This window comes from Anopheles stephensi, chromosome 2, assembly GCF_013141755.1.
Source record: "Anopheles stephensi strain Indian chromosome 2, UCI_ANSTEP_V1.0, whole genome shotgun sequence".
Taxonomy (NCBI): domain Eukaryota; kingdom Metazoa; phylum Arthropoda; class Insecta; order Diptera; family Culicidae; genus Anopheles; species Anopheles stephensi.
The window spans coordinates 29,009,366-29,297,723 of record NC_050202.1 but is presented as its reverse complement, the minus strand read 5'-3'; the positions used below and the strand labels follow the sequence as shown (position 1 = coordinate 29,297,723).

General features: G+C 42.7%; 2 protein-coding genes across 9 annotated transcripts; both read right to left on the bottom strand.

The window, feature by feature from the left end:
* Positions 1-8,167: 8,167 nt before the first annotated feature.
* Positions 8,168-66,894, bottom strand: LOC118506109 (tetraspanin-2A). Its single transcript, XM_036042802.1, has 5 exons — positions 66,497-66,894; positions 26,456-26,653; positions 10,598-10,774; positions 8,630-8,815; positions 8,168-8,535 (listed from the first exon to the last, which is right to left on the bottom strand). Exons 1-5 carry the CDS (start codon positions 66,593-66,595, stop codon positions 8,461-8,463), a joined length of 735 nt encoding a protein of 244 aa, XP_035898695.1. The 5' UTR covers positions 66,596-66,894; the 3' UTR covers positions 8,168-8,460.
* Positions 66,895-70,533: 3,639 nt separating this feature from the next.
* Positions 70,534-217,027, bottom strand: LOC118506108 (proteoglycan 4). 8 transcript variants are annotated; one of them, XM_036042795.1, is made up of 11 exons: positions 216,134-217,027; positions 176,739-176,792; positions 151,088-151,217; positions 136,166-136,192; positions 119,653-119,688; positions 101,979-102,189; positions 85,866-86,087; positions 83,716-85,507; positions 81,795-82,443; positions 80,403-81,720; positions 70,534-72,287 (listed from the first exon to the last, which is right to left on the bottom strand). In XM_036042795.1, the coding sequence occupies exons 6-10, from the start codon at positions 102,025-102,027 to the stop codon at positions 80,497-80,499; spliced, it is 3,936 nt and encodes a 1,311-aa protein (XP_035898688.1). In that variant the 5' UTR covers positions 102,028-102,189; positions 119,653-119,688; positions 136,166-136,192; positions 151,088-151,217; positions 176,739-176,792; positions 216,134-217,027; the 3' UTR covers positions 70,534-72,287; positions 80,403-80,496. The 8 variants fall into 8 exon arrangements, with proteins under 8 accessions (XP_035898688.1, XP_035898691.1, XP_035898692.1 ...); XM_036042798.1 differs by lacking the exon at positions 151,088-151,217 and having other exon boundaries at positions 81,795-82,004; positions 82,071-82,443; XM_036042799.1 differs by lacking the exon at positions 151,088-151,217 and having other exon boundaries at positions 81,795-81,983; positions 82,071-82,443.
* Between the last annotated feature and the right edge of the window lie 71,331 nt (positions 217,028-288,358).

Here is a 288,358-nt window from a genome sequence, read left to right as displayed (position 1 = left end):
TCCATGGGAAAATGTTATCTGTTTGTAAAATACGCCTGTGCCCTGAGCCGATCATGCCGGTGCTTTCGGGGTTTAAAATTAGATTATCTTCCTTCGATAGGCAAACTTGCACTGGCGGTGGGACTAGCTTTTTGCGAATGTAACGCGATGAATGTTACTTATCTTTGCAGACGGGCAATGAAACTATTGAAGCCCTCGTTGTGTAGTGTTTAATTCAGTGACAAAACAATATCTAGGTATGATAAAATGAGAATCCTTAGTATTCACTAAAGCTGATTTAATGTTAATCTATGAGAGAGTTTTGATAGGGGATTCCACACACACATGAAGATCGGAAGCTTCGCTACCAAGCGTTACTATACTTAGTGATGGAAAAGTTTTTGGCAAAGGTATAATTTCCATGGAATCACATTCAATTAGTAAGTTTCCGCGATCACGTCTGGTGTTATGTTGATAAGTCCGTCTCTCGGTTCTAAGAAGGGAGTATGTAAGAAGGAGTATGTGATATGAATTTCTTGCCAGTAGCCCACAATTTACCGTCAAAACTAAGATACACCGCTCACAGCTGTTTCGACTGGTAATAGGGATAAATAAATTATAAACTGTTTTAAATTAAAATATTTTTATGGATCCTTATTTAGTAAGTGATGGTGGTATAAGTTCAAGATAAAAATATGATGTTTTCGATTTATAAATGTGTATTTATGTAGCATATGTAGTAAAACATGCAAATATGATTTATGAAAAGATTTTTGTTATTTTTCATTGTTTCATGATAGGAGTGGTAAGTGAAAATATTTGGAGGCCCGGCTCGGAATGGCAGTTGAGGCCCCCTTAATTGTAATATTAAAGGGAAACCACAGGATTTCCCCCTCCGATGAGGCTCCGAGCGGCCGTTCCTTCCGCTCCTAGGTTAATTTGTCACTGCATGATAGTAAGGATTATAAGTAATAACAACAAGGTATTTCGAAGATTTTTGGTTTTCGCAGTAAATTGAAAGGATTTTGGAGACTTTTTTCACTTTTTATTGTTGTTTTTTCCAAGATACTTATTTATAGATTTTCTTACTAGCAGTTTTAGTTTTGTCGTATAATGTTTTTAGTATGCAAATGTTTTATAAACTATATTAAAATTAACGGAAAAAATAATGATATACTGTACAATACCTAGAAAGGGAAGCTAAAAATACATGAAAAAGCGTCAAACAACTCCGTGATTTCCTGTAAAATTAACACTTTCGTTTGTTATGTTAAACTACGGAGAAAAACCAGGAATACAGCAGCATGATCCATCGATGAACGATACAGAGCAATATTAGGGTGATAGAAGAACATTCCAATTAAATAACTGTTAAAGAAAAAGCGAAAAAGAGAAAGAGTTAGCTTAGAAACAAAACTCTTCTTCTTCTTCTTCTTTGGCCTAACAACCTCTTAGACCATGCCTCCCGTTTTTGACCTACTAGACTTAACGATACCACGTAGCTGGAAAACCAGTCCTCACTATGGGGGAACGGGCCCAGATGGGATTTGAATCCCGGTTCTGTCGTATGGAGTCCGGAACCGGCCTCCGCCATCGAGTTGACCCCAGTTGAAACTCAATGCCACCAAAGATCGCGTTATAGCTTTCTAAAATACTGCAGCATGTCTTTGGAGATGTATGTAGATTAATTAAAGAATGTATTTGTTCGCGCCTGATGGATAGGCAATTTGCACACATAACCGAAGGTGAAGATCGGATAAACTCAGTTTAATGTATTCTTATGAGTTAAGATTCTTTTTCTTCAGTGGCATTACAACTAAACTCACAAATTAACCATCACCAAGTGAAGCTGAAGTGATATTTCACAACACTTTTAAGAAATTATTCCAATATTCTTCTGCGACTCACCAGTGTAAGAAGAAAAAAATCAACAGAAATAAACATGCAAGGAAATACCCAGTTCTGCGGATCTTAGAAACGAAAAATGTCTTATAAATAGTGTAGAATTACTTCATAAATTAATCTTTATCGCATAACTTAAAAATAAGTTACAAAATAGTTAAAAAATCACCTTGGTTAAGAGACGGTTTCAATTTATTCCTATTTAGTTGGCCAGTCCAACATTCATGAGAATTAAAAAAAAAATCCTTTCATTATCTTAATCCTTGCTGTACATTTTATTTGAACTGGCTAAAGTCCTATTTTATTTCATCGTCCGTAGAACCTCAAAAAAAAAAAGATATCCAATTTCTAGGCTCTACAACCTCGAGAGGTGGCCTGTCTTTATTGGCTTCCTATGGTTTGTCTTATGGCATATCATACAATTGCTTAAATCCTGAATCAAATTCGTAATTTTAAGTTTGGCTCAAAATTGCATCATTATTTTAAATAATTATAAAAAATGGACCAATTCTACCTTTACTGGTGGTTGGTTTTTTTTTTTTTGTAGCATACCTATTCAAGTTTTTTTAAGGTCATGTAAGCCTGTTACTCATACCATACCAACTACACTTTATGACTGGTTTCAAATGAATTTGATTTCAGTAGAGTTATTCCTCTTAGCGACATGAATGACTTTACGCGAATTGCAAAACCATGTTCAGATTTCCGAAAAATTGAATATTTGAGCCAGCAGCACCATCGATCCATGTTCCACCCTTCCCATGAAGACATCAATGGTAAAAGATTTGACCAAACAGTAGCGAGCTGTGTAAAATTCCCATCAACCATCGGCATACCATCACCTGTATCTCACCAGCGACAAGGATCCATTTCCCGGTTTTTTAAAAGTAGGAAAAAATGGAAATCCGTCCACCGAGTAAGACATCGTCCATCGGCATCGTCCTCGTGCACTTGTGCTGGTACTGGCAGCGGATGTAACAGCGCTTCCAGGCGACACAGTGTCTGGTAGGATTATCAAATCTTCAAAATGTAATCCTCCCATCGTAAGGATTTGTGGGCGCTGGCCCGGGAACCTTGTGACGAGTGACTTTACAACCGAGCATAATAATTTTATCGCCACATATCATTTTGCTTTTTTGCTGCTGGAGCTTTATTTCATTTGCCCCCCGTGGTGTCCCTCCGGTGTGTGTGTGGATGTGCAGGAGGTTTTTTTCAATTTTTTTTTTGCGTTTCACAATGTACACGTTCCCATGTGCGTTTATTTATTTATATTTTTGTGGTGTTATAATGCGGCCACCCGAGTCATCAACTGGCGGGGGAGAAACACATCGTGCTTTTGCGTGAAAATCTTCACGATTCTCATTTATTCTTTCCATCATGCCATTTTTTCTTTGTGTAGTCTTGCATCTTTTTATGCGTTGGTGAAGGCAATACGTCAAGGCACACGGCGCGGACAGAAACACACAAGAAACATTCGCCACCATTCAGCTGGTGGGACGATGTTCAGCTCGTCCACGGCACCGTTCATCTCGTTGATGAACACTTTTCCGCTTCCACTGCAGCCAAAGCGGTAAAGCGAAACAAAGGATAAAAAGTGACCGGGCGGTCGGGATAACACAAAGGATAACATTTTATTGCAACCGCCAAAGTGCATTATTTTGTACGGCTTCGGAGCGGTGGTTAAAAATTACACATTATTTCAATCGTAAAAGTTTGTGTCGCTAGGGTGCGCATTTTAACTTGCGTCAAATGGATGTTTTTTGGGACGGGACGGCCGCCGGATGAGGCTGACGCCTTTATTCTTGAGTGGTGCGGTTAGGCAGCATGTAGTAAATCGTGTCGCCAGAGCGTTGAATGTATAATTTTTGTGAGGCGTGCGGGTAGTAGAAAAAGCGACCAGATGGTAGATGCGAGTCAAAGAGGGTGATCTAATCTAGTTCCTGGAGGATCGTAAAATCATGACAACATTGGGGCGCAACGACAACGATGGCGACGAACAACAGCAGCAGTAGTAGCATCATCAATGGTTGGCGCGTTTGGTGAGGAGAATGTTAATTTGTTTAGGTTCTGTTGTGCGTTGTTCGGTGAAGCAGACGTGAAATGGATGCTGCGTTAATTTTTGAACCCATTTTCTATTATCGTAATCAGTAAAGTGATAGTAATGACCGAAGTTTTTCTACAGCAAAATAGGTAGAAAAAAGTAGGATAACCTGTGCAATACGGACATTGTTGAGTAAAAGTGTATGAAATGACTTTTTGGTAGGAAATCTAGATGTACCGTTTCAATTTTATATAGTTTAAAATGTTATTTTTGTTGAATTATTTGTAGGATAAAATACCGCTTTTCGCGGTTAAATCAAAACTGTGATTATAAGTAAATGAATGTAAAGAATTTATAACTATGCATGAAAAATAATCGCATGCTGTTGAAATGATATCGTTCTGCCAGCTCTCTACTACAGATTTGACGTTATAATTATTACGAAAATATGTTGTGTATCTGATTCGTTCTCGAAACGCAATCCAAAGCAAAACATCATGCAACGTAGCTAAAAAATAAATGGCGTTGAGGCGAAAAGCATTCAAACATTCAATCGTCTGTTGAAAATATCAAATATAAGCCATGAGGGAAACATCTGCACAATGGGAAAATAAACATTTATTATTAGCTTAGTTTTACTTATTTTCTTCTGTGTTTTCAAGTGTGCCATTTTTTATTAACACATTTTTATTCGGATTCCTATTAATGTGAAAACAAAATTCATAAAGAAAATACTTTTTCTTCTTCTTGCTTGGCACTACAGCCTTGAGAGCTCTCTGTCTGCCATTTCTGGCTTTTTGTGACTTAATTTTACCCGTAGTAAAGTAGTCAGCCCTACATATGTGGAGATGGTTTGAATGGGATTTGAAACCTCTGCCACCGGATCGCCCGTAAAGAAAATACACAGCCTTATTTTGTGCCTTAGTTTCGTGACGCTACTTACCCCAGTTACCGTGCTAGGTATCTATTATTCGAATTGGAATCTTCCCAACATGGACGAATGAAGGCTCTGTGCCTTTTTCTACTTATGCTTTTCTTTAGTCATTTTTTTGATGGCCCGTCTTGAGGAAATTTCTGTGCTCATAGCAGTAATAGCAGTCCTAGTTAGATCCATTGAATTTGATTCTAGTTTAACAGTGTTAAAATAGTTGTGCGTGCTTATAGCTAAGGCTTATACTAAGGCTTATAGCTTTCATGAAATAAATAAATAAAAATTTACCTTATTCGACCTAATCGCAGTTGACTCAGTTCTTCCCTCAAAACAGTTCACACTACAGTGACAATATAAATGCTAAAGAAAATGTTTCAAAAGCTCGAAACGGGTCTGCTATTGGTTCATGATTAGCGTAATAAGATCTGGGTAATATTGACCAGAACGGTTTTATTTCCTGTGCATTAATATTCTCCATCAGCTTGATTTTTCTCTTAACATTTTTACCAAAATCACATATTTATCAAAATCGAGTTCGAATGCAGATAGTCTCAGTAGTAAACACTTCGTGTGACAGTGAGGTATCTCGGTACGGCTAGAACAGAACCAGGGGATGTAAGTGGAGTAAAGTGTTACAGAAATGGTTTTATTTTTGCTATCCTGATGCTATGCTGATCCTGATTCTTCTTCTTCTATTTATTCTTGTGTGGCTCTTACAACCTCGAGAGGCCATGGCCTGTCATTTCTGGCTTTCCATGACTTGGTGTCACCCGTAGCTGGATAGACAGTCCTAGGCACGGGGAGGTGGTTTTAATGTCTTGGCCACCGGACTGCTTGGATTCAATTTTTGTATTGCTGCTTGGATTGAATAGTGTTATAGAAATCATTTGCTTTCCTGAGTAAAAATCCTGCTAATTTGTTTAGTGTTTTATGAATTGTTTACACTCTTACTACCATCATTTTTAGCTAAACAATGATTCCTTAACGCTATACATAATGGCTAGTCAAGAAATGACAACTTTTTATAATGTTTAGGATTAACTTGAAGGTTTAATATCAGTTACCTTCCAGAATGTTCTTGAAAGACTGTTTCATTTAATTTGATTTAATAAGTTTTATGTTAGTTTAATTTTTTATCACAATGGAACAAACAACACACTTCTTCCATAGTGCCATTCCTTCCAGTCGTAGCTATGGCGATACTTACGGCGAAATGAAATCGCTGTTTACATCGTCCCCTGATATTCATACCCGATACGACCTGGAATGTGCCACCGAATGGGGTACGCCGAACTCCAAACCCAACGGAGAAAGGATCATTTCGTGTGATATTTTCTTTTATCAGCTCCAGGATCCAGGGACATCCCGAGACCCAACCCAACCATTCCGCCCTTTATCGACACTAACTTTTTGAAACGACGTTCGACGTCCAAGGCGCAACCGTTTGAAGTAGGTCAGTCTGGCCCTCGCGGGTGGGTAAAGTGGGGCTGTGGATTTGTGAAGTGGAGAACACGAAGCATGTCTTGTAAGATGCTTCGCATGTGAAGAATTTTCACCTCCATTCACTTTCGTATCGAGCAAAACCCGAATGGAAGCACATCGTCTGACGCTGGTGCTGAATAGCGCGTGGAAAGTACAAGCTTTTAATGAGGTTCTTCACCTTTCTTCCATTCGAAGCGTTGAGATGGGTACGAGGGTGGTAAAGAACGGTACGGATGGAGGCAATAAATAGAAGATTGTTAAAACGTCTCATCCTTCCCGTGGCTAGGCGGAATACACACGAAGCAGGACGAAAAGTCGATCGTCTTGGGTTGGCGGTCGGAGCCGTACATGAATAGAAGTTAATAACTATGTCTGGTGATGGTGGTTTTAATGGCACAAAACTCCGACGGCAACGAACTTGTGTCCGTCTAGTCATACTTTTCTCGTCCCTTGTTTGTGTGTTTGGGTGGTCGGATTCGGGGCGCTGTTTCGGGAGAGAGCAGAGAAGAGTTTCTGCTGAAAGTTAATTATCGTGTCAAACGTTTAGTTTGTAGTTTTACGTGAAAGGTATGCGCAGCCGTCCTATCTGAACTCTGAAGACTGTTTTATGCAGTTTTGTTTGCAGCAGTGTGTATTTGAGAACTTAGAAAATAATTACTTCAAGATTGTTAAGATATTGAACTATGAGAAACCTTACTTATGCTAAGCTTTTCTTTCAATCACAGATATTTAATTCCAGAACCATGACTGCTTGCATGCTTGGATGTTTATTAATATTAATATTCAACCTCACAATTGATATTGTAAATCCACTCACTGGATGAATATTGATGAGGGTGGCTATGAGTTGTGTTACACGATATCCAATCGAAACGAAGAAAAATGTGTGCTTTAAGATGTTCGCACACCATATTCTCCCTGAAAAATATGTACAATCCGCCTCAGAATCAAACTCTCTTCCAAACCAGGCCACCCGGTACGGAAGACTCACCTCAACTTACCATACAAAACAAAGAAAACATGGTTTTAAGTTGTCGCTGTGCGATTGTGTGACCTTCACCAAAGGAGCGAAGAAGCTTCAGGAGCGAAAGTTTCCACCAACATAAGGCCGAGGGCATATCTCTCGCGTTGCAAAACAATCTACTCCACACCGCTCAGCCAAAGATGCAAATAAGAAGGGCAACTTCAACAAACGGGTAACATCTGGTGTTACGGTGCCAAACAAGGGCAGCAAATACAAAAAAACAAAAACATACTCAAAGCCTCAGCCCCTAAAAGGTGGTGAGAACCGATTGTGTGAGGAAAAATTATGCAAATTATTACCTACAATATTAGCTTTCGTTTCACAAGACTCGGGGAACAATGGCTCTGGGATGTGTGGGGAAGGTCTTCGGTGTGTAAAGGATTTACACACGATTTCCCGGAATGGTGGTGTGGTGAGGTTTATTTTAATTTTTTCCTCCCACCAAATGGTTCTTCCTCGTGGTAGGGACCAACAATAGATGCGTTTTTTTTTGTTGTCGTTGCATGCTTCATGTAGTTGTTGAACTTTTCTTCTGTAAGGTGAGTGATTTTGTTTTGCCTTTGTTTCGCCATTTTTGTTTTCGTTCTACAAGATTTGTGGCCTGGGTTGAGGCTTGATAAAGCTATTTACGGATGCGTTGTTTTATGCCTTTGTTTATCAGTGTTATCTCCGCCGACAAAATGCTAATGTATGGAAAGCAAGCACTGAAACAAGCTGCATAAATAGGGCTTGGGGAAAATTATTGCTCAAGGGAACACGGGAACGAACAGGGAAGCGTGTGGCGAAATGGTAAAGAGAGATTGAAAAATTAAACATCTGGTTTATCTAAACCTATCCTTTATTTATTATCGATACACCGAACCTGCTTAGTAAGGGTGACATTGCTGACATTGTTTCGATTAACCACTAGCACCTTGTACAGGCGATGTAAAATAAGTGTGTAAAAAAGGGTTGAAAAGATAGCTCTGGCCTTCGAATACTGGGACACAACGATCCTTTTGCTAGCTTGTCATAGCTCTATGCTCCTGGGACCGGGTTTTGGGGATTGTGATTTTGTTGCTGTTGTTCATGCTGTTGGTTGCATTGGTTGCTCTGCGCCGCCTAGCGCCGATTCATGGCTTCTTCCTCGCGCCGAAGAGCTTGAACGAGCACAATGCCCAGCACAGCATTGCAAGTCTGTTGTGTTTCGGAGCAGAGAGAGAGAGAGAGGAGAAAAAAGTTAGTGGACCAATGTTTTGTGGAGCTCGGCACGACGAGGAACGGTTCTTACATGGACGGCAGCCAGTATCATTGCCATGATGGCGGCCCAAATGGATTTGTCCTCCAGAAACCATGTCAGCTCGTTGACGCACCCGTTGAAGAATGCATTACCGGTGACGGTATCGCGACACTCGAGCGGCAACGGTTGACGCATCACCATGTAGTCGTTCGGTCCGTCCGCACCGCAGCACCCAATCTGTATCGATCGTGGAGAAAGCAAAATCGAGGAATTATTTAGCTATTCGGTAATTGCAAACGGGAAGGGAAAAAAACGCCAACGGAGACTGGGTTGGTTTTTTTCCAACCTGGCAGCCATTTGAATCCTTCCCCGGCTAGGTTTCATTAGTGAAATCGATAAGGGAAATGGTGTCGTATCGGAGCGTCACTGCAAAGTGCCAATCCTGATACGCCGACGGTGTGAACGTGTAACGGTCTTTGCAGGCGTTTAATTATGTATCACGCGAGTGAAAAAAAGAAAACAGAGCAAAGTTTCCGTAGACGTCACAAAAAAAAAACAAAAAAAACACGGGGAAGAAATGTGTTTCTAATAAAGATTGAGAGATTGAAGAAAAAAAAAACTGGCTGAAAGATACACCTACTCATTAAATGGTGATACCTGTGGTTCGGGAGAGAGAATGCCGGCGAATGAATGATTAAAAGAAAGGTCCGCCGAGAAAGTGATTAAATTGAGACGCTGGAAATTACAGTTTCCTGTGGAAGCATCGATTGCACAACTGCGAGACTGCTGAACGGAAAGTTTTTTAATTAGTTTCAGAAATCAGATGAATCGGGAACTTCATTTATGCTATTTTGTTCTGTGAAGATCATTGAACTTTAATTAGGGTTACCAAAAATAGCGATCGATTTATCTAGTTAAAGTTTATGATATGATTTTTGTTTACAATCTTGAGGATTGTATTAAAATTGAGTGTAGTTCTTTAGATTTTGTTACCAAGCATATCATATGTAGAGATGGGAATAATTTGAAAAAAGCGGAACTGGTTCTGGGCTGATGCAAATAAAATCGGAACCAGTTACAAAAACTAGATGCAAACAAACCGTTGTGACTGTTGGAACCGTTGTGAACCGAAGGAATGGCAGAACTTTTAAGAACCGTTCGAACCGCATTCCGTTGGAGTTTCATGGAATCGCACTTAGTCCGCGTTGAAAACGAAATAGCGCACAATTAGAGAGATTCCCAACGTTAACGTTAAGTTATCATCCCATGAAAAACCTTTAAAATCGTTGGGCTATTACTAAAGATGGGCACATGCCCGTTTATTATTGCTGAATACGATTTCGTTTTACGATTCCAGGCGGTTCCAAATTTTTCCAATGATTCCGATGGCTCCGACGGTACCAACGGTTCCAATGATGCTGGATGATTCCGGACGGTTCAACATGGAACCGAAGATCCCTTTTCCTCTTAATTGGATCCGGAGTCAAACTGGCTTGGTTCGGACTGGAACCGTGGGTGCATTCCTAGGAATCCATTAATCTTATTCGGAGCCTCCAGTTGAGTCACCACAAAACAATCGGATCATTTACACGCTGCGATATTGTTATCAAGTGGCAAGAAAACGCACATTCATCAGATCCAAACACAGAGAACAGGATAGTAGAGGGGCACAACCATTTAAGGTGAGCTAAGCAAAGATCCATTAAAGAGTCGCATTTCAGTATTAATTACAATTACTTCTCGGGAGATAGGTTTGGTCCGCAAAAGAGGCCGTACGGTGGACCGAAGTGAACGTGTTCCAAATGGTGCCTAAATGAGGTATGGCGGTGATGGTGTTTGATTTCAATAATGGATTAATGAAGTGTGCAGCAAACAATTTTCCTTCGAAGAGACAACGATACGAACAGTATGACGTCAGCTGTATGTCAGGGTGCTGCTTACATGGCGGAATGGATTTTTGTATCATGATTTAATGAATGAAAATCGATATGTGTGCTGCGAAAGCAGCAGAATACTTACACTCTCCTGGATCAGCTTCAGTGCGGCTGACGAGTGCGGATGCTCCGAGGTGACGATGAAGCGAAGCATAGTCTCCCGAATTAGCGGCTGAATGCTGGAGTTCATCGTCGAGTAATCCAGCAGGATGGCAGATCCGATGACTGTAAGCAGGAACAGGAAAACTTGCGTACCAATGAACTGTAATAAAGTAGGAGCACGAATAAGAAAAATCATTTAAATAATTGTGTTGAAGTCAGCTGTTTTGGTTAAACTATGTTAAAATATCGTGAATTAATCATCTAGAATATTATAATATATAATGAAGGTAAATTTTGAATGGGCGCTCTAGGCGTTGTTTAAACTGACATTTGAGTGTAGATACTAGCGATTAGAGACGAACGAGGTCTTATGGGAGAAAGTATCCTTAGAGTACCAACTTTTACGCTAAATATACTAAAAGTTGGTTGAGATATCCAGTGATCCAACTCTTGGCTGAATAGTTTTTTTTTCGACATGTAAGTAATTTGTCCTCTCTTTTCTCTTTTGTCCTCATAACTTCAAGAGATTTTGGCCTGCCAATAAAGGCTTCCTTAATTTAGATTAACTTTTTTTTGGAATAGTTAAGTCAGTTTTGTGTACGAATAGACGGTCCGGATGGGATTCAATGGAAGGTACTGTAGTGAGAAGACTCTGACAAAAAGGTGGCCATATTGAACAGATTAGATCAATCTATGGAGCACCATACAGCACTACGGGATCCCTGGACAGCTCGTATAGATGTTTAAGGCTACAACAGATGGTTTGCAGTGCAAGGCGGACGTTTTGAACATATTGAAACCATTCGAAGGCATGATTTGTTAACCTCTACAATTCCTTGGTTTCGCTGATGATATCGACATCATCAGATAGATATCAGTGATGGGATGCGAGGCCCATAAGATTGAATTTAGGATCAAGGTGTCTGCTTGCCAGAGGTTCTGATTGTGATAGAACTGTAATAGAACGCAGCGTATCGGTTGCCAGCGATGATCTTCAGGTGAAAGAAGATTTTTACTATCTTGGTATGATCGTCGTTTGTATGATTGGGCGGTCCGGTGGCCGAGGCGATAGAGGCGCCAGTCTTTATACGGCAGGACTGGGGTTCAAATCCCATCTAGACCGCCACCATCCCGTAAGCAGGGCTGACGTCTTTGCTACTGTTAAATTCAAATTACAGAAAGCCAGAAATGGTAGGCCGAGAGCTCTCGAGGTTGTAGTGCCAAGGAAGAAAAAGGTATGATCGTGACTTTGGATAACAACTTATTCAGCTTAATCTGAATGCCCACAGCGAGCTCATTGACTAGGTCAAGATAAATTTTACTTGTCAAGGATCGGATTCAAAGATTCTTGGATCATGTTACTAAGTCATGATTAATATCAAAACACGACAAAGTAAAGACAAAACCATAAATGATTAGAAAACAGACTTAGTGGTTTGCAGAACTATCATCAATGATACTAATAATTACTACAGAATCGTTTAAAACTGAAAACAAATTCAATGAAAGGCAGACTGTTGTTTTCAAAAAGTGAATTTCCCTGAAATATGCAACAAACTTACTCATCAAAAATAATAATAAATTGCCTTTCTAATTAACAAACATCTTTTATCGCAGGTTTATTCATCCCGTTTTTCAGGTGAATTTAGCCAATCACTTTACGATTGATTTTACGACCTTCCCGCATCACTCGCACCGTGACAAAAGCGAATGTATTGCTACCGAAAATTAATTACCAGCAGCTTATCAATTACGATCAACCGCACCCGATCAGAACCGAAAATGGGGTGGAATAGGCAAAATTAAACATCCCGCTTGTCCACCGGGCACAATCACTTCCCACCACCGAAAAAACACAGCAACCCAGCGTCCCCATTCACTTCGCTCCGCAGACGCGAAACCGATTGACGTGAGAATCGATGCGATGAAAATTGCACAATTACGAACATGATTAAGCCATGTAACCGGGACCGATTATCCTGCCGTCTGGCAAATATCTCCCCACCACGCGGGTCGGACGGATCAGCAGCCGATTAAACTACAATCGACCGGAGGATACCGAGGGCATCTTCCGTCCCCCGCCGGGGGATGATTGGTGAAGGTGGAGTGGAGCATGAGGAACTGCCACGTTTTGCCATCGATTACGATGGATTGTGTCTGGCAAGAGGCTTCCGAAAGAGATTGGGAATAAATTACAATGAAAACATTATTACCGGATTCGGCTGGGTTGGATATTGTACGGTGAGAACGGGGAAAAAAGGAAAGCGTCCAGACCACTCAATCCAACCTTCGTTTGCTTTGTTGAGTACATGTGTCATAATTGAATCGTATAATGTTGACAAATTATTGATAATGATCGTTCAACGGGCAAATAATGGATAATGGCGGTAACGAATTTTCGGTCACATTTTCCACTGAGAATTAAGTTGAGCGATTCCGGACGAATAGTCATTTTTGTTTCAAAAGCTGCTCACTCTGTATCAATTCAATATTATATAATAAGTAATTCTTATTTCCGTATAAATTTTCAATTTAAAGCCCTTTTCGGTTTTCTCTACAATCTATTCGCTGACCTTTTTTCAGAAGTTTTAGTTACTCCCTTATTACTCCGTGGTCTGGTGCGTGTGAATAATAACGTTGCACGATGAATAAATCAACCCATAAGCATTGATGATTGGCTACCGATTGACCAGGGCTAGGAGTCATGAAGGGTCCTTTGTACTGCAGTACTTCCTTGCGAGCCAAATGAGCACCAGCAATGGCCGCTGTACCAAGGGGCGAACCAAGCTACTTTTAAACTTACCAACCCAACGCCAACCATAATTTAATGGCCGTGGTGCGGAGCGCTGATGGAAAGGAATTCAATAATATTACACGATCTTCACGCAGGTGCACCCGTTCAAGCACCCTTTTCGAATGGCTATCCATCGAACGAAGTTTCAATGAAAAATTCAATCAACTATGGCCATTCTATGTTTGCCCGGCTCCGATGGATTGAGTTTGCCGAGTGGGGTGAAATATCGCGAGCCACCTCTGCAGTGGGATTGCAATTTAGCCACCTTGTTGAATGAATAAGAGTGGTTAGTAAATAGATTTAATATAGGCGAAAGGTACCGGTGCTCGTTTCAACGGTAAATTGCTGAAGTGAGTGAAAGAATATTCTATAGAACATGATGATTTCGTTACTGCAATGGACCTATCGGACGTTGTTTGAAAGGGGATTGAAATAAATGAAAGAGCTGCATCACGGGCTTGGGCCGACATGTTTATTTAATCTAAAGGGAAGTCGATTGAGAAGCATACTGGCAGGAAGGTTTTTTTATGGGTTAGTAATAGTGAGATTATTTATTTTATCACTTTAAACGATTATTCTTTTTTTTTCAAATTATGTCAATAAAATCAAATTATAATTCATCAATTGTTTTGGGGAACTTTTTCATGAAATAATGAAGTCTCAAGCTTTTGTTTTCCCCTTTATGTACAGGCATGATATGTCTACCATAATTCATTAAGTAGGACAACTGAAAATGCGAGGAAACATCGTACTGTGGTTGCCTGCTTTTAAATGCTTGAGAATCGCCTTTGATCCGAAAAAGTTCTTCGAAGAGTATATAAATACAATTAAAATCTAAAACTTTTAAACGTATTGTTCTTCTTCTTCGGCCTAAAGATTTCTAAGGTCATGCCTTCATTTATGTGCCATATATTGCTTACTAGACTTAATGTTACCTCGAAGTAGGATAGTCAGTCCTCACTAGGGGGAAACGGTCGGAATGAGAATACAGAATAGGGTTGTAGAGATGATACGTAATCTCCCAAATAGTTGCTCTGCTGTTGAACTTCACACTATCTCAGAAGATCCTCTCATCGCAGAAAGAATAAGGGAAGACTAGCAGCGTTTGGGTAAGTCGTGTATATACAATTTTTTTATACTAAAACTGTGTTATTTTTTTACCATTACCATTACTATTTTACCATTTACCAGCTTTTTTACCATTTTTTTTCAATAAGCTATTCACTGTCATAATCCTGAATACTGTATTCCTCTTTCCTCTCTATCACTCTTCTAAACACTATTCACTCCTTCAAATTCCTTCAGCAGCTTAAGGTCGATATAAGTCTTTACTTTAAATAGTTTATATCATTTGGAACTCATTATTTACCTTAAATTTAAAGTGATTTTTAATAAAATAGTTCATTTGGGTAATTTTCTTGCTGTGGAGCACATCATTCCTTCATGTGGTTTAAACAATTTAAATTAAAAATGTTCTCTGGTTATATTGATATCTGTTGTGAAAATGCATGACCATAAGTCATTATACAGCCTCTTGACAATCTATATAAATTTGACTTTATAAACTCTTTTAGAAGGAAGAAAATCCATAAATTAGTCTACAAGTATTTTGGCAGCTAATTTTGCAATCGAATGGAATAAATTTAAAACTTTGTAAAATTCTTGAACGTCTGCTTTGAATAGAGAAAAACACTTCAAGGCTTTGATCGAAGTAAAACATGTCCTTTCCATGGAAGTAATTTTCTTGCACTAAATTATTAACCGTGCACCTTTTAGATTGAGTCATTTGAATGAGGGGCTGAATAAGGGTTGATACCCGGGTAAGTCTTGCCCACATCGTGATGCGATACCTGTAAAGTGTTGCTCGTGACAAAACACGCTTGTCTCGCAGCACTTTTCAATCGATTAATGGGTACACCAGTGTGGGTATGACTTCATCATCATCATCATGCAAACTGAATGGGTTTCCAATATTTTCCCACCTACCTACCACCGGTTCCGGTTGAGCAGCGAGTGAATTAAGGCCAACCAACTACTCAAGACGACGGGAAGTTCCACAAATGAAGTTCCACCGAAACCGGCGGAAAGGAATATTATTCTTACAAATTATGTTACAACATCAAAGTGTACGCCCTCTCGAAGGCTTGCTACGGTGTGGGTGCAGAAGATGGGGGTGTATTCCTTTCATGTGCCTCGCAGTGTGCTTGCGAAATGGATGAAGGTGGGTTTTCTTTTATTGCTAGTTCATCGTTACACAAGCCATCGGTTACGAAACGAAGACAAACACTGGCAAGCCTCGACCGAGCTTGGCGGTGCAGTTCCATCGGTGGAACTGGCCGTGGCCAGGAGTCAGGATTATGCATATTGAAAAAAGCCTTCGGAATAAACCCACCGGAGGACACTTCAGTACCACGGTCGGCAGGTTATGGGAACTCTTCTGTTATGAAGTTTGACATAAGGCTAGTGGATTGAACCTTCCACTGCAGGTGGACGGCACGTGGGCTGGATAAGAAACGTACGGCTATCAAAAGGAATGAAAGAATATGTTCTTGAGCAATGAGTAAATATGCCCCTTTGCCAAGCCAACCTTATGATCATTTTCCAATCTCGTTGTGATCTAGGTAGAAAATTCATACCGATGTCAATGGCCATCAGGGCGGTCGTTCCTCTTGCGAGGGAAGAACAAAAAAAGAAGCCTTCTGGGCGCTGGTCGTGCCGTAACGTCTTATCGGTGTCCTTCGTTCGGTTTAAATAATGGATAACGTGTAACAAGCGAGATGAAAGTGCATTTACGCTGCCCGTTAGGGATGGTAAATGGTGTGGTAAGATGATTGGAAGACGAAGAAACAAGATTGGGAAGTGTCCTGTTAAGGCACATGTTGAATACATTGTGTGCAAAAGATGGTTGTGTAAGATGTGGCGCATGATTGGCTCAGCATGATGAAGAATATGGTTCTTAGCTAGGCTAGGTAGTCGAAATTGAAAAAGAGTGTCATGATAGGGTATACAATCAACTGGACGGAGCACGAATTGAAGCTTGAGCGCTTTATTATGCCGTCAATGATTAGTTCTATTCACTTGATAAAGGAAATCATCACCAGTCGGTCGCATATACTGTCAAAATATCTGCCAAAAATGACATGTGTGCTTAAAATACTTAGCGGATGACATTTAAAACATATTGTGAATGTCCATTACATCAACTAAGTGTTTTGAGGGTATTTTGTCTGTTCAGAATAATAAAAAAACTCTATCTTTTTAAGTTATAGTTCTTTTGTGTCAAAGAAATTGAAGCAAAAATTGAACAAACTTTTTCAATAGCCATACGTTATGTTTGTCTTTCCGGATTGTCTAATTTTTTTCGCGTAGAAATTTGTATTACTATTTAAAACTGCTAAACATTCCTTACAAATGTTACTGTTGGCATTACTGACTGATTGACACAAAGTTGGTATAGTTACTAGGTGAGCTCATAGCTTTGGCACCTTTGCCATTTGGAAGGGAGTGTCACAGGAGTGTCTTCGATTGTTCTTCGAACATTCACACTCAACACACAGACTCTGCACCAGGAATTGCACGCGTACATAGTCAAACGTTCAGACCCTGTCAAATTGCGATTCATCTTACTACAGTGCAGTTATCAAATCGTTCGTGACGAGCTCAGCTAGTATTTTTACCTCAAAGTCTACTGAAGTTAAAGGGCTCGTAATAGAAGGACACCAACCTGCCAGAATTGAATAAAAGATCGAAATCTGTATGTACAATATACCTAGCTCTTTACCTAATTTGAATTGACTTGACTGCTGCTGTCACTGTCAAAATACTTTAGTAAGTACTGTCTGCTTAGTACCACGCATTTCTCATAGAGGGCGCTGCTTTAAATAAAATAAACAATTAGAGAACAAAATGGTGCTGAGGTTAATGTTTGTCTAGGATTCTATGTGAGTGTGGGGGTTTCAGAAATATCTTGATACGCTGTGTAATTCGTGCTTAAAGACTTAAAATAGTTTAATTGTATGAGTACGTTTTCGTTGATTACACTACCTTTGTTTCACTGAAAAATTTCAAATCTTTCGACATTTCAACTTTTACCATTTTCCTTCGCTCTTTCCCTTCTCAGAATCGACGAATGATTGGGAATGGTAGGACAAAAACGGTAGACCTACAGGCTACTGCGTATTGTCGTCCGGTCTTTTCAGTCCACCGGCCACCCATCACGGCAAAGAAACCTCAATAGCCGGAGGCAATGCGACGCTCCGATGCGGCATTTGATATGCTTTTCTGGCAAAGACTCTGGCAGCGGAGAACAAAAAACCATACCACAGCAACAGCACGACCGAGTGGACAAGTCTCCCTCCCCAGCGTGGAGAAGAAAACGCCGACTAAAGCCACCGTTGAATGATAAAAAATGCTTTCCGTCTGCTCGGTTCTTCGACCGGCACTTGCTCGTTGGGTGTTTTGTTTTTATCTCGACTTGGGTGTGTGTGTTTTTTTTCTCTTCTTCTCGCTCTATAAACGTTCCATGTAGCCTAACTCTCGGCCCGATCTGACGGAAGGCATTCTTGCGATGGAGGACTTTTTTTTTTGTTGGGTTATGTTTTGCTTTCCGCTCCTTGCTCCGTTTGCGGCCGTAGCTGCAGACAGGAAGGTGATCATTTCAACCCAAAACCAGGAGCGAAGTGGTCAAGGAAGCGTACGGCACCAAGGAAGGAGTGTACTGATTTGCTGCTACTTGATTTTTGCCTTCACCCAAACGCCGGTGCGGTCCAGTCGCGCGTACACGAACCGGATGTTATGAAAACCAATTTCCGTGATGTGATTGGAAATTTTTGTCATTTTTCATCATCTGCTGCCCACCGACAACAGGTTTCCTTCAGCTTTCCGCCTACGACCGGTTGCAGCTCGTACTGTGGCGAGGGAATTTTTAACGTCAGGCAAGGGTGAGGGCTTATGTGTGTGAGTCTTTTTTTTTTTGCCACCCATCCAGCCCTTTAACGTTCATATTTAGCGAGAGATTGTGAGGCCAGTTTTCCTCACCATTCTCTTCCATGCGATTCACAGGAAACACGTTGGATTGGTGGAGTCTGTTTTTTTTTTTGCTGCCTTTAATCCGGTGCAAATTGATTGAGTGGAAAGAAGAAGGCGACATACCGAATGCCAAGAATATCACTGGACGATGGTAAATTGTTCGCTCGAGAGTGCAATGAAGGAGAATAGCAATACCGTCTGCCAGTACTCGTTCGTTTTCCATCCTTACAAACCGGGAAGTGCAGTGAGCGACATGTTCTCCCGAAGGCCAGCTTGACTAGCTGGAGCACCACCTACAGCCCCTATTTGGGGCGTTCTGTGTTCACCGGCAGACATCGGTCGACTGACAACTGCTCATTATTCATAAATCCATTTGGAAAACTTAATAAATTAATCATCGCCATGTTGCCAGTGCATTTCGGTATCAATTGCCCGTATTGCTAAAGCGGTCACAAAACTGCCGGAGGACCATGTGTCTCCGGGTCCGGAACTGGATGCGACCAGGGCCGGAAAAGGTGAAAGTACTATCATTCTCATTGCAATCGTATTCCTGTGTGCATAGTGAGGAGTGCAGTGGCCAGTTTTGCAGGGAGGATGAATAATAAGGGCAAAAAGGGGGATGAGCTGTTGCAGATATGTCATTTTCTTGAGTGTTGAAGAACTCATGCTTTCATTTTATGTGAGAAATTTTGCATAAATAATTTTATTTGCATAACGATTATTTTCGTGAGATATTTCAGACAGTCAAAAAATTGTTTTACAGTTTGATTGAGGGAAATGTTCATGATTCAAATCATAGGGTGGGTAGCTGTGCCAATTTTCCAAGGTGTTCCAAATTTTTCCATTTGCTCAAAAACTTCATAATTATGAAAAAATAAATGTTCCTCAAGCTTCTTAATACTTATATCTGAAATCGGGTGCTTTACGATGATCGATTGGCCGTGTAAACCCTGTATCATGACATTTGGTGACAGAAAGTGTTTAATTTGCATACTTTCAGGCGTTATAATGAACTTCGCACGTATGACGTAAACTCCAAAACGAATGATAAAGAGTATTCTAGTGAATTGCAGAAAGTTGATTACTTCACCTATCTGTAGTAAATCTCAGAAATCGTTGACGTTCATATGGTGATAGTTATATGTTTTCTCTTATGCATTTATTTATTTTCTCTTTTTTTAAAACTTCGTCTTTTTCAGAGCGAGAAATAATTTGAGACGACAATACCGATGCCTCAGCATCGATTCATGGAGACAGCAACGAACATTGAGGATAAAAATGTATGCATACAATGATGTCAAACTGGCAAGGCTCTTTAATAAAAAGGAATCAAAACAACATACAAACACACCCTTCCGCATTGATGCGCTGCTCGAGATATAAGAAGACTGATTCAACAGAAAACTTTTATTCATATTCGAATGTGAAGTGTTTTGGGTAAAGTGCCAGCACGCGCGCTTCGTTGTGTTTCCTTTGGCTTCTCGAAATATTATACCATCTGGAACGTGCCGGAAAACTATCCAAACAAACATCTATTTGATCTTTGCAATCAATTGTAAATTCATACGTCGAATTGGAACAGGGGCCGCACTTGAAATAGATCGCTATCGTAAGGAATCGATGAAGCGATTTACAATCCGATTGTTGGGCTATGCTTTATACTTTCCTTTTTCTGCTGAGTTTGTTTCATATGCGAAGCCAAAAAGAATATTGAATTCTTTCAGCCAAAGTCGTGAAACTGGGGAGGTTTTTCGAGATTCATTCAATATTTAGAACATGTCGAAAGTAACTAGCAATGTGAAGTTTTTGGAAACGAATATATTGCTTTCGAAACTCCTCAAATTGTTGTGACAAACTAATATCAAAAACGAAAAAGGCATAAGGCGATCGAACTCCTCAAACTGTTTTTGGTTCTTTAAAAGATGAGCTTGAATAAGAAAATGGAATGTTCAATGTCCAAGGTGGCTACAAGTTTGATAAAATGTTTTAAGACATGTACAGTGTCCAAGATACGTCCGGAAGCTAACCATTCGAATGGATGCAAGTGCAAAATCTCGTCCTTTCCCTAACGCAACGATACCACGACACCAAGGGGCACAGGGAAAATTCATCTCAACTTTGACGTTTTGCGGTGCCCGGGAAATATTCCCCCGATGGGCAAATAATCAAATAACAAGGCAAACAAACAAATGCACCAACCGACAAACAGCCGAACAATGGTTGACCGATGGTCGGCCGGTGTAAATTGTGGAAACCACAGGCTAGGTTCAGCCGGAGCTGGGAGTCCGCATGGAGTGCCGGTCGGAGGTGCAGCTAGAGTTTATGATATAATCAGCATGTTTATCCGTTGTGCAGACACACCAACCGGTGGCCTTTGGTCATCGGCATTCTAGCCAACCACGGGGAAAAGGAAGTTTGACTTTCTTTGGGGCGAAAGTTGGGCCGCTGTGGTTAAGGGCAGAGTGTTGACGAAGGTGAACGGGATGCCGTGTTTATTTTCTTAAAACCGAGCCTTCTCGACCGATGCCGGACGACAGCTTCTTGTGTCTAGTGCGGGCGTTCGAAATGAGTTGCGTGCGTTGAGGTAATGTTTGCGTGTGTTTGCACAGATGGCACCCTAAGAATGACAGTATTGGGTTAGGTCGCAACATGCAACAGCAGCAGCAGCAGCAGCAGCATCAGCAGGGAGTCGTTCAAGAGTTTCGAATTCTCATTAATCGAGTCAAGTGGGGATTGGTAGAGAGAGAGAGTAAATTTAAAGGGAAGATATTAAAGTAGATGTATAGATACGATGAGGCTGAAATTAATTGAGGTCTTGAGGTTTGGAGATATTTAAGATCAAGATTGTTTGGTTGAGATAGACGTGGTTGATGTACAAAAACTTGAGCTTGGAAAGATATTTTAGATTTTTCTATCATACACAACTACACAATAAACTCTACAAAGTCGTCATAAATTGCTTTTAAAACTTTAAACAATATGATAAAGGTCATAAGTCATTTGGAATTTCTTCTAGAGATGCTCTTAAAAACCTTTTCAGTTGTCCTTTTTGTTGATTATTTCTACTTTGTTTTTCCTTAAGGAAAGTTCTTGGATCTCTGAAATGCTTTGAAATTCCCCGATAAACAATTTTTCACCCATGAGATGAGAGCATTCAAAGGAGAAAGTTTTAAATTACAGCGGTCGAATGTATGCAATACACTGCAGATATTCGGACGGCATGAATAAAATGATTTCACTTTGCCTTGAACTACTTCATCAACATGCTCACCACATTAAGGGATGCATTTGAGTTCGGCAAAGCACAGCAGACAGGTCGAGTTCAATCTCTGGAAGAGATATAGGTAAGCATTACAGCTGCTCTGCTAGTAGTGCTGGTACAGTTGAAAAAGGGTTCCCGTACAATAGGAGCCTGCAGAATGTATCGGGGAGGTCATCACACCACACCAAGCACAAGGCAGACATACATAAGCTGGCTCTCGTTTCTACCTTCGCTGCACGGTCTTAATGGACTTGTACATGAGAATTACAACACAGGCTCAGATTCACTTCAAAAACCCAAGCAGCTTCCAACTCACACATATAGACACACGGCTATAAATATAGTACCTCACCGCAACTCAAATATCCCGCCCTGTCCTAGAACTCACGTCTCACTTCAAACGCTCAATGTTATTCGAAATCAGTGGGAAAAGTTTCTGCAAGACAAAACATTTTGCATACCGAAATTTCCCCCAAACAAAATCACAGCGAAGAGAGAAAAGGGGCAGGAGTGTACTCTCGGTCCGGGAGGACAACATTGAAAGCAAAAGCTTCGGAGAGACAAATTTCATGTCGGTGGAAATGTTTTCCTCCCCCGGAACAAAAGGAGTTTGGCCAAAAAGCAACCGGCGGAGGAAGAGATTTCAACGAAACGACAAACACAAAATCCCTGTTCGAAATGAAACGATTTCGGCAAACGAACACCGACAACGTGTCCCGGTCTTGCGAGACCAGCATTGGAACCAGGAACACAAAAGCACACTGGAAAACATAAGCACAAGAAGCACTTCCCGGGCGGGTGGGCAGGATTATTGTAGGGATCTGGGAAAAGAATTGGATTTTTCTTCTTTCTCTTCCATTTTTCAAACATGCATCTTTGATTAAATACCAATGTATCGTGGGGGAGCAAAGCATTACAAACACTGGGACAGTATGTAAAATGCATTGAAATGATAAATTTGGTCGATTCGATTCCAAAGCCACTACGAAGTACGATCGATACCAAGCTAAAGCGCATATGTGCATAGCTGTTTTGATGAGGTAAAGTTTGAGCCAAATGTTTGCTTAGCTACAAAAACATCTACCAAACTAGCGCCAGGCACTGGAATGTCCTTCAAACTGTAATTAGAAAATTACACACACACACCAGCAGCACCACTCTTTGTACCGAGAATAAAATTTTCGATTGATGTAAATAAAGCCGGAAGGCACTTTCGGCCAACTTGTTCGTAGCTTGTGATGTGCTTGCTGGTTCCGGGAGTCAATTAATTAATGATAATTGATAAAGAGCCAGAATGTGTGCCGGGGTGTAGCTCACGTTGATTGACACTAGATGTGGTTAAATTAATTTGTGCATCAAAGTTCAATGGGGGTTGAAGTTGTACTGAAGAGATTGAGCTTCATTTAATTAATAGATGGATTCGACCGAAAGGAGAGCATGTTCAACAGGAGATGATTGGGTGATTTAGGTGTTTTATTCAGATTCGGAAAAACAAAAGAATTTCGTACAACTGGACATCGAAAATGATCGATGATCTTAATCATACACTGAGCAAAATAAGCATAGCACCACTATATTTTATGGAAATATTTAGGTGAAAAAAAAAACTAACTTTTCATTTTTACTTTTTATATTTTTTTATTTCAAAATTATCTTTTTTATATCTTTTTAAATGATTCATTTGATAGTTAAGAAAATCATGTAAATTTACAGAGTGTCCAAGATAAATTAGATTTTGTTTCAAATTCGTGGTTATGAACTTTTTGATAATATAAGTAGGCAAATCAAATTCAATTGCATCATGATTAAACGGAATGAAGAAGTTTTGAAAATATATTGTGAAAGACGAACGCCCAGCGGTTGATCGAATGGCGTTTGATCGACGCAGCCCTAGCAGTCCTTAGTCTCTTGCATTATTTTTTCATGGAGACGTTGAAAGAGAATCTTTATGAACATCAAAAGCATAATCAAATTTGAATCAGTCACTAGAGTAATATCTGTTTCTAAGGCTCTTTCCAGAGACTCAGTTGCCAGAGCTTGTTCCAGGTTCTGGAGCTGGGTCAAGGCTGTAATCAATGCTGAAAACGTATATTTTGAATAATTTCAAAAAACAGTGTGTTTAATGAACGGTAATCTTCTTCTTTTACTAAAAATGTCCTGCAAGATTATTTTCAATTCATTTTTTTCCGTTAGTAACTGTTAAATTTAACAAAAAGTATTTAAATCACCAAATTCATAAAAAAGGTTGAATTCAACCAAGAAAAAAAGTTGCGCTTACCTTATGGATAATAAGTGGGTTTTAAGGATAAAATTATGCCCTTATCTTGATGGTTCAGATAATTCATTCTTATAATATTTGGAGCATCGATGTCGGAATACTGATAACTTGAGAAGCTTTTCCATTTCACCTAAAGCTGTCATTGGTAATAATCTCAATGAGACTGAAGCTGGACGGTTACCCAATGGTTTAAATAACGGCAAGTCTTGTTAGGAATTCATGTAGCAGTAGGATAGTGCCCCGATTCGTAGCTCTGCATGATAAGAGCATGATTTGCACACAAAATTTTAATAGATTTTGATTTTAAAGTGCGTTCTAGGCATCTGTTTCCATAAGAAAACCTATATTCATCCTATTGAACAGATTAAACATGCTTTACAGTGCTATCAAGTTGTACCCCTGAATGCTTAGAACTGTACAAACTGTTTATGCAAGACAACTCAAATGTGTAATTTTATGTTAACGCCCCACAAAAATTGTCTAAATCGTTGAAAAATAATATTTATTTTATTAAGAAGAATTATAAAGATTTTATTTTTGATATTGCAAAAAGGCATTGTGGTGCCAAACTTATTTCGCTAAGTGTATAAATGATAGGTGTTGAAAATGGCAAAAAGAAAATTTAATGAAACGAACTGTTAAACTCTACTCTTCTCTTTAATTTCTTAAAACCATTCAGGAATCGAAGATATTATGAATTGATCCACATGCAATGCAATCATAGAGGATCAGCAAAACAATGAAAGCAAACGTTATCAAAGAAAGAACAAACGCAATCTTGGCAGAACAACAATAAAGTCAAGGACTCCTTACCCTGAGCGACATTTGCGTCCCAGTTGCTTTGAACTAACGCCAAGAATAACGATGGGCGATATAATGAATGGTTTAGATAAAGAAGGGGGGGGGGGGAAACCTCCACACGCCAGTTTAAATAAAACAATGGATGGAAATGACATCTGCACGCACGTACAAACACGCCCATTACCACTGTCAGTGAGGTTCATTATAGTGCTGCACTTCCGGTTCCCGGTCAATACGGCACACCCGAGCTAGCAAGTGCGGCACACTACTGAAAGCAATTAAAGTTATACGTTTGGCCGCGTCCGATTCCGCTGCAGTTGAGATTGTAATCTTTACTGGATGGGTATGGCGTCCAATAGGAAAATGCGGGAAAAGGTTTTTTGTTTTCATAATACAAGAAGTGAAGAAAGAGCAAAAAAAACCGAACGACCAGTCAAGGGTAAAACACGGGAAGAAGGCGAGGCGTGCAAGGAGCCATTGTCATAACAAAACACTGGGTGCCAAGAAATCTTGGTGAACGCAACACTACCGGGGACGCAATCGCCATCGTCGGTTAGTCCGGTTGGATGATTATTGAAATTGGTTTTGCCCCGTAAAACCGGTCCGGCACGGCAAGGCTGCCCGAAAACTGTCAGCTGCAAGCGCGCCTCCCCGAAACACTGAGGGAACCTAGGGGAACTGGGGCGGTCCGGGTTTCTTTGTTCCAGCAGAAAAGTCAAGACGGGGGGTATTGCAGTATTCATGAACGGAGAAGTTGACGCCGGTTTGAATGGCGCTACATTATTCATGCTTTAATTGACACCGAAGTGTCATGTTGTTTAAGTTATAATTTCCCTGCTCGAAGGATTTGTGGTAAACCCGCAGCAAGAAAGCGGCGAGTTCCGGGAAATCGTGTACGGTTCTCGGGCAGGAAACTTTCAATCGTATTCTTTTGCCCGCGTTACTGCAACTGACAAACCGAATCCAAGTTCCAGCACATGTCAGCGGTATAGTACCGTTGACCGACTAACCCGGGTCGGATTAGTTCTGCTCGTCTCATCGTCAGGGAACAACACGAAATCCTGGATCAAAGTTTCCCTCCCACCGGTGGAAAGTCAACGGCAACGCTTACCAGCAAACCCGCCAACAAACGGGAAAGGAAGCTTGGACTCGCAACGGAACGACCCTAACCGACAGGGAAAGAAAAGCAGCTGCAACACAGCTGGACAACGTCGGTGTGGGTTTTTGTGTGTGACAGTTCCGCACCGATGGCGGCGCGACTCGTCCGCGGGTATCCATTATTCACCGGGATCGAAGACAGGCGTGGGATGATCGAGCGCATCGGCCAACTTTCATTAGACCTGTCAGCGGCAGGACACCAGTCGCCTGTCGCCAGTCCACATGATCCGCTGGGTAATGTTTTTGCCCCATCATTCGAGTGTCTTTGTCGGGAAGACGTCATGGCGTGCGCTACCGACTGTCAAACCTCGGGACCTGTGCCCTTACCAAGTGGGGGACAAGGTTGTTGAACTATGATGATACAGCTGAAGGTGTTCATTGAAATCGCGTTGCGGAGATGATAAATTAGCTCGGCAGCACAATAATGAACGTGACAGGCCTCTTTTCATATAATCTGCTTTTCAATTAGAATTATGACGTATATCTTAGAAATGCGGAGCTGTGAACGGACAGCACTTACCAGATATAGGGCAGACGAATGTTCCATCAGTGCTGAACAGCAGCCAAGGAATGAGAATATCATCACCAGCGCTCCAGCACCAATCAATATGTAAACTCCGATGTAGTACTCGTACACCTCCAGGATCGCGATCCACTCATCGAACCCGGGCTCTGCCCGAATAAAGATGGTAAACGCAAAAAGTCCTGCACCAACAATCTGAAATACAACCGAAAGAAAGCATACGATTAGAGCGTGTCCACAGCAGGAGCGCCAACCGAAACCTACAACTTCACGAACACGATTTAGATGGAGATAAGCTAAAACTGACCACTTCTGGATGGTGGTACGCTGGTCCGAAAATACCGTACCGAAACCCGAACAGCCAACAAACGGATGGCTATGTGTAATGAAAAACAGGAAATAATTTGCATTTCTCTGTGCTTACTCTCGACGTCTCGTTTCCTGGATTTCAGTTCAACATCACGGCTTCTTCGTTTTTTTGGTTTTGTTTTTTGTTTTACATTGTTCCGTCTTTCGTCCATTCTGGGTGGAAATATTTTACGATACTGCGCACTGCAGCTACTATTGCCATCTTCGATCGCCAAACCCTTCGGCCAAGGAAGACGACAAATAGGGGAGTAAAAGAAAAACGGCAGGTAATCTCTGCCAGTGCATTCGTTTTGTGGCTCCAGTTCGATCAACCGTGGAGTACCAGGCGTCTCCATGATCGACCGTTTCTATGGGGTACTGGGCGCCTCCATGATCGACCGTTTCTATGGGCTACCGGGCGTCTCCATCCATCGAATGCCGGCCAACCACAACCAGGCAAGCGTTAAACAACAATACAATTTATCTCTGTTCCACTGTCAAACCAGCACGGAAGTGGACGTTTGCTGCACCAAGCCAACGTGTTGGAAGCGTTTTTTTTTATTTTGTTCTCTCCTCTTTCTTTCACTCACATTGCACATGCAGCTGTGAATGCGATTGGAAAAGTGTACCTTACGGCGCGTGCGAATAGGGAGAAAAACATTATGTAAATCAGCATGAAGTGAACATTTTCGAGCTGCTTCTTAAACAAATGATAGTTTCCATTAGCTGGCAAGAGTGGCAATGGAAAGCCCGGACCCGGTTGGCAATTGGTGTCCAGTCTCGGTGGTACTGCCAATAAGTCGTGTGGGACTGGTCGTTGTGCACGTTGTGCATCGCTTATCCGTATGGTGGAGTAGGGTTTGCGCTTTGCCCAATACCCAAACCTCCTGGAGGGAGAGAGTTGGAGCGCTCTGGTTTAATGCATGGATGATTGTTTTTTTTTTCATTTTTCGGTCATAGATTCCTTACGGGGTGCGATTTACATTTTGCTGCTGCCTTCAACTCCCGACACCAAGAAGTAATGTTCGGTGTGTGTGTGTGTGTTTTTTTTGGTTTACGTGCTTTGGTTGAACGATTATGTTTGTGTAGTGTATAATGCAAAGCTACCATTATTTGCTGGTGACAATGGGAAAATGTGTATTCAGTGTGCATTTCGATGCAGTTGTTCGTTTAATTTTACATTTGCTTTTGCTATTATTGGAACGTGCTAGGGAATGTACTATGTTTTGCGACGCTGTGACTTGTTATGTTGAATTTTTCAATTTAACTGATATTATTGCAAGACTTATACATTAATAAACTGTGCAAAATGCATTAAAACGTTCGTTCACTTTCAAACGAAGAAATTCTTCGTTTTTATGCTTTGTATAAATCGATTCTTCTACTTAATAACTAATGTCAGACTAAAAATCAATGCAAAAGTCACCATGAGACCCCACTGCCATAGAGTAAATAGGTTTAAAACATTTTCTTTGTTTCTCCAGTAGCCCTACAGCATATATAATCAGCGTGAATAGTTTTGATCAGAATATTTTAAATTAAATTTAACTTCGAATGAGCCGATTATATCGCTCGAAAGTGCCTTTTCCCATAACTGCCAGACGAGCGCAGCTCATGAGGCGAATCCTTTCACTAAACACAGAGTGGGCTCATAAACCGTTGATGAAATTCAAATGCGAACGATTTGCAGCTACCCTCCCAGTGTGGCGTACCGTGCCTGAATCTAGAAAGGCTACCAATTTCTACTGATTTCTATCTCAACCACATACGGCAAACCGTTGGTCCTGCGAACTATGCATTCGCATCCGTCGGGAGTTTTCTTATCGGCAGTCTACAATCAAAGGTGTGTTCCGATTGCCACGCTCAGTCTGTCTATCTCTCGCTCTCGCTTGGAGTTAGGCACACCTAGGGTCAGGTGCGGCTTAGCGTTGGAATCGGAAATCTCGCGTTTGTCTAACCGTTCCTCGCTACCTAATTTCATATGCATTGAAATGGAAAGTTGTGTCGAATTTTTAATCAACTTTTAAATTATCATTTCAACCGACCACGGTCATAACAAAAATATGGACGACGATTGAATGCACCATTTCCCTTTTTTTTTGGCCTAAAATTAGCTTCACAAAAGAGCATCCTGCTGATGCTTCGATGGGTTTTACTTCCAGAGAAAATCAGTCATTTCCGCGCGGCTATGGACAATCCACTCCAGGATCTCCTTCCGAATCCGATTTTTCTGCCGATTTCCCCGAAGTCCCAACTGACATTAAAACGCGCAGCGAGCTCATCTATAATCATCGCACACCAGGTTGGTCCGTATGCATCATCCCATTCACTGTTGTTCGCTTATTATTCTCCCTCACAGCACATTAACCTGTCCGTGCGAATACACGCCACGACTCGCTTTTACACGTGTTATTGTTTGAATCATACAGAAGTGGCTTGTTTGGCTCATTTCAATCCTTCCCGGAAAAAATCGCTCCATCGATGAGTGGAAAAATCCTTCGGGAAACACAATATTGCTCGTAATATTATCTACCATCCATTGATTTGAATGCCTAGAATAGTAGTCTTTTGTGATGTAGATATACATCCGCCAGGCCCATGAAACCCCTGTGGGGAAGTCCGGCTCATAGCCAAGACAAGCCCTCGAGTCAACCAAACATGAGTGCGGTGCGTGGTCCCATCCCATCTTCTTGGTCTTTTTCCAAGGGAGTGGGAGAGAGGAGTCCAACGTGGAAAATATAATTTTCACATCACACCATGAATGAAAAAAGGGACGAAGCATGGATCAGGGCCCAATCCCCCCAAGGGATATTGTTGGTGAGGTCCAACACCATCCTACGATGACCTCGACGCTGCGACGTGACTTCTTGAGGCAACGCTTCAGGACCGGGTGAGGCAATGGTGAAAAGTTATTTTATTTAATAGAACCGACCCGCCCCTTTGGGTGTCCAGGGAGAGAGAGAGAGAGAGAGAGAAAAAAGCATTTCCCTTCCAAACGTGAGGGTCGTGCCTGCGCGGCTTAATACATTCCGGTCACATCGTCATCGCCAAAAACGATTCACATACTCGTATTTCGGTGGCGTGTATTATAGTTCAACCCTCTTTTTCAACCGGTTTCAAGGCTTTTTTCCATTAAGCGCTACGTGTACCTTCAGCCCCGTGCCGTGTGGGTATGTCTGATAAATGAAAGGCATCGTTGGCTTGTCCCGGGGAAAAAAAGGCCCGTAGCAAGTGACGAAGCTCATCTACATCCCACATTCATCTTGCTGCTTGTCGCGTGTCGGTCAGGGAGTAGGTTGGGCGGACACTTGACGAATCGGACGCAATATTAAGCCCCCGAGGAATACTGCCCCATCCGTGAAGTCTTCTTCAATTTTTCGACCAAAACAGAAGGAGTAGTGTAAATAGAATCGGAAAGCGTTCCCACTCATCACTCGTAAAAGATTGGCTTTCGATCGGTAGTTTGGGTTTCTCATCAAATACTAGATCAAGGACAGAAGTCCCTATGGTTTTCTGGTGAGCAAGCGACCAACAGTGGGCTGGCCACATTTTTTATCCCTCACAATTTGCAGTCCATTGATTGAAACACTAGGATAGCAAACCTTAGGGGGTTTTGAAAAATGTGAAATGAGAACTACTTCGCATTACAATCAACCCGAAGATGGGGTGATGGTAATCACCATTAGGAGCATATTTTCACTTCCAAAAACCAGGAAATGGAAATGAGCTTCACTGCCCCTGTGGCGGGTAGGAGCAAAACGATGGATGGCATAAGATATCCAAGGCTTAACGGTCGAGGCAATCTCCACGCCACCAGCTCCCTAACTCCCAAACAGCCCTCGATTCCCGCACACGAATTGAGTGTGTGTGGTTAATGTGAGGAAGAAAAGGGGATCCGCAAAGGAAAAGGACATCAGCAGCATGAGTGCTGATGTATAATGCCGCTTGATGGAAAGGATGAAGGCCTTCCCCGGCTATTGACTTCTTGGAGGGATAAAGAGGGTGATTGGGGAGAGCAAGGCCAGTGCCTAACCCACCTCATGTACCCGGATGTGACCTCTGTGTCGACCGATCGAAACATGCAAAAACCCTGGTGTGGGGCACAATTGGGGTTGTCCTTCTATTATTCATGCGATTGTCTCTAAAATCACGAAATGAGATTTATTTCGAACCATTCCACGTTAACCCTGGCCCGAAATGGTCCCGAAATGGGGAGCAGTAATAGAGAAATTGCACCCCATATCCTTTTTCATCCCCTCATCTCCTTCTCGCTCTTATCCGTCAACGCAAATCTACAAATCCTGGTTGCGTCCGGTTAGTTTCATGTTCACAATCTGTCAGACGAACGAGCCTCCCATCGTCCTCGTTCTCGGGAAGGGTTGTTAAGTTTTTAAAGGGAGGCTCTGGCGGCCCCATTTTCGGGGGACGGTGGTGAATTATTAACATTGGCTTCCCATTTTCTTTCCCGGGAATCCCTACCCGGTGAAACGTATTTGAGTGGATTTACTGAGCCGTAGAATTCATTTGCTGTCCCTGGTTCCGAGACCCCCTTCCGAAGCCGTTCACCAGAAAAGGCCGGAGTGAAGTCGGGATGCGAAATGATTATGATTGGACAGATCTGGCAGATATGAAGATTGTGTCGAATTTATGCAATCATTAGCATATTTTAAAAGATGAATAGATCGTACGTATGGTTCGGTTAAGATGGAGCCAATGTGCTTAGTTATGGGATTTTGTAATGGGACAATGTTTCCGGTGAATCTGTTCGGTGAGGCTTGGTGATTGAATATGATATTTAGATGAAACTTCTCAAATTTGTAGCTCGGATAGAACTTTAATAGAGAACGTTCAAACAAGCTTCTCGGAATACAGGAACAAGATTAAAAAGAAAACTGTTGGCTATCTATCTCCTCACTAACATGATTTATTTCCCTAACGTACAAATCAATTAATGTCTTGTATCCTCTGCTATCTTGGACATGGTGAAAGAGATCTTTCAAAGCTAGAGCTTTATCAGGCCTGTCTGAAATCTTTGTTGGCTCTTGTTGGACCTCTTAAGATTCTTTAATTTAAAAGCGATTGTGCTTTTATCACGATTTACGGAGGGTTTCTTCTTTTTGCTAATGATCTACAAGAATTCGTTTAGAATCTTTTCCCTATATCCTTAGAAGTGTAAAATCGTTTCCGGCTACTGTACAGCAACTCCCTTGGTGATACATTTTAAATTCACGTAAAAACCTTTAAAGTCCTAAAGTTTTTAAAGGACGATATATTCTTCGTTAACTTCCATCCTCTTCATTCAAAATCCATGATTTCGATTCCCAAAATTTTCTGTACTTCTTCTGAATGCGATATTCTGAGACGCAAAAATGTTGGCTTCCAGGAACCAGATTGGCGAAAGTTGACTTAGTCGGTTATAATTAAGATTGCTCGTTCATTGTTGTCCAAGGTTGTCTTCAAGTTTAAGAGACTATAAACCATGCGTTCACGATAGTTTAAAAACTTTTTCATACCAAAAACTAGCTTTTTTCAGATTACTCACCGTGGCCGGGCGTGGAAAGTGGACTAGATCTTTCACAATTGCTTTACATTATGGTTTCATAAGAGAGGTGAATTTAAGAGACACAAAGCGTAAGTAATTAAACGATTAAAGCAAATCAAGCTTTTCTTCTCCACTCTCTCTTCTCCTAGGTACATCGTAGAAGAGCTATTTGGTTACATTATGAGCTGACAAAAAAACAATTTCTCAGCACTCAAAACGTGGAAAAGTAAGTTCTGATAAGCTTTTTCAGCTGTTGTGGATAGGATACGATTATTACGAGGTCAAAATGATATCACAAGCTTTATTGAAGGCTTCTTGAAAAATCATGTGGATGTCCCTTTAGCCCTTTCGAATTTCTTAACATTCCTTTGCTTTGACTTTGTATTTCTAATCCTGCCAAACTCGTTACGATTCGAGTGATCAAACTCTCCCAGGTCTGTTTCCTCCTAGCTCTACACGAAGCCATACCATTGCCAATAACACTCTCTCCTTATCGTTTGAGATTTAGTCCTGTTCCTGTCCTGATCTTGTTGTATTTTCAAACCAGTGTAATCAGACATTTTAATTTATTTTTAGTTTTAAGTGATAGTCTTTTTTTTAAATAAAATCCATAATTTAATATTCTAAATTCGTTTTAAAATATGAATTCCAAATTTCTTATATTATATTAAAAGAAACCAATAATGAATCTGTATAAAAACGAGGTAAATTTCAACTTTGAATCAAATCAACTATTAAAGCATAATAAAACCAACTAAAATCGTTAAATTATCAAAGTCTCCCGTGTAACATAAATCAAACGCGCTTCACACACCGATCGCTGGAGCTTTTCGCTCGAGCCACTATCTGGCTCGGCAATCAAATCGGCATGACAAATTAAATCATATCTCTAGCGCTTGCGGTTTTTTCCGAGCTGCGCCCCAACTGCCTACCATCGAAGTTCTGCATACGATCGTGCAAAACCACCGGCAACATCGGTCACCGAAGCAACCCAACCGTTTTAGTGTCACTTAGTGGTCAATAGTGATAACGCAGCAACCGCCTGGTCGATTTTTTTTGTTCCTCCTGTTCCTTCGCACAACTTCCATCAGCCTGGTCCGTAGCTCCGATGCTCCGGAACAATGAAATTCGATTAAAATTTTATTACTTTTCCTATCATTCAGTGGTGGTGCGCAGTGTGAACGGTGGCAGTGAAAAAAAAGAAGGACGCGATGGGTTTCTGGGTGGAAGGACACACATTCTTTTTTCTCACCAACCTCGCAACAATCCATGCGGCGCATCCGGGTCGGCCGGGTGTTTCTTTTTTAACCACCGAGGGGAAAAAACGCGTACCCACCGTTCACAAGTGTCGTGCGGAGGCTCGGAACACTGTGGCAAATGGTTTGATTTTGTGACCTACCGAGTCGGGGGCCGTAGGTTTCGGCTCGCGTTGCATGTTTTACTGCGCTCGGTTTCCGATGTCATACTGTAGCTCATAAATAACATTTTTTGGTGTGTTGGCGCGAGCGGTTGACAGTTTTGTTCTGGTTGGATGTAATGCTTTTCGCATGCTTCTTTCGCTGGTGTGGACCACCGGCCGACCAGTGCTGAATCCATTACTAAATGCCGCGAATGCATCGGTTTTGCAGCGGATGCAATCGGGCGATGAGCATCGAAGTGACCTACAAGCGACCAACCGAAGTGACCACCAAATATGGAAGCAGAAATCAAACACTTGAAGCGTACGTAGTTCAACGATGTAAAAAAAATCGCTCCACTAGCGAATAAAACTCCAAAATCCGATCGGTGAAAAACTGAAATTGCTTCCTTCAAACTTGCCGGAGATTTGCTGTGTATGAATACTCCTCTGAAACCCACTCGTTCAGAGTAGAGCGATGAGAGCGACCAACGTGGGCGTGTGCGTGTGCTTTTGGGGTAAAATTGTTTGCCTATCACTTACATTCCACTCGTTGGCAAGTATTGAAAATATTCTACCATCACATAAACCATTTCTTTTTCCGCTGCCCGGTGAAGTGGCTGCGCATCATGAAAAACCGGGAAAACCCTTCAGAATCGAATAACGCTCGAAAATGATTGAGAAATGTTTGACTCTAGCAGCCCGACCGGACGAGCAGCCCGGGTCAACCCAAAAACCCGTCCGTTCGTCAGTGGCGAGATGAAAATTATTGATCCCGAATATATCCTCTCCCCCTGGTGCAGCCCAGACGAGCGCGTATATTGATAAATGCTTGATGGGGTTTACTTTTTGCAATAACGCCTATAAATCATTCATCGCACCGGTGTGCAAAACCGGACGTAACGTGCCTTATTTTTTTTGCGGAGGTAGTCATCGATCCCTTGAGAAGAGATGGGTTTTTGAATCATGAAATAAAATACACATGATACACGTGGCCAAGGTTCGTTGCGCTACCGAACACGCCTACCGGTGCGTTATAATGAAACGAAGGAAGAAAAATGTTCTCGAACTCATCGACCATTAGTGCGATCGTGTGTAGCAAGACGATGAGCTTTTTTTATCCATATCCGAAGGATTAGGTGATTCATTGAATCAGGCTGTACCTAAATTATGGCAAATATAGTAGGAAGCAGTTGGGGCTGTTCCAAAAAGGGATCTCTTGTTTGCATTACTTTAATTGCAAGTTACTTCATGTTTTTATGTGCTCCTGGTTTATGTCATAAATTGTAATACTGAGAGTCTTCCTCTTCTTTCGCCTCTTTTACCTCTTGTGGTCTTGGCCTATCATTTCTGGTTTTCTTAACATGTTTATATTGACAACAGACGGATAATCAATCCTGCGTAAAGGAAGATGTTTCAGGCAGGTTTCAACTTCCAGTTCTGCTGTGTGTCCTTACTAAGCTCAACTGAACTAGTTAAGGATTAAGAAAAAGCTGTTTTAGTGACTTCGGTACACAAAACAATAATTCTTCTCTTGATATTTGTTTATGTGCTTAATCACTGAGCGATAACATTATTCAACCTTCACAGGCCTATCAAACGTGTTAGCTTTCGTTGGAATAATTCCGGAAATCTATCTTCAAAAATTTATTCCCTCCTCTTTTATGACACAAATTTCCATCCTTCACGTGTGATCGCATCGATTAAATAATTTTAATTCTCCATACTGGCAGTAAGTAAATACGTCGAACAGAATTCATTTTGCCTTTCCATGATGATATTTGAAAAAAATAAAAAAACGAAATTAATTTTTGGTTTGAATAGAATACTACCAAGACAGATAGGCTTAAAAATTTGGTTCTAAAACCAGCAAAGAGAAGCTTTCCATTTTACCAGTTAAAGGTCTAATTGTTGAAAGCATCTCTTGTGATGTTCTGTAACCTGTATTCTGCACAAGAACTTCTTATCCGTGAACAAATGTACAAATAGTAAAAATTCTTCTTTTTCAATCAGTTGTTGGTAGTAGATAAGAGCAATTTTTCACCCTCATAAAACACTACAAGCACATCCGAAGCCTTTGGATAGTTTTGATTTAATTGGAAACAGTTTTGAATACAGGACGAGACACACATCGTTATCCTACTCTTACAGAAGCGTATTTGTTGAAATGAATGTTGTTTGTCCCATTCTGCTAATGGTTCTTCTCTATTGCCTCTGTGACAAACTGGCCATGGAAGTTTATTCGGCAGAACGCATTACTTTCCAGCTCTACATTGTATAAGATTTATTGACTTCACTTGTTGGCTCAAGAGTTAGAACCATGGAAATAAACAATTTGCATGGAATCAGTACCAAAACAATAAATAAGATCATTATTAAAAGCTTGATCCACTAGAATCATCCCTTAACAGCAAGCTACTACTGACCTGGAAGCACATGAAACGACAACCGCTTAAATCACACTCCTAACCGCCAATTTAAAAATTATCCCACAAAGCTAACACTCCCTCGAAACACCAGCACGAACCGACAAGAAATCAATTATTCTAAAACAGTGTCGATTCCGGTTCCACATCCTGTGGCAACGTTTTATGGAAGTCAATTAGATGACAACAAAACCAACAGCAAAAAAAAATTATTTGCAATCATACATCAACCACAACACAACAGTAGCAGTAGCGATGAACTTTGGCCCGTCTTTTTGCCTGTCATAAGCCCCCGCCCGGTATACACTCAAAAAAAAAAAAAAGGAACAAACTGTAGCGACGGTGATGAAATATTCAGGAAGCAACCTGTAAAACTCAACAAGTTACGGTTTGCCCTCGGGCTGCCCAGGTTTTTCCTCCTGCTGACACCGACAGTCACACATAGAGCGAATGTTTTGCTAATTTCATTTACACCAGCAAGTCAGTCCCTTGATGTGGTGGCATGGGGAAGCCCCCGTCCGTTCGCCAAAAGAATCGTAAAGTAAACGCTGGCAGATGATTAAAATGCTGGAAATATTATGCCTAACGATGACCGAGCAGAACCGGGGCAGCATAATTTCTGTCCCGTGTTAGGTCGGTGGGTGAGGGTGGTTTTTTTTCGTGGTTGTTGTTGTTGTTGTCTGTGTGTGTTGTGCCAATACGGAAGGGATCGCTTGTCCCTTCCAAGGGTGGTTCTAAATTAGTGAATATCATAGCCACACCACGGGTTCAGAAGGCAGGGTTACCCTACGTGTTCCACAGGGGTGACAGGGACGGGTTTTTTATGTGCTTTTTAGTTTACCATGTCACGGTGATAATAAAAACATACCCATGAGTTCTGCTGAAACAGTGTCGCACGAAGGCAAAATGAAGCCATTAAATATCGCACTTGATTGTGTGGTTTTACTCGTGCCGTGCCTTTTTTGTCGGCTGGCCGGGCAAGAGGGCAATGAAGTGCCGCCATGCGTGATGATTTGTTTGTGTTGATTCTGGTGCTTTAAAATTTGCGGGGCCGTTTGGTGAGAATTTTCTGTTAATTTCATTCAAATACCGAACTAATAATACGTTCGGGGATATTGTAAAAATAAAGACATAAAGTTATTTAACATTTGTTTGTCCCAAAGATTAGAAGGATCTCTTAATTAATGATTTTGACTGGAATTTAACAGTCCTTTAGGCATTTGGTTGTCATTACTTAAGCATTTCGGGGCGGTCCGGTGGCCGAGGCGATAACGGCGCTGGTCTTCACACGGCAGGACAGGGGTTCAAATCCCAACCAGACCGCCTTCCCGTATGCAGGAGTGACTACTTTGCAACGGGTAAAATAAAGTCACAGAAAACCAACAAATGGTAGGCCGAGACCCCTCGAGGTTGAAGAGCCAAGGAAGAAGAAGACTTGAGCATTGGATACAATGGAGAGATACCTCAACTCTTTCAAAAGTTATTTGAAAACTCCTTTTTTGAAACTTCGGAAAAAATCCTGGGGGCTCCGAACGGAACTGGTCTTGAGCTAATTCTGTTTATAAAAATATACTGAAGTGAGGTTTGATCTGGCTTTGAAGTCATGTGAGAGCAATCTTTCTTTGGTGAGACTATCATGTTAATCGCGCACCAAGACCTCAACACACAAGCTTCTGTTCTTTTTATGTTTCTTTATAACCTCAAGGGGCCTAGGAATGCCATTACTTGCTTTTTTTGACTTTATTTTACTCATAGCGAGATAGTCAGTTCAGCTCGTTTGGAAGACGGTCGGAAGGCGAATCGATAACCATCCTTTCCGTCGGACTGTCTTAAACAGGCATAAGGCAGTTAAAAGATCAGCTACAAGGCAATATTTGAAGGCGTATTGAAAAACCCTCTCTCTACCTTTATAAATGCGGATCAAATCGAACCTAAAAGAATGATTTGAGGAGATCCACCAATTGATATGCATTCTGGATTTTTTTAAACGTGACAAGTGAATGGTCCATGCTCTCAAGGATTCAGTAATGTGGCAAACAACTATGGAGTTGTAAGTGGGATAGCGAGCGACTGTGGTTGTCGTGCATCGTCTACTGTTTTGCTAGATATTTTGCAATAGATTTCTGTAGACCAGAGAATTTTAGTTCAGGCTGCAACTTTTATGGTTTGAGTATTGTACGATATATTACCAGGCTATCCACGAGTGGAAATAGTTCGTAGATCTCATGTTCATAGGTACAGCACACTCAGTGCAGAATAAGCCAGAGCCTCTATTTTGAAGTCAGGATTATCGCTTTTGTTTTGCAAAGGCCTTCAACGGTTCAACAGATTCCTCAGCAAAATAAATAATGCGAGTCACTTACAAGACTTTAAAAGCAGGTGTGTCGTGTAGAATATTGTTCAATCGAGTATAATTGTACAGTGAGTCCTAAAACTATTCGACCACCTGTATTTTTTTCCTTGAATTGGCGAGCTCTGAGCCCTGTAGGCATACCAGACTGAAACTTACTGATTCGGATTCTTAGTAGATGTATTGAAAGAGATGATCCTATCAAATGTGGCCATAAGTTTGTATTAAATAACAATAATGAAGCCAATAAAACTTAGATTTCTGATTCATCCATGTGTTTCAAGTCCTAAGCAATCAATTGGTCCTCTGTTTTAGTCCAAGAATCGCTAGAAAAATTATCTAAATAAAATGCAGACCTTATTTTTGTCTAAAGATCTTTTTCAGTACAAAGGAGGGTGCTCTGCCTATTGGGTCCTAGGTGCAACACGATAAAGTCACCAGGTTCCCAGTTTTTCTTCATCAGCTCCTGGTGCACTGTACGGACCGGGATTTGAGCCCAGGTCGCCACGGCCACCGCACTCCCATTGGTTGTCCATACAGTCTTTAATTGAAATTCTTCTACTTCTTGGATTCTAGCTGCTGTAAATCAACTAATACAGGCACTAACAATTCCACGGTCCAGTAATGTTGGTTATGATGATTGTTTATTGTTAAATAATTCAAAGATCTAAAACACTTAACAGTTATAAAGACGAACGGTTCGAATATAGTTTAAAAGCGCAGCGCTTGGCATGTCCGGCTATCTCATTAGAATTGGTCAATCGATGGACCTTTCTCGGTCCAACTTGAGACATTCTCAAGCTTATGTTTAGGGTAAGAGGTGGGTCATCATTTTCCTATCGTATTATTTCATTAAATACATATGTTAACTGTAGAAAAATTAACAATGATATTCAGACGCTTTTCCGGAATGCATCCTGAGTTTGAGCGATTCAAGTTGAGAAATTTCCACAGTTTTAAAATCAAATCAAAGAACAGTATGGTCTTAGAAATTGACACCCAGAATGAAACATGTGTTTAAAGAAGCAAATATCAGAATTGTCTGATGTGGTTTAGAAAAAGGTAGGTTGCCGTGTAGGATTAGAAGATAGAATAAATTTTGAATAAATAAAGCAAAATAGTAAATTCAAGTGAGGATAAGAAAGAAAAGTATGATACAATTGTCAATAAAAAGTGTGAATAAATGTGAGGACGCTCATCATTTGTGCCATTATGGCCATCCAATACGCATAAAAGCTCCATCCTATTAAACATATTGTAATATGATTCCTTCAACACACGTGTTTAATGGGAAAAAACCTACGTTATTGCCTGAAACTGACTATAAATAATAACCCTCGAACAAGCACATGTGCGATGCTCGGCTAGTGTTAGCTTCACTGCATGCCTGGTTTTCCTTCAGTAATTCCTTTTATTGCTCATTGACAGCATATTTTGAAACTGTTATTGCTGCTGTTCCACTTTTCTACGATATGATTTATATCAATATGTTTTCTCGCTAGACCGATTGCTGGCGAATGAATATTCAATTCGCCGAAAACACTTGAAATGTTGCGTACGTTGCACATCACGAAGACAGCAATAAATCAACAATGGATCAAGCAGCTGACAATGTATTTCTTGTATCCTGTTAAACATGATTTGCTGGGGAGAGAGTGAGTTGGAACCAGTTTGAATATATTGAATGTTTGCAAATCGGCATTTTTTGGAGGTTAGGGATACATTGAATCAGACAAGCTGTTAAACTAGAGAATTTATAAAATAACCTTATAAAATAAATTTTACTATCCTTAAGGAAAACTGAGCTTAGCTATAGACACAAAACAAGATTTTTTTCTCGCTTTTAATTATACAGAGAAATATTTTCAAATAATTTAAAGAAAATGGAGGTACATAAAGCCATTTTTTAAGCAGAATAAAGTATAAATGGAAAAAAAACAGTGGCTGTTTGTTTCTTCTGAACAAATTGTCACCGGCAAAGACAAAACGCGTCAAGCATAATCGTCTTTACAAAATGTAAATCGTTTTCTTCACCAAAAAACCTTCTTTTCCGCTGCTTAAACAGCGTGCCGGGAAAACTATCATTAAAACGATGCTCCAAATCCATAGTAATGGACCTGACGCGGTAGTAAAATTTAACGAGACTTTATAATTGGTGTCCAGCGTTGGAGGGTTAGTCCAACGGAGGGGAGTGTTTTCTTTTCTCCCTCTTCATTTTTCCACCCCGATAGACAGACAATAATGATGGTGGAAAGCAGCGCTTTGTTGAACCTGGGGGTTTCTTTCGCCATTGTATTTGGTCACCTTGCAAATCGGAAGCGAATGAAGTTTGGTTTGGGGCTGGGATTATTTTTTCAGGAAATTTTAAACCCTTCAGGGAGATTCAAACTGATAGAACTTGGCCGTTAGGTTGGAGGTTTGTTTGAGTTGAGCTTTGCCTTGTCCACTCCATTTGCGAGTAGATTGTCCCGAAGAAGCACACTCAGCAAATTAGCTGACCAATAATGGCTTAAGAGAGCGAGTGGGCGAGTGCCAGGAAGAACATTGTAAAATGGAAGACTTCAACGCAACTCCGTTTAAAGGCGTCGTTGCAGTGTTGGATGAGAGGAGTTTTCCGTTCCTTTTCCTTCGGCAGTTGTGCTGTCTGTTGTGTCCACCTACCACCGAATGAGCCAGCTACATAAAAGTTAACCGGCAGAACAACATACCGCAAACCAACGCAGTGCTCGGGTGAACACGAACGTTTCGTTGTGCTTTTGTCCCATTTTTCCCCGAAGTAAAATGACTTGATTTTTCTTCAGCAATTGAATGAAAATTTCATCCCCATCATCCAGCTCTGCTTAACGAACACACTGTCCCGGTTGGCTGTTAAAGCGAAATTAAGTTCCCTACTTCAGCAAAACATAAAACAATTCACCACTGCGCACCGGCGTGTGCTGGAAGCTGAGAGATGCAGGATGAGGAACGAAAGTTGCAACTGCTTTTCCACTTCCATGAATGGAAAGAGAAGCGGGCGCTCGTCCGTCCATTTGGTGACATTAATTAACGTTTTCCAGCGAGATTTCTTTGAATCACTCTGGAAAGCGTTGATTGTATTTCGGGATAGAAGTCGTCGGTGCGTTCTGTGGGATGAGATGTTTTTTTTTCGTTCAAATTTAGATAATGCTACCGTTGTAATTAGTGTGTTACAATAACTTGTCTTGAGCGTTATGAGGGTTGTAAGGTTAGCAGTAGAGCTAAGTATCCGTACAGTGAACTATAGCTACAATCTCTAAATATCTATATCTATCTGCTATGAGAGTATCAATTAAAAATAATTGTTAAAATTGTTATATCCACTGTCCTTCAGTTAGTACCTTGATGGTTGAAAAATAAATAATTAGACATGGACAGCTAGTCATATCCAGCCATGTCGCCGCCAACAACACATTCTGAAACCAGCTGACTACGACCAAACCAGCTTGCTCTAGATACGATCACCGGACCAAACCGACCTAGAAGAACAGCAAGCCACTCATGACAAAGAATCTGCTGACGATCAACTACCAATCGTTTTACATTCCATCAACGAACCAACGAGCCTATGACAAAGAATCCGCTGACGATCGACTGTCAATCGTTCTACATGCTACCAACGATCGACAACACATTCTACTGATCAGAGTAGGTCAGTAAGCTGCAGAAGAAATCCGCTGACGATGGTTGACCGACCGAAACACCACCGTTGTCAACCGACCCATCAACCATCGAGGCTCCACCGTTACCGAAGTGCTGACGGCGCAGATACAAACGAGCAACACCACGACGGATCGACGAGGAAGGAGAAACGGGGAAGGGAATGTAGGATAATTCAATGTAGGTTAAATGTTAAGCTTGAAAGACCAACTTTGGGTCAATAAATAGTCTTTTGTCAGTTAAAGTTCACGGAGTGCGGTCGTCTTTGTTTTAGTGTATAAGAATTCTGAAAGAAACCTTTCAAAAATTACGAAATGTTTTAGACTTTCATTGTTGTTTGAATGTCGAGCCAAATGTGTGCTACAATTGTTTAAAATTTCAAACACCTAAAGCATCTATAAATAAATGAAATAAAAAAAAATTGTTCAAATTAAGCCTAGTCTTGCGCCTGAGGGTATGCAACGTGCCCAAGAATGGCAATGAGCGAGCAAGGAAGAGATATTATTTACGAAACAGAAGGATAGATAAAAAGAGAGAGAAACAAAGAGAGAGAGAGAGATAGAGAGAACAAAAATGAGCTAAGACAAATGGGGAAAAAGGGATTTGAAATACTGCAAGAGCAATTGAATTGAGTGCATCTAAAATCAGAAAACGACGGCAATTCAATTATTTTGCTGGTGAAAAAAATTAATTATAAAACTCTTTAAATGTTGAATACAATAAAAAAAGTGTCTTTATTCTTGGTTTGTTTACGTTGTTTATGATGATGATGGTGATGATTGCGTTGATGGGAAGCAGATACTTCTTACCCATTGCGTATACTGCTTTCAATTAAGTGGATGAAGAGGAAATGGTTAATGAAAAAGTTGATTGCCGTCCGTCATGATTTTAATTTTTTTAATTTAGTTCTTGTGTTACGCCTGAGTGTAACCAATAATTAAAAATCATGTTTACTATCATGTGCTTTGTACTTACTTTTGGCAAAACACTAACCTAAAAAACATGCGAAACTGACTAGTCATTGCCATTGAAAATTAAGTAAACCAATAACCTAGCGAGTGCGATGGTTTCTTTATGTGAAGAAATATTGCACAAAATGAATTTGTTTTCATTTAAAAATCTTCTTCTTCTTTCTTGGCCTACCAACCGTTTAGGTCATGCCTGCCATTGCTGGCTTACTAGACATCAATACTAGGCTTGCTGCCGCATAGTTGGAAAGTCAGTCTTCACTATGGGGGAATGGTTCAGAAGCGATTTGAACCCCGGTCCTGCCGTGTGATGACCGGCGCCGCTGTCGCATCTACCACCGGGTCGCCCCATTTAAAAATAAAAAAAGTTTATGAAATCAAATTATTAAGTAAAAAAAAAATTATTACAGAATTTTAAATTCAAATACAAATCATTTAAATCCTTCGAAAATGCGTTGAATCCCCCATACAAATTTCCGCTAGGCAACCGTAATGCTTACGTTAAATTAGAAGTTCACGTTACGTTTCAAGCTCCTTGCGCTGTCTAATGAAAGTGATACAGAGCTTTTGTCAAATAGTCGAGTAAGGTAATTTGGACTTTAATTTGTGCTCATCACTTGTTTGAAAGAGTTTTGCAAGATACAACGAATTTTCATTACTTATCCATTCTTAAAGGAGATTTGTTTGTTATTTTCGTTACATTTGTATTCATACTCTTCTTTTATCATCATCTCAATAAAAGATAAACCTTTATGTCATCACTTACACTAAAAATAGCTTCTGCAAGTAGTAAATTATTCAAAAACCATTCCACATGATACATCACCAGCTACCAGATACAGTCACTACTGATCCGAACGTTCATTAGTTTCCTCGGCCATCTATCGGCCCTACCAATGCACGGAAATTGCGTGCCGGATGATACCATCGCGATAGCAACCCACCACCGCAACGCAAGGAAATGAACTAAGATTAATACATCCACCACACCACATTCGTGGGTTTCGTGATCAACGTATAGCTTTGACAACCGAGTCAATCTCCCGAGGCAACCGGTGAAAACGAAACCCGGTGTCCAAAAATTATTGCCATCGCGTAGCGACACCATTTACAACCCCGCACGTACAGTCGCCCGCACATCTCAAGGAGATAAACGACCCTTTCGAGCGGACTGATACTGGTTAATTCGCTAGGGCTGGCCGAACAGAAAGCACAGCCCGAATGGTGGTAGGCTTCGTTCGTTCATAACAAATGGACGCCTATCTGTGGCGTGTCGGTATATCCGGTTTCGGGACTTAAACCGCGCGGAATTTCCATTTAAAGCGTCAATTTGAGCTCCACTTGTCAGTGTCACAAGCAACTCCGGTCGACTGGTGGTGGTTATTGGAGAGCTTTTGTCCGACTAGTGTACGATTGTGTCAGGTTACGGTCGGTCGCTGGAAAATGAGAATGCACCAGATGAGACAAGATATTGAACCCGCTGTCAAAATCTTTCCTTCCTGACTAAATGGGTTCCTGGCGTGGGCATCACGATGTTGCGTTGCAATGCAGATGTCGTTCTTTGGCTTGCACGAGTCGTTCTTGTTTGGTAACAACTTTTTAGTATCGAACCTTCAAGATGTTGATACCTTTTGTGAATTTCTCAATTTTGTACAATTTAATTGCGACCAAGCAGACGTTTCCATATTCAGGACACGTTCCAACTATTTGTAGCAACTTATTCTACAAATCGATAAGACAATCAATTCTACCCTCCTACTGACAAATTTCAGGACTTTAATGCTTTAATGGGCAAATCCTTTAAATCCATCATCCGATCGAACATGAGCTTTACTATAGTGACTTTTGGCGCGCGGCCCGACTGATGACGGATGGCTACAGAGACGCGAGAAAGAAATATGTCATAAACAGACAAATGAGATCCCGAGCGTACCACAATTCGCAATAAACGAAACGATGTGTTTTACGATTAATTTCATTTTATTGGTTTTCTAGTCGTGCAGACAAATGCCGACGGTCTGCCGGAGCAGTGTGTGCGTCGCGTTCTTACGCCCGGCTGTGTGTTTTGTTGTCTCCAGCAGCAGCAGCAGCAGCAGTACGGAAACGACCAGTCTCTGTTTGTTCAGGCACCGGAAATTGTGTTCCTTATCGTGCTCACATACCAGACTAAACAATTCGTTTGATCTTGCTAGCATTTTCGCAACGGAGAAGATACTTTCAGTCAATAAGGCTGAAATCAATCGTGTATTGACAATGGGGAAGGCCCTGGAAAATGAAGTGCTGGTTTTGCTGGAGCAAAATCATTTTCATGAAAAAATGGCTTGATTTGGAATGCTAGTTTTACCTTCAAATTCATTTGCAAACAGTTATTTAAAGCATGCTTGTCATATGATATTCAAAGGATGATTTTCCATTGCGCCTAGCAGCTAGGCTTTTCGCATCACATCATCAGTATGTTTATAAACAACTTTAATTTAGGTACGCAATCCAATACAAGGTTGTCCTAACATCAATGAATTTGGATGCGGCAGCGGCGGCGACGAGTAACCAGGGCCTCGGCAGGAGCAGCATCAGCAGCACAGACAACTAGGACAACGACAACAGCAAGGGTGCACCGCACACACGTCCCTACATGTAGTACTACGTACTTCAGCGCAGCGGTAGGGGTCGAATCAGGTTGAGGAGTGGTTTAGTGAGGTCCCGCCGGATGCCATGTCCGCTTCTCGGGCCTGGTGTCACGGTGAATCCCATATAACCCAGATCGCACTGTCACGTGCCTCCGAGACAGCAAATCTTTTGAAGGATTACTTCCCGGTAACAAAAAAAATGTCCTAACATAGAAGGTGAAAGCTATATCAAGGGTTTAGATAATTGAAACTTAAACCCTCAAACGCGGCTTTGATTATACCGCAAAAATGCGTAGAAATTAGTAAAATCCGTGTAAAAAGTGCTCGTAGTTTTACAGTAGTCCTTTTTCATGTGTATCAAAAATAGAATGTTTCAGCATCAACTTAACCAAAAAGTTTAAAAATACTTAAAAATCACAGGTCAAGTCTACCACTTCATTATAAGTACGCAATTTACACATGAGTATTAGTGCCAGCTGCACCGTACACAATATCTGCATGGCATACATCTTCATCAACGCATTTAAAAAAATAGTTGAAGTTGCGCTTAACAGGATTCTACGTGTGATAGCCAACGCTGTGGCTAGGACTCTATTAGATGACATGAATAAAAAAAGTACACACAAATATATGAATGAAATTAATGAATGAAAAAAAATCAAAACGTAAAGATAAATTTAGGATTTAGTTTACTTTGGAACTTTAGCCTTTTTGGAGTCTTTCCTCACATATTTTAATACTTCCATGTATATTATGAGTTTTGTCCAGAAGACAGTCTCTTAGTACTTTAAAGGATTTTCAGATGTTTTTGAATGCATCATTCTGTTATATCGGCATTAGAGTTTTTTTTAAATGATAAACAAAGAACTTAAGATGCAGAATAAAAATTATATTCTTCTTAGTTAAATAAATTAAGAATTGAATTATTTACGACCAGATTACTCATCTTTTAATTTGTTTTCAATTGTCCACAAAATTCTGTATGAAATTTAACTTCACACACATTTCTTAAAAATAATTTCATTTTATTACATTTAAGTTAATTGTTTTGTTTTAACATAAGTTAGATCTGGCTCTATATGTTTTTCTTCTAAGCTGTATAGACCACTTGGGTTATGCCAGTCATTTATATTTTTTTGTCTAATTTCTACATCGCAATTTAAAAGCCAGTGCTCACTCGGTCTGAATGGGATTCGAACCCGAATTCTGCCTAGTAAAGATCGGTGCAGCTTTCGCTCTACCACCTAGACGTTACCATAAGCGACGTGACACGAATTTCTATGATTTGAAAAAATCTGGTCAACAAGATAGAGTATATTTTGAGAATGTTTATTAAAAAGTCCTTATTTTAGTCCCAAAGCAATAGTTCATATTTTTGTAAACAAACTACATTTACCAGTATTTATCAAACTTTACAACAATTGCATAACGCAAAGAAGTAATGGCGTTGATAAAAAGTAAAATCTAACCAACGTCGCACAAGTTTACGAAGACAGGACTTGATGCCATCTTCAAACCTCGACAGTAAAAAGTACTGCTCAACCGGACCAAGCATTCAACCGTGCTGAAGAGCAATGCAGTATTGCGTTTGAGATTGCAGAAGCAAAAACAAAAAAAAAATCTTTCCCAAAGTAAACCACAACCATAAAGCGGAATACAACAACGGGATCAGGGGAAAAGGACACACCACGCCAAACCAAATCAAATTATTGTTTCGAGCAGTTAGTGGCGTGGTCACGAGTGGGAGCCTTGAAACAACAGAACCCCACTATCGGGGAAAACTAAAACGCTGGTTAGACTTTGTGTACTGCGTTCGGCAGCAGCGAAAAAAAGACACAATAAGCGAAACAAAAAATGAAACACACCACAACAACCAGACAAAAACTACCCATCAAGTACTGTCCTCTTGGATGCTTGGTGCTGAAGATGTAGCTTTCCGAAGGTCCACCATTTTTTTACAGATAATTTTTTCCAATGTTTTTTTTTCGCTTCGGATGCTCTTGTTGGTCGTCTCCTACGGTGCCCCACCGTTACCACCGGGCATCTGAGCAGTAAAACAGAAGAAAACTCAGTCCGCTCATTGACCAACAATGAAGTAAAGAAAGGGCGAAGGACACAAAAAACCAACGCTCTGCGGGTTTCGTGCAGCATTCAGGCGAAACTTTTTCGCTAATTTTGTTTGCTAAACCTTCGGTCGACCAACAAAGCGAAGCCCTCGTTCGCAGGAAGCAGGAGCGCGCCAACGCGTTTGTTGGGGACAGCAGTTCAAAGAGATCGGACTGACTGCTGCAGCTGTCACATGGAAGCGTTGGGGTGAGTGCGTTTGTTTTTTTTATATGGTTCTATTTGTTTTATCCGAGTTGCACAATGTGGTCCAGGTCGTCTACGTCCGATGGAATGATAAGACATATTTTCTCGGCAATAGTCATTCGAGAGTCTTAACGGGTTCTTTGTTATCGGCAGAGCGCTGAAGACATTGCGTTACTTAGCGCTTAATTAATCTAGCTTTTCAACAATGCTCGCTCTCTCTCTCTGTTTGGAAGTTTGATGCATCGTAAGTTTGAACAAATAGTGAACAAACAATGATTTACACAATTATCACCACACCAGGTACACCAAATAAATTAAATTGCTAAAAGGACCAATTTCCTGAGCTCTGAGCTTCTTTAGGACGTTTATGCTTTAAATCTATTTTAAATGCGTTATTGTTCGACTCTACCATTCAACCACTCGGAGAGAAAAGTGTCCGACGAAGGACTGGTCCCTCCGAGCACTGCGTCCATCATCGGCATCATCATAAATGCTCACCGGCTCGGCACCCGCTTATGCAAAAGCCCCTACCAGCAGCACGGCAAGTGGATAAAGTTTTTGGGCAAACTTTTCAATCCTTTTGACGGCTTTTATACTAATTGAATTTTTCTGCTCGTCCGCACCCGTCCGGTCTCTCCCTGCACTGCGTTGCAACGGCGCAAAACCCCCCCCCCCTCCCACGATTGCAAAAAAGGGACATGGTCCACCTTTTAACGTAAAATAATAAAAAAGCGGATGACATCAACGACCATCTGGGAAAAATAAAGCATCAAACAGGCGTAACACACGAACGGGCGAAGAAAACAAGCGTCGACTATCTCTTTGCACAGTTTTGCCCGTAAAACATTCCTCTGTTTACATCTACTTGACTCGATGGAGTTCCGCCGAACATTGCTTCCCCTGGCTGTTGCTGCGTGACTCCAGGAAAACCTTCTCCCGGGTTGGAACATGCGGGTCATTTTTGGTCGTAAAATTTTTCGGTCCCAAAAAGGCTCTTAAGAAAAATGCCTTCCAAAAAAAGAAAAGAAAAGGAATGTGATCCGTTCGCTCGTGCCGTCACATGCCGCTCCTGCCAATCATCAGGTCGTCCGGCCGACCGAAACCGGGTTCGACACGGGGACCCGGGCCGGTTCGCACATCTTATCCTTGAAAATATCCTTCGATCGGCCATTTATGCGACTTGTTGCGAGGCACCAATCGACTTGATGGATCTCGACCATCAGCAATTCGTCTGTCCGCTTCCCGGGCCCGACGCTCGCAACCAGGGACGATGCGTTCAACAGCTGCCCCGGGTTCCGAGTGTTCACCCTGCTGGCCGTTTTACTTTTTTCCCCAAAGGTGCGTAGGTTTTCTCGGTTTTGGGCATTAATAGTCGTCGTCGGTCGTAAAAGTGAGCTGCGCTGGATATAAAATAAAAAAAAACCTAAATCTCCATGCTCCATTTATTTTTCCAACTCGTTTTTTTTTTCGTCGATTTCATCCCTTTTTTTTGTTCTCGATGCTGGACGGTAAAGAAAAGGGTTGGGAAAATAGCAGCTGACAGTTTTTTTTTTCCCTGAGCGTGTGCCAGTGTGTGTGTGTGTGTGTGTGTGTGTGCGGGTACCATTTTGCCCCTCAAACCAAACCACCCCATGATACGTGTCGATATTCCGATAAGGAATAAAAATAACGTTATTGGATAAAAAGCGAATTTCAAGCTCTTTACGCAGAAGGTATGGAAGAGCAAATTTTTCAATCATCAATTTTAAGGCACGAAAAAGAGGTGTACAATCCCTTAACCTGAGTGGAAATAAGCTTTTGATAAAATATATTTTTACTATCCTTACAATGAACGTGAATTAAAAAAAAGGTTAAAATTTAAAAAAAAAAACAAAAAAAGACTTCATGGATATTAATCGGTCGTTTGTGGATAATGTAACAAAATGATGAAAATAAAACTTTTGACAACATTATATACTTTTGCAAGAAAGAAACCTATCAAGAAAGGATCATTCGATGTGTAGCAAGATGTTTTAGTCACTTTGAAAATTAAGTTAACGATACTGTTGCTCTCGAATTTAAGTAACTCTCTTTTCAAACATATTTTAAGCACATGTTTATAATCCTTTTTTGTTTAGATGTTGATGATGGTTTAATGAAATATTGGTACTGTTATATCTATTAGAAGCATCACCAGCATTAGTATGAATATTAGAGAGGCCTTTCATTCTATAATCCGTCGTTGTACATCTTTCTCTTCCTTTTTTGGAACCACAACAACCTCAAGAGGGCTTTGGAATGCCATTTCTGACTTTTCAAGACTTCATTTCACACTTTGCGGATGACGATTCTGATGGCTTTAACCTTGGTGAAAGCAACACTGTGTACGGAGTCATTCACGGAAACACGAGAGTAGACGGAGGGATTGGAGACCTGAAGTTCTCCATTCAGTTTTAGCCATAGCAAGATGTCCGCATGGACCAGGGCTTACAAGACGATTGCATTTACACCGATTTGAGAGCCGCCTTCGATAGCATATTGCGCGATATACTATTGCAAAAACTTCAAAGGTTGGGACTCTCACACTCAATCGTCGCTTGGCTCAACTCCTATCATCGCAAACGAAAGTATCGCGTCCTTTTATTGGTACCTCTGGAGTAGCCCAGGGCAGCAATCTGGGACCATTGCTGTTTATTCTATACATAAACGACGTATGCTCTCTTCTGCCTGACAACTGCTACTTGCTGTATGCTAATGACGTAAAACTATTTATGCCTGTAAAAACGTCTAATGACTGTGCTAAACTACAGCAAACTCTTTCAGTGTTCAACAACTGGTGCGTCCTAAACTGTTTGTCTATATGTATCGAAAAGTGTTACGTGCTGTCCTTTGCGCGTGCGAGATCTGTGATAACATATGACTATAACATCAATGGTGTAAACGTCTCAAGAACCACACAAATGCGCGACTTAGGTGCTCTACTTGACCAAAAATTGACGCTTGGACTCCATTATGACAACGTTATTAACCGCGCCAAAAGAACTCTAGGATTATTATTCAAGCTGACTCGTGATTTTGACGACGCCCGATGTTTGAAAGCTTTATATTGCTCAATAGGAATATCGATTCCATACACAAATGAATGGTTCGATGGGCTTGAGGCCATTCAAAGAAAGTTTACACGCTACGCAATCCGCAGGCTAGGTTGGGCCAATAGTACCTTGGTCCCATGCTACACAGAACGTTGTGAACTGCTAGGCCTCGAGTCACTGGAACATCATCGGCGCTATATAAGCCAGACCACATTTTTAGCAGGACTCCTTTTAGGCACCATTGACGATCCGTATTTGTTGGGTGAACTGAAATTTGTGACACCTAGAGTATCGGCTAGACATCAGCAACTGTTACATATCCCATGTTCGCGCACTGAGTACGGTTTCAATGCTCCACTTACAGCTATGTCACGCCACTTTAACACGCACTCGCACCTGTTCGATTTTAATATGTCCGTGTTTACGTTCAAAAATTTGTTACGCGTCCGACCACTTAGTACTTAAGCAAATCAATGTAATATTATTGTAACTAAGATTCTGCATCGTTAAGCCGTGAACGGCGGACGATTAAATAAAAATAAATAAATAAATAAATGTCCTGCGTACGGAGAGGCGATCCGGATGAGATTTGGACACCGATCCTATCGTCTGAGGACTGGTGCCGCTATCGCCTCGGCTACCAGACCGCCCCATTGTACATACATTCAAATAGTAACAGTTTAAACAAATTTGAAATTTAAAGGTGATACTTTAAACTGAAAAATCAGTCACATTTTTGAATCATCCCTTTTTCTATTTTTAGATCTTCATTTTTGCCACACTGCAAATTCTAAGCAAAGGTTAACTAAGATTGCTATAAATTACAAAGAAGACTGAGCTCAAACCTCAAATGTGAAAGTCTAGTGAAATCAACTATAATTGGAATACCATACTGAGAAAATGCTTTTCAAACATTCTGAAAGTCCTTGCATAATATCTGCAGGCTTGTTCCTTATGGATTGCAGACACGAAGTTGAGATCGTCCATGCAACTAGAGGCGTGATGATTTACTTTAGAAATAATTTCAGAAATCCTAACTGATAATTATTTATCAAATCAGTTTAAAACAATTGGTACTCTGCATCAGGCAACTAGTCAACACCTCAGTCAAATCTACCAGGGTAGAGTCAACAATTCTCAAGAGTTTCCGGAATTGATAATATACACAAATATCCAAAACTTCCGTGTAAAACCATTACTATCGTACATTTCCCACCTGCTGAACCTTATTGAATCGATACCAATAAAGATATAAGAATGCTTAATTACTCCGAAAATTCAATAGGCGTACAAGTAAGCTAAAAATATACTCATCAGAAAATTGAAACCTCATCATGCCAACGTTGCAAAAAGCATCAGCAAAGACATCACAATCTTCCTGTGCTCCAGAAGCACCTTCCAATGCTGTTATCGCTTATTTGTGAGTGTGAGAGTGAATAAATTTCCCACCCAGCACGTATGCATCAACCAGGTTTCCTATTCTCCCTTCGCGAACGGTACCAATTCCCAGTACAGTCAAACTATTGATGACGTTCGCGAATGAAGCCTTCGTGCGTTAATGATGTAAGGAAGGTAAATTAGTTTCTATTTCCCGGTAATTTGCCAAAAACCGAGGTACAGAAGGTCTGCACTCTTTGCGGCAAATTGGTTCACAATCGTTCCCAGCTGGCTTTTGTGCTGTACAATGAAGTCTTAATTGCGGAACGTATGCTAAGTTATGCAAAAGCGAGGGAAAATCTAATTGAATTGAGTTTTCTTGCCGATGTCAACAAATTTCATTTAGTGCGTGGTCAATTTTTTTACTGAAAAGCTCAATTTTTTTAGCAATTTCGTTTGCGATTAAATATACGATGGGGTTTTTCCCGGCCAGCAAAACTCGATTGTGGTTTAATCTGTCTAAGTGCCACCATAAACTGGCTCAAATTTCTGCTTCCCTATGCGCAATCGAACAACCGGCACGGAAGTTGTTCTAATTTGCCCATCGAAACTAAATAGAATGACTTTCAATTACTCAAGCTTTGCTCGTCCATGGGAGAAAGCTTCCCATTCGATGGGTTCAGTTTGGCGAAAATATTCTCCTTTACATTGGTCACTCAGTGAAGCTTTTCGGAAACGACCGGGGTTTATGTAGGGGTTTTTCGTATTTTTTCCTGTGAGTACTTCTACTGAAATTACCATCACCCGTACCCGGACCCGGGACTGGTAGAAGCGTCGTAAATGGGAAAATAAAAGGCAACCCCAAGCATGTGAAAATCTGCCCCTAACACTTGGTCTAACATTGCGGTCAGCTGAGCTGAGTGACGATGGAGGGCACACACAAAAAAAACGAAATGGAAGGAGGTTGTCTCGACAAGCAGGAACTACTCTTTTTCTACTTTTATTTTCACTTTCCACAGCCCGGCCGTTACGACACGAGTCTCGTTTTAAGCGCTGTTAATTCAATCCCTGACGGCACCGACCGATGCCTCGTGATGTCGTGGGCGAATATTCACACGGTCTACTTCGGTGGGGTGGGTGGCACATTTTAACAGCACCACACCAAACTACCCAAGTAACGAAGCAACAAATGGCGCTTTAGAAACTCTTGGTGAATGGAGCGAAACAGTGGCAAGAGCAGAAGTTGGGGGATGGCAAATCAGGACACGCTAGGGACACTCATTTGCGTATGAATTATAAATCATAAATACCTCCTCGCAGGTTCAGCCCCATCCGCCCACCCAACAGCGATCATCATATGCGTGTGTGGGTGTGTGGGGCGCTCACAGTACGAGACACATGTTTGCGACGTGAGCCGCATACAGAAGACACACACACACTGAGGCGCGGACAGAGTTTGGTCTACGGCTTTTAAGACTTGATTGTTGAAACTGTCACACTGCCGACGAAACCGATAAGCAAATGGCGCACGCAACCATTTTGGAGCCTCGCGATCAACTCGTCCCTCGCGTACCGCGACTTGATGGGAAATTAAAATTCTTTCAAACTCTCACACTTTCTACCATCGGTGGATGGTGGTGCGCACAAGGGCTGCCTCAAAATCCTTCCAACGGGGATGTTAAACGAGAAAAGCGCGTTCTCGCATCACCTGATCACCAAACCACCCCAATCCCCAATACTCTTGGGAAGGTGGTTTTTCTCTCTATCGCTCTCTCTCTCTCCCTTCCGGATAATGGTTAGTAAAAATGCGCTCCGCGCTCGTTCACTCATTAAATTCCCTTCAACGTCAACGGGCGCACAATTTCAGCAACTTCCTAATGGAATAATCTCATTAGTATCCCTTTTCCATCCACTGTCGCTAAGGGGGTTGGGAGCTCCTTTTTTTTTTGCTGCCGGGAATGCCGATGTTGCCATTACCGGGCTGTGTGACTGACTTGTGCGTGTGTATTTTAGTGCTTTGGAACCGAATCCTGACGCTGGTGGAGGTGGGGTACGCTGGTAGTAAAAATAGAATTTCCCACAGGAAGGGCTGTATCGTCGTGATGTCAACGAACGGCTCGTTAAAGGTTACATTTCAAGCCGCTTTTTGAGTAATATCCTTTCGGGAAGCAGTTCGAATGATAAACAGGCACATGAACAGGGTTCCGAAAATAAATTTGTGAAAATCGTTCAAGAGCAACTAAGAACCGAGGATCATGACATCGAAATTATCAATATTTATCGCTTATTTAAAGCTTAAAGCACAAAGTTATGACTCACACGGATACTGCTTTTACGATGGGATGTTTGTAAGAACAGTACCCCTTTCTACGGTAAAATCTATTTCAAGCGCTATTTGTCTTCATTCACCGGAATAACATGGCACAAGAAAGGAATTTCTTCCTTATGACATATTTTCTAATCCTTGCTCAAAAGAGAGGAAAACAAAATCAAAAGCTGACTTAAGCAGGAATACGCTAACTATAGCACCTATTGCCAAACTCCAATGTTCGATAAAAACTCTCTAAAACAGCCACATCGATAAAAAGGCGTCACTTTTTTCTATTCTCTTGAGAGAAGAGAGGTAGCGAAAGTATCAACTTAATCGAATCTGTTGCTTCAACTTTTGACATTGACTCGTTTTGAAGAAGTTCGATTAACCGTAAAATAAAACCACAATACTGCTAGGACGATCTTTTATAACAAAACAATAGTAAAATATTGACCAAGGATCTTCAGTGAGTTAGGCATTAGTTCATGACTAATAATTAACAAATGAAAAACTTTGGAAAATTTGTAGGTGAATTGCTAAACAAATATTGCTACAGATGACTTTGAACATTCATCAAAAAATCTTAATTCTTCGGCATGTAAATTAATCTTTCTCTTCCTTTAACCTACTACAAAAAAAAAATATATAAAAATGGCCTGGCCACATTGCTTATAATGTATTACTTTATTGGCAAAAATCAGGTTTTATGACCGATATGATAGAGATGTATCTACTGTCGTAATGATTTAAACAAATTTCGTCATTTTAGATATTCAGTACAATATACTTCACTACTTTTCGGTTCTTTTTATTAGGATCACTGCAGAAACATTCAGGCTGAAAAATATGGCAAAAATCACTTGGATTTCATCTCATATTCAACATCTTAATCCTCTTCTTACGTTCGCGTCTTCCATTAGCCGACTTGGAAGGCAAACTCACGCTTTAATGGGCGTCCAGTCTGTCAAATTGATGTGATCTTTAAACGCTTGTATCAAAGAGCTTAACTTCCAAAAATTACAATGCATAATTACGCTTTGTTTGAAGAGTCCGTTTATAAAAATCCCAGCGCTTCTTCCTATTTTCCCTAACTTTGGCAGTTTTACTACGAATTGTTAAATTGTTAATTCACAGAGGAAAGAACAATTTTGTAAGCAAAAATTCATTATTAAATAAATACCAAATAAAACAAAATAGGTTAGAACAAACTGTGCAACAATAAGTTTTGCTCACAATTTACGTGTCGAAGAGGAATCACAACTTCTAATGCTTTAAAATAATACCGATCGCCAAATTGGACATCACACAACCGATTTGTCCTCCACGTGATTTAAGAACGGCCCGGTGGTAGATGCGAAAGCGGCGCCGGTCTTCACACGGCAGGACCGGGGTTTAAGTTTTATGTGGGCCGTTCCCCCATAGTGAGGACTTGACTATCCAACTATGCGGTATCATTGAGTTTAGTAAGCTAGAAATGACAGACATGACCTAAGAGGTCGTCAGGCCAAGAAAGAAGAAGAAAAGTGATTTACCATCACTTGTTCGAGAATCTTTCGGTCGTTTGAGTTTCGCAATAGGGCGACCTGTTCCGTACCTCAGGAGAATGTATGCTGCGAGTAATCACACATACCGAAACTGGTGAACGGTCAGCCACAGAAAAGGGACATTCCACCCTTTCCCTCGCCAGCACCAGCGAGGAAAGCAACCTCACAGCTTACACGGTTCACTTTACTGCCATGTTAATCTGGTACGAATGAACCAACCGCCAGCAGCAGCACTCGGCAGGACCATCATTCCCAGGGACGCCAGGGAGACATTTATTAAATATTTTAACCTTCCCCCGCTTTTCGGTACGGCCCTTTTGGCCGAAGTGAAGGAAAAGGATGCTTTTGACAAATTTTCTCACACAAATATTCATATTTGTGTCGAGTTTTCGTTAATATGTTAGCCTCCACACACACGCACGCACTTACACTCACTTCCGTACAGACTTGCACGGATTCCCCATGCTGAATGGCTGAATGATGGCTGAGCTTTGTCTTTCAGGCCAGTTACAGGACAGCAGTAGCATCCACGTTTTCCCCGGGAGCTTTCCTTCAAATTAATTGCTTTCGACTGGTTGTAATTGGATTTGCCCGTATCCCACCAGCAAACATCTCTTAGCCGGGCCTCTAAGATGTATCGGCTAGAAGAATGATGAAAAATAGCCTGTTCACGAGGCGGGGCAAGTATTTAAAATGAAAAATAGCAAACACTAGAATTGGAGTATATTATCTGTTCTTCCTGCACGTTCTGCCATTCGAAACTCGTTCTCCGTTCGCTATTGCACCCAGCAAATGTATGTATCGCTTCAGATTATTTCTGACATTCAGCACCATCTTCACAGAAGCACCGTGTCAGTTCGTTCCCTTTTTTTTCCTTTGCTGTTCTTCCTGCCAGCAAACGACGCAACACAGGATGGCGAGCGAATGGGAAAAAGAAAGACGGAAAAGATTGACTTTAAAGTTTATTGAATTAAAACTTCAACCGGGCCACGATGAAACATAACACCGAAACCGTGACGGCCACAAGTTTATCTAGCGAGCGCTCCATTACCGATTGCCCTTTTTCGCTACCCGTGTACAACCCGCGTTTGGTAGGATCACGGGCAAAGAACTAAACTAAACACCGCACCGTGCACTGTTGCATCGGCAAGCATCAGTTTTGCTTCATTTCCGAGTTTCAAGTTTGTGGTGGAACTCACCAAAACTGTTAACTACCGCCTAGGCCGCTTGTATGGCAAATAAGGACCAAAAAAAAAAAACGGAGGGAGAGAGAATCCCTCAAAACACCATTCCGAACCGGGCGAAGATCACGTAGGAATGATAAATTTTCACACCCTATAAACCGTCGGTCGCTGAGATCGGTCTCGGTACATCGGAGCCCCAAAGAACAAGGGGGCGTCCGGGTGCCTCCTTGCCAAGGAAAGTGAGGCGCATGGGAATGGGTTGGTGTGAAAAAATCAGAAACTTTCCGATTCTGAAATCGAGCCCAATGGTGAAGATGGTGCTAGGAAGAAGAAAAAAAAGTTAACCTCAACACTGGCCCAGAAACAGTGGAAGACTGTATGAGCGAGCGGAAGAGTGTATGAAAACATGGGCCAACGCTAGAACATGAAGCTATAAATGTAATATAACAAAAACCAGGTCCAAAATTGAGCACAACTAAATTTGGCGGACGAAAAGTGGACGAAAGAAACGGCGGCACAATGGAAAGTGCGAGAAAAACCGGGCAGCAAAAACACAAAAAATAGACAGGAAAGATCCTTCGCCTGTTTCAGTTTGCACTTGCCTGCCTGTGGGTTGTGATTTCAGTTCACGCTAGTTTTCTGTTTCGGGGTTTTCTTCCTTTTGCTTGACTTTACTCGACACACACACACACACGCAAGCTTTTCCGTGACTTGTAGCAGAAACTTTGCCAGAACTTTTTGTAGTGTGTTTTTCTCGCGCTTCCTTTTTTCTCTGCTTATTGCTCTAGCCACCATTTTTATTTCTTCTCACCAACAGCTTCCTACCGCGTAGAATGGAGTGGGCCACTTGGGTAAGGGGGGAAAATCGGTTGTACACTTTGCACTTTATTTCGGAACACGGTGGCCTCGTTCCGGGGGAAACACACACACAGTTGTACTGGGTCGTAAAATAGACAGATAAAAACACGAAACAACGAAGGGATGGCGGGGCCGCGGTAGAAGCATGGTAAGGTGGCATGGAAACATGGAACCACTGCCAATGTTGCCTGACCGCCGGCCGGACTCGGGTTGTGTTGCGCGTGAATTGGGAGAAGCATTGTGTCAGCGAAACCATACCCGTGTGTCTGTGCTGCGAGTTGTTAAAGGAAGTCCATTCCGAGTTGGCAAGAAAAAAACGGGAAAACAAAAGCCAGCAGGAACCGATGGCCAGTTTTGATGTTGGTGAGCCAAAGCGTAACGATTCGATCATCCGTGAAGATGATCTTAATGTTTCAATCGGGTCCGGGTTGGCGGGTTGGTGCCGTTTTTATTTTTATTTTGGGGTGTGAATTTTTCCACGTTTCCCGCAACGTGACACTTTCTTGCGCTAGATCATTTTCACACTCTCTCTCACTATCTTTGGAAGTAAGTAATTGTGTAGATTGGTGGCGGCTGTGATACTCTGGTAATGGCTGTTATTTTAGCTTCAAACATGTGTTATTGGTTCAATTAAGTAGTGATTTTAAAATGATTTTGTAGATAAAGAAGCTTTCATAATCAATTTGAAATGGTCACTTTTATAAAACCCATATAATTTTTAAAATGTAAGCAACATGTTTTAACAATCATTCTTTCATCCTTCCTGCTAGAATCGATGTTATGTTCCATTTGAAGTCTATTTGATAAATATTTTACTGGTGTTTGGGAATAATTTTACACCTGACGCTCTGATAATCAGACAGATAGATAAAGGGCGCTTCTAGAAAGAATCTTTTAAAAACTTAGCTTTTAAATATTTTAAGATTTATGCAAGGCTAAACGCTCGGCAAGCTGGGCGTTATTATTCCTGTCATTATATTGTATGTGACCTTTGCCTGTTAGTGTTTATGTCAATAAGACAATTATTTTTAACTGAAAATTGTTTATTAATAAGTAAGATTGTCTATAATACCTAATATTTCACTTACACCGTATGACTATGCAAATCCAGTTAAAATAAATACCAAATCTACAGAATTACAATCAACATAATATTGCTCTAGACATCTGAACCCCAAATCCAGCCATCATAGAAACAGAAACATAGAACCGGATCCAATTAACTAACTTTTCCATCATTTACACCAACAACCTGGATACACACCCCTCAACCACTTCACACTCACAACAGAGCATGCCCGGGATAAGGCAAATAACAGGGAGGAAATGCCTTGTTAATTTTTGTGAATTTTTAAAAGTGAACACATGCGGTGTTGACAATACGGTGTCAAGTAATAATACTAAAAATATAAATAAATAAATAAATAATATTCCTCTAGAATAATAGTTCTGTGATAGATAAATAGACTTAATTTTTTGCTCTGACTCGTTTTTAACTTGCTAACTCAAAGCCAACTCATGACATCACCGATCTCAGCACAGGTGTATCCTGCCCTGCTCCGATCTTTGTTCTTTTTCTTTTTCTATTCTTATGTTCATATTCTGTCATCCAACTGACAGGACGTGGGGAACCTTATACATCTACAGCTCTACAAACATTGCGATTTCAAATTAATTATACTTTAAGTTCATTGCATATTATGCTTCACATTTCTGCCAGAAAGAATGATTTTTAGCATACCATAACAAGGATTGCTTTTTTTTTAAAAAAACATAGATTTCAAAGTAGTATCGTGATTTATTTATTGTTTTTGGTATTTAAAACAAGAAAAAACAATGGTATTTTTTTGTTAATCCTTATTCAGCATAAGTATATAAATTCAGATTGTTCGATTAAATGTATTGTTCATGGGGAAGTGCAATTGCCGGGCCCTTTTTTAAAGCATAAAAATGTTATTTGTAAAAAGTGTTAATCAGTCTACTATTTTGTTCATACTTTCATGTCCGATAAAGCCAATTGAGTAAGATTTAAAAAAATGAAAGGTTAAAAGAGATGCCCTTTAGTTTAATACAAATATATTCATACAAATTTGGTTTCAACTTTGTTGAAAAATTTTTTAAGGCTATGAGATTTTCAAAAAAAAATTTTATACGTATTTAAAGACAAATTGTGCAGTATTTAACTGCAGTTTTGCAGTAAAATATTTTTTATCAGATTTTGTTCATCAATATTTTGGTTTTATTCGTTCGAGCCTTTATTTTGGGATAACAAAGTAGCTAACTGCAAATAATTTAATGTTAAGCACCACAGTAGTAATTTTTAAAGCTTTTATTTGTTCAAATAAGAAGATCTGGCTGTATTGCATTAGTAAATTTTACATTAACATGAATACAACCCATTAAAGGAATTATGCTTTCAAATAAACTTAAAGACTAAACAACTAATGTTCATGGTCGCTGATAATGCTTTTCGCGATCGTACAGAGTCAAAAGAATAAAACGAAGTTCCGGCTTGTTTAGTTGTGTATAATAATCTACCTCAAAACAAACGAATCTCAACATCACAACTTCCGTTTGATCAAATATCAAACTCGAAGAACAATTTATTCGTCGCATAATTGCTTTGCTGATGGTAATTTGCATTGCGTGCAATTTAAGAAAACAGATAGACTGTACTTTAAATCTCACCACACCTCAGTGCAACTCCTCGTTTAATGGTCGAAAATTATCCTATCACCCTGCTGAACTCCCTTTCGTAACACCAAACCCGATACGGTGTAATTGGCGTCAGCACTGTGCAAAGGGAGAGCTTCTTCGGACAAACCCATCCGTTTCCGTTCGAGAAAGCCCGAACGAGCGGGGACAGCCCTATCCCCATTCGCAGCAGTGTCACTTCACTTGTTCACTCTAATTAATATTAATTTGTGCTCTCTTTGTGCTCCCAGAACCTTGGGGGGAAAAACCCACGTTGGCTTTGTGCCCGGCACAAGTGGGGCTAAAGTTTGCTTTTGCAAAATTCTTTTCTCTCCGCTCTTTGGTGGCTTCGAGTTATTGCATCGTTCACTTAACTTTACTTCTGTCCAGGCGGTTGGTTGTGCTGGCGTAATGAGGGTGGGTTTGCAGCTTACTGGTAATGTACCGGTTTCGTTTCGTCTTCGTCGATTCGTTTGAAATGAAAATCATCACCAATTGGCGAACCGCGGAGTTGGCAGGGTAGCGGGCAAAAGGCCTTTCGGAGGTGCTCTCTACACTTTGCTCATTACCATCAGCACTCGGCAAGAAAGTGTAGGATTGGAAACGCTGGCCAGGCTAACGTTGACCTCGGGAGCACAAAGAGAAATCAATTTGTCCGAAACATTCAGCTTCCTTCGGAGATCCTTCCGTTTCTAGATGCAGATTTTGTTCTTTAATTATACTGAAAGCAACCAAACTACTGCTACCAAGAACGGAATTGTAAATGTGAAATCGATACGCTGGGTGTAGCGGGAAATTGAAAGAAGCAAGGACAGACTTAATGTAAATCGCATTGAAATTGTTCGGTGTGAGTAAAAGAGACGAGAAAATTGGAAACCATAACGTGTCTTTAATTCTATTTGAAGGAATCAACTGGACCAAGGCCACTGAGTTGCGGATCTAAGAACTTATTGATTGAATGTTAATAGTATTCGTCTCTTTAGATAATAAGTGATGGGAATAACCACTCAGCAACGTGAACTAAATCAGAGCGAATGAATTAGAATAGGGAGTTGAATCTTTGACAATCTCACCAAGAGTTGAAGCTCAATAAATGATTTGATAAATGAACGACTAACCCCACACTCATTGCCTTTTTACTCACTCATTCGCTTTAAATCACTCAGTCGTTTTAGCTCACTGACTTCATGGTAACTCACTCGTTCGCTTGAGTGCACTCACTCACTTGAGTTGAATTTTGCACTGGTAAATTAAATTGTCCCATTAAATCAGTGAATTTATTCGTGCTGAGTGAGTTTAAACGTGGTGAGTGAGTTAAAACTTAAAAGCTTCGACTCCTTCACTCGTTTTGTCTCAGTTTGGATTTCACCACTGAATACGATTTTTGAACGTTTGACCTATTTGAATAACAACTGTCAAAAACCTCAAGAAAACAATTAACTAATGAATTTTCGTTTTTATGTCCAAGATGTTCAGTATACCACACGCTCAGTAGTATACAATCTTCAACCACACACACACCAACAAGAAAAGTGAGGCGTGAAGGTATGGTAAATTTTATGTTTACTGCCCCTGCTTCCGACACGCAATAAAATCGAGACTTCGTCCCTCCTTCCCCCAAAACCACCATCACCCATCGCCACACCATTCGCCGGTTCGGGAAAGGCACTCCATCATTTCGGGCCAACATATTTGGGATTCCAAAAAATCCTTACCCACCGCAACCTTTCTCCCCGCTTTCTCGTTCGCATTCGCTTCAACGGTTGAGTTGTTGTTGTTGAACGATTTGTCTGTCTTTTCTGCGGATTGTCGAAATTTGCCAACGACTGCTACGACTCCGAAACCTGGAACTCGGGTCGAGCGAGTCTGGTGAAAAGGATGAATTATCCTCCTATTTTCTGTTACCATCGGTTGGCTTCCCCGCTACGCCGGGGGTTCGGAAGATGGAGCGTAATATTTATTTCCCCCGGTTCACTGTGGGAAATTGCGTGTGTGTATTTTCTTTGCGTTTCGTGTTTAGGCCGCAAAGAAGGAGGCAAGCATTTTTATGGTTTTCATCATAAATTCAGCAATTTTATATCCGTGTTGTGAGTTGCTGGTTTTTTAATCCTCTCAAAGTGTGTCTCGGGATGGTCGAGAGGATGTGTTTGAACCGGTGAAGGTGAGGAAGACTTCGACATTCTGGAATCTATTTGATTCGCAAGAAAGCCTTCATAATGGCACATTCGTTGAAGATTTTTTTTTTCGATTGTTTTGCATTACTTTCAGGTGCGCTTAGACGCTTAACCATATGTCTGGAAGATGGAACCTCATACGTTGTGAAGCCGGGTTCAATAAAGTCATCTCTCATTCTAATGAAATAAATTGTAAAATATGCAAACTACGCTAGAAATGGATTACATTTTCCGATTACAATTATTACCAATGAATGCTTTTGAATAATGATGACTTGAATGTCTCGATTTATTTGAAGGAACATTTTCTTGAGCACTTGTCACTATAATTTACATGGAATTATGATTCTCGTAGGTAAAAGGTTGCTCTGTGAGTGCATCGTTGTGTTGATTATACAAAAAACTACTTTTTATTCTAAATATTTAGAAAACTTGGTCGTCTTTTGCTCCTACTTTTTATCAATGATGCCGCCTTATGATTGATTTCTTCTTGATTTCTGTTCAAAAATGTCAAGAACCGTCTTTTTTGACTAAAATCTTCGTTCCTTACCTGACAAATATAATTAACCATGCTAACCTGATGCTCGTCAGATAATTTCTAAGGTTTGGGATAGGGAATCGAATATACATCCTATATGCAAGAAGGTAGGTAGGCTAGAGTGCAGCAACTAAAGGGGTTATCACGGTGTTGAATATCGCTCAAAATATTTTAGTGAAATCTCCCTTATACTACAAGACCGATTTGCCCCATCCGTCGAAGAAATAGTTGGAATCAACCACTGACCAGATCTTCATAATGCTGCAAATCTAACCATTCCATCATTTATTTTAACGCCGCATATGACAACCAGGGTAAGGCTGTATGACGCAATAACAGCACAAGCCAGCTGAAGGTGGATGAAAAGCTCTCAGGGCTCTTTACTACCACCAAGGGTTTTCACTAGGGAGCTGGGTGTTCTAGTCTTCAAACTGGAGATAGACAGGACCATCGCTAACTCGGAGGGGGAATCTTCGCGGCCATCTTCTAAAAATCGATCTAAATCATTACATACATATACATAAAGATATGTGGACCCCTAAAGTCATTTTAGGCCGTCCACACGGACATAGAAGGCGTGGTAATTGAGCTCAAGTTAAGACGAACGCCAGACCGGCCGTGATAGTGGATTGGCAGACCACTGTGCGCGACCGTAAACGGTTCTGAGGATTGTTGGTCTTGGCCTGACCGGTTGTAAGATCCGATAAGAAAGGAAATTAGTAAGTTAGTAAGTATCCAGATGCTAGTCATTATCTTTAGAATAACCAAAGAGATTCGCAATCAAACCGCTATGAACGCAGCTTTTTTGTTTTCTAGTTTGATCATAACATGATTGCTTTGTTCAATGCCCATCAGCCCCGACCTGGATTCGACGTACAGAAACGATCCAACCAAATGCTTTGCGCCGTCAAAGTCCTCCCATTAAGATCAAAATACTGGAAGACTCCAGTCGCTTGCAGCACGACGATCGACAGCACAGTGCCTGTTTGTGGTAGGGTCGATAAGCAATAAAATTGTCACACCAGCTCTCGTTAACTTCTTGAATGCTCAAAGCCATCGTGAAGTTTAAGAGTATGACAAATAATTCGTATAAGACACTATAGAACAGTGATATCACAGCCCGATCCAATATGTGTCATGTGTAAAGTATTTATCAAAATCTACTCAATTGGTTGGTCACAATCCTTGTTTCGCGTATGTTTCCACCATTATAAAATATTCCTCGCCAGTGAATAGCATATTCACTACGAATGATGCATGTCAAATGAATTTATGAAATTTATGAAATACTATGAATAGCCTGGTGAACATTGCCCTATCATTTTCATCTCAAACATTAAGGAATCTTTCTCTTCTCGAGCGTTGGCAACATCCCTCTTGCATTAAAGTACACCAAGACAGCATGCAAATTATCTCACATAAAATCTAAACAGAAAAGGAACATCAGTTCAAGCAGCTGCCCCACAAGAATGGAACGTTTCGGTCGAGAATTTCCCTGGAGTACTGAAACGCCACAATGCCAGAAGCATCTTTCCATGGTGCATGTTGTTCGAACTACACCCTTCGGTACGTATCGACCGAAGCTCACAGCTTACATTTAGCCAGTGTTATCTTTACATTGTTCTTTCTTCGTCATAGTTTTGATAGAAACAATACCGGATGGCTGGTGGTGGTGTGAGGCACAATCTGAGCTAGACAAAAAAAACGATCCCAAAATGCATAACAAACCCTGCTTGTAGGGCCACTGCAAAGTCCCAATGCAATCACGACGGAAACGATTGGGAACGATAGCTTAAAGAAGAAAAGGTGAATCACGAAATATGTGTCGGGTGGAATACGGGGATCGATTTTCATCATAAAACTCTGGCAGAGCGTATGGTTGGATGAGTAACGATCCAGATAGAGTGGGAACAAAACTATTCTACTGCTGCAAATTGAAGTGCACTTGATTGAAGCAAAACACACCGGAATGGGTAACGTGGAACAGGGATCGTTTTTAACAGGTGTACAACAAGATCTGGACATCAGTTGGCACGCTTGGCTGGGCAAGAAATTCCAGGACGGGTGTGTTTAAAGATGGGTTCATGTTATTGAAGTTCATTTATATTTCATAAAAAATCCTAAAAAATGCATCAAACTGAGGTCTTCGTTAACTAGAGACGTAGAATGTCTCTTTAAGATATTGGTTAACGAAATGAAACTTTTGCGTCTATATATACGCATTCAATCGATCCGTTCAAAGCAAACTATATCCGCGGAACGCAACCCTTGGGAGGTGTCTCCATTTCGCCATCGTGCTTATCACGGAAGACTCACTTATTGCGATAACCACGCATGGTGATAACGGCGGTGTACACTGACACAAACCTCACTACGACCACTCTCACACGCATGCACACATACACACACACACGAGGAAAATTGATATGTTGCCCTTACGAGGCGTGATTCACTCGATAAATTGGGCGAATTCTTCGGCTTGGCATGCTTCCGTTCCACGAATTCCAATGATCTGTCACCAATGTCACGACACAGAAATACCAACGCAATGCACCTCATCTTCATCTCCTTTTTTTTTTAATCCTGGTCTTTAAGGTTTAATCTCCTGGTGGTCATTGTGCAACATTAAATTCATGCTCACTTACCCATGCTACGATGTTGAAACAGAACAGCGTGTACTTGATGCAGGCGATTTGATTCGACAGCCTGGCCACACTTTCACCTTTACCCTCACCGCGTGCCATTTTTTCGGTTCAATCGAGTTTCCACCAACCAAGCCACAGTTTCACTCACGGCACTCCCGATCAAGTATCGTTAAAACACTATGTCTTGGAACTTCACTTGGATTTTCAAAACGTTAAAAGATGCTTAAAATTGTGCGCGAACAACACCGAACGTTTGCGACTGCAATGGCACCTGTCCTCGGACCGAAGGGCTAAGTTACGTTCGGTTTGGGCCAATTCTCGGCAACATCGAGATAAGATAAGACGATAAGGCGGAACACCCCAATGCGTACACGGGATGGTATGGGGGTCAGTTTGTTGCTTTATATTTGTTCGTGCGTACTTTTGTAACGTTTGCTGATGAGTGTGTTGGTGCCGGTGATAAAAGAATATGTGTATTGTGTAGAGATTTTGCAGCGCGACAGGTACGACGATTGCTTCGGTTGCTGAACAGGGTTGGCTTGATGGATAGCTGGAAGTGATGAAAGCTTCATGGCGATGTTTTGGATGCGATGTTTCTATTCAAATTAATGACTTCATCTATTCTTTCTTAACATGACAGTTGCTGTTTTATTTATAAATTTCAATTTTATAGCATTAAAATATAAGTAAAAGAATCGTATTTAAAAAAATATATTTTTTTTGTGTGTTTTGAATGTCTTTTTTCAAACATGAAAACTTTTTAGAAGAAACAGTCATATATCATTGCAATACCGAAATTGAAAATCTGAAAAGCAAATTATTGTTCAATTAAAATTTAATTAAAATTTATTTTTTATTCACAAAGGACGACCTGGTCATATTGCTAATTTTAGTTGTAAAAAAAATCCGAAACGAATTTTTGATTGTAACTAAGTTTTCCGCTTGTAAGCTAAGCTATGAAAATCACTATCTTATAATATAGTTAGTCTGTTGAAAATAAATACTCACTTAAATTTGCGGACATCCTTTTCAAGGCCATGGCTTCACTACTATATCCTGATCAAGTTCTAAAGACTCTACCGTAAAATGTACTAAGAGTCGACAAAAAATACATCTGAATGAATCAGTTCATTTAGTTCATTTCTATCGAACTTAAGGATTAATTGAATTATATAGGATACTATTCACAGGGTGGAAGGTTTGTTAAAGGAAAGGAAAGCTGGAATATGGTAAAAGCTGTATTTCTGGTGAACAGGATGTCAGACACGACGAGCGTAAACGCACTAAGTCTTGCCTGATTCTGTCTTCAATAAACGGCACTTCTGCGAAGGAGTGAAGTCCAATGGTTGGGAATCTATTTGGGAGGTTATTTATCATTTTTAGAAATTTGTACTCTTTGTATTGAGTTTAGGTTATTAGGAGAGCAAAAGCCCCATACATTTGACCCATAGGTAATTGTTGGAAGTATTACCTGTTTGAATAATACAATTTTACTAGACAAAAAGAGAGAGAGAGAGAGTGAGAGAGAGAGAGAGAGGATCTACGTTTTAGGAGTGGGTAGAGACTCATCAGTAGACCGAATGTATTTGTTTTTATTGTGTGAGTATGTTCTTTGAAGGGCAATTTTCAGTCAAAGATTATACCCAGGCACTTTACAGTTGAGCTCCATGGTACATTATTGCCTTGCACGTTCAGTTGTCTCACTTTAGGACATATAGTGGACTGTACTTAAACGGGGAAAAGTGGTTTGAGCCTTAGAGCTATTAATTATAAATTTCCAGTCCCTAAGATATTTTGTGTATATGTCTAGTCCCTTCTACAAGCCAAGATACAGCCGTGAAAAGAATCTATGTGAGAAAAGTACGGCACTATCATCAGCATAGAGTAAAAGATGAGTGTTTCTATCCAGCGATGGAATATCGGATGTATAGCAATTGTACAGAGGGGGGCCCAAAACACTTCCCTGTGATACTCCAGCACAATTGCTGTAGGGATCTGAGTGTATCGTACCAAGATATACCGACGATGTTCTAGGACAAGTAAAGACGATATCAAACAAGAATGCTGAGGCTTGTAAAAAAGGGCATAAGCCTAAAAATTGCGCATAAGTTATGTTATATTTATTTATATTTTGCACCGTTATATTTATGACGCAAGCACCGTATTGTCATAAGCTACGTTATAGTTGAAGTTGTAGCTCAGCATATTACAATTAGAGTTTAAATTAGAGTCCTCTGGGGTGGAAACTTACTTGGATTACGAAATCTAGCGGCCGAGTGCTTACAGCGTTTGATCAGTGGAGTAGTGATTAGCATTTAAATGCTTCAAATGGTGTTTAGCTGAGTGTTGCACTATCTAACATAGGCAAACTCCTAGATTCTTAAGCGCTTCTTTAGACTTTTATTGTAGCTTAAACCGATATGGCAGGCACCATCAAAAGATATTGGGCTATTTGCTGTTGTCCATGATTTAGCTAACCTGTAGCTGGATAGTCTGCACTTTGTACGGGGAAGCTGGTCAGTATTTGGAAAAAGACCCCGAATTTACTCGAGTTCAGCGAAGAGGTCTCTTTCCGGATGAAATGGATTTAAACTAGAGTTCTAAAGTTTCAAAAGGTTCGATATTGAGACAAATCCAATCCACACGTGGTTCACCGAGTCGCTAGCTCTCCTCAGAAACTCATCATTTGTCTGTACATCTTGAACTGTAAAGAAACGTGTACTCTCTAGGCCAATAAAGTCAATATGCTTTTTTGCGTTACGTTCGCATACGTTATCTTCGAAAACTGGATTTTCTGAATGAAACACGTTTCATATCACTGAAATATAGTAATAAAGTGTCATATAGAACACGAAAGATGGGTTAATCCTTCCATGCCACGTGGATTTTTTATAATCCGTCGTATGCGAATCTTTGAGCGCCTATTCGTTCAAAACTGTCAAACTTTGTGAAACAGAGCGACTGTATCACGTTTGATTTATAACGGAAATTAATGGGACGTAGTTGCTGGAGTTTTAAGAAAATAAGGAAGATTTGATGATTCGGATAACACGCACCAAGCGGATATTTTGTCGCACAAACTAAAGAAAGTGAGCCTGATAGCTGCAAGGGTGTAAGCAAACGATGGTTGTACCAGATCATTAGTAAGAGAGTAAAAAAAATCAACACACCATGTACTTTAGTAATGTTGGAACAAGTCATATTTTATGTGGATGAATTATCTGAACGTATGTGGGATAGGATATTTGGCAAATAATAAAACCCAAATGAAGTATCTTCACGTGTGAGTTAACACATAGATCGACAATTGACGATCGATTATGTGTTACTGGTGACAACTGATGACCCAGTTATTCCTGCGTCGTTAGCTAATGCTTCTCATCGAACGTTCACTAGCACCGTTAGAATCGGATAGCTTAGCAACCGAGACGCTGAGTCAGCACCACCTCCATTTCTCGTTTACCCCAGACCTTATTCCAGTCCACCCAATCCACATACATGTTTCAGTAGTTCAAATAAATCACTCTTAATTTGACCAGCACAGGAACCAGACATATTTTTTCACTTCTATGTTCATCCAAAAATAATATTTTTTACTTTCGCATTATGGCCCAGGAACAACTCTTACTAATTTAGATCCAGGAAGTCAAAAAAAGAAGGCGATGCATTAACAATTGATGGACATCAGTGTTGCCTAGCTGAGTTGTGTGACTTCTGTTGGTGCACCTCAGAGAATTCCTTTCAACTTGAACATTGGTGACCATCCAAATATGAGCGACAATCACTTAACTATATCATTGACGCATCACGATCATTCAAGGAAGTTTTCTTATTAATTTGAGAAGGAAAATGAAATTATGAAAAATTAAAGTTGAATTTAGGTTGAATTCATTGAATTTTTATTGAATGATATTATCTGTACACATGAATGAAATTTAACTTTCTTACCTGTGTCATTTAGAATACCGTTGTTGGATAGTTTTATAAAATTTAAAGTTCATCAAAATTCGGATATCAGACATAACAACAGCTCCAGCTATCAATAGATATATTTTATTAAAAATTGTTTCGATGAATACAATTCGTCTTGATTATCTAGCAAAATCAATCGTGTGATTGACGGTATGAACGTAAAATAATGAAGGCAGGGAAAAAGATATAACTTATTTACAACAGACAGGGAAGTAAATCAATACAAAATAATGTAACATTAAAACAGAAAAAAGGGGAACAGAATGTTTTGTCAGTGCGCATGAAGCTAGTTTAAAATGTAATATCAATAACCATTAAACCTAACGTACATGTCGGAACCAATGCGGGTCGTGCTGTCACGATGCGCAGGGCTGAGTATTTTCTGTCGCCTTCCACCGAATCTTGTGCACTTCGGTCGATTACAAATAATAGCTATTTCTAGGGCAGCGAAATTGCAGTGGTCATGAGTAGCGAATCGTTTATGCCAATATTGCTGACCCGATTACGATTGGGTAGGTCGAATGTAAAATACGCATCACGAGTGCAGGCTGTAAAACAGTTAAGTGGCCATAAGATTTTTGCACCACCATGAATGATGTCCGCCCATAAAGCGTAACGCAAAGTTCTTAAAATTCATACTGCAAGTTGAAAATGAAAAAGATATTACTATTTACAATAGAGACTGCCACAAACAAAACTGAAACCACTTTGCATGATTGAGCTTTCGGGGGTAAGCGGTCAGGGTGGCTTCGAGAATCTTTCGACAAGTGAGCTAAATACTGCAGGTAAGGAAAACAGCAGAATTATGTCCGGTCCGGCGCGAGGATTATAGCCGTAGTAGACCGGCAGCACCACCGGCAGGATTGGCGATGGGTTCGATAATCGTATAAAATATTTACAAAATCATCCGTTTATGAATACGCGACTCGGCTAACATTCGCACGCCCTAGGAGAAGTTAAACGGGACGCTTTCCCTTAATCCAACTTTCCAACTTTCCTTTTCAACTTTAACGATTGCACTTTTCACTTGAATATCTTTCTCGTCGCTTCTCCGGCGTTCGTTCGAGCGCCCTTGTTTCGTCATAAACCGTTTTATCCTTTGCCAGCATAAAATAAAACCTTGGTGGTGGAACCTTTCTTCACTTCACGTTTTGTTTCTTTTAGATCTTCCCGTGAACGCCTTTAAAAAACGCGGGTGCATTAACCCTCGTTCAAAAATCAGTCCTTTCCTGCTTTCACTCCTTTTTTGTGTGCTTTTCTCACTCTATTCGACAACATTTTCACCGTATTATGGAGCTCTAGTTTGAATTAAATTTAATGCTATTCTTAAGGCAAACGTTTCTTCCATTCGCTGTACACGCGCCGAGGACAACAATAGCAAGCAACGGGTGGAGAACGTTTGTTTCGTCCCCATAAACGGAATGGAATATTTTATGTCCGGCCGGCGCGGTTTCGGGTTCGTCAGTCGGTTGGTCCGGCAAGAAAACGAAAAAAAAAAAAACATGCAAATAACACTAAAACATCGTTTCAGCCGACGGGGAGACAGAGACGGGATCCGGGTACGACTGTGGCAAGATTCCTGTGCACGGACATTTAACCTTTCACATCCTTCTCGACGGCTTTTATCTCTATCCTGCTAGCTTCGTTGCACCGTTTGGATAATTCCACCGGCCACGGTCACCGGCCATTCCGGGAGAAAAGGGTTTAGGTATCGTTCGGAATTTATCATGGCGAAGAAGATTATCCTGGCCGACCGACCGGCACCCTGGGTTGTGTTCACGTTTCCATTAGCATTTGCCGTCCCCTCGCGCGCGATCGTCTATAAATCAATGTAGGAAAAGAAAAGGATTAAGGATCAGTATGTCTGGGTGAAGTAAAAAGTAGCTATCGCTAAGAAGGAGAGAAGAAAAGGTTACGTTTACAGTGCGATTCGTACGTTTTGCCACACCAACATATTGATATATTGCTCAGTGAAATGAAATGCAAATCACCTTTACTTGACTACAGTTTCTAAACCTTTTTAAACTCGTCTTAGAAACAAATTTCCTTAAACAATATTAAGTGCTAACAAACAAAATCTCAAATAAAGGTTTGCATTCATTAAGCCTTAAAACAAGCTGTTTTAATAATAAAACTAATTGTCACTCAACAATATTCTTCTAATATTTTGTAGCTTCTTCTTTATCCTAAGTGCTCTTTCGGAATTCTCTTGGGCATTGAATTTACAAGACTTTGTTTCACTTGAACGTTTCCTTGACGAATTGTACCATAAACAGCCGTATCGTACGGGTAATCAAAATCATCTTCTAGAACCTCGCAGTAAGAGTTTGAGTTTATTCTCGAGGATATCCTTCCTGTATTCCTTCTCCAAAGTTTTTCTAAGGTCGAATTTGGTCTATATGATAAAACTCGAATCGATTTTGACCTTGTATTTTTTTTATCTGCGAAGATGTATTAAGTACACCGCTAACAGTACTTAAGTGCACTGGAAGATACAGTTAACTTATAATCTGGCGGCCGCTCAAGTGATTGTATGTTCCGAATTACTGCTTGGCAGTCAATGTTTAACAGTCTACCATATTAAATGGATCTTTTCAGATAATTTCATTTAACCTTTTTAGATCATATGATATTGCGGGCAATCTCACGATAATATTGACTAAAATCATCCAAAAAGCCAGATTGTAGGTCACTTTTCACCATCGTCCAATCGTTACGTTCTTCTCATGGGTTCCAAAATCACTGTCATATTCTTAAAAAATACCACTGAATAGCAAATAGTTAGAGGCTCTCTTTTGTAGCAGAAGCTTAGCAAATAAAGGAGAAAGCGGCACCAAACCACAGCGTTGGAGATTAACCAGGCTAAAACCTAAATTATGATAGCATCACCAGCGACCCTGCTGACAAATGTACAGATAAGTTACCTCACGTTTGAAGTCATCCTTAATTTTATCTATCTGGGGTTGAAACTCATCATAGACAACAAAATTGATGTTGAATAACGCTCAAGGGTGCTGGTTATCAGTCGGTCATACTACAGTCTGAGGAAATTTCTCCACTCAAAATACCTGTCGCAACGGACTGTTCCAACAGTCTCAGATCTCACATACGCTTATGAACGGATACGGATTCTGTCTGAAGATGCTTGGAAGGATTTTTTGACTCCATATGTGTGGAAGGTCAAGGGAGGAGCCAGTGGTGCATGAAGATGGTTGGAGACCCTGAGCGGAATCACAATTGAGGCCCCTAGCATTGTGCTATTAGAGGGAAACAACAGGATTTCCTTCGCCAACGCGGGCCCCTTAACCAACGAGGCTCCGAGCGGCCGCTCGGCAATAACTCGGCAATAACTAGCAATACGAGTTGTTCAGAGAACGTTGGTGAGTTTCAGCGAAGTAGACTCGCCATGTTCCGGCTCATGTCGTGAGAATGACACTGGACGACCCTGCCCGTAGGGTCTTTTAGGCCGTCCACACGGACAAAATAGGCGTGATTGGCCCAAATTAAGCTCAAGTTAACGCGTCCGTCAAAATGGCCGGGAGAATAGATTAGCAGTCGACGGCGTCAACTAGACCGTGAGCAGTACTGAAGATTAAGAGGATTGAAATAAGCAAAGAACAAACTAACTTCAATGCAGAATTTACTAAAGAGTTGCGAAAAATAATGGTTTTTCAAGTACATTAGCGATCCATAGGCACTCACACTATATACAAATGCATCACACTGTATTTTGCGATTGTAGGGTTGAATGTTCTGTCACTCTCCTTCGAAAATGGTTTTGAATTCTTTTATTTTCCCAGCAAAAACGCACTTTTTTAAAGTTTACAAAGAGTTTTAAAGCTTATGCGAATGTAAACTCTAGCCATAACTCACAATACAATACGTCCTTACGATTTCACCTCTTTGGAAACTCCCCCTAAATTGCATGGTTTGCTGAAACGCTTTGATGCACGCTGAAAAGGTGCATACAATTGCATTCATTAAAAACATTGTGCCAAGAGAGAGGCGCACCATCAGAACATCAAGAGGCCGTCCCTATTCCAAGTAATGCTCCAAACTATGCCAAGAGTCGTCCAAATTCCTGGTCCAATTTATTCCCTCATTTAAACCTACTTCCCCCGAGGGGGGGGGGGGGGGGGGTGGCAGCCATTGTTGCTGTGGATCCCGGACTTCACCCCTGGATGGGTAAGTTTGCAAATTTTCCAACCCGTTTGAAAAGAATTTTTGCATCACAAAATTGCGGGTCGAACAAACTTTCTTTCGAGCCACGCAACGAGACAGCCGACGACGAACCCAACCAGAACACATAAATCTTTTGACCGTCAAGTCTTCGGTTGTCTTGCCTTTGCCTTGCCTTCCATCGGTTTCCTTCTTCTTATTTTTTCGTTGTACCAGTGCTGCAACTTTGGATTCGACCGTAAATCAAAGAACCATCATCTTAACGGGCGCACCGAAAAACTTCAAAAGTGTTTTTAGCACTTCCAGCTTTTCGCCAGCCGGTTTTTATATTTTCGAGGTTAAGCGGAATATAAAATTTGAGAAGAGTTTTGGCCATTTTTGGTGCTTCCTTTCGCTCTCTCACTCGCCTTCCCTCGACTGTTTGCTTTGGTGGTTTAGCTGTGAAGTGGTCAAAATGAGCATGCCACAGCTCGAGGATAAATTGCATATAACTCACAGAAGGTGTTTGGAGACTGCTAATAGCTGCTCACAATCGGAAAGGAACCCTCTCGGTGTGGTTAAAAAGTCAGCATAAAGGACACAACCACACACACACAGACACCGTTGATAGCAGGCTCGTACGTTTGCCGAAGAAGACTTTCCAGACATTCCAACCGAGGCTGCATCTTTGCACCACGCCCGAATGCAACCCGAATGTGCCGTAGCGTTTGTTGTGGTTCATAAGGTAAGGGGAAAGAAGCACAAACACCTTCCTGCCCAGGTGCCAGGCGTCGTGGCACCGGTTCATCCACAAATTCACGCAACAATTCACACCACATTGTGTTGTGGTTTTTACCGTTCTAATATTGGATTGTGCTCCGACACCCAGCCCGGGATGAGACCGGGAACCGGAAACGTCCCTAATATACGACGAAACTGATCGTTACCAGGGTGATCTAGGCATCCGGGGCATACACTGCCGGCGTACCTGGTTGTGGTGAAATATTTTCACACTAATTAGTGTCACTTTAGCTACCTGCTACAACTGACTGTGCTCTGTGCTGTGTTGTGTGGCGGTTTGTTGGGTGACAGTGCGTTAACAGTCTGTGCTAGAGAACTACTTCTTTAGGAAACTTTTTTTTTTGGTTTTGTTTTTTTCTGATGCAACAAGCAATCTGAACAATGCTATCTGACGTTTGATGTGGTTTCGATGGAACATTCTTCAAGCGTTGACCATCTCAGGTGGAAATCGAGGCAAATATCGTATTGCTTGAGGTGTGGTAAAAGTGTTTCCTCAAGTTTCTTGGGAAGCATTTGGCATTTACATAAATATTTTAAGAAAAATGTATTGAAATTTGCATTGGAATCCTGTTTTATAGCCGCACTTGATTTTTATAAAATCAATGCATTGTCGTTCAATTTTATTCTGCACATCCCTTTTTTGTTTAATTGTTGAAGTCAAACTAACCTTTTCCTTGAGATTGATGGATTCCGGTATTATAAAATAATTTATTTGAGCTTATGTTACACCTTGAATTCGGTAAAATAAGCAACACAACACAGTAAAAATCAAACACAAAATGTTAGTCATAGGGAAGCATAGGAATGAATCTCTCAAAATGAACTCTAAGAAATGAACTAGTATATTTAATTATGTGTAGGGCTAAGCGAATAAACAGTAGAATATGAGAACTCGAAGGTACAACACATTAAAACGAATTTTCTTCCCGATCAATGAAAATCCCTACCGATATAGAAAACCATTTCATCCAAAGAACGAGTGAGTGATGGTTTTGCTTTAATCATAGACATGGAAACAAGTCCTGCTTTAAATTTAGGTTAAAATACGGTAAAATCTGTATTATATTTGTCCTTAGCATATCTGTTACTCGCAGAATCAAAAATGATACTGAAAAGTATGTGGCAAGTAAATTTGATACCCTTTTCTGAAATATCATTTATGGCAAATGCTGGTATACTATTGTTTACAAAGAGGAATTCATCAACTTCAGATGTCATTTTACTGCTCAGTTGGTTGTAACTCTTCTGGAACGTCAACTGATGTAATGAAAAGTTTTTAACTAACTAAGATAAACTTTTCAACCAGATGCTCAATTCAATAAAAAGAATTAAAAAAACTATCTAAAAACATTTAAGATGTATTTTTCTTGAGATGTACTTAAGGTAAGAGAGTATTTTCGTACAATTACTTCTTATATACTGAGATCCAACTTGTACTACTTATTAGCATTTCTGGCTTGATTTTTCTTCATCTTACCTGTAGTCTGATAGTTAAGGAGTTGATTTCAGGTACTGCCTAGTGAAGACAGGCACCACTATCGTCTCCACGACTGGACCGCCCTCTATACTGAATTGATAAGAATGAGATCCAGTAGAAGAGGTAAAAGCCAAATATTACCATCAATAAGCTGGATAAAAAAATGGCTAAATCCAACAAAATCAAATATTTCAACATAAATCAACAGCTCTTTTTACAGGATATCAAAACTGCCTGTTTACGAATCCTTTTTGCTGGTGAGAAGAAAATGTTGCAACAACGAGAAATATGTTCTGAGAAATATCTCGATGTAATACAAAGGTCTAATAATAAATCAAAATCGATAATAATAGGAATAAAATTTTAAATAAATTTTAAGCCTTAAACTATAATGATTTAAATTGTTTCGGAAGTATCATTGGGATACAACCTATCAATGTTTGATGCTATCCCGTGCATATCAGAACTTTAAAACTTTGAAAATTAATAGCACTCAACTATTGATTTCAACACTTCTCAACCGAACCAAACGAAGATGTACTACATGTTACAGAAAAGGCAGTTTTCTATTATTTTATCAGCAACTAGCTACGACTTAAATTCACCATGCAACCCCGTTAGTCCCCGAGCAAACCTATTCACCACAACTGACAATCCCGAAGGGAGTCTTCCCTCCCCTTGGATCAAATATTGATGCTGTCCTTTTGAAATTGCCTACCACTTTATTGAATCGGAAACTGATTGAAACACCGATGGCAACGGTTGAACGAGGCCCATTGTCCTTTTTTATGTCCCACATGCCGATTTGTGCGAATCATCTCAACAACACACTACAGTCGATGGTACTACCCCATACATTCTGTGGCCAGCGTTGAAACTACTTTACCGCTCTTATTCAAACGACTCGCAAGCTTAAAGTTTCGGTGCTGTAAGAGAATAATCGGTCAGACGGCTTGGGTCGCTAAATGTTATGAGCTTTTGCTGTCTTTGTTTATTTGCTTTACACAAGCCTCAAGCTCGAGCACGAAAACGGACGCCATTTCTAATCCAATCAATCGGGCTCGATCGTTTCCTCGTCCGTACTTTTGTCTCTCCTTTTTTAAGCTAACCATAAAAAAGGCAACATCCCTTTTCGTTCATCCCGTGGGATGCATCGTGGAAGGAAAGCGTTTGGTTTGGTCGGCCGAGTACGAGAAGTGAAAAAAAAAACTAATCCGTTTAAGGATTTTCAAAAAACCACTCCGCACCGAAACAACCCAAACGGGTGCAATAAAAATAACCGGAATAGAAAAGTCCCGGTGGGTATGTAGGTTCGGCTAGCTACCCGGGTTTGGGTTGTAAGTCTTTCACGCGTCTTTTTCTTCGATTTTTTTTTTCGGTAACAGCTGTAGGAGCAAGCTAAGCGCACCATAAAGCCCGAACGGTCTCGTTTTTCTTTGGCAAACAAAACAGAAATCTTGTACGAATAGAGTCGCCGCCATATATTCATGTAAAATACAGTATCGTTCGATCGATAGAACCAATCGCGAATCGAGACAGAATGCAACAATGACAACGTAACAATTGAGCGTACGCAGCGGACAAGCAGATCCCCCGGTTCGCTAAACCCAGGTACGGTAAAAATGCTTCAACAACTAAACTAAAGTGAAGTAATAAAGTAAGTTCGAATAGCGTAGTCTTTGGCCTAAAAGAAGGCATAAAGTACACGCAAAAAGCGCTCCACAAGACACACAGAAGACAACGGAAAAACGGGACTCACGGTGCGTCCGCCCGAACTGACGACAAAAGTCGTAAAATAAAAGCGAAATGAGCCATGGCCGCCATACTTTGCGCTTGCCTTAGTGAGCACATACACCCTCGAACGCTGGCGGAAGTTGATCTTCGACGGATTTCACGCGCATCTGAGATGAAAAAATCCCATTCAGGAAAAAGGGATAGAAGTGCAAAACTTTCCTCCTCGCCATCCCGCCCATGTTCCTTCCCTTCCCCGCAACCTCATGCTGGACCTTACAGGACCAACAGTCCTGCTCCGGGACAATGACAAAGTCTCACAGTACGCGTACACATCGCCAGCCGGACGTTGGGTTTGACTTTGGCGGGTTTTAATGATCAGCTTGATGATGATGATGATGATGATGCTGGGACGATAGACAGAGTGTCACCCGACGTCGTCATCCGCAAAACTACTGGCAGGACAAATAGTAAATGAGGAAAAATCGTCCTTACATCGCCCCGTTCCTTTGACGAGTAAAGTTGTGCCCAGTTGGGCCGGCGGTGCACTGTGAGCCGGGGCGGAGTAAAAGTTTGCGAAGCGAAATAAACTTCCATTCAACAAGAGAATTAAGATGGCTTTTTTTTCTCCACTACTTTTTGCTTTGCTGTCCTTCCTTCTTTTCGCTGTCTCTCTCTCGACCCTCATACTATATCTACTAGCTCATGAAACCAATCGGTAGTACATTCGGAATGGGGTTGGACTGTTATTAGCAAGTTTTCTGTCCGGGTTTTTTTTCTGAATCCTTCTGGAAGACATCTGTCCAGATTGGTTGTGTCCCTGTTCGCCGGACAAGTGGAAGAAAGGTGGAATTGTATGGATTTCAATCAGCTGAACTGAAGTCATTGTCTAGCAGACATTTGCCGGCCGTGGAGATGAGGACTCATCGAATGAATACGATGATAGGAGTTGGTGCAGTTTTGCAGTTCTTTTTTTTTGTGTAAGTCAAATCCTTAAAAAAGATTTTTGTATTTAAAAGAGAAAGGACTTTGTTTTCAATTTGTAAGGTAACGCTTAATCTGTGTTGTAACATTTGCTTCAATCATGCATCTCACACATTAACCTTCCGATTCCAACCATTAACCAGCAATGGAACCAAATAAGAGCGGAACAAACCATAAACAGTACCTCCCTGTCTTCAATCTAATTAATAGCATTATATTGCCCACAGCCAGTGTTTAACCTCCTTTGCAAACAAACTTGTTGCATCGGCTGCACAAAACGGCAACCAGATCCGGGGCGGGCGGGAAACGATTTCGATCTTGTCTTGGTGAAAAGTTTAATCCTACGCTTTTCTAGCAACGATGCAGGCACGACACCAACTGCAACTCACCGAGCTCCGTTTGCGTTGCTGGCGAAGGATGATGGAGGAAAACAAATTTTTGGGGCCGAAACTCTAGCAGCGCCCGGATGTTTTGGCACGATAATTGCGTGCAAAGCGGCGACCAAACAAGCGATGAAAGTTTGGCGGAAGTACGACAATCTGTCCATTCGATTAGTTTTGCGCGAGCAAAATTAAATCATGCTTTCCGTTTACTTTGTTTACGCCCTCCGCTAGGGTAATTGCGTTCGAGTGGACTTTGAGAAATTCTTGCGCTGGGGTTGAAGAATTGCTTTGCCCGTTGCATAATTTTAGGGGCTCTAAACTAGGCATGGAACTTTGTGTAAGAAAGAAGCATTTGAAGCAACACAAAAAACTGATTTAAAATGCGCTTGTTTGTACCTACCTCTGCTCACTCTCACTGTCATCCAGCCGCTCTAGTCAATTCGTTATCCTAAGCTACCAACTAGGCAAGCATACTATACGCTAGCATTCCGCCCTTAGCCGACGAACGGGAACGGTGCGTAGGGGTTCGGGAAGAAGCCTGGGAAGGCGGCGGCCGCCGTCGGCTGCACGGACACCGACTGGGTCAGGTAGGTGGTCAACACCGTCGGGACGACCGTCGTCGAGTAGAGCGTGGTGTAGGCCGTCTTGGCACCGAACGTGAGCTTCAGCACCTTGCTGTTCGTCTCGGTGACGATCGTCTGCGTGACGACTGGAGTCGATTGGATCTGGAGCTGTTGCTGCTGCTGCTGCTGTTGCTGCTGTTGGAGCAGCAGTGGGTTAAGCTGGGGGATCGGTGGGATCGGCAGTGTGGGCAGCGTTGTCGTCACCACCTCGTAGCTCGTCTTGGTGATGGTGCCGATCGGGCGGGAAATCGTGCTGAGGATCGTGTTCGCACCATTGATGATGGGAAGTACGTGCGATTCGTACACGGTTTCGAGCTTGATCACCGGCTTGGACGAGGTAATTACCGATGGAATCTGGGCCGCAGCGGCTGGGTTGAGTAGACGAAGCAGTGCGAGCTGCTGTAGCTGTTCGGGAGTAAGAGCTGGCGTCGTTACAGGCGCTTCGGTCGTGACACGGTTATCCTTGTTGCTGCCCGTGATCTTCTTCTTCGGTCGGATGTTCTCCGGGATGTTTGTCTTGTCCACTTCGGACAGATCAAAGTCGGAGCCGATGCTCGATAGGTCCAGATCCGAAGGTAGTCGTTCGCGCTTGGGCTTATCGTCGTCGTCGTTTTCGTTGTCATCTCCAAACTCCAGCTCCAGATGCAGCTCCGAACCGGCCTCGTCCAATCGGCTGTTGAACTCGTTCAGGGTACGCGACGGTACGAAGTGGTACAGCTCCATCGGTGGTAGTGTCTTGGTGGCGGTTACCAAACGCGTCACGTGGTACGTCTGGATGAGCGTGTAGCTCGTAGTGTCACCGTCACGGATCACGGGCAGAATGTGTGTCTTGAGCATGGCCTGAGTAGTGCTGAACGTTTCCGTAAGCGTCTCTAGTGGCGGCGTTTCGGTGTCGAGGCCGAGCGAAATCGGTGGCAACGTGGCAATGCTCGAGTCCAGCAGATTGCTCTCCTTGTCGATGTGAGTCGTTGTGGCCAAAATGTTCTCGGTCAGTGGTTCCGTCAGCGATGGTGTGATGGTAGCCGTCTCCTGCTCCAACACCTTCTCGATAGTCGAGGTGACGGTGATGTAGCGTGTGTTCTTCACCGTTCCCACCTGGAAGAGGAGTAACAGTAGGACGAATAGTAGGACGAGTCTTCAGATATTGTTTGCTGATTCGCTCTACTTACCTGGAAGGTGTAGGGTGACTTGATCGTTGCGATCTCGTAGTACGTGTCCCGGAAGTCGGCCGGCGTCGATATCTCCACCTTCAGCGTCTCGATCGGGTACCGGCGCTCGATCTGGTTATCGCTCTCCGCGTCGTTCAGCACATTCCCATGCACCGAGCCGGACTGGTCCAGGTCCGCGTCCGTGTCCACCTTTTCCGCGTGTTCGGGCGACTGCGCAATATCATTAGACTGTACGGATGTGTCGGAAATCGGTGCGGTCGTGAGATTTTCCAGTACCTGATCCTTGGGCTTGACCGCGCTCTGCTTCCGGATCGCGACCGTCGGCTTGGCGGGCGACTTGTACTGCCAGCGGCCCGGCGACCGGTTCAGCTTAAACTTGTACAGGCTGGTGGTCTGGCCCGGTTCCTGGTCCAGCGGTGCGGACGGCTGCGGTTTCGGTTTGAACGATCGTCTGGTCGCCGCGTCCGGTTGCTGCTGCTGCTGCTGCTGTACGGTCGACACGCTGTGGGATGATGTTGGTTTGAAACCGTTACGTGAGGACTTATTGCGCCGGTTCTGATAGCCCGAGCCGGGCGTCGGGGCCGGCTCACTATAAACGGATACCGTGGCCACCTCCACGCTAGATGTAGAATAACGGTTATATCTTGTACTGCAAAAACACGGTTAGCGGAAGAGAAAGGAAGGGATGTGTTTTACAATCACCGGTGGGTGGGCGTGAGCGGGTGTCTCTGTACCAGTATGTACACATTGCGTGCGTGTGTGTGTATGTGAGTGTGTGATTTTTTTTTGTAGTTGGCCATTTGTTTGCATGCAGCACTTTGCCCCAGAAGAAAAACAAAACCCCAAAACGAAACGCTCGGTGATGGTGGATGACTTTGGTATTGCGTCGGTATGTTGTTGTGTGAGGATGGGCGAATGATTGTGTCGAAATTGAAACAAATGTGTAATGAGAGGTGAAATATGTTGGGTGAACGTTGTTGAGTGAGGAATGAGATGCAACTGTGATGGAGTAGTGTGATGGTGTTGATGTGCTCTCATGCATAACAATAAAATCATAGAAAAAACAAGACGAACCGAAACAAAAATAAAACAAAACAAACGTGCAAAATCAAACAAAACAATAAAACAAAAGAAAAAAATAATAAAAAAATAAAACACATATGCTGATGAACGATACTCGCACACACAAACATTCAAACTGATGAAGAATTGATGGTGAGAAGTGAGTTTGAAGTTAATGAATATCGATAAAAGATGAATATGAAGATGAACATGGATATGTAAAAATGAAACAAACCCAAAGCACAGTCATACAGCTTATGCACACAAATCCACGCACACACACAGGGGAATTTAAACAAGGATGTCTTTTTACAATTTTAAGCAAATAATTTACAAATTTTTTTGCATAGAATTTCGAAATTTTACAGAAATTTACATTATTTGTTTAATATTCATCCAAACACGTCGCAGAAATAAGAAAAAAGTCAAAATAAAAAAAGAAAATAAAACAAAAATAAAAAAACTTCTGCATGCGTTTGGAGAGATTAAACAAACGAATTTGAGAGACTGAACAAATAAAATCATTTAAAGAAACAATCGAAATCGTAAAGAGATCCATGGCTAAGGAAAGTAAAAACATAACAAAATCAATAGTCAACTGCAAACACTCATGCATAACATTCACTTACACAGGCTATGAGAACGAAATGAGAACGAAATGAGTGGTCCGACCGAAACGACTGTGCGGACGGACGTAAGTGTTCGCTTTTGAAATTTTGACTTCCGATGCAAATACCGTGGACCCCGAGCAGACCCCCGGGCACGCTTCGCATCGGGCAAAGTCCTTGCAAGCAATACATACGCTGTGGCCGGTCCGGGACAACAGTGTCCCCGGTAACCGTAACGCTACGGTACTTACTTCTTGCCGACGGGCTTAACGATTTGCGTGTTGCGGTACCGGTTGGCCGGCTTCTTGCCGTAGGTGGGCTGTGGCGTAACGGTGGACTGGGGCGTGACGAGCTCGCTGTCAGCAGCTCGCTCCTGCTCCTGCAGTTCGTTCTCGTCCTTGCTGATGCGGTTCTTCAGACGGTTCTTGAAGTTACCGCTAGCGCCACCGGGCAGCCGGCGGGATGGTCGCACCAGGCTCGAACTGGGCTGGCTGGCGAACAGGTTCTCCAGCGGCAGCCCGGTATCCTCGAGCGCGTGCGTGGCGGGCGACGGCGTAATGATCGAGGCCGCCTCCGGGCTGTACCGTGGCGTCTTGTTGAGTGCCGGTGCCGCCGTCTTCAGGATGCGTAGCGTCGAGCTCGGGTTCAGCTTGGGCCGGCGGCCATCGCTGGCGGCCCCTGCTGCACCGTTGCCGTTCGCTGCCGCTCCCCCTTGGTTACCTTGAATGACATGAGATGTGCTTTGTAGGACCTGCGCATACTTTCCTGAAATGTAGGTGCCGATCACGCTGGTCTCGTGGACGGTGGTAACGCCCTCCTTAACCACGGTGCCACCGAGCGTCGTCACCAGGCCGGTCGGGTGGGTTCGGCCCTTATTACCTCGCTTCGGTTTGGCCGCCTTCTCGCGCGGTGCCGTTGCTTGGGCGGTGGCGGCTGCCGGCTGTGACGCAGCTGCCGTCGGTCGCAGATTCACGACGCGGAACGTTTCCTCCACAAACTCGGACGGTTGGCGCGAAAGAAAGTCGTACTCGGGCTCGCCGATGTTGTTGCCTATCTGCAGCACTGGTACCGGCTCATCATCTTCCTCTTCCTCGTCGTCGTCGTCGTCGTTGTCGTCCTCTTCTGCGTTGGATGGCTCTTCGTCGTTCTGCTGCTGTTCGGCAGCTCCAGCCACGGCAGTAGCGCTTTGGCTCTCCTTCACCTCAGCAACAGGTTTCACTTCATCTTCCGAAATGTTGGAGAACATTATCGGCGAGTGTTCTTCGTGCTGATCCTCGGACGGTGCCACCACTGCCACTGGTTCCTCGGTCGTCGTGGTAGTAGTCGCTGGAGTCACCGGTTTGACAGCTTCCACAACATGCATCTTCGGTTTTTCTGGCTCCTGAACCGGTTCAACCGTTTCAACATTTTCTACTTTCTGCTCGATCGGGTTGACTTCGTGCTGCTGCTGTTCCTTTGGCTCGACACTTTCCTCTTCTCCTTCTTCTTCCTCTCCCTCTTCCACGTCTTGCTCCTCCTGGTGTTCTTCCTCGACCAGCTCCTGCGGTTCCTGTTCCTGCTCAAACTCCTCTTCCTCCTGTTCTTCCTCTGATTCAATTTCCGGAGCCGACTCGGTCGTCGTTGTCGTTGGTTCAACCTTCGTTGCGACCACCTTCACAACCGGTGCCACCGGCTTAATGATAACCGACTTCGGAACTGGCTTGACGATGAATCGATCCGGCTGAGATTGTTCCTGCTGTGGTGCGGGTTGTTCTGCCTTGACCGGAGCCACTTCGACGATTTTCGGCTTTGGCTTCAAGATCGGTTTGATGGCAACCTTTGGTACGGCTTTCGGGACGAACTTCAGTGGGCCAATCGGTTTCGTCGTTGGAGGTTTCGGAGTTTCCGGCAGTACCTGCACGATGCTAACCTTCTCTTTGGGCTGTACCGGCAGCACGACCGTTTTGCTCGGCTTAATCTCCCTGACCACTTCCTCCGTGGTAGTGGTGGTGGTGGGAGTCGTTTCGATGATCGTTGGTGGTGGAGCCGTCGTTTTGGGTGGTTCTAGCGGGAAATGGTGTTTGTTTTGGTGGGAGCACATGGAATATAAGGATGGTTAGTAAGGAAAAACAAATAAACGCCGCAAGGTATGCAATTGATGTGCATCTGAACGGCAATTAAGAATATAACAGGTTTAAATGGAAGAATTTGCTTATTAATATGAAAAATGTTACTTGTTTAAGTACAAAATATGAAAGTTTTTGATTAAATATAATCTTATCACGTAAAATAACGACCGTAAGCAATCAGCTAATTGCAAGACAAACCTGTCTGCTCAATCAATGAACCAACCAACCAAGCAAACCAACAAGCATGGAAGTTTGGAATTGTTCGCGAACCAAATTGCAGGTCCCGTGATTACCTGTCACAACCGGTGCGGCACTTTGTGGTGAAAAGATCATCACCGTGTTGCCGATGGTGGTGGTAAAATCGAGAAATCCATACACCGTCTGGGTCGTATAGTAGTCCGGATTGACGTCCTGGCTCGGCAGTACAGCAAACACTGGATCCCCACCGGCATCCTTCGGCGACGGTTCTGCTCCATAAACGCCACCACCTCCGGGTGAATAAACGGCACCGTGTGCTAGAGTGGGAATGAAAGGACGAAAGGAAAAGCGAGCGGTAAGCATAGTTGTTCAAATTATCAATCGTTGTAGTCGGGACGGTAAGGCTAGACGAGCTGGGCAAAGATAAAATGGGAAACTTAAATAATGCCACTAATTTTCACGAGCGTGCCACGGGTTCGTCCTCCTACGATTGTTGGGGGTGGGGGAACGAGGATGGCATATCGATAGCGTAGCGCGTGGCATGTACGATCGTTTATTATAAAATGGCGTCCAACCGACAACCGGCAGCGCGCTCGAGTTTGGGCGTAATAATTTGCTCAAATATTGACGCTGGGAGTTTTCGGCATTTCTCATCAGCTCAACGGGCTGGGTCGGCTGTAGGAAATGTCAGGAGGCGGATTGTTTACAGTTTTGCTACCCAGAAGTTTTGCCGCTTTACTAACAATAAACAAACAGTCAGCCATCGATTCATCAGCGCGGTACCGAAAGGTTGCGACATCGTCCCGTGCGCTCGGGCGAGTTTCCGTGGGTTGTTTTATTAAAATTCGGTAGCTGATGTATGCTGATCCGTAGGAACAAGAAGGTGTGAGCAACGAGGAGAATGATATAAATTTTTCGAATTTCGCTAAGACTTTTTTATGAGAGCGTTGGGGAAATGTCTTTTGGTGTAGCATCTGAAACCAAAACGAATTTCTAGTGAATTACGGATAGATTGAAGCGGTACTGACTGCATCGCAGCGTGAAGTACTAGTTAAACAGGATCATTTTCTTGGTGATGTAATCGACAAATGGACGCACTCAATCGGAAAGGTCATACATGTAGATTCTTCATGACTCAAGGAATGAAAATGTTAGAGTGTGTCTGTTGCGAACGCGACAAAATGAAATAGAACTATAATAAATGGGCATGCAAGATATACAGAAACAATCCTAAATCAACTAAATATCTTTCGTTTAGAACAAATTCTCTCAGGCAGTGAAGATCACTCAGCGAATAGGGTAAACGAAGCACAGGCAAAAGATAGGAAAATAAACAAACGCACTTGAGGTACAGATTAAGCCTATCAAATATGCACAGGACCACACGTGACCGCATTACCTAAGGTCAAAAAAGGGATCGCCCACTTGATCTTACGGTCTGGAAACACAAACAGCTAAGCGAACGTCGCTTCAATGTTCGGGATTGCGATGCGTTTCATTAGTAGGGTTTCTTCTACCGATCCGGGAAAGTTTCATCTTTGACTTCCCTACGGACGTTGGTCCCGCACTTCTTTGGTATTTTCCCACCCCGTCGGAAGAATTAGGCGAAACTAGCTTGCTTCGTTCCACGGTTCAATACTTCTCCTGGTCATCCAGGAAAAAAGGCTAACCCGCTTGACCGCTAAAACTGGTCCTTCCCGTTGTCCAACACTGCGTAGGATGATGCGCGAGTCCGCCGTTAAAAACTTCTCGGGGTTATCCAGGAAAAAAGGTCAACCGTCCGACGCTAGCGATTCTAACAAAGTAAAAGAAATCTGCGCGGAGGTTTCCGAATCGAGCACTCCTTCGCGTGGTCGGTTCAACAACGGTTCGTTATCGAACTAACAATGTCATTGTTACAGCATTAAGCTTTTAAGATACTAACTGTTGACTGCATTTTGCAATCATCATATAAATCATAAACACAATAAATTTTGATCTATTACAAAACAGAATAGAAGACAGTTTATTAAACTCTTAGCGTCTGTCTTAATGGCAAGTGATTTCTACCAAAAATGCATCGATCGCGTGGAATCGATCGTCAAGGATTTTTTGGATCAGTTCAGATTTACCTAGCTTAGGTAGTGATACTCTTGATGCTCGTCATTCGAGGCGAATGACCCAATTAAAATAGACTTTGTTAAGTGATGCACGAAATTGGAAGAATGAACACATTAGGTGGTTACCATGGATAGACTATCTAACTACGTGATGTCATTACGCCTAGTAAGCCAGAAAGGGCAGGCATGATCTAAGAGGTCGTTAGCCCAAGAAGAAGAAGAACCATGGGCAGAGACACTATTGAGCACTCTAAATGAGAACGATCGCAGCTTAACGATAGATGATATACAGCACTAAAAGACTAGGGTCAGGGGTTAGATTAGTGAATGTATATTCCAAATTAAACCATTTGTAGAACGTTATTGCCGTAGAGTTATACTGATGTTCATTAATCAATAGTAAATGATGCACTTGGCTGAGGTCAATTAGTTTTCAGTCTGGTCCAGATGATGGAACATGAATAGAATTCTATTTCAATATTTTTTATAGCGTTTTCATTTTGGAATTGAGTAGCAATGTGGCTTAATTATTTCTTATGAATCAATTTTCATTCAAACTCTATTGAGGCTCACTAGCTCTTGTCCCGCCGCTGTCCTTTTTGAAAGGAAACATTTTTAATATTCGAGGCTTTTGCTTGAAAAAAAAAACGATGAAGCTCTTTCCAATTGAAAAGCGATATGCACTTTGGTGGAAAAATCAATCACATTACAATGCAACCATTGCCTTTCATTATTGCTTGACGGGGAAAATTTGAAATTCACTACCTTGAATCATCGCGCTGAGGTGAATCAGAAATAACCCCCTCAACAAAAAATGAAAGAAAATCAAAAAGATTTCCACTAGAGACGTCGCCATGATTATTCAACGCCCTAGCAGTTTGTGTTGTAGGATTAAAATGAGCTTTTTCTTTTCGTGCCTTCGTCACCACTTCAACCCCGGTGTAATATTTCCATCAATCCGACTGTTGAATGGAAATGAATAAATTTTCCAGGTGCTCTCGTCTGGAAGATGGATTTCAGCCCTCCTTAGCTCATGGGGCAAGCAACGGCAAACATCGGCAAGCGGGGAAAGATTCAAATTTATTCCATCCCTCGACGCTTCCGAAATCGATCAACGCAGTCTAGACGAGTCTAAGTCGCTCTTTTTGGTCCCTCGGTACGGTGGATGAAGGCGCGTGCTTAAGGACTGTTTTGCGACGCGGTGCAATTGTGCTTCGGATGGTCAGCAAGCAATGAGCTGAGCTTGCCCCAGCCACACAAAACCAAATCGAATCCAATAAATCGTTCGGCGCTGTGTTTTATGCAAAGGTTGCCCAAGCACGGGGAACCCTTAAATGCCTCCACTAACTGCTGCACTAGCCTGGGCTATGTATACTAGAGGTAAAGAGAGTTAAAATTGAAACGACAGCAAATTATCCGAAAAACGTAATGAAGCTTACAGGCCTGAACGACCCGAATGGGGCCGCAGTGTGTTTATGCTCTCCCCCTTTTTTTTGCTTTATGCTTGCTTGGAGAAAGTAATCACTCTTCAAAATAGCCTCCTTCCCTTGGTTTGGTGGTTGGAGAAGCTCGATGCAGTAACTTCCCTGGGCCAGTACGGGCTAGAGATGGGTATAGAAAAGAGTAGAATTGGTTGCGTTAGATTCCAAAAATAATCGGAACCAGTTCAAAAAAGTAGGTGCAAACGAATCATCCGGAACTGTTCGAACCGTATTATCCATCCGGAATCGTTCGAAGCCGTCTCCTGTTGGTTGGACGGTTTGCGGTTCCAGTGATTCCGATGGTTCCAGGCGGCTCCGGACAGATTCCGAAAGGTTTCTCAAGGAACCAACGATTCCATTCCCTCGGAATCGGAACCGGAGTATAATCGGCCGGATCCAGAGTGGAATCGTGGGTGCATTCCGTAGAACCCATCACTCGTACGGACTCCGTCGGTCATTAAAGTTGAGGTAGAAAAAGTTGAAAATTTATATTCCCTCCGTAACATGGCGTTTGTTGCAGTGCGGTCCTGAAATGGACCCGTTTTCAGGCACGATTAATCAGCAACAGCAGCAGCATGTTTTATGGGAAGGAAGGGGACCGTACCGGAAGGGGTACGAGTCTGCCACGAAGGACAATCACTCACACCAACTACTCGAAAGGATATTTGCAAATTACCACTTTGCGTGACGAGCCAATTTTAAATAGAATTATTCGTACGAGCATGAGGCATGATGATGTTTGCACTCTGCGCAGCGAATGCACCAGCGGACGCGGGCCCATATGATGCACCTGTTTTTTTGCTGGCTGGGTTGTTGTTACTGAAAAGGGAGTAGGACTTTGGTAGACGCTTCCTTGGACCGGATGCGAACGGTGGAAGGAGGCTTGGCGAGAGGGACAGTGCAGCGGACAACTTCTTCGCCTTGGGCATACCCAGATAGGGACGCCTTATGGAGGCAAATATTGAATTCAGCTGTTGGGGAAAAGTTTTTACCATGCGTTTCATTTCCCGCTTGCATGTAAGTGTGTGTGTGTGTTGGTATTGCTGATGTTTGCAACTAAGTTGAATAGCAGTTAGGAAAAACTAGAAGCTCTAGGGAAGTGAGGCGCCGATAATGGTGCCGTGAAGGTTTGATGATTGGAGGTGGAAAACTAGCCAACGAAAGCAGTAAAGTTGAGGTAGTTAGATCGAGAGTTTTCCAACAGTTTTGCCGTGTGTGTGTGTGCTCCGTCTTCTTCCGCTTGTGAGTATGCTGTCTGGCTTCCAGTACCGCTGTAAGGGGCTGGAAGTTTTTCTCCAAACGATTTACTCTGCGTAAAACGGAGCAGTCGTGGAACATGTGAAGGCAACTGATTGAAGCATGCGTTCAGATTTCATCATGATTCCATCTCACACCGGTGCTGGTTGCTGGTAAAGTTTAAAATGGTGGAAAACCGAATTCGTAACGCACACACACACACACACACACACACACACACACACACACACACACACACACACACACACACACATTCACGCACGTGTTGTCCCGTAGCCATGTGATATCACCATTGAAGAGAACTTCAAGAAAAAGTCCAAAACTGATGCATTTGAATGCAAAAAAGGGTACAAGTTCTAACGCAAAACTCTTCAACCTTTTGGGGACAAAGTTGTTCGGTTCGCGATTTTCACCCATCCCCCCCGCAAGGCATGGAAGACCTCCAACCCCGAGGGTGCTGCAACCGAAACAGAACGAAAAAGCAATCGTCCGGACGAAATGTAACTAGAAGGTTTTGCGATCTGCCGTACAAGGACTTTCCGTTTGCCAAGGATTGTGCCTGTGCCTGTGTTATGTCGTTACTGTCCTTGCGTCGCCATTGGAATAGCAACCAAAAAAAAAAAAAATGGAGTACATGTGCAGAAAGTTTCTCTCCCAGAAAGGTACAACATGGACCATTGGGCCCGCGTAACACGTGAACGTGAATGTATGTCCTTTGACTAGCAGTGGCTCACTGGAAGAAGTCTCCGAGCAGAGAGCGACGAAAACCACGAGGAACGAGCAACGTGGAAAGCTGGGATTGTTAACGAGCTTTTACCAACTTTTACCTACCATTTACATGCCAGCACACATATTAAATTCTTTCACTATTCTAAACATGAAGAATCTGCTGGAAAAGCACGATCGAGGGAAGCCTTTCTATCGGTTAGCACAGGACACACGCCAGGCGCTTCTCAATAGCACAGGCTGCCCAATGGTAAGGAGTTGCCCATTTTCTCACGTTTGCCACTTTTCCAGACGACATTTTGGGGAGTTTTTCTTTTGGTGGATGCTGCTCCCGCCTAAACGCTAACCCAGGTTCTTCACCACCAAACTTCCGAGCAAAAGCAATGCAGGTGGAAGTCGCCTACTGGCTGACTTTAACAATATATCAACCGCACCATTCCTTCCTTCCCGCCTGCCTTCCTCACCGAAACCAATCGGACCGTTAGCAAAGTGGTCTAGATCAAACGATAAGTAACCGGCCACGATTTGCATACCTAACGATTAGCTCGTCGAAACCGTTCCTTGCCTTGCGATTCGCTTTTGATCTTGCGCAAGGGGTGGAAGGGGTCGCAAACGAAGGTCCGTATTTTACCTACGCCATTCAATGGTGTAACTGATGCAGCACGTGAAGAATGGCATTAATTCGACCCAATGGCAACAGTGGGCTAGCGTCTTCGCTTGATTGAACGATTTGTGTGTGGAGTGGGACGAAATTGAAAAAAGCCTGATGTTAGTTACACCATCAGGCGTTAATGATGTGATGAGGCAGAAAGGGTGTAATGTACGTAATACTTTATTTGTATAACAAGATTTTTGTGATTAGTATTCTTTTCGATAAGTTTGTCAATGTAATTGATTTGAGAAGATCGGCAAGAATCTTTGAACGAGGTTATCGTTTTTTACATCATGTCTCTTATGCATCCAAAGTCCTTAGTTTTTTTCGAGCAACTATGGTCAAAACAGCCAAGTTACTACGTTTGAGAATTCTTCAGCTCTTTCCTCGTATGTAGAAGTTGAAGATGAAGAGTTAACTTCACCTTTCACTGATGCAGGTTCTATCAAAGTCTAGAGAGAACGAGAGACGTTAATGTCTAATACAGCCAACTGTATCATAGCACTGTAAAACTTTATTGAAAACTGGAGAAGATAACCGAGGTCTTGATGACTTTCATGTGTTTTAAACCGTAGTTCGCCTTTGAATCTTGGTTGAGGCATTGCGTTGGCCGAGACGATAAAGGTGTCAAACGACAAGACCAGGATTGAAATCCCGTCCAGATCATCTCTGAGTCCGACACTGACTATCAAGTTAAGGATAGCTAGAAAAGACAGGCCAAGACCTGTTGAGGATGCAGAGCCAAAGAAAAAGAAACCTTGGTCCCAGAGGCCAAAGTATTCTTAAATGATATTCAGGAAGCTCTTAGAACAAATGGGAGGACATAGGTCTTGCATTCTGGAAGGCTATCTGGGTGAGATTTGAACCGCCGGTCCTGCATAGTGATGACCGTAGCCGCAATTGCCTCGGCCATCAGATCACCCATACAGTATACACCGTAGACCGTCACCACTATCTTTAGTAGTGATTTTTCACTCAGTAAACACTTTGGAGTTTACTCTCCAGACCAGTGTTCTACTGTGTCTCTTCTTCCTCTTTCTAGGCTTAACGACCTCTTAGGTCATGCCTGCCATTTCTGGCTCACTAGACTTCTTGATACCGCACAGTTGAGTAGTCAGTCCTTTCCATGGGGGAACGGCCCAGTAGAGATTTGAACCTCGGTCCTGCCGTATGATGAATTCTTTTTTGTTTCCTTTGTGTTGATGACTAACACTACAGATGAGATTTTATCGATGTTCTCATGAGCATTCCTTTTTGGTATAGCCATTTTGTTGATTTTGTATGATTCTTGAAAGTCATTCCTCCAGGAATGATAATTAAGGTGTCCATAGTGTGTCCAAAGAATAAATTTATCAAATACTGCTCTACGTCGATCCAGTAATTTATTTTGCGTTTACATTTGCCATCAACAAACCAATTTAATTACCCTCGAATAAGCCATACGCATCTTTAATCTTCTCTAATCACGTTTTACAAAATGTTACAAACGATCATCAAACGATTCCTTTAAAGACGAGAAAAGCCGTCAGGCTTACATCGGTGGTATGAGTGAGCTGAGAGACACGGATATCAAAACATTTACCAAAATAAACGCAATGAAGCGTCAACATTGGAAAGGAGACATACAAGACACGTAAACACACTAACACAGACGGGAATATAAATGGGAGGTTCAGTACGATGTGTGGACCAAGACATGCGATGGGCTCACAAAAACCTCACCAGTATCAGTGCTTTGGCGTGATACATTTTTCGTCCATTCGCTCGCAGATTTCGTGTTTCGTTCTTCGTAACCTTTCCGCACAAGATCAAAGGCATAGAGGAGTCCGGGGCCAGGCACAATCACTGTCGTTGTATTTTCCAGGCGCTACCAGGTAGCACGATGCCGCGGATCGCCATCGGCCTTTCCCCGACTCGCAGCCAAACTTCTAAAGCCACGCATGTAAACATCTCAATTAGGCGAATGTTTCACCGAGAGTGGTTTTTTATTAGCGCCGGGGAAATGTTTATCCGTGCTTTCCGCCCCATTCGCAGCACTCCCTTCGCTTGGTGACAGTTTTATTTCTGGATGATGTTTTTTCTTCGCTACCTTCCTGGGTAGATATTTTACGCTAAGCTCCACCAAATGTGTGCATGCCTGTTTATCTTCGCGAGGCGGAACTGGATGAAAGTGATGCTTCAAAAATGATTTCTACCTTCTTCCACACATTTCCACGAACTCCCATCCTATGCTGGGGTGAGATCGCGAGAGGTGCTGAAAATGCAGCATTCCGCAGGCTTTCCACATTTTCCACACCATTTTGCAATGCTTCATTTGATGCCAGAACGTACGACGCTCCCCACGTGGCGCATGTGTAGCATTTGCGTATTTTTTTCCGTCAGCGAAGATTAAGAAATTCTTAGGATTCATCCAAGCAGATGCAAAACAAACGGATAAACACAGAGGGCGAAGACGGGCAAATTGTGTCGTTTTCGGAGGCCACCGAGCACGGTTTTGCGCTCCACCCCTACTAAATTCCAGTTTCATTCATGTTTGATTGCATCCCACACCAAGCCACGCAAGCACCGAGCGTATTACACGCTGTTAGTGTGGGCCTTGATTTTTCCCACGAGTCATTGCGCTTTTCCATTCTGCCGCTGGTCGGTTGTTTTTCTTGCCTTTGCTAGAAAATATGAAAAGGATTTTTCCTGGAACGGAGCGTTATTGTCTTTCGGCGCGAGGAATATTCCCTCCCGCAACCAGCCGGAAGGATGTTCGTTGGTTTGGTACCTTTTTATTTTATTTTTGCATTTCGTCATGTGTTCGAATGTCGCCCGGTTCCCGCGAGGCAACTGGAGAGCGCTCTCACTTTTATGCCTTGACATAAATTTAATGGACGATTGTCCCCAAGGCAGCCGTCTCTAAATGGTTGTCGGTAGGTTTTTCTTTTTCTTTTTGTTGCTGGTGGCTGGTTTGACAACCGTAAGCACGACAGCAAAACACGAAAATCATTGAGATGGGCGAGATGAAAAATGTAAATTGGATGAAGCTGGCGGCAGGTGCGAGCCGAATTCCCTCTCGAGCTAATTTTACCTCATTGTACCACCAACTTTCGTCTGCACGTTTGTCATTTTGCTCTTCAAAAGCGGTGTTTGAGCTTCAATTTTCACCGTTTTTCTTCCTCACTTGGAGTGTAAATTGGCAAAGAAAATTGAATGTTTTTTTCCCCCGCGCTTTGTTGAGCCAAATCTTGTATCATTTTATTTGTTATGTTGCCTCAAATTTAGCATTCCTGGAAGGCACAGCCTAACAAGATGAAATCGGTTCACCCTATTGTCGGTGTCCCTTTTTCGAGCATTCAATCCTTTTTCACCACTCGAGGTGGGAAAAGTTTTTCGCTGCAGATTCGAAATAAAATGGTGATGTGCTGTCGGCAGCATGGAACTTTGAATGAAGAATTTTTCACCGCACAGTCTACGCACAGCTGTGATTTTTTCCTTCTGCGACAGTAAACAATATTACCGAGGCTTCTTTTGTGTGCTCGTGCGACATTTTTTAACAGAGGAGTATTGTGAACAGGAAGTATGTCATTAAAATCGTATTCAATGGCGTTAAGATGTGGGATGTAAATGGGAGAGGTTGAGGAAAACCCGCACGAAGAACATGTATCAGCACCAAGTGTTGTCAATCGACAAGAACAGCTTGCAATGTGTGCCACAGCAAAGATTAAAAATCTACCAGTTTCGTCAGCTTTCAAGTAACATTGCATCATAAGTAGCTTAAAAGGTTGTTAGCTTGAATTCAATGTATTGTTGCTAATTTGTTGATAACCTAGACATGTTTTGTGAAAGTTTTTAAAATTAGCTTCTCTTCTTTAGCTTATTTATTAGCTCTAGAGTACTACAACCTCCGAAAGGCTTGTTGCCTTCTCTTGGATGTTAAATTCATAATGTGGAAGTGAGTTTTTTGGATGGATGAACGATCAAGGTTAAATATGATACCGATCCTGTCAGGTAAAATCAGTCTCTGATAAATTATTTTCAGGTCTTCCACTTGGATAAAGTATGTCTCATTAGCTCAACGTGAAGTGACGTGCATTCGCCGATATCGCGAACTTCTTCAGAAAACTGAGAGCATTGGTCCAATTGCGAAAAGACCTTATACCAACTATCGTAGACCTGGTACATCGTCTAAATCAAATCACTAATCGGCAGACTTCTTAAGAATGGAAATAGAACTACATAGGAACATCTACATAAGCCGGATCTTTCGCGTAGGCTTAATGGCCTACACTTGATTATCAGGGGATCAAAGCATCAATTCTTCGTTTAATTTACTACATCACTTACAAGAGAAGTCTACAGTTGCTAACCAATCACGATGGAGGCCTTAGACGGAATGGAAATAGGAGATCGTTTCAGCTAGAGTTTGATGAAAGATTTATCAATAGGGGCTTTGGGACTTTGAGAGGAACAGCTAGGAATTTAGAAGCGTGAGCAGAAAAGAGGAGGTGCTGAGCATCTTAAGGGAACACCAAGCTCCTTATATAAGTCCACTTACACTAGTATCGATCATTTTTGTATTTAGCCTAACGGGGTTTCTTAGAGGAAAAGGTCCTCCTGACGGGCCGCCAACATCGTCTATCCGTCACTGGAAGTATGGGTTACAGTTTGCAAACTATCGACAACCTCAATCAACATTCTTATATTTGCTGGACTATCTGTGTTTGAAGATAATCATAAAATAACAGATAAACATGCAGTCTCAGCTACATAGACCCTGCCAGACTTCAAGATTGCTGTAAAGTTGCGAAGTATATCTTGGAGAAGAGAAGGTAGAAAATTCAGACAGCTATTCTCCAAGTAACAGAATAAGCAAGAACTTATTCTTCTTGGAAAAATAAACCAAACATCAAATATAAACGATATAAGCCGAACAACATTTCCAAGGAGTCTGCAATACCCATTTTATAAAACCGATAGGGCATGAAACATTAGCTACATCAATTAAATGTAAAACATGTATTTCAAACAATTGAGCACTCTCCAGATAATCATTCTAGCCAAATATTACAATAAATCTATTTTGAATTTTATTTTTTCTGGTGATTTACTTGAATGCTGTCCAAGCATAACAGTTTATCACGAAATGCAATCAACATTTAATAGGCCTTCCAATAATAATTAGGGGTAAAATCATGGATACTAATTGAATGAAGAGCAACATTTATAATGAACTAACACGAAACGGCAACTAACTGCGGCGAACTTTCTCGGTAAGAAACAACATTAATTCCCTTTGGCAAAGTTTTGGGTAATTTCTTGCGCCGAATATTGTATACGGCCACATGTGAGCATATCAATTACATATCTTGTCTAAATATAGCACAAGCTCTCTGAAGTGCGTACGTTTCAGCAGCAACACTCAGTGCCGCACCGAACATATGGAACACCCTGATGCTCGTTCCCAATCGTTCCTCGCTTGCTGCAAAATTGAGCTTTAATTGTGGCGTCGAAATGAAGAACTAATGGGAAAACTTAAAACACACCGGAATGGAATGCCAACGCACCAACACCACCATCAATGGTGAGAGTTCACTCGTTCGACGTTCGAGTGTCGATTCAAGCGGACCAACTGGCCGTACGGAGCAGTTCTGACACGGTCAAAGCCGTGTCCCAGTGTCGTTCCTCCCCACCGAACGGAGTTTGGGATGCTTCCATGGTAGTGAAATGAAGAAAAATGGACTTCACACTGCCATTGGCATTGGTGGCGGTAAGGTTACCAGCCTTGTGCCATCGTTTCCACCGGTGGCAGACGGAATGAAGTACAGTGTGCAAGATAGTTGGTACACCGGTGCGGGATGGTTCCGGATAAGAAACATGATCGAAAGTGAACCAACCCAACTCTCGCCCAAAACAACATCCCACTGTTCTGGTGCCTTACAAATAGCAAATGGTTTGAAATTTAACTTTAATTAGAATTTTCTCCAACTTAATTTGCATTTAATTGGACTGTATCCATCTCGTGCCTCGTTCCATAAAGCTCTGGTTGCCTGTTTGCTTTCGACCAGACAGGAGGGCAGGTTGTATTTTTCGCATTCCGTGTTCCGAAAGTTTCGTTCCGTTGGCTCATTGGGTCCATTTTTCGCACAACTTCCGCCTATTAGTGGCAATAAGCTTTCGAGTCCCGAAGGTGTTACGTGTGTGGTTCGAGCACCTGGCATGGACCAACCCAACTGATAACCTTCCTGCGGGAGGGGGACCAGTCGAAATTGGTCGTTCGAGGTGTGGTGCTAGGAAATGAGGAAACTTTGACTAACTGCAAATTAACCGTAACTATTTCCTTTTTTTTTTTTTTTTGTTTGCTCAACATTCTGTGCCATCGTTTTGGTCGAGGAGCTAAGGATAGGCGAGATGAAAGGTGTTTAAGTTGGTGGTTTGGTTTTGTTTAAACGTAAAACCGAGTCACTACCAGTGTATTACATCCTTGCTTTCGCCTTTGGATTCTGTTTTGTCAGTTCAAAAAATGCATTTAGAATGTTCACTCTCAGGAAATAAGAGGAAAAAGAACTCCAAAAGGTAGACATGAGTCCAAAAACCACACCAACACAAAACAAATATGATTTTTCTCCTAAATCGTTAAATCACAAAATAGTTTTGATGCACTCATGACGGTTTTCCCTTTTTACTAATCAAGATAATGGCCCGTCCCGTCTGGGTGGAAACCTTTCCCCGCCAACTGCACAACCATAATGAACGCCCTCGAGCAGAAGGCCGCCCGTGTAACGAAACGAAGAAGCTTCAGTCGACAGAGGGCCCAAACGCCCAGCGGGATTCATACCAGTCCGGTTCCGTTCCAGTTCCGGGTTCCGGGTCCGGTTCCGGTGGGAGGAAAGTAAACGCATCACACTCGAACCGACCGACCGACCGACTGGCTGGTAGAAAGTGTTCGGGGAAATCGATACCGACCTCTGCCCCTAATTGTAGGCAACCCGCCTTGCACGGTAATGATCGGTAGTGTATATGGGCGGCTCGCACACATCGTCGCTTTGCCGACATTCAGGCGAAATTACTTCGCCCCATGGGCTTGCACGACCCGTGTCGCGTTGTTCCTGTCCGGTGCTGTCTGGTTTTGCTGGCCCAAAACACAGTGTATCAGGCAAGATAAGAATGTCCGAATGTGCTGTGTTCGACGGCAGAATAAAAAAAAAAACTCAACTTTCCAACTAACCTACCCAGTGCAGTCGAAAAACAGACATGAGAGAAGCAACCAGAAAAAAAGCCCCAAACGAACGATGGTAAACAAAACTTTTCCTTGCCCGGGCACAAAGCATTCCCCGGGCTGAGACGTTTCGCTTCCGACCGACAGACAAAGCCGGCAAAAGTCGATAATTGGCGGTACTTTCGTCTAAGAGCCCATACGTACTGTGAAACCTCGGTAGAGCTGGTTCTTCGTTGCACCTGAAGCTCCCTTTGGAAGGAGCACTTCTGATGCTTGAGTATAATCAACAACCAAACCCGAACACCGATCCTTCCAACCGATACTGAGCATACGGTAGCATACGGTAGGCGTGCCCGTTTGGCCAAATGGGAATTTATGTAAATTTGTATCAATGGAACATACACAGGTATTTTATTACCGGACGTCGGTTTTCGTGGGTGCGAATGGTAACATCCCTTTTTTGCCCGAGTGAGCCCCGCAAGGTAGGCAATCCGCATTACACCACAGGCACACAGGGGGTGCAAAACGTATGCAAAAAAACGAGAAACAGACAACACAGCTCCAACCCTTGTTTCCGGTGTGTTGTATGCGTGTGTGTCAGCATTTCCCCCCGCTGGTGCCGGAAGTGTACAGCCAACAGCAAGAAGTAAATACAAAAAAAAAAATTGTGTAGAACTTCTCTTGCAGCCTTTTGTCACTGGCGAGGAGATACTGAGGTATCTCTCGTACGATCGAACGTCGGGTGGGCGTAGGATTGGATTGTAACCCGAAGCTCTCTAATGCTGTTATCGGAAATTGGCTACAAAGTAGATACACCTGCTACCGGATACCGGTCCGGACCATTACTATCCTATTATCGGAGCTGCCTCACGTCCCCATCCCAGGCCGTTCTGGTAGGCAAACAACGTCACACAAAGTGGATTGGTTCTAAGAGGGTCGTAAAAATATCTACGACCTTCGGGAACTAGCTCTCCCCCATCTGTGAGGCAGCTAACCGGAGAAGGGAGAGGTTTTTGAGCAAGTGCGAGTTCAATATTAAAATCTAATGGAAGGATATCGCTCGGTCACGTCAAGGATACTTCAAAAATTGGTTCACTATGAAGCATTTCATATAGTAGTTGTAAAAATTCGTTTAGCTCGGTAAGAAATGCATTAATCTTCTGGAACTTCCCTTAAGACTACTCAACCACTGTTCTGTTATCTCCGACACAGCACGTCCGTGACATTATTTTATGCGCTTCTGTTCGCCCTCGTTTCTTCCGCTGCAACCCACCAAGAACGTCTTTCTCGAGTGATTATTTACTCAACGCTCTGGCCCATACATAACTCCCGGCCCGGTTCTCGACGCATACGAGCGACTGCAGTATGTCGTTCATTTTCGACGCTGGTTGCGTTTATTGTGGTGGTAAATTGCCCCCCCCCCAAACCGTCGCAAGTTCCCGTCGCCCCCCTTCCAAGACGCCTCTCGGTGACCAGTTTTTGTCTGTTTTCCCTCAGATAGTGTGCTGCACTGTTCGAATCGAATGCCACTTATAGCGCTGTTAACCTCTGGAGGTCATAAAGTTACCCTCTGCAGGGGGGGGCCGACTTCCCTCATCGATGCTTCCCTTCACCCACCCTTACCCATTGTCTCGAAGATGTCTTGGTTGTGTAGTTGGGCTTTCTTGAGAGAGAGAGAGTGAGAGAGTGGGAGCGTCCTAGGAGGAAGACTTTCCTTACCGAAGGGACAAAGAAATATACGACCAAAGCGAACCGCAAAGTGAAGCGAAGAAAATTATTTTGTAGGTTAGATGGCACTTTTCATTAAAGTTTTCCTCCCTGCCACGCTTTTCCTGCATGAGGTTTTCTTGTTTCCTTGCTCTCGGCTCCCTCCCTTCCCGTCAGGCGGCTTCCGGTGGTGTAATGACATTTGCATAAACATAACCATTTCTTGGGCGGCTCAAGCAGCCAGCGACCCACTGCTCGGCCTGACCTAAAACAACTTTTACAGCACGCTCGGGCCGCCAGGAAAAATGGGAAAGAAAATGCAAACTATGGGACATGTTATGTGTGTGTGTGAAAAGCACAATACAAAACACACACCATCACAAAACCACTCACCCGGACAGGAAAGTGAACGATCACGACCATCTTGATGCAGTTTGCCGCGTGGCGTGACAGCCATTGGCTTACTTTATGCCCCTTTGCGAAATAATTTGCGTGCCTGTAATTGTTCAACCATTTAGAGGAAGATTTTTTTTTCTTCCTGGCCTTCGTCCCTTCTACGGGACACAAAGTTGACTTTCGCGCCAGCAAGCCAAACAATGTGTGCCGCTGCAACACACATCGCAATGTCGTTTGGGCGAGAAAATTTCCTCCAACCAAACGGTGAAGTTTGGAGTTCACGGAATATGTCACGCAAGCTCGGAAAACCTCACGACTCCAAAACGGCGCGGGACGACCGTTCGCTAAAAGGGTGGTTTGAAATTCGGTGGCAGTTACAAATGACTGCCGCAGCCGGTACCGCTTCGTGCTTCGAGTTTGGCAATAATTAATCACTGATTAGGGCGTTAATTTGCGGTATTTAATGGCGTGACGAAAACAAAAGTGATTCTGCGTGAGCTGCTGCGTTGGAGAGGGAAGCTTAATTTAAGGTGCTTTTCACAGGTCACTTCACACACTCATGGAAGGTATCGATTGAATTTGGGTGAAACAAGTCAGGTGACCTTTTCGACGATACCAGTTCATGTGACCTGGTTTTGAAGGTAAAATAAAGAGCCAATAAATGCCGGTGCAAAATGTTGTTCACTTACCTTTTGCTAAGCAAACGCACAGTAGCAGCAATTTAGGTAAGATTCCCATTGTGGATGTTCTTTGATGTAGCCGGAAGCCTTTTTTGTTTTCCGCTTGTACAGTTTAGTAAAGGTAAGAATCCTTAAAGATGTGTGATTCGTGCACTGGAAGTTAAGAATCTGGTATTTGCATTATTTGTGCAATCAAGCTAAAGATGGTTGTAGAGAGGTTCTGCAAAGAAAAAATAATCAAAAATTTTCGGTTAGGAAACAGTATTGAAGTTTAAATAAATTAAATGCAGGAAACAATTTGTATCTGGGTCAATGCGTTTAGACAAAAGTTCTTCGATTTGTAGTAGTTCTCCGAAAAGTAGTTTACATTTGTTAGTCTTCATCGAGAGAGGACATGTTATCGCGAGTATCGTTGTCTTCATTTTCTAATGCCATATCCTGAGTTTGCTCGGCTCTGTCGGAGCTTAGAGCTATTTTTGGTGATTTTTTGACCAACTGTTCATATTTTACGAAGCATTCGTACACATCATTGCATCAATAGAAAATCGAGATAGATTCACTCTCACTCTAGATTCAGCGATTATCTCGAGATCTTACTGCGATGATCCAACTTCGGCTATAGATTGTTACTACTGAGTGATTTGTCTGTGAGAGATTGTTTGAAAGATGATCAAACAACGAGATCAGCGCTAACAACATTTGTGTTCATTATTTGACTTGGTGTTTTGTGTCAAGACCCATATGTGAAGATCATTTATGTTCCACTTAGAAAGGACAATCACGAGCCTTTGGTGGGCTGGCATGAGAATGGCATTTTACGACTCAGCTCGTTGAGTATTTTGAGGATGTTCATAAGGACAGAAGACCCGTGGTAGGCCTTCGCTGAGATTTAGCGATGACCTTCTACAGGTGACGGTTCTAGACCGTAAGAGAGCTCTGAGTTTTTCTTCAGTAGACCAAGACCGCGGAACAGTATCAGCTTGATAAGTAATTAAGTAAGGTATTTTCAAATAGAGAAAAGTTTGCTTAAATAAATATGTCCAGAGTTAAACTCAATCTAAATAGGTTTATCAAAACTGTTTCTGTTTATAAAGACTTTGTTTTAAGGGCAATATCAAACCCCTGAGAAATTTTCCAACCATTTCTTTAATGTAAATATATCTAATGATAGTTTACATTCAGATTGTTCATGCTAATGTTAAGATCGACGAATTAAGCAAAGGACTGAACAAAAATTTCGATGTTTAAACAATTAAGGTAAACAATTTAATTTCAGCAGAACGGCCAGGACATCCTTTATGAATAAAAAATAACAGTTATTATTTAAATAAGTTCTGATGATCGAAATTAATTTACATTCACCACCAAAAAGCAAAAGATAATCTGCACCGCAGAAAGTTCACAAAAAATATATGGCTATCAGTTCGATACTCATTAACTTGACTTCTTGACTCATTGACTTGTTACAAGGAATTGTCAGAGGTTTTTTAGATTTAATAATCTTACAAGAAATTAAAGTAAACTGTCGTGGGATGTGTGGAAGGACAATGGAGGAGCCTCTATTAGACTCGCCAGGCTCCGGTGGGCTGGTCACGTCATGAGAAAGAGACACCAGACGACCCAGTCCGTAAAGTCCTTTAAGGCCGTCCACACGGACAGACTTGGTAGGCCCAAATTGAGATGGAGTGATGGCGTTGATGCGTCCGCCAGAACGGCCGGGATAACGGATTAGCAGACGATGGTGCTAAACCGTGAGTGGTATCGAGGATTGTTGCAGCTGGCCAAGACCGCAAAGCGGTTGTAGGGCCTGATAAGTAAGTAAGTCGTGGAAAACACGGATTCTTGATAATTGTTTTATTTTGAGAAATTTTGTGGTTAATCAACCAAAAGCTAGAGCTTATTTTTAAATAAGTGCTTAAGGGTTTGTTGTAAATAAATGATAAAAATTGTTTGATATTTATATTGCATACATACAGAACTCCTGTCCTGTCAAATATCTTATGATAAAACCAAATCCAAGTCAAAAAGTAGTTTTTACTAACCAAGTATAATTTTCGAAAGCTTGATTCTCATTCGCAAACTTGCATACGTCAGCATCAGTTGCTCATAAACTTTCCACCCGTTTATTAACCAAACAGATAAACGCTCACGAACTGATATGCTGCTTCTACAAAACTTTTCCCCTCCCAGAAGTCATTCCCACACAATTCACCACCAAATTTATTGAAGTAATTTTCCCATCCATAATCGAACTCACGCGCAGCCACTCCGTTCGATGCGGCAACAAATCGCATCTGCCATTCGTCGGCAAATGAAAGGCAAAAACCGATTTGGAGACGATAAAACGAAACAGCAAACTACAGCTGTGGCCCGTGTGTGTGTGTGTGTGTGGGTTTATGTGCAATATATTTAAACCACCAAAACACCTGCGAAGCAAGAGGCAACCAAACAGGAGCGTTTAGCACCGGCAGCAAATCGACCTGGGTGCGGGTAAATAGTTTTAATTACTTTAGTTTTATGATTTCGTACCCTTGCTACGAGCAACAGCGTACCGAGACGCGCTTAGAACGTGTGCTGCAGGTGAGAAAATATGCACAACGACCGTACTCCGAAAGAGTGGCGAAAAAAGAACAAAAGCAAACAAAAATTGAGGATGGGATGAAAATTTAATAGTGGCCTTACAAAAGCGTCCGTAATCATAATTCATGAGACGGAGCAGCGTGAGCTTGGGCTGGTGGCGAAAAATAACGCTCAAGGATGGTTCGAACATTGGGCTCGACTAACTATGTAACAGCAACAGCAAAAAACCGATTCAGTGGGTCAGTTGTGTACTCGATTCTACTCGAAATTGGTCTCACTTTCCCCTGGCACATGGCAAAGCCAGAGCCAGAAAAAAAAACAGGAAAATCCATTCCAGCGCTCGATCGCACTAAAGCTAGTGCCAGTAGGTGTGCAACTTTTCAGCGCCCCACACACTTCGACCAGTAATTGGATAATAAACTGTCTGGAAACCGGTACCGGTGGTGTTTGTGTGCAGCGCATAAGTTATGATTTTATGGTACCGAGGATGGTCCAGCCCGGAACTTCTGTACGATTTAATCCTTTTTTCCCTGGTAAATCCCTGTCTCCGGGTGTGTGTGTGTGGGCGAACGCAAAGGATACGAGAGAGTTAGTTGAGCTCAATTAGTTCTCGAATGATGATGTGTGGTCCAATTCGAATTCCGTTCCGACCGGCGGCTTTATGTGCCATATGAATGCCGTGCCGAATGGCCACAACATATTCTGCGTTACAATGCGGGTTTGGCTTCTGCCCATGTACAAAGTGCGCGATCAATTGCATAAACGACAGCATTGGCGTGAAATGTATCAATTCATCATTCACGCACCGTGCCATCTAAGGAAAAAAGCTAAGGCCATTCCCCAAAGGAATGATTTGCCACCCATCGATCGACATCAGCAACCATCTCGGGGTGTGCGTGGAAAAGAAAAGATCGCACGTAGATAGCGAAACCGAACAACGCCCCTACATGACAGCTCCATATCAAGTTATGAACGAAGTAAGAGATCATGTTACCATGACAGGCCGAAGTCACCCAGATTGCCCTTCCCACCATCTGGGCAAGGTGCAGAAAAGGTGGAGCCAAAGAGTGTGAACTAAAAGGGGCAAAACAATCTACCCTACGACTTCCTTTTGGTTGATCGTGTCCTATTTCTTCTTTCGGCTGCGTGCCATTCACAAATTCTTCGCTTCAATGGTTCGACACGGTAAGCCCATGTTTAGCCTTAATTGCTTTAAGTGGAGGCTGTCTCCTCTGGTGTTGCAGTTGGCTTGTGAGGGATGCATTGGAATGATAAAATGGATTATTAATATTCGCGGCCGTTTGGGTCCGTTCGTCACCCTAAGCTCTAATTGCTACAACAGTGACAATTAAGCCATTGTGGCGCTCCCTGTGCTCTCGTTGCTAGGCGTGGCAGCGTAATTTTACGCTCTTTGAACAGATCGGCTATGTTTTTTTTCGTTGGTTGTTAAGTTAAAGTTGTTAATTTAATTAACGAAAAATGCAGTTTTTCACCGGTGACATTTAATGATACAGTAGCATTGATTAAAATAATTGCAATCGATCGTTTTTTTTTTTTTGGTACGATCTTTGTCGATCATTTAAGAGGTAAGACAAGTTAAATGGAGGAAAAAGTAGAGTAAAAAGAGTAATTACTTAACAGCATAACCATTTCATTAAAAATAACAAAAAATCACTTAAAATCCCCGAGATATTTAGTGCTCAACTAATTATCCTTATTTACGTAACCGTTATATTTGAGACGTTAAAAAAGTAATGATAAATAAGTGACACTTCAGGTTTAACTGAAGTATTGAACACCCTGCAGGTGTACGAATGCCATAGATAGCAGGTACGGCTGTAGAATTTGATTTTTTATACTCTCATCGGAGATCGCAGCATTAAATTATATATCCTATTTGCTGGTCATCATTTCTCTGAACATGGTCCGACGAAGCGATTGTCAGATGTAACTAGGTATCGATCAGATCTCTCCAATTCTTTAGCCTCTCACATAACATTACAACATCAGACGGAAATCTACCAGGCATTAAGGATTAAATAGAGAATCAGAGCCACAAATACAAAGAACCTGCTTTGGAAATTACCAGGAAAGCAAGGTATCAGTTGACAACCATGATCTAGAAGTATTAGAGTAGTTCGAACGATTTCTGGATCCTCGCTGTTCAAGGGAGTTGAGCGTACTGCGGGCTTAACAACAACAAAAACTCTGCGATCCAGGAGACCCGCATACAAAATTCACGATAAATCGCACACCGATATGTCCGGTTATTCACTAAGGTCACTATTCCTTTACTATACTGTAAGACGACGCCTATGCACAAGCAAGATTTGTCAAGATGAACGTTAAGGACTATTGTTGGCCATAGTTGTGTGCAGAGCAGGATGCAACAGAATGCCGCCATAGACAGTGGCGGATTAACCTAGGAGCGAAAGGAGCGGCCGCTCGGGGTCTTGTTGGTCAGAGGGGCTCCGTCGGCGAGGGAAATCCTGTTGCTACCCTCTAATGTCACAATTTTAAGGGACCTCAACTGCTTTTCTCTTCGGGGCCTCCAAATATCTTGACCCACCACTAACCATGATGAAGAACTGCAGCTCTGAACCGAGTTCCCAGGAAAAATATTGAAGAGCTCGTCATGTCTCTTAGTGTCTCTTACTATAGGAAACCAAGAAAAAGAATTCCTTAAGCAGAAGTGACATCTGAAGAGCATATTGAGTAAATATTTTACACAATCATCTCAAATGAGAAAACTTGCGATTACTAGGAGATGTGTGACAACTGAACTACTTCAGAAATTATGCTGAATTGCGGTTATATTTTTAATATAATTTAATGCAAATTATTTTTAATTTTGCTCAGTTTTAAAAAAATCAGATTGGCAGTTCTTGAACATATAAATATATCGTTACTGATAAGTGCTTTATACATCTACTTATATTAGCGAGAAAGAAGTTATCCTCCCATATTTGTTCGGACTCTTGTCCGTATTTCTATATTAAGAAACTGATTTACTCTAGTTAGAGTTCGATTATCCTGAGTCACATGTTTTAAGGTTCAGTCTCAAGGATTCTGTTCATGAATTGATGTTGCAGCTGTAAAAATAATTTAACAGTTCTTCATCAACCAGTTTTGACTTAATACATTTGTAGCGTAATGATCAGTACTGTATAAGGCCTCTGATAAAGAAAGGAAGTCATTCTGGTCCTACATTTTTCAAAATTGTTCATAGTCAAAGAGAGTTCCTTTTCAAAATAAGTTAAAAAGAGAATAAACCTTATTGCTTAATATTTTTCTCAACATCCCTGCCTATGACTTTTCTTCCCATTACTCTTACGCTTTAATAGGTCACAAAAATACAAATTACCCTGGCGCAAAGGTCACTTGAGAAACCTCCGCAGGATATGTTTACATTGCTTATGTTTTCATTACGGATCCCTGCTCCCGCCAGAGTGTAAACCAGCACCAGGGAGGAACTTTCGCTTCTTAATCCACCCAGCAGCCCAATCTCATCTATTTTCCTTCGCCATTAAACTTTTTCTTTTCTTGTGCTCTTGAAAAATAACGCACACAGACAAATTCATTCGAGGAAAAAGTTTCTCCTTGAGCGCATTAGCAAGTGCACCGTGGGATTTTAAGAGCCAGAAACACAAACAAATCAGAATGCTCGATGGTGTTTCGGTAATCCGCGGCCGGATTTGAAACTTTGCCAGCTTCTAATTGCAGGCTCACTTCAGTACTGGCACACGAAGAAAATGAGTTGGAAAAGCCTGGGTGCCTGGCAAAGAAGTTCTTGCCGCTTCTTTGCGCGTCCGTTCGTATTAGGGTTTGGGATACAATTAAATTGAAATAAAAATTCATTTACTTCTACCTCAATCCAAGCAGGACAATGTGGGACATTTTTTGCTATGCCAAAAATCGTATAAGATGGGGCTCTTCGATCCTTTAAATTTCTGTAGCAGACTTGTTTACTTCATGATAAACGAGCATGACGGCGGTTCGAGTTCATTTTTGAGTGCAGTTTTTGTTCATCCCAAGCAAACTAGCATGCTTTACTGATTCTCAGGAAAAACAACGATTACCTGCCACAAGGAGGCTTACTGCACAACTATCGAATCCGCTTAACCCAATGCATTATGCGTGTTTACCACCGGCGGTATCGGTTTCATGCGGAGTTGGCATCCCGCCAACCCTATTTTCCACGGCGGCACTCATAAAACTTTCCACCCCACTTTTGGCATGCCCGTACGCTTTCCGCAGCAAATGAGAAGCTTCGGAATTGCCTAGAAGGCCACATTCTCCAGGCGGAAATTAAATGTCAGCAGCCCTGTCGGTTTCGAAGCTATCCGAAACTTTTGCCTAGAAAAGCGTGCCGGGCAAGGGTCCTTTCGCGGAAAATGGCTCGCACATAGGCACAAATGTGCCCGCCTAAAAGGTCCGAACGCTACGTTCGTTCGGCCTGTTTAACTGCAAAAACGCACACCACGAGATATTTGCTACACCTTTTTGCGCCTTTGTACACTTTCTTTACTGCTACTTTATTGGTGCTCTCAACCCGATCCGAACCCAAACGTCCCATTCCGCGTGCCGCAATTGGGGAGGGAAAAAGTTGTTTTTTTTTTCTTTTGCTATCGCTGGCCCACTCTCAGCTCGGGCCAAAGAAAAGTCACCTCGGGGAATTTCATGCCACGTGCGTTTCTCTACCTTTTTGCACCGTTTGCTGTTGGTATTGATATAATTAAAAAGAAATTAAAAAGTTTTCCCTTCAAGATTACTTTTAATTTGATTCTGGTCGATGCAGTTCAGGCGGGGATTCTTGCTTACGCCTTACGCTGGTTTCAAGTTGGTGAGCACCGGTGTGGGAATTTTCCTGGCCTGGTTTTGTTCTGCCGGATTTAAATGCTAGGTTTGGAGTAGTGTTGGGTTTGTTCGGGACTTGGAAGATTCGGGATGATCCAATCCCTAAAAAGATTCGGATCGGATTGGATTCTTTATGACAGATTCCAATTCAATTTGGATCTTCGGAAGTTTTCTCGGAGCGATAGACATCCGAATCAAATCCGTATCCATATCCATAAGCCGTCCGGATCCAATCCGAATCTGAATCGAGTTCGATCCAAATCTGATCCATTTCTAATTAGGATTCGATTGGGATTCAATTAGGTTTCGATCGAGATCCGATTAGGATTCAATAATGATTCGATTAGGATGCTTTTGGGATTCGATTGAGCTTTGAAAGAGATTTGATTGGAATTGAATAAGGATCCGATTATGAAACGATAAAGATTCTAAATTGAGATAAAGGTTCTAAATTCGATTGAGATTCGATTCGGATTCGATAAGGATTTGATCGTGATTCGATTAAGATGCTATTCGACTAGGATTTGAATGAGGTTAAATAGGGATCGCATTAGGATCCAATTGAGATTCAATTAAGATTCGGTTAGGATTCGAGTAGGAATTGATTAAGACTCGACTGAGATGCCATTAAGAACCGGTTGGGATTCAATTGGATTTTGAATGGGATTCAATTCAAATATTCAAATCCTCACTGGGATTCATTTTTTCCCACCACTATTTTGAAGTGAGTGATAATCTTCCCTTACTTTGCTTCGTTTTACTTGAAAAAACGGTGGATCTATTTTATGTTGAACTTCAAACAAAAACCTCTCTCATTGCACAGTAAGGCCAATAATGAAATCCGAACGTCAATGCATCATCGGGCCTACATACAGAGCAACTTTTGATGTGCAAAGTTGTGCTTGAAAAATTACTCCGTTCACCGTTCGCTTGTTGAATCATTCGCCAAATCGCACTGGAATCGCCATACTCGCGAAACGAAACCAATCCCGACGGAGATCCAGACCAAATCACTTGCCATTAGATTTATTCCAAGAAACGGGAACGTGGCCACAAGTAAGCTATGGTCGCAAACGCAAAAGTTCACAAAAGAGGTTAATTAGGTTTTATGGGAAATTGTAATTGTCTTTTACCGGCTAGCAATGGGATTTGGTAGCAATGGGGATTGCCTACGGTTGATTTGCTGCCGGTGGAGAGTGGATGGGACAGGACAGGTTCACCGGGAAAGGGGGATTTCCCCTAGAGGGAAATAAAAAATGTCTACCCTGGTGAAATCTACCGCGAGCAAGAGACGCGACTGGTATCGTATCGTTCTTCCCAGAGCTTCTGGGTGCAGAAGTGCATGAGTTGGTGAAATTAATTACAGCGCAAATTAAGGGCAATGATTGTCAGATTAGCGGTGAATTAAGCATCCATCCTAAACAAAGGCAGAGTGTGAAAGAGTTGCGTGTTTAATTGCGTTTTATCTTGTTCTAGTTGCTGTTTTGGCTGTATTAATTGCTTTATTTTGAGAAACTATAATAATTTCAAACATTTTGTTTGTCTATTTAAAACAATTAAGACAGCATTTGTTTTTATACAGGTATTTAAATTATCTTATCGATATTTTACACACTGAGCTCACCTTTTTTAAAACCAAACATGACTAAATTACTCGGATTCGAAATTTCCCGAAAAGCTCATTGGATTAAATAGAAGCGCCTGAAAGGTATGCAAAACGCATCACCATGCGAATGCAATTTTTGAAATGTCTTCTACAAATTTAACATTTTATCGCCATGCATTCAAAATTCCTCCCAGCTTGGGAGCTATCACACCACGTATGCGGCTCATGACTGATTTGCCCTGCTGTTATGCAGTTTTCTCCAAATAAACGCACCCAGCCGTACACGACCCAGCCGTATGCAGGGAACGGACCTCAAAACTCGTCTGACGCCAGAACACATATTCCAGCAAACCCAAACATGCAAAAAATGAATAAACATCCAGGAAAAATGTACCTTACCGTGTACTACCAACCTCACACATATCCCCCTCCACTCCGGAATCTCCGTAATGGGAAATGCTTTTAATGAAATTAAAAAATCTCATTTGATAATGTGCTTCTTCCGCTCACTGGCTGAGTGCCGCAGCGCAATCAATGGACCCACGGATTCAGGAAGTTTGAAGTAATGGTTGGGTAAACTATGAGTTACAGCGCGTTATGTTTGACTCGCGAACCATGGGGCGGGATGAGATTTTAATCATAAGTATAAGCTATATGATGCATCAAACTACTGGTGAAATGCATTGCATGTTCGAGTATGATGAAGTGCATCGGGAGAAGGATTGCGTTGACTCTACTGGAACGTAATGCCGATTGAGTTAATCGGAATATAGGATGGCAGTAAAATACATCGTCCCAGAAAATTTATGTAAAACATTAAAGAAGGTAGAAATTTCACTGATATTGCTGGAGAAGACTTCTCCACTTAAAAAAGCAACCCAAAGTACGACACTGCGACTGTATAAGGTGTTTATCTCATTTATCTCATTATCGCACTACACACAAACGCCCCTAAGACATAAAATCTGTTCAAAAATGACTAAAATCTCTTTGTTTTGTCGCGAAAATTCGGATACGATTCTACAATGTACAGTGATGCCATCATTACACAGTTCAATAGTCTTGCCAGGTTCCGGTGGGCTGGCCATGTCATGAGAACTCTACTAGCCGATCAAACTCGTAAAACCTCGTGAGGTCATCCAATTGGACAAAGGAGGTTTGAATGACCGAAGATTAGATGCATAATGCTCAGATAATTCTATTTGAACAACCTAAGTCCTCAAAGTCGTCGTAATGCTTGAAAAGTTAGCTATTGAAACTTAAAAGGTAAGCGATGACTAGCTTTCCGAGCTGCACACTGGTCTCATTACAGTGCAGCAAACTAGACTTGCTAGATTCGGATAGGCTCGTCATGTCAAGAAAATGACACCAGATAACTCACTTCTTGCAGTATATGAGGCCTTCCACAAAGAATGGAGAGAAAATTAATCAAGTATTTCTACAAAGTTTTGACTTTTTTTATTCATAAAGAAGGGCCTGGCCGTATTTCTTGCATTGCGTATTGACTTATTATCAACAAGAAAAGGCAACTTTTACCAAAAATTATGAAACGAAAACAAAACGAAATTCAAGCAACAGGATAAAGATCAAACTTTATCCTTGGGCCTTATTCATATCACATCAAAAACCAGATCAAAATCTTCTGTGAAATAAATGCAACCTTCTGACAGCATAATCCAACCAGACCATACATTCTGAGACGTTCGAAAGCACTGTTCCTTCACATCACGCCTCAGCTGCAAGTAATGCGATAAAACATCATCCATTGTATGCAAAACGCATTTCCATTTCCTGGTGTTAAAAACTCTTGCCTCGTGCTTTAACCACCAGCCAAATCACCAAAGTAGCTGGCTCTGTTGAAAGTCCATCAACCTAATCGCTTGCCTCGATCATGTTTTTTTCCCCGGGCAGGGATCCAGCTGCCGCACGATGCAAAGTCGTTTAGAAAGGCGAAGAACCAGACGATGCGCGCTGAGGATGTCCATCAGTGGCACAGAAATGCATACACATCCATTCCGCCGGTCCGGTCCATTGGCTCATCTGCAGTTTTGTTGCAATAAGTGGACATTATGTCATCGTAAATCATCGCGAGAGTTTTATCGGGATGGTTCCCGCGATTCGATGGTGTGAAGGAGAGAGAGAGAGAGCGAATCGTGGTGGTTAAAAATCACTACAGAATATTAGACGACGGTGGTGGTCGACCGTGCGTCAAAAGCCACAGCCAGCAAGAGCCAGCCAGCCAGCCAGCCAGCCGGTGCAGACATAAGACAAATGTTACGCACACCGTCTTCGTTTTGTCCACCGTTTAGCGAAATGATGCCGTGAGCTGATGGCTGCGAAAGGAGATGAAGAAGCTTAAATATGTATGCAGAAAAATGCATCACCATGTGTTGGGAGGGAAAGCACCGACCGGCCACAGAAAATGCGCCCTACGATCCCGCTGCAAAACGATGGTTTGCAAGGCATCATCGGCAAAGTACGCCGCCAAGTGCATCATCATCATCGGGCAGAGAGATCTGTACTGCTTTCGAGGAGAAAGAGTCACTGATTGCATTTGCGTCGAGTTGTGTTGAGTCGGGCAGGCAGCCCGTCGTTGCTGCTGTTGAGATAACTTATCACAAACAGTGCATCCTATGTTCCCGGTTTGGTATTTTGGATGCTTCGTTAGATCGTAAAGGATGGTTGGCTCCTTCGCATGCAGTCCCATCAACCCCCAAAAGGAGCGACTGAGAGAGAGGGAGGGAGCTAGATAATAGTGTATAGGAGCCAAGGAACAAAAAAAAACACACAACCGAGAAACCACCAAACTGTTGTTTTGTAAACTGTATACGAGCGCGCCTAATTCTCCGTGACAACTTTGTCATCCACTCGAGCAAAACCGCTCGGGTGAAAAACGCACGTCAGTAGCAAACGGTCGCGCGTCATGATGGCGTCGCGTTTGCGTCGCGCTGGGTGAGAGAACAAGTGCGCCCGTTTTTCCACGCTCAAACTCGACGCGTTTCCTGGCAGTGGGCCGCCAAACGGTCCTGCAACAGCAGCTAAATTGTGATTACTTTCCAGCACGATGTATGAACGAGTGGTTTTGTGCTTTTGATGCTGTTCCTAGAGGGGTTTTTTTTTCAGTTGGTGCGAGCAGCTCTCCATGATGCTCCGGAGCCATTTGTTATGAGTAAAGTTTAAAATTGAAAATTGTTTACAGTAAAATGCATGCGGCATGCCGTTAATAACCACTTGCGGGAAGGCTATGAATTTTAGAGTTATTAAACGGAGGAAACTAGCAGTTTGGGGGGGAGAGTTTAACTATTTGGGTCAAAAATAAGGAAATTTACTTCAATATTCACGGTTTTGCAGTTAGTGGCCGGTAAATGAATTATTTTTTAAGGGTACAAGCATCTAAATTTGATTTATGTTCGATCAAAATATTCAGTTCGCCTGAAAGTATGCAATTGGTGAACGCTTTAGTTTTACAGAGTATTCCGAAGTTTCTTGACGCGTTTTTAAATATTTTTGTTTTCGTTCCACAATTTTTTGACGTTTTTCTAGATATTTTTGTTCCCTTTCCGATATTGTTAGGTTTCGTTTATTGTCTTCAATCTCACTTTGGTACGCTGCAGTTTTAGGCAAATTTCTCTCAATTATCAGGCATTTGGGGCATTATCAGGGGCAATCAGGGGCAATTTGAGGCATTATCAGGGACTACTTGCTAAAATTTAAAGATAATATGTTATTGTTTTTTATTATTTATTATTCAGTTTTGCTGCAGAACACATGCTTTAACGGCACCCAAAAGGTGACATCGCTAGTCTTCACAAGACAAGAACGAGTATAGAATCCTGTTTGGACCGTTTCCCTGTACAAAGGACTCAATACCCTTCTAAGAATAAATTTAAGTCGAGAGAAGCCAATAAATATATTTCAAGAAGGTTTACAATTTTAAACATGTTAAAAATCATACAAGGAATCTTTATTGGCTGGGTTTGGCCTATCGCGTTAAAAAATGCGGGACAAAATCAGCAATATATGGGAATGTATTGAAATATCTTGGCACAAAAACAAAAATGACTGCACATGCTTAAAAGAAGCAATGGAAATGCTTAGAAAATCATCGGGATACCCTGTAATTCTATCTTCAGGCTCTGATGGAAACTTTATTTCAATAACGTAATTGGCAATGTCATCTCTTAAAACTTTTTAACTATTCATAAAGCAGCTAATATAGTTTTCGAATCACCAACTGTACACCAACTATTGACTTCAATTTTGAGCAATAGCCAATTATTGCCAATGCACCAGAAAAATAACCATCCATTCTGATCGGCACCACTGCCCAGTCAACACTAATGGATCGAAAATAATCCTTCGCAAACATCCCAATCGTACTAAATGTGAAAATTTACACCATCATCAATATCGGCCACACTTCGGCCAACCCTTTTTCCCTACCGTCCGAACCCCACACACTAGCGCCAAAACCACGTCGTAATCACATTAACACGAGGCGCTAATCTGTAATTTATTGACCGATGCATGAGTTCGAGAAATCCTTTTGCCCGAGCCTCTGTACTGGCGCGGAACAAAGTCCGGGCGATGTGTCGAGTTCGATAAATTTCCTACACACCAACGGAAACCGATGACAGCTACAAAAAGCTTGCTCGAGCTCATTTTAAGCGAAATAGCTTCCACCAAAATCGTAAACAACGGTCAATTATCTGATTAGGAGTTTAATGCCAAAAATGGTTCGAATAGTTGAATAGCAAACCATAGAACCTGAATACTCCGAGCAACAACAAATGGTAAGCTGCTTCACTTGTTTTTGAAGTAAAAATAGAGGGTGAAAGCATAAAGGAAAACATTACATCCCACTCATGTTTCTGTGGCAAATTTGGCCAGATTTTACACCAGCTGTTACGATGCCGGTGGTGAAGTTCATCGTTCGCGCTGTCTCTGTGCTTCTCGGGGGAGAGTGATACCGTTGCCGGACTCGCCCATCTCCCATGGTCGCCATGGTGTCCCATTTCATTTGCCAACAACCATGTACACCCGGCGGATGGCGCAATCGACGGGAAAGCCATTTGTGTTTGTTTGTGTTTAGCGCGCAAACTTTAAGACCCACAGATTATCCCCGAACTCCGGGGAATAAAATGAATCTTTTTTTTTCGAGCATTAACCTGGAGATGTTTGCGTGTCAGCTTTTGTTGCTTTTCGGCGTTAAAGCTAAACACCCTGTTTTCTTCTTGACTGGCAGCTTTGACGTATCGCCTGGGGAAAACATTTCAAACGACTAAAACAAGCTTTTTGTTTTCAGTAAGCCAGTAACATTACAAGGTGTTGGCGATATTTGGTTTGAAAATACATCATTGAAAAAATACAATACATTGAATACATCTTTGCAAATCAATAATTAATCCGGTAATTCAATTAGACCTCCAACTTCTGAACCTTTGATCCTGAAGCTCATCGAGTTTAATGTCAAAATCAAATGTAGCTCATAACTCCTGAAACATCCCCGGCTATCATCAACCACTGACTACAGAGCAATACATCAATCCACAACATGGAGCGAAATAATTAGCAGATGTACGTCGAATTGGATTACTAATAAATTTTCTGTCCTCACCGTACACCGGTTTGACATTTGCCAGCACGCGGGAAGCAGCTGACAGCTACACTAATAAGCGTCAATTAAGCAGCCCAGCTTCTTGGAACCTTCGCGCCCAAGGACATGTCGGGCTTGAGGTGAGTTTGTGGCCGTTTGTTTTACATTTTCCAGCCTAACGCCCACCGAAGAAGTGGTGCTCCGGTGGTTTGCTTTTTCAAGACATCAGGCCGTCGTCGCAGTCGAAATGGGCTGAGTTATTGTACGGCCTTCGGAGGAACCTTCAGGCCGATCAGTTTTCCTATCGGGTGGATGAACTTATCGGTAAAGTTCAATGAATTTCAACGACGCTGGTTGCTGGTTGCTCAGAACCTTGATCACGAGTGCTTTTAGCTTCATTGCAAGCTAAAGAGACAGCTGAAGGATGTGCTAAAGCACTCGAGATTGATGTTTATTCCACTTGTGGCGTCGTTCAAACTATGCCGGGCGAGTATACCACCAAACCGGCCTAGTCTAGCCTGGCGGGACGTGCTTTTCGCCGAGTCGAGAAAAATCAACCACTTCGGAATATTGAGGAACTCCCGAGCACTTACAGAGTACAGTTTCCCCGTTTACTATTTTCCTGTAGGATGCGCCCCTGGGGGCTAAGTGAAGTGTGATGGGAGCATGTTTTATTTATGAGATATTTACCGAAAATAAACCGCAAGCAATCAAACACGTACCCATCACACCAACACACTTCCCCACACACGGCGCAATCATTAATCTTTACTCCTTGAGGAAAATCGACGAATATGCTTTACTCCGAACGGAAGCCGGTTATTCATGAAAAAGCCCGGTATGTAGGAGTTTTGTTTCGATCGGTTCGCGACTGATTGCTTGATAAAGATGCGTTACGCCAGAAAAAAAAAGGGTAGAAAAAGAAGCACACACGTGCCGTATTGAACGTTTGCACCGGCTAAGCCAAGCAATTAAGGTCACTTATGCAACGGCTCACCACCACGTAAACATAAACCTGAGCTCGTTGAAGATGGTTCCATGAACGCAGGTACCGGTTGTCATTGCGAAGTACACATCTCACACGATGGACACATCAGACGAGGCAATCGCAAGGCAAAGGCTGTTGACAGCCACTGCACGGTCTTTCGAAGCAGCTCGGGGCGCAAAGTAAAGCGTTGAATTTATTAGACGCTGCTATTGAAGATGGCAAGCGAGGAAACGTTCGACCTATCGATACGGGGCTGATTGTGAATGGGTGATTTGGAGGGATGATTTGTTGGGTGATTGAAAATTGAAGATGCATCGGTGACAACTGTCTGGGAGGGACTGATTAATGATAATGTTTCTAATTATGGTTTGACTCGACTGACTGACTTGTAGCTGAAGTAGCAAATACGCTGAGCAAACATTGCAACACCAAAACAACCATTGTTAAACTCGGATATTAGCGAACAGATATCCGAAAGTACCAATCGTTTAAACGACAAACGGGGAGCTTTCATCATGGCAAAGTAAGGTTAGAGTTTTTCTAAGCCCTTACACATCTTGAGAAAGAGGAAGATGTCGTGAAGAAGAAGCTCAATTAGCTGACGATTTACTTACACAGGAATATCAATTCGTGTATAAGATGATTACAAAAGCGTTGAAAGGAAATTAATACTTGGACAGTGGTGACTACCGCGAATATACGAATACAAGATGCTTGAGCTACTATTGAACTAAGTTGAACTACTATAACCCAAAGACAAAATATCGCTTTAATCCTAATGTAATCCTTCAAGGCTTCTTTCAGAGTTTTCTGCATGAGAATGGCTGTTGCTTTTCTCGGAAGACACATCAGGTTTCAATAACCTCACTACAGTTATCCACATGAGCTATAGGTTTTTTATGTTTCTGGGCGAGGTTCTAAGGGAATAGGACTTTCTCCTTTTGCTCTTCGTGATAACAAATATTCTATTTTATAGTAATACTCCTCTGTTTACATTTCGTGGTCGACCTCGTGGGAGCTATCTCAACAATGACAAAAATATTGAATATCAACTTGTAAGAAGTTTAATTGCATATGATGTCCGACATTAAGGCTACACGAAATTGCTATATCTCTAATCTAATCTTACATACTAATAAGAAATGGGGAGAGATGTGATTGGAAAGACCAACACAAGGATTTACTGGGCGTTGTTGATTAGTTGGGTTCGGAAAGTGGTTGCTGAGATATTAATGTCGAAGTATTCGGTCAAGCTATTAAACGATTTCATCTCAAGAAGAAAAGGATCATTTTGGTCGTACGTAGTGAAGTGAGATGAAATGTGCAGAGGACGGTGGGAATTGAGGCGACGACTGGGGACATGGAGGTATGTGAGAAAATGTACTTCTTGGCTAACAATACCTAGGCAGCGTTTGCCATAATGTGGCCTAGGTGCATCAGAATGTCGATGCAATGTGTTGATGGCAATGCGAGTAAATATTCTCTCGACACTTACTACTCTTCGGAAGGCGGTGACACTAGCCATATTGAAGTTACGCTCTAACCCAGCAGCAACACGGTGTACATTACACGGTAAAACATTAGTGCAGTTGTTAATAGGACTCTAGGCACTGAGGACAAACTTCTTTGGGGTACTCCAGGTATGCCAAAAAATTCATGGGACCAACCAAGAACTACTAACTATAGGACAGTAATGACGTTTAGACAAAAAGGTCCGGAAACAACTTAAAAATGGGTCTTTAAATCCTAGTTTGTTAAAGACTACTTTTCAACAAGCATGGTCAAAGACTAAATTGAGCATTTTATTCTCACCTTTCAAGAAACACCAATCACACTAAATAACTCCGACTATCGACAATCTGTAACATAGTTGATAAAACAAACTTTTGCCTCTTAAACATAGTGTATTTACATGTGGAATATTAGGTCAACTTTATCTTTCTTCGAAATCCAGTGTGTATTAACATACTGTTCTACTGGTCTTTTTTGCTGTACTTCCAATGTCTACGCACAACACCTGGCACGCAACAACAACCCCGGGAACGGTCGTACTTACCCGCGAAAATGTATGCTCTCCAGCGATTAGCTCAACCTGAAACGATAACAGTAAAGATAGGGAAACATTATTAGCATGGAAAACGAATGCCACCTATCTGAGGCGTGCGGTCCGTACGACATTAAACGCGTACCGGAGACGTAAGCCATGGAACGTTAAGTATAGTTTTTTTGTTGCCTTTTCCTTATTTAATTTGTTTCCTTCTGGGGGACCACGGAAAACACGAACGGTCGAGCCGAATATTCATGATGTTTATGACGCAAACACACACACATATCCAACAAGTCTGGTCCTTTTGCCAAACAAATCGACTGAGGCTTTGATATGCATCAAAACCAACCCCTCCGAAGAGGGATGCTTTGCTTTTGCGTTTCACCAATAATGTTTTCCCTTAATAATCAACTACAGCGCCAACTCGCTTTAGGACGCACCCCCAAAGGGAGAATTACAATCCCTCCCACGAATGTCCAACCGGACATTACGCTGTGGTGTACCAAGTCTTTAATTAGCATTCTTCGACTCTGCTTCCGGTCCGTGTCTTTGCAGAAGGCTCCCCCAAGCAAAACACCCCTCAGTCGTTCAAAAGAAGGAGACAAAAAAAATCCACAGCACACGAGACGCAAAGGACGTCTTCGATAAAATGTTTACTGCTTCCGGTGGAGCGTTTTGGGTCGCACGAGCGTGTGATGTGATTATTTCTCGGGAAGGATGTTTCCTCACCGAACCAAACGTGCCGCACACATCTTGACGTCCCGTCTCGTCATTGCTCGCAACAAACCACCCTCACCAACCCAGTAAGATGGCATCCGGTCCGAACCTGGACGGAAGCGGAAAACGATAACGGACAGTTTATTGTCCTTGGCCGGGAGCGATATTTTTGGAAAGTTTATGCTTCCCCATTGCCGTACCATTGCTCCAGGGCCGACGCCGGGCGTCGTTTTGTCGCTTGCCACATCTGATGTTTTCTGACGAACTGCTACTACTGCTACATGCGGCTCATTAGCCCTCATTACCGGAGCGGCGATCACGACGGACTAGGGTGGTAGGATGAATGTCACGTGGAAGGCAGAATGACAATCGCTGTCAACATGTTGATAAACAACACTGTTGCGCTTGGGAAAGCGAAACGATAATAAAATTTATTGTGTTCTTACAAATTAAGTAAGAAAATAGAAATTTGTATGTTTGCCTGATAACGATACCACATTATTCAAAGAATATTGTTATTTTCGTTGCTGTTTTCTGAATATAATAACTTAAAGACTGCTTGATGATAGTTAATCGATGCGATATTGAATAATCAAAGCAATATGGCCAGGCAGTTCTTGATGAATAATAAAATTGAGTTATCAGTCAGGAAGTTTTTAAATCAAAATATCGTGTCACCCACCATTACCAAACAGATAATGCGATAAATAAAATTTTCAATGGACAACCAGTCAGCTTTTCTTGTAATTTATATCTAGTATCTAGATATTTGTCACAACATCAAGCAAGCTAGAAATGACAGACAAAGCAAAAGAACCAGAAGAGGACCACTTTATACCATTTAGCCAAATATTCAGTACATGTTCTTATACTGACATCATATACTAAGATTAAGAATAGTATGCGATCAAGTAGGTCTAATACTTCAACACTGTTACGCAAGATGGCGCTAAAATAGTGTAATTTATAGGAATGTTTGTAGTTGAAATCTTTTATTAATGTACAAAGGCTTCTATAAAGAAAAAACGTACAGCTATAGTAGCGATTTTTCACCGTTAAAATTTATGTTCGGCTATGGGAGTGTATAAATTGTATAAAATATATATGCTAAATCGGTTGCATGTTTTTTTATCTTGGCTTCTATAAAAGCCTTTAAGCTGCCAATAAATCTATAAAAGATTTATTATAAAAAAAATTATTCGTGGTAGATAAGCCTCATAAATATTATTATTTTTGTTTACTTTTATTCATTAATTATAATGGTCCAATGCCGTATCGTCAAACATCATAAATATAATGATTATAATTTAATTGCGTTACGCTGGTGGCACAGCTCCATCGTACGGTTTTTCACGCAAGGTTTTATGTGGGATTTGACAGATGAATTTATCGTACGATATTTCCGTACGATGGAATAAAAAAAAAATTCTATCGTACGGTTTTATCTGTCAAATTGAACTCGCTCATATAAATCCAGAAATTGAACGAAGAAGATTGATTGCTGATGAACAATCACGTTGATTGTTTGAGATAGCATCGTAATATCGAAATCAATGCACCCAGAGATAAACACAGCGTCTCAATAATGTAGAATACAAATATGTTTTGTTCGAAACCATGAATACCCACCTCAACACCTTGACTTGTAAGAAAAAAAATTCCAATTAATCCAAAGGTTCAATTAAAAATTGTAATACAATTTTTAAGCACAGGACGGAATGATTACAGCCGATCAATTTGTTTTCTTTATGCCGATGTGAGTAAACATAACCTCACAAATCTGATGATGCAAATGTGTTGTTTATATGCATCTATCAAATTCAGCGTGAAATCGTAAGGTAAAATCGAAAGAGCTGTGCCAGAACTTGCGTAGTGCATGACGACATAACATAACATAACATTCATAAATATAACATTATTTGGCGTTTGCATCAACGGTCATTTTAAGCTTTATTTTTTGGAAGACTTTAATAGGATTCACATAGATCTGTTGGAGACTTTTACAAATATTTTTCTCCAATTAAATTCACCTAGTTCATTACCTAGACCTAGTTCAGACCTAGTTCATTATTTTGAAAAGTTCTTTTGTTTATTTTTAAAATATTTTTTATCTTACAGAGCATTGTGGTAAAATAAGTGACAGCGAAGCTTGTCTTCACATAGTAGAACTAGGTCTCATATTCCACCCAGACCAAATTCCCACCGCAATGAGGACTGACTGGCTATTCAAGTACGTGGTATTATTACGATCCTAGATCTTCAATCCTTTGAGCAACCTTTAAGCATATTAAGCCAAATATGGCGGGCATGACCTGAGTAGGTTCACTAACGCAAATAAAATACGATTTATTCTACAAATAAAACATTGCAGTTTATTTGTTGAACCACTTACGCTTTTAAATTACTCTTTTAACTCATCTTTAAGTATTGTTTTTACTTGATGTTTATGATTTTGATGTATTATTTTGCAAATATATTATGTTTCTTCATATGTCTGAAGAATGCAAGCCAGACAAACAATGTCGTCGTCTTTTGCCCCAAATATTCACCTGATTACGTACGCCACGATTGAACGTTCCGGGAAGCGACAGCCGTACTTTCTACGCTTACGCGAAGCGAAGAAAAGAAAACCCCAAAACAAAAAAACCGCTAACGTTCGTTGGAATTTCGCTAATAAAAAGATCCCCGGATCCCCCATCCGAAATGTGCGCTGGTGGACGCCGACGACAAAACGGACGGACAATTGTGGCCAAGCGTGGTTGCGAAGGGCCCACGTGGGTAAGAAACGATTTCCTTTTACAAGTGTCTACGACGCAGTTTTGCCCTCCGATTGCTCACCACTCCCTCCCGTGCTAGTCCGTCTTCCCGAGCCAGATGATGATGATGATGATGATGTCTTCCGGTCTACCGGGTACGGGCCCGGGTGGAAGCAAACCGCCACACATTGCCCACATTCCTACCACTGGCAATGACATTATTTTCCTGCATTGTTGCGTTCTTATCGGTTGCCTTCGGAACGCGACCGTAGAGGATGTATGTGTGAGTGTGTGTCTGAGGGCCAAAGGGGGGGAGAGAGAGAGAGACATCTAGCTTTTCCTCCTGCTTTTTCGTTGTTGGTAGGCCCATATACATTAAACGATACATTCGTGTGTTCCTGTTACGATCATTCCAAACCGGCCTTAAACACGTGTGCTCAAGAAATACACCGCAAAAAGGGAATTCAATCTTGCTCATCAGCGTTTCTGTTTTTTTTCTTTTTTTTTGCTGGAGTTACAAAAAAATGTTTGGTACGTTGAAGAAGATGAGATACGAGCAGGGAAGACCACAGGGAAGTAGTAGCTTCTTTCTGTCACAAAAATCTCATCTCGCCGTCCTTGTGTCGTGAGTATGAAAGGCATTGGACGGCGTTTTTTGTTGTGCTTCTTTCGTCCAGTTGCGTTATGTGTTTTAGAGAGTAACCAGCAGTAGTAGAAAAAAAGCGAAATAGCGCGACGGAACAGTAAGAATGGCAACAGTAATAGTAGCAGCAGCAGCAGCAGTAGTTGTTGCTGTGTCGTATGAAATCACACTCGCAAGCGCACCGGAAACATGTCAGCCGGTGAGCCGGCAACGCTTGACAGTTCTCGTCTGGCAGGGAACCGTGAACGTCTCACATTGGGACAATTGTTTTCTCCAGCGGGAGCAAAAAACAAACCCGTGAAGAAAGCTCGGCTATCCCCTTACGACTCCACACTTCCTGCCAGTCTCGACCACCGTCAGCACAATGGCTTCAGCTCGTTCTGGCGCACCGTTACTGTGAGCTAGCAATTTTGCCCGCTCGGTGAACACACAATTGGTTCTGCTACATGGCGGGCTCCGGTCGAAATCATTGTTTGGGTAAAGTAATTTGTCCCGACATGAGAACGTTTTGCGCGCATTCTGCCGCCCAACCACTGCCACCGAGACCACCGTGAAAAGCGTTTTGCAACCGAGAATACGTTCCGCATCCACTTGGAAATACATAAATCTGTCACAAACGATTCTTCTCCGTTGAGTTGGGCTGGTTTGGTTCGTTGGTTGGAGAAGAAAATTACATAAAACACATCGCAGTGATAAATAATAAATTGATTTCGCCTTCCAGCGATCAATCTTTAGTTTGACAAGGCTGCCATCCAAAGGCAGAGTTCCCGGTTTTGAGTGGAATATAAATTTTACATTATTAACATAAGACATGCTTTGCGGGAACCATCTATCCGAAAAAAAAAACATTTGTAAATTAAAATTCAATAAGAAAGGTGAAGGTGAAAGGTTTCACCATGTAAGCCATTTTTGGAAGCCATTAATTAACTGGAAAAGCGTTAATTAACCCCACTCGCAAGGGTGCGTTGTAATTAATATCACTTCTCAGTAGGCAAAGAAATGATAATGAAGCTCAACATCCCGCACGCTCGCATTCGTAAAGCAAACAAACATTACCAGTTAATGGTACGGCTAGGCCAACCAAATCCAGCTTCCCAAAGGCACGCGTGTTGCGGTGGTAGAAATTCAAAAAAAAGCCAGATCGGAAAATCTTCAAAAATATGCCACCACAGTTTTTGCTTTTTTTTGTTTTCAAGCAAACTCCTTTTGCTTACGCTCCTATGTACTCCCCCTTAGCTCATCTTTCTTTCGTGGAACGGAGTTTGATTTTAATTAATCACCAATTAGCAGCAGCATATGGCCACTGTTTACCATTTAATGAACCATCCTTTCCTTTCAATGCTTTAGCACCCGTGAAAAGCGCATGAAGCACAAACACGTACAGAAACCTCGAAGGCATTCTCCAGGGAGCAAAATGAGTTGCTTATTTTTCGTTTATTTTTACGGATTGTTTTTTGCGCTTCCTTGGTTTTGATAGCAAAATTCAGCAGCTCGTTAATTATCACATGCTGAAAGAGTTTATGTTTTTTTTTCTGCTCTTCGTATTGAATCGCTACCGGATTGATGCTTTTTTAATGAAGAAAAAGTTTAAAAAATAAAAAGAGAGCTTCCACGTGTCACATGTCGATGGAGGCGCCAGGTGGTTTTCACAAGGTGAAGATCATTAGCGAAAATAGAGAAAAAATATTTACGATTCTTAACAGCAAAAATCAATGTTCCATTTGCGAAAATCTCTTACACTTATTAAAACACATTTTATCGTTTATTTACAAAAAAAATATACAATGATAAGATAAGTAGAGTTTTTCCTTATTTATTTCACTTAGTGACGGCCAGACCGTATGTCTTATAACTTATATCTTATGTCTTGTATATCTTATAGATAAGTAGAGTTAGTTAGAAATTAAAATATTTTTTCTGAACATTGAAATTTAAATGCCTATTACGGTTTTTTAACCACCGATATCGACCCGATGGCAGATGCGACAACGCGCCGATCTGCACACGGCAGGACCAGGATTCAAGTCTCATTTGGGCCGCTCCCCTACCGTCAGGACTGACTATCCAATTTTTCGGTAATAATAAAGAGAAACTTTATTTTGTTTGAATAAACAACATACACCCGGTCTACTAATGGATTCGCTTATTCTTTTTAATTAAACAGGTTGAAAACAATCGTGTTGCTAACCACATATAAATCCGCAAGTGGAACTATCGTGGAAATGCATTTGTATTCAAACACACATTTTCAAGAACCAAATTGTTTTTGTTTTACTGCAATTTTATCCAATAACGCTGTGCATTATACAAATACACATACTTATCATGGATCATCGTAACATGAAGAAGTAGCGAGAAATAAAATCAAACAGTTACAGTCAAATTAGTTTGCAGCCTTCCATGCTGTTAAAACCCACCTGAAACTTTCCCTTCCAAACAAATGAGTTTTTATGTGTTGGTGTGCATAAAAAACATAATGCTACAAACAGTGAAAAAAAAGGTACCGATCAGAACGATGCCCATTCATCATCCCTCCCGGGGGTGCATTTTCTACGCTCGCAATAAAATATTCTTCCCCGAGACAAATTGTATAATGTGTAATGAAATTGACTAAAAATTCATATCATGCGGAAATTGATTGAATTTCGAATTTCGATTTCAATCAATATGCAAATGATATTACTACCGCGCGCACGGAGCACCGGCCCACCCGATTGGTGTTGTGCTTGAGCGTGGAGAAGAACGACCAAGCGACGAATGCCACCAGGAATGCAAACACGCTACGCCTGTCTTCACCACCGACCGTGCCCATCCGGCGCAAACGCTATCGCCGTTGAGCGCAATTTCAGCACCAAACCGCGGGAATGTGGCTGCACTGTGCCATCTAGCCGGCCGCCCATCTCCGCTTTCCGCTAATGTACACCCGGCAGCGTGTTTGGCTGTGGATGCGTTTGCGTGCAATCGGCAATCGCAAACGGTTTTGTTTGCTCTTTGCGTTTGTAACCCTGTGCAACCAGAGACCACCGAGTACCGAGCGAGAACAGATCGAGGGGGACGCAGCAGTAGCTGTTCCGGGATTTATTCCAAACACTTGCGTACACTCGGCCCGACTTCGCGAAACGAGCGATATGATTCGAATCACGTAAATCATCATCTCGTTTGTCACTCACGGGTACGAGCTTTTTGGGGCGCTTACCGTCGGATGGATCGGAGGGCGTTCGTCGCATGATTGCATCTTGAGCCAGACACTTCACAAGACGGTGAAGCTGTCTAATCTCGGTTAAATGTGCAACCAACCGTACACATACGTATTGGCTGTGAAGGAGCGCACACTGGCAAACAGATGCTGAGGAGTGCTGCATACGGTCGCCGGATGAAGAGAAGCACCGTCGAATGAAGTACACTAACGCAAATCATTTACCGTCAGCTCAAGAGATTGGAGTCGCCTAAATTGGAACGCTGCTGCAAGATATGCAAATCAAACAATAAATGCTTATCTGGTAAAATAAATTTGTCGATTAAGCTTTCATGCGTCTGATACCAGACAACTGGTGTGATAACGCTTGAGTCTGTGTTGAATTCAGCTAGAAAAGTTAAACATCTCAAATATTTCAAGCGGCATGCAACAATGCAAGAAGAACTGGCAATCTCTTCATCAATCTGTTGACAGCACAAATGATCCATTTTGATATGAAAGATTAATTATCACATTGAGACTCTCCTGAGAGTGCACCTATTAATTTGAGTAGTTTAGGTACAAAAATCGTACAAATTGTACACACTTAGATATCTATAATAAATGAAAAATGAGTTTTACTAAGAACGATACAGGCTATCTTTTTTTAAAGTTTCAAGAGTATTAGAATTTCATGCAGACCGCCTCTACAAACGTAGGACTGAAAATTAAGCCATATGTAAAATCAAGTCAAGGTAAGCCAAAAATTGCAGGCAATTGCTTTTCGAAAGTGCATTGTCGGAGAAAAGAAGAGTGCCGGCATTATGAGGAAAATATTTGTTGAAACATTTGCTCAAATCTCTATTGAAGGCTTTGATAGGAAAGCAGCTCTAAAGTTATTATGGAAAACAAACTACACTTCGTAATAAAATTGCAGTACAAGATTTATCTAGCCACTTTGCATTTTAAAAGGCATGTTTTATCGGGTTTTTACATGTATTTCCATTTCGGTTGAGTGTTTTCATTCCATCCGGATGTATTTCTATGGCATCCATGTGATTTTCGACAATCGACAATATCGCAACGCCGCGTAGAACCGAATAGAAGATAATTTTTGCGAATGAAATTTAGTGAATATATTAATTTGATGTTTGAAATGCATGAACTCATTAAAACTTAAGATGTACACATGAATTCACTAATGAACACTTAGACATTAGAATGTACAGTTGAAATTTGGACGGCGCACAGACTCACTCGTATTTCCTTCCACCGGTTACAATCCGACTACCCTTTCAAAGTGAATTTATCTCACAAAAATTGAAAATCAACTAAAAAGAGATTGAATGAAATCCATTAACGCAACGCAAACCGTCGATTGTCGAATTAAAATTTCGATTTTCATAGTGGCATCGTTGGCCAAGCTTTCGCGTGTTTTTTTTTTTCTTAGAGCGATATGGAGACTCACCACGAAAACAGCTACCGACGGGGTTTCAGTTTTCATTACAAATATCAAGTGCACCTCGGGTACTCGGTTACTCGGAAAACCTTCACTACACATTTCAAGCCCATCATCTCATCCGGCTGTTCGACACTTCATTAGAAAACGAAACGGCACCCGCAAGACCTCGCGGCCAACTCGGCAAAGTGCGCTCAGACCGGGCTGAGCAATGCCAAGGTAAATAACACGGGGCCACTGCATCCGCGCGGATCGCACCAGCTCGGTGTGTCGGGCGCGGCGAAAGTAAATTGATCCCAGTGCGGTTGCCATTTGTGTCGCACCCCGCGTTTGTCGATGCGCGATTTCGATTTCGGTGGCCATCGATAATAATTGGAACATCCGTGCTGCGCTATGCCGTGCGTCTCGAGTGGCACACTTGGCATGTGGGAGACAACGTACCCGGGCGCAACAGCATTCACAATCAAAGCCACGCACCGACCAGCGGGCCAAGGGATAGAGCGAAAACTGGGTCGCTGTGTTTGATTGGTTCGTGCGGCTGTAACCTTGCCAGTCGCGGGAAGTGTGTTATTACAATCTCAGCACAGCACCGTGGCAGACACCGATGCACATGGCACCGATCCGATGGTGCGGGTTTTAGAAGTAGGCGATCCTTATTGTTTCTTTTTTTGCCAGTGCAACCCAGTGCGTCCATCTATCGTCGGCAAATTGTTGGAAGCACAAAAAAGGGCAAAGCAATTGAAGTTTGAATTGCTGTGATGACTCATGCAATCGCAAGAGCGTTATTTCGGTTGGAAAATTCTTCTCGAATTCTTTCTCGACTGAATGGAGCTCACATCGACTACCAAAAACGTAGAGAGTCTTTAAGACTCTTTGTGCGTTCCGATCAAAGTCATTTTGTAGAGGATGTTATTGTTATCTGCAGCATCGAGTGGATTGAATCATACACACTCACCCTTTGCTGTTTGGCAGTAATGATAATCCTTTTTTGAACACTTTACTAGGCCCAAGTACACACAGAGTAGGTAGATATGCTCTAGATACGAAGATGCTCTATAAAGAAGAGCTGTTTGAAGTAGATGATATCACGATAAGTATTGATGGTGTAAGAACTTCTATTGAGCAATACGGTCAGGCCGTTCTTTATGAATAAAAAAAAAACTTCTATTGAGTGGTTTTTATTCGTATCTTCCAACGCATTGGCCTGTGCCTAGTCAACTCTGCCATGAATACTTTGAAAATACATTGATAAGAGCAGTAGTCTGATAGAAGACTACAATAGACACATTAATGATCCATACTTCAAATTCTTTATGTATGGCAAGTATCGCTTCATCAGCTCAAAGTATCGATTGAATAACTATCTTAAAGAGATTCTTTAAGTAGAGTAAACAGTAACAATAAACCGATACTTGCTCAATTTCTAAGCATGAAACGACATATGGTCACCGGATACTACAACTTTCAGATATTGCTTTCAGTTTATCTTAGTCCCCCATATTAGTCCCCATCAACATTGGTGCATGCCTGGTTCTCCTTCTCTAGACTTGTTGAGTTTGTTTGCTCCGCTCTTACTAGATCTGAAAGATATAGCTAAACCGAAGGGTCTGGGGTCTGTCTTAGCCAATTGACGATAAATTCCTGTGTTTCATTTAAATTTTACTGTTTGTCAGAAGTTGCCCTAGCAAGTGTGATGAGTCTTCTCCTGTTTCTTCTTTAAGTAAATGATGCTCTTCCCCCATCGAATCATTTGAAGTTTGCTGATGATTAAAAAAGTCTGACCTATATCTGCTCTTGATTCATATAGCTCTCAAGAATCCTCCCTCGTCCAACTTCCCTCGGAGATGTTCGGACAATTTCCTTCTCTTAAGTATCGGAAAATGTTGCTATAAATCGTTTTCGCATTCTTTACATTGTTTTAAAATTAATCCTTAAAGCATATTGTTGTTAATCGTGTAAGTATTATTCGTGACCTTGGAGTTCTGCTCGACGATAAGTTAACATCCAATGATCATATGCATTACAGTATCAACCGTACCTGCAAGGTTTGAGGAATGATCTATCCGATGGCTAGAGATATCCGCGATCTACTCCGTCTCAAAGCTTTGTATTGCAGCTAAGTTCGCCCTATCCCAGAGAATGCGATCATTGTCTGTTGTCCCACTAGTCACGCTTGGAAATCTAGGCTAGAGCGAGTTCAGCGAAATTTTCCTCGGTTAGCTGTTTGATCCTCTTTGATAACGAACGGTGTACGAGTCCAGTGACCAAGGCGACAGTAGCACTGATCTTGACACGACAGGACAGGGGAATTAAAATCCCATCCAGACTGCCTCCCCGTAAAATCAAGTCATAGAAAGCCAGAAATGGCAAGAGACCTTTCAAGGTTGTAGTGCCATGGAAGAAGAAAAAGGATGAGTTCGGTGATCTGCTACTTCCACGCTTTGATGCATTTAACAATGCTATCCGCCTGTTCGATTTACATTTTTCTCCGTAATAGCTTCCTAGTTTCTTTCCACAAGTCCTTGATTCGTTTATTTACTTTTATTCTTAGTTCTTATGGTATTCTAAATCGGCTCAAGCCTATTGAATGATGGTTAAGTTTAGGTTAAGTTTAACTCTTTTAGTACCTACATGGAGCCCTAAAGGCGGATATTCGTTTTAAATAAATTAAATTAAATATCTGAACTTTAAACTCATTTTTCAACGTTACTGAAACCATAATAAGAATAGGACCTGCCTTGACTTAATCTCCAATTCTAACTTCAACAAAACACTTCATCACCTAACCTCTTTGTTTTAAGAAATATTCAGGAAAAAGTGCCATTTTAACTTCCACAAAGAAACGCTCTCCTAACAAAAGACACATAATACTGAGCTGTTCATAGAATAAGCTCTGAATCGCTTTCCTTTAGCACTATCTTCCCTGAGCTGAAGCACCAACGGCGGAAATGAGATCATTTTACAACGATGGATGATCCCCGGTCCAGTCCCATCCCCGTTCTTCTCCCATTTTCCACATCTCTCTACCTATTTTCCTATCATTCACTCAAGAATGCATCCATCACGCTTTTCCTTGTATTAATATAAGAGAGAAAAAAGCAGACGAAAGCATCCTTCCTTCCCGAGGCTACACTTGACGGTGACATACGGGGGGCCATAAATTTTGCCCGTCAATACCGATGATGAGTTTTTTATTACCGGGCACTGCTAGTTATCCAGGTTCCACGAGCTGGAAATGGATTAGCTTCTCTTTTTTCTTCCCCGTACATCCGGCAAGCTCAAGCTCTCGATCGAAATTGATGCACAAGGGGATGTACTGCGCTGCTGCAAGAACGCTAGCGTGGAGTTAATTTAATTTCGTGTGTATTTTTCTATATTTTTGCTGAAACAGATACCAATTGAATTGAGCAGGGTAGTGCACAACACAAATAAAAACATAAAATACTCCAGCTTTCACTGGGAACAGGGTTCGTATGAGATGTTTGAGAGGATTTGATCACAAAATTAATTAAGCGGATTTCGTTCGGTATCGCTACATAACAGTCAGGTTAAAAATCAATTTCAATATTTTGATTGAGTTTATTTTTTTAAATGCAAATAAACGTGTTTTGTTACGCTGTTCCACATCCTACCATCACTACTCACTTCTGGGCAGTTTGCATTTCTATTGAATGTGCACAAATCAAGTTATTTAGACATTGCACGGAGCTTAAGTTGATGGCTTGTTTTGTTCGACGACGCCTCGCTTTTCAACAACTATTTTATTTCAAATAAAGCTGATGCCATCATTTTAATATTGAATTTAGAAGTTTGGTGCTGCTCCATCAGCTTCCAAAAGCTTCAACATGTGCTTCAACAAAACGGTTAGATTTATCTAAATCGACTGCTGCACGAATGATTTATTGAAAAAAAATTAGAAGACTATCTGGGGTGGTCCGGTGGACGAGGCGATAATGGTGCCGGTTTTCACACAGCAGGACCGGGGATCAAATACCATCTACTCTACTTTGCTTCTGGTAAAATCAAGTAATAGAAGCCACAAAATTGCAGGCCGAGACCTCTCCAGTTTGTGGCGCCAACGTAGAAGACGATTCTACGTAAGATGCAAACTCAACCATGGAGTGGAGCCGTTAATAGTTAACTGCGATTTAGAGTCGCTCAGAAAGTCAAGGTAAGTCATCGCTTTTAAAACTTTAATTTGAATACAAATCTTAACACAGTCCGCTTTAGTGTGCGACGATTCCGACTCTGCGAAGGATTAAATTGTTTCCCAGTAAGTAAGCATCCTAATCGAAACCTCTACAACAAGCAATATTACGACGATTAGGTGTTGACCAAACCGTATGGCTGCATTTTAATGGACGATGAAACCGACATGAAATCCGAGCTCAAACCACTTCCCGGGTTTCATTTCATAAGGCTTCTGCTCGCGGAAAAATGTCTAAGCCATTCAAATTTATTTTCGCTGATTAATTCGCAAAAAATATTATTTGACAAGGAAATAATAATTAGGCACTGATGAAACAGATATTGATGAAAAAGAGGAGCTGTTTCCAAAAAAAATGGTGGAATTTACTGACCAAAACAGTCCTAGAATTTCTTGGAAAACACGATGATTAAAGTTTTATATATTTTATTTAATAACAAATGAAGTACTTATCTCTGTAATTATGAAGATACACGTAATACAAAGTATATCATTTCTTAATGAACCAAGCTTTATAGGACCTTTTAACCAATTACTCAAATTGGCAGTTGATTTTCAAGCATTTTTAAATTCTTTGCAACCGATAAATTATCTCATCATAAAAAGAAAATTGGAGCCCAAGTGCAACTTAGCCGAATGAAGCGATTAAAAAGTCCAAGTTCATGTCCAGATTGTTTGTTCACTAAATTTTCTTTTCTATAGAGCATCTCCCACCGAAAAATGGGTTACATCTTCAAACACTTGCCCTTCAATTATGCTCATAAACATCAAACCTTGGGTGCGAAAGGCCTCAACAGATTAAGCATTATATTGAGGGTCTGGCTCAAAAATGTTCGGGGGTCTTAAAAAGCCTCCAACACCAAACACACCGTCGAAGGGACTTAATTATGTGCATACACATTTCCCATAATCTACACCATTATAAGCACAAGTTTATTAGCGCCCTCGCCATCCTTCTTGACCATCGTTTACGTACCGGATCCATCCCGAGGTGAAAAAAACTGCTCTTTTGGGGCAGTAGCAAATTAATATGAATAAATAAAAACTCACCACGCTTTGCACTCGATGGTCTCTAATAAGAGATCAAAATTAATGCACTAAGTGTGTTTTTCGGGGGCTACTTTCGCTTCTGCTGCATCCTTTCCAGAGCACAATACACTCTTGGCTCTAAATTCTAACCCAACCCGCCTCAAGTGGAGAAACTTCAAACCTTTCTAACCCACGGTAACCCGAAAGTTAGCTTCCACCGTTCACCACATTCGGCCACTACCCTTCGGCAAAAAATACGACCCATCGGTTCCACTTTCTGCCGGCAAATGGTTCACCCTTCTAAAAGCATGGAAAGCAAAAATTAAATTAAAACTCATAAAGTGTGCACTAAGCCTCGGGGCAGGATTAAAAGATGCTTCGCCGGGAGGGGGGGGGGGGGGAGGCCCATTCACTCTTACGGGGGTTTACGGGATCTCCTAAAGGATTTTCTGGAGCCCTCGCCCCCCAACTCGCCCTCACTCTCATGCCTTTGCGTCATTAGCACCTGAGCATGTGTACGTGCACACGTATTTCTTCGTTAAAGTCAGCCATAAATTGCGAAGGGTTTGTGCTGCTAGCACAAGTAACGCACGCCTCCCGACGCGCCAGCAGGCTGAGCAGGATAAGTCCCGGGGCATCTTCTCACTTTGCTTCTCACTAACGGCGGCGCATTAATGCGAATATCTGCTAAACCGTTTATAGTGCACGTCCAGCACCGGGGGGTGCCGTGCAGGGCAGGGGGCAAGAAAATTCCAATTAAACCTTTTTACGCCGTATAAAGCTTACCCGGATCTTGGGCACAGCCCGCCTTTTGCTAGCTGTGGAATCAAATTATTTGAATCTTAAGCTTTACTTAGTCCGAGAATCCTGGAGGGAATTTGATAGCGGCACGCAAGGTTCACGCGACACCATTTAACCGTTTTGATTCTGCTGACCGAAAGTTTCCGAGCTGTTGTGAAGTCAGTCAGAATCAGTGATTTTTATTTCTGGTACAAATAATTAAAGCAGATTAAATGGCTATAACGTGAGGAAGTCAGGGGATCCTACGAGCTTACTTTGTGGTTAGCTGCCTTAATCTGAGGTACCTTGGACTAAGCCCAAGTCCAAGGGTGATATTCCTGTTTTAAAATCAAGATTTTGCATGATTGTCTAGAATAAATAATTCAGCCCAACCTTCTTATCTTACTAAAAATTCTGAAGTGTTGTCTTTGGTGAACAAACACTTTCCGGTTTGTTCAGAATAACTCCGAAACATTAACAAATCTTTGATCTGCGCCAGGATCAAAAGGAATACCATTGAACAAACATTCGCGCACTGCTCCAGTTGCAATCAGTGTGTGCAAGGTTATCTTCATAGCAATCACCTCCACGAGCTCTACCTGTACCTCTCTCATCCTAATTCCGATACTTTTTCCAGGAAACATATCAATCATATCGTAAATCTTCTCATGTACATTCATTAAGCCTCCCTTAGGATAGGCACGTGTCATTGCGCGCGTCAGGCAGTGGGTGGAATATAAAATGTTTACCATCAATTATGGCTTACGGGAACAGCATCCATCAGCATTAATTTGGGCGTTATCGATGGTTTCCCGACCGACACGCGTAAACAACCTCCCCAAATCCGTATTCCAAAATCCTAGGAACCACCTGTCCGGAGATGACAGCGAGGTCTGGTTTTGGGAAGGGTGTATTACCTTGCGGTGAATTACAATTGTAAATTTAGCTTACTTCCTTCTCGTTCACCAGTTTGGGCGTGTGTTGCTTTATCAGCACGTTATACGTTATACGATAGTGTCGAAGGGGACCATATTGGAGGCACACGGTTAAGGAACCGCTGACGAAGCCTCGGGGCGCGATACTTAAATATTTCAGATTCTTTGCCACGAAACCCGACAGTAGCACGAAGCTTATTGAATAGATCACTATCAGCGTAATGTGTCTTTGAAGCGTTCAAGTAATATTTGGAGTTAAGGTGAATATAAAAACATTAATAACACATTGAACAAATAACCCGAAAAACTGAGGCTAAGACACTCTCGGGCACATTGCCTTTACTAGATAATATCTTCAAGCACTTTACGTAAGCAAAAGCTTACCCGGGTAATTTTTAAGCACAATATTAAGCCTCACATGCACTTTAAAAACCTCTATCCAACACTTCTTCACACACAAATTCAGCAGCCACTTCACAAAAACCGCCTTACGAAATCAAACAGCAAACCGATACTGATCACAGATTGGAATGATGTGCAACTTAAGAGTGGCGTCACACGGAAAAGAATGATCCCCGAGCTTCTGGGGGATTCTCATCAAGTTCCGCTTGGGAAGGTTGTTGGTGTGTTGACTCCTAAACGTCACCGGATGACTCGATTCATATGAAGTCCTAGGCATATGTCTTAAGTCACCGTAACCTTGACAGACGACTCATTTACCCACATGGTGGTGATTCATTGGATGCATCTTGTTGAAGGCTCCCTTGAGTGATTCAAGCTAAATGAAATAAAAGGAATTGCAGCTAAAGCTTTCTACTTACCGATTAAGATTTATTTCCTCCAACAATCTGTAAACGAGACCAAGAAGAACAAAAAACCATAAGCACAACGTAACAAACAAATCATTTTTACCTTGACACTTCGTGCGAAAAACAGTTCGAGTGTGTGTGTGAAAGCTTCCGAAATTGATTATTTATTTACCTATCCAAGCCTTCCGGCAACCGAACGTTGACATTTCCCATCGAGGAAATGTCTTTCACATGACAAATTAGGATCATTTCCAGCAAAATCTCCTCGCGGAACGTAAATGGGTTCCTTAGAATTTGACATTTCTATGCGGTTGTGTGTGTGTGTGTGGTTGTGTGTGTGTGTGTGTGTGTGTGTGTGTGTGAATGTTTTTCCAACCCAATCTGCACGAATCCTATTCAAACGTCATTTTTTTCCCCTGCTCATGAGAGTGGTTGGGCTAACAACTACTGCGCGGACATGTGTGTTCATGACGGCGACATATCAGAGGCAAAGGAACAATTTCACGATTCATTGACAGTTTGTCTCAGTGAGTGAGTGTGGTCCCAATGTCATTCATCTTTCGGTTTGGTTTGGTTGCTTGAGTGACGAACAGACTGGGTGGATGTTGGATACATTATGGTACAATACAATATTATTCTGTTCCTGTTCAATAGATGGTACTTTTATTGGCTGGCTTGTCAGTTGCAGGACGAATGTGCTTTTGTGGCGCTAAAGAGTAGCTAGACCAACCACACTTGATTTGTGACTTTGATTGCTTTAATTAAATATAAATTGGATAATTTTTCAAGAACTTTCACATTTACAAACTTTTCTCTATCAACAATTTTCCCCGACGTAAAATGATTGACCTGAAAAACAAAAGCTATCCACTATAAAATAAGCTACTCTCCATTCCAATGCAAAACATCTCTGTGATGGACAAGAATGAAGCACACACAAAAAACACCTCCCAAGAGAACCGGCCCACATCGTACAACTGCTAGTGGCAACTGCTAGTGGCAAATTACGAAGAGAGAGCGCATCATGTCACCGTTTGATATGCGACATGCCACAGACAGAGTTTACTCCGGTCGAAGGTTAGGTCAAACAGGATTTACCGGCGTTGCACTACCGGTTTGTCGTGGTGCACCACGAAGAAATGACAAGATAGCGAAGCTGTACCGTTTTGTTGCCCCGAGCGTTGCTTCATTCTCCGTTTTTGCAAACTGCAACATACAGGTGCAAGTGAAAGGTGTTTGCTGCCGTTTGAAGACGCTTGGCGACGTTGGATAACAGCGACCGATGCACTGATTGCCCATCAAGTGGCCGACACATTTGACCTGTGCTGTGCAAAGTGAGGTTCGCTAAACGATCGACAAATTTGAGCTTTTGCCGCTTTGTATGTAGAGTTTTGAAGTCAAATTGGGGCATTAGCAGGAAGAGGATGATTTTATTAGGAGACATTGGTTTTGAGCATTTCTTCACACTCATAAATAATATCATTGCAAGGTTGAGCAAGTTGTTGATGAAAGCGACTTCACAGACACACAGACATTGAATTGAAGATTTTTTCCTTGATGTAGACTTCTTACTATATTAAGTCAATGTAGTTATCTATAGGGGCTGACCACTGGCGATAACGGTGCCGGGCTCCACAGAGCAGGACCAAGGATCAAATCCCATCCTGATCCGCCTCTCTGCATGCAGCACCGACCATCCGCAGCAACGGCGAAAGTCAAGTCGCGGAATGCCAGTAATGTTGAGGTTTTAGTGCCCAAGTTAGAAGGAGTAGAAGTTACTTACACCCTCTCGATCACTTTCAAATACATTTCTTTAAATACTACTATACGTTTATCAATTGGAACTCATTAAAGAGAGCACATTCTGCTCGTTATCGCATTGAAAGACAATCCAACCCATTACATCACAAAAGGACCATTCTATCACTTCGCCAACAAAACGATTCATCGAACCATAACCATTAGCCATCATCACCGACATTTGCTTCATTACACCGCACCAAAGTGAGGCGAAAACATTGGCTCATCGTGACAGTCTACGTCTCTTCCAACAAAACGTCGTTTTGACGCTTCGCAACAGGCAAGAAACATAACAAAAAATCAAACCGACACAAAAAGGCACAACAACGATGCTTGATGCTTCACCGGAATAATTATCGTTCAACACCCGGTCGGAAAAAGGGACGTTCCCTCATCCGTACCTCGGATGGTACGAGCAAGCCAAACAAGCTACCCCCTTGATCAACTCATCTCAACCGATTGACACCATCCATCAGCCGGGTAATTGTGTGTATGCTGTGTGTGTGTGTGCATCACACTGCTGTTCACCTGGGAAGTGAACGGTACAAATCATGCTTTCCGTGTTGTCAATCCGTTCACAGCCATCAGTCAGCAACGGTGCCCTCCGCGTCTAATCCTTTTACCGTGAGAGGCTTGCAACTGTAGTTATGGTCGCACCCGTAAGCCACCGCTCACGTTTCAGTGAAGTTCGAATGAAACCATCGACCGAACGGGGGGTGAAAAATGTCTTTAGAAATCCATCATTTCAGCTTGCCGGCTGGCACCAACCTGTACGAGGCTCGTCTTCATCGTGCAATTATGCACGACAGTTCCGACCCATCCGAATGGGAGTCACGATGCGGTTGGTGTAAGTGTATGTCTACGATGCCCTATCAGGACACGTTTCAAGTAGTGATGGGGTTCTTCGGAATGTACATAAGGTACGATTAAGAAGAAATGGAATCGTTGAAATCGTTAGAAGCGTCGGAATCGAAGTCGGCCAGAGCCAAAGGTGGGCATATGCTCGCTAATATATGCCCACCTTTGGCAAATAGCATTTTGAAGGTTTCTATTGGTTGATACTTTTAATATTTGGGACATTAGGGACGATGCAGGACTGTATTGCTTGCGCGACGTTAAAGGGTAACAAATATGTTTTTTCTACGTGTGCGTTGTTTTTGACGGAAATGCAATTTCAGACGGTTCCGACGGTTCCAAAATTTTCCGGACAGTTCCAGACAGGTCTAAACGGTTCCGACCGCTCGGAACGAGTTCGAATATTCCGGCCATTCCGACAGTTCTAAACGATTCTGGACGATTCCAACGATTCCGACGGTTCTAAAGGTTCGGATGGTTGGAATGGTTCGGAGGGTTCCAACGGTTCCGGACGGTTCTGGACAGTTCCGGACGGTTCCACCGATTTCAAACGGTTCTCAATATTCCGGCGGTTCCGATGATTCCAGACGATTCTGGACAATTTCGACAGTTCCAACAGTTCTGATGGTTTTGAGAGCTCCTACGGTTCCGACGGTTCCAAAGGTTTGGATGCTTGGAATGGTTCGGTGGGTTCCGACGGTTCCACACGGTTCTGGACAGTTCCGGACGGTTCCGCTGATTTCGAACGGTTCCGAATATTCCGGTGGTTCCGCTGGTTCCAGATGATTCCAGACGATTTCGACAGTTCCAACAGCTATGATGGTTTGGAGGGTTCTTACGGTTCCGACGGCTCCGAGTGGTTCCAAATGGTTTCGACAGTCCTATACGATTCCGACGGTTCCAGTTCCGCTTTTTTGCCATTTATACCCATCTCTAGTTTCAAGACGCTCCACCAACTTTGTTTATGGCGAGAAGAAAAAAAGCACCATTCTAAGCAATCAATGCCTACTCTTAGCCATAAACGTTGCTTTACACAGATTCCCCATTCTCTTTGCAGCAGGCCAATTAGTAGCCTCTTTTTTCCTCGGGCTGCTTCAGCCGGCAACATTATGACTCGTGCATCCATGGAAAACTGCTGTTTTCCATCGCTTACTTTTACCTACGCGGAAAGGCTCGTGACAGGTGTCGAGATACGCGGCCGTTTCGATGTGAGGAGCCCAAAGGGACGACGAGCAGTCGTCAAACGTGAGTCAATTACAGTCAATAACTGTGCCGTGCTGAATTGTCAATCTTCGTTCGGCAGCGCGGCAGTTGCTAGCGCCTAGCCGTGGTTGGGAAATTTATGTGCATTACCATGCATTTATGGATGAATTTGTTGCTTTATGTTGTAGGCCACCTGCAGACCTACGATCGTCTGCCCTCCAGATTACGGGAGCTCCCGCTCACCAGTGAGCCGTGCACTCCACAAAACAAGCCACAAGCCTTTTTTCCCCCGTGATGTCTGCTTCGCATTCGGATTTGGTTGGGTAATTGTTTTATTACACTATCGGCGTACGTGTGTACGTGAGCCGACTCGTGAATCGGTACGAGCGGTAGGGAAGATTCCATCCATCAGCCCAGCGGTACTCCGTTGCGACTCACGTTATCAACAGCGGGGGTTTACATCATAAAACTATCAACAACGTGCTCGAACGATTTTTCACTCGCAGCAGAACAACGGAAATGGTCCTCCAGCGCATGGGGGAGTTTTGGCAAAGAGAGATTGATTTGCTTTCCGGACAGTTTCACCACTGCCACCAGTAAGAGCGGTTGGAGCGTTGGTGAGCGTTCAATCTGCCAAGGGACGTTCGTTTTCAACATTTTTTCCCCACTTTGCGCCAGTTTGTTTTGTGCATCATTTTGGGAAGAGAAAAAGGCACTCTGGTAGTGATTTGAAGCTATACGGGGGGAGCTTGTGTTTTATTTCTTGCTCACCCGAAATCGTTATTGAGATGAAATTGAAAGAAAGCCCCATTTCGGATTCGTACGATGGAAAAGGATCATATGAATCATAGTCGAAATCACTCACCACTGTCTTCCCGCGCAGCCCTTTTCCAATATCTTGCCCCATATTTCTTTTGCAGACTCACAGCAGTGAAAAAAAGAGAAGAAATCGCAAGCAAAAAGGACTGCGAACCTCAATACATCTTCAACTGCTCATCAAAAATTCATTAACAGTTCCTTCACATGTCGACCTTAGTTGTGGGGTCAGCAACCAAAACCCAGCTCACATTAGGTGTGGTGGTGGGCTAAGGATTATTCTTTTTCTCATTCTCCTACTCAATGATTGATTTAAAACGATCAAAAATGATAAATTGAGGTACACTCGTTACATCATGCGCTTTGCGGAATGTCTTAATTTGGGAGGGCTTTTTTGTTTATATTTTTAACATTTATTAGGATACGTCCACAAAGCACTTTGCAATATTGCTTGCTAACAGGTTGGGATGGCATTGAGCAGATTAATGTTTCAATGTAACTCAATTATCTCAGTACATATGACTGATTGTGTCTTACACTGTGCTTGAAAGCTCTTAATGCGTATGGATAATTTTTAACACTTCATTAAATTAACTCCTTCTGGCAGATCGTGCTGACAGTTGTCAGTGAAGATAGTAACGGTTGCAAGGACACTCTACTACTCACACCCAAACACGTATCAACCCAAGCAACTAATTAAATGTTGGCAAGTAGTTTGCCACTTTTCATCCTGACAGAAAACGACAGAAATGTGAGCGCATTCAGGCATAACAGGAACTTCATTATGTTATGCTCGTGCTCGCAAATGCGATTGCAACTTAGCTGCGTGTGAAGAAGACGTCCTATTACCGTCAACCAGCGGCGTGCGTCTTGCATATGCCGCCCCGGTGCGTTCGTGCATCCGTTTAATTATAATCTTCAAAACAGTTAATTGCTCGTGTGAAATGCAATTAGAATCACCCACGCAAGATTGAGGCTTATGATGGTTATATTTTGCGCGTCAAAAAAACAACCACCACGCGAATCTCTCACTGCACCGTCGAATGCCACGGCCAGGATTTATGCGAACAAGTGGTTTATGAGCCGCCTTGTTGGTGGTGTATCGCGGCGGTAAGTGAACAAGCCTCGAGCATGTAAAGATCTTCATTACGACAGTTTATCGTGAGAAAGAGATTTTGAAATGAGTTACTTCAGACTGTTATGTGTGCGTCAATCTCTCTCTCCTTAGCTCTGTTGCTAGGTCTATTCGTAAATTAAATGGTTTAACATTATCTAACTATTTCAGTTACTCGAACAGCTCTGCATTAATCATAATTCTATATATGTTCGTCATTAGAATAACTACTTGTTTGTAAAGTATATACTTCAAATAATTTTCAACAATCGTGTGAACACTTCAAGAACTTTTGAGGCATTAAAAACAAAGGGCTTCAAGGGTGGTCCTTACTCTTTGCTTTAACATTATAAAGTGTCTTCTCCACGTGAAAAACTGATAACTTTATCGTGATCACGAAGGCGTAAATAAAATCCGTGCTGTCTTGGATCCGTGGGGGGCGCCGGTCTTTGCACTCCAGTTCCAGGGTTCAAAGCCCATCCAGAGAGCCTCCCCGTACGCTGGGCTGACATTTTTGCTAAGGGTAAAACCAAGTCGCAGAAAGCTAGGTTTGGCAGGCCAAGATGCGAGACCTCTCGATGTTGTAGTGCCAAGGAAGAAGAATCTGAAGTTGTAATAAATTTGAGTTATTTCAAAAATCATTTCAAATGAAGTGAATTACATCCTATTAACGGTGTATCGATTACTTCAAGTTCTGTCTGACATAAAATGAGTTATTAGAATCCACATATCCGAGTGGTAAGTCCTTCTAAGTATGTTCAGACAATTTGGTTCGGATCTGTGCAATAATGATAAAAATCTTAATTCTAATAACGAACTACATAACACTTAAAATATTCTTCACTTTAATATGTTCACCATATCCAAATCATTCAATAAATTAATTTTTCTTCTATCATTCCAGCGGTGGTCCTGTAGCAGATGTGACAGCGGAAGAAAGTTCCGGGTTCAAGTCCTTACAGGCAGGACCGGGGTTCAAATCTCATCTGGGCCATGCCCGCCTAGTGCGGATTGACTATCCAGCTATGCGATAGATTAAAGTCTTGTAAGCCAGAAATGGCAGGCATGACCTAAGAGGTCCTTAGGCCAAGAAAGAAGAATAAGAGTTATCACAAGCCTCCATAAAAAGATAATTGCACGTAAAAGATCAAACAAGCTATTAGCTTAAAATTTTTAAAGCCAAATATTGCGGAACTGGGAAAATAAGAGAATAATAAGATTTCCATAAGCTACTCGAATCGATTTTATTATCTGAAGTTATGTGAACCGTTACACCTTTGATAAGATGACCAATGAGAACCGTATTAGTTCCATCTAAAGTCTGAAACTGTATCTTTCGAAGAATAGACGTAGCGTAGATTGAACTTTAGCTTCATTTGTTTCGATTATTAAGAATTAAGTTCAAATAAGAGTTTGCATTGAAAAATTGTTTAATTTAGGGACTAAAAGCTTTGCCATATTAAATCTTTATCCACGTAAACTTAATTCAACTACTTTAGACGTAATAAGCTCAAGTTTCCAGTAACGCCAAGTCAAACCAAGTCAAGTCAAAAAAGCACGCTTTCTTTATTCCACGCTGAAGAAAATTTCATCCTGCAAACCATTTCATTATTGATGTATAGCATAATTTCATTACTCTGTGATACGTGCTCCTGTTCATCCTGCTGGAAAATACGTCTTACTTATAGCAGAAGAAAAAAAACGAGAACGCATCAAAAGGTTACGATTAGGCCAAGGATAACCGAGGAAAAAATCGGTTTTAAAAAAAATTCAAGTTAAGCGCAAGGTTCCAAATTTTATTTATGACTTACCCAATACCCAATGCCGATGGTGTGCGAAGGCTTATCCCGAACGCTTTCTGCTCCAATAAATGCTGTTTGTCTCGTGCTTCGACCGATGGAAAACCGGATCGATTTTCCATTAGTTGTAAGCCAGCTAGCGCCAGGCTGCTTGTGCAGTGCTGGAGAAAAATAGTGTAAGCAGTGAAGCATCATACCACACGTAACATACCGGATGGGAGGCGTCTTCCTTTCTTTCCGTTGATTAAGAATAATTTTACAATCAAGATTTTTTCGTTTGATTCTTTTGCTTCTTCGCTTCGAACCTTTAGGGGTTTTATTATTACCGGCGTCAATTTTCGGTTCCTTCTAACACAACATTTTCCAAGCGTTTCGATATCGCTTTTCCACCGGTAAACCTATTGCCTTCCAATCATTCGACGGACGTGTTCAGGCAGAAAACGATGTAATTGAACGGGCGAATGGCTGTTCCTGTTGGTACAGCTAGCGCAAAAGTCAGATAACAAAACGTCCCGCCGTGCTTAAGCACAATGTTTTTTTTTCCTCTTTTCACGTGGCTTTAAATTTATGATCCCCAGCCTGTTTACCCGTGAGAAAAGAGCAGTTTCCTTTTCGTCGCGCACGGTTTTCATGCTGCACGACACGGTTTCCGCTGTTGGGCCGGTCGGGACAAGAGAGTTGCGGGTGCCGGTGCGGGTGCAGTACACCCTGTGGATGGTGTAATTTGTCGCAAGAGCAACACATGCAACTGCCACCGAACGCAGCAGGAGACCCACCGTACCTACCGGTAGCCCGACCTAAACCTTAGAGTCCCGTGGAGCTCGAGTGGTAAGGTACCGGAATGAACTTTAGCCACACGGCCGTACTTAATGCCGTGGGTGATTTTAACCAACTTCCAACTTGCCTACCGAGACACACTGATTTCGGAACCCTTTCGAGCTCCATTCACCTTCATTCGGACTCTTTAATGCTCGACCCCAAAAACAAAAGCTCTCTGCCCTTGTTTCTTAATTACAACACCCAACTCCACTGGAGTACGGTGGCACGCCTAACACATTTTTCTCGTTTCCCTCCCCGGTCACTAGGACAAAAGCGTGGAACAAGGAACACCGCGCAATCGGAAAACGGAAAGCAACGGTTTATACAAAAGTCATGCACCGGCTCCCGAGCTGGAGAGTGGCGCGTGAGTGTGTAGAATGCGATAGGAAGGAAAATAAAATAGAACGACGGAGCACACTCTCGCCCGTTCTGCCAGCTCAAGGACGTGAGAGCTCTTGGTGGATGCATGTCGAAAATTTTCCACCAAGCGCCATTCAATTAAAGCAGGTATTGTAAAGTGAAATAAAATGTGAGGGTACGTTTCCAGTCCACCCGGTGTCCGCGCTTCTAGTTTAATCCTTTCACTCCCGAACCCCGGTTCTGGTTCACTAGAGTTCTAGCCGACCCGGTACAAAATGGTACATTCGCTTCCGGGCGTTGCCGTTGAAGGTGACTCGCAAGGTGTAGTGAGGTGTAGTTAGAAAAGTTCAGCCATGCACAATAATTTGACGATGCGATCTTGCAAAAATGGTTGCTCAATGGGTCGTGCATAAAGGCTATGTTGGTGTGCAGAGCATGGAAAGCAGACTAAGTAAGAGGTTAGAAAGGAATATCAGGCTGAAATTGTAAGCTCCAGTTTTCAATCCTATACAAAAAATAAGGACGAGATACAGCTTGGTATGTCATTGATATTTAAATCAATATTTCGAAATGGATAGCTGAACAACCTACAAATAAGTTATTAAAATCCCCAGTTCTAGTTCACAGAATAGTTTGATACACTTGTAATGTGTTCAAGTAATCCCACGTAAAAATGTAACGAAGCGGGGAACGCACATTCAACAGTCAATCCCGACCAGGACATCACATCACGAAATCGGACTCTGCAGCTGTCAGATAGAGCTTTCGATTCCCATGCTGATCGATTGACACTTGGCGACTCGTAACCATAAATCCAATCATCACCGCCATAAATCTATCAATCAAATGCGATGGGATCGTGCACCGTGGCAGGAGCGGATTACTTCTGCATACCATCACGACCCAAACCGAATGTCCTGGATTTGTGTGTGTGTGTGTGTGTGTGTGTTTGTACCCATACTGTAGAGCTTTTTTGTGAGCAGATAGTGCAAACCGGAGAAGAAGAAAAAACACACACACCAAACTCTCATTTCATTTGTGCGGTTTTTCGACGGGAAAGGATGCCCAGGCTTCGATACATCGATAAGATTGATTCGTTACAATTTTGCGTACGTGCTGCGTTGCTGTTGGTACCAATTTGGTTTCCACACTGGCGAGGTTACGATCCGTAACCGGACACGGTGCAACCGTACCGTAGTGGGCGGTTTTTTGTTTGCCGAAAATAAAATCCCTCAAACGTTCCCTCCACGGTAAACAAAATCGTCCCGAGCCGACGGGTCGTGTGCGTGCCAACAACGTGGGTAGGTGAGATACATTTGGTGTATCCACTGTGTTGCTCCTATTTACTCCGAATGGGAACGAGCGATCCAGTTAAAATCTGCCTAGTTGCAACACTGTCCAGGGAGTGGCCCGTCCAGTCCAGTCCCTGGGTGTCTTTCTAACTGTCACGAACGTAGCGAGGCACGATTTAAGTTCGCGCCCGCTCGAGTAACCACCAAATGATGGGGAAGCAAACGATCTACCAGATCCACCATCTCTACACAGTAGCGTTGGGAAGGTATCAAGTTAGGTTAGGTTAGGACAAGGTTAGTAGCTCGCTCCCCATCAAGCAACACCCTCGTCAACGTCACGAGCAAAATGCGCGTGGAAACGCGATCCGACGATAATTATCGTCGCTTCACGCCGACACGCGGCGGTGGCCGATGGGGAAAATATGGAAAAGCAAACGGCACACCGAACGACGATTCCCACACTGCGCTGGAAGATATTTGTTTTCTGGAGCACCACTGATCTGACGTACCTGTCGAGGCGATAAGAACGGTGACACGTTGTCAAATGAATGCAGGTGAAAGTGAGACCGGGCACGGAGTGGCCGATAAGTAACGCCACTAGGATGGATGGGCTTGATTCGAAAGGCGATAGACAGAGCTGCTCAGAGATAGAGCTGGAGAGGATGCTGGGGTGAAAAAATTGGAACACAAAAATGGTTCCCACTGCAAACTCTTGTTCCTAGAGACATTCGTTTTTGCATTATCGGGAAAATATATCTTGGGCTTCTTCCACAGTTTAGCTGTCAAATTTCTTGAAAGACTCATTATCACCTGACTTGCCTAAGTCTGAGCCATAAGACTCATTGCTTCACTGCTGAAATCTTATCTATGATCTAGGCGGGTGGAGCCTAATGAACCATCCAAGAAGAAAGTATTTAAAGTATCTATTAAAACCATATGAAGTATAAAAATTGGACAAGCTCTGGTTAAGTCACGTCATGAAAATGATGCATAAGGAACCAGTCTATGAAGATCGTTATGATCGATTGGCTTTACTGATAGCAGGGCCATCCACAACAAACTAAGACTTGAGTTCAACTGAGAGTAAATACAGCTCCAAAATGCATCTCGCATGCCATAAGTCCGTGCCAAAATCCCTCTGCACGGGCTATTCAACGTATGTCACATATTACCATTACCTTTCCCTCTCACAAGCACACGCGCGCTATCCATTCACGAAAAAAGGAGGGTGTGCCGTGCGTGTTCGTGCGTAATTACTGTCAATCCGGGTGCGTATGATTGACAAAAATTACCATAATTCAATTATCCAAATAACACGCAAACAGCAATCTAATTATTCTGCCCGCAAACACACACACACAGCGCCCAGCCCGGGACAACAGGCTGCAGTTAATCGTCATTTATTTTGTCGAACAGTGTTGGAAAGCGACGGTGTATTTGCTGCCGCCGGCAAAATAGCTGTACCAAGTCTAAGGGTGTGGTTGAACGTCGCCCAACACCTCCCGGTTCAAATGCGTTTCAACCAGACATTCAAAATATTCTCCCTAACGGTCTCTGGCGCACTCTTACTGTCCTTCTTTAACTCACAAAGCTACCAATGCACCATCGACTCAATGTGCTGCAGCAAAATATGCTGAATACGCGGAAATGCAAATTATCACATTACTGTCACGGCGACAAGTGACTCACGTAGCACGGGAATGGTGAATTTGCAGCGTTTTTCCTGAGAGAGGGCGCTCTTAGTGCTCGTCGTAAGCTTCGGCGAAAGCATCGCAGCGACTTCTTTGCTAAAAAGGTGCTCGTGTGGAAAACTGCTTAAAGTGCACTCGATTAAATGCATTTGCTGATCAATGAAGCGTGTCGCCTGATAGCCCGGTCCGCTAACATCTCCCCCCCGTTAACGAGGAGCTGCAGTATCATATATCTCGCGGTTAATCACACTGACCTCCCCCCTTGCACTGGATGAAAGCGCAGGGGCAATTGAAAAGAATTGAAAGCCGACCTCTTATCCACCGTTTAACCGCGCTTGGTGTGACGTTGCGTGATACCCTTGCCCGGATAGGGTGTCCAGCCGGGTTGGCCCAGTCTATCGACTCGTAAATGACACGTCTTGATTATGCAAATGAAGCCTGGTTGCAGTGGAGTTAATTAACTTTCAGAATTAAATCATTTACCACGCGCGCGCGCGCGCTCACACACATACAGAATGCCAAACGGGGTGTGCTATACCAGAAGGGTAGAATCCGGAAAAAAGTATCGCCTTTTACCATTGGATCACGTCCACACACACACACACACACACACACACACGGAGCTGGCGCCAGGATGACTCGGACATTGGCGCGGTACGGTTGGTCCCCATCTCGGAAGCGACCGTTCTCGCCCCAGTCGGGGAAATTTTGTTTCTGTTGATGAACACACTTTGAGGCGCATTTTCACCAGGAAACCCTCGCGCAAGGTTCGGTCAGAACATTGAGTTGATGTAAACGAGAGAAAGTCAGCGTATGACATCGTGGTGTGTGTGTGTAGGTCTGTGGAATAACTGCATGCTTGTTAATGCCACAAAGAAAGCAGGAACCACATACTCGTTTGGCCACCACCGTTGTCGGCGCCACCGGCACAGATGATGGATTACAGTGATTAACCCTACCGCACATCCCCTTCGCTCCCGGTTCGATCCACCAACCGTCAACCCCACCACCGAAGGGGGCACTCCTTGTTTCCCGGTTCATGAACGCTAAACATATCTTGTCCGTGCTGGTGGTTGGAGACACTCGGAGACACAGGCAAACGGTTTGATTTATGACCAAATGCCGGCGCGCTACTGACCTTGCCGCCGTCGGCCGTGATAGATTGGACAGTCCGGTGGATTTGTTAGTTACAGCAGGGCCCGTACTCGCACGGGCCCACATATGCTTGTTTTAGCTGTCGAGATGAGTGTTTTCCAGCAACGGTCGTGTGTGTGTGTGGTGAATGCGCACTGGTCCGAGACAAACCATTCCCTCGAATCAATGCGGAAGTTTGTTCAGAACCACCTGCGACAGTTTAATGATAATGAGGTTGGTGCTGAGGACACCCCAGTTAGAATGTAACGTATGTGTGTGCCGAACGCCGATTGGAAGGGTGATGCGAGACAATGATCATCGAATAGCTACTTCAAGTGTAGACTATTCGAGTCAAGTCGGACTAGACTATTTGTGATGTTAAGTGGTTCATTAAAAATATCTGAGAGGATGACGTTGGTTTTGAACTCAATTTTTGACACGGTTAAACGTTAATCGCTCACAAATGTCCCTATTGAAAATTAGAAAAATATTCACTTGAAAAGGAAACAATTTTCCGCAACGTTTTTCCTAATACCTCGAAAGGTTCCAGCCTGCCAATTCTAGCTTTCTACGACTTGATCGTACCCGTTGCTGAAAAGTCAGTATTACGTTCAGATATTCAATCTTGATAAATATAAGATATTTCATATCAGGTATATATTAATAATATACAAGGAACAAATATTTAACCTTGAACAGCGCTTCTTCTTCTTCCTTGGCATTACAACCTCGAGAGGTCTCAGCCTGCCATTCCTGATTTTCTGTGACTTAATTTTACCCGAAGAAAAGTAGTCAGTCTTACGTACGGGGAGGTGGTCTGAATGGGATTTGAACCCCGGTGGTTCAAGCCGTACCGTGTGAAGACTGGCGCCGCTGTCGCCTCTGCCACCGGACCGCCCCATCAGCACTCCCAGTTATAAACTTTCATTTACATGTAAAACGTCATTCTATCAAAGATTATAAGAACTTGCATTGGACCATTTGTTCTTAGTTCTCATAATGTTTCGTTTTGTGGTTAAGTAAGAAACCTCAACTTTCCTTGATTGTATTACTAATTTTCTAGAGTTTATTTCCAAATTGATTTACTTTTGAGCACTCCACACATCCTCACTATTTGTTCCGCAATTTATATGAAGCAAGGAAGACTATGAGCAGAGACACACGAGTGTAACTGGGTCTCTCCAAGCATAATCTTACAACAAACAAACAGGATTCAATTTTATTTTATGATGTACGGGACATAAACTTAACATGGAAAACTATAGCCTCTGGAGATCTCGGCGAGAATATTCGGTTATGTCAGGATTGATAACCTCACTCACCTACATGATTTTGATGTTGAGGCTGTTCGGTCTCCTCATACATGACTGACTAGCCTGACTGACTGATTATCGACTGAGGGTAAAGCAAGTAAACAAAGCTAGTAACAACCAACTAAGAACCTCTCAAGAATCTCTCAATAAACCTAAAGACAAGCAATAAAGAGAAGCTTATACTACATTTCAATGACTGTTAATTATCCAAAAACAAACAAACCGATCGTTCAGAATGAGTTCAGTCTTGAATTAACATTCTCATCCAACTGAACCTCACACAAACAGTACCCTCCGCTCAATTAAACACTAACCTGTCACCATAAGAATGTGAACCACATCAGACGCTCATTCATTGTCAACTCGAACTACTTAATGCCTCTTCCACAAACGCTCGAATCATCCACATGGAATGCGATGCAAATCGACACAACCATGAGGCATAACAAAATACTCTACCGGCCAACTAACCGTCCCTCCAACGTGAGGGAACCAAGAAAGAACTTCTACTCCACATCACAAACCGCAAACGTATCTAAGCAGTGGCATCGGCTAATCAAGCGTAAAGATCCTTCCGTTTCGATTGACCAATCGACCGATCCGAAATTGATTTGCTGGAATTTTCTCAACACCGGCTCGGAAGATGGTGAACGGTTATGGTGCTGCCAGGCCAATCCGTCTCAACGGCCGTGCGCACGTTCGATGTAATTGAGCACTAACAATGCATAATTTGCATACCTTGTCCTGAATATGAAATAACCGCTTTGTAGCGACTGCCTTTTCTGATCCACACTGGCTCCACGTGCTTTATTGGATCAAATTAGTCGGATGAACCGTTCGAGACGTGTTATCCCCCACGTACACGTACCTGTAAAGAGAGAGAGAGATAGAGAGAAAAAAAATGGTGAGAATGGTCATTGAAATCGTCTGGCAGCGATCTAAATGCTCGATTTATAGAATGACGATCCACTTCGATCGTCTCACTGATCGTTCTACTGTATATTTATTGCAGTTGCAAGAGATTTCTAACATTGTTCAACACAGCTGTAGGGCCCCCTAGCGTTGTGTGTCTACTTTGTTTCGCTATACTTGCACTACGTTGCGACGACTAAAGAAAAACGACCAAGAACGACACTAAATTGTAGCGATAATCGAACATGACAGTTGAATGCCAAAGTCGTCGTTGCTATTTGCGGCCTTAATTCCACGAACCAGCTGAAGAATGCATACGAGCTAGCTGCATGCTTTACACAGCGCTTCGCTTCCATTTTCTCACGAAGCCACCCCGCGAAGATGCTGCACCCTATTTACTTTTCCCTCACCAAACTTCACAAACACGCAAACTGCTCTATAAGGAAATAGGAAAAGCGATGCTTCCCATCCAGAGACGGTGGCGTGTAGGGTGAAACAGAGAGTGCGATACTGGCAAACAAACACCATCGATACCGCACGATGAGTTTGTTCATTATTTATCTTAAACTTAACCGCCTTATCCCAGCTGTCGCCAGCTGCCGTAAGCACCGGGCGCTTCTTCGCATCTTCGCCTCTAATGCAACCGCAATGCACCGTGGCCATGGCTTCAAGGATTCCTGTTCCTTGATCTTCACTCCTACCCCGAACTCCCCACCGATAGGCGATTCGCAGCGAAAGTGCAGTATCAAAAACTAATTAGCATGCATCCTTCATCGGGCGTCGTATCCAACCGGCAGCGCCACTGCACCGACTGCCGTCACAGACTGTTGGGATCAAATTTTCCCACTAATGACCGAACCCCGTTTCGTAAGCTACCGTAACCCACCCCGAAGGGCTTAGCGCCTCCGGGAAGAAGCCAGCCAGATGCTAGCGCTTGCCGGAGCGTTTGAGCGTTCGCTTTTACATCTCGGCACCTGTCAGAATGTTTTCCAAAGTGATTACCGTCAAAAGGGGCGTGAGCTGGACGTGGAACGGAGTGAAGATAATATCCTTTTCCAGCGAGCGGAGGGATGGCAAAGTTTTTACCCGTGCGTGCCATTGAATCCCCCCCGATTGCAGTCTGCTTAGGCGAGTGTCTTGAACAGTAGTGCAGCCAAGTTGCTGATGCAAGCAACTTAAACTCGATAAAACTTGATAAGTTGCAACGATTATCGGATGACGTATTTCCTAGATGCGATCAGGTGCTTTGTTTGTTTTCTTTGTGGTTGTGGTTCAGTTGGATTTTATTGATAGGAGTTCTGAGCGCTTTCGATTATTAAGGGAACAAACTCGTTTTTTTTTTAAATTACTTTCAATCCAGCACGTGGCTTTCACTTAAATCTAATTTAAAAATGGACGCCTCCAGTACCGCATAATGACGCGAAATGATGTCCGGTTTTTTTTTCTTTCCCAGAAATTATTCCCTTTCCGGCAAACGTTACCATATTTTCACAACAAATTATTGTTTGCTCCATAAATCGCTCCACTCGCTTCCTCAACTCCACACCTCTTCCCGACCTCTGCCAACAGCAGACCAGACCAAACGCACAATGCTGGTGCGCCCCATGGAGCCAAAATTGATTTTGAAGCTTTTGCATGAGTTTTTCACCAGTGGTGGCGGCGGTATGTCCGGCAGTGCTAATGCGGTTATGGGTGCATTCGAGCGAATAATTTAGCTGTCACTGGCAGCCCAGTCCGATCGGGAGCGGGGAGGGTTGGTGCTGCTGCAGCTGCTGCTGAGCACCACTGGTGGTATGCCAAGGGAGTGACGAAAAAAGGCATAAAAAAAAGGTAGGTTGCGAATCGATTGTAGATAATCGGTTTCGGTTGCTCCGGAACAGCAGATAAATGAAACCTCCGGAAAAACGATCAGTGGTGATTAATCAGTGCACGATGATTTCCTAACAGGGTGGATATATTTACTATCTATTAAATGTGAACATGCGTCACGGTTCATATCACCGTGAGAATCATGGAAAATCAACTTGGAAAATGTCCGATTTTAGACGAGTAAGCTCCAGATAAGGACGGTAAACTCGGTCAATCAAAATACTACAGAAATGCTGCACATAATCGCGACGTGAGACAAGAAGCTGATTCTATTTTGCAGCCCAAAACGCCAAAAAATCATGAGAATCCCCTGCTCAGAGCCCAACATCATCAGCTCGGTCGAGCATTCATAGTTCGAAAGAACTGCTGAGTATTTGGAGGGACCAGTTCGGTATTATCTATTACCAACTTGGGACGTAGCATATTCTTCCGAAAAGAAATTTACAAATTACTCGAAAGGAGGAACAAAGCTATAAACAATACTTTGATAAAGATTGATAAGTTTTTAAAATTAAAAATGGCCAAAAGATTTAAACAAAAATGGTGAAAAACAGCCGTTATTTATTTTTGAACTTAATGCTTGCTTTTTATAATTACTTAAGACGTGTGGATATTTTAAATTATAAATTGATAACCTTTTAAATATTAAGTCCAAAGATCAAAGTTTCTCCAGAAGATCAAAAACGCTAGAAAGAACCTTTAAACAAATTAAAACTGACGCAAGTGCCAGCCTGTTGGACACAATCTTGATGCCTTCCCGGTTCCAAAAGTTTTCCAATACTTAAGCACCCTAGAGATTGATTTTTCATTTTCTTTTCATACCTAAAATATCCCAGACAGCTGTCGATTAACGCGATTCCATTGATTAAAACAAGCTCGAAGAAGAAGCAAGAAAACAAACTCTCGCACACTTCTGAAAGCAAACCACCGTCCACGAAGGCATAAATCGTCTTCGATGTCCAATGGTGAGATCTTAGATTTTCCCCCCCCCCCCATTTTTCTCCCCCGTTTTTCGTCCAATTTTTCCATCAAGTTTCCCCCACCAAACGTTTGGATAATCAACTGCCGTTGGAATAATTTTGCATATCGTTTTCACTCGATCTTCTCGATCCCAATCCAGCTGTCCGAATGAAAGTGAAACGAACGGACCGCACACGGACCCCAGTGATGCGAAAGTAAACTTTTCTTTCGAACCCTTCTTGGGCCGACCGATTCGAATAAGCTGGAGGCTGGGGCCGGGATCAGGCCACATGAACAAATTCCATCGCGTCAATATCGGTATCGGCGTTTTTGTCCCACCTCGGTGACCGATGGAGCAGGAGAAATCCACCGTTGGGTAGGTGGCGAAGAGGAACGAACGAATCAACCGAGCGATGGTAATTGATTTTTGTCCATGAGCGCCTGTTTGATACCACCGTTCGTGATTGACATCCATGGCACCGTGATGGTAGCGCTACAAGCTAAGGCACATTTTTTTGGGGCGAATTTTTTTTTTGCGATCAAATTTGCGCGATTGCCTTATCAAGCTGTTGGGTGGGCTTGGCTCTAGGCAATCTGGCCTAGGACGGGCGCGCTGTCAATGACGATGACAGTTGGACGTGAAGTAAAAACTTTGTAACGTCACAGTGACAGGTTTCATCGGAACAGCGCGTAAAGTTAAGGGTGGAGATCGCTAATAAACTAGTCCATTCACCAGGATGCCACTCGGCGAGGCTTCAATATGTAAGCAGTACTTTCCATGATTTAATATTGAGTATTTACTTTTCACTATTTCTTGATGGCTATCTCACTTTCTCACCCATATTCTTACGAAAATTGCATGGCTCTCTCAAAACAGAAGTCATTCTTGGTCCTCCCATGAAATGAATAACAATTTAGTCTTTAACAGTAACGCCCTTCAGTGCAGGTAATTGAATTTATTATCCAAAACCTCGTCGTCCTGCGTAAAGATGCCATTGTTTCCAATGCCATCCACAAAGTAACATAAACGCATCATTATGGGACCCCCATTCGACGAGCCTGCCCTTCCATGTACATCGTTTAAAGACTGCACGGCACGCACAAAACGCACCCCGTCACTGCCCGTAGCTCTTGCAGAACAATTTAAACACCCCGCTAAATGATCATCATTTAGAGGATAAAGTATTTAAAGCCTATTTTAAACAAAAAACGCTGATACCCCACAATTTGTGCGGCCAGGTAATTTGGTGGCACCGAAAAGTAAAGCACACACCGAACCGGGTAGCTCCACGGCCAGCGGACGGGTTACACCGCAGCTGGCGCAGATAATGATCGAAATGATGAAGACATTACTGGCCTGGCTGGTGAAAATAATTACCACCACATAATGATCGAAGCCCGATCGTTTAGTGTGCCGTGGTGCGTTTTTGCGTCTATAGTTCTGCGAACCGATTCGTCACGTTCCCTTTTTCTCTGCTCCAAGACACCACGACTCCCGGTGACACAACCGAGACACGCTCTGGCCGGGCGTGAAAATGACACACAAAGTAAGCTTACTCTGGCAACAGTGGGTAACGATGTAACTCCCGTATGGGTCCACTGGGAAGGCAAATTGCGGGTGCGTGTGTGTGGATTTAATTTCAACATTGAACTTCTGGTCACTCCGCAACGGGCACAGTACGATCGGGCAGAAGGTCTCGCACCGGCTGTCAAGAGGGCACCGAGATCGTCCGAGAGCGAGTGTGGAAGCCTTTTAGCGACCGACTTGCGGCTCTTTAATTTGCTGACCAGCGCGAAGGCTTACATAATTATATGCATTATGTGTGTGTGTGTGTGTGTGTGTGTGTGTCTGACTGGCCGGGTGGAGGCAGTCGGATGGACACGACACGAGCCCTTAATGTGTTGCCCCAGTGAGGTTAGGGTCAGCAAGCGCAGAATGAGCGATGGTCGCCCGCGCGTTCTCGACTCCACCGAAAGCCTCAAACCATGTAACCGCCATGCCAAAGGTAGCAAGCTATACCGGCGGGGTGCCTGCCTGTTTGTCCCGAACCACAAATGGCCAGCCGTACATGGGGTGGCCACCAAACCCAACAACACGCAAGGCCAGCGATAACGTCTGATGCTGATGTCGATGATAATGCTGATGATGATGATGTTGGTGGGCCGAGCTGAATGATGAGGATTTTCCAGTTCATTTGGTTATCTCATCAGTATCACCCCGTGTTTCACCCAAACCCCCCCCACCCCCCCACGCATACTTTTCTCCGCCCTTGGCCATTCGGTGGTTGTGGGGGTCGTGAGTTTCGGTTTTCCCCCGGGGTGTCCGATTTTGGCAAACGTGTTTGTGCGAATGCTGATGCCGATGCTGGCAGCAATGAGCGACCTGATGAGGTGTGACGGTGTTAACGAAATCGTTATAGACTGGAATCGTTTAAATTATTTACTGATTTGATTCTGACTGACTGTCAGCCAGTTTAAAGCGTTTGTGAAGTTCGCCCGTTGGGAATGGAAGAGCAGAATTCAGACATACAAGTTTGAAGTACCTGAAAAGCCATTTTTAAGCATTTTCAATATTTATCTGCTCAAAAAGTGTTATGATTTAAGTATCAAATACAGAATTTATCACAAAGACAATTATTAAAGCCTAGACACATCACGAGAAGCCAGTAAAGGCAGACCAAGACCTCTCAATGTCTTCATGAGAATTTAAACTTCTTGTTCAAAAAGTTTATCCTTATAACTTGCCTTCATATTTTATGTTAATCAAAAAAACGTTGGAGCTTTTACCAATATTATGTTACAGATCGATAAACTTCAACAACTCGAGCCGACTTGACAACCACAAAAATGTGCTCAACCATACTTCCCGTAACCTTCAACTCTTAATTAAACTCACCGTAAAAAGAGCTTCAAACCCCATCGCACCTTCGCACCATTTGACCTCGCGCGACTACCACTAGCCACGAAGGCGCGATGAAAATGGCTCTTAATTTAAAGTAATGTCATTACCGTTTCCTAAAGCTTACCTCGTGCATAAGACGCGTTCGATAAGAGTTCCAACAAATCGATTTGTTTGCGTTCATCCGCAAAAATCTCGCCCCGGTTACTCTTAATGTAAGTCCACATTATGTGCCGCTCTCATAAGTTCTGAATCCTTTTCCGTTCGAAGCGTTCGCGTTTGCATTTATGTCAACTTTCTGACACCGAATGTAACGGAAAACAGAAACTTTACTCAAGAACGTAGAACGCTTGCCAACGAGCCTGGCTCGAGCTCGTGTTGCCTTCGCTCAATAATTCGATAAGCCACTCGTAATAACTTATTTATATGCCAATGAGGAACGTTTAATGGCAACCACCTTGGTGTGTGTGTGCAGACAACAGAAACAGGCGATTGGCCACCGAAAGCATATTTTCAGGTTCATCCGAACGGATTTCGCATCGCTAACCCCCTTTTATACCCCGGGTAATGCGGATGTCGATTACTGCGAGCGTGGAACGATTTCGATTAAAACGAGCGCAAGCAAGTTTTAATCAAGAGACTCAGCAACGAAATCTCCGCCGGCGAACGTTAATGTGCCTTTAACCATTCATTCGGGGTTTGAAGTGTGTCTGCTCATCAGCGTGGAATTGGTGAGTAAAGAATGGATAAAATAAGGCTCCCGTACCGAGGGAGCCCGTGAGTCGCTTTTATTCTAGCAGAATGAAGGGGAGAGGTTTTTTTCCAACTCAAATTTACACTGTATCAATTTGCGTTTAATTGGGATTTACGGTCAATCATAATGGTGTAATATATGAGGGTCAATGGGGGACGTTGAATCCGAGTGGAGAATTTTGCAAGAAAGGATAAAGTTTTTGGGATTTTTTTGGAACTATTTATTCACCGAGCTTTGCATTGCACAGTGAGCTGAATATTGGTCGAGTTCGAACTACTACGGATACATTTTGTTCACAATATATGAACTACCATGGAAGTAATCCGCTCTGGGTAGTATGGAGTCCTGGATAGTATGGTCTGGAAAGTGTAACTCCCCTGGATATGTTTGACCACAAGCTCTACTTCAAGAAAACTATCATAGCCCAACCAACATCGCGTGAGGACATCCACATGAACACCAGAGGCTTGATAGGCCCAAACTGAGATGAAAGTTCTTCCAAAACTCTGAGGTATTGTATTGAGAGCTGAGCTAATGAGCAGTATTTAGAATTTCTCCAGAAAACGAAGCGATTATAGCACCTGATAAGTAAGTACCAAAAGCTGCTTGGAGTTTTTTAATAGGTGCAGATATGTTAAAGACCATGGACAAGTATCGAAATGATATGACCATGTGCTTATACACGTGTCATGGATATTCATCAAACCCTCCCGCAAAGCACTCATAAACCGCCATCTTAACCAGAACGAACAGCCGTGCTTTGTGGCGGGTCTGGAACGCAAAAATAATTTGCATCCTATCTGGCGTCCAGATGTCGTGCGTCAAAAAGGCACACAAAAGGATCAACCGCTGCCTCGAATCGGAAACTGGAAAATGACATTATTCGTTCGTGTACGCGCGGGGACCCAGAAGGCAACACACACACACAGCCCATGCATTCGCTGCCGGAAACTCAACATCCGACCAGTCCGATCCGAAATGTGCATCAAAATAACCACATTTGGCGTCACATTTTACTGGTGGCACGAGCTGACGAAACAGCATCAAATGCATCACCGCACGACAGATTCGTCAGCAACTTTCGTTGAATGGAGGTGGAGATTCCAGCGGACTTTACCACCCGAAAAACATCCATCCGTGCCGTGCCAAAGGGAATCGTTCTCCTGCTGGCGGACCCTTTTACCAAACAGCGACGCTAGGACCGGACCGGAGAATATCGGTCAAAGTGGTCAGACCACGCCGGATGAAAGAGCAACCCCAAGGGAGGGGGTTTGAAGAGGTCTGTGAGGTGAAACTGGATGATGAAAAACGCCCTCAAAACGGATACATCAAATCGATCACATTGGACAATGTTTTTATGCTTCCCCGCACGGGAAAGCACCGGTGGAAACATCGAGGAAAATGGGAAAAATAAAACACGCCAAAGCTTCCATGCTTTTGTTTGCCTTGCGATAGGGAGTTTTTTTTTCTGGTGGAGACCTTTTTTGTTAATTTTTGTTTTCATTTTTGCTTCCCAATTGTGGCTCCAGCATCAACCACGCTGATACACACACACAGACAGACACACACACACACGCTAGCCCACATAGTACGGTGAATAGTAGCAGCCGCCTGCAAATGAAAATTGCAATCTGCATTGCGGTTGATCTGGTTTCAGACTTTGTCCCAAAGCTCGGTTTTTTTTTTCTATCCTCCACACTGCCGTTCACCGTCGCTTCATCGTTTGTGCAGGCGTTATCGAGCCACACAGACACATTCTCACAATGCAAAAACCCTTCAACCCGTCAAAGTTAATCGAATAGGAAACGCCAAATACACCCAACCACGGGAAAAGCCTATCGGCCTACTGTGGGCAAAAAAAGAAAACAAAATGAGCCCGATGATCCGTTTGTGGCCCTTTCGGGCTGACCTAAAATTGAATCTGAAGCAACTGTTCTGCCATCGCTGCCGTAATTCTGACGGTCATAACACCAACAAACACCAAACGTCATCTCGTGATGTGGTCGCGTGGCATTCCGTTGGAAGCCGCTTTGGAGATTAATAAAATAGCACCGTTTATCGAAATGCTCGTGCGACCTAGTACCAGAGCCGCCCGGTTACGGTACGGAGGCGTACAGACCGGACCGGACCAGAACCAGAATTATCGACCTTAAACTTGACGTAATAGTTGGTGGTCGTGTGCTGGTCTCCGTACGGTGCTGGTCCTTGGCTGGAGTCACGTTGAGGGCAGCGCTGCAAACCAGTTTACGGGTGCCTGGTGAGTGTGGTACAGTGTGTGGCGTAAGTTTAACTTAAAATATTTATTTTTTTAAATTAAATTTTAATAACTCATTGTTCAAAAAAGACTTTAAAAACGCTATTATGATATTAAATTTTAAATAATTTCATCTGAAGAGATCAGCCAATAGACAATGTTCTTGTAGCCAAATTTTAGACCAAGGATACTTCAGATCTGAAGAGGATATAACAAGCAATCTTTAGCAGATATTATTTACAAAAAGCTTATTAAACACATATTCAAAAGCATATCGGTACATATTTCTTAAATTGAAAGTAAGTAAAGTATTGCCGTCTTCTAGATTTCCTTATCACTTAGCATCAGCAAGACAACAAATTTGGAATATTACTGCTAACAAGAATTCAAACATTAGTAAGACATCATAAAGACTGTTCAGTTTCGACTTTGACATCTTGCCATACCACTTTCGTTGCTGCATTCATGCCTGCAGAAACCCGTTCAAACCGATGGAATGTCTTCGTTTCGCGCTCGCTCGTTCCGTGCCACACAATCTCCTGGGTCCTGCCATCGAGTTCCAACCAGCTCGAGGTGCATTGAACTTGAACGTTTCGCATTCGAACAAACCCGGCGACGGTCGCGAACGGTTTCGCGCGATCCGGTTAAAAGAGTAACGGGAGATTTATGAGCGATCGGTATCAAGTTCATGCGCCCGACGTCCAACCGGACACGGTGTGGAGTGGAGTTAATCGAAGTTGGCTAACCTTGCTGCACGGTGGTACGGTTGGTACGAGACCACCATCACCAGCAGCAGACATGGTGGTTCCTTTTAAGGAAATGTATGCCAAGCGGTAGAGCGGTTACTTGGGACGTGGACGAAATGGGGAATCTTTTATTTTGAAACGGATTTCTTGAAGACTAGTTTGCTTTCAAGATCTTCATAAAAAAAATTCAAAGTTAAAATAAATAACTTGCTTTAATTGTATTGCAAATTAAACCATTTTCACCCAAAAAAAAACTCCTCTATCGAACACAGTAAAGCAATGTGACTGTGCTCTCTGCGATAAGACTGTCTTCAATTTTCTCGGCTAGAAGTTAATTGAATCCTTCTTATAATGTTACAAAATCCGAACGAAATTGCTAGCTGCTCAGTGATAAGAAAATCCCGTTTTGCCACTTACTTCCCCGACAAGTTAAGACCAGCACGACCTCGACCAAACTCACCATTAACTCGTTTTTCCTTAAACTCGCCAGGACGAAGAAATTTTGCTGACCAGACCAGACTCACTAAGCTGAAACCCAGAACGCTGGCTGCTAATGAACACATAAAAGTGTACGGCAATAAAAAGAAAATACCCTCTGATACTGTGTTTGTGTCTTATTTATTTTCCAACACAAATTTCCAAACTTCATTTCCGTTTTAGTGGCGTGAAAAAAAACTGTTGCTGGCCCTTGGTATATGGTGGCAAACGTCGTTAATCTTTTCGTGAGCTCCCCAGATAAGTTAACCTGTCAGTTTGGCGATGTGATGCGGTTTCAATTTGCGTCAGTTGTGCCGGCTTTTTATTAGCATACCAACCTTAATGTTTCTCCCACCCGTTTCTGGCCATTGGTTTTGGGATGCAATGAAGGAAAGAAAAAACGAACCGAATAACGGGACGAAGGGTCGTCAGTTCGGTTAATTCGAAAATATCCCTTTCATGCCACGGACATGAAACGTTCTTCGGGGGTTTGAGCAAGCACATTAATAATTTCACTTTTACTGCCTGCGTTTTGTACCGCGGCGGCTGTACTGGGGAAGATTATTTGACCCGACCTCTGGTAGCAGCGAGTTATTAGTTTGCTTCTTTTAATTTAGTTAGGATTTAAAATCCTTTTTCTTTTCGTTTTAGCGCTGCTTCCAAGAAAGCGATAACTCAGCGGATAAGGTTGACTTGTAAATAATAAAGCTAGCCAGCAGCACCAATTTGACAAGAATTCCACAGTGAGTGGCATTCATCAAAGAAATTAACTTATTCCATGCCGAATCCTTCCCATCGCCAAATTAACTCATCATTTCTCTTTGCAGACTATTATTAAATAATGTGGAACCGTGTTTTTTTGTTTGCATTCGACTTGAGGTCATTAGCATAATTAAGTCAATGTCTCACTGTGGTTTCTACTAGAGATGTACACACTGAGATGTAAGAGTGATCCTGAAGAAGAGTTAATGGTTTGAATACAGTATAAAAGTTGTGAGAGTTGTTATGATTCTCACCGTATGTGTCGATAAGTGAATCACTCCTCTTGCTTTTAACTCCTTCGAGTTAGTGAGTTAGTGTTTAGTTACAGCTCCTTACTCCCTACGTCGCGTTAACAACTGTGATTTGTTGTTGTGTGAAGAAACCCAAACAGTGACAAATTGCTCATTAGTATACCCTTTAATTCATATTCAAATCACTCAAAAGATGCAACATAACGCTTACTCACTCTTATTGACACAAAGGAACAGGGTCTGTAGTCGTCACAGAAAGTGAAATGATTTGAAACCAAAAGGAGTGAGTCACTAGTCGATATAGAGAGTGAGAGTGATTTGAAATCCAAAGAAGTAATTGAAAGATAAGTTTAGAGTATTATTGTTCATGAGTCTCAAAAGAGTGAGTCAAAGATTCAAATCCATATAACCATTCCTTCGCACTTTCTTTCTCACAACTCTTTGAAAAAAGTGATTATTCCCATCTTATGTTGTTTGTCTCTACAGCACTCACTCACCTCGATAATCGCCAACAAGTGGACTGTAGACATACACAGACTTGAAAGCTGCGTTCGACTGGCTCCTCCATTCCCGACTCCTAGCCAAATTCCTCAAACTGGGATTTACTCCTAACATATTGCACTGCAATGGCTTAAGTCCTATCTGCTTATCGGCTCGTACCGCGTCAAACTAGGCTCCTATGTTTCATATGAGCTTCCTTGTTCGCCTGGCGTCCCACAAGGCAGCGTTCTCAGCCTCCTCCTTCTAATCCTCTTTATAAATGACCCAAGCTACCTTCTTCCCTTGAACTCGAATCTAATGTACGCGAACGATGTGAAAATTTTCCTACCCATAACGCACCCTCGTGACTTAAAATCCATACAACAACTGCTGGATTCCTTCGCTCTTTGGTGCTCTTCCAACTGCCTCTCCCATAGCCTAGAAAAGTGCTCCGTCATCTCTTTCTCCCGATCCACCGATCCAATCCTGGCGCCGTACTCCTTAAATTCAAAAGTCCTCGCACGGTCCAGCGCTATATTTGAGTGTTCCTTGGGGTGCTATATTTGATAGCAAAATGTCCTTCCACGAGCACTACGGCCATATCCTTAAAAAAGCGAATAGAACCCTGGGTCTTATTCGCAAATTCTTCGTTGATATCACTGACCCATTATGTCTGAAATCGCTTTACTGCAGCTAGGTTCGATCCACTCTCGAGTACCAGAGCATCATCTGGTGTCCCTCGGCTTCTGTTTGGATCGCCAAGCTAGAACAAATGCAGCGCTATTTCACCAAACTAGCTTCCCGTAGGTTCGTAGGCTCCTCTAATCAGTCCCTTCCTTCCTACGAGACCCGATGCCAACTCCTGGGGTAGGCGTCCTTAGAGATACGGTGGTCTGTGGCTAGTGCCGTGTTCATCGCTGGCTTGCTCCTCCACGTCACCGACGCTCCTGATCTCCGGTACCGGATAGGCCTATATATCCCCACCCGATCACTCCGTCCCCGTGCTTCGCTAGCTATCGTGTCCCGGCGTACGTGCTTCGGCCATAATGACCCCTTCCTTATATGTCTGCGCAGTTTTAATCCGATCCGATCTCTTCGACTACAGCTCATCCATCCCTGCCTTCCGAACATCCCTCCTCACTGCCCCGAACCTCACTTTCCAGCGAGTCAAAACCTGCTACTCCCGTTGCCTAATTTTATGTCTCTGTTCAGCCATGGCGGTAAAGAAATGTTAGCGTTAATAAATAAAATAAATAAAATAAATGAATCTCTAGCTCATACATGCCGACGAACTTTCTATTTCCTTTGACCTCTTTTTCATCATTGTCTAGTTTAGCGTGTTTTGAGTGTGTTTAGCCTCTTCTATTGTCTCTTATTAATTTCAGCCTCTTGTCTGATTAGACTTCGTGGCTTACAGTATTCATATCTTTATTTTTATTTGTTTTCTTGTTTTTATTGCTGTTATACGCTACTTCACTTTTCATTTTTTGATTTTACACTTCATTTTCTTTTCAATACTTCTTACTTTTATTTTTTGCGCTACTGTAAACTCCGCTGTACATCATTTGCCAAAAGATTTCTTTTACCTTCATGCACCTACGCTTACCTCTGCTTTGCCTAGCTTCATTTTGCCAAACTAATTTTCACCTAAATTAGCTCCATTTACTTTACACCCAACTGCCGAATTGGAACCGAAAAATGCAATTTCTGCACACGCTTCACCGTACGTCCGCCTTCCTTGTTACTCGTTTTCCATGTGCCAAGCCCCATTGCGGGTGGTTATTGATTTTAGATAATTACCCTCCCGAACGACTGGCATGAGGATTTCCAATCTTTTTCTCCACCACAAGGTGCTGGTCCTCCCCAACGTTGGTGCCATCAATTATCACGTCCATTTCAAGGGAGCAAACGTTTCACGGTGAATCCATAAATTCGTGTGTCGGCTGCCCGGAATTTGTCCGTTCTTACCGATATGCATTAAAGTGCATTGGCGCGACCGAAAAGGGGTCATTATTGGGCGAAAATTAATCGATTCTTTGTGTAAACTTAAAATGTGCAAAGTGTCATTGTCAGCAAAGGGGTCAAACAGAGGGCAATATTAATGTTGGAATGCATCACCGGCTATGCATGGATGGATTGTTACCGAACGATGCCGGCCAAGATTCTTGCCAACGGGAAGCAGCTAACCTGAACACCAGTGGAATCGCGTTTATTCACCCCCAAAATGGTGGTTATTAACACAACCACCATTCTGGCGACCAACCGGTGTGCTTTGTTTTCATTGACACATGGTTTACACGACGAACGCGGAAGTAGCTCAGCCACGCAGGACGGTTAGTGTGTTCTCGAGTGTGCTTAAGCAAATTATAATTAACCTCCCATAAATCACGTACTTAGTGTCATTGAGAGGAAGCATCCTGTTCATAAGGCGAATCAATTCGGGATCGCTTATCCGCTTGCTGTGCGAAACAGACGTCAAGGATTATGCGCGCTACACCGACCGGCCGACCCGACGCCGCAAGTGGTTCATTATCCGTGGGGATTTCTTGGCAAATGCCTAATGAGCTCCAGAGGTTTACACACACGCACACGTACATGGTCTTCCCGACCACTAACGATGCGCTGATTGAATTAATTTGAAATCAGTTCATTGAGACTGTGCGTGTGTGTGTGAGTGTGCGGCATCTGCTCTTCGCTTATTACTGTGGAATGCGAGCTGAGGGATAGGACATAGGGTTAGCAACTCTTCAGCTGTTTATGATAACAATTGTCCTAATAATTAACTTTACCCACTTGAAAGCTCAATCGAGCCCAGTTGTTCGAGTGCTCACGGATTTCCCCCTCAGTTAGTCTTCATTTTATGGCATAGCCTTATGCTGCCACCGTATGCCCCGAATGGGTGAAATCTCCCATAATGATGCAATTCTCGAGTGCACATGGCCCGTCAAAGCCATGCCCATAAACCCAAATCCCCATCCCTCTATTCGCAGTAATAGAACCTGTAATAGAACATTATGTTTTATTAGCGTGCCCATTAAAGCTCGCCCATTTTCATCCGATCGGCACACACCCGCCCAACACGCTTGGCCATGCTGAAAGGTGCTGAACAGAAACATAATGAACGCTGCTATCACCAGACGCGACCAGGTTACACCTAATCGAGCCACCAACAGCCGGTAATAGTCTCGCGCACGTATGATGACGTTTACGTTTGTCCATTTTAGTGTCCGGTCAAAGTGTCCCGGCACACATAAACCACACGTGCCCATACCGTGAGGATCCGTACACTGGCTGGAAGAACATATTTGCTCAATTGTAAGACATTCGCTGGAACACTCGCTCTGTCTGCGACCTGCTCCGTTAATTGTTTGGTCAAGCTGTCAGGATGCCGTAAAAGCGATCGTTTCTCGCTACGCTTCGGCTGCGGCTGCAGTTCGACGAAGCTCCAGCAAACGCGTCCCAGTCGAGTGCACAATCCTTTCACGATGGCAAATATTGACGAACTCCAGCAGCGATGAAAATGGAAACTCCTCTTGAACGATTTCTCACTTGTTGATACTGTTGATACAGTGGAAAAAGGGAAAACTGTACTGGCAAGGAAAAACCTCGTCTCGAGCAAAATGCTCAAAAAGGTGCTACGATAGGTTAATGGCACTTCAAACGAACCGACGATTCCATCCGCATCCCGCAAATGTTTGTTCCGGCGTTTCCTTGTCTTTCCGGTGGCAATATTTTAAACCATTAAAAGAATCCTTCCCAGCGCCGTTTGCGGTCGGGCGATGCACGGTAGATCCCATGGTTACATGGTACCAGATAGATTAAAGTGCAATCTAACGGCCAAATTTTCGCACAGCAATCAAGTTAACGGGGCTTACACGGCTGTACACGGCGATGCCAAGGAGTGGAAAGATTTTCCCACATTACACGCCAGAATGCGTCCATGTTTTCGCTGGCTGGCATCGTACAGCCAGTGCAGTGTAAATAACGCAATACCGGGAATGATTTTGGCCAACGGCACTGCCACGGAACGGAATTTCAGCAGTGGGCAAAACGTTCTTTCACCTTTGATTACGGCGCTCGGGCTTGTTTACCTTGCGCGGTGAGAAACTATTTCATTTCTTTTCGTGGTTTGTATCGTGGAATGTTTTCGTTTCTCATCATGTTTACCAACCTTGATAGAGTAGTGGAGTCACCACCAAAAATGGAAGCTTTTGCAATAAAGAGGAGATTTAGTTGTTATCCACCGAATCATAATTTGTTACATCAAATGCTTCTTAAAGGAATAAACTTTTTTTCTACAGAAATTGAAATTGTTTAAAGGATTTACTCCAAACCAAAGCATCTTATAGAACAAAAAGTGTGGAAGATGGACTCCCGGAGAGAAACCTTGATAGGGAATGTACCGTGCTAAATTTCGGAATAACACCTCTTATGCCGTTCTAGTCATCACAGGAGATCATCGACAAAAATTATGAAATATGCCTTATACATTCCACGAATTACCTATTTCTGTTACGGTGTGGCCTTCTTCAAACTGTTATCTCAAACTGACCCTTGAACTCCACTAATGTTATCAAACGCCTCAACATAACTCTAGGATTAATGATTAATCTTTAATACATTAATAATATGTCGGAGGCAACGACCGTAATAAAGCACGACTCGGAAGCGATCATTGGTTTACGGTGATGATCTTGAGGTAGATAGTTGCATCGTTGACACAATCGTAACTTCGGAAACAACGTAAGTAGCGAAATCCGTAGGCGTAGTTTTCAGGGGAATAGGGCCTTCTGCAGGCTTCACAGAGTCCTGAGATCCAGAGGACTCTTATAGCGAACGAAATGCGCCATATATCGAACTCTGGTACTGCTGGTAGACCTCTACGGGCACGAGTCCTGGACTATGCTGGCGGAGGACACCAATATATCTTTAGCGGTGAGTGGAGCCGGTTGCCAAAGCCGGAAGGATACGTTGGTTGGGGCACGTGATGAGGATACCGGACTCATGCCCTATCAGGAAGGTGCTCGCCAGTGACCCGTTCGGCACGAGGCGTAGAGTAGCAGAGCGAGCTCGTTGGCTGACTTAAGTGGAGTCAGGCTTGAGGGAGATCGGATGGAGTGCAGGGCCCTGTTTCCTTGAAACCAATTGGACACCTCATCATATCTTTAAGACGTGCTCCATAGGAGAAGGACAAGGAAGAAGAAGACGAAGAATAAAACTCGTGACTTTGAGAACTCCCCAGGATTTCAAGATTTGTCCCTTTTCGAGCATTGCTCAACTCTGAGTTTTGAGTTCACAAACTAACGAATAGATAAATGGACTTGAGGCAATTCAATGACAGCCCACTCGCTACGCGATCAGAAAGAATCGACTGTTCGACAGATCTTTCCTCCTATTCTTAGTGAGTTCTGTCAGCTTTGTCAATGTTTTGGGTGGACTGTATGAATCGATATGCTCCTTCAAAAGTTCAGCTAAAGGCAAAGTAATTCAGCTTTAATATTCCGAGAATATTTAGGAATTTCACAAGGTCTAACATTTGTTACACGTCCTACCAATTATCAGCTTAGTTAGTGATGTGTTGCTGGTATGTGATAAATGCCATATCTTGTAGCTTAAGCCTTGAGTTGTCAGGTCATACATCATAATCTTACTTGAACTTGTAACCCTCGTATTTTGACTTACCCTCATAATTTAAATAAATAATAACAAATACACAACATCAGCATGGAAAAACCTCATCTTGCGCAATGTTGAAGCTAAAACTGGAACGAAAAGCGCAAACAATGACCCAAACCCAATAGGTCATTCACGTACCGGGCAAGGACAACAGATGCATATCGATCCGTGCAACGACTGCCAAAAAACTTGCCCAGCTCGTTACCGTTCAGGGTTGTGCAATTCATCATCATCATCATGCCCACCATCGTTATCATCATCATCTGGACCCTCCTGCAACGGTCCCAAAAAACCACTACGTGCTAATTTCTGCACCGATTATTCAACTGCTGCACTCTTGTCGCTACGAAATGTCACACTTGCAACAGACTATCCCCGAGAAAATGTCAACCAGCGGCGGTTCCTTTGCTTTTCGGTGGTTCCGAAAAATGTTGACCCAAAAGGTTGAACACCTCCCCTGGTTCGCGATCCCATTTTAATTCGCACACACTCGGTGGACGCTGCAGTTCACTCCGAAACTTTCTCTTTCGATCCGCTCATACGCACAGGCTGTTGGGTGTGTCGCGTTTATGCACAAAATATGCAAAGCGTATACAACAAAAAGCGTTGGACATTACAAAAAAATATCCACCTAACGAAACCCCTGGCCTCAGATCGACTCAACCCTGGAAACTCTGGTAATGGAAACTTCCTGACCCGAGACAGCCACCGGGAAACATGGTACAATTTGCAAACACACGCACACACATGTATATGGCGTGGAGGAACTCCCGGTTCGGCAGGTCGGCTACACTAAAAGTCAAGCGGACAGCGATTATGTACGACGGGCTGCTCCGGTTGAACCACTTTCTCTCAACGGCGTTGCTTCCTCATCGCGGACCATAAGAAGAGGAACATGCCGGCACGACGACGACAACGTTGACGACAGCGACAACCCCCGAGGGCATAAACGAGAACCGGGAAGGAAGTGCGTATGGTGCGATCATGGAGGGAAAGTAATAATGAACGTTCACGTTTTGTTTCTTTTTTTGTGGTTTATTTACCTCCCGTTTGCGCTGCCCACTGCTCGCTGCGAAATTATAACATACAGGTTCCCTTTTTTTAATGTCACCGCAAAAAAGCACAGTAGAAAAAAAACCCAGCCACACACCACATTAGCCGAGGGTTTGGGATGCATTACAAAAATCATTCATTCGGTTTTTAAGTGCATTCCAATTGGCGGTCAATTGGTGGTTATCTGTCAACCCATAAAAGATAATATCATCGAATACTCACGCACCGAACGCGTAACCTGTGATTGCCGTCGATTCGAGCGATGGGTCATAATTTCAACAGCCATTTAATAATTCCCCATGTTCCTGGTACTTTCCTGGAAACTGTTGTCGAGGGCTAAAAAACACGACTGGCGCTTGTTGTTCTGATTCCACGAACAGCACCATCGTAGTACAGGTGGTATGCATCAAAGCCACCAAAATACCCACAAAAATGTTAAATTCCTTCAGCACTACAATTACGATGACAATAAAAAAACACTGGGCATAGAACAACAATAGACGCAAGCCGACAGAAAAACTAGCAAAGTACAAGCTACTGTTGGACTCAAAATGGCAAACATGGTGTTTGGGTTATTGTCTTCTCCTTTTTTCCGAGTGCAGATTTCCACAATTAGCATTAGTAATGTGAGGTTTAGGAGGGCGAAAAATACAATGCGAGCTGTAGGTTTCGATGCTGACATTAGTGCATTCTACTTCATGCACATCTTCAGCAAAAAGAGTAAATACTAGGTTTTAATAAAAGGTTGAATCTTTAACCTGTTATTATTTGTTATGATTGTTTGACGCCTTTCGGGAGTATTTTGGCTGCCTTTTTGAAAGATCTATTCGTCATTATTAGATGTTACACTGTAACTGCCATTAAATCAGTCCATGAGGAACCGAACGATAGAGACGTTACATGTGTTCGAATTTCCCATGTTGGAAAAAAATGGTGCGAATCGGGACCAGAGCCAGGTGATCAACGAGAGGTCAGCTGGAGGAGCCATCCCATAAGCGGTAACTCCAACTTTATACTTAGGCTTCTTTGGAGGAGCCTCCTATTGTTGAAGGCAGTCATTCACCGTTCAACGCTGGAAGGGTCTCTATAGCTCTTTTAGTAGCCATTATTGATTGTGAAGCTAGGACGCCAGACTATTCTAACCAGGTAGCCTTAGTGCGGCGCCGAGACGTTTCCTTCACTACCCACGTTTCTGAGATATTCTGAAAATGTTATGCGAAGGTTCATGAAGGTTTAAGTCAGTAAAAACCTGACAGTCAAGGGAAGCTCCAGGGGTCTCGGCCAGCCATTTCTGGCTTTCTTTGACATATTTTTACCCGTAGCTGAAAAGCCGTTTGAACCCCAAATATGCCATGTGAAGACCGACGCCCCTTCCGCCACAGCCACTGGTGGTTCGCCTCGATCTCTTACCTGATCTAAACCACTCTTTATAAATCATGAAGTTCTGGTCTCACCACGTTTTTGACCCCTTACCACGGAACGTTTTTGATCATCCCTTACAAGAGCAGCCTTCAAGGTCAAACGTATCGCATTTAATGCAGTGCAACCACATCCAGCAAAAGAACTGCTTCTTTTTATCAGGAAGTTCTTTCAGTCATCGTTAATTCGTGACTTTCGAATCATGATTCCACTACATCAGTGCTAATTAAGGATTTAAAGACAAAGTGATGTAGTCACATGTCTGAAAGCTGTAGAGCTTTAGGGACTCTAAAAATGATTTCTAATGCAATAATTCTTCAAAGGAGTAATTAATTCAAGTTCTTCTTACACGCACTCCAACATCTGTTTCGTTCTCAAAACCACCGCTCCAACAAAACTCTACCGACCAGAAAGAATATATTTTCACCTACATTCCGTACTCAGTCAACATGTTTTCGATTTAAAACCGACCACAATCCTATCGCCCCTAACGATGAGCACGATGATGACGGCGACATCGGCTTAGCAAAAGGTTTCCCCGTCACGGTACGATGTCAAAGTGCAACCAAATCCCATTTGCTGCAATAATCATCCCAACTAGTTCCAATCTCTAAACACGGCTTTGCCCAACCAAACCCCACACCGGACGTCCGTCGCCGGTTCAGGATCGGGGACTATCCGAAACCCCGAAACCCGATTCCGCCTCCCATTCCGCCCCGTTGAGTCAATAATTCATAGCCGCATCATTTAGCAAGTCAACCTCTGCATTCCGTTTGATAAATGTGCTTGTTATTTTGCGAGCCCTGGATTCTGAAGTTCCGCTCGCAAACCGGGAGCTTTGGCTACCGATCCGGGCTGGTAGGTGCGGTCGACAGTGTTTAATTTCTGCGATGTTGCTGCTGCTGCTGTGCACATTCCAATTTCTCCCACTCAACCATACCTGCAGCTGGTGGGGGGCGTCTAGGGATGAGTGCCGAACTACGTCCTTGGCCAGTGTCGCCAACGCCGTCACGAAACACAAAACCCGTGTCTTTGCATTTGTAGTGTCGTTCCGTTTCTCGAATTACACGTAATCTCACGTTGAGAGTTATTATTTGCCGCTCGGGAGTCTCTTGAAGCGGAGCACTCGATATTTATATGCACCCGTGCCAGGTCGGGTCGTAAATATTTCGCCATCGTCCCCCGGTACGGGCACACTTCTTTCGTACAATCTTTGCGCGCTGCGAGGATGCATTTGAAGATGTGCCTGCCTACCGTCGGGTCGGAAGTTATTGCGTTATCTAAGAAGAGTGTGAGTGGCCCGAGGTCGCTGGAAGAAATGGGAAGCGATGCGATCGGTACTAGCCGAGCGACGCGATGTGCAAGAATTTCACGTCGTAAAACAGCATGAACAAGATGGCAGCAACAAATTGTTTCGATTGTCCGCCATTCATGAATGTTTGCTGTTTATTTGCTTTTCGCAGTGGTGGTCTTACACCCTGCAAAACGAATGCACCATTGCAGCTTAACCTTCAAGGTTCAGAGGTTAGAACACATCATATAACCTTCGACAATTACAACTATCTTCCTTAATGCTTTTATAAATCCTACTTAGGTACCGAAGACCCTTACGCACAGATGCTTCATGTAGCAAGAAAAAGCTTCTTCCTCGTCCGGAATCTCGTAAACACAGGCAAACGATGTGCCATTTCCTGGAGTGAGACACACAGATACGCAACCGGTGCAGTAATTCGCATTACACCAACGACACGCTACATAAGTTCTCTGCCTTGCTGGTACGAACGCGTTTAAACTCCTTAAGACCGCCCGGGACGTAACGATTCTCAGAGCACAATTTAGCGATGGCTCATTAAGCTTCACCTCGCCTTATGCGTCACCGTCAACGCACCGAATACACACACACACGAAAGACACAGCACAGCGCATCACGCTTCGTAATGAATGTAAATTAATTGATGATCATTTATTTATCGCACCGTAGGCAACGTCCCTGCTACACACGGAAACTTAACGCGATAATCTCGCGAATCTAACAGCCAACGGTGAATCTCCGACGCCTGTGACGAAGCGGATGGGTTGGTTCGTGTATGACCCTCACACGATACGATGCATCACTTTCGCTGATCGAGCTCTTTGTACGCATCTGCTAGCATTCACCTACTTGCGTGACGGAATACAGTTACAGTGCGGAAGATACGGTCTTTGACAGGTCAGACGTGGACTTTGTATCGATGCGCCTTCGACAAATCAACAAACCCGACGCCGGCATATGTCAAACGTGGTGGCGATGTGTTTACAAGCTATGATGAGATAGGGACGAAGGAAATAAAGAGCTCCGATAGCGTGCCGGAGAGACAAGCGCGTTGAATGCTATGGAGCTGCAACAGGATGACACCACGCAAGAGTCACGCGAACGTTTATTGGTGTGGCTGTGATGATCCCATTGAAAGCATTTGTAAATGGTTAAGTAGGTGACGTTCAATGTATTAACTTTAATCTGAATGAAATCATGACACTTGTATCAAGTTCTGAACGAGAACTCTGTCTATTTTTAAACTCTCCTGCTATCATGACTCCGTACGCCCGAAGGTATGCAATGCTACCAACAATTATGTCTATTGCAGTCTCTTTAGCTTTATCTGAGTCAGCGTAAAATATTGAATGCGTTTGGAAGTAGTTAAGCAGGCAAAATTGAATATTTTGGATGCCCCCTCTTGGAGAAGCTTCGGATTATTCATCTGGATATAATTGAGTGTTGACTTGCCGATGTATATTCCAACCCTAAATATCATTCGTTCCTTCGAAGCTCCTCACACGTATAAATGAGTTTATACGCACGGGTTGAGCGGCTCATTTCAGCTAATCCGGTAACTGAAATCCTCAACTTAAATTTAAATGATTGCATGACAAAGTCTCTATTCTTGTGTACGGGAGTTCTGTTTAATCTTGAATTCTCCTTTGGTCAAAATTCCGTACGCCCAAAAGTATGCAATCCCGCCAACAATAATAGCTTTTGCAATCACTTTAGCTTTATCCGTGTCAACTAAGCTGTTAAATCGAGACTCCACCACATTATCCATTACACCAACGTCCATTTAAATTTCGGGGGCAATAGAATGAAACCGCGAAAAACTAGAGAATGTGCCTTTCCGCACGACCGAAAGTGTTTTAATCTTCCATTATGCCAACACGAAAGCAAACACGGAATGATCATCAAATCTCGCCCGAAGGTCTCCGACGTCCGGCGATTACTTCGCAAGCAGCGGGACTGTTTGCTACCCGTTTGCTCCAAACCACGGAGCAACAAAAAACTGAACTCCCGCTCCGGCAAAGTTAATGCACCGGGCTCGTATGTACTCATCGTTCGATGTTGCAAAATTCGCTTCTTCTATGTGTTAGAAAATGAAAAACAAAACTCACGTTTATACACACACACACAAACCTTTTTCTCATATAATGGTAGATACAAAAATGCTTTTACCTCCCTCCGGTAAGCAAATGTTGTTCGAGGGAATATAGTGAGCAAAAAGCTGGGACGAGGACTGCTTTAAAACATATGTATTCATTCGCTTACGAAGTGTAAGAACTAGAGCAGCAACAACGACAACAACAAAAAAGCTGTGTCTGGTTCGTTCCTTTCGGGTAAGCGTCACAACGAAATTATAGCAAACGCGAGGCACAGAATGAATAACAGCCTGCAACTCCTCAAAATAAAACAAGCACGATTGGCCGAACCAGTGCCGCTCGCCAATCTCCAGCATCACACATATCGTCCGGGACTTTACTCCACTTCACTGCCAAGAGTGGTAATCCATTAAAACATATATTTTGTTCAAACATTGACATTGCCATTTTGTTCCTTCCCCGAGTGCGCTAACCATCGTGGGTGAGTTTTTTTTGCTGTAAACCTCATTCTCATCGCCATCTCCAGTTCGCGGTCGATTTTGACTCGTATTGCGCGAGTTCGTTTTTTGTTCTTCTATGAGTCTACTCTTCGTCCTGCCAAGGGAAGTACTTAGTTTGCTTCCCGATGCCAAAATGCACTTCGGTGCAACAAGATAAACACACACATGCCCACACAACATCACCGGGCGAACGTTGAGCTTCCGTGACCTAGGACAACCGAGTCGTTCCAGCCGTCACGGGATAATCAATGTCACCGAGCCATCCGAGTCAACCGAGGGCCGGCGTACGGTACGGGTTCGGTCGTGCTCGCCATTAAATGTAGCATGCATTTCAGACAGCTCAAGCTCCTACTTAGCGCGGGTTTATCTGTTTGCCAATCGTTCTACCGTCCGCGACCGTGCCGTATGTTTGTTTCCACCCCCTTAGCTGATGCAAGAGCTTAGAAGCCATTCCCGGATTCTTCGGGGATGAAAAATCATTTCACATAACATGGACGTCCATCGTGGGCGAAGGATGGCATCAGGAAAGCGAAAGCAGCAGCCTTGACTTCCAGTTCGCTGGATGTCATAGAATAAATCCACTACTTGCAAAATTGCACCCGAAGCCAAACGCACTGTTTGATTTTTCAATCGCTTCACGACACTTTTCTTTCCACACTCCTCTCGACTGGAAGACTCTCCGTTTTTTTTTTTGTTTTTTATTTGTCCCACCATTACAGAGTTCCCGCTTTGCCCAACTTTGTTTATTTTTCTTGAACCGTTGCTGTTGTTGTTTGGTGTGGTGCATGCAGGGCTGTATCTTGTGCGAATGGTATGAAAACACTTCGAAGGAGAGTTTGAGCTGACAATTTATCGCTGTTTGCACAGCTGCCATATGGTAAGGATTTTCCGTCTGCCCGCTCCTTCAACTGGGAAATGTTTTTCAAGTTCGACCCGAAGCTTTTCTCCAGGCTGGCTTAAAGTTGAAGATCGGTGGTGCTCTCTAGGGGTTTTATGAAGAACAGTGCATATGCATAAATTGAAGAAGGTTAGCAGCTCAGTTTTGAGAAGTTGTATTTTAAAGCAGATAAAATTATTATTGGAATACAAATGCGATTAACTTCAAGTTCAAACCTATTCCCATGAGCTTATTTAAATGTTTTTAAACCACAACCCGCTTGCAAATGAATCGCTTCAACCGTTGCGATGTATGCACTGCTTCCCGTACTTCCTAGAACCGTTTCCTTGAAAGAGAGCTGAGGCTTGGAACGACTTAGGCTGCAACGGCTTGCTAATTGATTGCTCTCGACAGCCGTTAAAATCAATTATCCTTTCCGTGATAGTTCGCCGTCCCAAAAGCGTAAACAATCCCGCCAACTACTAAAATGCACCATAATTTAGGCTTTCAGTGCAACTTCAGTGCCGCAAACTGACATGCCGGCAGTATGCAGCGCCCCTTAACCCCTTAAATATGGCACAAGGCCAATGTGGCGCATGGACCAAACAAAGCTCAAAGTTAACTTCAAAAAGCTCGACTCGCGTGTGTTCAATTAATTACGTGCAAAAGATTATGGCAAATTATCGCACAGCAAGCCCCAGGTCCGTGCCTACCGACACGGGAAGAACTCCTGCTCCATCTGGTAGCGTGACGCGTCCGCGCCGATGGTCGGGAACTTCAGCGAGAAGATTAAATCGCGTGAGTTCCCACTCATTTGCTTGTGGTGTGATTTTATATCTTTCCTACCATATCCACACAAGCACCATTGCTTTGAGCGATCGGGGAGATTGCTGATCCCTATCGGAGTGACCTCGCAGGAAATGGGGAGAAAACAGACGAAGCTCATCTTGATGCATCTGCCTTCCATCTGCCCCATGGGGATGGGCCAATGTTTCCGAGTGATTCTTGTATTAATTGCTCCAGACACATCGCCAGGGACACATCTCCCTACGTGGGAAGGATATCCTTCAAGGCGGCGCGATGCTATTGCCTTACCTTGTAGATTCGTTCAAGCAGCACCAGAAGCGGTCCTTGATCTTATCGCAAAATCTGCAAACGAAAGAAACGAAAAACGACAATATTAATTCGACAGTTCGTACCAGAGATTCAGCTTCAGCATTCATCAAGTACGTTAAAAGCGTACTAAGCCTAATCAGAGTTTGTGTCCGTTGTCCGGTCGCTTAAAATAGTACCACTCAGCACAGTGGCAATGCTTGATAAGCTGCCCGCATCAGCAAGGGATATTAAGCAGGAGACGTGTTTGACTGGATTCAATTAAATTTTTCGCCATCTTCATTTGCCTCCGCAACCGAACCGGCCGGAGAGGCTAGAAAACGGTAGGAAAATCCTTGTTTAATCGTTTGAATAAACACAATCTAAAGGACGGGCACGTCCGTGCAGGTCAAGACACTGTCGGCCGAACGAAAGGAAAACATAACCTTCCACCCCACAAAGGCCAGGAGAGAGGTGTTCGGGTGGGATTAAGAGTTTTCCTGATGCTGTGTTTGGTTGCTGTGCCCTTCTGCGGAGTGTTTGAAATGAAAAATACTTATTGAGTGTTGTGCTTCGCCCGAATGCCATGGGAGTTCGGTGGCAAGAGTACGGCGAAGGATATCGGTCAACCTTCTTGCCTGCCTGTCCCCCAAACACACAGACGCTCGATGATCGATTCTGGAGTGTTTGGTGAGCTTTAAGTAAGTTGAACGATTGAACGATTTAAACAATTCCGAAGAGGGCTCTTTACCAGCCACTGCCTCGCCGAAGCCTCCCACCCGACACATAAAACCTTTGGAAAATTGATATTTCTTTCGGATTGCCTTTGCCCATGCTCATGTTCCACCGCCCATACTCCCTAAACGGATAATGAAACCGAACTTTAATTGGGTGATCTAAAGACCCATCGGGTCTCACCTCACGGGTGATTGATTGCAGCTGGCTGTAAAACTTTAACGAGCCTCGTTAAAGCCAAACAAGGGCAGTTGAAATACGACCGCTTTTCCGTGAAATTTCTAACCCAGAATTAGGCAAGAGAAAAATCGAAACCTCAGTCCCGTCCCCGGGTGAAAAACCCGACGAAATATCCAAATCATCGAGCAGCTTCCCGCCGACAAACCGATGCGATGGTTGCGTTTTGTGTCAAGCGCAAGTACCCGGCATTGCGTAATGCGACGCCAGTGTCGATGCGTTGCGTAAATACGCGCCCAAAATACGCGTGGTGTAATGGAACTTGAATTTGCATCCAAATATACTTTCCAGTCCCGTAGAGATTCCCTTTCGAAGCGGTCGCGTACCGAATCGATGAGCCGGCTGCCTGGTGTAGATTAGCCATTGATTTTGTCCGCTGCTGCAGCCCGGTGGCTACCGTGAGCGGAATGATAATGTACGGGAGCTGTTTCGGTTTTAACAATCCGAAGCGGAGGGCTTCGAGGTCAAAAATGGACGATCCGGTTTAGCTGGAAGCTAGCAGAAAAAAAGGCAACTATGGGCTTTGCGGTGGTGTTTGCTGTCGCGTTTCGTTTTTCTTTACCAGAAGGATGGCGAGGACTTCAGCAGAAACGCCACCCGGAATACCAAGTACCCAAGGGTTGCTTCTTGCGGTTAAGCTGCCCGACTGGCAACGCTTTACCTTGCCCCAGTGACGGCGAATGTGCACATCATGATCAGCTACATCAGCTGCCCGTGCCGAATGATGTCATTCGTGGACAGCATTGAGGCAACCCCCGCTTTCGGCGGCTACCAACGCCACTCTGGTATGCAGCTCGCGGTTGTGAGTTATGCTAAAATTAGGATGATTAATTTTCGGTAAGGGTTAGTTTGCAAAAACACGGTGTCGGGTATATGAAGCGTGTATGCCCATAAGAATCTAGTGCAACAACGCACAAAGCAGTGATTCATGCTGTTCATTTAAAGTGGAGCTGATTTGCGTGTCCAAAACCCGTTCTGACGTTGGAGAGGTGTGGAGCGTAGTTTACAAAGTACATTTCATTGTAAATTGAACCACTTCTCAGGCTCATTGTGATACTATTTCAATCTTTAACATAGAGCCGTCGCCATTAGACGTCATTGGACAAATATGGTTAGAAGTTTCAAATTTCACGTTTAGATGCAAATAATTGGAGTATGGCTCCTACAACTGTACTGCCAGTTTAAATCAGTCAATTGAATGGATTTACTTTGTATTCCTGGACGCCGTGTATCATTTACTAAGGCTAAACATATTTTAAAAACTTAATTGGGGCTGCACAGAACTTCTATAGTCCCGGTCCTCGTATACGCCTCTGAGGCATGCTACTCAGACAAATTATTGGCCTTTTAGAACTGGAAGCTGTAGGTGACGATGAAATTATTCCAGCCAGGTCTTGTTGAAATGATCGTGTTATGAGAACAGTTGACCGACGCCGCTCTCGCTTTGGCCTTCGGACTAGTGATGGGCGCTCGGAATCGGAACTACTTGGTTCCGATTTCGGAACCGATTTGGAACCGATTTCGAATCCGGTTCCGAATTGAATTTTACTTGTTTATTAATCGTCATTACTAAACAAGGTAATTGTATTGTATGGTGAGCTTATGCTGCTCAACACCTGACTCGTATTTCTTTGCCACTACAACCGCGATCGGCCTTGGAATTCCAATTTTTGTTTCCCTAACTTAGTTTTACTCCCGTAGCAGATAGTCAGGTCTTGCTCTTGATGACGACGTGTTCTAAAGGCACAATTTCAAAAATGCAATAAAACGTCAATATTTAATCAACCAAAAATCATCAGTCTGTATTTCTCTTGCATTTTTAACATAAAAGTAATAAGCATTAGTACACATGTAAAAATTCACTTGCGGAACTGGATTTGGAATCGGAGCTGGATCTGGAACCTGACTCGGTATCGGAACTGGAATCGGAGCCGGAATCGGAACCGAACCCGGAGTCGGTTCCGAAATATTTTTCACACCCATTCTTCGGAATCGATTCCAAAAAAATCGGAGCGCTCTGGAATCGATTCCGACCAAACCGTCATTTTGCCCATCACTACTTCGGACCTCCCAGAACCAAATAGGTATGTTAGGCTCAATTTGGGATGGAGTAATGACGTCAACGCACCCGTCAGAAACTTTAGGATATTGAAGAAACTCTAGGATTGGTATATAATGGCGCCAAACTACAAACGATATTCAAGATATGTGTACCAGCCAAGACCGCAAGGAGTCTAAGTCGAACTCTCTCACACGAAGTAGCTGACAAAGCTCTAGGGCCCGGATAATGCTGCGTGTTAGATCTAGCACTGCTACTTAAAAAAATAAATCCCAATAATAAGATCGGCATCAATAAACAAGAGAACCTTCAATGCAAATACTGGAGAACAAACTGTTCCTGCTATACTCATTATCAGCCGGTACTTCCTGGCAGCAGAACTTATTTCCACAGGACACATCATGTTGCCTTGCGACGTGTCACGCCGATGTAAATGTCCCTAAAACTTATCCCCAATCCAACTTATAACCCATTGTAAACTGAGTAAATTATGACATTTTCTTGCTGTACCTTGAAAAGTTGCTTACTTTTCCTTTTTTGCTGTTGTACTAAACACCTTCCGAAACCAAACCCCAAACAAATGCAGTTGCACTACCGCCCGAAGTCAACGAAGGATAAATTTTCCCATTTCGTTCCTTCCTTCCATCAACGATACGCCATTGTTCTCCACTATGACGCATCGCCCAAGGGAACGGGCCTGGTACTTATTGTCAGAATTCCTACACTTTCGCACGGCCGAAAGCGAAACATTTCAGACAATAATTACTGCCAACGTCAAACACGGCAAAGGACCGAAAGTTTCCTCCCGTGCGTAAAATTGAGCGGCCCCAAAACAGCTTCATCTTCGACGCCTTGGCGCGTCTCGGAGACTTTCCAACGCCCAAGGTAGGTAGCGTCTGCATCAAGGGTGGCGCAGATTCATCTCGCCTTCACTTGGGTGGCTTCGACTTTGACTTACGGAAGCGTAAACTAACAGCCACACACACACACACACGCTTAATGAACACAGCTCCACATGACAGCGCCCGTGTAGACAAGCGAGCACGGGTAAGACTTTATTACCGCCACCCACCTGGGCTTCTCGGCCGGCCCAGCAAGTCCGACGACCGGGATCCCGAAGGGATCACATTGCGGTTACAAAACCGTCGCTCCGACGTAAAGTGGACGCGTTCGCCGAGGGCGGCAAAATGCGCCGTTCGCGTTCCCTTTGATGGATAACGTAATAAATCTCAGGCCACGCGCTCAGATCCGAGCTACCCAGCCAGCCCAGTGCCTTATCGCTGGACCTCATCTTCATCGTCGGAATAAACACACCGTCTCTGGTACAGGCTCTGCGAAAACTTATCCCAAACACACCCGAAATGCCATCACCTGCTTGGGCACCTTGGACGGCACCTGCCGGTGTGTCTGGTGTCGGGACGGGACACACTATTTGTACCACTATATTGCCTTTTATGTAAATATGTTTGCTCAGCTTCGTTGCCTGCGTCGGATGGGATGTGTTTTTCTTTATTTCACTTCCTTGGCAACCTTCCGGCTGGAGCGGGACCAGTTTTTCATGCAGTAACCTTTTCTCGCCGTACGATGATGTTGCAAAGAAAAACACACCACGCTTCGTACGCTTATCTGCCTTGCTGGGGTCTCGTACCGGTGAAGTAACTGAGTGACTTTACTTTGCTCTGGAGACTTTCGTTAGCTTGCAGCTTCGGTTAAATCACCGTGCAACTAATAACAAATCCATCCACCCGGCAGCCGCACCCTATCTGACAGCCGCACACCTCTGCCATCCATCCGTCGAAGCAGGTCGAATGAGTGTCGAAGCGGTGAAACATCAGCCCAACTAGCAACACGGTCACCCGACCGGCGCATCCTGTTAGCTCCGGTTCCTGAAGCAGAATGCTTCACCAGCTGTTCCATTATCAACGGCATCGCCCTGTCTTGTCTTGGTGCCAGTGACGCTCAACGCGTTCTGCTCTCGTTCCATCCGATAAGACGTAATCAACGGCGATGGGAAATCATGGACCAATGGCGGTAGCGGTTTTCCAGTTTTCTTTCTTCGGCACGTGTAACGCATTCATCGCCACCTTTCTCGCTTTGGCGCGACGGAGGATTCTTAATCAACGGTAGGTAATGAATTCGGATTTTCGTTTCTGTTTTGCACCCTCCCTCGAGGAGGAAATATTTTCCCGTGATAGGAGTCAATCTTCGTGCTGGAGGTGAATATTCATCAACTGGCGTGAATCGAATCGAATGCTAGGAAAGGTTCATTTGATCCGTTATCGGCGTAATGGTGATCAACGAACGCTGCTTTCTGACGCATTTTGTTGACGATTGGAAAGAAGGTTGAGATTTGCAGGGATTTCATACACAGTGTTGTATAGCATGGAGAAGCAAACTGTTAATGTTATCTTATTCTAACAGTTACATTTGGTAGAATATGAAGTTTTTTTTGTTAGATTATAGAATGACGAGAGAGCCGTATTTGGTGCAATAATTTCATTACAATATTTTGCAAAAATTTCCTTCTCTAAGTCTTAAAAGGATGCTTTACTTTTAGTGGTCAAGGTCAACAACAATAATTTTGAATTTCGGGTAAAAATAGTTAGTAAAGAAGCTTGGTTGTAAGATTTGAAATTTATTTACAATCACAAGTTTAACTTCAATTCCATTACTTTCAAGTATTTTGAAATATTTTTTTACCATTTTATTTATTTATATGCCTAAGTGTTTCTCTGCATAATGATTCATAGGTTTGCTATCGTAAGAAAAGATTGTTTTCCATCAATTTTAACCAAACACCCGTATGTTAATTACCAACAAAAAATACGAAAAAACTGCTGAATAAAAACAAATTTATAAAAAGCGAAAATCATTTCATTTACTTTGTCAATAAAACACAAATTTAATTACCTGACCAGACCATCAAAATCTAATACATTGACTGAAATGAAAATTTGCACACTGAAAGATAGAACAATTGCACGACTTGGAGAACGACTTTGTTGCCTATGTTTTAGACAGTCAATTTTTTGTCACTTGGATTTTTAAACGATTTTTTATAACAACTAAAAAAAAGATTGAAGCTAAATTGCCAAACGGTCAAAAGTATGTAGAAAACTTTCCAAATAGAACGTCATATGGAAAATCAAACAGCATTATTTCTTAGGTATATTATTTAAAGTGGTATTCACTTTATATATATTTATTTTATTTATTTACACTAATATTTCTTTGCCACCATGGCTCAACAAAGACTTAAAATTAGGCGGGGATTGGTGAGCTGTAGTCTAAGACATCAGAGACAGTATTAAAACTGTGCAGACATATAAGGATGGGGTCATTTTGGCTCAAACACGTACGCCGGGACACGATAGCTAGCGGAGCACGGGGACGGACCGATCGGATGGGGACATATAGGCCTATCCGGTATAGGAGATCAGGAGCGTCGGTGGCGTGGAGGAGCAAGCCAGCGATGAACACGACACTAGCCACAGACCGCCGTTTATATCGTGAATGTGTCATACATTGTAATATAAAATGACGAATCCCTTAGGAAATCAGCCAGATGATAAAACAATCTATAATACTGATTTTTTTCACTTTTAAATTTGCGTCAACCAACTCTGGTCTGGCAAAACTTGATGACAGAAATGGCAGACCGAGACTTCTCGAAGGTGTTGTTCCAAGAAAAAAGTAGATAAAGTTGTTAATACATTGTCAAATTGATTCAAAAATTAATAGATAGCTTTATAAAACACCAATAATTTTAAAAAAAAAAGTTAAAACTGAACCAGCGTGTTTTATTTATAGCATATAGTGATAGAACAGCTCCTTTAATAGGGGAAAAGAAGATTGACGATCAAATTCGTCAAACACCTTCGCAAAACACTTAAATTATATGATAATTTTGACTCTTAAAAGTCAGTTAGAGACTCATATAATACCATTGTAAGATACTACAAAAAAAAAACTAACCGAAAACAGAATTGTTTTTTAATGTACTGGGATGAAGATTCAGAATGTTGTTCGAGGAAGGAGATAATTTTAACGAAGGAGGTATGGTTTGGTATTATTTCAGTGTTTTTTATGTATGAATCTACAATTGAAAACAAAAAAAACATTTTCGCACAAATCAACAGCGGATTTCTTTCCAAATAGAAGAGAATGAGGAATCCATACCACTCATCAACAATGGTTGTGGTTTTGTGTGGTGCTACAACGGCTTAAGTAACGGAAAGGGTTCGTTTTTAATACCATTATTAACTTCTGATCAGAAATCACAAAGAGTAATTAAGAGAAGTTGCTGGTACACCAAGACAATGCTCATATATCATTAATCTGAAGGTTACTGCATTATCCTCTGACATATTATTTATTAAATATCGTTAAGGAAAGTTAAGAAAAAAAAACTGATCGTACCGAACTTAATTTCATTAAATTGGTTTTCCTGTCATCCTCTTCTACTCCATAAACCTACTATGCAAGAGATAAGCACCACAAACCCATGCAATAATCATAATCTAATTAAATTTCAAATCATCCACACTCAATGCTAAATATTCATTAGAATTGTTTGCCTTTGAAATATGCCATTCCAAATTTACACGAACCAAAGCATTAGCGTCTCACCCTCCCCAAAGTGCTCGATATAATCATAATCATAATAACACATGTTTACGATAGCGCCGGAAACGATTGGCTAGTCGGTTATCATCGCTATCGGCAAAAGCATATGGAGCCAACCGTCTGGCTGGATTCTTATTTTCCGTTCTACCAAGCCCACTCAAAAACCTCCTGAACGTTGTTTCACTTTTCAAAAATTCATTCCACTCGAACACATCGCGGTGGGAAGCTCAGCTCGAAAAATGAATACCCAATGCCCAAAGACTCACCCCAAGAAAAGCCAAGATATCCTCGGGGCCGGGAAAGCATTCCGAATGTGGGGTCGAAACTTACGATTGTTACGAGGAGAGATTTTTTCAAACATTCTTCCTAAAGCACCGTCGACGGTGCAGGTAGGTGAATTCACGATTCGAGAGCAAATTTGGTGTAAATTGGAAAATTGGCCGATTCCGATGCGCGTGCAAAAACATTGGAGGGTTCGCAACAACAAAAAATGCTTTCCGGTGCACCGGCCCAGCGTAAGCACCAGGGCGCAACAAATGGCATCGCGTATTTGAAGAAGGGTACCGGGGTTTGTTTTTTTTCCAAACGATTTTCCCGGACGGTAAAGGAAAGTTTTCGTGAACTAGGGGGCTGGTTTTTAGGTAGCCATGTAAGCAAAACGCACGTGTTAGGCGTAAGAATATTATTTACGCTCGAATGAAAATTCTATTTGCAGTATATTCTCTAGTTTTATCGCTCTCGTTCAGCTACTACAATGTTGTTTGGGACGTTATTTTTTCACTCTAAAAAGCTAGAGCCAATTGAATAAAAGAATCCTTGAGCTAGAGGCTCTTTCTGGTTCCTTTACAACAACAAAAAACTCAAGCACTTTCTATTCAGGAACCTTTTCGCTACGTAAAGAGGGCCATTATGATGGCCCGGTTTCTTTACACCCATACATACGCACAAAGTTTTTCCACACCCTTACTCGATGGGTAAATTAAGATTTGCTTTCCGGTTCCGGCCACCATCAAGAAGGCACGAGAGAGAGGGAGAGAGTAAAGTTGCCAAAAACTTCCCAACTCTAAATTGGTCAATAAATTCATCTCGATGCCCTCTCGACCCTGGTGGATAAGCCACCTGAGCAGCCTCGATACAGCCGTAAAAGACGCACTAAGAAGATTAAGGTGCAATGATTGGCACCCACAGACTGCAAGGTAACAGTTACCAACAGAAAAAAAAAACACTTACAATTGTTCAAAACGACTTCTGACTGACCGTTTGATGATCGTTACGGTCGGGGCCGAGAACGTAAAACAAAAAAAAAACAGGCAACATTTGCTCCACCGCCACAGGCTAATCAAAGCGCATTCCCTTGCCTGGGCGCTAAATTAATGTGCCTTCGGGAGATTTATGCGGGAAACTCATTCAATTTATGCTCGGAACGGCCGTTCCGGACCGTGTGTCACGCGCACGCCTCACTCTCTTTTACCGCGAAAGTTTTGCAATAAAACAGCCTCGTACGGTACGGGGCATTAACGGCAGAACTCACTACCGAGCTTCTGGGCTCGGTAAAGGGGGCGGGCCAGCAAATCCGGTCCCGATGAGCCACGAACGCACGAAATGGACCGTTCAAGAAGGAATGGACTAAGAAGCCCAAAAAGGACAACTCTACACCCACTGGGATACGCACTGAGGCCACGGTACGACAGTGGAACTCGTGAAGAAATCAGGACACGAGACTTTTAACGGCGAAATTGCTTTACAACACTGTACACTGAAGAAATAAAAAGCGAACAAATCAACGAGCGTTGGGACATTCAAGGAACAACAAAACACACATTACGGAAATCCAAAAGAAAGTGCCATTAAAACACGGCCCGAAAAAAAAAAACACGGAGGCGCACGACTTGAACTGCTCCGTTTGAATGATGTCGTTTTAGTTTTGCTTTATTGCTTCACGTTCAGCAGGACCGATGGTTTATTGCGAATCGGTGAAGATTTAACATCCCATCCCCCGCACTGATCGCGCGCCGACAATCGATTTAGAACACAAAGTACGTACCCGTGGGTTAAGGGGTCCATTAAAAGTAAAATATTTCATTGACTGTTGAGCTGTAGGATTTGAAGCGTCCGGGGTGTTGGGAATTTAATTCGAATCTTTTATATCCTCGGACACACAACTCAATCTAAAGGTGGCACAGCTAGAGCTTCCTGACCCATTTCACTGACAGGGTGTAGCAATATGTCCCGCAGAATCGTTCAATTATCTGCATCATAAAAATAAACTTTGACGCCAACTGACGTCCGCTAGTGACACAAACACGAGGATGCTTTGAATATCGCTTCCTTAAAGTTCAACCGGAGAACTTAAATCTACCCCCAATCGCTATAGATCTCTATCGACTACTACTCCCAGACTGCCTCGGTACAGATTTCATTTTATTCATCTGGTTCTACTTCCGGACGTAACTACTACTCGTCACCGGCACTAAACATATACTCCCGAGCGGGAGCATCTAGTGCGCAACCAGTCTGGTCGTTAGACCTGGAACGTGTCCATAAATAGTTGCATTTTATTCCCTTTCCTCACCGTACCGTATCGCATCTACTGGAACGCAGAACCCGTGCCCGTATCGTGTGGCTTCGTTAGGCAAGCACCCGTTCAATGGATGCTTCAAGGACTCGGTCGAGGACTGGCACCAGCGATGGATAAGATATCACACACACACACACAGTTCTTCCGACACTAACTGACGCATCCTTTTAGTGCTCGCCCTAACGATCCCTTACACTGCCCGAGGATGGAATGATAAATCCATCCATCGGACCATAAACGAGAGGACTGCCACCTTCCCCGCCGGTTCTAGCTGGTCACCGGTCCCGTGGACCCCGAGCTGCGGTTGGTGGCTGAAAGCTGATTCACGCTCTCTCCGTATCGCATGCCAGACCGACCACCGGTCTGTGTAATGACGTGCTAAGGAGCCAACTGCCAGAATCGGAACGATCCGAGACGTGTCAGTGTCAGCATTTCCAGCGTCACTCGGGAGAATCAGTAGCCGTGCCCCGTACTTGCCTTGTTGTCACTAACGAGGATTTCTTGTTTATGAGCTTCTTTTGCTAATAATCCCCTTTCCCCCCCCCCCCCCCCCCTCCGGCCATACCCGACCATCGACAGGGATCAAATCTCTCGCTGTAATGAACTGGAATTATTGCGTCCACCAGACGCCGGTCCACACCAGCTCGATGCATGTTCCAAAAGTGGAACCGGAAATGGAGTGGCTCGGAGGTGGCTTTCCTAACGCCTCTCCTAACATCGCCACTCCTCCAGACTAGTGATCCTTGACGAACCTGGGAAGGATGATGGCGGCTGCAGAAAATTAACAACGGTATTCATTGAATCACTCGCTCGCCATATTCCTTCACAGCTTGGGAGGCATTCACGTTTGCCTGCAAACCGAACGGAGTGAATCCTTCTGGCGTGCAAAAGGCGGCAATAAACATTATGATATTTGCTACTTTGCTTGCCACGAAACCCATCACCCATTCTCCACCCAGAGACAGGTCGGTGTGACACGTGCAAGTGTCTGTAAAAAAGTAGTAAAATTGGACATCCCCTTTGAAATGAATCGGCCGGATGATTTGATGCCACACTGATTATGGCTACTGTTGCGCCAGTTTTTAGAAGTAAGGTTCACCGGACCGGGGGACTAACACATGGCTAATTAATGCTATTCAACGCGATGGCCACTTTGCAGACATTTTTGCATAGAAACCGTGCCCTGAGGGGTGTGTATAACACCCGGTTTGCATTCTGCATGTAGTACGTGGGGTAAAGCAAATCGGGGTGCTGTGTGGGATGCTGTTGACTTCAGCTGAATGGATGTGTTGAAATGCTCACTGAGAAGAGTTTATTTATTTGCACTTGCTCCGGAAGAAGCTGCCACGAGTTGTCGATGGTGTGATAGCCAGTGTGGACATTAATTCTTATTCACCAAAAATGTTAGAAAAATGGCTCGTTTAACTTTTTAAAACTTTATCCTGGGATCAAATCCCGGTAAATTTGGCAATCTTGGGGAACCTCACAAGTCCTGTAATGAGAACTGAAGCATCAACAAGACTAGTAAGCATTCAGATGGCCGGTGTGACCTAGCAGAGGTCCGTAAGCCAAGCAGAATAATATTCACAGCATCCATTCGTAGCTAAGTATAGCTACCAGATCAACAGATAAGCCTAATACACTTGTAAAAGGTGAGCATTAGTGATGGGTTTTCGAAGTTGCATCCTCAGTTTTACCACGGCACCGACAATTTCACAACAGCTTCGGCTGGTTTCGAACAAGTCTTAAATCATTGCATCTAATTTCCGGAGTTACTTCCAATATTCAAATTGCGTACGCCAGAGGTTCCGAACTGTTTTTGGACTTGCCCATCACCGCCTGAGAAGAATGCGTAGGACGTTTCAAGAGACTTATATCAGAGTTATTGATAATATTTTATAGTTTCTAGTACTTCGTTAGAGAAAATTCTAACTCTTTATACATTCTTCATGTGTTGAGTTCATGGTCAATTTTACGAGTCCCAAGAAGTATGGATGTGATAGCCATAACGACTTAGTTCTGCTGAGATCGTACTCTTGTTCTGTAATAGACTAAGTAAATTGTTACTATGAACAAGAGTGGCATTATTTGATTTTTTTTTATCAATGATTTTAATAGCTTGAGCTCTACATCAATATTTTTCTCTAGCTACTCATAGCGGATACAGAATGATTCACTTCACATTAAACAGTTATTGATGTAAAAATTATTCCACATCGCCCCTTAATGAATAAATCCACCTCTGTACACTACCTTCACAACAATACAAACTGCTCGCTCTCCATCAGTAATTCCTCAGCAACAGCACAACTTCAGCAGTAACCAATACCCTGCCTGCCTGAACTGTTACTTGTAGCTACCGGCTCATGTGAACATTGCATTTGCCACAAAACACGATGTTATACATATTTTCCCACTGCAAGCAAACGCACCACAGATAGCTCAAATTCCACACCGCGTGCTTGCGTACGGAATAAGCATCACGGCTGCGGACAACAATTTAACAAATTGTCTCACCGCTTCGGACGCGTGGCAACTGGGAGCTGTGTGGTACGCACGACTCGCTCGGATGGTGTTGCAATCGCTACCGGGTCTCGGGACCCAATTGGACCACTTACCGGTAGAAAAACGATTCAATCATTCTCCGTAACCCTAGCGGACCACTAGTCCACTCGGTCAGTGTGACGAATTCGTGCAGTTCCTTTTTTGGTGCAGCTAGCTTCAAGAAACAGTTCCAAAATTTTGCTTGAGAAAAAAAAACATGAGACATCACAGAAACGCTTTCCCACGAAATTAAGCAATCCAGCATCCACACATACACACACACACACGTGTGTGTGTTTCATGCGGAAGTTTAGCCCATTCGGCGCGTCTGTTAATAGTTGGGCCGATTGAAGTGTCACCGCCGCGCGGAACGTCAAACGTCAACCGATTACGTTGCGAAAGCGTGCCAGAAGTGCGTCGGCTTTGGCGGCATGTGAGCTAAAATGTCAATCGCCGGTGAACATTGCCACTGGCCGTTCCCGCCCGTGACGTGGCGTCAGCACACTTCCGCGTGCTGACCAAACAATTATCGACCTCCACACACGGCGCATGGGACATGCCAGTTGGGTTGCAAGCTGCGGACGATGAAGTAAGATGTTATTGCAATTGACACGAAGAGAGAGAGAAAGAGAGAGAGTGTGTGTGAGAATAGCTCACGACAAGTCGCTGACAAGACGTCCTTTTGATCCTTGTCCCGTGCGACACATGTCGCACGCGATTGCGATTTTGACCGGTTCTGTAGGCATAGTAGCATAAGGGAAATGCTCGGTTGGAGACAGTTTCTGGATCAAAGATTAGGAAGCAGCAACAGTAGTGATATACCTCACCCAGAAGTGCTAGTTGTTTGTGAGTTGAGCATTATTGAGTGAGTTTGAAACCCGAAACACAAGTCAATCGGTCAGCATAAACCGATTAAACTTTAATCTTATTTGCGCTAAAGCCTGGCTGGGATTTAACTGTTCAGCATTTAATTGATTTTTATTTCACTCCAGCAAATTATAGGGAAGCGCCGCTCACAGCACAGATTCGCGCACTAAACTATTTATTAATTAACGCGCTAATTTTAATACCCGCCCGTAAGCGATTGCTATGTGATGCACAACTGGCGTTAATTATAATTCTTTCACAACACATTCACGTACACACACACACACACACAAACTCGTACCAAATGCAGCTGTGCATTTCGGTGTTTAGATTATGGGTTTAGTGGTGCCATAATTGGCACAAACTGTTCGATGCATCTCCCGCCGCACCGGATCGGGTTTTCCCTTATCATTCTAGCGGCCAAAAGTGTGTGTGTGTGTGTGTGTGTGTGTGAGAGAAAGAGAAAAAAACTCCACACAGTATGTATAAATTTCCGCATCATCCTCCGGGTGTGGATCCGGCAACAAATTCCTGCCGTGGAGGTGCGATTGCCGATTTGTAGCTTATGCATGCACCTAGCTGGGGGCATACCGTACCGGATCCGTTGGACCGGATAGAATGTTCAATGAGAGAGAAGGATAAAAAATCGGGCGTATCACAATCCGTGCTCGTTGGAATTACCAAAAATTTCTTAAATTGTGTTAATTCATTTGGCTTCACAGCGTTCGGCTGAAGCTTGGGGTCAAACTGGGGTGTGAAAATATCCGGATATGGAATAAGGGTTGATTTTTTTAATTACACACAGAAAACAGATACGAAAATAGTTTTGTTTCATCAAAATGATAACAATAATATTTAAAAATATGTTATCATCCAACGGAAACGGTATAATTTTTTTAAAGTACTTAAGAAATATTAAAAAAACTTTCTGACATGATCATTGCAATATGGATTATGCTTAGTAAAATTTCTGAGTTTTGTTGAGCAAAGACATAACATTTAAAATAAGTGTTAAGTGTTAGATGCGGTCTTTGAGAATTCGCTCCTCTAATATAAACACAGCTCAATGCTCGTAGTTGACAATATTAGTGTCAGGAGAATTAACTAAGCACCCTCATTAGACTGGTGGCGTTGGAACAGCTGCATCGTACGGTATGTATCTGTCAAAATTTCCGAACTAGATTTTTTGTTTAACTCGTACGACGAAAATTTTAAGCCTTGGCCATCTATCAAATCCCATAGAAAAATGTTCCGAGCCTTACGACGAAAAACCCGTCCGACGGATCTGTACCACCAGCCTTAGACAGTTTTAAACGATGTCTCAGTTCTGTTATTTTTTTTTTTTTTTTTTTTTTTATTCGTTAGGAACGGCCTGGCCGTATTGCTTCAGTTCTGTTATTATAAAAACGACATTTTACATTCCATTATGTTTCAAAAAGCCGACAGATCTCAATAATGCCAATAAATGGTTGATATGGGTGTTTTGGCAAACTTTCATCTCACTCCTGACGGTTCCTGATGTGATTGGATGCAGAATCCAAACATGTGAACCATAACTTATGTCGAACACTAAGTACCGAAGAAACGATGAATGCTTAAGGTTCTCGAAAAAAATGATATATACAGGAGTAGTCTGCATTCTAGCATTATAACTTCTTTTTCTTCCTTGACACGACACAACCTGGAAAGGTCACGGGCCTGCCATTTCTGGCTTTCTGTGACTTGATTTTACCCGTAGCAAAGTAGTCAACCCTGCGCACGGGGAAGCGGTCAAGACGGGATTTGAACATGCTGTGTGAAGACCGGCGCCGTTGTCGCCTTGGCCAATGAATTGCCCCTCAGACCCATCGGACTAGCATCACAGCAAATCTCCAATAATATCATACAATATTTTTAAAAACCAACCATTATTAATAACATGGTACATTGAAACATCCATTTGAGCTCAAACGCCCTTAGCTCTGCCATAGGGTCTAGCTGCTAATGAAGGAAATTCTTTGGAGAATCACGTTTCAAAGATGCTGATCAATTCGTCCATTAGGTATCGAAGACAATAAAAATAGTAGCTTATTTACTGGCCTTCTTCTTTCTTGGCCTAACGACCTCTTAGGTCACCCTGGCATTTCAATACAGCACAGTTGGATAGTCAGTCCTCACTATGGGGGAACGGACCAAATGAGACGTGAACCCCGGCCCTACCGTGTAACGACCGGCGCCGCTGTCGCATCTACCACCAGGGCGCTCCTGGTGCCTTATGTTCTCTAATTTACTGGCCTTATCTCCTCTAATATTCAGAGAGGATGACGACTTGATTGGTCCATAAGCACTACCTAACACACTGTAATCGCACTTGGAAGCTCACCTGAAAGTAAATAAAAAAACGGAAAGACAACAAATTAATTTCCAATATCTATTCAAAACCTTGCCACCGCGTTCAAAAATAGCTTTCGCTTGTTCAACTTTTACTTCGTACACTAATATTTACTGCCAGCAAACCTTCAGCTTCTTAGATAACATCACCCGTCAACGTCAGACGACGCCTCTCAATGACAGATGCCAATCCCAATAGACACCCACCGAAAAAAAAAAACACACACAAACGGAAACAAGATCCGATCGATGCCCACTGCCGAACTATTGTTCGCGAAACTTTCCTTTTCTTCCCCCGCGATTTGCCACACCCGCCCAGGAATTTCTCCCCTGCCCTTGGGTCCAGCATAGCTCGCAGATATCGCAAACATGACTAATGAACTTCCGGCAATGGACGGCCCAATGTCAATGCGCGGTGAGTGACGCGTTATCCAAAGACCGTCCAGACGCTGCTTCTGCTTTCTTCAGGCTAATAGCGTCCGGTTTTTGTGGTTGCCTGGTGCGAAGACGCCCGATACACTACATTAGCGTCTGTTTGAGCGCTCAATTAGTGTCGGATCGGTATCGATGTCATCCAACGAGAACGACGAATTATGCCACGTTACGTCACCGAACCCGGATGGTTAGCCGCTAGTTAGATAGAAACAGCTGTCAATTGAGAGTTCGCGAGTGACGCGCAGATGTTAGGATGCCAATTAGCGTGGGCAACGATATCACAGCGGCATAAGATTAAGAGTAGCACTTTAAACGCTCAAAACATTTGCTGTGGATTGTTTTATGCTACCATCTAGAACGATATCTATCGACGCTAAAAATAAACGTTTTGACAGAAATGATAAAAACTACAAATATCATCTCCGAACGATATCGTCCCTGTTTGTTGATTCAAAGCGGCAGACTGTTCTTCTACCGTTCTGTGTTGCGGTGAAAGGAAAGCCGGCCGGGCAATAAGAGCAACACGTTACGAAGAATAAAGCCCATCCTTCTGACGGAAACGATGGGTTTGCGATAAAGGAAAAAGCCTTTCCAAACGACCCCCACGGCCGTCGATAGACCCGGTCCCGTCAGCATCGCTCTTCGGCTCGAGCGTCGGATCAAATATGACAGAGTAAATGTTAGGATTACAAATATTGAGCAGGATCTTTCGATTGCCAAACTGCACGCGACACAATGCCTCCGACCAGACCGAGGAAGTGATAAAAGACAGCCAGCCAGATCGATCTGGCATGCTAGCCCAGCATCACATCGCACACACACAGGGTGCCAGTGAACTTTTGGTGCACGGTTCGAGGGAAAGCGAAAATCAAAGAAACTCCGGGTCTGGCCCGGTCTAGCACAGCGTGGAGTCCATTTCGCGCACGATTCAAACAATCGGCTGAAACGTTATCCGGCGAAACCTCATCATCGATTGAATGCGATGAAAATATTTCATGCACGCGCGTGTGTCTCATCCATTCGTCCCGACGCCATCATCCTCGGTATCAATAGAGTCGGTTTTGGGTTGACATGCATGTCATCCGTCTACCGGCTGACGCTATTCCGGTTACGGGCAAAAGTCACCCCAGAAGGACCATCATGGGTTTCGCACTGCACGTCCAAGTGGAATGTAAATGTTTGCCCTACGCTCTTCATAACGGGTTCGGGGGCCCTTTTATAGCAATTTCATTTTCAATCGCATTCAGTTTTTATTTCTATTCATTACACGTGATTCAAAAACAGGACGACAGCTTCCCATTCTCCCAACCAAAAAAAAAATGGCGGATTTGATGAAGGGACATACTTCATCAGCATGGCGATCCGCCTGTTTGGAACTGTAGCGAAAGTGTCGATCGGAAATTGAATAGCGGACGAATAGTTTTAGGGTCGCATTTAACAAAAAAGGCTGACGCGAACTTTTTTTTACTCATCAATTTGAGCCTCGCTTCTGTTTGGATAACTTATTGGAGGAAACACAAATTAAGCCAGCGATTGTTGCCGGCTGGGATGACGAAATTAGAATCAAATATTTGAGTGCCAAGTTCTGCCGGTGGCCCACGGAATGGAAGAACGTCAAACAAACTGATGGAGCTGCACCGTTTTAGTTGCTTTTTTCGATCCTAAAATTAACAGCAAATATTTGTAGTGTAAACCGCGCAGCAGTTCAAGAACCTTTTCAATGGCGTCAAACACCGTGTAGGTACTCGAAAGCATTTGGGATGAGTTTTTAATGCATAACATAAAAGAATTCATAAGTGGTTTTGCTTCCAAGCGCAGAAACAAAGATTCAAGCCTCATTTCTTACAAAAAGCTAACCTCAAAAAACTAACCTTGCATACACGTTACGGAGGGTGAAGATTTATGCAGATACGGCTGAACTCCCTTTTTGAAAGCTTCTTCAGGCAGCCTACGTCCCCTGTTTGATGCGTGTCAAGTGCATCATGGACAGGAGTGAAGTTTTTACCTCGCACACCATTATAAATAATGAGAATAACTCCCTGTCTTGAGGTTTCCTAAAGATGACTTCTTAAAGGCTGAGTGTGAGCTATGAGTAGCAGCACATTTAAACCTTTTTTGTTTTGCCTGTAAACGGTGATGCAATGCTCACCTGTCTTGAAACGTCCATCCCCAACATCTTCTTCTGAGCGGATGAGTGGTGAGTTCATTCTTAAAATTACGAACTTCTCCACCTGTGTATGACCCTTTGGGGCCTCGGATTGTCCTGTGAAGATTTGTGACGTTCTACCCCATCATGGCATCATAAATCAATCACTCAAATCACCCACCCAAAATGACAATTACTGCTGCGAACTTCGAACCTCGAAGCCATTCCGATGGAGTCTTGAACAAGCGCGTACGGTCAGTAATTTAGTGGGGAGTTCCATTTAGCTATGTGTTACTTGCAAGATGAAGCCGTAACCGTACCGTGCTAGACGGATGTTCTCGACCTCACGCCCCTTTGGCCCGGTTTTATACGATTCAGCCCATGGTTCTTGAATCCAGCCGACCGGTTCGGTCCTTTGACGCCTCCAAACACCCTGTGCATGTGTGCTGTTTATTGGGGGACAACAAATTATTTACGCCCTCGGTAAGAACGCGTGCGACCAGTAAAACCGCCTCATAATTCGAATGCTCACATCACGCAAATGCGTCATCTTCTCGATTGAGCGATGGTAATATCCGGAAACAGTACTGCTACATGAACGGCAACAAAAAATAACAAGCCCAGAAACCCACAAGAATTTCGGTCAGACAACCGTGGATTACCACCAAATCCTTTTTGAAGCTCAGAAGCTCAGACAGCGTCCATCAAATGAGCTCCAGCGCACAACGGTGCGGTCGGTAAAGTCTTCCGAATGAGCTAATCCACTTCTCCCGTCGCTGGACACCGGATGATGAAGCTGCTGCCTTTGGGTGTGTGTATGTGTATAGTTTTTTTTTTCCTAACTCCATGCCTAACCACCGAACCGCTGCTCATCAAGCGGACGAGCACCATCGTCTCCGGCGACGCATCACCAAAAACAATGAAATAAAGATTAATGAGTTGTGATAATGAAATCAGGCGAAAAGTAACAACAAAAACATCACCGACACTGGGAAGCGGGCTGACGAAACAAAGGCGAAATAAACGACACCCTCTGTGCAATCTTCATGGCTGATGCTGTGCCGGCTAGGCTGGGCGGGAACTGGAACATCAAACCCACCCCATATTGCACTTGGAGCAAGAAATTAATTACAGCCCTTGACTTGACTGCATTTGACCAAGCATCCAAGATGAAGTTCTTGAGCGGACATCTGTTGGTTTTTGGAAGGGGGTTGGTTTGGGTGGGTTGGAATGGTCTTGGGAGCACTTACTTCAAGCATTTGTGTTTTTGGGGGCGCAGACACTGGACTTCATGGGATGGGTCACATGGGTTTGTTGTATGAAAACTGTCGGCAAACTGTGTTGCGCAGCATTCCCACCACTAGCAAATAGAAGAATTTGCAACATGCATCTGAGGTTGTCCCCAAAGCAGTAAGTGTGACATTTCATTAGCAAGTGTTATTCATGCCATTTTAGATACAATCTTCTTTAATTTATTGTCTTAAAATAAGCTTTTAAATGTTTTTTCTTGCGGATTTTATAAAAATTTTATTAAGGTTGAACGATAACAAATGATCGCGACTTCAAACAAAAACTCATTCCAAACCACGTCCCGTCTACTCGAGCCTTTCTGGTTTAGACGGGCAACGGCTGGAAGCACAAAATTTAATAAAACCCAAATCTAAAAACCACACCGCGTGAAGCAGCCAAGTGATGCAATTTCGCCAACCACGAAATGCAGCTTGGTCAGGCGAATTACGACTTTCCAGCCTTCGAGCAACGTTGCTGACCACATCAATTAGCTAGCTGGTCATAATCGTTGGGAGTTACCTCACAAGTCGTTGCTGTTTTTTGTTCTCTTCAGTTTAAAAACTTGCTTTAACCATAATTTGTCCTATAGAAATTATACCAAATAATTAAAAGTCACAAAAAACAATGATCAACAACGAGGAAAACATAACCTAATCGCCGCTTGAGGTGAGAAATTACCCATAGCTCACCGTTACGCCGATCAAATGCACGAACCTCCGAATGTCTGCTGAGAACAAACAGCAGACAAGTTTGCACGGTATGATTTATATGGTGCCTCACCTTTGGTGCCTTTTGTTTCGATCATCAAACCGCCCGCTTATCAAAAATACCAAACAACTGCGTGCTGCACGACCTATGCTCAAACTCAATGATCTGCTTCCGGCGCAAGCTTGCTAGCTGATTTCGGTATGTTGAGCTGATTCCTTCAGGGAAACTTGCCATGCACCGAACCGCACGCCTCAAAGATCCGACGCCCCAAATAAAGACAAAGGTGAGAACCGTCAGGCAGGGGTGCATTACGTTGCACTCCAAAAACACCCCAACCCCCCAAGACCGCACCCCAGCTTATGTAACAACAAAGCGCTGCACCATTTTTCGTACTGCAGTGGTGGTGCATAATTCATTTTACCTTTTCCATTCTTGTGGTGATGCTGGCTGCAGTTGGGGTTTTCTGACACGCCGTTTGAGAGGGTGCCGAGTGATTTGTAATTTGAATACCGCACAACACCACCACAACCCCCGCTTCACCCCTTCTCGCTCCTCACCATTTTTGAAGGGTTCTTTACGAGCAGAAGCAGGAAAATGTCAGCGTGTTCCGTGTGATCCTGCTGCAGGAGAGCGCTTCAGCATATCTTCAAAGAATGATACGAATGCTGCATCAATCTTGAGCTTCACTAGCAGCTTGTACAGAAAGAAATCTTACCGTAAAGAAACACGTTCGCCTATCCTGTTTGATGCGATTTGATGCAATCATTAATAATTCATGGCCACCATCCTTCGGCACGCTCGATAAAGCTTACCGGATTTTAACACCTTCGTGTACGAATCGAGGCTGCAAATTGTACGATTTTTTACGTTCTTCTCATTCCAGTGCTCGAAAAGACATTATTGGATTGGCATAAGATAAGCTTGTAAATCATACCACATCACAGGAAATGAAGCGATGTCTATCGTTTTTGACATCTGTCTTTGGTGAGATAAAAATGTTTCCTTTGTTTCATTGTTCAGGTTACATACTTATGATCTACAAGAGGCGATAATCAGGATAAAGGTTCACCAGGAATCTCTAGAAATACGAATTTGGGAATGCAATAAATCACTTTAATTGAAGCCTGATTCATTCCTGATGTATCTGGAATCTTCACTAAAACCTCTTATGATTGAAAGAATATTATTCCTGGATTGGTTCGCCATCAGGGAATAGGCCAAGAATCGTCTTTACCAAAACAATTAAATTCTCAGAATTCTGCAATTTTATAGGCTCCTAATAAAAACTTCATCCATTCTCTACCTCATCATTCCTCACGATCAATCATTTTTTAATGAATGTGTTAAAATACTTCAACACACCAACGGGAGAAGCCTTAACCTTCCATTTTCCAAATAAGGAACCATCGAAAACACGGGCCAAGTTCAAGCACGGCACCCACTCTAAGGACGCGCCGGTGCCGGATTTCTCGGTCAAAAACTAAATCATCGATCTGGATGAATCCATCAAGCTTTGAGCAACCCATAAATCAAACTTCGTTCCCCTTCCCAAACTAGCTGCCTTCACTAGCCCACGCAAGGGTGCTGGCGTTAAATGGAATTTACTGTTTTACTGGGCTTCATTTTTAATAACCAACCCAACAATCAACCCGCTTCCTGGTACGGCATTACGGCGGCTAATTAAATAATACCTGTGCTGCCCCAAAAGTTTGCGAACTTCGACTGCCTCGACCGTAAACGTTCAAAAACGGTCGGAAACATAGCGTTTAGCTTTTCCAATCTATAAGTGTCCCGCGACTAAATCCACACAACCAATCGATTCCAACAAGACGACGACGCCGCCGCTGCCAAAGTCGTTGCAAATCGTTTCACCCTCTGTTGGTCGGGAGCTCGACCCCGATTAGCAATTAGTCGCTTCCGTCATCGGTCGCAACTGTTACGTCCTGCGCCTTAATCGTGTCAGATGACCGATTTTGGGTTCATTTTTTTTCCTTCTTTCCATTTGTTTACGAAACTGCAGCGCCCCGGCCAAGTTGGGCACGAGTAGGATGGACATCATAAATACACCTTCTTCACGATTGATCGTTCTGCAACGCTGATTTCTTGCCGGCGTTGATGCGTTTTAAGGTTGGACTGTGTTTGAAGTTGAAGGCGGCAGCTATGGCAGCTCTAATTTTTAAAAAGAATGTGCTTCTGGCGCTGCGGTGTGGCGGTGTGGTTGGATTTGGAATTGGAGTAATTGCAATCCGGTGGAGCTATCGGTTGCGCCAAAGTCACGCTTCGCCGACGGACTTCGATACAGTTCGAAGGGTTTTACCACCACCGGTTTAGGCGCAATCGCTTCCGCACTTTCCAATTGTTTCGTTGGGGTTTCGAGTTTGATTGAACGGCGATCGGATAGATCGATGCAGTGCGACCTCACGATGGCTGCTCAGAATTACAAAGTCAAGAATAAATTACACGCAAACCTATTCCGTGATATTATTTATGCACGATTTTGAAATTGTTTGCTGTGTGGGCTTAGCTACCGAACTGCATTGGTTTTGTTGTGGCAACACTCCTGCACGCGCTGACAGCTGTCAACATCGTGATGTTTGAACCACTATGTACACAAGCACGCCATCTAGCGGCTTTTTCTTCAACGAACTATTTTGACTGCTCTTGCATACCGTTCATTCGGTTCAACCCCTTCCAACTACTCACCCAAAAGCTAAGTACTTTCGTTGAGTTGTTTTTTGATATGTAAAACAATTACCAAACATGGCTTTCGATCATGTTCAAGCCAACTTTATTAGGTATTCACACGCTATAGAAGTACGTAAAAAGTGACCCGAAACACATGAAACGAATGCCTACATATGTACGCACTTTTCGCCATTCGCTTGACCTTCACGCCGATCGTTTGAGAAGCCATTTTTGAGGCTTCGATTTTTGAAGCGCATTCCCGATTCACGCCTGAATCGAAAGCAAAAGTGCGCGGGAAAGTCGCGATTGGTAATGGTTGTGGGTCGTCAAGTGTTTCTTTAGTTGCACAAATTTCCCTTTCGAATAGTGTTCCCAATAGCGTCAAGGCCGCTTGGTAGTTGAACTCTGTTGTGCTTTAACTCCCCAGTCTTATGCTCCAAATTATGTTTCTAAGCATACTTCAAGATCTTTTCTTCTCCTTTTATTTTCGTCCATTATGAATCACGGTATCGTGGTGTTCAGCTTAATTGACCACTGTCACCTTCCTTTCGAGGTTTCGCCATCTGCGCGAAACATGTCGCCCAGAAATTCCATTTCCAGGGTCATAAATTAGATCCACCTTCGACATCACCCCCTCAAGTGCACGTCACAGCGGCCGGGCGTGTTAAATAAAGGTCTTGCGATTGACCCACTACGATCGCCCGATTTGCCTGGAGCCCTGCAGTTACAGCTTCAGCTGCCTGCCGATGGACAGCGGGCGCGTGCCTTATGACTCAGCGGCGTGTCGGCCAAATTCATTGGCCGCTCTAAACATGGCCCTAACGCAATTCCTTTCCCTTGGCCCGCTCTAAAAAACAGGCTTAAAGATAGAGCTCAGCTGTTCCTTCTTTCCTCGCACGCTCGCTCGCAGGCTGTAAATTAATTTACAGTCGTTACAATCAAAGCAAAACCCCAAGCCGCGCAAGGTACACACGGTACAGCACACCATTCGTCTTTCGAGCCGAACCTGAAAATCGAGTGGCAAATGAGGCCACCCAGGCAACCCCACCGCTTAGAAGGGGGGCCAACGGTGATCGCGCTTCAATCACCGAAACAACAATTGCACACGCGCGGCAGAACGATTCTCTCCGCGGGAGACGATTAACTGCGTCTTCCAATGACAATTGCAACATAATTTGTCCTCGCCAGTGGTGTACGCCGCGGAAAGAACGTACGGATCATCCCGCGACTTGGGACTGGGGGTTTTGCGTTGCACAATAGCCGGTCTGCGTTTGAGTGTGTGTGTGTGTGCCCCATAAGGGTTGCCGCATTATGAAGGGGGTTGATTTGTGCACAAGCTCACGAAGCTTTTGACTTAATGAATGGCCAAAGTATGTGTGTGTGTCGGTGTGCCCGTGCGACAAGATCTTTCGCGGGATGAAGATCAACCCGAGATGCTGCCGTGTCTAATTTGCATGCCGAAACGCCTCCGTTCTATTGTTAATAGGTGGTTGTTGCTTGGTGGTTTCGCCTTTCATTCCTACGAGTGTCTCATTAATCAAAGATGCTAAATTATGACGTGAATACACTTCATGAGTGCTGTTGATTGGGGGGTAAAAGCCTTTTTTGTTATTTTTAAAGGTAAAACTGAAGTGCAATTTGTTCGGAAGATCGTGAAGAAGATCGAGATTTATAACATGATGGAGATATAAAAGTTCACATCATTTATACAAACAGCTCATTACAGTTTAAATTCTCTTTGGTTTACTAGAGTGGATACGTTTGTTCTAGCGTACACAACACACCTGCTCTCGTTGACAGCTATCAAGATCGTAATTTTAGGAACGCTTCGTACTTAAGCACGCCCTCTAGCGGCAATTTCATCAACGATTATTGTTGTCGACATTTGATCGAGATTTATAACGAGATAGATATCAGAACACGAGATAAAAGAAGTTCAGCTCAATTGTACAAATAATTTTAAATATGTTTAATTATGACGGCTTGAAGCCGTACTATCAGACATATGCAAATAGTTGATTAAAAAGTTAAATTCTCATTAGTTTACAAGCAAATTTCTCAGAAAATAATAAATAAATTATACAAGAAACGAAAATTTTACACAAAATTGGAAGCAATACATTTGTACTGTTAAACACCAAATCTATGTCCCGTACGGAGAATATTTCTAGCCTCAACTACTCACGTTACAATAGTTGACGGCGTTACTTAACCAACTACTGCGCAAAACTGTTGGAAGAAATTTCTACAATCTGGAAAGTTCTCGGGTTGCCAGACAAGATAACGCAATAAACAAGATAACTACATCACAAGACCTCAAATGAAACTGAGCTTAGGGCGACCAATTTGAAGCAATTGAAAGACTTCAGGTACCGAGTGCTCTGATGATTTCTGACTCTGCTCTTAAGTGACGGAAACACACTCCACAAAACCCTTGGCCAATTTCCGACAGAAGGTGACATTTCACAGACACAGCAAAGCAAATATCTTAAAGGGCTAATGTGAATTGCATTTCATTTGTTCTATCATAGCCTATAACGCTTAACTTAATTAAAAGTTTCCTATGCATTTATTACTTTCGACAAAATTAAGCTTCCCCTTTAAGCAGAACCACTTGGAGGTGGAAAAACAAACCGAGAAGCGAAAAAATAAACCTCCCAACACCAAAAGCAAATATATTAATTCTCGCCCGCAAACAGGCAGCCCCATCACCTCAAGCGCCACTCAGTGCGATGGTGTGCTCAAATAAGAGCGATGATTATTGGAATTACTGGCCAATGGTGGGTGGCCAGCCATATCCGGCTTCCCGCTCTCAATCGCAACCACTCGAAATGATATCGAAACGATATTGTGCAGCTCAACGGTTCGTGAAATCGAATGCACCGCCCGCCAACATTCGCTCATTCGCTGTATGTTCGCGCGTGTGTTTGCCGATTTTTAACCATCCAGCGGACGGATAAGACTCGAGTGCGAGTGGTGCTGCAGCACTTTCAACCAGGCGCTCACGGTTACGCTTTAATGGGCATTTGTAATACTGCAATGTGCAATATCAAATAATGTGACTGGCGTGTGTCTGTGTGTGTCGCGTTTGCGTTATCCCGGAATTTGTATGTGTCCTAGCCACATGTCGCTTTATGCACATTTGCTCATCCCCGTGGGATTGCAATCAACAGCGTGAGAAGTTCGCAACTATCGATTTGTCTATCATTATCAAACATTGTTATTATAATTTCGAATGAAATATTGATTGAAGCACGTCATAATGCAAACTTGCGCTGGTTATTTTGAGCTGGATCATGTTTTTTTTTACTGCAACCCGTTCTGAATAAGGCTAGAGAGAGCGATACACGGAGCTTGTCTGGAACAGCAGGAATAGGGCACAAGTGATCCAATTGTGTACTCGTACGTGTGAAAAGGATATTAATTTCTGCACCGAAGAATATAATAACAGAGCATTAGTTCTTGAAAAACTATGCCTCCAAATGCATTTTAATTGAGTGCTTGTCAGATTTATTTTCGTAGTGTAGTTAGCAGCATAATCTCCTTTAAAGAAATCAAAACTATTTGAATCTGCAATCTTCCAAATTCTTCCAAATGTATTTCTATAATAAAAAAACCCCTTAAATACAATTAAACAACACAGCAAGAGACGCTCTCGTAACACATTCTCTAAGGTCAAGGTCCATCAAAACGAGGGCACATGATGACTTCAATCGAGCAAATACAAACACAAGCTGAAATTGAAACCACACGCGAAACACATTCATGCAATGATCATATTGACACCATTCCGTCCAACAAACCACACGTCTCTAAATGGTAAAAACACAGAAGTTCGAGGTCCATTTTCTCTCCACTCTACGCGACCATGAGGTGGAACGATCACTCACCCTTTTCTTCTCGTCTTTCTACAGACTCGATTGAGGTCTCACAATGCATCTCTCGAAGAAGTGTTTTTATTTTGTGTCGCTTTGTTTATTTGTTTTAATTTAAAGATCACTTTCGCGCTTAAAACTATCATTAACTCTCGATATAGGAGCCAGTTTCGATTGCGCCAATAATGCCACCAGAGTGTTAGTTTTACTATCCGAAATGATCTTTTTTGTTCGTGGTCCGTGGCACAATGGGATAATCCACCGTGAAACAACGTAAACAAAACTGACCGTATTAGGTCAGTCATCAACGCCGCGTGAGATGCAAATCACACGCCTTACTTCGACGTTCATTGCACATTATTTCGGTAGGGTTCCCTGATGATTAGGTCCGGAGTTGGTGCAATTGCTTAAATTGAGGGCAATGGTTCGGTAGCTTTAGTATGAAACTCCATTACCGATGACCCAGTTTCGAGCTCTTTTAGTTAACACCTTCGATTGTCACCAATTCCCTTCAAACTAATATAATGAACGAAGTGAATCTCTTTTAAGTTACTGCATTTTCTTTGCGGCTCTGTTGTCTCGGAAAGTAACGATGCAAATCAGACGGAACGCTCAGCATCAGAATTCAAACTAGAAACTAAAACCACACCGTGTTTATTAAACGTTGCGTAAAGTGGATTTGGTAGCGCGTAAATTACTGGGCGCAGGAAATTGCAATTGCACGTTTTGACGAACCTCGACCACCGAATCCTCGACAATCGACAACCGCTAACGAATCGAGCGGGAAAATCGAACCCTTCACACGAGGGCTAATTTTCTTCCAACCATACCAATAATTCCATGCCCACGAGCACGATTTCTGATTTAATAAACAAATATCAACATATGGTGTGTGTGCGCACTCTCACGCTAATGGCCACAAATACACACGGTGGAAAGGAGTTTCTAAGGAAAGGAAAGTCTCATGCCACGGAGCAGGAAATTGCCTCTAACTCATTAATCCCGCACGTAGCGATTGATTTCTCTCACTCGCCGGCCCGACCATCGTGCTGGTCACGTCCGAGCCGCTGTGCGTGTTAATAACATTCATGTGGATCTCGTTAAATCATGCAACTGCACTTCGTTTCCAAGGAGACGGGCACCGTTCCGTCCGGCAAGGATAATTAGTGCTCCAAATCCTGACCCACTACGCTGCCCAACGCGCCCCCCTAATGATGTAGCTTTCTAGGGCTGGTTAGCACTTTCCAAATTATATCTCTCTTGCTGGCCAGCCTGATAACGCGTGCAAGACGGAGGGCAAACTAATTTCAATAAACGACTTTTACTGAAAGATAGACAGTTTATGTGATGCGTTCCTCCCACAGGTTGGTTTAATGAGCCAGGTTTCTTAGAGCAATTTGCTTTCGAATCTATCAAACGATATTCAAAAGGTTTCTCGTGTTGCAAAAGCTTACGTCACCTTAGACACTCATTAAAGCGTGGTCAAATTGGTCTCCAAAGTCATGTAACAATTTAGATCACAAGAAAAAACGGAGCAATTGGTAAAAACAAAGCAGAACTAACATGCATCACTTTCAATTAAATTCGTTTCCTTTTAAAAGCAACTTGAGAACATACCAAAACATCTCTTTATTCACATCGTGTCCTCGTGTAAGGTCATCATGTGAAGTTGTCTTAACATCCACAATCAATCTGAACATACGGAACCAAAGAACAACGGGATGCTTTTGAAACATCTCGCCCCCACGATTGTAACGAGCGATATCCGTTCACCAAGGAAGCACCTCTTCCTGCGCTCAACACGAGCTACATGCATGAGAAGCATGCATGAACACATCGTAAAATTACAATTAAACAACCATTACCTGAATCATAAACAAATGTTTGGTGCATGTATTTTCGAGCGGCAAACACGATACCTGACGAGTACCCCCATGTTTCAGGCAGGACAACACTTTCGGCGCAATACGCACTGTAAGCCGTCCGTCCGTGCAATAAGGAAGCCTGTCATTTTTCATGCTTTGGATCGAGATGTTAAGGCCAAATCTGACCACTGGATGCTTTTGTTTCAATGTTAAGGTTAAGTGACTTATGGCGGGTTAAGCGACGAACCTCTTGGGACATTCAAAGTGCACGATCGGATCCGTACAAGATCGTGAAAGGGTGCCGGTAACCTTTAAAAAAGTCTGTGTTCAATTTAAAGGTTTAAACAGTATTTTTGAAATGTTATAGAACATAAGCTAAAATTCATTTAAAGTAATTCACACGGACTCTTTATCAAAGAAAAAATCACTCCGCTGTTAAACCGTAATCTTATCAACCAACTCATGTCTTCGATGGCACCTTCAATGCTTACATAAAACACACAGCCAAATGTAAACGAACGGCAACAACGTCACCGAGTTCGATGAACGTATTAAAAAAGGCACCCAACAACTTCGAAACGCATCCCATTCAGATGGATTCCCCGCGATCGGCAGATGGTAGTGTTTGCCGGTAGGCAATTATAGCATCGTTTTACTCGCATCAACACATTCCAATTTAAAGCATAGTGGGAAAATTTGATTGCTTTTTTACTTGAACAGTATTTATGTAAAAACTTAAAGAATATTGAATAGTTTTGTGACCAATTTCTATCATATACTCACTTTAAATTATGTTTTTTTAGTAAAAAAAAAGTAAATTTTGACCACCCCAAAATCGGTACTTTTCCCACAGTGCATTGAATCCGATAAAAAATAAACAACCCGCGAACCGGTGATAAAAACAGAGAAAATAAAACCGGTAACGATGAGCGGGCCGCGTCGTCTTGTTCGCATCCCGTTGGTCATTCAACTCGCGACGGTTTGTCCGGATCGCGGCGTTTGGCGGGGGTCGTCTTCAGCATCGACCAGCATTAAGCTTAAGTCGCGTTTCGTTCACACACAGGTTCGATTTGCGCATCTTTCGCGCTTCGCACATCACGCGTGCCTGGTCCATAGAAAGCAAACCGAGGCTACGGGAAGGAGAAAAAAAAAACGATCGCGAAACAACGGTGCTTTCTCGATTGGCTAGCTGCTTGCCGGCGATGGCACAGGACAGACGCCATAAAAATAGAGCCGATTAGTGTGCGGTGACGCTGGCGGTGGCATCACATTACCGGTTCTTTGCGAACAAGGGAACGTTACGAAATTTCGGTCAGGTCGGGTACGTGCAGAAATTTCACTACCGAGCAAAGCGTGCAACGTGCGCGGACGGAAACTTATGGTGGTGCGCGCGCGTACACCAAGTACGAGGAAGTTTATGTGTATGACATTCGACCCTAATCGGTTCGCTAGCCGGAGGTCCTTAATTGGCCAATATGTGCTAAATTCAGGCGAGGAGAAGCGGTATTGCACACTCACTGAGGGGTGTTTTCTTCGGGCGTCTTTCTTGAGGCGTAAAGATATGAGAAATTGCAGAAGTCTACCTGAAAAAAGTTTAGTGTTATGTTTCTGAACTTGCCATTTTATTTTTTATTCATAAAGAACGGCATAGTCGTTTTGCTTGGTCATATTTAAATTATACTTAAATATTTAAGATCAAGCTTCATAAGTGATTAATCTTCAAAAATTAAGTTATCAAATGCTAACCGAAAAATGGGTCTGATAATCATACACCAATAATTAGCTGGTATTTGTTATACATATTACCAAAATGAAGGTAGCAAAATTAACAAAAACAATTCAATTTTTGTCTTTTAAAACAGCTTAGAACCTCATAAATAGCCCCCAAAAAAACGTATCGCAATGAAAAAATGAAAAACTATGCATTGTCATACACTAAACACAATAAGAGTATAACCAACATGGTTTTTGGTAATATTTTCCAATTTTTGTTTTAGTGTTTAGTATAAAATGTTAAAACTACTTGTTTAAACTTTTTTCAATCATGACTCAGAAAGTTTTGAGAACCGTTTACATTAAGTGGCATCCGATCGTCCGATGTATATATTTCAACGAGTAAATATCTTTAAATTGGGGCGGTTATTGGTCGAGGCGACAGCGGCGCCGGTGGGACCGGGCTTCAAATCTCATCCGAACCGTTCACCCTTAGTGGAGTCTGACTATGCAACTATCTAGTATCAATCAGTCTAATAAGCCAGAAATGGCAGGCATGACCTTAGAGGTCGTTAGGCCAAGAAATAAGAAGAAGAATGTCTAATTATCTCAAATTAATTGCATATTCCGGATTCATAGAACTTTTCCCTATGCGCGATCAGTTCTCAATATGTACGAGTACGATGTTACAGCTTATTAAAGCTGTACAATTTTTTATTGTTAAAAAAATGCTTTTAATTGTTTAATTAATGTGTTGAGAAAGACAGACTAGAAAATTTGAAACGGTTAATGATCCGTAGCTCAAACTAAACAACCAAATTCCAACAAAATTTCATGTGAAAATCATGCAAAAGTTAGTTAAATGCTATGGACCGCAGCATTATAGTGACAACAATAAGTGAAAACAATGGATCTGAAAACAATGGAGAACTAATACCAACTCAGAAATGAAAGAAAAATAACAACAAGCTTCGTGTTGATTGATTGCTGCTTGCTTTTTTTATTTCACACTCTTTTAAGTGATTTTTTACTTAAATGTGAATGCTTCTCAAAAGATTATGTGTAATTCAAAAAGGATTTAAATAGAGGGTTTTCAACAGTTAAAACTCAAAATAGAAGAGTCCGCAACTAAATTTAAAAACTATTTTCAAAAAAACAAAGTGGTGCTATTCTTATTTCACTCAGTGTATGACACATGTTAGCAATATTTTAAACATATTAACCAAGCCATTTCCTACCCTTATGATGTAGGCTAATCTACCACAATCTTTACCATATTTCACTTAATCAAACAAAGCTTTAGGCAACCATATTTGATTTAAAATTTCTTTCCACATAACAATTTATCGCGCCCAACGACTCTAACAAATCATCTTGCACCTTTTTTCTTCTTTATTTACAGGTCATCATGCGTTCCTCCTCTTATCAGACACGAGCATAATATAAACAAACCGCCCGAAGCATGAGAAAATCAAACAATACACGAAATCCATTGACCCAAAATTACGCTTCCCCTTCCCAGGGCGTGCATGGCTGAAGCATGATCAAACATAAATCACCTTCCCTTTCTTTCCTGGTGGGCATGAGCGCAATCAAATCTAAACACGCGAGCACCGTCAAACTTCGTAAGCCCCGAAGAAATGCATTCCTCCAAAAAGTGATCACTTTCAGGAAACGATTCCCGATCCCGGTGATGTCTCGTAGCACTGGACTGGAGAGGCTTAGAGCTATCAGCAACATTCCTCACACCAGCTTACCCCCAGGGGCACGTTGTTTGACACCGATGCAACCCCGAAGCTGCTCGAAGGCGGATTATGAAGTCATACGGTACGTGAGCGAGCGTCTCCGCCCGCAACATACTAAACACACACACACACACACACACGCCAGGCCATGCGCGTCACTTATGTAAGCACCGACGAGGGAGGGTTCATCGCTTTGGAGCCTTTGATTACTTGAATTTCTCCACATCGTTTGTTTCGCTGATTACCGGGCCTCAGACGCTGGTACCGCGTCTGAACGTGCGAGACGTGTGCGCACCACGCGCTTCAAGGAATCGATCGGGCTCAAACGTCTCGAGATGGAGAAATTCGACCGATCGAAGTCTTTCTTCACGATTCCGCCTCGCGTTTTTGCCTTTCTACCGGCAAAAGGTTACCAAAATTATGGACCCACAAAACTCCAAACGGGAACGTATGCAACCGATCGGAAACATTAACTCGATCGGAAATGTCTACTTTGCATGGGCATTTGAAATGTCGATCTGCATGGTCGAGGAAGTTTTCGTGGAACTCTAACGGCGCTTAACCGATTACCATTCTTTGTTCACTGTCCGTCTGGCTTAAGCTTTGTTTTTGTGGTTCAACGTCAGCAGGGAAATAGACCGCAGCATTCGCAAAGCCACCGGCGCTATAATTAATGTTATGTGGAGCTTGCGTAACTTGGAAAAGGGTTAATTTGCACTAAATCGTGTCGCATAAGGAGCTGATTAGTTTTTTGTTTCATTTTAGCAACCCATTTTTTATTACTTTATTATCGAAACATTCGAAAGTTTATCATTTCCTTCCAACCAGGCTTAATCATGCCGGACCCATTTTTCATCTCCCCTACAACGATCGGCTAATTATCAATCCAAACAAATGTGTCAAAACTATCATTAAAAAGCACTTTAACGGTCGATTTATTCGCTCTCGGAATCGCTAGAACACTTTCATTCTTTCTTGAAAACCCACCACCACTACAAACAAAAAAACTCGACCTTTTTTTGTTCAATGACAGAAACAAACGATCGAGAAGAACATTTAGCCCTCACCGAGCACAGATCGCTATGGTAAGCGCCTTCTTTTTGCGCCGTTCAACACCTACTGCCGCACCTTGATCGAAGCCGTACGACTATTGCGACTAGGGCACGGCTCATTGTTGTGGCCCCTGCGTTGTAATTAGTCGCTGGAATGTCTTGGTTATTAATCACTTTCTGCTCCCGGTTTGTCGCCTTCTCAAGGCGCGACACCGTTGGTGTGTTGATCTGAAGCGTTAATTCTATAGCAGATAGCAGAACCGAAGCTCTATCGAAGCTACAAGTAGTGGCGTCTTTTCTCTGGCGCGCTGGTTTGATTTCCTTTCACGGTGAGTCCTCACAATACAAATCGTCATTAATCATACAACACTGATGTGGCATGAACAGTTTTTATACGAAAATCGGGAGAACGCTACAGGAGCATTGGAAAAACTTTATCCATTTATATTATGCAAATTCACTAAGTCTATTTGTGTGTCGAAATATGTCAATTTTAATTGCTCTCTTTGGTGTCCGCTAAAGCTTTCCGGCAAAAAAGACCAGCGTCAATATTGAATTACAATAGTCCTGCGTTGAGTAAGTGCAAATCGAGCTAAAAAATAGATATCGATTTATGTTATTTTACCCTTCCCAATCTGTTTGAAGCGGTGTTCATTTGACAAACGCCGTTGGTGGAACAGTTTAGTAAAGCACGTAGCTGACCGCCACATTGTGCCTGGGTGAAAAATTGTGCCCCGATTTCATAAAAACAAAGCCCTCTTTTTATCGGGCCGTTGATTACCAATTTCCGATTGCCGAACGTAATTTAAAAAACTCGTTCACCCAGCAGGAATAACAAACGGAAACCTCTGTAACACACAAAACCGATCGTAAAATGCAGAGAGTATTCTAATTTATTGCTATAAATGTGTGCCCTCCTTTCTGGCCCTTTCTATTTATGGTGGGCGCAAGTTGTGCAAAAACAACGCCAACGTCACCACATAGCTTGTTAGTTGATTTTCTATTTATTTTAGCTCGTGTTTTTTTTTGCGATATTTTTCAACTTAATTTCTCTTTTCTATCTCGCGGCATATTTAAAATTTATGCTGTGCCTCGGCTTCCCCCCGGGGAGGCAAATCCAACTCTGTATGCCAACTTCAAAATTTACTCTTCGAACCAATATTTAGCTCCATCTCGCTGCCATTATTCTTTCTGCCCGAATCCATTTCAATCCACTACACCAGACCATGACCGTGTGTGTGTGGTACGCCATTGATGTATGTACGTCGACCGAGCGGATATTTCGTTTTCTTTTCGACCAATTATCACCGAAAAGCGAAGGTCTTCGGCAGACGAAATTATCTGCCAAACACCTACCACATGTGTTCCGTTCCTTGGCGAAGGCAAAAGAAATTGTGGTGAAGGAAGGAAAAAACTTTCACCTTTTTGCTTGCGGCACGATCTTTGGGGGCCCGGTTTCGTTTTGCGCTCGATCTTTGGGACCGACCGTTTCGGTTGATGCCGATCCGTCCGGGCAGACGGTACCAACGGCTGGTGTAAGCGATACTTCTTATGCCTTACTGTTTCTTGTTTTAATTCCGCCCGTCGATTCGGCAAACCATGACAATGAAGTGGAGCCCATGGACAATGAAGACGATTGTTTTGCATTTTGAAGGTTTTGCAAATTGAGGCGGGTGGTGATGATGACCAGATCCGATAGAGAGCGAGCGAGTGCAAGAGTGAGTGTGATTTATGAGAGTTGGGTAATTGTTGGCTGTACGAGATCTTTCTAGCCAATCTTTCCAATCGATTTTTGGCTCATAATATTGAACTATCTCTTTATTTTACAATTGGCTAGATCTATGAAGAGGAAAGCTTAATGTGATAGCAAAAATTAAACAAACTGACAATTGTTGCTGTGATACTACTCACCCAGGGGAGTAAGGTTCGTATATGTATGTGATACTACTTTCTAAGCTACGTAGAAAGGTAAGTTTGCTATTTAAACTAGAAAAGATTTCTAGAAAGCTCTAGACTCTTATCTGTTTATATCGTATCTGCTGTAGGCCTGTATTTAAAAATATGCTAGGTATTAATACCTCACTACGAGCCTATTCGCCTGTGGGGAGCTTTGAGACGATAACGACGTTGGTCTGCACCCAACAGGACAGTGGTTCAAATCTTATGCAGACCGTTTCCCTGTACGCAGGACCGATTATTCCGCAACGAGTAGAACTAAGCCACAGGAAGCCATAAATAGTAGGATGAGACATTTCGAGGTTGTAGAACCACACAAGCAGAAGAGAAGGTGCCTAAGGGATAATCTTCTCCAGTCTCGATGGGGTGTCAATATTACCATTGATGAGTTTATGTAAAACTATGCAATATGCCGTCATTATTCTACGTTCGAGTGGTTCTACTCCAAATAAAAGGCTTCTAGGCTTTCAGGACTCCCAGAGATACGTGACCATGGAAGACGATAAAAAAATAATACTTATAACCTCACACGTGCTCCCCAATTCTAGGATCAGTTGAACCATTGCACAGTTCAAAAATTTAAAAAAAATATATTTTTTTTTGTCTTTGGAAATACCTTCTATAAAGCCTAGTGTAAAGAGTTCATTTAATATCATCAGTTCATTGTGGTCTTTAAAGGTCAGTCTGTTGTCTAAAATGACGCTTCGATCTCTAATTACATTTCTACAGCCTCATAGACATTAGCTATTTTATAATTACATTCAAAAAAAGATCTTTTTTGTAGAAAACTTCAAAAACTGTAAACTTGGTAATGTAACACGCATCAAATTACTTTGAAGAACTATGTCAGTGCAACTTAGGCACAGATTTTAGGAGAGCGATCCAATTTTATCCTAATAAGAATGCATTTAGTCGAAGAATACGGAATCCTCAAGTCAAGCCCGAAAGAAGAAGATCCTATCATTGAGTCGATTCTCGAATCGATCCTGAGCCTCTTTTTGTGATGTCAAGAAATATGTAATGATGGACAATAGAATAATAAGGCCACCTAATTTTGAAAATGCTATCATGCCGATTTCAATTGATCGATCGAACGTGAATCAATTAAGGTTTTGCTTTTCGTCAAACTTAGTATAAGTTATTGAAAATCAATCAAGAAATCAATTCTGAGTCTCTAATGTGGATCGCCACCAAAAAAGAATGACACCAAGACATACTAAAGCTTTGAGAAGTTCAATTCGAAGTTCTCGCCAAAGGAATCAGTAAAGTCATAGCAAGCCCACTGGAGGTTTTAGAGCAAAAAAAAAGGTTAGGAAGAAATGGTAGTTAAACTCCATTTACCTAAAATTCATTTATATTATCAAGCTACACAGTAATTCAAAAGTGAAACTTAAATCAGCTTGCAATGCAACAACCATCCATCATGTTTCCTCGAAATCTTTCAACAAAAAATGCCAGCCTTCCCAATAAATCTTTAAACACGTTCTCGGTCGCATAACTGTCACGCAGAACACTTGTTCACCTGTAACGCCCCACCGTTTGATCGGGCGAAATTGATAAATCTCCAGCAGCTTCCAGCAGCATCCGGATGCGAGTAGCAACAGCAGCCCGCACCCATCGAGACGGTTCATCAATCTTGCAGAGCTTTTTCACAGCATATTTTCGATTACTTCGTTATGTTTTGAGACGCCGGTCGTGCGATGGGAAAGCTAAAGGTAGCCAAATAAACCACCGTAGGAAAGCCACACACACACACACAAAACGAAACGACTCAACTTGATTACCCGCCACGCGGTAGGCTGCTACCGCTGGTTAGCTACGATTAAGCACCGACCGTTCCGACCAAAATTTCACTTTCCGATACCGGGTGAGGATTAGGTGAGAGATTTTGTGTAGCATTTTTTTTTCTTCGTTTGGCTTCTTTCTTAATTTGCTGACGTAACGGTCTAACGCGGTCCCGCGTGTTCCTGTGGTTTTTCGATGGTGGTTTTGGCGTACTTTTTTTTTTTTTTTTGGCTCGTGTTTATGACGAGACAGTTCCATCATCGGTTACCGGCTCGTCTCTTGCCGTTGTCACTAATGATGGGAAGCGCTGGTTGCACTTTATGAGCGCATTGTTTTGCTTTTTTCGGTGGTTACACCTGAAAGCGTTCCATTGCATGCGGCACTACGCAACCGGGTTATGTTAAGGAGCTGTGAAATAATTTTTTAACCTCGCTCAATACGGGGTCTGAAAGCCAAAACATTTGGGGCACAAAAAGTGCAAAGAAGATAAATGAATCTGAATAGCTAAAGTAATAGATCAGAATTGAGTAGTTAAACATTTAAACTAAATTCATTTGACATAACAATACTTCCATAAATTTTACAATTCTTTTGGACTACAGACTTAAATAAATGAAATAATTTTAAAATTTTGTAACTAGGAATAAGGCCGTCCTACATGAAAATAAAAAATTGTTTACCTTTAGGATAATTCTAATGATTCCTTCAAGAATAAAAGAAGTTAAAAAAATTATAAATTAATACTGTTTGCACTTATGAATTACTGTTCCGAAATCACTTTTTTTAACTCACAATGACCTGCAAAAATAATAGCATATGCCTATACAATAACAGCATTCGATTCTTACAAAAGATTTAGCCATTCTTAAATAAGATAACAGAATCAACATAACCTTAAGTATCGAACAAAAAGTCGGATTTGTCCAGAAATGACAAAATTTCAATGCCATCATTTGAATAAAGTTCTTAATGAAAAATAAAAAAATCTGCGAAAATTAATTATTCATAGTATCCAAACAAAACTGATTTAAAATAGTAAATTTAGCTAGAAGCACCATACAAAAGTTTCAAAACAGTACCTGTTTAATTTTTTTAATAATAACAGAAGAAGTGTTAAAATTTGAAAGTGAGCTGTTTAAGCTATAACAATTATTCCTGTTTGAACTTTAATTTTAAAGCATGTTCTTGTGATGAAATCTCATCCACTTATAAGCATTCGATTCGTTGACTAACGCTACCATAAATATACAAAAAAAGTTTTTTTTTCGATTATCATTCCCTATAATTCTTTCATTCAGATTAACATAAGTACACAGACGAAAAACTATGTATAAATGCAAGAATATGGCCATACCGTTCCTAACGAGTGAAAAACAACTTATCCAATCTGTTCGATTAAACAGAGCATAAAACCATCGACTCATCCTGTTAAGTAAACAACAAACACCCCAATTGGATAACCACCTTCTAGATCATCCCTTCGTAAAGGGCCACCGTAATGAAGCTATAAAAAAATAAATACTCGCCCATCGCCCATCGCCCATCATTCATCGTTAATCCACAACACACACAAACGTTCACAACGAAATTATGAAAGCAGCTGGCCCACAATCGGGGCCAGCATTAGTTAGTCTAGCCGCCTAGCTTGTTAGCAAATATCCATGCGGCCCCCATGCCGCACGATCGATCAGTTTTCAGCCAGCAAGCCATTGATACGAAATTGAGCCACCCGAACGCCGCAACCGAAACGAAAGACTCATTGCATTCCGATCGCAAAAGCGACGAACCTCCGCCGCCCGAAACGAACGCTAAACAAAAGTTTAAATTCAAACCACCGAAAAACGGTGAGGCGCGAAATAGCCACTCATCCATAGCGCACGGACGCCGATCGATGCAACTGATCGGCGGTTGCGGTTTAAGCCACCCTTTCGTGAAGTTTTCGCTTGCACAAGACGAAGGGTGCAGCCACGCGGTGCGGATAGAACGTGGCGAAGACCAAACAGCTGATGGCTGGTGGATATTCAATCAACATCGCAAACACTCCCCACGACGCTTTTCACGGAAAAATAGACACTTTCTCAACCAATCGTTTTAAAATGGTCCCCTTTTAGCAGAACCTTTACTTACCTTCTCGCAATGCCCAATGACACTCGGTTAAGTCTCTCGAGTAACTAAACACGTCCGGTGTGCTCGCACTGCTTTCCTGCAGCAGGTTGGTTGGGGCAACGGGAAAACTGTGTGAAGCCTAACGGCCAACACAAACAGAAACGCACACAACACAAGCACAATCTTCAAACAATAGTCAAACTTGGTCAAAGACTTCCGCTGTGGGCACAGTCTTCGTTCGAAATTCTCTTTCGCTCGCTCGTCCGGACAGCTGGAAGAAAGCACGTGCAACGCGGCGAACTGGCAAGCGAGGCACACAGCTCCGAAGCAATTTCTTTCACCTTTTTCAAGACGGAAACGCTGCTAGTTTTCAAGCACCAACACACAGATCTTGCACGAACACAAATCACCCGCGCGAGTTTCCAATCTCTCTCTCACTCTAGAAAAGCTTTCTTTGCAAGACGCTTAACCAATACACGTGCCTGCTTTGCCTACGATCTACCGGGCTTTCGCTGCACGGATGATGCACTTTCTTCCCGAAAAACGAAACGAGCCGCAGAAAACAAAAGTCACCAGAACGGTGCAACGTCACCGAAAGCGCACGGCCAACCTTCGAACGCGGGTGTGCTATGAAAATTGGGACCGGATTTCTCTTTCGCCCGTGGAAAAAGGCCGTATGTCTCCTGCGCGGCACGGGAACCTTGCACAGCGAGCCTCCTACGAGAGTGAAATCGAAAACCTTGCCACGAAAGCGAAAGGCTCGATTCGTTTCGTACACCACACGGGGCTGCAAGCCGTGGAATTTCACTGTCACTGTCAATGCGTGTTCTTCGTCGAGCCCAACAAAAAGCTGGCGAGTTGGTTGGTGATTTATTTCACCACCTGATTTTGTTCCCGACACACCGAAGGAATCCAAATCCTTTTAATCCTTGCACACACTTTAAACACACGCAGAGAAATAAAATAAAAGCCCGAAGCGTAGCTACTACGCACGTGCGTAGATCTTGCTGTACCACGTACCGACGGTTGCGAGAGGGCTCGGGAATGCGAGCAATGTTTGCGTACACACCGCACTGACTTTGTCGACTAAACGCGTGAAGCACGATCAGCGTCGCATCGGGTCTGTATCGATGGCATCGCACACTGAATCATGGCAAGCTGGCCCGGCCAGCGCATCGGTGAATGCCGCCGTGTCTGCCCTCACCGTGATTGCTGTGCGGGAGAGGGAGAATGAACACTGACGCTGACGGTTACCGGCCGATCTCGTTTCCTTTTCACGCTTCCGCTGAAGTGAAGTGGTGAATTTGGCGTGCACTCAAACCGATACTCACCACCCGTCGGGGTCGGGCATCAGCGCCCCCAGCCGAACTCACTTTCTCACGGAACGGAACGATCGTTGTACACTCAGACGGCGATGGAGATTCGTTTCATCCCCACCGAAGCAAGCGACGAACCGACGGTTCGAGGTGGTGAGATCGCTAGCCGTGAGTTCCTGCTCACTCGAAAAGGGGAGGTAACGTTCGGCCACTCACGCGAGGAGCCAACTTTGGTCGGCTCGTTGCGAGTGATAAGAAAAATCAGCAAACCGTGAACAAATAACAAAAACTCGGTTAAGTGTTTATCTATTTTAATTCTGCTTTATTTGCTCATTTTTGGTGTAAATTAATACTAAAATTCCATTATAATTATAAATAAACATTTTTATGACTCATGTAGCAACTTTTGAACAGTTTTAAATGTTGAATCTAAAAATCTTCAGCCACAGAACATGTCGCCAAAATATTAATCCATCGTCTGCTACTCAAATCTCCCGAACGGGCAGCCCGGCGGCGAAAAAAGTGAAATCTTCCAACAGGAAAAACTCGATCGGCTGGAACGATAACAAACGAAATGGCAAAATATTTGTTTGTGAAAGAGTTTTTGTACGCGAAAGCGAAAGGACGAAAGTCATACCTTTTATTCGCCTGCTCCAGATCAGGTTCGTCGCTTCACTGCCGGTTGAAGTCTTTTGTTACATTTGGTTGGAAAGTGACGGCGGAAGTGCTCTGTTGATGAAGCTCTTTATAAAGTTTGGTGATTGTTTGATCGCACACTCGAAAAATTATTTGCAAACCTTTTTTATTATACTTTTATCAATATATTTAAAACTATCTTATATCGAAAACAAATTATAAAACAATTTTAGTTAAGGGAGAATTAAAAAAGGGATATTTAAATACATTTGCTACGGTCTGGCCGTATTGCTAACAATAGGGATTAAAAGAGTTCAACATACCCTCCCATCCCGTTCAATGACCCTTCCTTAAGAGTCGTAAATCCTTGCCTAACCAAAATTCCGTCCAGGCATAACGAAACGATTCATGTGAATTTATCACGCAATCACTGTAAGCTTCTTACGAGCGATTCTCCATTGCCTAAAAAATTCTTCCCAAAATTTACACATTCCACATGTCTTCTTGTACTTCATCTTATCAGGTGCACGGTACCCTGTTTTCATGCTAAAAGCTCACTAAACTGCAGTTCCTTCCTTACGAACGCGCTATTTACCGTCAATTGTGTTCTGACGATTGCTTCATCTTCACCCCCGGGCTCGGGATCGTTTTATTGCCATTTACAGTTCACACACCACACACACACACACACCGCCAAACGGCTCATAAGTGCGAAAGAAATATTTGCGTTTAATTTGCACCAATGTCAAACGCAACCCATAAACTGCATACCGCCCGCTGTTTGCGCTGCCTGCGGTCATGGTCCTTCTTGTCGGTGCGGGGCACCAATACCATTTGTATGCTTCAATTTCGTACGCAGCGTAAAAAGCTGTGGCTGATAAATAATGGCCCAACGAAATACGATACGATCCGACTCTTCTTCGTTTGTCCCGGTGAGTGGGTTGATTGATTGAGATAGTCTTATCACTGCATGGAATGCGTTCGCCGGCAAGCAATAAGACGCCGGCTGGCTGCTATTTATTTTCCATTAAAGCTGATCTGTTTGCGCTGTGCGGATTAAACACTTTGATTGAACGGCTACCCCGACGATGAGGTTGCAGGTAAACACAGCACGGTTTGAGCAAGAAAAATTTCCAATTTCAGCCGAACTTTTGATTTAAATTGTATTATGCCTCTATTATGCATGGGGGTGCAAAATCCAATCACACCGCTGCTAGAAGCTCACGAAACATAACCTAATTTAAGGCTAGATTATTCACTACAAAATGGAACAGACTTTTGCTCCAAAACACGCTCACATAATCTGATAACACCATGCTCTGTTCTTAAATGCACTAACAAACGCACACACACACATACTCACACGTAAGGGACTCATATACCCATCAAACTAATATTATCCCTTTTGTTTTGGTCGGAGAAATCCTGCCAGCTTCTAGCTCATCGGAGTTCGTTCCCTACCGTACGGAAAATTGATGATTTCTCTTGCGTCGAGCATGTCGAACGTTAGCTTTTATTTATAAATTATTCTACTCAGATCAGTACCCCACCCCCACCCCAAATCACATGTCCAACCCATACCGTGCCCACTGAGCTCGATGCCGACTGACTCACAGGGTTAAGCCTCTTCCCCGCATTGAACGACACACACGTGCGCTGTGGTGAGCATCGAACACGAATACTACAATGATTTTTTTGAGTGTGACTTTGCTTACACTCGCCCTTTTACCCGTACCCGCTTGATTGTAGTGATCAGTAAGGAGCGAAAACAGTTGGGTACACTCCCTGTCATTCCCACTCCCAATATCGACAACAGTGGCGATCGATTGTTTCGCTTAGGAAATTTGTTCGCCATCCCAAAACCCCCGAAACCCGATCGATTGTTCCATCATCCCACGGCGTCGAGACGACGGTTTGCCCTTTTTCGTTGGTTTGTTGTTTTTCATTATTCGCAAAACAAAAATTCAACCCCGCTTTCCACACCTCTCAAACCTCGAAAAGTTCATGCATCTGGCAGATTTCAATTGCCACCCTTTCGGAACGGGCGCTCCGTTCTCACCGAAGAGGATGCTGGCAGCCACTATCGGGCACCGAGTCTTTTGTCGTGCTAAAAGGGAGACATTTTCCTGAGCTTTTGCAAATAAAGTTCCCCCGCGTATCAAATAATGATCTACTAGATGCCCTGCTCACTGCCTCTCCCTCGCGCACACACCCAGACACGAAGCCAGCCAAGCTTTGAAAAGAGCAAGATGGTGCGGTATCGATACGAAACGCCATGCACCACCGGAGGAGTGCCGACATTCCAATTATGGCCCGGCTTCGGTACCACCTCTTCCAACCGGGGTGGTTAGGAGGGGTTTTGCAGAGGTGCCCGTACCGCCGCTTTTGCGAAGGAGCGGTCTGACGACATTAGAATTCGCCGCAAAGCACAGACACACTCACACACAGTGTTACCCTAACAACAACGACAACAAAAAATGCACCCCCAGACGTGGCCGGGGTCTGAAGCACGCTTTGGGCCACAGCAAAGAACGCGAGCGATTGAGCAATGCAAACTTGAGGTGCTCCGTACTGGAGGATTCGATGCAGAAAAGGTGTTTTAGAAGAGAAGAGTAACACACAACAACAAAAAACACGGTAAGACTCACAAATCGAAACCATCCCTGCTGGTGTTGGCTGATGATTACGTCAAATGTCAAGCGGCTGGATGGTGAAACAGATTTTACAAACGTGACGCCATTTTAGCGAAACAATTGAAGTTCGATGAAGAGCTCGGCGTTTAGTAGGGAAAAGGTGCAGAGCATTCGAGATTTTATCGAAGTGTAAGAGAGCTATTGGGTGTCGAGGAAAATTAAGTGAATTAAGCCTCTTAATCATAGCAAAACGGACAGGTCGTTCTATTAGAATAAGAAAACACCTCTTAATCATGCTGCACTAACTAACTAACTCAAAGCTAACGCCAGCATTATTTTAAATTTTCTTTTCTTAAAGTTTGAACTGTAAATTGTATTAGAGGCAAAAGTCGAAGGGCAATGGGAAGCAGTAGATAGAATAATGCTCTTCAAGTAGAAGCGAAATCGCATCAAATGTAAAAATAATTGATACAGTTATACTAAAGAATACCTTCTATTGTCTAAACGAAGGTCATATGCTAAGCAAGTATCGAAAACCATTTCAAAAACAGTTAATGATGATGTTGGTAGTAGTTGAGATAATGTGCATAATTACCTTTCTAAGTATAAGTAGTATCATTTATTGGTATATCACTATTATTAATAGTAAAAGTTTAAGTAGTAGTAGTAGTTACAGCTTCATTAGGAGAAGAAGTAGTAGTAGAATTAAATAATACTAAATTAGTAGTAGTTGCAGTAGTGGTAGTAGTTATAGTAGAAGTAGTCATTTTAGCAATTGTAGTCCCAGAAGAAGCGATAGTAGTAATCTAGTAGTGATGGCAGTTTTAGTAATAGTAGTAGTAGTCGTTATTGTTGTTTTCAATGTTTATATTAAAGTTGAAGCAGCAACTGCAATACATTTCGTATCAACAGTAGTGGTAGAAGTTGTACGTTGTGCCCATACGCAGGACTGACTATTAGGTTACGAGTTAAACAAAAGTAAAAGTTAAGTAATGCTTATGCAAGTAGTTGCATTAGTGAAATTCTTCAATAACAAGTTTATTGTTTTTTTTTTATTATTATTTCACACTCTATTACGGATTCAAATCAAATTTTATTAGCTCTTCAAAAGTCTTGTTGTAAATTACATGAACTGATAGGATAAGAATTCAACGACACAACTACAGCGAACCAATTAGTTGGGAATTTAAAATGAATTAAAATTTAACATTGCATGAACTACTCAAACGAGGAGCAAACTATAGGAACTGAACCTTCGGCGGGATACCACCTTTTTGCTTGCGTTAAACGGAAATTAAATGTCATTAAAAATGTATTGAACTTCATATCATACTTGAAAAATGTGTGACGGGAGCACCGTAAATGCTAGTAGTAGTAAACATAATTTTAGTAATAGCAGCTGTCATTGTCGCCTTGAAAGGAAAGGTTAGTATCTAGCTAAGGGTAAAATTAAGTCAAGCAATGAAGAAATTAATTATTCCTTATTCAAATAAATCTTACGGCAAGCAGAGGGCCTTTAAAGAAAAAATTAAGCTAAACTACCCATGTATAAATTTTAATTTAAATACTAACATTAGAACGCAGTAAATGTTGTGGAAGTTAAACAACTGATCAACCAGTCAGAAGCTGAACACATAGCTCCTAAGGGGTCACGAGCCCCACTGTAAACTCTCACTCGATCGATTCTTTGCAGAAAATTAAGAGGACTTAAGGTAGGCCTAGATCTCTCGGGGTAGCACGAATTAGAATAGTATCGACTGAAACGCTGGACTGACCATCTTGCAACGAGCAAACCTAGTAAGAAAGCCAAGGCAACCAAAAACTTTATAGGTTGTAGTATAAAAAAATGAATTAAAATCGCAACAGTAGTAAAAATCTTCAGTGGAGTAGTAACGATAGAAGTTGCGATAGAAGAAGGCGTAGTAGTAGCAATTATAGTGAAAATAGTAGAAAGAATGAAATATTTATTGTACTGTATCCCAATTTTTCCATTTGCATTTCAACTGTCGAAACAAGACGAGAAAAAAATAAAATCTAGCTAAAATTAAAATGATACATTCGGTAATATTTAATAATTATGTGTTCCCTATTTCAGTAAAATGTAAAAAAAAATTAATAAATGGTTTGATACATCGTCAACTATCCTCCTATAAATATAAATAAAAATAAAAACATCGGCAACTGTGAAGTAAGGCTATAGAAAACTGATATTAATTTGACTTTCTTAACAGTTCAAATTTAAATTCACAATAACCAATTCTAAAAGAAGTATATCAAAACAGCAATCAACAAAACCCGTAAGAATATTACAACCTTTTTTTCTTAACTGCGATGTTAACAATAAGGCATCAAGTCGTCATTCTCAAAAAATAGTTAAACTAAAGAAAACTAAAAGTAACAAAACGATTGTATGACAATTAAACTCATGATCATGAAATAATCTCATGTATTACACTATCATTCCATGCTCAAAACCCGCAGAGTATCATGTTCTGTACCTATCCCGAACCTGCCAAAGACAAATGATTAACTACGACAACTGGCCGATTCCCATAAATGTCACAAAAAATTACCCCAGAACCTGCGACCGAGCCAGCACGGACTCTTGCAGTAAAAATTAAACAACATAACCGAAACATTCATCATCTTCCACCGACAGATGACCTGTCGTTTAAGGGCCCTCATGCTTCGTGCATAAACCACTCTCCTTCGCTCATTCTAAACACTGCCGGGCTGCATTTGTTCTCCGCAGCTTCTCTCGGCATGTTTTCTTTCCTTTACTTCTTCACCGGCATAATACACTTAACAGCAACATGCTGCGACATGCTGGCCGGCGCGATCATTTAATGCTAGCGAGTAGCACCGGCACCATTTAACATACCATAATTCATGCTGTTATTTCCCTTGTTCCGTTCCATCACGTACCATCGCGGCACGGTGTTGCATCGCTCTCTTCTCGCTTTTTTTTTGTTTTCGCACGGAACGAATCGTTTCTAAGCACGAACCGTGTCCATCCCCTCGAGTGTTTTGCTAACCAGAAACGCAAATCCAAACCCAAACACCGATGTCGATCTTTCGATCGGGATTGGTATAAATTCATTGATCTTCGATCTTTCTTTTCGGTTTCTTTCTGCTAAGGAAAGACGGTCCCAGATGGCCCGCATCGAATGCGAGCATCACGCCAGAAAATGGTACGATCGCACGTGATTCCTTCGCAGTGGAACCACTCCAACCATTCCTCCGTGTGTCCTCGACGTTGCGCGCGGCTAATGCGGAACCGATACCTACCACCATCGGGGACCAGTAGTTATCCTCCGGCAAGCGAGGCTTCAATCGTCACGATTCACCTTCGGTCGCACTGCCAAACGAGCAAATGTGTTTTATTTCACCGTGGGTTTGGTCTGTTAACTAAACATCCACATTGCGCTGGACCTTCTTTTGTCGGTCTCTGAAGAAGCGTGGAGGATGAGGGAGGACGGGTGTAACGTAATTGGCTTTTCAGTTTCAATTAAACTCTATTAAGAGCAAATGCCGAAAAATGGAGAGGAGATCGTCTCACGATGAGTGAGGGTTTATAAATCAGAGCTCAAAGAATTAATGCAGAAGAGCTAAGACAAAGACGATCTGTCAAAATAATTATAGTATTATTGTTACCGTTCAATTTAAATATTCAAAGATTCCTCATAACAATCCTTTAATCTTTGTTGTACAATTCTAAAAGTGTATCTAACTGATTCAACATTCTGGAATCTTCAACTAAACAGGAATCAGCCTCAAGTATTCCTCTCCAATTTTATATGACCCTTCTAAATCCTTCATCAACGTATCACATCTACACCAACTCCCAACGTGCTGCTACTAAACTCTCCCGATCGCGTTGTTTCTAAGCCTCACCTGGGGTTATTTCCTGGTTCGAACCTGGGTTACCACATTCAACGCCCTTCCTTCTCGCAGGGTAAACTAGAATACTCGCTTCACCGAGTATTCACCGAGGCGTCAGAGGTTACGTCGCCAGCTCACTAAGCCACCAAAGAGCGAGGGGCATGCTTTGCTAATATCTACCGATTACAGGCGCAAGCAGGCCACCTCCAGGCGGCAGCCATTTAGCACTGATGTGACGTATGCGGATGAAGGTGCGGCGGATTGGATTCGATCTAATGACCAGCGGGATGGAGCGAAGGTGTGGATTAGTCGCGGCCCCGCTACGCAGAACGATCGGTAATTGATGGAGCAGTGTCAGCGTTCTCACGGACCCGACGCGGGCTGACACTGGAACCAATGTAAACTGGAGGAGCGCCCGAAAAACTGTCGAAGCTGCTCAGAACTGTTCCGGAATGTGGATTGTATTGTGAAGTGTATTTTCATTGTCAAACAGCTAACAGCCGTAATGAAAAGAAAGAGATAGAAGATAAAGTACTTTCAAATATATTTTTAAATGGATTTGTTTTTTGTTTTGATCAATTTTACTTTGGTAGAAGCAAATATATAAATAGAGGTAGAATGTCAGAATAAAAAGTAATGACTCACTGAAGATTTTTTTTTAATTATTGCTCAACACACTTGCACACTGCTATCTCACTTTTGCAATAGTTTAACAGCGCCCGAGCAAACTGTTTGCAGTACGATAAATCAAAATCATGCAAATATTAACATGCACAACCATGCGCCCACATACCGGCGCACGAAGGAAACGGTCAGTTACTGCGTGACAGGACGTTGTCATCGTGTTCATACTAGACCTAGGTGCAGGCGATACTCATACCCTGCTGGTCAGTGGCAGAAGCAAGAAAACAAGGCTTCAAATGGGCGCTACCCTTTGCCGATTGAATCCCATGACCGGTAGTTGAAACAAGATGTCAGAAGCAATTGTGCTCTTGGGTCACCTCGTCTTGCTACAACAAATATTCCTTTGGAAGGAATTTGTGCTGTGTTTTGTAAGTGTTGGAGTTAGTCAGTTAGGGAAATCGTCATCAATATAATGAACAGCTCATGAGTCACAATATACTGGAAAATCACAGACACATAATTTTAAATCATAACAATACTAGATCATAAAATGACTCAGAATTTAAATAATTGATAGACACTGTGAGATATTCTTCTTCCTTAGCACTACATCCTTTAAAGATGTCGGCCTTCCGTTTCTAGCTTCCTGTGACTTAATGTTATCCATAGCAAAGTAGTCAGCCCTGCGTACAGGAGGAAATGTCCTGGATGGGATTTGAACCCGCGTGAAGTCTGGCGCCGCTGTCACCTGTGCCACCGGACCGTCCGTCCGGACCGACAGTTTTAAATAGTGAGCTCGAATGTTACTGTGAGGCCTAACCATAATAAATTAAAGGCTTTGAGCGCTCTGTATTAGTTAAAATGATAGATTTGCACTCACTACGATACTTCTTCTTCGTGGGCAATACAACCTTGAAAGGTCGCGGCCTGCCATTTCTGGTTTTCTGTGAGTTTATTTTACCCGTAACAAAGTATCCAGCTCTGCGTACAGGGAGGCGGTCCGAATGGGATATGAACCCCGGTCCTGCCGAGTGAAGTGTCGCCTCGGCCACCGGATCGCCCCTATCGAGCCCACTATGATACTTCGCCCTTATCTAAAGTTCAGTCCTCATTGCCCTCTTTAGACGACTTTTCCGACTCTAGATAGCTGTACCCTCTACTTTCCTCCTAATTTAAAGCTCTGTCCTCTCAAATTAGCTCTAACTTAGATAATAGCTCAACATTCACGTGGTAGCTTTGCCTTCCCTCACCAAGTTGTTCTATCTTCATTTTGAAGCTCTGCCCTAACTAGCTTGCTCTGTGTACTTCACGTGTTCTTGACCCTTAATGAATGCGGAGTTTTCTGGAGGCTGTAACTCAAAAATTTGAAAAAAAAATTGTTTTGTTTCTTTTAAATAGCGTGAAAGGTTCGCTCCACATAACTGTTCAGTGATCCGGTACCCTATCGCCAGGACCCACAATCAAAGGTCTTTCACCAGACTTGCAATACGCAATTCCTCAGGTGATTAGTCCATAGGTTGCTACCTTGCCTTACTACCAGGACAGATATCAGTTGCTGGATCTGCAGTCGCTTGAAGTTCGTCGCGCCTATGCTCAGTTCTCCTTTGTCGCAGCGATTCTTCTCAATGTCCTACATACACCTGACCTACGCACTGCAATTCCCTTCTTTGTTCTTTCTCGTTCCCTTCGTGCATGTCCTCCTATATTCGTACTCCCTCGCCGCCCAGTCGTGGAGAGATTCCTCGTCACATCTATTTGACTACCATCTCCCACTAACCTGCTTCCAGTTTGTTTTCTATCTCTTCTTTTATCTCAGTTTGTTAGGTTAAGATAGATAAAGCTTATAGAATGTGAGTAATTTTTTGTGAAGCCTCAAGGCAATAAATAAAAATACATACCTAAATAAATACATGCATACAACTTACTGAGCTAAAGTCCTGAAAATTTTGGAGTTATGCTCACATACATACGATCAATTATATTTTGGCAGTTTTACTTTGGTATTCTGTTGGATTCCAAGGAACAATGTCGGAGTTGTACAGACCAACTTTGTAAGTCAGCTCATAAGTCATTTAAAAAAAAAATCAAAGTCTGGCATCTTGTGCTCTCTGATAACTTCAAAGCAGTCAACATTTGATAAAAATATGTTTCAAGGACACTGCTACCAATCTAAACACACTCAACCTTCAACCAAAGCAAACATCCCTACAATGAACAACCAATAAACGCCTCTTCAAGCTAAACGTCTTCCGATTTTTCACCACAATTTGTACCACAATTAAACCACTCCGCTAAAACTACATACACTCACACACATCCTTACGCTAATGTGCTTGCATGTTAAATGGTGTACAAGCAGCAACAAAAAACGCGTCCTTCCCGAACGCAACCGAGAAAAATTAATCCCATCCAAGGAAATGTTTTCCCACCCGACGACATGACGCTCGGCGATTCCTAGGCTCGAAGGCTCAAGTGACACCATCGGTGGCAAAAAGAATTTTCTAATTAAACCGAACCTTTTCCACCTCTTCACATTGCATTTCCGGAGGCGTTTTATCGAGTTTAAAACATTTTAATTAATTTTGCGTGTCGTGGCCTGTGTGTGCGAGTTTTCTTTCTTGTTTCTCATCTTCTTCATCGTTGTCCTCGATTTTCCCAATTACTGTAGGCGCAACCGAATGTGATGACTGTATGGGAGCCGACATTCATGCGTCGCTTTTCTTTTATTACAAAACGTTTTTAATTTCACCCGAAAAATGTTACGTGCAAATTAAGCAAGACATGCGAGACACAGGGCGAGAATGTGGTGTCTCGGTCATTCTTGGCTCAATCACCCATGACAACCGCTCATTAAAACTGTGGTTTGTTAGTAAAAGTTTTTTTAAACTTTTAACGATACTTTTTAACTATCTTCTTTTGGTGCTTTTTTTCGGATGTTTCAACAAAAATTGTCTCTGTTCATCATTTTACCCACCCATTCGGCGACATCATTAAGGGATTTGGTTTCTAATTGCGGCCCTGTGTACGCCATTTAATTGGATGTCTTTGCAGGCAGGAAAATTACAGCCCTGGCGTTAAATATCGAAATTATTAACCTTGTGATACCTTGTGATACAATTTTACAAGGAGTCAAGCAAAAACACACACACAACACACACAACACACACACACAAATATCTAAAATACTTGGTATCATGTTGTTAACGCAAAATGTCTGGCTTTTTTGGGAGGGGGGCACGCAACATTTTCCTCTCAGTGAACACAAACTTTCGTGCTGAATACCACAGCGCCTGCAAATTTTCGTTTCTTGCCTTCCTAACCTAAAAAAATAGGATTTTCTCCTCAATAGAAAAAATAGCAAAACGGTGCCGCTCGTCACGCTAAAGCTAGAAAAACACCGTCCTGCCGACCGTCTCGGACGCTTCCTGACACCGGCATGCTTATTGCTTTATGAAAGATAAATATTTATCGTTCGAAAATGATTACTCTTCATTACGCCCGACTGGCTGAACGACAATTCTGGACGATCGCGAACAGCCACCTTGACAGCCTAACATTCTTCGGGCCATACCGTTCAGCCTCCGCCCCCGGAAGTCCTACCAATTTCCGGCCGTAGGAAACGATACGATGCGATACGCGGTGCAACTTCCTGGAAATAGCAAATCAACACGCACCGAATGGGAGGGAAAAGGGAGGGGATGGCGGGAAGCGCAAATGAGGTGGAACATAAATTAATGTGTCCTTTTTCTCTCAACACAAGCTTCGTTTAGTGGCAGGCAAGGAAACTGGACTGGACCATCCCCCGGTCGGTGTGTAAAGCACATGGTAATCTTGGCTCATAAACACGTAGCTTTTCGACAGCGGGTCTGTTGTCAGTTTTAAGTGACATTTATTGGGTATTACATTATTTTCTTTTTAAACCATATTATGGCTTCATAATAAAACTGTGTTTAGATTTTAAGCTTCATTGCTTTATTTACAACATAAACGGAGAGTTCAGTAGCTCAGTGATAGCGAAGGTAGGCTTTCACACAATGATGGGAAAAGTCGCAAGATAAATTTATTCTGATCGATCTGGATCCGTCTTGCAATCGATCTTTCGAATCTAATGGGTTCGAGTTCTGATTATTCAAACTAGGGATCAAATCTTAGAATCCCTAGCAGACCGCTACCCACCCCAACCTTTTCTTCGCGGACATTGATCCAACAATCCTCGATACCGCTCACGGTCCAGCAGCTTCGTCTCCCAATCCATTATCCCGGTGGTTTTGGAGAACGCATCAGCGCCACCACGCCATTTCAGTTAAGTCCTATCTATGTCCATGTGAACGGTCTGTAAGAGGCTGGGTCGTTCGGTGAGTAACAAGCTAACGGAAAATAAAATTAAGTCAAACTAGCTGTGTGAGGCTAGAAAAGACCTCTTTCTTTGGTAGAAGCAAACCTAAGTAAATATGAGACTATGAACTATGGTACTAGAAATGGACTTATTAATTGAAATCTTCCTATTTAACAGATAACACACACCCCATAAAAAAAACACCTTGCAGTAATGTCAGGTTCAAGGTAAGTTGCAGAGATGAGTATGATAGACGACAGATTTGATCAGATCAAATAATCATCAGAAATAAGGATATAGGTAGGGCGGCCCTATGGTGGATGAGGTGCCGGTCTTCAAACGGCAGGATCGAGGTTCAATTCTCATCCAGGCCGTTCTTCATAGTGAGAACTGGCTATCCAATTTAGCGGTATCAATAAATATAGTAAGCTAAAAATGGCAAGCTAATGACCTAAGTGGTCGTTAGGCCAGGAAAGTAGAAGAAGAAAGATATATTTTTTTGGTTAGTGAAATTTGATAATTTTTTAAGATTGGGGTAGACATTTTAAGATTGGGGTAGAAGCTATTGGGCAACACATTCCCTTCAAAAAGTCAAAGAAATTCAGGATTAAGAAAATTTTATCAGTTTTTTATTTTGCTAGTACTATTATCTGAAGTCAATGTGTTTTACCAATTCCTTCTTTTGTTGTGCTTTAATATAGGCTTCGCAACGACCAGAACTTAGCTCCAAACTGAGAGGAAATAACTATGGCTTCAAGTAGTTCTATGTTTTAGTAGTTGAGTAAGCTTCGTGTTTAAGACTAGCATCGAAAAGGTCTTTACAGTTGCAGACTGTTTCCATTATGGCCACTGACCTCCTTTTTCGGGACCTAATTTGCTTGCAAGAATGTAACATCCTTGTTTTCAGTAAACTAGTGATGAACAAAAAATCTGGAATAAAGAAGGAACGTTCTGGACGTGATTCCAAATCCAAGAGCAAAATCTCGAGATTCTGAACAACAATATTAACGTTTTGATAGGTTAGCTCTAAATAAAACTAGCTCAACTAGTGTGAGGCACTCTTGCTCTAAACAGTGGTGATTATTTTGTTTCAAAACTGATTTTATTTTTAAATCAATAATTTTCCGTGATTTTTTATCCGTAACACACGCATTTTCATTTGTTGTAAGTTGATACCACATTTTATTTTATTGAAATATTGTAATACTACACTGAATGTTGCTAAAAACATAAAGCGAGTATGAAATAGATAATTAAAATTTAGAAAAAAACGAAGCTTTAAATTCGAAACACTCTTTCAAGTCACAGTTACAAACTATTATATGTATTTTGTATTTTGCTTGTATTAAGTGTTGTAGGTTTTTTTGGTCTGGTTCTATTGTCGTTGTTGTCCCCCCGGCTTCAATGGGGATTGGTTAGTTCTGGTTGTCTATTGTAGAGTAGAATTAGTGTGCATCTGGACTGAAATAAATAACCACAGCTATTTGGACAGTACAACCATGAATTTTTCTGCGAGCAATGTTCTCCAAGTAGCCCAGCAGTTAGACAGGCCATGATCGACCAAGTCTAAGTACAATTCGAAAGCAATCGGCAAATTCCATCTCGCAACAGCAAGAGCGACTCCACTCTTTACGAACTTACACCTTTATTTTATTTAAGATCTTTATTTTATTTTATTTTATTTTATTTGTGTGTGGATATTTTTGTGAGACATACATGGTTCGCACAAGCATGAACAAAACTGACCTACCCAAACTTACTAAACAATCTCAAGCAATTATTCAGGAATCTCATAGACCTAATTACTAGAGAACAATATTTAGAGCTATTACTAATCTAATTGTGTCGTTCTAAGCTTACAGTGACGGACAATGTAATTGGTAGTTTTACCAATATTTTATTGTAAAATTGTGGTTTTGATTTCGATGTTCAACAAATCATCTTATTTTTTGTATGTAAAATTTAGTTTAAGTTGTTGACAAAACGAGCGTACAAGTTTGACCATCCTGTCTTTCTATGTTTCAACTTTATTGCGTTGTTGTTAAAAGGATGGATTTTTTTCGAAAAATTATTTAGCTTTACAACCGTCTTTTTTATTTTTGCACAATATTTTTAAAATTTTGGAAATATATTAAAATTAAGATTAAAAAAATTAAGATGTTCAAGATGGTTTTGCAATGTTTTGATTAAATTATAGCTTGTAGAAGCACTGAAAGAAATATTACAAATCGAATATAGAGCATAGAATTGGTCATATTATTCATTGTTTATCTACCTGGCAATCAGATCGAAACTGTTATAAATTCAGTTCTATTTGATAGACAAGCAAGTCACGACAGTTAATGTAGGCGATCAAATGCAAAACCACAGACCTTAAAGTATCAATAATTCTATTAATTTAAAAACATACTATGTACAATCTACTTGTATACTATGTTTGATGTCATGCTGTATTGTTAGTTAAACTCCCAAAAGGATATCACTAAAAATCCCCTTTTCAGTCTGCCAAAGCCACAACCCGGATGGGACCACCAGCTGCTTACAGTAGGACCACCACCTACCAGCACATGCTTCATTGTACCTTCAGCTACAGACTTCCTGGGAACGCTACTGACAGTTTCGCTGAAATAAGTAAATTAGTGAAATTAATAGCTTGTCAGCGTCTCACCAGGAGATTAATGACCACATAAACCACTCCAACACGACACGTGACCCACCTGGACTCCACCTGATGGTCGAAAAAAAGATTAACAAATCCAGCCACCTGAAATGTCCCTCAATTCAAGCCTTTTCCTTGTGCGGCCCTTGCAACACAACACAATTATAACTCCACAAATTCCTTTGTGAGCGTGACATCGAACCGAAAAGTCAAACAGTAGGTAAGTACTCAATTCCGCCCTTCTCGTTGAGCAATGTTCGATTAGAACGTCCAGATAAACCTTTGGAACGAGCGGCTTTATCGTAACGGGATTAGCTCCCCCGCAGCTCCACACGCACACATGCGAACCTTTTAACAAGTCAGGTGGAAAAGTCGACTGCCGCACGATGTAAACACGGACGGAACACAGCATGACCACGACCAGGGTCTCGCGAAGGATGTACTGTGATACCTACTCATGTTTTAATCAATTAGAACTCTCCGCCTGCGGGACACCACGCCACTGTGCAGTGAACCTGATTATCGAGCCGAATCCGATCAGATGCTGTACCTCACCTGAGACTCACCTGAGCAAAAGTTCCTACTGTAAGTCCGTCGACCACTCCCAGCACACTCCCTTTCTCTCGCGGTCGGTTGGCGTGCGTGTAAACATTCACCGTTGACTCAGGGCATGATCATATCAACCAGCCACGAAAGACGATAATTAAAAGCGCCCGCCGTAGGTACACACCGAAAAAGAACTACTCAAGCCGTTTTTTCTTTTCTTTCATCTATTAGCTCTCAAGAAGCCACACGCAAACTGCTGATCTGCTAACTTCCAAAACCTGATTTCTAAGTTCGTGGCTGCAAAACATCGCCATACGAACACGAACTGGCTACTGTGTGTTGCTGGTCCGCGCAGTGAAGTACGGTTTTGGATAATTTACTGCCAATTAATCAAGCCAACCCTTCGCGTATCGATAACCAAGATTTGAACCGATGGTTGTGAGCGCACAGGCAGGAGGCTGTCCTGTGCCCGCAGCATCGATCCATGGTGAGGTTGGGCTTTTTTTATCGCTCGTTTTATCCGCCCTTTTAATCGCTCTATAATCGATCCGACTGCATTCGATTTGGCTTCCCCTTTTTTTCTATAGGACGGTGAACGGTGGTGGTGGTGGTCTGTTTGTTTTTCACACAGCTTTTCCTTGCGGCGACGGTCGTGCATTCTTGGTGCAGGTGTAATTATTGACGCAATAAACTGTGGCGATTGTTTTGCTAAAGCTGGCGACTTTTTGTACTGGTTTTGAAAGGGCTTAGCTATTCCGATTGGGATAATATGTTGTTTCCTACAGTTCGTTGAATGCTATTTTGTGGTAACCATGATTTCAGCATTATTTAATGAACAAAACCTTTTTGAAAAATACGTTTCATCTCAATTGCAATCAAACATATAACAAGTTTTTATAGCATTTAAAGAACTTTTATATATTGTTCAGATTATTCAGCCATAGCAGAAATCAAAGAGTTGTCTCTTCTCCGAGGCATCCAATCCTCATGTCCCATGATCTTTTGATCCGATGAATCATATAATAATTTAAATTAAATAATAAAAGTTCAAATTGAACTCATTAGAACAGATTCTCGATTGCCATAACAAGCATATGGTCTCGTAAACCACATAACGTTATTTAAAGTATGATTAGTTATACATACAGCCCAATCTTAAGGCAGAGTTCAGGGTTATGGCAGCCTACATAGCTACAGCTATAATAGTCATAAGAGGTTTCCGAACAGCTTAAGACAAAATGCATCTGCAACAGTCATTTTGATAAATAAAATGAGACGAACTCCTAAGCAACATCAGATGTATTTGTGAAACATCTGATTTCAAAAATTTTACTGTAAAAAATAATAATTTTCGGTTGATTACTTGCTAAGAAAGCTGCGAAACATGATATCAATAGCCGAAATAAGCTCCAGTTATTATTTTGTTATTTTTCGAATAGAACGTCCTGGCCGTATTGCTACTTCAGATATTGTTGATACCACTAAAACCCTTTATGGACAATGTACATAATATCAAACGTTACTAAGAGAGGTATAATTGTTCTCTGATGTTATTTTATTGTCAAAGGATATCAGCTCCAACCATGATTTATGTCCTTTAAAGTGTCTCTTTGTTCGCAAAATAAACGATTTTGTCATAACGCATAATCTGAAACATAAACGTCTTATTGTTGTTACATCACGATTCACTTGACGATAACAGAACCGGTCTTCATACCATCCCATCCGGATAATCTCCCATTACGCAGGACTGACTATCCAACGCAGGTGTTTAAGCCATGAGGGCACTCGAATAATTGTTTTTGTTCTGAATCTGTTCTGATCTATTCGGAATCCTAGGGGCTGCCCATGTGTAAAGGCGATAAAGGTGCCAGTCTTCACACAGCTGGACCGCGGTTCAAATCCCATTCGGAACGTCTCACCGAATAGTGAGATACAACGATGTGTTATTTATTGATCAGCAATGTTAAGCATGCCCTGAAAGATAGAGTCAAACCTAGAAGCGAGAGAAAGAGAGAAATAGAGAGAGGGAATTCTGAGAAACACTGTACTTACCGGCATGGCAATTTTCAAACTTCTTTGACAACAATTGAATGTATTTTCTCAATAAGTTTATAGATAAAGGTATCTACTTGGGCGGTGGTAGAACCGGTCCCTTTGCATGACAGGTGAAACGACCTGCTATTTAGCTACCGGTAAAGCATCTCAAGGAAGCCAGAAAAAGGAAACCGGACAATAATTCTTGTGATTTTCCACAACTCAAGTAGAACGACGCCCGCCTTCACATAACAGGACTGGGTATCAAATCCCATTAAGACCGCCTCATTGTAGTGCCAAGCCAATATAGAGAATATAGAGAATATATCCAGGTATATATAGTCAATATATATTTATATATATATATATATATATATATATATATATATATATATATATATATATATATATATATATATATATAGAGAGAGAGAGAGAGAGAGAGAGAGAGAGAATATCCAGGTCGTTAAGCCATCAAGAACAATAACCTGATGTTTGGTTTTTGGCCAGAGACCTGCGTCTTAAGGGCAACCCGATGGTAGAGGCTACAGCAGCTCTGATCTTCACATGGCAGGATCATGATTCAAATCTCATCCGGTCCGTTCCTACATAGTGAGATGCTACTACGAAGCATCAGTAAGTCTTGAAAACCAGAAATGGCACGAATGGCCTAAAAAGTTGAGTCGTGGTGAGAGAGAGAAAGACCTGATAAACACTGAACATACTGGCATATTGATTTGAAAACTTCGTTGATTACAATTAAATAGCTTGAGGCCGACGGGGTCTCTTCACAGGGAAGGACCAACTTTCAAATTACGGGTAAAGTAAGTCAAGTAAGTCATAAAAACGAAGCAGGTTTACTATTCTTGAAGCTCTAGAGTAGAGCCACAGGTGGATATAATAATCCAATCCTAAGAAAAATATTAAGGAAATTCTACTACGACTGCGACAAACAATAATCCTCAAAATAATACCTTGTAATGCTTTCCTTACAAGTTAACCTCATCTAAATTGGGAACGAGCACACCATTGCACACCTCACAAACCGGCCAACCAAACCGGAAGGTCGAAGATAAGTTTTTGAATTTAATTTCCTGTTTATGAAATGGAATGCGAGCCACCGAAGCGAACCGTTTGCTTATTGTCTTTCGATTCGATTGCATCTCGAGATCACAACGTAACCCATGAATGCCAGCTTTGTTTCCTTTCCAATTTAACGGAGAAAAAAAATCAATTTTCAACCCTTGTCCAACGCTCACCTAGCGTCGCAAAGTGTCCCCGGCGGTACGATGCATCCTTTCGTTCCTGTTGGTTCCGGCGACCGTTAAGAACGTTTCTGCTTCTGGGTGGTTCGTGCAGTGGGCGTACAGGTATGGTTAGATGGCTCGTTAGCGGATCCCACCATCAATATAACGTACGGTCTGATTGCTGGCACTTGATTTCTATTTCGAGCAAACAAAAACCCGCAGCGCAAACCAGAGGAACTTCTTTCGCAATTGTGTCTTTTAGCTGAATCGCACTTTTCGTTAAATGTTATCTTTAATTCCCTACGCCTCTATGATTCTTTGCCTGAAAAGCAATGATAGAATCAGCGACAAAGTTTCAGGAAGCATATGCTATCAGAGGAAAGAGTTCTAAAATGCTTCCACGCAACAGAAAACACCATCCATCGACCGGCAATTGTAAGCTTCACCATTGCTATACGCCCAAGCACACAAGCCCGTGCTTACCACGGTGGAAAACTCATCTTTTCGGAAAACTTTTCAGCAAACTCAAGCGAAAGCACTTTACCAAACAAGCTTACCAGCTCAGAAAATATAACAAAACCCGCTCATACCATCATCCGACTCGATTCCTTCCTATTAACTTATTGTCCCACTGGTGCACGCGACCTGCACCACTTATGCCCGCTGTCTGTTGATGCTCATAGTTCACGGATTGGTTTCAGCCACGACCAACACGAACGGTAGCAACCTGATGCACATCGTTGCCTTCTCGCAAAAGCGCAGCCAAAGTCGTCCGGACGGTTCACCCGCTTCCAAAGCTCTGTCGTTTTCTCTTCTTTTTACTTATTCCTGAGACAGTAAAAATCCTTCCGAAAACCGATCAGAAACCAATTGTGAAACAGCACACAATCAAGCTCCACAAAGTTCTTCGCTCGCTTTGCTTTGATGCTGGTCGGTTCGGGAAGATGCGAGGGAAACCTGCAACCCAGCAATAAAGAATCAAGACCAGCAGAAGGATTGTAATCGTTCAAGCAGCATACAAACACGATTAGTGATGGGTTCTCTGGAATGCACCTAGGGTGGCTTTTAAGCTCCGGTCGGTTAAACTCCGATTACAAAATCGTCGGTTCATCCCAGAACCGTCCAAAATCGTCTGAAACTGTCGGATCCGTTCGGAACCGATGGAACCGTACAGAACCGTTCGGAATCGTAGTGAGTAATTGGTGAACGGATCAATAATTTAAAAAAAACCTTTGGTCTACTCTTTAAATGACGCTTGTCGTAATTTTTTTTGCAACACATTTGTTATCCTCTACTTCTTTTTTGGTCTGTTAAATAAGTCTTATAATAATGCCTGCCGTTTCTGGCTTACTACACTACTAGACCACGAAGTTTGATAGTCACAGTCCTCATTACGGGGGAATCGGTCCAGATGGGATATAAGTCCCAGTCCTGCCGTATGTAGACCAGCACCGTTTTCTCCTCTACCACTGGGCCACCCCTTAATTAATATCATTCAATATCCTTTAATTCTTCTCTATTTTAATTCATCGATCAAGTAAGACAGTCCTGGATCGTCCGCAGTTTTAAAATTGTAAACCCCGTTTACGAAAGCTACCGAAACTCACTAATACTTGCCAACGATGATTCCAGACGGTTCCAAAGATTCCAACTGTTCCCGAGGGTTCCGAATGATTTTTTTAAAGATATTCATATTCGTTTATTAGTTATCTAACCATAATTGCCTGCATAACATGAACCAGATACGTTACAATAAATAATCATCAAAACCGTTGCCTTAAAAGAGTTTTTAAATTGTTAACTGACATGCTAGAATCTATTAAATCGTCAAAATCATTGTATGTCTCCATCATTTGTATTTATGGGTCGTTAGCGCTATGGTTTGAAGAAGAAAAATCCGGTTGTAATAGCTTTCGTGGTCTTAATTGTCTACCTGGAGCAAGGAAGTTATTTTTTTCCAGAATAAACGGGGCGTCAATATTTCCACTAATAGTCTTGTTAAGGAATATGCACTGTGCATTCTTCTATGTTCTAATGATTCGAGTCCAAATAGTAAGCACCTTGTCCGGTAGTTTGGACAGGCGACATTACGAGACCAAGGTTATCGATAAAATAATTGTTTTGTAAATTTACGCTGAATGGCTTCTAATCTGACTATTCTATCTTGTTGACGCGGGGAACAAACTATACTAGCAAATTCAAAAACGAAATGGGACGAACTAGGGAACAAAACAACGATTTTAAACAGAAAGGGTCTTTAAACTCTTTACAAACACGAATGACGAAACCTGATAAACGTAGGGCTTTGGAAATCGTCAGGTCAAGATGATTCTGAAGCGTTAGCCTGGTATCGAGAAGCATTCCGAGATCACGAACTTCATTACAACGAGGAACGGATAAGTCTGCTATTTTAAAGTCATAAATGAGGGTCGCTCCGTTCCTCGAAAACGTGATGACGCTACATTTAGAAACATTAACATGCATTTGGTTCCTAGTACACCATACGCTGAATTTGTTTAAACTATTTTGTAATACTTCGCAGTCGGCTAACTTAGTAACAGGTACGTAGATTTTTAGGTCATCGGCGTATAGTGATTTGTATGCATCAGGCAGAAAATTCGCAATTTCATTAATAAAAATAACGAACAATAGTGGTCGTAGAACGCTTCTTTGCGGTACTCCTGATGAGTTATAAAATTCAGAAGAAAATGACGCTCCGATATTTACTCTTATAGACCTATTTGTTACAAAGCTTTTAAACCATTGAACAAAATTCCTATGCACACCATATTTTGTTAATTTCGCCAGTAGAATCGTATGGTCGATTTTATCAAACGCCGCATGAAAATCAGTATAAACACAATCGATCTGCTTGTTTTTGTTGAAATACGAGTAACAGTTGTGTATAAAGCTAACTAGGTTTGTTTCTATCGAGCGGTTCGGGATAAATCCATGTTGATCCGGAGTGAATATTTGACGAAAACCAAAGTGTGGGTATTTGCTAACCAACAATTCAAACAGATTGCAGGTGGTGCAGAGCATGGAAATACCTCAGTAGTTTTCAATATTACTCTTGTTCATCTTCTTATGTACAGGAAATATCCAAGAGGATTTCGACGGTTCTGCAAGATTCCAACAGTTCCGGATGATTCGGGCGTACCTGGTTCCGATAATTTTGCCCATCTCTACACACACTGTGTAGCCTTCTGAAAGAGGAACCACAAATAGAAAAATTCTGTCCTTTCGCTTCTGGGAAGCGATTGTGGTGTGTTTCTGCAGTGGTACTTTACAGAAATATTTATAATGTGCGCACCATCAAGAAATAATGGATTTTTCCGCTGTGACGAATCAAACGAACTGGATTAGTGAGTTTGGTCAGATGCGATTTTTTCCGCTGTTTTGTATTTTTATGCAATTTTTTATAATCATTTGTTTATTTCTGCAACACAAGGTGGCTTTCTGAGTTTCTTGAGATACGATGTTAAGATATTCTTTATGAACATCCACTTTAGTCCAAAACAACAACCCCGAGCTAAAAGCCAACGCCTAATAAATCAATTAAGCCACCTATGTTTGCATAACAAAAGCGCGAATAATTAATATCATTAAGTGGTACAAGCGGATAATCACTAACATTACGAGACAAATCCTATCAGTGAGTCACCTATTGGTAGGCTGAATTAAATTAGCCTTACCACCGAAACGCACACAAAACGCTGCTCCTTTCATTTCATTCTACCTCTTTTCCATCCATTATCTTTAAGTTTAATCAAATGTGTTCATTAAATATATGCCCGTCGCCAACGAACGTCAATCCGTTTTTCTTTGGCCCAACTCGGTCAGCCAGACAATCAAATTCAAAGCACCGTTCCACTTTCGCTACCTAACTACCGAACCCCGGTACACCAAATCGCAACGAAATTGATTTGTAAAGCGTCCCCAAACCACCTCTCTCCTCGAGGTTCGTGACGAGAGTGTGGGCCACCAATTTGCCTAAACCCTAAAACTGACGACCTTCAAAACTAAAGGTAACACCACGCTAAATTGAACCACGAGCCTCACACGGTTCTATACGCTTGGTTTTGAAGTCTAAAGTACGAAAATTCGCAAAACTTGGACACGCAAACAAGCGCACACGTACGGCGTTGTGTGGGAGTTTGGCGAACCTTCGCACCAGACTAATGGCTTTCGCTTTTCGCCCTTACCACATCCCCACCCCTTCCAATATTCACTTCTCAGCTTCCTTAAGGGTTCCCCGGGGGCCCGGGTGGTGGCTAGAACGCGCCAAGTCGTCAACCTGCACCAGACTAGTGCGCCAGCAAAGCCTCGGCAAGCCTTCAGGTGAGTGCACTTTTGCAGAATCGACCCCACCCGTAACGGAAGGCACGACGCCCGGAGCAGGCTTTTTGCTAATTTGTATGCAGCAAGAATCGGAATTAAATATATTGAAATAAATTCAGTCTACCGCCAGCATTCGGTTGACGGTTAACGCTTGGTCCTTGCCCTCCAGTGGTCCTTGCCCTGGCACCGTTACGAGGGGATCGTGATCAAGAAGTTGTTAGGCGCTCTCGCACCCTCTCTCGCTCTACCAGTTCTGCTTCAAAACGAACCGAATAGGCTCTGGAAGTTACAAGAGGGAGTTGGGTTTGCTGAAAGCTTGTACCGCATGTTCTAACTGGCATATCGGTCGCATGGGGTCAGGATGCAGGAGATCAACATACCAGAGGCTCCCACCCATACCTGGGACCTGGGTAAGGGTAAGAAAGAACAGTTAACCACCAGCACCGCCAGCCAGCTGCCTGGCTGTGGCTAAGGTAAAGGTGAGCGAAAGCCTTCAGCAAGCCGATCGCAACCGTTGGCTCAAGAGGCCAAAGAACCAATCACACACCCAGTTCGTTTGTCCTAGAACCTTCATTTGGAAGCCATTTGTCAGGAACGGATATTTCGAACCGTTTGCTTCTTAATGCTAAATCAATGTCATTACTTGTTGAAGCCGTTCTTCCATTCTTTTTTTTTTTTTGACTTAGTTTAATTTTGTAAAATATCTTACCTCGTTTTGCCCTCATTTCCAAATCGGCCAAACGTTTCGATTAGATACTGCAAACACGTATACACAAAGCGCTAAGGAATGGACAGCTCACTCGTAGAAGCGTTTTTCCTACCATTCTAAGTCACTTAGCAGCAACGTTACGCGATTATTCGAATCGATAAACGATTTCAATTTCAATTGAACGTGCTTTTGCTGATTCTCCTCGAACGCCCGACCAAAAGGAAACTCATGGAAAACCCCTCTCCACGCATCTGAACCTGCAAGCTCGTAACGACTGTGGCTCGCTCGCTACTCGCTTTCTTAATTAAATTACGACATAAAACCAAACACTAGTAGCATTGCAAACCCTCACTGTCTCGTTCTCGGTTAGCACTTTCAATCGCAAGTCACGTCCCAGGCTGGAAGAGCGCACAGTACAGAAGGGCCTCCATAGATTTTTTGTTAGATGCTTTTGTAGGTTCGCGTTTAGATCGCTTCGTTTCGGTCTTGGTCTTTGGACATTTGCTGGTGAGTGACACATTTCATTTCATGCCGTTGCAAAGTTGGGTTGGGCCCCGCAAGACACTTTGGATGCGGACGGGCCACAAATCCGGTCCGGTGCGTACGGATCCACACCCCGAATGTGTTCTTGGGTTTTTCTAATGTGGAGCGGATATTTTTCTGACCTCCAGCCATCAATCTTTATCAGCCACGAAATTAATTGCAGTGATACACTGTGGGTGATACGCTTTGGTCAAGTATTGTGGAGTGGAGAGTCGCATCAGAATTGATTGTGTCAATGTGAATTGTATCAAGAAAATGCTAAAAATATATCTACAAACACCAATTCATGCAGAGGGCTTAGAATGCCTAGACAAATAAAAAAGACGGTGACGATATTAGAATCCAATAAAGTACATTAGGACCAAGATATCATGTCTAGAGAAAACCCAAATTGAACATTTAATTAATGTTGAAATTTGAAAATATTTGTTATATAAATTTAATTTAGGAGTTGGTATGAATAAAAGATTTTTTAACATTATAGCATCGTAAGGAACCGTCCATGTATTGGATTGAACAAACAGTAACTAACTGAAATCCAAATATCACTGAAACCCTTCCCGATCACGATTAGTAATGATCTTAAAATTTAGTAAATAACAAGTAACAAGTGCCTACTGCAAGACCCTCCTTGTTGGGCGCAGTCGAGAGCATCGACAGACAACCGGGTATAGAAATCAGATAATTGTTGGTGACCAGAGACCTCGCATACATGAGGCTCATCTTCCGGTTCGCCAGAGAAAACGGTCTTATCCTTTGATTTCGCATCCCCATCATCCTTCCAATCCATATCCGCCATCCCCTTTTGTTATTCGTTGTGTTGTCTTTGTCTTAAGTGTTTTTTTTTTTGTAGTGCCACGGGTGATCCGTCGACGCAGCAACAGCATCCGGGGTCAAAGTCGAGACTGTCGTAAGAAGAGAGGCAGCATTTTCTGTAACAGTTTTCATCATCTCTGTCTAGCATTGATGGGGCGAATGCGGCCTTCTTAGCGTTGGGTTCAGAGGTGAGTAGCAGAGAACCTGCTGTTACGGGATCTCGCTGATAGCTTCTGAGTTCGGTGCTGGCCTGGTCAAGCTATTACTGCTGGGGTGCTTGAGGAACACTGTACGCAGGCAAATGTTTGTACAGTCCAGGTTACTGTTCTCTTTTTGCATTGTTACAGTTCAGATCTGCTACATGGAAGGATGTTCTGTTTCACACATCACACTACCACCAACATATCAACAGAACGCAATAGACCCGGGCTAAAATATCAGTACAACCTCCATAATAGACCTGAACAACCACACGGCAATCTCCATACACCGACAACCGAGCATGCCGAGGATAAGGCAAAATAACAGGGAGCAAATGTCTTGTTAATATTTGTGAATTTGCAATCGTCAACACATGCGGTGTTGACAATACGGCGTCATGCCGTAATACTGAAATTATAACTAAAAATAAATAAACAAGTAACAAGGATCAAAAAACTACCACTAAAACTCTCTAACTCTAACGCCTCTAACTTCAAATCCCCTAATTCTCTTACGAGAGCCAACGGTCTCAGTTATAGACCTAAAAGCATCTAGATCGGCTAAAGGACAGTAAACTGATAATAGTAGACGATAGAAAAGAGTTTTTGAGAGCTTTTTCAAGGTTTGCTAGTCTATATTCATACTTCTTATTGTGGTAGCCAGATAATACTAGCAAACATTAAAAAATGATACTCTAACAAGTGAAGAACCCTTAATATCTAGTGTCTTCTTCTTCTTCTTCTTTGACACTACAACCTCGAAATATCTTGGCCTGCCATTTCAAGCTTTACTCTACTTAATGTTACCCGATAGCTGGATAGTCAGTCCTGCGAACGGTTAGGCAGTCTGGTTGGGATTTGATCTCCGGTCCTGAAAAGTGAAAACCAGTTACGAATTTTTGTCTTTACATCTATGACTTAGCCAAGTAAAAATCCGAAGCGATGGCCTGTCATTTTATGCTGCCTTAATTGAATTTACCCACATCTGGATAGTCACTGCAAATGCAATGTCAATTGGATGATATCCTTGTCTAGCTATGTTGATCTTAGTAGTCGCTGAAGACTATCGCTAAGACTAACCCAGGACCCCGAAAAAAATACAACATGGACATCTGAATCGAAAAACTGTTGTAACTGATGTAATGCAAAAGGGTCATCAAAGGATCATTACAGTTTGTGAACATTATTCAAGTTTGTTTTACTTACAGCATCCGACAATATAGGGATTCAGAGACCGTCACAAGGCCCCTTGCACGAGGTCCCTTTTATAAGGCCCCGCCGCCGCAAGCATACTAAGACTAATGGGGTTCCTTGATCAACGAGGTCCACTACCCGGAGAGGCCCGTGATGAGCCACCGCTCAGAGATTAATTTACCCCTGATCAAAGCTACTCTATATTATAAGCAATAAATATAAAAGAAATCGTGAAAAAATATTTTATATACCCTAAGACACGAGGTAAAAGTTAAAATTTAACGAATCACGAATCATCTACGTTTTTTACACAAACGGTTAAAGATGATCATGATAAGTTTACCCCAGCAATAAAACCTCCAAAATGTCATGTCACCATGAATCATGTGCCAGCTTCGAACGCTCTCCACAAATCTCTCGCACATACTTCCCAAAGTATGTTTACAATGCTTACCGGGCTGTCAATGGTCAGCATTTCGACCCTCACATCTCACATCACCACATCCAATCGAACCACTTTTAGTTGCTTACAGCAGTCGTAAAGCACGTAGTGCATTAAGTGGAATAATTTTTCAGTGTAATCAAACCATAAATCAAGCAAACAGCAGTCTCGCCCAGCTCGGACGCCCATCTCGGTGCGCCCGCCGTGAGAACATGGTCGTCCGATTTGACCGGTCCGGCTGTCCGGAAATGGGTACGCCCGCAGCCGGCCAGTCCAAACACACCAAAACCACGGTGAAGCGTTTGATGGTGAAGCAGAGCAGGGGGGGGGGGGGGGAAACACCCTAGACACATTTGTAACAACCAGCGTAGCAGCCACAACACACAAACAAAACAACCGAAATGAATCAATAATCATAATCCAGTGTAACCGGTGTACCCAACCCTTCACTCACGGGTGCTGTACCGAAAATGAGCAGAATCGAGGGGGGGCCGCCTTACAAGGTGCTAGAGAGGGCCCTTGAGGCCAAACGCTCGGAGCCGATGCTGTACTTGAGGGTGCTGCTAGATCGCTAAGAACGTTACCACCGAGACGTTAAAGGTGTGGCTTCATCAAGAGCACAAGTATGCGGAAAAAGTGCTCTCAAGCACACACACACAAACATCGCGACCGACCGGTGGACAACGGAACAATGTGTGTGTGCGGGCAGGGCACGAACTGGTGTGCTGCCAGTTACTTGGCAATCTCCCGATCGCAAGGCACGTCAAGAGGTTTCTCGCACCAAAAGCGAAATGGTACCACGGCATGTCACTTACTGCGGTTCTGCCGGTTGTTGCACACATCAAACGCTTTGACGTGTATGGGCACCGTGCGTGCCGACTCGTCGTGACCTCTTGGACCCAATGTGTGGTGACCTTTCAAGGGTAGTCCATCCGGTTGGAGAATGTGCATTGTACGAAATACGTTCAGCTCTTAATGGACAAATCAATCCTAGGACGCTCCTTTCGGACACATACGCGACGTAAATCTTCAACTGATCTGTTCCGCCAGATAGACGCGACATCGACATGCACTAATGTCGTTCGGTCAGAATCATGGCGAGAAGGAAGTGACTTAAACGGAATGCAAGAGGGCTTCGGTTTATCTTAAGTGAGTTCATTAAGACGATTGGATAAAGGTGTCTTGTAACGTGAATACATTTTTTACGATAATGCAACGAGTGACTTTATTATCGTAACTGCTTAACAAAAGACTTAAGCGACGAACCCGAGGTGTGATCAACCTATTTTTACTATATCTGACAAAGCGATCAGTTATCTCTCGCATGCCATTTCAAGACTTACTAGGCTTTTCTATACCTCATAACCAGATAATCAGTTCTTCCAATGGGATATGACATCCAGTCCTGAAAAATTTGGGTAGAAACATCAATCTGCTCCACTTTTAACTGTTGTTCCCAATAAAAATCAAAATATTCACATCCATCCATGTTGAATAGCACATTAAACGTTTCCTTCATAAGATGACTTCTAGCTCACCACAAAAAAACGGCTAAGCGACAAACCCTCGTCATCCCCAGTATTGATCGATATGATCTGCTCGGAACGCACACTTCCTACATCTCTGTCATAATCGTTGAAGGCTCAGTTTCGACCCAAAGCCAAGGATAGGCCGTTTGTTTCCTTCCCAGGAGCGTTGCCATATATGAAGCGCGAAATCAACCGGCCGGCCACTCATTGGCACTCCCTTCGGCGAAGATCGATTATACAACCGGAACCCATTTCCATAGCAAAATAAGCTCACCGAAAGGCAACATCACCGGCGTCGAACTGTCAAAACTGTGCACCTCAACCATAGGAGTGATTGCATTAGTTGGCACATTTTTTTCTTGCGCGTGTGACTGTGTGTGTAATATTTCTTTCAAGACCGAACCGAAAAGATCCGAACGCAAATGCTATCTTCAGCTCGGTGACCTTGTTTCTCTTGCCGATTCGTTGCAGCCTAACGAACCTAAACACCTTCCACACGCGATTGCTAGTGTGGGATTGAAGGTGGGTTAATGGGGGGGATGAGTTGCGATCGTTAGTGCATAATGTCGGCACGTTTGACGACCCTGATCGTGCCGACTCAAAAGGATCTGATTTGATGATCCTTTACCTCGACCCCAACCAGAGCTGGTTCGGTTGACGTGGATGACAGCTGCCGATTGCCGGAATGCGGAATGCACGTGTCAAGCTATTCATGCGTTACTCTTAAGAAAGAATCAAACTCTGCGCCGTGATGCTAATACAGTTCCACTCCCAAACATATTCCGGTGATGTAACAGGTACCAGCGCCACAAAAAAAAGCGACTCATAACGTCTGACAAACGTGTCCCTAATCGGGTAGAACATTCCGAATCAAACCGTCCTGAACCGAATCTGAAAAGCTCCCCCAAAATCCAATCCATTTACGTACCCAACCAAAGCATCTCGGTATTCTCTTCACTCGAAGCCCGTTGGCACGGAAGCGGCCATATTGCAGCCACTTCATAATAAATTAGCTCTGCATTCCATCCAAATGCATGATTTATCGATTGCGCTCCATCACTATCAGCTTACCGGACCAGCTCGATACGTTTTGCCGCTGCGATGGCGCATTGCCAATTGCATTTGCAGATGCATCGGCCCGATTTGATACCCATCCGCGTAACGCATCACCGGTAAGCTTCTTTCCGAGTTTGGACGTAATGACAAAAAAAAGGCGACGGCAAACACTATCCCATCGGAACACAAATGGAATGAGCTCGGGTGCAGAGGGATTTCAGTGTGATGAAGAGCCTCAATAACAGATGGAAGCTAGATACAGCAACATCAACAACAAAAAAACAATCGAATCGACCAGCATCATGGCGCATCACGTTTTTCTTCCTTCACACCATGCACGACGTGCCTAATGTTGCTGAAAGGGTGAATCTTTTCATCAAACTATCGCGTCACCCGTACCCACTCGCAACGACCGATCCGTCTGTTGGACGATGACGAAACGAAAATGGGGAGCTGACGAAGAATTTAATGACTTTTCTCGGATCGCTGCACCCTCCAGGATGACCTGCTCATTGACGGGGGTGAGCCAGTGATATGGCTGATAGCGCAAGAAATCAACCATTAAGACGACTAATGATCGAACGAGACACTTCTTCTACTTCTATTCCGCCAACCGATCGCCTGAATCAATCGCATGAATCGAACGCATCGTGCCGAGGTAAAAGGCACTTCCCCAAAACAAACAAAAAATCCCTACCCTTCTCTTTCTGTTTTCTGATGCATTTGGGTGCATTTGAAATGAAACTGCACTTTTCCAAACGGTTTTCATTTCGTGCGATGAGTTCCCAGTTCCTAAGCAAAACCGAGCATCGAAATGACACTTTCCGGTGGATTTGCTTGGGAAAAGAAAACGACGAAAAATTGAAGCTAATTGAAAACTTCTTGCACACACCGAGACTTGGCAGCCTTGGTTTGCTTGCACTCGGTCACCCGGAACGACACGAAACGTTGGGCTGGGGGAATATTTTTCGCCATCGCTTCTTCGACCAAGAGAAAAAAAACAAACTAGCACAAACTGTTGCAAATGGGTTGCAATTAGTTGAGCGAAAGCCATAAAACTCCGTTCTTTTCAACAGCTAAACGGTCCGGCGGGGGAGAAGCGAACGTTGGAGACTTCTTGAAATCTTGCCTCCCATAAATCTCGTCTAACGAGCTGGATTAAAGCGTATCAGATTGCAGTTCGATTTTTTGGGAGAAGGATTTCGGACACTGCGTGACGAATGAAAGAGGAGTGAACTATTTGCAGGTAGTAGCAGACTCTGTTGCACTTTTTTGGACTGTTTGCAAGATGAATTAGTAAAACGTTAGATTTTCATTGTTGGTTTAAATTTACATAAAGACTAGTTATTGCAGAAGTTTTTATGTTTCAAGTATTTATTTTTATATTTATTGAGAGGATATCCAAAGGGACCCAGAGAACCATCCATTGGTTACAGCCGGATTAGTCAACGAGTGGACAAGAATAAACACGACCCTTAGGAGACAATAACCAGTGAGGTCGACGACAAGAGGCAAAAGCTAGAGGTTAGAATAAGAACTGAAGACGAAAACGGGACAACGGGACACGTACAATCCATGACATAATATGATCCCAGCTAATTTTCAAATCACCGAACTGAAAGTATTTTGTTTAAGGGTAGAACATAGTTGCATCACAACTTTTGAATCTATCTAGGTAAAGGTATCTTATAAATGAAAGTACATCCTACCCAAAACTACTTCAAATTTAAAAAAATGGTTTTTCCTGTCTATTGCTAATCATAACCAAATTTAAACACTATCTTCTTCTTCTTCCTGGTTTAACGACCTGCTTGCTAGGCCACGCCGGCTATTTATTGACTTGCTGCTTCTTCTTCCTTGGCACTACAACCTCGAGAGGTCTCGGCTTGCCATTTCTGGCTTTCCGTGACTTGATTTTACCCGTAGCAAACTAGTCAGCCCTACGTACGGGGAGGCGGTCTGGATGGGATTGGAACCCCGGTCCTACCGTATGAAGACCGGTGCCGTTATCGCCTCGGCCACCGAATCGCCATTGACTTGCTTAACTTCTTAATATCACGCAGTTTGATAATAAAAAAGTCCTCACTACGAGGTAACGGTCTGGATAAGATTCGAGCCCTGGTTGTGCCGTGTGAAGGCCGGTGTCACTGTTGCCTCTACCAACGAGCCGCTCCGATTCTGTAACTATTTATCCGAAAACTATCCTTAAAAACTGAGTAACTTATTTGACAGTTAATGGCTTCAAATATCAGTTTCCAATGGAAAGGTGCCATGGACCTGAATTATGTATTGTGATCTTGATCTCGACTTGCAGATTCGAAACGAACCAAAATTTTCTGTTTTGTTTTTGTTTCAAGATTACGGTCAGGTTTTATTCATTATTATATATGGGGGGAGCCCCTTCTTTCTTGGGAGAGAGACCGTTAGTAAATTGTGGTATCTTTCACATTTGACAATCTTGGTGCAACCGGGAATGATTTCATTGACGTATCCTATCTGTGTGTTGTAGGGTCTTAGTATCGTTTAGAACATAACGCCATGAACACTTCGCGCTGGTTCCCAAGATGCGCTTTATTCTTTACCTCCCTTTGGCTCAAGGGTTTAACAAAAAATGCCTTCTTAGCCTTTACCCCGGAGAAGAAAGAGGAATCACGAAGACGAGAGCGGAAGCGGGATACATGCAATCAAATAGATGATAAGGATCATTAGAGCCACGAGCGTTCGTAGGAAAGGATCATTCTAGCTATGGATTGTACTGCAAGCAGGAATAAGGAACGGAGATCTGTCTCGTAGATTTCGGCAGGGAACATACAGCGAAATCAAGGATAAAAGCGCAGGCGCATCTAGTTCATTTCAGAAAAGACAAGTGATAAACAAGAAACGGATATGGGAGTATCGCATTAACATCGGTTCAAGAAGCGAATTTCAGAGGACAGAATAGTAAAACCAAATGTTTTATTAGCTTTATTGAGCGTGTTCTCTACGTAATCGCTGAAAGATAGTTTGTCGCTAAGCGAAACTCCAAGATCCTGAGAAAAAGTAACTCTTCTCAATCTGGTATCACAAAATAAGTAGTTTCGCAGTACTTTGGCAGACAAACAATCAAACGATATAACACAAAACTTATCGGGGCAAAGCATAAGACCATTGTAGTGACACCCAGTGGCGGATCATTGGTCAAGGGGGCCTAACAGGTGAGGGAAATTATGTTGATTCCCTCTAATATCACAATTAGAGGGGCCTCAACTGCTATTCCACTAGAGGCCTCCAAATATCCTAACCCACCACTAGCGACACCAGTAATAGAAGGAAATGAGGAAGGCTTGAAGATTGAAACAACATCTTCTTCTTCTTCTCATTGGCACTTAAACCTCGAGAGGTCTCGGCCTGCCATTTCTGACTTTCTGTGACTTAATTTTACCCGTAGTAAAGTAGTAAGCCCTACGTACGGGGAGGCGGTCCGGATGGGATTTGAACCCCGGTCCTGCCGTGTGAAGACCGGCGCTGTTATCGCCTCTGCCATCGGAACTCCTCATTAATTGCACATTCTTTGAATTCCCGTATTGTTATTGTTACGACCCTCCTTCGTTTCAAAACACGAATAAAACTTGTGATCAAAATGGTTCGGCAATATTATCAGAAGCACTGGGCTATGATTGCGAGAAATTAAAACTACGCGGGATAAACCTTTATACTGACAACCTATTTTTTCAAGTTTCTCTAAGCGTTTCGTCAATGGTGGACACTATTTAACTACACAATACTCTGATTGTTTATTTTATTCATGAAATTGCTACCATTGATTCGATTTAAATGGAATTACTTTACACTCCATAAACACCGTTTATGTGTTATCTGTGTTCGTCACACCACGGACATCGTTTACGGATCCCCAGGATACCTGCTGCAAATGCTCATTACCAAGCATTTGTCACATTCGCAATTCGTTCCGCGGCTACACTGTTCCATTTCCGAATGCGCGCCCAACCCCAACCCCAACAATCGTCAAACAGATCCCGCAGCTCCATTCACGCACGAACAGCTCGAGCGGCGCTCGTTCACAGAGTGAATGGAACGGTGATGCGAACAAAAAAAATGTTTCAAAAGCATAACACGATTCCCGCTTAGCGCCACAAAAGCGGATCCCTTCAGACCATGGCCGTTTTCAAACACACCGTTCGTCAAACTTCAACACCGTACAGGAGTGTCTCGGTACCGGGACAGCAAGCTCCCGGTGCGATCATTCACGACAGTCCAGAAATCGCAAACGCGGTTCCGAAAATAGCCATCGTCCAACGCGAACACGATTAATGGAGGCTAAACACTACTTTGCACACGCTGTGGCACCCTTCGATGCTGTGAATATTCGTCGGGAACACGGCATTGTTCAGCCAGCTGATTGCTGCTAGCTGTCTGCAGCGGGAACGATGCCCGGCGTAGTGCATCCGTCCACCGTCTAAGACAACTGTGACCATATCTGAAGGAGCGCCTTTGTTTCGTGCGTCACTTACCTGTCGATGGTACGGCGGTGCGGTGCCGATGCTCGCTTTCGATCGAGGATTGTCCCACCGGGAGCCAATCGTACGGAACCCTTGCGTCAAACTAGGTTATCGAGCAAATTTGCAGTGATTCGCCGTGGACTGATAAGTTCCTGTCATAGTTTGGCATGGATTATAACTTACGGCGTTTTTGAGAGTTTCTGTATCACGATATACAAAACCGAGGTTTTTTTTTGGCGATTTCCCAAATACTATTGTTTTCGTGCTTTGGTTTCTTGACAGTTATCCAAATATTTTTAAAAGCGAATTTTTATTTTTATTTTAAGTGTGGGACGAAAATGGTTTAGTATAAAGTTGATGAGAATAAAATTACAATTCATCTTATTACTTTTGCATATGTCCTCATACCTCGCATTGTCCTCTAAAATATGTGACAAAGCGACAAAAAAAATAAATAAAAAAAGACAAAACACATTTGGACTACCGTAATAAAACCATGAAGCGTAAAAAGTTGTAGAAAAGCGTAACAAATCTCATCACAATATACTAACTGTCCAAATGTTTCATCATGCCTAACAGCTGTGAAGTACTTTTTGATTCAAACAAAGGACATCGCTTATTTAAAATATAATAATTGATAGGCGAAGCATTTTATTTTGATTTAAGGGTTTAAGTAATCTCAGGGTGGCCCGGTGGTGAAGGCGTCAGCAGCGCCAGTCTTCACACGGCAAGACTGGGGTTCATATCCCATATCGACCGCCTATTCAAATTCGTGAAATCAATAAGATTAGTAGGCCAGAAACGGTCAACATGACCCAAGAGGTCGTCACACCAAAAAGAATAAGAGGTATACTAATGATTTCTGCAAGGAACAAGTAATATTCGAGCCATTTCTATATGTTTTGCGAGTTAAAACGGAGGATTTACTGGTCAAACAATCATCGCCAATTGTCTTCCTCATAATGAGAACTGATTTATTTTTTTAAGTAACTTGAATAATTCAAAATCTCGATTTCTTAAAAAGTTGTAATGATTATACTCAATTCGTTGATTTTATTTCAATCTCATTGTCTAAACACTTATCATTCCATTAAACACAAAATCACAACCTAACACACACGCTTCCCTAGCGAAATGAATTAGTGTTTTGTGTACACGAATGTCAAGCCTCCGTATTACCTTCCCGGCAAGCCTAACCCTATACCCTCTACCCCGTGGCAAACAGATAGCTCTCCCTCGTCACCATAGTAACGCTCATCCGTCTGGCCTAACCTAACAACACCCGTCCAACTCTCCAATCGTATGCAAAACGACCAAACAAAACATCGGTCGGCAAAGCGAAAGCTCGCGATCGACATGCTAAAACGCCAAACGTCTTGCAAAATGAAATGTTAACCATTTTTATTTCGTTACCAATTTAATCAAGCCAAGACCTACGATCCGCGTTACCAATGCGCGAACTGCCACCTAAACGCGGTTGTAAGGGTAAAGCCTCCCGGGAGACACCGGTAATTTCACAATAATTCGTCGGAAGGTTTCTTGTCTTTCTTCATCCCACGAGACACACACACACACGGGCTGGGCTGCCACCATACCGAGTGAAAAATCACGGAAACTCCACCACGCCGGATCGGGTAAAACGTTTAGCATGTTCAGTGCGACTCCGGTGAGATAGCAATTCTTTTCAAACTATCCACCCACCCCATCGAAAGGGTACAAAATGCAAACAAATGTTTTCACAACACCAGCCCTGCAGCAGGTTCGCACCGTGCTCCCTGGAGAGAAAATTCCCGCTGGGACGCTGGGCAAGTGTGCTCCCCACCACCGATAAGTCTACGTTCAATTACCAGCCAGCGGTGATCCGGCCGTGGCACTCGGGCACCCCTTGAGCAGGTGCCCTGGGTGTGCACAATCGGATCGGTTAAAGCGATTATCGTCACCGGGAGGTTTAGGAAACCGGGCTTCTGAAAATTCCTGATAAATCGAGTTCCTCGCAGTAAAGCTGGGAACGAACGCCTCCTTAACATAACATTCCTTTTATCGGCTATCGGTAACATTGATCGGGTGTGCGTTCCCCGGTACTGACGATCACACAAATAGGCCACCGAAAAAGGGATGAACGAGACAATTGAGACAGTCCTTGCCGTTTTTGCGTCTGAGATATGCTATCACATTCAAACGATTACTTTAACCCCGGTTAAGTAATCAAATGGGGTTTCGAAATGATGGTGTCTTTAGGTGTCTATTTAAATGCTTACATAATTTGATGATCACAATCAGCTACTCCATGATCGGACAAGCGTACATATAGGCTTTATATTCTCATTTAGTAGCTTCACACATCTCGCCTTATGAAGCATCTAAGCAATCACGCTAGGCAATCATTTGTCCACTGCCGAAACCGGTCAATTGGATTTATCTTCCTTATCGTTCGGTATCGTGTTGGTTTTAATGAAAAGTGAGCAAAACCAGTTCAATGTAATACTTTATAGATAGCAGTGACGGCCTTCTGCAATTCGCGGAATCACGGAAGTGAAAGCGCATCGGCCAGATCGAGCGCAGAGGTTAAATGCAACCAATTAAGGTAAGCGCTTAGATAAAGTTGTCGCGTATCTTCGTCGTTTTCAAAACGATCCATGCTCTCACCGTACGTGAACTACACAGTACAGTAGATTTGTGCTATTCTTCTGTTTATTACTGTTTTATGTTTAACTGTGAGTAGTAATAAACCTATAGAGAATATTTTCGTCAAGGAAAAGTTTGTCCTTTCCATTTATCAGACAGTTTACAGAGACGGACAATAGAATAAGAGCGCAGTGTGTTTTAAAACACAAAAATTGAGGTTATGTTTTCTTTTTCAAATTTATTTTGAATATTTCAAGAAAACAATGAAATTGATAAGATTTAAAAAAGAATTGTATCTTCTTTTAACTTGTTTTTTTTTTATTCACTTTCCACAAATATTTTACCATTTTTTGCCAAGTTTTTGTTTTATTATTCCTAATACAGTCCTTAACACAACTATAGGCGCACCTGTTTTAAGAATAAAAAAACTAGATTAATAATCTTAAATGCATTATCGAATTAGTTGTGTCATCTAATAAAACATACATTTTCAAGAAAAAAAATTATTTATTACATATACTTAAACTTTTTTTTGGGTAATAAAAAAATCCTCCATATAACGTTTTTATGGAATGGATTACAACCACCCATCTTCCGTGCACAACCGAACATGCCCGGGATAACGCTAATAACTAGGAGGAAGTGCTTAATTAATTTTCTTTCGTTGTTTATTTTCGTGAATTTAATTCTCAGCGGACCATCATTATAAATAAATAAAATTAAAAAATAAATATATTTTAGTTAGAAGTTTGAATAATTATGTTATTCGCAGGAGTTTTGCCTGTGCCAACATTTTAAACACATTGCTTTTTTATCGTTTATTTATAGAGGCTTTGGGTCTTTGGGGCAGTCTGGTGGCCGATGCGATAACGGCGCCGGTCTTCACACGACAGGACCAGGGTTCAAATCCCATCTAGACTGCCTCCCCGTACGTAGGGCTGACTACTTTACTAAGGGGTAAAATTAAGTCACAGAAAGTCAGAAATGGCAGGCCGAGACCTCTCGAGGTTGTAGTGCCAAGGAAGAAGAAGAAGGGTCTTTGAGACCTCGTTCGCCTCTTCCCCTGGCTATTGTTATATATGTGTGGTACAACTATTGTGTGTGTAGCTTAACTACTGCTCAACTATTACGGTTCGTGTAATGTACAATCTATAGCGCTATGAATTTATATCTTTCGGAACAGGTTACTGATTTGTAGAAATCGGATGAAGCAGTTCTGCTGTTGTTTGTCGGGTTACAGTATGAAGTCTAGGTCGGTATCAAGTTGGCAGGTGGTTCGGTGTGTAGTGTATCCATGACAGTCGGTGAGTATGTGGCGGACGGTAATGTCGATGCCACAAGAAGCTCTATAGTTGGTGGACTGGATCTGTGGAGAAGGTAGGAGTGTGTCAAGCAGGTGTGACCAATGCGAAGGCGATAAGGGACTCGTTGAACGTGGCTGGAATCGGGATCGTCCCAGGTTGCAGTGTTGTACTTGATGGTGTTGTACTTGTTGTGGTGCTCCAGTGTTGAGCGACTATTGCTTTATTGAAGCGGATTACGTCCCGGCGCGAAAGAGTGCTGACCTACGTTGGCCAGCCGGAATGACCCGAAATCCAACAGAAAACTATTGCAGATGATGATGGAATGTCACCAAGGATCTGGATGTGTGGGTCTTTAGAGAAGCCGTGTTCGAGGGTGGTCAGAACACAGGCACTGCAAGAATGTCGGTCCGAAGTTTTTCGTCGGTTAGGGAGCTTGATGGAAAAACCTCTTTGCTAAAATGTGATTAAATAAAACAAACTTTAAAATGCTTGGTTTATTACTATTAACAGCTTATGATACCCCAATTTAAGCAAACTATTCTATTTCTTTAATTATTGTTAAAAAATGTGTAAGAATAATTTGGTTAAGGACTGTAGAAGTACCAAATGTGATAAGTTTGAACATCGGATATAAAAGTGGTCCTATTCTATTGTCATTCACTGTACATCAGCAAATATATTTATTTGATTAAGACCGCTGCAAGCAATCCACCAATCCCAAAACAGCCAACCAAAAACCGATGCAATTCATTACCATATTCTATTCGTAAGTCCATTACTATATTCTAAAATAAGTCGTATCGGGTCGGTAGAATCCATTTCCCAACAACCCCCCCACATAAAGCACGCTTTATCCATACCGAGTTTTACTGCTCGATCAATTAATTAATCGAACGTAAATATTTATGAATGTCTCTAAGCTTCACTAAGCCACTGCACAACCTGTCGCAGTAATATCCGCCCACGAGATGAAAAGAGATGCACGGCACCAGAAGCCAAGCTCGCAAGGGAACGTTACCATTTGTTCCTACTAGCACAAGTTACGCAAATACATTCCGCGAATCGATCCGAATTCTACCATTGCCCAATCTATTCGGTCTGGTGCAATACGCTATCCTTTGGCAAAATAAAACCATCGTTCGATTGCGTTCCACGACTTGGTCGCTTTTCCGCCACCATCGTGCACTGTCCTTGAAATTCGATACACGATTCTAAGCGTTCGAATTTAGGCTCCGCTCCCTTCAGTTTAATGCTCCCGGCACAAGCACTCAGCATACCTTGGCGAACAAGCTTTTTAAGAGGAAGTTTATCTCCTTCCTTCTAAAAATCACACACCCACGGTCAACGTTCCACGATCGTAAGGTGCACCAGAAAATACGAAATACGCGCACGAAACCGCTCCTTACGCAGATTAGCGGGCGCACGTTTGCGCACATGCACTTGCACAATTTTATGCAAACGTTTCAGATCAATCTCGGTAGCGACGCATAATAAGCTCCATATTTGCGACCGGCAGCGAATGTGCAGCGGCAGGTTGGTTCGCGTTGCCGGTGGAAGAGATTAATGCGATAACTGTCAGTTGAAATTAGTACAAACTGCGCGTGCCACCCGCGCGTGCGCCCAGATGCATCAATTCGATGCTCAACAGGTTTGCGTTTTCTTTAATTCTTTCCGCGTGAAGCGTGAGACCATTACCACGCTCGATGCAATATTTAGGTGAGTCTATTGTGAGCATTATGAAATTAAAGGAAGGTTTCCACCAAATTTGTGTATGCATTCTTATCATTTGGATTGATGTAACTGGTGATATAACCAACTAATAACACTTGAAAAGTAACACTGCTCTTTTACACTCCTTGGACGAATGGAATCGAATCTCGCATCGAATCTTTTTTGTATATACATTCATGGGCAATGTGACTGCCCAGTTTGACTATTCACTAATGATAAAAAATTTAAAGAAAATTCGAGAAAAACTTCCATGCCAATTATGAAAATTATAGCAAAAAAGAATTAACACAGAACAAAATCTTATCAATTTCGAAGTAAATGGAAACTTTTGGAATAAAAACAAAAATCTAACATAATAACATAAACCTCAAAAAATAACGAAAAAGAACTACAAGCAAACTAAATTATGGTAATTGGGCAAGAAAGTAAATAATAACCGAGATATACAAACTTCTCACCTGAAAATACCTGTCATAAAGCGTACGGTTCTCACACATGCATCTGAGACATGTTCTTCTTCTTCTTCTTCTTCCTTGGCACTACAACCTCGAGAGGTCTCGGCCTGCCATTTCTGGCTTTCTGTGACTTAATTTTACCCGTAGCAAAGCAGTCAGCCCTGCTTACCGGGAGGCGGTCTGGATGGGATTTGAACTCCGGTCCTGCCATGTGAAGACCGGCGCCGTTATCGCCTCGGCCACCGGACCATCCCAGACATGACTTGTCTTAGACATGTACTCTGTCCAAAACTGAGGAAAGGCTTTTACCCATGTCTTAGAAGAATTTTTGGCTTAATATGTATGGAGAAATCTCCCCATGAAACAGCGTATTAGACTTCACTGGCCCTGTCATGTCATGAGAATGGCATCGGACAACCCAGTCCGTAAAATATTTTTAGACCATCCACAAGGACATTTGACCCAAATTTAGATGCAACGTTGGCGTTCATAGTCCACCAGAAAAGCTGAAATACGACACGAGACGGCAGAACTGGCCTACACTCGACAGGACAAGGCATCAATTCCCATCCGATCTATTCTGTTATAGGGAGGACCGACTATCCAACAACATGGTATTAATAAGTCTAGTATGCTGTTAGATAACCGATATGACCACACAGGTTCACGTTGGGCCAAAGAAAAGACAACGACACTAGACCTGAACCATTATCTAAGAATTCTGCAGCTGGCGTCATGTTCGTCAGTGGCGAATTCAGACAAGTCTGTCCAAAACAAGCGTCAAGGCTCTAGGATAAGGGATAACAAGAACCTGTAAGGAATTTTTAATTTTTTTATTTGTTTGGTAATTAAATATTTCTATAAAACAAACATCTTTGTACTCCTCATATGGTCAAGATTCTTGAATGAAACTCAGGTTCCACAGACACTTCTGGTATTTTGAATATATTCATTTTTTCATCTGAAACCCTCCCAAACCTCAAGTTATTGCAAAGCCTTGGTCGCGTCTGAGATATATTTAGTCTGCACATAACATACAGAAAAGATTCTTATTATCACCTTTACTGAATTAATCGAACTTCATCAAATTAAGGAGAAGTATGTGGCTACCAAATAAATTTTAGCCACTCATTTCTACTTAAATTGACATTCATTATGTCGAAAGAACGATTTATTCCACTATTCTTATCCTGAATCCTTTGTCGGATTTCAACTGCCTAATTATATTAGCAATCTATCCCTGACCACTCACAACTGATTAGCCAAACCATGCCTGTGACAAACAAAAGCCCAATCATGCATTCAACCCCAACCGGACGTGTTGTTGATTGGTGCGTTCCCGGTCATATATAAGACGATCAACTCTAAATACAATTCCTCATCCATACTTAATGCATGTCAGACACCAGTCCAATAAACAAAGTTGAAAACTTTATAACCATCAAACTAATGACACACATCAGCACGCAAGAAGCACAATTTGATCACATTTGCTGACCCATACCCAACTGCCCGCTAAATTTCAATTCCTGCAAAATGTATATAATTTTATAGCACTTTTTATGGCCCCCTCTTCAATTTCGCATAATCGCGCGATGCTTCACAGCCGTCCGTTTCCTTCCTGGTGAAAGGTGACGTTTACACCATTGACTTCGAAGCACCATCGACTCGGAAAACGACACTCACACTCCCTCCCTCGAAGGCGACGATCACTATCGCGGCCGGGCCAGTGTCGTTAACTTCGCGTCACATAAACCATCGGCCATAACGATCGCAAACTTTTGCGACCATTAACAACCTCCTACTGCCAAGCCGAGAGCTGTGAAGCGAGCCTCAGCGTGTGAGGTTCCAGCGCTGGCCACTGTGCCACTGTGTGAGGTTCCGACCGAGGGTGGAAAACGGAAAACGCAATGCAATAAGCGTAGGGTTTTTGTTTTTGTTTGCTGTAGCATTAAATTAATTTCCTTCCGTTTGGCTCGAGGCAAACCCGTTGACGGGTGACATTTATAGATGAAGGATTGTGTACGGCGGCGTCAAGTGCATGTTACTTTCGTTTGTTTGTTTCCGCTCGCAGTGTAAACTGTTTTCAAATAGAAATGAAAATGGGAGGGAACGAAAAGAAAGTAATGTTGACCGTGGTGCACAGCCATTTTTCAATTTAGACCAGGGTATTACCAAGCATTTGGCGCAACCAAGCTTTTAAAAATGTACCAGGAAAATTAAAACAATAGATGCATATTTTTTGCAGGTTTTACAAATTTTTTTTAGTTTATTTTACTATTAAAACGTAAGAAAATATTGACGGATTAGGTGTAGAAGGACAGCCCAAACCGAGTAACGACACCAGATTAACTTATTGACGTTAAGGTTAGGTTGCTGGATTGCTTCAGTATTCATGTGTGGATAATGAATATTATTTAATTTAATGGGAAAACTTAATAAAAAAAAATTAATACAACATCAAATTAGTAAAATTAAATGCTACTAATGACAAAGTAGGTATTTCAAATTTCAATTAAAAAGCTGAATAAACTCTTGCTCTAATGTTGAAAATATCTGATTTTTAAAATCAATTCTGGAAATGTGGTTGTGGTTGTTATTTTATGAAGTTCCATAGTATTGAACTAAGGAGGAGCATTTATAAACATTTGAAAAATTTTTGCATCATGTATTATAACTATAAACTAACCAAAATGCATCGTTTTAATGCAAATCACTATATTAAAATTCAATAAAAACAACAGCCAATTTGGACAGCTTCCAAATAATCTGAAATAATCTAAATAGTCTAAATAATCTGAAACAGTTTACAGTTTTTTCATTTTTAGCGAAACTTCTTCTTCTTCTTTTGCCTCACGACCTCTTAGGTCATGCCTGCCATTTCTGGCCTACAAGACTTATTGATACCGCATAGTTAAATAGTCAGTCTTCACTAAGGGGGGACGGACCAAGATGAGATTTGACCCCCGGTTCTGTCGTGTGAAAACCGGCGCCGCTGTCGCATCTACCACCGGAACCCGGGGATGCAATAATTTTTCCTTCTTTTGATACATTTTTTTAACATAAATAACCTTAACAAACTTTATAAATAACCTTTCACAATATGGGCTTTTTGCTACATAAATTGCTTGTTGCTTTAAATAATACGAAAACTAGGACAAAATGAGAACTGTGAACATCAAAAACATTTTATTCCGATTTTTCATAAGGTTTGCGACTGCTGCGGCAAACTGTCATTGATGGCAGATCGAGTTAATAACCTTTTCGTTATCTATAAGCCCCAATTCCGTAGCTTTGATAAATAGTTCTATTTTCGATAATGGTGTGTTTTCAAACCTGTACCTGTTGGGTTGTACTGCAGGAAAGTTGAAATCCCAGTTGCAGTCAAACAATTTATTCTACAACTTCAAATAGTCTCGGTCTGTCAGCCATTTATGGCTTTCTATTCCTTCATTTTACCTTTAGCAAGTTAGTCCTGCTTATGGGAGGCGGTCTCGATGGGATTTGATCCCTGGTGCTGGTAGTTTACCCAGGACACTTAAGTAGCTGATAGCTTTCAGGTTTGGTATGATCTTTACCGACCTTGCCAATAGCAACTACTTAAGCAATTTTTGATTGATAAGGTAAATAACCATGTTTGAGATGTGTGTTGAATATAGCGACCAAATAGATTATGGCTTTTCCCGGAAGTTTTTTTTTTTAAAGAAATGTTTTTGGTTCCGTCGCAACCAGTAGAATTTGGAATTTTATAAGTTTAATCTGCTTTTCAATTTCTTTAAACTTTATGAGTTCTGATGCTTTTGAGTATTAAATAATGCATATTTTCAAAGTGATCTTTAGGCGATTCACATTTTTCTATAGCAGTTATTTTTTCAGACTTGTATTAGTTGCATGTTTAAGTCTTACAGGTTTAACAGGTTTCCAGAAACGACCAGTGTCTTTTTAATAAATGATACAAAAAACGTGCTACAAACAAACTATTTTACTTCTACTTTAAAGGAGCTGAACGAATTTAAATATGTTTCAGCAATCAAAATAATTACTACTGTTTAAGTGTCGTCACTTACTCGCACCATTCCGCGAATAAACCCAAATCCGCGCGAGGATTAACAATCAGAAGTAAAACAGTGTAAAACGGTTTTACATACCAATTAAAACTCTCCAAACCATTGCGAAACCATTCATCACCCGAAGCCTTTCATTGCGCCCCTATCAGCGTACACGATCGATGGCAAATTGATGTCCGCAAATGAATTGATTGCATTTAACCGATCCCGGTCGAATTGTATGCCCGGCGGGACGGTTACCGCAAGCACACACATTTGCCTGGATTGCCCGTTTTATGCTGTCTTCCCCATTGCTGCTTATTTTTGCACGAAATTCATTTACTTTTTAACTTGTTTCTTCAAATGCCCTTTGTTGGCGGGGGTTTTTGTTTTTTGGGGAGGTCTCCATGCACAATCGATTAATTTATCAGAATTATGCTTGTACCCACGTGTGGTGTAATGGAAAGATGCGCGTTGGATGGGAATGGGTGTTTTTGGTTTTCTGAAATACCACTGTAAAGAAATGCAGTTGAATAATAAAATTAATGACTTATCGTTCATGCTCCTCTCGGCTATGGGAGCGAACAATTGATTACGCTACGGGGCAGCAATACGCTGGATGCGGCTCGTTTTTTCCTCCTGCTGTCTGCATCTTGTTTTCCCAATTTTGACTGTGGGCTTTTTTGCCTTGCCCAGCCCGAAAAAAAAATTGTACACTTCACCAGGGACCAGTTTGATGGACTTGATGAGCGATTACCTCAGCATCTTCTCGTGCGAAGACACTCCAAAGTGCAGCGTAGCAAAGGGTAGATGCCCGAGCATCCACTCAACGGTGCAGTTTTATTTCTTCTTAAAAGCACCTGTGGTTGGACGCTTCTTCTCATCGGACGTCTTATGCAGCGAACCAACACAAGAACTTCACAAGCACAAGTGCATCACGAACTTTCAACCAACAGTAAACGAAGAAGAAAAGACCTACTCCATGGCAGCCACGATAGCACCGTTACCAGACTTTAACTCTAGCTTTCCTGCTGTTGGAGGCCAAACACGTCTCACCGTGCCACAGATGACACAGCAGCTCAGCCAGGTGACCATTTTATGGCTTTTTTTGTTGCGAAGAGCTCTCTGACGTGAAGCAACTTCACAACACAACTCGGGCAATAAATAATAAAGAATATATAATGCACTTGTCGAAAGATTAATGATGACGGACGGCCCACCACCCGCTCGTGGTGAGACAGCTGAGACTAATGCCACTCGGCAAACTTTCGCCCATCATTATGCGGGTGGATTTCGATTAGGGGAAACGTTTCATTGGAACGCGCTTCAATGGATGCAAATTGTTGCAGGTACTTTCGATGTAACAACATAGTCAACTGCTTCACGCAACGGCAATCAATTACAGGTGACCTTTCTAATATCAATAACAATTCTTTTATTTTCTTGCCTTTTTCAGGCACACAAACTCCATTTATTTTCTCAATGGCAGAACTCAATTCCATTAAATCAATCCTATCTGGAATGTTTCCATTTTACTTCACGGATAAGATAACTCTAACCACCAGCCAAAACGTCAGCCCGAACCTTCAGCACAGTTTAGTCCAGCCAATAATTCATTCCATAATCTGAAACAAATTAAATTGACAGTACGCCAAGACTGAAAACCCTCGACCAATCAATAAATTTTTCAACTCTTACCTACCTAACCTATTGCCACCTTGCGCCGAAACCGATTCCGCCGGTGGAAGCCTGCTGCAAAACGGGAACCCATTTCGGTAACATGCAGATCCAAGCACGGAGACCCGCAGGTCTGTCATCGGGCCGACCACACACGTTCGACCAACGGCCAAAGCATTGACAACTTACTCAACCGCATCCCACCGACCGAGAGAGTACTGTCGTCGCCTGTCGAATGTCGAGGTGACGATGCCCACTCGCCCAAACTACTCGCCGGTGTCTCCGAACCACTACACCGAGACGTACGTAATAGAGCGAGAGAGAGAGAGAGAAAGAAAGACAGCATTCAAATCTTGTTGCCGCTCCGATGACAGCTGTCAAATGACGGCGGAGGGGTTCAAAAATAGTAATCGTTTGCAAATTTTTGTACCCTGCAAAAACTCGTTACCCCGTTGCTGCAGATTCGGTTTGATATGGTTTGCAGCGATGGTCCAACACCCGGTAGCGAAGTTGTGACAACTGACTCGTAGTGACAAATATTATCTCGCCAGTTTGCGCTGCCGAGCTGGCCGGCCGTAAATTGAAACGTAAACAAAATACAGCTTGTAAATCGATTAGTCGTCGGTTAGGTGTCGCGTGACACGTACCGTGTGTACGGGCAAGATCCAGCTTTTGCTGATAAGCATCACCCTGTTCCAGTGGCACCAGCATGGATGTCAGGACTTAGGCTCGTACCTACCGAACAGTGTTATTTCGCACTGTCCGCACGAGTGGCAATTACTTTTATCGTCACTTGGCCGAGATAATGGACAGCGTTGTTAAGTTTTGACTTCACTTTTTTTGACACCTCGTACCCATGTTTCCCTGTACGCTTTCGGAGTTCAATTAAGATATTAAGAATGTCTCCAAAATGCCTATGGCTGTGTGTTCTGACCCAAATTAAACCAAATATTAATACAGTAGCGAGGCCACAGTTGATGGTGGACACACCGTTTTATACAAACCATTCGCAATCAATTAGTGTCGGGTTGTCGGGACTGTTTTCCTGTACCACGAGTAGCCAACCGACCGCTTCATGTTGCAATGAAAAAACTACAAGTACTAATGGATGATAGTGCGTTTAATTTTTTTTAACTTCAAATTAGATTTCTGGCGTTACAGTCCAACCACAGACTGGCCTAGAGCAAGTTGAGCTCCCGCTGGAGGTGAAGTACGACAATTACGACGCACAAATTCATGGTTATGGTAAGCCACAATATCTGTCACACCAGGCTAAATTAAATGGCCCATAAAACGGAAACCTTCACGCCTTGATCCAGTTCGCAGTGGTTCTTTGTAAGATAAAGTCCGTGAGGCAACTGTGGAGTTCGTTTTCGTGTGTAAAATAAATTAAAGCCTTAAATTAGATTAACTGAGACTTTTGAATCTGTGATTTTTTTTTATTCGTTGAGGACTTTTTCTGCGTGGCGGTTTGGTGGCAGACGTGACGGCGGCCCCGGTCTTTACATGGCTGAACCGGGGTTCAAATCCCATCCTGACCGCCTCCTCGAACGTAGGGCCAAAAAGTAGTCAATTGCGGGTAAAATCACGTCACAGATAGCCAGAAATGGCAGGCCGAGACCATTCGAAGTTGTAGTACCAAGCAAAGAAGAAGAAAAGGACTTTTCCTGGGTGGCGATCAGGTGGCCGAGATAATAGCACCGCCAGCCTTAGCACGGGTTTAAATCCCATCCTGACCGCCTCCCCGTACGCCGTACTGACTATTCAGTTACATGGGTACAATCAAGTCCCAGAAAACCAGAAATTGTAGACCGAGACCCTTCGAGTTTTTAGTTCAAAAGAAGTGCCAGGGGAAGAAGGGTTTCTTGGTGCCGCTTCTGTTAGATCACGTCATACTTAAAATTTGAGGAATTAAACAATCGTTATTTCTTCTACAAAATTTGATATTCAACAAAATATGTTGATCTTTTATTATTATAGTTCTTAGTGCAATAAGGGCAACTTGCTCTCAACAGGCAAAAGAGTCCGACAGGGAGACTAAACAATTTACGACTTTGAATGGTGCTTTAACACTATCACTCAATCATGCCGCGCAACTTTGTAAACTATCACAACCCTAGACTGAACTCCTGCCTGCAGGGAGTATCGTACCGTGCAGGCTTTGTGTAGTGACAACGAAACGGCGAAAGTCCACCGTACGCCCACGGGTTTCCCTGGCAAACCGTGCGTGCTGGGAAGGTGTTTGGTAGCGTACTAACGAGCGCGTTTTCGGGAATTTATCATAATCACAGCTGCTGTCAATTTGTCACCGTGAGCAATAATCATTTGTCAAACGCTCATTGATGATTGGTGGTGTTTGAAAACGGGGTTCAGTTTTTGTTTTCCTTCACCACTGCTTAGTTCACTGAGTATTGAACGTACCAAAAATGTGTCTCCCTTCGCTCGAAAACTATACAAAATATGAGCTAATAGCTGAACTTCCTCAGTATTCACCCAAATCAACGAAAATAACTAGCCCAAAGAACTCAAATTCCCGGACACATAAATCAAGAATTACTAATCGTACATCACCCTGCGCGCCCGAGAAGTGCATGACTCGCACGAATTAGTACACGATCTGATCCAGTTTCGCTGACCGCCGGTCGCTTTTCCCCTTTCGAGACGTTCGACGGTGAAGTGTTACTTCAGAAGCCGGTCACCAGATAACCGTAACTACCGCACGACCCAGAAAATGGCGGGGCCCCAACAAAGCGTATCCCGCTCGGACGGCTCTGATGCGGCGTGATCTCCGGCGGATGTCGGGGATCACTAGCGTTCGCACACGATCGGGAACGGGTAGATTGATATCATAAATCATGTGGCACGCCGTACACGCGCTCCAATCCCTGTTCGGCTACGGATGTCGCCATCCGCACTCTGTTTTTCACGACGCAGCCCCGTGTACGTCAGGTTTTACTGTTGCTGTTGCTTTATTTTTTGTGGGTGCACGTGCGTGAGCGTGGAACGCATGCTTGCTCACGGTGCGTAAGAACAAATTGTAAGAAATATTAAAACATTAGCACACCTTCCCCGTGTTCGGTGGACATTCCGCGCCTCAAATTGGCCGGTACCGCTAAGCGTCTCTACCAGGTTCCGACATCAATTCGAGCCTCGGTTCGCATTAAAAAAGGGGCACAGTTTTCGAAAGTCTAACCTTCAGCCCTCCGGTGCCGAAGCGCAACCGTTGGCACGGACAGTTTACCTTTTTTTGTACGCTCTTGGCAACCTTCTTCGGCAGCTTGGCAAACGCGCCCACAATTTCCCGGTTCCCGCACTGCTCTCGTTCCACACGCGCGAGCCACACTAGGAATCGTTCCTTTGGCCAATCAATCGAAAACCACTTGGCACCGTGGTGACGCGACGTGAGACATTTGCTCTAACAACTGTGTGCAACCGACCCTTTTGGGGCACCAGTTTCTTTTGTACGTCCGATCCGATCGATCGATCGAGGCAGCGGGTGAGACGCACCGTGCGGCACCTCGCAAAACGATTGCACCCATTTGGCGCTTTATGAATTTAATGAAACAACATAGGAAACATTATGCTTACCGGGCAGCATCTACTGCTGCTCCCATGGACAACGGGCCACTCCCCGGTGGGCTAAGCCACCCGGCTCAAGGTTGAGCCCGAGCGATAGAGCGCTCGGTACAGATCTAAACCCCGACATGTCCACCACGAATTGGACACGAAAAGTTCATGTGCCTTCCCCACGTTCGAAGCAACGCTCAGTTTGGCAGCATTCTAACTCCCTGGCGGGCGTCTAGATCGCGCTACACCCAAACCCAAAGAAGCCAATCACCCGAACCTAAGCTATTCGAGGACATCGAACGGTTCGGATCGAAGCATTCACTTCAACCTGGGGACATGCTTCTTTTTTTTGCTTGGTCGCTCCCTCTCGAACGCTCCAATCGTACCCAGAATCAGAAAGACACAGAAATGGGTGTCTCCCACACTTGGGGTTGGCTTATCATCGAATTATGAACCGTTTGTGACGAGTCTCCCCTTGTTTGGGGTGCGTTCACACACACACACACACACACACACACACACACACACACACACACAGGTACGAGAGTGTGTTGTCCAACATATGTTTACTTTAGTTTTGTGTGTTGTATCGACCGCCTTCTCGAATTGGAGACCAAAGGATGTCAATTCGTTTGTTACCAACAAGTAATCGCATTAAAACCTAACAGTCACTTACGGTCGTTGTGGGTACCAAGCTTGGGCTCGTGCTCGTGTAGAGTTTCAACCCTTTCCCCCAAACGGCACACTTCGGTCACTGTTTGTGGTAAGGTGTTTTTTCTAACGAACTTGCAACGCCCTACTGCTGTAACTGTTATAGCTCAGCCATCATAAAAGGGACGCACGGTGCTGGAAGGAGTTTACGAGCGATTGCTTATTGCTTCAATTGGCTAATTTTCTTACAGGCGGGTCATTAAGTGTAATTGGTTGCAGTGCATTAAGAGATTAAAAATTCGATACAAACAATGTTGGGTGTGTATGCAAATATTTAGAACCTGAAATATCTGATTCGTTTTAAGCATGCGTCTGGTTGTCTATAATCTAAAATCGTCGCTCATTTGATACACATACGATTCCTTTTAATGATCAACTTAAAGGTGCAACATCACAGCTCAGGAATATTTATCAAAAAGAGTATAATTAATTCGAATTCTCATTCCCTACGTTACATCATCTCCCATATTCGGGGCATCCATTAGAAAGCATTGACTGTCCCGCACTACATATTCTCAGTAAAACTATGCCACGCGACCCTAATTTATAGCTAACCCATTCACCATTCTCTGCAACCCTTGCGATGATGGAAAGGTTGCCCTACATTATTTTCAAACTCCCTTCTTTTACTTTGCTCCAGTACATTTCGATCCCTTAATCCGTAATTAGCGCTAGCGATCGATATGTACCACGATCGATTAATTTTTGAAACAACCACGTGCGAGAGCGGACCCGCGATTTTGTAACAAATCGTCCAACCACGATGTCACGTTTTATTAAAGCGCTCTTGGTAGAGTTGGTGAGCGAAAATGGGACTTTAACGTGAAAGCTATTGAAGGCAAAGGTTCACAACATTTTCAGCTCCCTATTCGTGCTCGGAGTATGAAGTCAAAAAATTAACCCCTAATCCTACTCATCACTCACGACAGATCAAACCCTTCTCGATGGGGGTACCCTTACGGGTCATAGGCAAATTTGCAAAATCTTTCCATTTCAACTCACTAATGATCGATGCTCAACTGGCCCGATAAAAAAAACTACGACGATAATTTGAACTTGCAAAGCTCGCCCGAAGGGTGGCTCCGATTGCAAACTTCGTCAGGTACGGCGTTACGGTCAACTCACTACACATTCTACCGTTAGCTAACTATAACGTTACCATTAGTATACTTCACCGCACCTCACAGCTGCACGCAATCCGCCCAAGTGTGTCCTCTGTTCGGGACAAATATTAGCCCCCTAGAGTGTGCCGTTCGTGTGTGTGTTTGGTTGTCCGAACCGTACTTGCAGGGCGTCTACGAATTGTGGCCCTTTTCCGCAAGTCACGTCCCGTCTCCTGACGGAGGGTGCTTGAGGTTTACGAAGTTTACTGGTGCCGCCTATCGCTCGGCGAGAAGGTTAATGGCAACACCTCAACCTACTCTACGGCGGTTCTTGGGGGCCTCCTTCTCGAACACCTACCTACCTGGCCAAAGGGGTGGTTTTTGCGGAGACATTGGCCTGTACCGAAGCTGTGCCTCGTTCAATCGCTTCCAGTTCCAGGCGAACATTCGATTCGAGCGTGTGGCACATGGGGAAACACGAGTAGCGCCTTCTGATTTGCTTCTGGCGTACAATGGTATCTCTATTTAAAGCTGTCCCTTATTGCAAATAATATTTCAATGTCAAGCTAATCGAGTGCTAGGAGTGATTTCTAATAGTGTTCCAAAGCATCAAAGAGAATGGAAGGAATAATATAATCGAAATTATATCAACTAATAACTTCTCCTGTCAATAAAACAATGAGTTATCTTTGAACCCTTGGATTATTGTTTTGATGTCGCTAAACAATGATCTTTCATTCCTTAATTCCGAAACATCGTGAAGATAGTTGGTGTTTTAATTTAATTTTATACCAATTAAGTCATTTCCAATATTTCTTCTATTTCTTCATTGGTGCTACAACTTCACAGATCTTGGACTTGTATTGCTGATATGTTTAACTAAATTATCCCAGGCGGGTAAGATCTTCCTGTATGTCCTTTCCTGTAGTTTCCTTTCGTGATGACGCTCCAATGGTTATACCAAAGACGTGAGATATTGATAGAGGCTTCAGGGACCTGAGGCCTCTTTCGCCTCTTTCTTGTACATATGGTGATACAACTATTGCGAGTATGGCTCAACTTTTGCGTGTATCGTTCTTGTACCGGTGAACCTATTGCGTTATGATCTTAAACCTCTTAGTACAGATTGCTGATGCGTAAAAATTTGATAAAGCGATCAAGCTGTTATTTGTCGGGTGATAGTATGATAGCTCGATCGGTTTCAAGTTGGCAGGTGGCTCGGTGTGTAGTGTATCCATGGGAATCGGTAAGGATGTGGTGGTCCGTGATGTCGATGCCACAGAAGCTGTTAAGTGGTGGACTGAATCCGTCAAGACGGTAGGGGTGTGTCAGACGCGTATGACCGATGCAAAGGACTCGTTGGATGTACCTGTGATCGGGATCGAGCCTTAAAGATAGGAGTTTCATGGAGAGGCCTAAGCTGTGCGAGATGGTGTTCCACTATCCTGTGTGGTTTGGCTCGACGAAGCCGACCTTCATTGGCCATTCGATTCCGGAATGACCCAGCATCCAACATCAAACTATTGCAGATGATGTAAGGATGTGGCCAAGGAGCTGAATATTAGGGTCTTTGGAGATGCTGTATTCGAGGGCGGTCACTGTCGGTGACGATGACGTTAGTAATGTCAGTCTAAAGTCCTCCGTAGGCGGCAAGTTGTCAAAAAATCACCAACAATCTGAAAGTCCTAAAATGTCGGAGCTAGTGATCGTAATCAATATAATTTCAAGAACTTGTGCAGTTCCAGCATTAAATAGCAGTCAAGGAAAAAGAAAGTGTGCCACTCGTACTATTTGTCCTAATAACGTAACCCAGTCAATCCCACCGTGAGCCCTACCGTTCAAGAGAACCCAAAAAATACTCACATAGGCTCTTTCCTGAATGAGATGCTTTTCTTTGCGTCTATTTAAGATACTTTTATGCAGTTACCAATAAATTATGTTGTATTTGTTATTTCCCCCTAAGCAACCCTCCAGCCAACAACGGGAGCATTATCTGTTCAACCATTTTCCACAACTCTTTGCTAAGGAGCTCGTTGGGGAAGAGAAATGATACACTTTTTAAACAAATAGTCCTGCCATCTTCTCCCTATACCATTGAAAAGAAAATACTTCATAGACCCTTTTCCGTGCAAGTAGCTAAATAAGATATGGACCATAAATAAGGCCCCAAACAGGGGCACGAGCTGGGCCACTGTAGCTCAACAGACGGAATCTATTAAAGGAAAGGAATCGCTCTGTCCCAATTTGCCAGAAAATGGTTTGGTTTCTTTCAAAGCCCCGCTTTACAGATCAACATCTATCCGCAAGGTCTAGGCAATCGACAAATGCTAGACGACAATTGGCCCGGACGAGGGACAACACATTACCGAATGCGAGGTCCAATTTTTGTTCCACGTTAGGGCCTGCCATTAATGACACAGTTTATCATTTTAAGTAGACATTTATAGAGGGACAATAATTTGCCCAAGCGGTAGCACCATACGTAACGCAGCGTCTTCAGCACCGATATGGTTCCAGGATTTTGCGTCCTTTAATAACCTACCCGGAAGCGAAATAAGACAAATTTAGAGGATTTTTTGTTTTGCTTTCTCACTTGCTGAGATTAAAATGGCTCGAACAGTAGCAGCTGTCGAGATGGATATCGCGGGAAAAAGCAATAAAAACAGGAAAAGGTAAGCTCGCGATAGTACCTTGGATAATCATGTGTTAAGCGGAGAAAGTTTTTCCCATGAGTTAAGAAAAACTGCGCTACTTGTAAAACAAATCGCAATTATATGGGAAACACCAGGCAAAATTGGAATTGTTCTTTTATAATGGAACAAATTATAAATCATTGCACCATGTGGCACAGACAATCCAGGCATATTTATTCTTTTTTATTATTTTGATATATATGATTCACCCGGATACGCATAAAATGGATGAATAAATTCATTTACGTCTGACAGCTGATGTCCTTTGCTTGAATATTTGGTGTACACAACAAAAAATTGGCCACAACTACACTCGCGGCTCGATTCTTTTTTTTTACCTCACACACACGATTCAAAGCTTCATACATTATCAGTCGATTAATTAAAACTAATAAATAATTTATCAAGTCTCACGCTGACCAACCCTCGGTTGGTTGTTTCGGTCGGGCAAAGAGTCATCGACTCCTCCTGTGCAATCCATTATAAATTAATGCCCACCCAGACGGATGGGACAGGACGTACTTCGCAGCATCGGCGGGACTGCTACATAGACGCACTCGCACCGTGGTGCATGTTAATTGAAAAATTATTGCAAGCTGTGAGACGGAAAGTGTAAAAACAAATATACACAGCCACGCACGCACACCATAAAGTATTTGTTTTGTCATCCGACGGGGAGGTTGACAGGCCGACTGGGAATCATTACCGGTGGGTGAAAAATGTAAAATTCATGTAAAATAAATTAGGTGAGGTGTGGAAATTAAAAACAAATCAACGTTAATCAGCTTACAAGCACCAGTGGAAACTAGTTTTCAAGCTGTTCAAGTGCAGAAAAAAAAACTGGAATACTCTATATTTCATCAAACTTACATTACCGGTTGATGCAAGTCATTTAGATTATTCCTCGTTTTTGCATATCGGCGCAGGCAAAAAGATCGTCAGTATCTGTCATCTCCTATTGCTGCTATCAATTTTAAGATTTGTTGGTTTTGATAGCCTATTTTAAATAATCCCTATCTCATCGAGCATTAACTCGATTAACGTCGCTGTAAAACAGGTAACAAATCCTGCCTAACACTTTAATGCTTTCTAATGATCGCTAATTTATTTAACACACACCAGCTTCGTCTAATAAAGTAATCCTTCTGCACCGGAACACACATCGCCATACATGAGCTGGCCTCAATCTATGACGCTACGTGCTGCGTGTGTCTCTCTTAGCGAGAGAGATAGACAAAAAATAATGTACTCAGCTCAGCTCAGAAAAGCGTCCATAATCCTATCAATCACATCACGCTGTCAGACGAGCGTTTTCTGGAAGGATTATAAGATATTGATGCAAATGTATTCCCCCGAGATGATGGGCACGCACTCACTTCAAGAGGTGCTCTGTGCGTTCTAAGCCACGCTCACACCGTTTCGTCGAGCAGCAAAGAGCGGCCACCGTCGGTTCCTCAAGCAACTCAAGGCAATCTGCCTACGGGGAAGTTAAGTGCGCACGGCAAGCCTTAGACCAAGTAAAAGACTGCACACTGCTGCCACGGTCAACACACCACCTCCAACGCTGCTCCATTTCACCCGGACGGATATTAATTAATTTAATTGAACCAAGACGTCGTGTTTGTGTTGGGCGGATAATTAATGAAAATATATTAATACCCCCCACCCGACGCGTGCCATCACGTGAGCGAAGGGAATCGAAGGATGATATTGATGCAGTATAAAACAGCTACCGAAACGGTCTAGCGAGAGCGTCTTCCAGATATTCAGGATATCTTCCTGTTTCATTATGCCGGTGCTCTTGGGAACACGGGGAAGTGCTCTTGCTGGCCGTACTATCACGGCCTAGCAAAACAAAACCAATAACAGATAGTTCTATCTGAGTTCGTGCTTTACATGCTTCACACTCGCTTTGCCTTCCCCTAACCATATAGGCCACATTTTAATGTACTTTTCCCTTTCCACACATCCATACATGCCACACAAGTCCATCAGAGTGCGGAATGAGCATTCTCGGCGAAGAACCGAAGAACAACTACAAATCTCCGATGAACCGATAGGCACCAGTAATTTATGGTCCGTTCGAGCTCAAGCACCCTGCTGGTGGGACCCCGATCTCCGTACCAGATATAGTCGCCCGATTTTGCCCCGAAAGGATCTCCGCCAAGAATCACCCCTCTGCTGGAGTGTTTGTCGTACGCAAGCGGAGGGTGAGTGAGCTTCCTATTAATTTAGTAATAAATAAATAATAGCAGATGAATGTTTATCGACACGTGGTTTTACCGTTACGCTAACGGGTTCAAGTCCCCGGTGCCGGTGTCGGCGACTCTGAAGTTTGTTATTCCGTACTCACCGGCACCGCCACCATATCCTTTCCACGCGATCAAAATTGCCCTTCAATCGTTTCGCCGCTCGGCCATTAATTTATGGAATCAAACAATCGGGGAGCAGGGAAAACCTTGCCCGAGCGGGGGGGGGGGGGGAGCGAACTGGGTGTTTGCTGATAAAGGCAACACTCGTACCACTCGTCCAATGTCCCGGAAGCCACATGAAACATCATCGAGCATCGAACCGCTACGTTTACCGACAGCCACGCCGCGGTCGGTAACAATCGGTAACGAAAAGTTTAAGATGGCTTTCGGAGGTGCAAATTTATTCCCTATTATCCTTTTCCACTTTTACTGGGCAATCGGAGCGTGTACGGGGAAAAACAACACCTCCACCCCCAAGCGAAAAACCCCAGCTGGTGATCGTAAAGAACTGGTCGTAAATTTTCCATCATACCGGTCGGGTCTGTACGATGGCGTGGCGTGAACCAGGCTTTCGATGATCTTTTCTGCCATCCCGGTTATAAGCATCTTGCCCGGTGTGTTTAGGAGGGTGTCCCGTGGTTGGAAAATTATCACTCTATCAAACGACGTGTCAAAAAAGGATGCCGTTGCCCTGCTGCTCGAAACAATGCGGCCCCGGGTTTGTGGGTGGTATATTAAAATGTGCAAAATGGTTTATTGATTTTTCATTACGGTAGCGTTTTCGGGTGTGCGTTAGGTACACGCTCGAAAGTGGGGAACGATAAAGTTCAAATATTAAATTGTAGACGGACTAGAAGGGCTTGCAGGATCCCAATTTATTATTATAATGAAGGGGAGAACTTTGTTCAAATCGATTATGCGTGTGGGAGCATCGAAAAGGCTCGAAACAAAAATATTGGTTTTGCTTGATGGTTTTCATAATATCAGCTAGTATGGTAAAGCGATATCCTCTGAGCAGGGCACAGGCTTCGAAGTTTTTTGAATCAGTCCGTACAGTGTTTACACCGCAGAGCTGGCTGCATTCTTGTACGCACTATTAATGATAGCAGCGAGGCCTTCGGATCAATACTTCATTTTCTAAGAGAACCAGGCTAATTTGGGTCTGCCCGGTGATGAGGAGGCAGGCTCACAGGCCAAAACAGGCGTCCAGCAAGGCGCATTTTATGACCGCCCAATCTCTGCCCAAGAGTTTCTTCGCTTGCCACAGCAACCTTCCCTGTATCGCTAACAGAGCAGGTGTAAGGCGGCAAACTAGGGCGATTCCTTGGTTCGGTGGGATCTCTGTAGATCATTTCGTATTGAATGCTAATCTACTGCTTACAACTCTGGCTAAGACGAAGGTGGGTGGCGACGGTGACAAATTCCAAGATTCAGAACCGTAAGACTCGCTTTGATGAGCGCATTTTGGCAGACGACCGGGTATAGAAATTAAACAAGTGCTGGCTTCCAAAGGTCTTGTCTACATGAGGCTCATCTTCAGATTTACCAGAGGCAACGTTCTTATCCTTTGATTCCGCATCCTCAATATCCTACCAATCCTTATTCCTTCTCCTTCATTCCTTTTCTGTTATCTTGTCCTAAGTAGTTTTTTAAGTACCACGGGTGATCCATTGACGGAACAAATGCATCTAGGGTCTAAGTCGACATTGTCGTAAAACAGTAAGTAGACTATTTTCTGAAACAGTGTTGATCATATCTGTCTAGCCTTGATGGGGCAAATTCGGCCTCACTGGCCTTGGATTCGGAGGTGATCGGCGAATACAACCACGTGATTAGCAGAGACCCTGCTGTTACGGGATGGAACTCGTCGATAGTTTCTGATGTTGTTGCTGGACTGGTCGAGCTTGTGATATCACTGCTGGGATGCTTGGGAACATCCTCAAAAACTTCTTCAAAGCAACCTCCAAAGTAGACCTGAACAACCAACACCGTAATCGTAACACATCAACAGCTGAGCATTTCCGGGATAAGGTAAACAAAAACATCACATCATTACGACACATCTCGATAGTTTGCACCCTATAGAACGAGAAGATTGGCAGTCCCGTGTCTACCGGTTTCGTACGCCACATGCGAATTAACTCGTTCAAGTACAAACCATCCCACCCCAACCCTATCTAACACGCGTGATCTCGATCCACTTCTGTCATCTTTCGTGTACGACTTGATTAAAAACCCCCATTTACACGGCTACCAGTTACCGTTACGCTACCGAGTAAACGGTTCCGGAGCATGGCATATTAATTGCCTCTAATCATGTGTTGCGCCTTGGAAGGTGCAGACTCGTGCAGACCGTGCGAAGGCGGACGTACCAGCGTTGGCCAATGCGATCGGTATGAGATCTCTCGATCGATCGATCGTTCTGCGTGGGTAATCATCTTGGTCCTGCCGTCTGCCTGTTGTGTTTTGTGCCTTATTTCTCATCCCTCTCATCGCGAGCAGCATGGATAGGGAACGTACCGGTATGGATGCTGGCCTGACGGACATCAAGATAGGGACACGGGGCCGATTAGTGGATGTCGTCGGTGGTCACGACCGCTTGATTTACATAAATCGATTAATTTTTGTTCTCTGAAATGAGCGGCAAAAATGACAGCAGAACAGCTTTTACAGGACGGACAACAATTTGTAGAACGATTTAATTGAGATGGAAAAGTGTGATGTTCATATTGATTTATCGTTAATTTTATGGTTTAATAATACTCTTTTAACTTTAAGCAAAATTGACCTCTATTTGTATGTACGACAATTCTTGTTCATCAACAACAAGGGCGGGCGACAAAGGTGCCGGTCTTCATACGCCTGGGCCGAGGTTTAAATCCTATGCGGACCGATCTCCCGTAGTGAGTAATGACTATCCAACTACGTGCTATCACTAAGTCAAGTGAGCCAGAAACGGCAGGCATGACCTAAGAGGCCGTTAGACCAAGAAGAGAATTAATGTTCATTCCTTTTTCTTGTAAGATATCGGAATTACACCCATTCTCATGGTAGAAAACTCTTTTAGTCAAGGGACGGCCCGATGACATCTCGATAGCGATGCTGGTCTTTCGAATAACATGTCCGGACATCAATTCTCATCCCGAATCCTCGAATAAAGTAAAACTACTTTTAACATATGTCCAAGGTATTCTTCATCGTTCAAACTGATGCTCTGACACCTAGAGTAAAGTTTTAATATGTTCAAACTATTCGGCAATTATACTTCCATTTTTGGTGTATTTGACGATCAAACAACACTGTTGGGTACCAGGAATCTGTCCGAAGCCAGACGTTTACGTTTATCTCCAAAGACAGACAAGCTAAGCTTATTAACTCTACGTGATTTTATTCGATCGTCAGGATTTGCCTCACAATATCTTACTTTAAAGCCCAAGTATACTAACCTAACCAATTAGTGTCTACCAAAACGGTCATGTGGCGGAGGCGAGGGTCTTCACACGGTAGGTCCGGGGTTCAAATCCCATCCAGAGACTGTCTTCCCGTACGCAGAGCTGACTACTTTGCTATGGGTAAAATCAAGTTACAGAACGCCAGAAATGGAAGACCGTGACCTATCAAGGCTGTAGTGCCAAGGAGAAGAAGACATGAGACAAGATAGTAATAACGATGGACACTTGGGGAGATCGCTAGAACGGAGATCGGGAGATGTAGAAGCTAATTGTGAATAAAGCCAAGCATCCATTCTCGAATGAATTTAAATCATTTTTATTGAACCCACTCATGGTGTAATAAAAAGACTAATGAGCTAAGATATACCAATCAGCTACATTCTATCAAGAACTAACCAACCAATCAAGCATTCCGACCACATATTTCACGGAACTCGCTTCCTTACAAACCGCCAGCCCTCGTCGAAACATTGGCCTACCTCCATCCAACAAACCATCGTCCAGAAATGTGTGCTAGCGCGAGGCTGAGAATATTCGGCGAGTCGCACAGAGATGCGAACACTTCCACACACGCTTTATGACGCTCCCAAGATCCGCATCTGCAGATCTGACACGACGCGCTCGTTTAGCCGATTTTAATCGATACGTTCATTATTGTGTCAATCAAAGCGCTGCCGTCACACGGCGGGCACTGGTTGTCACCGTGAAACCGTACACCAATAAGCCACCCCCTCACACGGTCCGAGTGGTTCGATGGGAGAGCAAAAAAAAACGGGCCCAATCTAACGCTCTCAAATGCGCCACATCATGACATCCACACGAACCGTGGCAGCCAGGTGAGAAGCAACCTTCACTACACGTCTATCAATTTCGAGAATCTTCAGCGGTGCCGCATGAAGGACATCTTCCTTGGCCTAATTTTCGTTACCGTGAGTCGCTTCCTATTCCAGCACCATTTGTCACACGGATTCCGATCGCATCGCACACTGACGGTCGAGCGTACTAATGATGCCCTAACCGTTACGCGGTTTTCAATTCCCTTCTACGAAGCGGGTGGTGAAAACAATTTGTGCCGCTCTAAGTCGCCAACTAATTCATCGTAGGAAGTGGTACAGGAAGCAATGCACACACAAAACCCAATCCCAACGAATTCACAGCTTACAGCATTCGGATCGAATGGCATTCTGTGATGGTGGGTTTGATGTGGGAGAAACCCTATTTCGAATCATCAATCAGATTCTTTAATGTGATCTTTGCCGAACGCAATAAAAGGGCTCCCAAGATAGGGTCAGCCAAAAAAAACGTATTTAGTGTAGAAAATCAACAAACAAATGAACGCTTGACGCAGTATTAAACCGCAGTTAAGAGATCGTAAATTTCAAAGTTAACTTTTTTCAACGCTCAATGCCTATTGGAGGTGTACATTAGACCTCTGAAGTGTCAAACGCGGAACTGTTCCGTAAGCAGTAAGCAATTTCCTGCCCGCACCCAAACACTAACCTAAAAGTCATTTTTCTTTCCTTCCTTCATTGAACTTTAATTTTAAACGACGACATTAGCGGTGGTGTCCCGTCGAGCGTTGCTAGAACTTTAAATCATACTGGTAAGGTCACAAGCACGGCTTGTAGTCGTAGGACATAAGTTACCATTCTGAATGTGCGCTTGCAGTGGCGTTGAGTATAGACATACAATAGCTGGAGGTTGGATCTGATATTCATTAAAACTATTTCTGGACTTTTTGGATTTATTGGACTCCAATACTCCAACTCCAGACATTTGCCAAAAACTGACATGCATTAGTTATTAATATCTACTTCAAGAAAGTGGACAAGCTCTAACACAGTTATTACACACCCAGTTGCATATCAGCCTACCTTCCTCTTGTATATCTTGCACTTCACAACTTTAATTGACATCATAAACAACACTAATGAAGCCTTCTTGCCATATCTTGCTCCGGTTGTCCGCCATTTTTTTTTATCGGTTAATTCTATCACCAACCGAACCACGAACCGATATCAAGGACTCCTCCCCTCGTGGGAAACAAGATCAACCAACACTTAACGGTATCTCGGTACTTTCACAACGCTCGCCACCAGCATGACCCTGAGCGATTGTCAACCTTGCGACGGGCGAAACGTAAACCTCTGGAAATTGGTTTACCGAGCACACGGCCACCATCACGAAAAGACGAAAAGGCGTTCGAGTAGGTACCGTGCAGGACGCGCTGGTTAGTGGTTACCCGGTTCCATCCTTCAACTCCAATTGCATCAGACCTACCCTAATCCACCACGAAACGGACCCGTTATCAAACCTCCGGTGCCCTCTAGGCGTGCGTGACGATTGCAGTCAAAGGTGTGAAAATCATAATCCATCCACCGAAACGAACGTGGCTGCCACCACCGAGACCGGTCGACACCACGGTCAAGGTTAATCCTACGCAGGTAATCGCAGGTCACAGCACGGTATGGCGAGTGCCATTCGCGAACCCAGTATCATTAGCGCGGTAATGACGATAATCGGCGTATGTGCGTGGTGGTGCATTTGCAAACAACTTACAACGCACACCGCAGCGCGCGAGTCGCTGGTACTGGAGTGTCCGTGCAGGTGCAAAATCGATTTCACACCTGCCAATCGCTGACAGTCACGAATGTTCACATTTGAGGTTTATATTACGCTCATTTCGGGCCGGCATTAATGGCATGAAGGTGTTTCGGGGGAGGATACGGACAGCTTCCAAACCCATCCCATCCAAATCACGTACGGTAGGTTAGCTTCAGGGATTTTTTTTTTTTGGGCTATGAACCTAAAGTGGTAGCTGGAGTGCAAAAATAGATCACTTTGTCTCAGCATTATGGACCGTACGCCACACAGTTTTTGGGGTTGCTGAAAGCGTGAAAAACGATTTTTTTGTTATTGGTAAAACTCATTTTATTGTCCTTGCAAAAGTGTTCTCCCTATATGTCCCACCGTTCCATACCATGGTTTGCATAAATGCTATGCTAAAACACTCTAAGGCCATAAAAACGCGTCACCTTCACGGCGATTAAGCAGAGCGGCTCCGTAACGATTCGAATTCTATGTCCCGGTAAGGAAATCGCAGGATTCGACACACCGGAGCACCCCCCGTTTCAGTGCAGTGTGCAGAGATTACTTTGCCAGTAGTAAACTGTAAATTGTCATTCTAATGTGCAACGAGCGTCAAACGCAAAGCGCGAATAGAGCGAATGAACCGTCCATGTGAGCATCGAACCAAGAACACAGGCACCACAATTACGCAAGTACTCCGCTGTCCCCGCATTAATGTAGGCAGCAGTACGCGGTACGGGGGCTTAGAGGGGTCGTCTGCGGGACATAAAGTTTAAATTGACCGGCAGAGTAAACAGTGGATGGATTTACTTCCTATTTAATGGCTGACATGGCCACCGACCGGTTAGAACATTGCCACATCTCTCCTTCATCGCGCTTCGTTGTTGGCGTGCGGGGGAAAAGGCTTAACGCTTGGATTAAGCTAATCTAGTTACCCTTGCACCCGTGTCGTGTCCAACACTAGCTACCGGTGTCACTATGCAACCCTGAACACTCCTCTCTAGCTGGGCAAGCGAGGAACAGGTTACGACAACCCGATGAGCTGAAACGGCCGGAGATGATGTGCTCTGGCATAAATGACTCAGAACGCTTAGCGCTACTTGCAATACTGCTCCCCGTATTCGGACTCGTTTTCCACTCCTTCGACAACAATATTACCTGAAAGTGAACTGGATCTAGTGCAGGAAGCGCAACGTGTGATCTCTTTCCAAAAGCATCCATGGTGACCTCGCCAGGCAATAAGGCACGGCTATCGACTGGCTGAGATCAGTTGCATTGCATACCACAGTGTGTGCCTTCGATCAAGATTTGCTACACCTTTTTATTGGCCATTCTACCCTACTAAACTACAGTCGCCAAGGAGCATTTCAATGTCCACTCTCGAGATGTTCGCAGCGCACATGTCCTGGCTCGCTGTCGCTAGTTCTAACTTTTACGATGCTTCCACTTTAATGCTTTCCCGTCGAGAACGATAGCCATCGCAATGCTTTAGCATGTAATCATCATCAATCCAATTAGAACCGTTGCGCTGGTCCCTTTTTAGGGGATTCGCAACCAGGTAACGTCATTCGTATGTAAATGGCGCAGCAGGATGGATGCCTCCCCCGGAACGTGTTTACGTTTGATTTTTATCACGCGTCCAATAAATTCTACCGCTCATTCCGGTACGTTCCACAAAACCCCCACGAACCTTCAATGCTGGTGCATCATTAGAGTCCGGCCGGAGCAGGATTTGAAAATCACAACAAAACAACACCAAAAACGGCAACAACGAAAAAAGCAATCTCTCTCCCACTCCTTGACGACTTGGCAAATTACAACATCAAAACCCCCGTAGCCAAGGGTGTGATTGTTTTATGTGTTTGGCAATATTTCATGCCGCCCGATGGAACCAGGTAGCACACACCAGCACCCCGCCATACATCCTTCCTCGTGGAAGGATTTAATAAATGAAATGGTCGGTCCGGCTGCACATTAAATGCAGACGAGGTTGCTGCCGTCTGTCCACCTACGTCAGACCACCTGCATTGTTGCGACTAATTGTCCGTGTGTTTGCAGCAAGCGACGTGTGATCGCGCATCGATGGGGGATGCGAAGAGATTTATTGTTTGAAGTGACGTTTCATTTGAACTTTTGCGCCCGGTGACGGCCTGAGCCGGGAGGGTTTTTTTACGGGAGCGTGTACTGTTTTGCATTTCTTTTCCGATAAATGGGACACAAGCGGCGGATGCACATCAAACGAAACCGGCTGATTGGCGTTGCATTTTTAACGAAGGATTTTGCTTTTGGTGATAATGAAACCTTTATACGTGTTAGTGGGGCCAGAATCCGGGCGGCTCGATGGTAGAGACGATAGCGGCGTAGGTCTTCACAAGGCAGGACCGGGGTTCTTCAAATCCCATCTGGGCTTGTCTTCGCATAGCGAGGACTTTTGACCATCCAACATCATAGTATCGATGAGTTTAGTAAGCCAGCAACAATTCATATGCACATACCCACCGGTTGATACAAAATAGTATGCAAACTACTACACTGTATAACAGCCTCAACCGAGATCTCTAAATTAATCCGATCATATAAAACCTTCAATTTATTTTATTCCACCAAATCATTATTATTCTGCAATGCGTTTTTAACCCACCATTGCTCATGCTCCCCCCCCAGCACACCAGATGTGTTTGGGCATTGGACGCAAAAATTACTATCAAGATCATACTCGCACGCATGTAGGTCACTGGGGTACACTAATCCCAGCGGCATAACGTCATCCGTTACTCATACACGAATGAATGGTAAGCCCCCCTGGTGACACTTATGCTTCCCATTATCGGGTGGATTTTTGCTTTTATTTTTCGAGAACGGTTCGTCGATTTTTTTTTTTCGGTAAGTTCAGAAGGTCACTCACAATGCAACACTCTCGTTGCTGGGTGCAGTTGTAGAGCGTGGTGCTATCACCAGAAACCTATCCCTCTTTGGGTCAACATTAGTACGTAACACTACTCTGCTAGAAGGGGCACGCGTACGGTTGCGCGTCGGCGGTGGTTGTGCTTTGTTCCATCCGTCCTGACATTGAACCGATGGTTGCCCTCGTAAAGAAATAATTACCTAAAAGTGTTATTACATCGACACTGCACTGCACACGTGCAACGTGTCGTCAAGCAGTGCTCTTCAGCCACGGCAGGAGCTGTTCCACATTAGTAGTGGACTTCGGTTTTTGTCGACGAGAGAGTTCACGCTCATTTGAGAAAACAATCATCACCGGTGCGGCGTTAGACGATAGACTTTATGTTCCTATATGGAGCAAGGAAATCATGTAATTAATTGTACCAAGGTCTTTATAGATCTCGCAGCAATCCTTCAATCCGGCTGACGCTTATGACAATATCATCACATAAAAACCGAGCATAATCAACAGCGCTCTGCTCCTCCGTGCGGTGTGATTTTCTGCACCATTAAGGCCATCTAAACCTGACGCCACACGTATCGCAATCGTAAAGGTGTTTATTTGTTTTTTTTTTTTGTTTCCTTACCTTCGATCCTCTTCGACGCCAAGTCTTCATTGACATTTGGCTCTGCTCTGCACCGAGCCGCATTAAACCATCCGTCCCGTACGGTGTGGATGTGCGTTAAGTGTCTCTCCAAACTGCTCTAGAAACACCTTTTTTCGGGTGTACTTTTATGCTGCGAAATAAAACCCAAACCGAACCGGTGATGGGATGGAAAGACACTTCACACACCAGCACTGACCCTTCAGGCCGAATGTCGATCGTTGTTGAAATCGTAACAAACAAACACTTGAAGTAATATAACGCGGCGCACGTGTAGGCAGCGCGTCTGAAGGATGGTCAGTGCTTTATGTGTCTGTACTTGCGCTCGGTTGTCTATGTGGGTTGCAGGAAAATTGTAGTTCGGCATTAGTATTTTGTACGTGGGACTGCATTTATGTCCCTTTTCATGGGCTACTTTAGAGGCTCTTAGGGAACTTGTCCAACCCTATCGCTAGGTGCCGAGCACTGTTGAACGGGTGAGATATTTTGCACTTGATATAGTTTTTGAGTTCTCAACTCCGGAAAGGTATGAGGCCACTTTTTCTTTAAGACAATGCTTCAAATTATGTCTGAAAGCATTTCAGACGAAAGTCAGATTGAAAGTTGCCTAAATACCTTCAAAACCCAGTATAAAGCTCTATGGGAGATCGCGTTGATTATCTATTGATACTTGTATTGACTCTAGCTTGCATCAGGAAAGGCAAGATTTTGTTTAACCGAGATTTTGTTTTGAAGTACTAAACTATTCTCCAAGTACTGGTTCGAATAACCAGATTGCTGGAACTAGCCATCCTTAGTGAAGATGTGCTTTTTGAGGCCTTCGGATATTTTAGCAAAATACAAACAGCCAAGAAGAAGGCTTAATGATCTCTGCTTAGGTCTCTGCTGCATTCTTCTTCTTGGTTTAACAACCACTGCTTAGGTCATGCCTGCCATCTAATGGCTTTTTAGACTTATTGATATCACATAGATGGCTAGTCAATCAATATGGGGAACAGCCCAGGAGAGACTTGAACACCGGTCTTGCCGTATTTTGGTTTGCTGTTCAGAAGACTGGTGTTGCTGTCACTGCTAACATCGGGTCCGCCCGGGCATTAGATGACACTTTATTGGCCACAAGGAACCTCCTCATTGACTCATATGAAACATCTACATAAGCTACAAAGACCCGTCTTAAGAAGAATATCATGAACTGATGTCCTTCAAAATGCTTATTTAATATTAATCATGAGCTTTCCTTTATTCTGCTAGACTCTTTGTATCCGCTACCTATCTTAAGCGGCTGCTCTAAAATAACCTTTACTTTACTTTAGGAAAGTTTGCTTCTAGTAAACTGCTACGAATTGCACGTGACACAGTAATGAGGTTTTGGATATGTCACAAAAGAGTTTGGACGGGAATGTCGAACGCAATTGATGACGGTTTGGCAGCTTTCCCTTCTCAAGCAAATCAGCACAAAGACTGAGGTTTAATCGGAGGAGCTGCTCAATCGAGTAGCGGTCTGAAAAACAGAAAAATTGTGAAGACTACGTATGGCCTGCGAGTTAAGGCTACCTACCAAGATTGACAGTTTCGGAAAACACACAATTTATGGATTGATTCAATTCGGTCCTCAGCGAATACCGCAACGAAATGTTTGATGCAGAGATTTTAAAGAGCCATCAAACGTTTGCTGAAAATTTTGATTTCACTCACATTTGTTCAAATCAATTCGCTAACCGCTTTTCACACTAAAACAGTGAAAACCTCAAGTCAAATATTGAAACCTCCTCAACTCAACACCACCCATCCATCGCTTTCGATTTATGTTTGAAGTAATCATCAAACATCCCAAACGGCCATTTACACCACAAAAGTACACCTACGCCCTCACCTGCACTACAAATCTGGTTTCATTTGGCTGGCTAATGTGCATTCCCTCCCACAGCTGCCAAAGCAAACCACCACCACACTGATTTGCCACCGACCGGACAGCTCCCCAAAATGACCAGCTGCAAAGATTATAATTTCATTGCGCTCTACATTCTAATGCCACGTCCCGTGTAACGTTGAATTGGTTCTGCTTGATCGCTCGTTAATCGAATCGTCGCTCGCCGTTCGCTTCGCACTGTCATCGAAATATTGTCCCACCGCTTGTGGCTTATGCTACCGTGTAATGATTACTACGATTTGGGTCTCATATCTTTACTCCGAACTTTGCCGACCCGCGGTTCCGCGGTTGTGGTATCCCTCAATCAAACATTGCACCGTAGCTCGGCAAAGTTGACCCATCCCAAATGGGTGCCACTGAACATGGTGAACCAGCAGAAGCATCATTATTATTTCGCACGAACGAACCAAAGCCCATTTTGTGTAGAGCTTGCATTAGGATGCACGCAAACACTCACACTCACCCACCAATAAGTAGGGCCTTTTTGGCGAATGCAATCGGGGCTGGGAATTGTCAAATTATATCTGAAAGTTAAACATTATGGGACGTAGCGTGACCGCAGGTGTTGTAAAGCCGAAAATTTGGAAAGCATTCAAATGTCGCTTTTGGAAACGGAATTTATGATATTTGATATTTGACCAAGCGATGGTTTGCGATGGCCGGCTGTGTAGCTATTTTATTTGCTATTTACTTTACTCAGATGGAACATTTATAGAAATCATTAGTAAAACACTTATTGGGATTATTGGACAAGTATGATGAATTTCTATCGCTACCATCAACAATCGCTTCGAGGTTTTTTTTTCTTTGAGTGAAAATAAGTCAGCAATTAATCTTCAGAAGGTTATTTTTATTATAGTTAAAACACCAGAAAAGCCTACAGCCAGACATAAGGTAATTTTTTTTTATTTGTAAGAACGGCCTGGCTTTCTTGGCTTGGGTTAATGTTAATTAGGACAAACATTTGTTGACCATATTTTTTTAAAGCAACATATCTATAGAGTGAAAGTCCCAAATGTTATACAATTCACAATCACAATCATAATAAGTATCACTCACTGAACAAGGTAAACATCTAATTTTGATTAAAAAAAATGGTTCAATTGAGTTTAGCTCTAGTTTTAAAATTGTTTTATTTTTGTTTTTTTATGAACACTATACATCATCGGAAAGGAAATTTTTATATACTATCATAAAATTTAGTAGAAATATTAAATTCATCTATCTTCATCAATATTTTTTTGGAGTTCATCTACTTCAATACATACTGTATTAACTTCCGTCTTTTACTTAAACTGACTTAGGGGATCATTAAATATATCAACAAATTGAATATCCACAAAAGTTTGATACAAAACAGGTAATGTCCGCTCATTGTTTTGAGCTGAATTATTGTGCGATAGCTGCATCGGACTTCACAGGACAGAACTTGAGCTCAAATCCAATCCGCACCGTTCCCGCGTAGTGGGAACTGACTATCAAACTATATACTCTCTATCTCTCTCTTTTCTTGGCCTAACGACCTCTTAAGATCATGCCTGCCATTTCTGGCTTACTAGACTGTATGATACCAGGAAGTTGGATAGTCAGTCCTCACTACGGGGGAACGGTTCAGATGAGATTTGAACCCCAGTCTTGCCTTTTGATGACCGGCACCGTTGTTGCATCTACCACCCGAATTATTAAGTCTAACAAACCATTAGATGTCCGGCATGATCACGCTGGTCTATAAGCCATGAAGAGCCAAATACATCATTCGATGGACACAAATACATCGATTGTTTTTATTACACAAATTTTAAGAATATTGTGACAATTTTATACGCGTTTTACCATGCCATGTTCTACCATACCAAGAGAAAACCAATCAAAGATAGAGCAGTAAGACTCTTTAAGTTGGGATTATTAACTAACCCTAACTAATAGCAGATTCAACAATCATAGACATTTGTGCCACATGAAAAATCTAAGGGTTCAAGAATGATCTTCTTCTTCCTTGGCACTACAATCTCGAGAGGTCTCGGCCTGCCATTTCTGTGACTTAATTTTACCCGCAGTAAAGTAGTCAGTCTTACGTACGAGGAGGCGGGCTGGATGGGATTTAAACCCCGGCCCTGCCGTGTGAAGACCGGCGCCGATACGCCTCGGCCACCGAACCGCCCCTAATTTAAGAAAGGTCTATGCTATTTTTTTTTTTGCAGATTTGCAGATTCAGGTAGATTCGGAGCATCGGCTCGAGCCACGATCAGAACAGCAATAATGGCAGATTGCACAAACGAGCGATGACCTTTCATAATATCTAGACCTAAACCACGACACCTAAGGCTTGTCGAACAGAGGAATTTTCGACAGGGTATTAGAACCTGTGAGCCTGAAACGATCGATGTTGATCCGTGCTGGGAGCAATTCAATGTTCTATGCTACTCAACTGTGTTTTAGTCTCGGGGTGTCTGACGAACAATTCTTATAAACATTTGACACTTACTTTAATACAAATAATTAAAAATTCTTAATGTCCAGCATGCGAAAAGTTTATACCTAAAGTCTTTAGTCTTAAGTCCTCCTCCATTTTATTCAATGAAAAATATCTGAACTACGGTGCATTAAAAATATGACAAATATAAAACAATTATCTGATGATCAAACATCAACCAACCATCCTCTCTAAGTTCTAATCCCTAGAACGTTCGTACTCACTCTTCCTCCTTGACGACATTTTCACTCCAAAATCCATCATAAAAGCGAAAGAGCACACCTGTCTGGCCGGACAACTAAAGAGCCCGCTTGCCGTCGAACGTTTAAAAAAAACACAGAACCATTTGCTAATAATCCGTCTTTACGATCCAGGGGTATTGTACCGAGTGGGGAACATTTGCGAAGAAAAAAATACACCTTGGAAGGACAAGCACCAGCAGCACTAAAAATTAATCCCACCCATTTGCTTCTTTTCGCCAACGGTACCCGGTGTTTTATTTTCCAAACATTCTTCTCACATTCTCACGATGTGGCGATCACGCAACCTGAAAGGGATAGCAAGCGTGGTTTCGAAAACAAAAATTGGGTGCAAAAATTGGTTAACTCTGCCGTCGCACCACAAATGGCATTTTATTCGCCATGACGGCCAAGTTCACACGCCCTCTGGTGTCAGACTTTTTTTCTTTTTGCGCTGGCAGCCCGCACCATAGCTTGCATCTAGATCCGGAAAGTTTTGATTAATCGGCAAACTCGAACTCGAGCGAGATTCGAAACGGTTTGGCCAACGAAAATCGCAGACGATACACAGAGCAAACAAACCAACCAACACCCGCCCTTCAGGAT

Coding starts and splice junctions, on each gene's coding strand:
- LOC118506109 (XM_036042802.1), bottom strand. CDS start 66,595: ATGGCACGCGGTGAGGGTAAAGGTGAAAGTGTGGCCAGGCTGTCGAAT. Junction 26,654..66,496: donor GTTTCAACATCGTAGCATGG/GTAAGTGAGCAT, acceptor GTTGTATTTCAG/ATTGTTGGTGCAGGACTTTT. Junction 8,536..8,629: donor TGATACTGGCTGCCGTCCAT/GTAAGAACCGTT, acceptor GAAACACAACAG/ACTTGCAATGCTGTGCTGGG.
- LOC118506108 (XM_036042795.1), bottom strand. CDS start 102,027: ATGGGAATCTTACCTAAATTGCTGCTACTGTGCGTTTGCTTAGCAAAA. Junction 86,088..101,978: donor GTGCGTTTGCTTAGCAAAAG/GTAAGTGAACAA, acceptor TTCCCACTCTAG/CACACGGTGCCGTTTATTCA. Junction 82,444..83,715: donor GTTAAGCCCGTCGGCAAGAA/GTAAGTACCGTA, acceptor GTGTTTTTGCAG/TACAAGATATAACCGTTATT.